Source organism: Sylvia atricapilla, chromosome Z, assembly GCF_009819655.1.
Source record: "Sylvia atricapilla isolate bSylAtr1 chromosome Z, bSylAtr1.pri, whole genome shotgun sequence".
NCBI lineage: Eukaryota > Metazoa > Chordata > Aves > Passeriformes > Sylviidae > Sylvia > Sylvia atricapilla.
This window is the reverse complement of record NC_089174.1, coordinates 54,453,314-54,717,179: the sequence shown is the minus strand read 5'-3', so window position 1 is coordinate 54,717,179 and position 263,866 is coordinate 54,453,314. Positions and strand designations below refer to the sequence as shown.

At 39.2% G+C, this 263,866-nt stretch overlaps 1 protein-coding gene across 1 annotated transcript; it reads right to left on the bottom strand.

Annotated features, from left to right (window-relative positions):
• Positions 1–130,340: 130,340 nt before the first annotated feature.
• On the bottom strand, positions 130,341–261,114 carry MLLT3 (MLLT3 super elongation complex subunit). Its single transcript, XM_066339997.1, is given in 13 exon segments — positions 130,341–133,502; positions 140,207–140,278; positions 142,121–142,192; positions 145,012–145,111; positions 146,636–146,768; positions 150,372–150,450; positions 168,270–168,875; positions 178,035–178,154; positions 190,708–190,851; positions 195,578–195,660; positions 260,274–260,355; positions 260,357–260,455; positions 260,952–261,114. Coding segments are annotated over 13 exon segments (1,734 nt in total). The 5' UTR covers positions 260,964–261,114; the 3' UTR covers positions 130,341–133,370.
• Positions 261,115–263,866: the final 2,752 nt, after the last annotated feature.

Sequence of the window (263,866 nt, the reverse complement as noted above, 5' to 3'; positions counted from 1 at the left end):
TTTCCCCCCTTAGTTAGATGTTCTGTTACACTTACAGAATCTTCCATACCTTTATCTCTTCAGCCAGGTCTTGTCACTTTCCTAGAAGATTAGGCATAAAAAAATCCTAGGCCTGCTATGTGTTCTAGTCCTCCAGTGCTACTGAGGATGTCTTGGCACATGCAAATTGTTAGCCAATTAACAGCATTAGCAGCTTTGAGAAACATATTACTGTTGAAAAAGCAACACAGGTACAGATAGTATTACTAAACTGACTGGGAAAATAAAATAGCTTTGATATCTGTAAACAAGAATATAGTTCCCCATTTGTCTCATCAACCTAGTACATCAAAAGAATTTTTTTACCCTCCTATCTCTGAAAACAGTCACCCAAAACAGTATTTTTTCATTTCATCTTCCTGTGTTCTCATATGCTTGTCTGATCTCTTTTTCAACAAGCTGCAGCCACCCTGCCTTTCAATTTTATGCCGGAGAGCTCCTGCTTAACTGCTAGCAGCTGTTCCAGCCTCAGCAAATCTGCTCTGGAGTGGTGGGGTGTAAGCTACAGTTTACAATTACTATCCAAAGATCTAGTTCTTCTCTGACCCTTTCAGAAGCGTAGAGCTTATAAGAGTTGCTTGTTATTCTAGATGCCCTCTTCAGAATGGTATTTCATCACTGATAGCTGTGTTTTCCACACTGAGCTGTGCCTTGAATACTCCGCCCTGTGCCTATCCTGAGGGGCGCCACCTCTTCAAGGGTGAGCAGCAGCAGCCCACTGCTGTGCAAGGGACAACTGTGGTGAGAATGCTCTGCTGACTGTGAGTCTGTCAGCACTGCAGTGGCCTGAGGGCTTTGCAGGTTAGAGTCCCCTAACATATTTCTGTGTAACAGAAATAATACTCTACTCCTTCCAGAGCATTAGAAATATGTAAAACAATCAATAAAATGCCTAGTGGTGGCTGGATTCTTATTGCCCCTGTGCAGGTAGGTTTTTACTGTATTGTGATATTGTCTTTTGGTAGTGATTGTCCAGTTAGTAAGACAAATAAAACAGCTCTAAGGAATTCAAGACACAAAGAGAAGTGTGAGACAGTGGTAGAGAGATTACTTAATACTTTTTTGGGTTTTTTTTAATTGCCTTCTGGTTCATACTAGGTTATTTTTATTACTGTCATTCCTGTTGTTGGCTCTTTGCTTCTAAGCTACAAACACATAGGAAGAAGGCTGCATCCTCCCAATTTTGAAATATGAACAGATTTCTTTACAATCCACATCTGCTGCTCCACTGTCTTCTGATAAGTGGCTGGAGTCCATCTGCAACAAGACACATGCAGCAGAGATGTTTCTAGTGAATCTCTTATTTTTAAATAGCACTGGAAATAAATATTGAAATCTGGTTTCTTGCCAGCTTTATTCAGAAAATCGTAGAAGAGTTACAGCAGGTTAAGCCAGGTATTCAGCTATACAATGGGGTCAGAACAAAGGTTCTAAGTCAGTGGCAGTGGCAATCACAAAGGTTTGTATAGGAAAATTCTCACTAGTACCCAGAACACTTCTCAAACAGGTGTCACAAAAACACACACACATAGAGTACTTTTTAACTGTAGATTAGCTTTGGGGAATACAAAGTTATTTCTTAATCAAGACATCAAAAATAGCTGAGTCATGGTCATTTTCTGTGTTCACACTCATAATCCAGAGCAGAGGTGAGGGGAAAAATGCCTTCCACTGGGCTATCATGCTTTATAGTGCATTCTCTTCTAATAAACAGTGTGCAATTATTGCAGTTCAGTGTGTGCACAGCTACTCTTCTTCACTTGGAGATAAAACTGTTCCCACTGTAATCTATGAAAGAGGCATCTTCCCCTCCTTCTCTAAATACTAAGCAGAAGCCTCAAGACATCTCCCAGTTCTCTGTCCATCTGTTGATGATTTCTTCAAGCAATTGGGGAAAAAGTCTGTCTCTGCTACTAGTCACAAGATACCACTAACTGCTCCGTACACTGCACACTTTGAAGTAGTCAGTGAAACACTTCTTACATTGTAGGTGCTCTTGTAAGCTTACCCTCATGTGTCTGCAAGCCACCAGACAAGTTTTGCTTTGTTTGTGAATGCAGGAAGCTCTGTGGGGAGCTCTAGCAAAATAGTTGTCCTGAGGATTGCTTGACATGGGAGCCATGTCTTACCACTCCTGCATCCCAGAAAGGGTTGTACAATGCCTGCCACAGTGGAAATTATGTCAGTTATGGGATCTGGGCTTTGTAAGTGTATGTGTCTATTTTTTAGGCTTTCTTCTTTAGAGAAGGATCTAGGACTGCACAACCTGCAGAAGACTTGCAGCTGCAATTCTTTCAAATGTTTGTCTATGCTTGTTGAGATCCTTGGCCTAAAAGCTGTTTTGCTCAAGCTTTCCATAGGATCTAGGATTTGGCCCTTCTAAGAAATTTTTGAGAATTTTAGAGAGAACTGTCACCTTATTTTCTGTGTCTTTTACAAGAGAGTTTGTCAGTGCTCGCCTGTGTGGAACCTGTCCCTGGATGAACTGTGCTGAAGAAGGCACTTTCCCCTTCACTAGGAAGAGGAGCCTTATGTAACTGCTCCTTGCTGATTGCACAGATGCATTCAAAAAGCCTTGTATAATTTATTCATCCTCTCATATGCGTAGCTCTAGCAGCACTGACATGATGTGGCATTTTTGCAAGTGGTGTGGAAGTTACAATGAATTAATTGTCAAGGTGGTCAGGCTGGATTTTGAGCTGCCAGCAAACTTTACCTGGTTGCAGATCAGAACAGCAAGCAGTGGTGGAAAATAGCTGTGCCTATTAAGGTCCTACTTTCCAGCTTCATTGCTCTTTTTGCTGCTGTTAGCTGAACAGTAGCCATTTAGAAAGATGCCCGCTGCATATGTTTGAATCACTTTTAAAGAGGTGTTTCTGTCTTTACCTTCTCGTGGAGGTACCCCTCTCTTTCAGTCCTCTACCACTTCCTGCCATTCTCGTTGAGGAACTGCTCCTGGGGGTCCCAAAGGAATCATGGAGCAGGCAACAGGAAGGACAGAGCAGATGCCATACCCTAAGTTAGTGTGGCACTATACTGTGGGTATACCTGTACCAGTTGTGGGGTATGCTCATGGGCATTTCAGTCTCTTTGTCCAGTATGATTTAAGGTCGGTCAATAACGCCACTAGTGATAGTGTACTCAGAATAGTTTTTCCAGTTTATCTCGATGTAGATTTACTGAATGTACTGAAGACTAGCAGCAGAGTTATGGTATCTCAGCTCCTGGGTACTCACTGAAGGTATCTCATCTTGCTCTGTGGTAGCTTTACTGTTTTACCTGTGAGATAGATACTTCTGTGAACAGCAGTCATGCCTTGGATTTGCACTGCAGACATACCTCTACTGGGAAAGGTATTAGAGTTGTTAGCAACACCATACACTGCACGAATTAACATTACATTTTTGAAGATCCACTTGGGATAAAGAGACCTTAACAATAACAACAACAAAGTCATTTCACAGTGTTTGCCATCCCCTAAGGATTCTACCTATAATGAGAACTGGATCCTTGTAGGATGAAAAATCTTCTAGTTTTAAAATGATGATTTACCTGCTTTATACACAAATAAAAACAAACAAACAAACAAACAAACAAAAATACATCTCTTTTTTTCTAACAAATACCCTGTCCTTCTATGCATTCAAGTCTTTTTCTTAACCACCTTTTCCCTTGGTTAATAGCCTGGTATATAGTACGTTCAATAATTCATGACTGAGCTAAAAATGGGTTTGGTCTACTTTCTTGGAATATCCTCTGGGAGTATAGAGAAGAGAACTAGAGAAGCAATTATTTCATGCTGCAGCTGTATATTTAACTGCTTTCTTTCTCACTAAGTGGCATCTGCATTCTCACAGCTGAGGTAATGGAGGAAGTTAGGACTCTTAAGTGCATCTGTGAGTCGTGGGAGGTGACTATCACAGCAACCAGAGATCTACCTCCTTTGCACCAGGCAGTTCTTTGTGTGGACTACTTCTGATTAAAGTATCCGCTCTTCAACATACATCATCAGCTGTTTGCTAAGGTCTTGATTAAAAAGTTAATTAAATAATCAATTGATGAAGGCCTTCATGCATCTGAGGGGATGGATATGATTATGAAATTATTTGAAACCATATTATGAAATATATGATTTGCCTTATTTCTGCAGCATATTCATACAGGCTGAAGATAGCACAAGCATTGTCACAAGAGGCTACTTCTAGCTGATCAGCTCTCCAGTGGTAACACTTATACTTGGGGAACCAGTAAATGACTAATTTCTTTTGGAAAAGTCTCCTTGGAATCAGCCTTTCCCTTCAATTTATTACGGGCTGGATTAGTGGCAATCACAGAGTGAAAAAACCCTAGCAGCACGAGGAAAGTGTAATATGCAGGATGTAAAAAAAGATGAAGATCAAGAAGGCTTTGGTCTAAACTGATGTTTAGAGTGTGAAAGACCATCCTACTTCCTCGACAGGCCATTTCAGTCACTTACCTCCAAACACCAAGACAAGAGAAAATGGAGCTCTGCTCTCTAATGTAGCCATGTAAACTTGAAGAACTCTTCATCAGTAGATAAATCAGTTACTGAAAGGAAAGTTGCAGGAGTTCATGTCCTATTACACTGAGGTTCTGACTCCTGGGACTTACATACTCAGTGCAGAAAAGACTTGTGTCAGTGACAGTTGTGTGTCATAATCGTGTCAAACCATCTCAATTCTCTTCAAGCCTCTAGAGCTAACAGCACATGTGTATATAACATTTTTATAAGGCATGCAGCTTTTCACTATAGAGGAAATATGAAGAACAGGTACAGTGCAGACATATGACTTTGGCAATGTGAGTGCTGAGCACATTTTCAAGGTTAAGGTCCAAAATACACCAACAGCTTCCAAAATCCTAAGGTTGAAGAAATGCAGAAAAATGCAGATATTTTTAGTGTATTTTTTCCCCAATTGACCCAAAATCCTTGTAGAATGCAAGTAGGTTAAATATTTGCAGGTGGAATGTTGATTGTTGCAGCCAGCAACAAAGTTTGCCAGCAGAGCACTGGCAGAGAAAGCATTTTGCAGTGCTAAGAAGCTGAACTCAGAAGGCCTAGTTATTTTCCACCACCAGGAAACATGATGCTTTAAATTTTGCCAATTACTTTTTTATGATCATTTTTAATAAGTAATACTACAAAGACGTGATTGAGGGTGACATACACTGCATCTAAGCTTTTAAACTATTATGAATGCTACAGAGACTCCATCTTCTATATCTTATTCAGCACCTCTAGGTTAGCCTGATGAAGCCTCATTCAATTTTTCCTACTCCTTCAAGCTTCAGAAACCTTACCAAATGTCTGCCTTTTACCAATGACAATAAATGCAAGAAAGTTGTTAACAGAATATAATAAAATTAATAATCATGCCAATTTGCTAGAGAGGCAACTGAGAAGTCTGTAAAAACTTCTCAGTTTTTACTTTTACTTCTCAAAGTAAATTCCTTCATGACACAGAAAGAAAACAACCGCCTTGGAGTGAAAGATTAAATGTTCACTGAAATCAGCAGCTGAAGAGTGCTGCCTGAGGAAGAGCCAGCTCACAGCAGCACTTCCCCAGTATGCTCTCCCAGACAGTAGTGTTTTCATGCTCAAGGACATAATCAGAAGTTCTTGTTTTTTTTCTTTCCCATTTAACAGTCTTGCTGACTTTTTTTCATTAACTTCTGCACTCTTCCCCTAAGCCCAGTAAAACTACCTCATGGCTGTGAGTTCCACAGCTTTATTCGTGAGAGACGTAAAAAATTGCTAAGTGAGGTTTTAGTTTTATGCCTTCTGCTTCACATCTTCTTTTGACAGAAGAGATGTAGATACTTGCCTTTCATATCATTCACAGGATGGAGACCCTGTAGTAGTGTCCCCACTTATCTCTTTTTCTTTAGGCTGCAGTGCACAATATGTCCTTGTTCTTCAACAGCCTCAAAGAAGGAAAGTTTCTCCATGTGCAATGACAGGATAAAATTGAAAATGCTAGACAAAGTTGTCTTCAGTATTTCCTCAGTCATTTTTTTCAAAGGGACAAACTCCAGAAGGCAGTTTCTTTCCTGTAAAGCTTCAACTAAACAGTGCCAGATGGAATTGCACTTCCTGAGGTGTTAAAAGGACATGGCCTGTCCTCTCCAACAGCATAGGCCCTACTGCTTCCAGACAGCAACAGTTCAGTCTGTGCTATTGATCTGGAAGTGTCAGTTACCACATGGGGACAAGCCGTTTTATCCCAGGGATATATATAACAATCTGAGCATATGGAGAAGGGAGTGCTCTTGGTCTAGAACCAGCTTCATATTTACAAGTTTAGTTTTTAACATCTGGTCTAGCTCACAGGGACTGGGAGCATGTTCTGACACTGAGATTGTTCCTTCTTATGCTCTTCCTCAGTCTTCTGGTACTTAGCTCTTGTGGGTTTCAGCACTGACATTGTATTCTAACTGAAGTTGAAGGCCACTTTTGCACAGATATTGATGTTGCAAAATATGCTCCTTTGTTACCTCACAATACCATGTTACCTTGACTAAAGGCAGAAAAATCTGACCTTCAAGCCCAACTGAAACCATAGATATGATAATTTAAATGTCCTTATTTGGCAAGTAGTTTAAGAACTACAAGCCAGGAAAAAAATCAGGCTGCTAACAAATTTTGCTGTCAGCATTCAGCTACACTTCAACTTGCAAGTGGGAATAAACTGTGACCTTCTGCAGCTAAACCAGTAAAATTTCAGGCACAAAAACTTCAGTAAAAGTACTTTGTAGTTCATAAAAAAATTAATATGTAGCATAAATGTGTAGCATAAATCCACTGTTCTCTTCTGTGTTGCAGGCTTTTAACGTTATTTCTTAGGACAAATGATAACTTTGGGGGAGGCAGTACTGCAGTACCCTCCAGCTATCTCTCTCAAACCTCAGGAAACTTTTATTTGTGTTTCTATTTTTAAGCCTGAAAGTTAAGGAGTTAGATTAAAACTGTATTTAAATAATTTGTTATTATGTGTCCCACAAACTACTTCATCCAGTCCTTTAACTGTAGAGATGGGAGATCATATACTCCTCTGCAAGGCAGTGTTTCAAATGTTGCACCATTTCTGCCCGTGCACACTGTCCAGGTGTCTCTGTCTCCTTCAGTGGTGGGATAGCAGTGCCCTTGGTACAACAAAAGGGCTGTTTCCTGCCACAGGAAGAGCCATCATTCCCTGCCATGGCTGGAAATCGCTTCTGCACTGGTGATTCTTTATCTTCAACAGGCACTTAGGAGTACTGTTGGAGGCAATGTGCACTTCCAGCCCAGAAAGCACATTGTATCCTTGGGTTGAACCCAAAGCAGTGCGGCCAGCAGGACCCCTTTGCTCTGGTCTGGTGAGACCTCACCTCCAGTGCTGTATTCAGGGAATGGCTTCAGGCTGAAATACAGTAGGTTTAGACGAGATAGTAAGAAGAAATTCTTGGCAGTGTGCTTGATGAGGCTCTGGAACCAGGTGTCCATAGCTGTGAACACCCCACCACTAGGTATTTAAGATCAGGTTTGATGAGACTCTGAGCAACCTGGTCTCCTGCAAGGTATCCCTTTCGACGGCAGGGCGTTTGTAACTAGGCGACCTTTAAGATCTCTTCCAACCCAGGCCATTCTGTGATTCTGTGGAACAGTGTGTATGCACCCAGAAAGTGTTCATCACCTAGCTTTCTCTGGGTACGGCATGTACTGCTATTGTAGACATCAAGGTCTTTCAGTCACCGGGGTGATTAGAAGATTAAGGCTGTTACTGCAGGCAGTAAAGATCCCTCAGAATTTGAATAACCCTGAAAGGGTTTTGCTCGTGAACTACTTTTTGCGCAGACCGCCGCGCCTCGTTGGCTGCGGCGCGATCATCTGCAGCGTTTTACCACCACCCAGTGGGGGCCGCGGGGACAGCCCGGGTGCATCCCTGCAGGAGCCTCCCGCTGGCCCGGGTGATCCCTCAGAGCCCCTTTTCCCAGGGCTGCAGGGGTTTGTTCACCCGCCGTGGGCGCGCGTAGCTCCCATCGCTGTCCGCTGGGCGTGCACACCCGCATCTAGAGAACACGGGGCTCTGCTTTAGGAAGTGTGGTTCCTGTCTTTTTCATGTGCAGTGGCCTGTGATGCAAGTTTTGATTGATGATTGCTGTAGTAATACTAACAACATTAATGCCAACCACATTAGCACCAACAACATTCATAATAATAACAGCAACAACAAAACAAACAACAGTGTTGGGGTTTGCAGTGGGTATTTTTTGCTTTGATTTTGTTATTTGTGGGGTTTTGGGGTTGAGTTGGGTTGGACTGGCTTCTGGGAATTTTTTTGGATAGGGGTGGGTTGGTTGGTTGGTTGGTTGGTCTATCAGGGTATTTTATATGTATCTTCACATAAGTAATAACTGACCTTTGGAATTTCATATGGTGAGTTGGCCTACGGATACATTTTTAAAATTTTCCGTTATTACCTACTTTCCATTCTCTAGCCACTTCTTAGTCTAATCTGTAAAAATGGCTACTTTGACAGTCCCACCTAGAATGCAAATACAGGACCATATTTTCTTGCCGGTTGATATAATTCTCTGGTGATTAAACCACTCACAGTGGTCTCTAGATGGTTGTTTCTTTTCCCCAGAAAACTGTGAAAATCAAGTGCTAAGCTTGGGGCATTCTGCAGACAGCTCCCACAATACTCTGTGTGCACAAAACAATGCCGTTTCACTGAAACACTTCTACTTTCTGAAGCCAGGAGATGTATTGCCTTGCAGAAGGCTGCACCAAAGGCATTGTGCTGGTCTGCATTGTAAAGCTTGGTAGCCACAGTAATAAAAGGATTTATTAGATTTCTTCTGGCTTATTAAGACAAAGCTAGAAGAGCCGGCCAGATGTTGTAGCAGCATATGGGGACAGTAAGAATGCTCATATCACATGAGATCAAAGGTCTATTCTGTTTAGTGGATCTGTTTCCAAGTGTAACCAATAGCAGATGCCTCAGGAAGACTGTAACAACGCAGGCATGTACTGCTGCTTGTACAGATTGCACACTTGCACTCCACAGGTCTCACTGATCACTGAATCTGACTGAGTGCACTAGCATTTTGCAGCCCTCTGTACTTCAGCTTCTCTTCCCTGCCACATGATGGGCAAAATTGTAATGTCCATTGCTGACAGAGATAGAGAGTTCCAGTTTGATTGTATTGGTCTTGCTTTGAAATCCTTAGTTCTTGTTTACATTTGATGCTTTTTTCAGAAGAGACAGTAAACAAACTTTTTCTGGTCACAGATGATAACAGATAACAGATTTCTTTAATCCTCCCTTTTTTATTCCTTTCTGAAATAAAGCATCTAACCAAAGAGTTTTCCACACGTGAAGACCATCATATCTAGGATCATCCTGGCTACACTTTTACTTTTCCTAGCATTCCTTTTTTTTTTTTTGAGCAGGGCAACTCTGGACCAGACCGGAAATATCATAAGAATTGTGTCTGAACAAATGAACTGCATGCAACAAATGGAATCCATTCCTTTGTGGAAAGATGTGCTGGGTGAAGAACAATGAAAAAGAGAGGCATGTGAGACCAAATCCAGCATTGCAGATACTAAACCACAAACTAAGTTTAGAAGGTAGCGAAAGTGGCTTACCTCCTCCAATACACAGGCAAGTGTAGGAAAAACATAGAATACGGGTTGGGTTTTTATAGTAATTTCTATGCTGAAATAAGAAAAAAATACACAAGAAAACTATTTTCTGGGATGCTTTCTTTATGTCTCAAGCTTGTATTGTGGCATCTCTTCAGGTTTAGCAGTTTTATACATCTACAATTTTTCAGGTCCACTACATCTGATAAAACACAATTGTACACAATGAAGCACACTGGAATTACTTACTTGTTATGCAGATAATTAAAAATCTTCTTTCTTATCATGGCATATTTTTGGCTTTAGATGGAACACCATGGCTCTTGAAGTAAGTGTTTCTATGCACAGATTAAAAATATTTTCCCTTAAGTGCTGTCTGTTTTCAAAAATGGTTGTTTTTCTTCTTGACAGGCACTGAGGTACCTAGGAATATCACACTTTGAAAATTGGAACTACTGGCGTAGTCACACTCATTTGCTTTCTTTTATTTATTAAAGAAACATCAGCTAAAACAGAAATACTCTTTTCTGAAAAAGTAGACCTCTACCAAGGTCTAAGGAAATAAATAATTCCCTTGGACTGTAACTCGAGGGAGGCAAAGTCTACCTATTACTTTTGGCTTCAGGAACCTTCTAAAAATTGTCAATATGTAAGTTCCATACTACACGATGGAGCCTTTTGGAAGGAATCTGTAATCTCTGTCCTGTGAACAGCTGCAAAGGAAAGGCCTAATTCCTGCAGTTGTATGTACAAAGTCAGGACTTTAAGGAAAGCTGTTGTAAAAATATCCAAATAACATGATCACCTTCTTCTCCACCCTTGAGAAACATCCATACTAGAAAATACTAACTTTCTCTCTGAAGTCCTATTGAACTGTTTCCTGCAGTATTAGGCAGAACGTTCTGCCAAAAACTGCCACTCGAAAAGAAAATATCTGAACTCAAAGAGTTAATAAAACATTTAAAACAGAGCATTAGAAGCTTGAGGGAGCAGACATGATTCTGTTAACCATGGGATTTGAAGCAGGAAGAAAACAAACATCTAACATCACTGGGAAAAAAAAGCCAAAACAACTAGACAACAGATCAAAACTGCCACAGACAATAAACATGATACCTTCCAGAAAAAGCTGATTCATAGAAGTAGATTGGCGAGACGTGTTGGACAATAAAACGACCTTAATATCATGTGGAAGGTCAAGGCTATCACACATCTAATATCCAGGGTCACAATTTCAACTACCATCATGTTGCAGGGAGGATGATAAATTCTCAGTGTTCTCATCCTGAAAAAAGAAAAAAAGAAAAAAAAAAGTCAACGTAATTTACAATAAAAAAGTAATTTTTAAAAAAGGTAGAGAGGTGGAGGAAAGAGTGGCTTTCTTTGACAAACAAACACAATATTAAAAAACCAAATTAAAAAGTTATACTTCTGTATATCTCTGGCTCAGTCTTTTTACTAATTTCCCTGGGGTCATATATTTGAAGGAAGTCGATGCTGCCAAAGAGCTCTGGACTCTAGCATGGCCACGAGGAGCACAGGCAGAGAACAAAAAGTGCACTCTGTGTGGGGAGAACCAGGAGGGGGTACTTCTTCCAGTTTTTGTAACATTTATGATTGGAGGCTGGCCTGGGAATGGAGAGATTGCTAGCTCTGTGGTGCAGTGAAAAAATAGGATGTTGAAATTGATCTCTTCTGAAACTACTAGTTAATATCTTATGTTCATTATCAAACTTACTAACTCCAAAATGCACTTGTCTTGGTTGCTTGGAAAGGTGAGAGACTTAATACAGTAAAAATTATCTAAAGCTTATACAACAATAAAATAAACAGAGTGTGTCAAGTCTGCAGGTTGTTGGAATTCTGGCCTTTATTCCAGTACCCATCTAAATGTATTCAATCAAATTGATAAATAAGTTAGACATATTATGGCTAATATCACTGGCATATTTAACTCAGTAACCGTCTGTGTTACACAGTGATTTTCAAACAGTTTAACATCTTATACCAAAATGGACCACTATGTATAAAGGTACTGTCAGTTCAGGCAAGGCATATCCTTCACATTTTTGATTCATAAGGAACAGTGTTAAGGCAGTTATTTCTCAAGTGCTGGATAAAAGGAATGTCAAAACAAGTCTGTATTTGCAATCACACTGTGTGAATTTCCTGATCCATTTCTTATCCAGTGTTTAGAGAAGACTCAGTGCACTTGAGGTGGGAGGAGGAAGGAGGGGGAAGAAGCTTTATAATATCTGGGAGTCTGCAGCCAAACAAATGTACATCCCGGCTGATTTAAAAGGTAATTTAGTTTGGAGCTTTTCACTCAGCACCTGGCAAAAGATAAACCAGAATAAGACATTAAAGAAAGTACGTTATGAGCACCCCAAACTCCTGTCTCTTCTATGTGCTATATTCTTCTAGGAATTTTTGTGTAATTAATGTCCACATCTTTGTCTTCAGGGGTCTCCTGAAATGTGATTCTGCTTGTCTAAAACAAAAACAAAATATCCAGGGGTCTTACATGGCAGGCTGAAATTTTAGAGTTCCTAGCCAAGGATTAAGAAATTAACTCCACTGTAAGCCAAGGACTCACCTCTACAGATCTATTAACTGCTATTTCTCCAAGACTCAGGGTAGTGTGTAGCACACACAGTCATTACTTGGAGGGAAGATGAACCTGATTGCTCAGTACCACCCACTGCTCAGGGATTATGTAGATTTTTAAACAGTGCAAGATGTTTATTGACCTTGATCTTGATAGCTCAGAAGCTGCACAGTACAGGCAAAAGACATGTTATGTGTGTTATTCATGTTTCTCAGTGCATCCTACCAGGAAGCACTGTGTAGCACAGCGGTGACCCAAGAAGTAACAAAGGAGTGCCATAGCGACTTTGCGAGTCGGTCAACACCAGAGCAGGCTATTCTCAACGAAAGAAGAACGCAGGATAAAAAGCTGAGCTGTTAATGCCTGCTAAGAAGCTCCAAGGCTACGTTTGCTGCGTGAGAACTGAGCACGACAGAGGTGCCTGTCACCAGAATAGCTGGGAGCTGAAGTCCGGTGCCACAGCTCTCCTGGCTTCTCCCACGCAGCCTGGGCTATGTAGACACACTGATTTGCAATGTGTTGCTTTTGGAAAGCCTCATGGAGCAGGTCTGCGCTGTCCGGGAGCATGCAGACCAGGCCGGAATAAAGCACAAAGGTTAACGGCTTTGCTGATTAGAGCAGCTATAATCGAGTTAAGGACCACACTTGTTATTTACTTAAGGTTGAGCCTGACTTAAATCGCAAGGAAGTCAGTGTGTAGCTCTCCCTTTATCTCTGCCAGAGGAAGGGTAAAAATCTCCTGTTATCCTAACAGCACTTGTGAGTATCCCCATGTTGTAAGCCACTGAAATGTAATAAAACCACCACACTCTGTCTGCCAGAGCACTTTCAGATGACTCTTCAGCTGTCTGCAGGGAAAGTGTAAAGGTTAAGACAAAAACACATAAAATGGGCTTTCACAGGAGATGTGTGATCCTGCATCGGGGAGAGGTCAGGGTGGCTGGAGAAAGGGCTGTAAAAATCTTTAATGAGCAATGGCTTTTGTAGGGAAGAAGACAGGGACAGAAGGAAAGCCACAGCCAGCTGCACAATCCCTTGATGTGGTTACAGCCGTGAACCCAAAACTAAGTTTATTTCTTTCATGGTGGTCATGAAAGGAGATACAGCACATTCTACACACCCACTGTGTGTACCTACCACTGTCAGTTTCTGAATGTTTCACTGTTCATGAAAGTGGGAACAAATCACAAGATTTTATTTATTGCTGATATGGTTTACCAATAATGCTTTCAATTTTGGAATTTTAAGAAAGACTACAGATCTGCTACATTTTCTTGGAAATTTACCATTTTGCTGTCAGTCGGATCTTGGCACCTATTGAAAAAAAATCATGTTTACTAAATGAAAATACGAGTTTAAAGCCATTATTTCACCACTTGCTTATGCATCAGTTTTCATTTTGTGCATACCTATGCTTTATACATAAAGGAAGAGAGGTAATTAAGCTTCTTCTAGCTATACTGAAACAAAAACTTGCCTGAAGATACTGAAAGATGGGATCTGACATTTCCTCACCAGTTTAAAGATATTCTAAAACCAGATATTTAAGATATAGTTTTGGACCTGAAAGAAAATGTAAACAGACATCTATATACCTATGCACAGGTATAGAAATACATGCACATACATCTCTGCCCACAAATACATACCACGTGTTAGTAAGATATATAATGAGTGAAATATTTATATTTCACTTTCCATACCAATGATGTCTCAGCAACCTCACTGGAAACTTCATCCTTTGTAACCTGGTATGACAAACCTTTGCATGATTTCAGTGATACTATTTTTTTTTCATGCTTATGAAAAAAACAGTCCTACTCTCTCACACTCTTTCCCTTTTATACACTCCTTACACTTTCATATGTTCCTTAATAATTATTGCCACCCATACATTACAAAAATGCTGCTTTGAAATCAAGGCACTCATGCCAGTTTTCTGTTATGCCAGCAAATATATTCTTAAATTTTTCTCATATTAACTTATGAATAGTCTGTTCATGGTTAATTTATCTCCATTCGTTCATGCTAATTGCTTAGAACACCCTGTATGTATTTCACTACACATACTTATGGGGTTTTTTTCGTTGGTGCTACCGATTTCCTCATCAAATGCTGAAATTGACTGAGAGCTGCTCCTTGAAGACCCCAGATGATGGCAGGTTTGAGGGATGTACATGAATCCTCGGAAAAGAAAATCAAGACATTGGATAACATTTTAACTGGTGGTTCTGAAATCTTAACAATAGCACATGTACAATTCTATCTATTTCAAATGTGGTTTAGAAAACCTTCACAGCAGAACTCACCTTGCAAAGGACTGTTTTGGTGATATGAACATTAGCACTGCCTTCAGTGGTTTTATGATATAGCCTATCCTTCATGAACACTGTTCACTCTTGTAATAGGCTATTAGACTACACTGGCAGTAGCAGATCTTCAGGAAGGTAACGACCATCTAATTAGTGAGTTCAAAGTGTTCCTTTACAAGTGTATTGATATCTTATCTTATCTTATCTTATCTTATCTTATCTTCTTGCTGAGTCCAGCAGTGCCAGGGAAACTGAGAAGCTAGCTCCGGGTTTTATGGTGATCCTGCCTGGCCATTCTAAGAGTAATTTCCTTGCCTATCAGGGGGATAAAGTGGCATATATTGTGTGGGCAGAAGAATCTATGTTCTTGTCAATGACATGGGCCACAGAGGTCAATGGCATCTGGACAAGCCTGCCTGAAGACCCCTATAAATTTTCAAAGGTGAATGAGGCAGATTTAGAGACTGGATGTATTCTGGCTGTGCAGGAGGAAATATAAAAATGCCACTTTCTAAGGGGAAACAGAATATTAAGTCTCATAAAAACCTTTAAGGGGCTATTTTGTCTCCCCAATGGAAGAAGAATTCTGCCCACACAGAATTTGTTTTATTGGAAGGGCACTCGATGTTAATGCATAGAGCACAAATGAGCCACTGAGGCAAAAACTGAACCTTTCTTTCAGACTCCTCTTCTACCCCCATTCCTGTTTTGTCACCACCTATTTAGATGCAACTCCTTTAACAGAGGCATTTTGCCACTGACATGGTGATGAAAACTTCCACCATACCACCTTTCCAGATGGTCCTCACCACAGTTTCAAAACAAAAGTGGACACAGGCCCAAAGCAGTACATATAGTCTCACTCTGTTTAGGAATAGCAGTACTGCTTCATGAACTATGAATCCAGATTACGTTATTCTCTATTTTTCTCAAAAACTATTCTTGTCAGAAAACACTTTGGGAGTCTTTTCTACAGCAACACACTAAGGCAGGCCTAAAAACATCTTGACTAGTTTCTCTGGATATACAGGGCATAAAATATTCCTCTCTTTTTTTCTATTATGTGGAATAACACTGGGTATTTAAAATAAATTACTATATTACAATATATACATTGAAGAAGTGCAGTGAAAGCAGAAATGTTTGGTATGCAAGGAGATGGGGATCCTTGTTCACTTTACTGTCTTTGGAGTGTACTCAATCCACTTTTCATCCATACATTGTGAGGTGCTTGCCAGCAGAATAGTTTTGTTGTCATTTATCACAATGACAGTGAGTCTGAGACACAGTTGTGAGCTTCTTCAAAAACTGACTCAAAAATATAGAGAATAGGAAATTGAACTTGGATTTTCAGATTCCCAAACAATTTAATTCCATCACTGTCCCATATTTTGATAATTTTGATTTTCTTGGAGTATCTGTGATCTGCTTAAAAACACATATTTGTCTGTACCAACTAATAAGTCAGTTCTGCAATCTAATGCAAAACCCCCTTTAAAAAAAGTAACAGTCAAAGAAGGATACCACAAATCTTGGGGAGCTGCTCAGAATCTCCTCTAGGATCTAGTCTCAGCATTCTGAGAAAATGCACTACATTGATCTGTATTTTCTATGTTAGTTTTAGTTTATCAGAAACTGGGATCTACAAAATTTGCTTCATCTTCAGTTATAACAGGAGCATATTCCTACAAGAAAGCATTCCAGTCATTTCATAGTTTCAAAATCTGTTTGCTTGTAATTTTGGTGTTCTTCTTCTGTTCATTTCTCAGTTCATACATGGACCAGTGCTTGCTTCTTCCTGATCTGCCACATACTTCTAAAAATGTTTGGGATGGCTCTCTTTAAAGTCAGGTGTGATCTGCAGAAATGCAGGTAGAGTGAAGAAATTACGAGAGAGAAAGGGTAAACCACAGCATAACAGATGGAAAATTTGGGGCACATTTTAAAAAAAAAATTGGTAGTTTCCAGGAAACTCAGTTGGAGACTGAACTGAAAAATTTCCAAGCAAAAAGACAGTACATATGTACATGATACTTATCTGCTGTATTTTAAGAGAGTTGTCACAGATTTTCTGAGGGTAGATGAGGACTATTTGGAAGTGAATAATTTGCCCAACCCCTGTAACCCCAGAGGCTATTAGGAGACTGGATACCACAGGCACAGAGTACAACTTTGAGCTTTCTTTACAGCACTGAATGGAAGATTTGTCAAAACTGAAAGTGTTTTCTATCTTACCAAACTTTCTCATCTTAAAATGGAGAGAAAAGTATGGATGCAGACCTAGAGAAGACCTATTTTTCCCACCATTGGGAATGTGATTGATGTACATACCACATATACACTTAATTAGAGTAAGGAACCAGTGGGCTCTGTTGGGTGACCATTACATGTCTGGGATGTCAGCAGAGGGTTTGAACCAAGAAAAAGAAGAAGCGAATCGGGGCTGAAGGGAACGTAATGTAAGCAATAGATCTTTTAAGTTCTATAAAATCTTAGGAATAAGCTATTTTGGAATTATTTATGTGCTATGATATATTTTCTCTGTGATATATGTACATATATCACAGAAAAAATATGGACAGAGTGGCACAGCATATGTTAGTATGATTTTCTCTGAGCTTTTGCAATATCATTTACAGATGTGAATTTGAGACCAGTATTTAAGACGTAAAAAATAATCACATTTTGAAGGAGACATACAGCTGAATGACCTTTCCCTCAGTTGCTTTTCTTTGACTTTGAGAGTAAGAACACCACAGAAGAAACAATTTGTTCTGTAGAGTAACCATTTGTCAGAAACAAGCAGGAGGGACAATAAATTGCAAAGCAAGGTCAGAGCAATTTTGCTTCCAATTTCTCTGATTCGTGACAATATGTTTTCTTTTGTCCAAGGAAAGAAAGAAGGAAACTTTCTTCAAAAATAAAAATACAAAAAGCAAAACCCAGCAGGATTTCTGTGAGGGTGAATTGTCAGATATTAAGCACAATAATCTATTCATACAGCTTTTTGAAGAGATGACATATCTGCATCCCCATCTATTAAATGGATTGTGTTGCAGGAATATTCTTAGTTCTCTGATTTCTAGAGGTTCACATTTTTCTTCTGTTCCCTTCCACTTGTAGACAGTACTGTCTACAGTAAGAAATAAGACAGTACTGTCTTATTTCTCTAAGTGGAATCAACCAATTAGCATGCATAGCACACATCTCTATTTAAAATAGTTCATGTTGCCTGATTTGAAAAGATAGGAAGATGGAAAAAAGAACTCTTGGAGACAATGCATTATTTTGTTATTTATTATTTTTGCTATAACTTTTCTGGTAGGTGATAAATGATGCCTTAACTGTACTTGTTTCTTGGAAGTCCATGAAGTGAGTATGGGGTGACATACTAGAAAGTAGATATCTAAGGCTGGGCAACATAGGTCTGAGCTCTATGGAAAGAAATTTATTTTCGCTGGTCCTAGGCCCTTGTATAGTGTCACGGTGGTGTTAAGCAATTTTAGAACAGCTTTGCTACATAGCATGGCTGGATAATGGCTGTAATGTCAAAGCTTCATGAATGTTAAGTTCTTCCAGAATCCTGTAATTGGTTTATGAAATTTCTCATCTAAACGATTATGTGTCTGTAAAGAAGCTTATGTTAGTTGAATCTACAGTGTTGGTGAGTCATTTTAGCATTGCTGTTCATCAAATAGAATCAATTTCCTAATCTCACATAGCTATAAATTCTAAAATTACCCTAAATTTTATAATGAATCTACATTTACCCCAATGACAACTTCTGGTGATCCATGCAGACTACCTGTATGTTTTATCACATTTCCTCAACAGAAAAAAAAAATTATTTTTAAACCTGCTACAAGAAATCTGGACATTGAATAATTGAATGTTAAAAGGGCTTTTTTCTTCAACATGCATTTTTCCATTGTTACTACATATCAAACTGAAAAATGTTTGCCAGAACAGCATAATAATATCGAGATTTGAGGCTTTATAGTAGTGATACCTTTTCAAAAAATAACTTTGGACACTGGGAAAAAACATCCAGCAGTGAACACTTCACCCTCTCTGGATAATATGACAGTAAGTTGTATAATTGGACAGGATGTAATTTCATGATCTATTATAGCATACATACATTTAATGTGTTCTATATTACCTTTTTTTGTTTGTTTCTCTTTCACCACAATTCAGCATAGAATTAATTTCCAACCAGTGTTTTGAGTTCAAGGATAGAAACAGCTAAGCCTGATTTCCAAGGCAAGCCTGGAAGCAAGGTGAAAGTCAGTCAACGGTATCAAAGTCTGTATGGATCTGTCTGTGGCTATGACCCAAGAGCATCAAAATGCAGGATCATTTTTCCACAGCTAGTGAAGCCAAGTATGTTATAAGATGGCAACAGTGAAGGACTTTTTTCAGCCTGAACAACACCAATATTACAAGCCGTGGCTACAGTTATAAGGAATGAAATAACAATTCTAAAACCCTATGGATGTGTGCAATGCTTACTCAGGCTCTTGTTCTGCATCACAACATCTGAATGCTCCATAATCTGTCCTTGAAAAAGGGTCTCCTGAATTTGGGACCTGAAATAGTTTTCATGTGATAGAACTGGTTCTGAATGAGAACTTTAAGCACAATCATAAGAAATTATATTAAACAGTGCCACAGCTTTAATTTTTTTGCTAAATGGTTTTGTGTTCTTTGCTAAAAAAAGCCCACCAGGCTGCCTTCCAATTCTTCGCTATGATGCCTGTGTGCACACCATACAGCATGCACTTACATGTGACAAGTACTTTGCCAATAAACACATAAATTCTAACACAGACACAATATTTTGTGCCAAAATAAGCCCAAGCAAGTACTTGTCTTTTGCTGAATTTCAACAGGGAAGAAATTCAAGCCAGGGTGACTTAACAGTTGAGCAAATGTAAACAGAGCTTGGAGGTCTGAGAGCCTGATTCATGATTTTGGACAAAAAACAGCAAAAAGCAGTACCCCACCCATCTGTGCATCACTATACAGTGACAGCGCTAAATTCCAGATCCCCACTTGCCCAGTAGATTTTGGCAATACTTCAGCTTGGTGTGGCATGGCGACAGAGCAAAGCCTATTACAAACTCTTCTTTATCAAGGAGCTAGGTGTTAGATATCTCAATCCCCCATGTACCACTCATGTCTCTGAACAACGCAAGCATGCAATCAAAACTAATGATGGCATGATGCACAGAGATAACTATATCACTAATCTCAGTCCCATTCCCATGGGAAAAAAAAATGTTAAATACAAATTAAAAATTAAAAAAACCCAAACAACAAAACAGAGAGGTAACATGAAAAATAAACAAACAAACAAAACGCGAACCAACATAAACCCCAGGTTTTAAAATTATCACTAATTGGTGATGTTGTTGCTAGTTTCTAGAGACTGAACAAACCCCTAACAGACCTAGGCTTTCTCCCCAGATGAGCACTGAACTGAAATAGAACTCTGGAAATCATTATATTCTCCTGTATCCTTTCCTTTGGGCTTCTCTTTTGTCCTCCAGCCCGTTGAGACTTGCATTTTCTTTTAAATTAGGTATAGAAAGTGTCTCTCTCTAGCAACCTCACCATGAGATTATCTATATGCAGAAACAAAATCAGGGAGACAAGGTTCCTTCTGTTTCCAGGCTCTTCATCACGCTGTGCTGCACAAAAAGCTGAGCCAATATTGCCTTCTTTTGCCAGCAGAGGACGGTACATCATCTGCCCAAGCGAGACCTGCTGCCTCAGTGGCAATCACTGAAGTTTCCCTTACAAACCAGTGGTACTCATTCTGCTTTCTTGAATTTCAGAAGAAAGAAATGTGGCGAGATCATTTTGTATTACTTTGGCCTATAAGCTTACTTACTTTATTTGCTTGTAGAGGGTTTTTTTACTCCAGGAAAGGTTTTCATCTGTGAATTTGATGCACAGAATGGTAGTAGACACTATGGATACTAATCTCTCTCTGCAGAACAGTGATGGTACAGTAATAAAAACTGTAGTTTAGGGTCTAGTTCTGAGGAAGCACTTGCATGAGCTGCCATGGGAGCTGGGATCTCAATAGCAGTAGCACCAATTATGTTTCATTAATAATTTTTGGGCAGTATTTTGTACTGTGCATGAATGCATCACTTTGTCCAGGTGTTTTGAAATCAGATGATCATTTTCAGCCTGCCATAGCTATGATTGATATTTATCTGTTTGATATTCTTAGCACACATCTGTGACAAATGTATTCTTAAGTGGCAGGTGACTCAAGCAGAACTCAGAGTAGTATTCACTTCAAAACAGCTGTTCGAAAATTAGTGTTGTCCTATTTCAAGGAAAATAACACTGGCATTTTCAGATATCAGTTCAGCCTCATGCTAAAAGCATTTCTGGTGTACAAGTCATTTCTCTTTGAAACTGTTTCTCACTTTCTCCTCATTGAAATCAGACCAAGAGAGCTCATTCAGAGCATGCATTTTACTTTCCAACAAATAAAATAGGCAATATTGATCCTAGCACAACTGGTCAGTCCAGCAGCACAGGGGAGGTCTGTGATGCTGCAGGCAGTCACCCTGAGTTTTCCTGAGGCCCACACCAGAGGCTTAAGCGCTGAGGTACCAAAATGTTTTCTTAGTAATTGTCTGATACTTACACGTTGCCTTAGACAATCAAGCCAAATGCTGTACTGTGGGAATATATCACAAGTCATGTACGAGGCAAGCTATTGAGATAGACGCATTTTAGATAATTGTACAAACTCGTAGTTCCATGGAATTGATTCTTTCCTCTTTAGTTCTATCAATGAATACTAAAGAAGTTTTCTGAATGAAGAATACAGACTGGGCCTCCACAAGAGCATAAAATTAAAATCACATTTTCTTCCCATTTATATGTATTTTTAGTGTACAAAAAAGCTACATAAAAGCTACTGAATTTATAGGCTCAGGGTTTCAATTTACCTATATATCAAATACCCACAAAAATATAGGCTTTATTCCTGCAGTTTTAACTTCAGTACTGGTCTGTGGAGAATATCTAAATCCCTTCAGGGTCTGTTAAGCCTTGTGAAACTAGGAACAAAGGTAACAATTAGTGAGCCTAGTGGTGCTTTTTTGTGACAAACATATTTTTTCCACTAGGAATGGGACTGAGATAAAACAGGTTTTGTGTAAGAAATTTTATAGGCATTAAAACATGGCAACTCTTTTGGAGTGGATTCAGACCTACAAATAAAAAGATGTATGGCACTGTTTCCAATCTCTTTAGCTTGCAATTTCTTTCTAAAACACAGTTCAAAACAATTCTCATCACAATTTTTTGTGGGAATTTTTTATTTTCATAATATAACTGCCAAAAATCAGATCTCTAAAATGTATGAGATTTGACAAGTAGCATTACCATTATTAAATATGGAAATTATTTTAATGAGAACAGTTAAGATAATAATAAACTAGGCAGTAACCAGTTTCTTACTAAACCTCTATGTCATCACAGATGTTTTGGTAGCCGAGTGCTGGCAGAATCCTTCCTTTGAGGCATCTAACGCCCTCACAATAGATCTGTAAAAGTGCATATCAGAATTATTCTCTTTTCTTTAATAAAATTAAATTTAAACAGTCTTGAATAGATTCTAAGGGTCAAAAAGTATAACAAAAAAAAAAAAAAAAAAAAAATTAAGTACTTTGTTGAGGACGGGTAAAAGTCCAGTTTGTCAAACACTCCACAGTGTTTGATGTGAGATTATATAACGAGAGATTATATCACCCTTCATGAGGCACTTAGTTGTGCCACTATTGTTCAAAACTGAGATAGAGAAATTTTAGTATTTCTCACATTGGGTGTTATCAAATAAATTTTAGATTAAAAATTAATAACATTCCAGCCATGATTGAGCTGTCAGTGATAGCTGAACTGTATTTGTTAAACTCAAAAGTTTTTAAACTTGAATTGAAAACTTAGCATTGCTGAAAGGGGTACTGTGTGAGCTGTGTTCAGCTTTGCAAATAGAAGCCAAACAGAAGGTGAGAGATCATTTATAGGATTGAATAAAATTACAAAGAAACCAATTCCTCTTTAAAAACGTCAAAAATGCTATCTTTGGGTAATAGAAAATCAGGCCACTTGAGAAATCAGACTACTCCAGGCTCCTTAGAAATGTAGGAAACTTAACTGAACTATTTAATAAATTCGCCTATGAACAAAGAAATGGGAGGAGCTGTCAAATCCCTCAGGGGCAGAGGACCTGCAGAGGGACCTCAGCAATTGAAGAACTGGGCAGTCACCAACCATATGAAGTTTAACAAGGGAAAGTGCTGGATTCTGCACCTGAGATGGGGCAACCCTAGTTTTGCGTATGGGGGAGGAGAACCTGGAGAGCAGTGCCATGGAAAGGGACCTGAGGGGTCCTGGTCAATGAAAAGTTGAACATGAGCCAGCAGTGCCCTGGCAGCCAGGAGGGCCAACCCTGTCCTGGGGTGCATCAGGCACAGCATCACCAGCTGGGCAAGGGAGGGGATTGTCCTGCTCTGCTCTGAGCTGGGGCAGCCTCACCTCCAGCGCTGGGGGCTGGTTTGACAGCAATATAAAAAAGACATGAAGCTGTTAGAGAGCATCCAAAGAAGGGCTCCAAAGATGGTGAATGGCCTTGAGGAAAAGCCATATGGGGAGTGGCTGAGGTCACTTGGTCTGTTCTGCCTGGAGAAGAGGATACTGAGGACAGACTCATTGTGGTCTTCCCGATTCTGACAAGTGGAATCAGAGGGACAGGCACTGGTGTCTTCACTTTCATGACCAGAGACAGGTCCTGAGGAAATGGCATGGAACTGAGTCAGGGGAGGTTCAGGTATCAGGAAAAGGTTCTTCCCCCAGAGGGTGGTTGGGTACTGGAACAGCTCCTCAAAGAATTGGCCACAGCACCAGCCTGAAAGAGTTCAAGAAGCATTTGAACAATGCTCTTGGGGTGGTTCTTGGGCCATCTTGCGCAGAGTCAGGAGTCTGATTTTGATGGGACCTTCCAATTCAGCATTTCTATGATGCTGTGATTGACCCCAGAATGAAAGGGGGGTGCACTGCTGACATGGGAAAGAAAGGTACAGACAGGAGAAAGAAGCAGGAGAGAAATAAGAGTTTTTGGAGGCTGGGGTGACTATACTTATACTTGGATGGAACCTAATCCTGTAAGACAGTTTTTATCAGGCAGTTTCTTGCTTCTCCCTTTTTGACCGTCCTCTCCCAAGGGATGAATATTACCTAAGAGAAATATAGAAATATCCATTTTATTTATAATCCATTAAAAGTCTTGTTATTTTGGTTATAGCTCTGCTTCAATGAGCCTTGACCATCTGGTGTTAATTGAGATGTTGGAACATCTAATGAAAAACAATTCATGGATGTCTGTGTTTTACACATCTGAAGTACTTCTAAGTGCAGTAAGTAGCAGTGGGTTTTGCTGCTAAAATTGCAAAGAACAAAAAACCTTTGGTGATTTTTGGGTGGATTTTTTTAGGTTGGTTAGTATGCCAGCTGGTGGATGGGGTCCGCCGCTTGGGACCCAGACAGCCACAGCCACCCCAAAGGATGTCTCGCTAGAAACAGCTCCTTGGGGGGTCAGGGCACTCCTCAGCTGGCAGAGGGGCTTCTCAGCATCGGGCAGAGCAGTGATTTTTCAGCTTAGTGATTTCAGCTTTCAGTGATTTCAGCTCAGTGCTCTTAGCTCATGCCCTTGTGAGTTAGCCCCTCTTTTAGCCGGCCGTGGTGAGAGAGAGAGAGGTCTCGTATGGAATTTCCGCAGGTGGTACTTTATTGCAAAGGTACCAGCGAAGGGGATCCAGGAACGAGGAACCTCTGCTGACCAGAGGAAACCCAGGGGTTTTTATGGGACACCAGGGTGGGAGGAAAAGGGTACAGAACCAATCAATTGTAACAGATGTACATAAAATCCCGAGGGGGCTTGTGGGTCTCCAGCCAGGTCGCTGTGGCTAGGAGGTTTGTCTTTGTCTTAGGGGCTCTGGGTGAAGTTGCGAAATTCTTCCTTGACTCCTCAGCTTGGCTCTCTCCAGGGCAGAGCAGCCGGGGCTCTGCCCACCTCCACAGGTTAGAGGTTTTTTTGTTTGTTTGTTGGGGATTGTTTGGTTTTTGTTTGTTTGGGGTTGGTTTTTTGGGCAGGTTTTTTTGGTTTTTGGGGGGGTTGTTTGTTTTTTGGGTTTTTTTTTGTTGTTGTTGTTTTTGTTTTTGTTTTGTTGTTGTTTTGTTTATTTGGATTGAGTTTGGAGTTTGTTTATCTTTTATTCTTAAAAATCCAACACCTTATGTTAATTTCACCTTTTCTGCTCCAGGGACCTCTCATGTCAGCTTTCTCCATCTGCAGTTTTGTAACACAAGTCCAGAATTCATGTATATGCTCAGAAGGCAAGAGAAACAGGTAAAGATTATGAAATAATCAGAAATAAATTAGTATGGCACTTCTCCAGCCTGACTCAGCATGGTGTTTATATTCATGTTCTATTTAGGAAAGCTGGATATTCATAAGGAGAACCCTATCCTTGTACTGTACTCTTTAAGTGCCTTTAGTTACTTTAACAAAGTTACCAAAGAGCAAAACACAGGCCGAAGCCGTATTTGGCTTTGAAGTATATTGTATTATTTCTTCTTTGTCAGCAAAGATTCTTCTTCAAAAGGAATGTTGCCATCAGAAACACTTGACATTTAGAACCGAAAAAAAGGAAATAACATTCAAATTATTTCCAGCATGTTCAAGGTGTGAAGATGAAGTTTATGAAGTCTCTTGCTTTTTATTGAAATAAGTCAGTAGGGGCAACATGTTAAATTGATGAAAAGTTATTTGGGAATCAAAATTAGTACAACCTGAACCCACACTTTAAAACAGCAAGGACAGACATATCTATAATTTGTCTTCAAGGAAAGTATTTAACTCAATGGTACATTCAAATCTGAATTTTCTCAGAAAATAAGACATTACTAATATTAGATACAGAGCCAAAATATTAAAGTTCTTTGCATTTTTACCAAGAATACCTTTCTGTTGAAAACTTAAAAAGAGCATTTGTCAGCCTAGTGACTGTAATGTTATGAAGAGGAATGCTGAAAGTGAAGCAAGAGCCTCAAAATTATATTGTCTGTTCCTTAATGCACAAACTCGTAATTGTATTTTGCTATAGAGAAGTGCTTTCCTGCTATCCAGGTGTGCATTTTTCCATGGGAAAGCCTGCCAGCCAGCTGGCATACCTGACGTGATCTGTCCTGCCCTCCACACCTGGGAAGTGCTAGTGGGATACACATAACTGGGGAGGAAGCAGGTTGTCTCTTCTTTGACTGAGCTTTCTAAACAGTTCCTGCTCAGAGGTGGCCCTCTTTCCCCCCAGGCCATTTCTTCTCCACTTCACACTCTGCAACATGACTGTAGTCTCAGCCTGACACAAAGTCCTGCAAGCTTGCTTTGCTGTGAACCTAATAATTTGCATGGAGAAAGCTTTTCTTTCAAACCCTGCAGGCACATTGCTGATGCCAACAGTTCATTAAAATTGGTCTGATTATCCCAGCTGGTATTTGACGATAGATAAATTTACTTTGTCTAATTTTGAAAACCATCTTACCAATCAGGTATTTGAAAGGTATAAATATTTCTGAGTTCTTCTTCTTGTGATCAATTGTAGTAAAATATGTTAGAAAAGGTGAAAAAAATTTAGAATGAAACACAGCAGACATGGTAAAAAATACAGAAGGATGCTGTGGAAACTGGAACAGAGATGAAGAGAGGTGCAGATTTTAATGTTGAGCATAAGTGGTATACCCAGGGAAGGATTTTCCATCAAGAAAGAGTAGATGAAACCCAGACTGTACTTCATTGGAAGAGTGAAAGGGTAGAGGTGGAGGCAAAGAAGTGTAATGCAAAAGCTTTTACTACAGAGCATGCTTTGCAAACTTAAAAAAAATCCATTTAAAAATATATATCAATTCAAAATCATACATCTAAGATAGCCATTGTTGTTCTAAACAAAGACAAATATGTACAAGGAATTAACAATTATCAGCCCTTGAGCCCATGCCTATTTTGGTCAATGTGAGTCTACCCTTAAAATATCCCAGCAAATACCTGCATCAGCTAGTGCATCTCCTCTCCCCAGACTAGACTCTTCTCCTGCTCCTGCATCTGGAGGTTGTATCTGCACCCTGAGCATTTGCACTGCTTTGCTTCATCACATGTTGTTGGGGAAGATGAATCAGGGAAACTTTATAAATATGATTGCTTAGAAAAGATTCTGAAAATGTGAAACCTATAATCGGGATAGAAATGAAAGCTTACTTTGAGTTGTAGGATACTAAGTCTTAGCTACTATATAACCTGAAAACAATAGTCTAGCTAGCTGAAGGAGAATCCCTTCTGATTCAGCAGAACCCTTTCTGCTGGCTAAGGGATCCAAAGGTCAATGTAGCAAACCAGAAGTTTAAAGAGTAGTTTTTAGAATTTAAAATACAACATAGTATGGTATTATAGTAGTTCTTATAGGCTGTATGTAGATTGTATAGGATTTTGTGTCTTGTACTGGTTGGTCACTGAAAATTAGAATATTCATCACAAAAGGAGATATAATGTATTGTAACAAGGACCTCTCTCTCTTACCTCTTCCTCCTCTCTCCTTCCCGCTGCTCTTAGCTCGCTCTTACCCTTCCTCTTCCCCCTACTCTTGCTCTCTCCTACTGTCTTCCCCCTGCCACTTTGCTCTCTCGCTCCCTTCTCACTTAGCCCATATCCTCCTGTTCTTTCTCCCTCTCTCTTTGGGACTTCCCTTCAGCCGAGGCTGGTGGCTGAAGGCAACGCCCTTTTACCCACAACCCTTGCAATAAAACTACGTGTTCTAAAATATATAGATTGGCAGAATTCCTTGTCCCAGCCGTCCGCGGATTCGCCTACAACATGCCAACTACCCCTTAGTCCTCCTGCATTCACTCCTGACTTCCATACCAAAATACATTGCTCCTTGGTGCTTTTACTGTTGCAGCATACATTGTTCATGATAGATAGTTTTCAGTGGTCTTTTCCACTGAAAAGACCGCATCTAGAATTTTGTAGGAAGGGTCTGCTGAGGGAAATTCACACTGGAAAAATTTCAGAGAGAACGGCTCTAGCAGAGCTAGGCAAGAACATCAGAGCAAGGCTGAGACGGATGCATAATCTGTGGGAGAAGTGTTATTTCTAAAGAGGTTCAGCTCGGGGGAAAAAATGTTATGAGACAGTGTTTTTCCTCATGTCTTCTGGGAATTACAGTAGTCCTCATAATCAGAGTAACAAGTCTATGGGAACAGTCTACCCATACCACAGTTCTATGAACTGTGAAGACCAAACCCTAACTAATCTACATGTTCACCTTGATAAATCTATGAAAAAGAATAAGAAACAGTAGTTGCATGGAATTGCTTGATTACAGTGATCTGTATGTTGGTGAGATAATCAAAATAAAAAGTGACCTTTTTTGCATTCTCTTCCATAGGAAGAATAACAAATGACTAAACATCTGCAAGTAATTTTTGAGATTTATTAATTGATTTCTTTTTAATATAGCTAATGTTCTACATTCATTTGGCATATTTTTTGTTTTGATAGATGTCATATAACATGACATTATCTTGTGTATGCATTAGAGCTTATTTCTGCAACTTATTTTGCACTCTCATCCAAAATTTCCAGTTTGCCAGACAATACATATTTTCCATAGAATTATTTTATTGCATTCAGCAATTGCACAAAATAGAAACTACTTGCTGACAGAGTCCTGCCTGAGGTTTGTCATCATTTCATGAAAGATTCTAAACCTATTGTATATACTGGTACAACATTGTCTTTTTTCTCCCACATTCTCTGAATCTACCCTAATGACTGAAGATGTGTTACATTGCCCCTTCAGTAGATTAGACAGGTCCTCAGCAACATTCCTTTGAAACTCACAGAAGTAAACAAGTTAGTTCCTACACAAATAAGCTATTTAACTTCAGAAGTTGCTGTAGAATATCCTCTTGGATTAGTTCTAAAAATGGAAGGATTTTATTGTCACTTGAAGGACCAAATACATCCCCCCACTGGTTTCCAAATGCAGAACCTAGAATTCCATATAGATTGAAAGCCAAGTCTCAGCTAACCCATCCTGTGAATCTGCCATTGTTCTCTGATAAATATCAGACCAGAAAAACCTGATGTTCTCAAATGATGACCCAAGACATCCCCAGTGTTAGAATTTGCCAGGGGTTCAGGAAGACATATTGAACCTGTTGAGTTTCCACTACCTTCTGTTTGTAGGCATCTCTCTTCATCTTCACATCATCGCTACTTGGAAGTTCTTTAAAATAGAGAAGCAATTAGAAAGGAAAGAAAGGGTACATTCACAGTTAAATGGATATTTGTTTAGTGATGGAAATACAGTTCTGTTAGTGTCACTGTTTTCCACTATTCTGAAATGTATATGCACCGCTTTTACTCCTTAATGAAGTCCATTGGACAGCACCTCCTGGGAAATTTTTCCTTTTTCTAATTTAATTACTTTTTCCTGTTTCCCTTTTTTGTCTTTGTTGTTGATTTAGTGCCATGCAGTGTCCCAGATGGTCAGTCTGGGAAACAGACATGGACATTTTCAAAGAGACAATGTTGATTCCCTTTGGACTCAGAATGACCTCCTCCTCCCACCACCCCCATCACCTCTCATTCACAAATTTTAATCCCCAATAAATACAGGATTTAAATATGGGAAGAAAGGTGGGCCACAACTTGAAACCAACTAAGGACACAGGGAACCATGGCTGGCATTGGCAGAACATCATTTAGTGGAGTCTGATACCATTGTTTGTGGCACAGATAAAACCAGCTGGCCATGTTATGCTTGACGAGAACTAGACAAGGGAGGGAGGATCATATGTGAATAGGAAGTGGTATGAAAGGAGATGAAGAAAGAAAGCTGACATGCTCAAGACAAGGTCTCAGAAAGAGAAAAGTGATGAAAGGCTTCCTGGCTATGCCAAGAACAGTAGAAATCATCACCACTTTCTGGCCTTGGGCAAAATGCAGAAATAAAAGAAGCTTTGGCATAAACTTGCCACAGAGGAAATACAGGTACTGTATACTGCAAAGTACTGACTTGCTTGACTGTGAACAACTGTCTTACAGATATTTCTTTAAAACTAGATATATAACAGTAGAAAGTCCAACCTTGTTATTTTATCACTCATTCTGAAATTGTAATTTTAGTACTACGTAAGAGAATAGGGATCTGCCTTTAATTTTTGCTCTTGAAGTTGAGAAAAGTGAAAGATAGATTTGATCTCAAAAGCACATAATTTTGCAGCAATATCAGAACTGAAGAGTTGTTCACTTTGAAAGTGTAGTTAGTTTTCTGTATCTTCTGGTCATTATTCCCACCACTGGATAAAATAGAAAAAAATTACATGCATTTGAAATTCTTTGGTCACTTATGGAAATTAATCACTAAATAACTGTACCTGAGGGCTGCAATTACAAGTATATGCAATGATATTACATAGGTAGAGGCTGGAATTGTTTTTTAGTATATTGAAAAGTTTTACGCGGTGCTTTTCATTAAAAGGAGAAGATTTTCACTATATGTGTTGTGTCAAACCATAATTTCTTCTTAGTATATATTTTCTCTACCATGGGATGAGAGGGTAATCACAAAATAAAATGGTGAAAACATTTAAAAGTATCAACACCTATTCCTTTGGTTTAAGAATGAAGCATTTTTACAGCAATGTAATGTTACAACTAAAATAGGTGACATAACAGGGAGTGTGTAGAAAAAACAGAATTCAGCAGAAGTACTTGATAAGAAATTAGGGTATAGCACCAAGAAATCTTTTAAACTGCACTTCAACATTTTTGTTTATGTGGAGCATGGTTTTTCAACCACATTTTCCTAGAAAAAAGATAACACAGATAAGCTTTTTCCTTCTTACAAGTCCATTGGCCAGCATGATGGGGGTATACCAGGCTCAGGAATATCAATTATTTACAAACACCATGAAGATCAGTGGCTAGCAAAATCAGAAAGAATCTATTAAATTCCTCCACTAAGGGAGGATAGGCTGCAGTGCTATTGCACTGGCCCCATCTGTTAGAGCCCTTACTCAGCTTTCAATGCAGAGGATGTGGGTGGAGGAACTGGCCATAGCGGGGGAAGCAGGATCCATGAGATTGAAAGAAACTTAGAGAGGAATTAATCTTATTGTGGCATGGTGTAGGAGCGTAGAATATCAATCCACTGAAAAACAGGGTTCATTAATTCCAATGTTTACTGAACAACTTGCTTTGATTAGCAGTTTTGATCAGACAATCCCCAGTGAGAACTTAATTATACTAGAAAAATTATGATTTACTTTTCAACAGTTGACTGCTTTCCTTCTTCAGATACACATCAGTCTAGGCTCTTTCTATTGCTCACACAATGTTAGTACACAGAGGGTGACAGTCAAATAGTGTTGATCCATATGCAGAAAAGCCTTAAGGAATTTCCTGCAGTCAGTGAGATATCTATTGTTCTAATATATACCACAAAATGTCACTATGTCTCTGTGATTTTGTGGGGTCGTCAAAAGTATTTGGCAGTTTTTCTGGGCTGACAAACTTGAAATCCAAGCATGTCTGATTTTTCTTTAGTGTGCCATGCTGCTTAAATGGGACCAGAACCGCTCCTCCAAATCCTATGCACAACAGATATTAGGTGCTGTGTCGGTTTGGGAAGGCATGTATCTGCCAGGGAAAGCTAGAGTTTCTCTTGGAATGGAGATTGTAAACCACCCCCCTTTTTTCCAATTATAAATTTACAGTCGGAGGCTTTTAGGCAAAGATTTGGGGATAGAAATAGCAGTTCTTTACTGTATGTATAACAAAGCAAACAAAAACAACTGCACGATTGATAACAAAAACAGTACCAAGAACAACCTCGAGGGCTTTGCTTCACAAAAACCCAGGGCAGTTTGGTCTCAGTGCCTTTGTAGGATCCTCAGAGCACCAAGCTGGAACAGTGGAAAAGTCCTGGGCTGGTAGCTGGGATGGCAGGGTGTCCTGGCAGGCAGGGGCAGGGTGTCCCAGCAGGGCAAGGTCACTCTGTAGCAAGAGGAGCAGTGCCAACCAAACCACGATGGTGGGGCAGAGCTGGTCCAGCTCCCGCAGGGCAGCAGGGAAGCTCAGAATTCCAGGGCAAGCAGATGATGGTAGATTTCCCTGGACTGGACTCCTTTGGCCACAGGAAACTCCTCTAGCAGTGAGCAGCAACCCAGCCGTTCTCTCTCCCTGAATGCCAAAAAAACAGAGTGCCCAGCTGCCTCAAGCTCTGTCCTTTACCTGCCCCAAAACTCGTGTTATCTCTCTCTCCCAGCTTCTTTGTTTTGGTCAAGTACCCTTAAGTATCTAACACTTAATTTCCTTGGTAATTTATGGGAAAAAATTTCTTTTGAGTAAAAAAGAAACAAACTTAACCCCCAACAGGTGTATATCATGAGTACATGTCAGCTGTACATACATGTAACTCACGCCTATTTCCTCCTTAGATGTCAAAAGTACCTCTTTCAAATTTAGTGATCTCATCTGACAAGTTCTAAAAATTTGATATTAAAGATATTAAAGTTGTGTAGTGGAAACAAAAATGATCACTGCCTTCTACAAACTCTGCATAAGCAGGACTGGAGGAAAGGCTTCTTTTAGGCTGCAGCAGAAGCAAAGGACACAGCTAGAAAAGTGCTTCTCTTTTATGATGGAGGAGCCAGCTTTCCCAAACCTGATTTTTTTTCTGCAGTGATTGCAGAAAATAGACAATTAGCCATGAGAAAACCAATCCTCCTCCTCAGCAGGCTCCATGGTGGAGCTGGAACTCCTCTATTTCACCCAATAACTTGGACATGTTGAGCTCTTGCTGCTTTTTCTGAGATTCAGCGACAGTTTGTTTTCATTTCAGTAGTCCCCTTCAGTTCTTGTTCAGTCCCCCACAGAAATCAGCATTAGGTTTTTATTTGCTTGTTTAATGAATGAGAAGAGTTAGGTAGACTGCAGAAGGAAGGCTTTGATGACACTTAAAAGGTCTTGAGTTTTCTCTAAATATGAACCTATCGGTGATTGATGGAGAGACAGGAAGACTGATTCATGATCAGAATTCGATTTTACTGAGGTTTTCCAAGTCTTATATACCATTTCAGAGAGGTTAATAATTTCTACTACAATAATTAGGTTAGAAGATCATACAAGCAACTCATGCATTATACAACATCTTTATCGTAGGGGGTTGATTGAATCTTTTCCCTTAAAGAGGTTTTAATCCCATCTTCTCATAGGCTCAAAGTTCTGTTTGTCCTTGCCATGGCATCCTAGTCACCAGACTAGTTATGCTAATTAAGTCTGTCTTATTTTCAGACTTGTGTATCCCCACATGAACCCAAGCTGATTCCCCAGAGTGACTCTTCACCCACTGAATTCTGGCAAGGTTTCAAAACTTTGACCATCTTTCCTAATCCTGATTCCCTGGAAACTCTGATTTACATGGCAAGGAAAGATTGAAATCCCACCTTTCCTGCAAATATGTTACATCTGCAGATTATACTGGGCACAGAGCTGATGTGGGTCACATTTTGACTGGTCTCCGGAATGAGGAAGAAAGTAACTTAATGAAGAATTTAATAGGAGTAGATACCACACACCTTGACAATAACTTTTTGCAAGACAGGATAACCACTCTAATACCAGTGGGGTTCTGTTGGAAAATATCACAGAGTCACAGAATCACTAGGTTGAAGGAGACCTCCAAGATCATAAAGTCCAACCCAGCCCTAACCTCACCTAAACCATGGCACTGAGTGTCCCATCTAGTCTTTTCTTAAACATATCCAGAGATGGTGAATCCACCACCTCCCCAGGTAGACCATTCCAATACTTTATTACCCTTTCTGTAAAAAATCTTTTTCATAATATCCAGCCTATATTTCCCTTGACATAGCCTGAGGCTGTGTCCTCTTGTTCTGTCAGTTCCTGCCTGGAGAAAGACACCAACCTCCACATGGCTACAACCACCTTTCATTGTTGTAGGCACTGATAAGGTCACCCCTGAGTCTTCTTTTCCCCAGGCTAAACACCCCCAGCTCCCTCAGTCATTCCTCACAGGATTTGTGTTCCAAGCCCCTCACCAGCCTCGTTGGATCCTCTGGACATGCTCAAGCATGGGGGAGATGGGAATGAAATAACACATTTTGTTGCCTGATCCTCTGGCCAAATGTATTCACATTTTGCTGAGATATACAAAGATGGTTAAGCAGATTTAATTGAGCAAATCAGGGCATTTGGATACCCATAGGATTTTTTAAAGATTAAATTCGGGCATTTTAATAGACTGAAATTTTCTATATTTGGAACAAAAAGGAGATAAGACACTGCTTGTGTGAAATGATAAAATTTTGCATTTTCAGCAGAAACATTTTCTCCTATTAGTACTCTGCAGCTGTGCCTGTACTAAAACAGGAACATCGCTGGTATATTTAAAGTTAGGGTACCATATTTTCTACTACTAGGATGTAAGAAATTTTGCCAGAGTTCTCTGAATTCAGCCATTGGTATCTCACTTTAACGTCCAGAAATCTGTCTTGATGTTAAAAGCTTAAAGAGAGCCAGAGCAAAATTCCCCACTGACATGTTGGAATGGGAGAGACAAGAGCAGAATTCTGAGGAGCTGAGCCTGAAAGTCTTGCTGAAATCCTGAGCTGGGCTCTGGAGACATTTTCTGAATGCAAGGTTTTGACCAAGGACAAAGCAGGTATAGAGCCCTCAACAATGCCCTGATCACTTGACAATCCTTCTCTGCTCCTTGGGAACTCAGTTAGCTTGGACATCACCTCAGTTTGACACCTTCAGGTCACCAACAGCCTTGCAGTGAGGAAAGCCATGTAGAAAGAGAGCCCCAGAAATAGCTTTTCAGCTTTTCAATCAGTCAAGTTGCCTTGATTTTCTGGATTAAGTTTAATTATCAGCATCTCAAATTTCCCATTGAAAAAATGTTTAGTGCAGGCCTACATTTCCATGCAGCTGTGAAATATTCGTCTGGTGTCCAAGGCAGCAGATAATCATTAGGGGAAACTGATAGGAACACAAAATGAAATTATGTTTACAAACTGCTCTCAGGACTCATCTTAGCTCTCAAAGGCACTGAAGAAATAGATGCCAAGCTTGTGATAAGCAACAGTTTCTGGTTTTATAGAACCTAGGCAAAAATCCCGTCAGTCTCAATGGATGCAGGTTAACACATGGCATTTTTACGTCCCATCTTCATCCAGCTTCTGGGTCAGTGTTCCCTGTACATGTATGTGGACTTCTGTGAACCATGTTCCACTGATCTGTTTAGCTGGTAGACTAAAAGTGGCAAAAATTCAGCTGTATTTAGACTACCTAATCAGGCACCATCTTTCCTGGTGTCTTGAAAATTACAGAGCAAGATACTTTGTGCAGGACAAATTATTATAAATCAGATTATACAGCCTATACTAAAAACACAGTGCCTATCTTAAAAAAATCTTTTCCTAATTTAAAAGACAATTTACACTTATTTCCTCATTTTCACTCTTATTTTTCAGTCCCTAAGCTCTTCAAATCTTTCCCAGTTACTTTCAAAATTAATGTTTCATGTTTTTGAACTTAATTTGTGATAAGATGAAAATATTTTCTTTCAAATAATGGTTCTCATTTTTGTTTAACAGTAATGACACTGCTCTCCCATGACCTCTGAAATTACTTTTTTTTTTTTTTTTTTGTAGCATATAGCCAGCTATAGTCCAGCAACACAGGGACTAACTAAACTTCAACAGGGAGTCCAACGTACTAAGAGCTTGTCCTACAGAAAAACTGAAGATAAAAAGAGAAACAAAAAAACAGTCAATAAAATAATAACCAAAATCTCTACCCCCTTTTCCTAAATCAAGGCATTTTCACTATCTTTTGATGTTCCTCCACTCTGAGGTGTGTACCACTGATCAGCACAGACCCAGAGGTTTTAGGGGACATGGGTGTACCAGTAAACTGATAATCAGCCCATATCACTTTGTGATTATCATGTGAAATATTATGGTCAGTCTTTGGTCTGTTGGCTGGTTGTCTGTGGTCTTCTTAGGGTTGTTTTCTAATCCATTAAAAACACAAGCAAGAGAATTACATTCTTAGGTAATTGCTATGTCTTTTAGGGGTGGCTTGGAGAGTTATACTAGCTCTTTGAAATGTGTAGTAATGACTTTACACATATGGGGTAAACAACAGTGTCTAATGATTTACAATAAATAGTTCATTGAAGAAAAGTTACGGTACACTACATATAGCACTTTATTGGCAGCAATCTACAAAAGGCTTAATCAACTGGATATGAGAAGAAGGTAGTCTAAACTGATTTGTTTATCTGGGGAATTCCTTTTAACAGGAAAGTACTCAGCTTTCTTAGCACTCTATGTGCAAAGTTAAACCAGTGGTAATATTGACTGACCCGTGCTGCTCCATATAAGCTTCCAAACTAGGAAACCATGAGCATGAATTCCTGAAAAAACTTTATCTGGACTTTTAAAGACCACTTATGAGATGCTTTGCTGAGCCTTTTCAAGATAGGAGCAAAGCTCTGTCCCACCTCGATGAGCAGAGAATCTATCATCATGCAGGTTCCTAACATACATCTTTGCCATGGGGACACACTTCCATGGTACCAGCCTGATGTTCCAAGACTGGTGCCAGGATATTTTTTGTTTCTGATGTTTGACAAGAGGAAATAAAATTCTCTAAGCTTGCTTTTAGTATGCTCTTCTTGTTTATGGCATCTGAGGTGAAGAGATTTCTCCTTCAAAGGTTTAATTCAGAAGACTTTTGCTATGTACAGCTCAAGAGATTGAGCAAAATTCATGTGAGTCAGAGATAAGCCACTCCCACCTGGTGCCAGTGAACGCCACAATAATAAATGGAAGTTACCAATACTGAGCCAAATCAGACCATGTGCAGAAATGTACATGTACAATATGGCTATTTCTACTTTTTTTCCCCCAAACTATCCCTCTCACTAAAGGACATGATTTAAAAGGAAGAAAAAGGAAGTGAAATATCTGAGCTGCCAACTTCTATTTCAGTAGAAATGAAAGTGAGGTTTGTATGAGTACAGCCTTCTGTTAAGCACTTGCGTATTACAATGGCAGAGGTGACTCAAAAATACAATTGCAGGGAGTGTGAAGGGAAAAAAATGGGGTGGAAGAGACTCTCCATAACTTTGACTTGAGGTTCAGTGTTTAACACTCAGGAGAAACCCAGTTCTCAACTTCTCTCTTCCTTGGATCAATCTGCATCCTCTCATCCTCCAACTCCATACACACATTCATTATATGCAATTTTTGTCATGGTGAAACCTCCACCATCTTCACATCCCTTGCATTTATTGTCCTCTCCTTCAGTCTCCACTGCCTCAATTTCTTCTATAATTTTATATTATATATTACTTGCCTGCATACTGGATGAAAAGTGTTTCTCTTGAAATTATATGGTCTCTCCAGAGACTTGGTTTGATTGGGCTGGGATTCTACCTCAGTTGCTGTGTCTTCTTTGTAATTTTCTATAAGAAGGTTATTTAAGTCTATTGCAAGATAAGTGTGTTTAATTTAGCCCACAATTAGCATATTTGTAGTGCTAAACAGAAAAGTATTCATAGCACATTTTGTCTGGGCACATATATTAAGACTTTTTTTCCTCATTTCTCATGTTTAACATAATAAAGAGAACTACACCATACATTCTATCTCCTATATATCATTTTTGATTGCAGGTGGCGGTAGCTATCCTGGAGGCAGACAGAAATAATTTTGGAGCATAACATACTCATGGTAATTCTCTGCTAAAAATCAAGGAATGTAGAAGGAGTTCTCTCTCTCTCTTAATACAAATATAGATGCATCCTGTCTTCTGAAACTAGAAACTTTCTCATTGTCCTTTTAATCCTACTAAAGTGTCTGCTCTTTTTGGTATATAGCTGCAGTGAGTATCACAAGCTAATTACACCTTATAACCCACGGTGGAAAGAGAGCCCTCCTTTTTCAGAGATTAAGTTGTACTATTGGGACAGATATTGCACAGATACCTGAGTCTTTCACAAGCACAGGGGAAGCAGTTGAAGACATTTTATGCTCTGGTTTTTCTCTGCTATAGTCTTGCACACATACAGGTGTAGGAGGAGTACTGTACCATTCTGATAATTGCCAGGAACATTCTCACACAGGGACAGATGCAGTTGGTCTGACGACTACAGTGAAATAGCACTTGGTTTTAATTAAACTCAGTGGAAATGTGTCATCATTGAACGAGAGCACTGAAAAGGTTTTTTCAAGAATACCCCACAAAGATGAGTCATTTATTGTCTGTAAGCTTTGGAGAAATACTTTAAGACAGAACTTAAATCATTGCTTGTTTTAAGTAGGCCCAATAGAGTGATGTAATAAAATGTGCTCACCTGTGTCCTCCATGCAATGTAAAAGCAATGGAAAACTGTGGGGTCTGAATCAGCCATCAAGCAGTTCCCACTTCATCCTCTAAATGGAGCAATAAGATTTATATTGAGACAGTAAAATAAACATTACTGCAGTGTTCATGCTATCTGTCAGAGACAAACTCCACTCTCCAATACACTCCTACACTTCCTGATAAAACAAGTGAGACCCGCATGTGTAGTAGCTTAATATTCCCCTCCTTGCCTTACAATTTGTTCAAAAGCCCTGGAAATCACTGGGAGGTTTTCCCATCAATTTCTAGCTGGCTTGTAATAAGACCTGCAGTTGTCCAGTATCTGAACCAAATATGCACACAAACACCAAAGTGCACACTGGAGTGGCTCTTCTACCAAGAGAATACTGCTTCAGCAGGAAGCTATGTATTTAGTCTACTTATGGTGCAGGAAACATGGTCACCTTCAGTGACAGTGCGATGTGTCTCACGATGTCTCTTTGCCTCAGTTTTCCTTATTAGATAGCCATTACCATCTTTTGTGGTCGTGTACTATGTCTCACGCAGGTGGAAAACTCTGTTTTAGGTATGAGCTATAATCAACATTAGTCTGGTAAATTCAAACAGAACGAGAATCTGCTACAGATAAATATTTGCTCATATGCCATCACAATCAGTTCCTGTGCTGGGTGAGGTGGCAATGGATATGATCTCAGAGTCAGAGAAGACATTTGCGGGGAATCATCTACAAATACAGGTCTGGGGGGTCTTCATCATTGAAATGGTTTTGTGTGAACCAGCTGCAGTCCTGAAGGAGTCACTGCATAGGAATGTCAGTGTTGGTCTTTGACTTCACCAGTGCAGATTTGGGAACAGAGCTGCCTTGAAATTATGTGTTCTCCCAACCCTGTTTACCTTGTTTTGGGTAATCCACTTAATGAAAGACTGGGTAAGGACACATCTTGACAAGGGGCCCTGGGAAAATGGGCTGTGAAAAGCCAGCTCTACATTATCACAGCAGCAAAGCTGTATTGCAGTACAGCAATTTGATCCTCTTTGCACTTAGGGTAATGAGGAAAGGCAGGGCTATGAAAATTATGAAGGCCTTGAGGGAAAGCTCTATGAGAACCACCTGATTTTTCCAGCCTGGGAAATTTTTGATTGAAGGGAGACCTCATCACAGTCAACAACTTCCTCACAAAGGGAGCAGAGGGGCAAACCCTGATCTCTTCTCTGTGGTGCCCAGCGACAGGACCCAAGGGAATGGCCTGAAATTGTGTCAGAGGAAGTTTAAGTTCCATATCAAGCAAAGGTTCTTCACCAAAAAGTGATTGGACACTGGATCAGGCTCCCCAGGAATGTGGCTGGGGTGCTAAGCCTGACAGAGTTTAAGAAGCATTTGGACAATACTCTCAGGCACATGGTGTGGTTCTTGGGCTGCCCTGTGCAGCTGCCCTGTGCAGTACAAGGGAATTGTACTTGATGATCCCTGTCAGCCTCTTCTAACTCAGGATATTCTATGGTTCTATGAAATGTTTGTAAAATTTTTATAGTCACTGTAATAGTCTTCACATGTTTTTTAGAAACATGAATAAGACTATGAAGAGGAAAAACACCATGCCAAAGACAACTTTTAACTAGAACCAATGTTCATAGCTATTCAAGGAATCACAGGAGGGACACAGTATCAGGAGACTAGAGGGTACAAAGCTATAACCAAGATAAATATTTTGATATACTCCTCACATCTCTCCTAATCTGGATTTTTGCTTGTTATATACAAGCATCTTCACACCTACAGCCACTTTTGGATCACCTTTGACTGCAGCTGCCCTTGAGGCAAGATCATGGTCAGAGAGATAGCAAAGGACTCATAATCTTTGGGCCAGAAGATGACTTCTGCAGTGCTGGAAGAATCCTTTAGCAGAAGGAGAGAATATCATCAGTTGTCTGGCACTGGGTTGATACCACCACATATGACACCACTGTCTAAGAAAAAGCAACTTTTTCATCAAATACTGACAAAGGTGATTGGAAGCTCTATTGCTGAGCCTTGCTTTGCAGCACTCAAACAAAACTCCAGGTCTAGCAGACTCCAAAGAGTTCAGTACAAGCAATTTCTTTTGGGACTGACAACTTGAATTTGTCATTTTATTTTTAAAAGCACTCAGTCTAATCTTCTTCTTAAAAACTTGGTTTCCAGACACCTCTACATTCTGCCAAGAACAATTTAACAGAAATTCTAGACCTCCTGAGAAACAGCTGCAAATTATATGATAGAGATCCTTGGCAAGGTCTTCCTCAGAGTAAAGTCAAGAGTAAACAATTTCAGCACAATCACTGCTTTGGCACTGTCAATAGATACTCTATATTTTCTCTTGATTGCATCAAAACCAGGACTGAGTTCAATGCTTGTCTGAGCTATTTTAATTTTCAAGTAGGAAGTTTTTTTGGAGAAACACTGAGAGAAAATACTATAGGAGATACTAGAGGAATAATCACAAAATTTTGGGCAAAATTAGATTCCTAGGTAATTACAACACTTGTCTTACACTGTTCCCTTCCCCAAGAAGGGAAATATTCATCACATAAAGCAAAGTCAAATGACTGGCATTTTCATTTGCTGCAAGTCAAAACGGTATGGTGTACCTGATTATCCAAACTCTGAAAAGGAAGGCATATCAACGTAAGGAAGAGATTAAGGGCTTAGAAATCAATCAATTTGATAATATTGGTGGTCCTACAGGGAAAAAAGTCAAATAAAACATCATTTGATAGCATAGTAAAGACATGAAGCATAATTTTGCCTGGTTTTATTTTCCCCACCTTTTCCATCTCTTGGAATTCCTTTTCCCATCTAGAGAGTAGCTTTATGGGAACAGAAGGTGTACAGTAAATGTGAGGTGGGCTGATGAGCTAATGGTAGGTAAAAACAATTGAGATAAAAATAAGGGGTTTTTTTTCTTTCAAATTATGCTTACCTGAAAGGACACAATGAGACTCTTTTAGCTCATCTTATTTAAAATTATTACCAGGACTGCACATAGTACAGACTACCAAAAGTAGAAACATCAGGAGCAAAGCAGTAAATTTAATCTGTAAGCAAAGTAAGGTATTAATTACTGGGAATATTATAATGATGCACTATGCTGAACACCATGCTTCTACATGAAGCACCAGTGATGATGCACAGATAAAACAGAAAAAAAGACACATCACAGATTCAAATGGGGCAGCTAGTATGACAGCTAGTATGACAAATAAATAACAACTGAAGGTAATATAACTCAAATGTCAAGATTACCATGTATTGTAATCTAGGTCTAGGAATATACTGCTGGTCTAGCAATGGTACTGCTCAACCCAGTGCCCCCACTAAGACTGTTCAGAACCACACACCACTCTTGTTCAGCCCTCCCCTCCCTCTTCCCGTGGTGTGGGACAGAGTTGAGAAATGGAGGCAAATAAGGAAAAGGATTCAGATAAGGAAAATTTATTGAAAAAAACCAATGAACAGTAACAGCAAAAATATTAATATCAGAAGGTATAAGAAAAATAAGATTCACATTTTAAAAAGCCAAATAATTTGGACAAGACAGTACAGGACAGCTCCCTCATCCACTTTTTCTTGACAGGGAGAACTCCCTTCTACTCAGAAAAATCCCTTTCCCCATCACTGGCAATGACATGAAGTAATGCAGAAAAAACTCCATGTCCTGGCCAACTCCTGTCCCAGCAAAAAGTTGCTCTCATTCTAACCAGAACCAAAGCACCATGGATTTTTTGCTATCAGCTTGGTTTTCTGTCTCTCTCTCCTTTTGGTTTTCAGTTTTCTTTTTTTTACTAAACTACTAAAGATATTGTTAAAACCTTTAATTTGTTTTTCTGCTTCTGTTTGCATGGATTTGTCATAGGGATTTAGGCAAACACTGGAGGAATGATACGTTACTGGATTCTACTCTCATTCATTTGTAGTGACCGAAGAATTCTCAGTTCTGCCCACATTGTGTTGAGGTAGATTTACAAAGAACCTGTGGCTAAATCAATCAGGTAACTTGCTCATATGTCACTGGACAAAGAATTCAGGATTTTTGTTCTGCATTAGGCTGTAATCCCTTGCAATGATGATAAAGCTGAATTCCAGCCTTTTAAGATAGCCATGAGGGACAGAGATTGTTTCAAGTTTTTTCATCTACCTCCCTAAACTCCTTTCATGTTTTATTTTTTTAATCAGAAAAATTGTTCCATGTCATACTTGCACTTCATACAGAGTGAATGCAATACATGTATTTCTAGGCTACATGTATTTCACTAAACTGCTGGCACCACAAAAGGGGAGCAGAAAGCACATATGCAGAAACTGAAATAGTGAAAAAATTATGGGGATTGCACACAAACATACCAATGGTCAACATTCTCTCTATTTTTATGGTGGAAATTTGGCTCCCAGGATCAGCATAGGTATTCTACACTAGAGCGATAACAGCAAATGGACAGGCCATTTTAGTTCCAGCAAATGGCATTGGTAATATAACAAAATAATACCTTATTTGTTCTTGTAATTCAGTCACTGGTTCATTGTTTTGATGGTATTTGCTGTAACATGCATTGGGAATTTTCTTGCAATCTTGGCAAACCCCACTGTGCAATTAGCATTGCTTGCTTTTATAGACAGTTTTTAAACATTGCCATCTAAACACACCTCAGACTGCTCCAGCACCTAGGGTAGGCACTTTTCTTTCAGCAGTTAAGGGCTTGTGCCAGTAGGATTCTTAAAACAACTTGAGAACACAGAACTTGTTAATAGTAAAATTTGAAGGCTGTGCCTCCTCATATTTCATTCTTCACTAATGAATTCAGGCATCTGCGAAGAAAAAATTTTTATTTTTTGGCTTTTGATTTTAACTACCTGCAGGAGGAGAGGTCTGAACTCTTATATATCCGTAAAAAGTGTGAAATAGCAAAGAGATTTTCTAGACACTCCCATCCTGCAATATAATGGTCACCCAGGTGCTAGATACTTGCTTTTCTTAGAGGAAGTCAATAAATATATGTTTGCTTAAAAATATTACCACATTCAAATTTCATACTTGTCCTAGATATCCTAGGAACAGATTTTAAAGCAACTTTGTGTAACACATAGAGTACTGATCAATTATAACTTTGCAACCAGGTAAATCGGTAATTTTCATGCTGAAATCATGTAATTCTGTAAAGTAATTCTGAATCAGCTGCCACTATCAGTTACATAGAGCAAGCTGTGACCTAGTCTGCCTCCTGCAAAGGATTAGTGCTTGCAAATAATTTGTTTCTCTGTTACTTATTTTATGTCCAAAAGGCATTTCAATTCTGAGATTCAAAGACTACAATCCTTTCCTGTTCAACATTTCCATTAAAACACTGGTCTAAAGTCATGGTGAGCTGTTTGTAGAAATATATTCAAAAGTTTTCAATTTAAAATTTGTAAGAACTGTGCTGGAAACCAGAAAAGCACTAAGGTCTGGCAGCAGAGCCCAATGGTTTAAAACACTTCGAAACAGCTGTTCCAGAGACACAAGAAAGTCTACGGTCTCAGAGACACAAGAAAGTCTACGGTCTCAAGTCTGAACAAAGTTTTTCGAAGAGTATTGCAAGTATTGGGAAAAGATAGCACTGTCATTACCAAAGGTACGTGGAAAAAGAAAAGAATCTGTATGAAAATATTTTAGCTATTTCTTTTGTAGTTATTTCCATTGTAGCTATTCGTTCATTGTCTGATGCTAGAAATCAAGTTGTCAGGTTTTTTAACAGCACCTTTTTCCATGCTCTTAGGCCTTTAGCAGCCCACCTGGTAGGCTATGTCTAAGAAGATGTCTTGGAAGGACTTCAGATATTACAGAATCCAAGTACACTGCAAGAAAGAGAGCTGGTGCTGCAGACTCTAGCTCTGTGATTACCTCTGTAGATTGCTGGGGACCCTGGAAAATTTGGAGCACTAAATCAGGTAGGAATCCCAATATATCTCCCCTTCTGAAGGGAAAAGGCTTGTCTTTAATACATACATCCTTTATGTGGGAAAGATTAATGTATCTGAATTTTCACCCAGTCAACTCAGAATACCAATTTAAAACAGAACGAAAGTAGGAAAATGCAAAAATTTCTTCATTCTTTGAGACACCAATCTTAAGGGTCATTTCCAATGTAAAATATTCTGTGATTCCATGTTAAAATCCATTTCTCTCCCTGCAAAGAACATGCTTTGTTAAAAACAGTTTTTAAAAAAATTTGCTTCAGCTGGGAAATGCTTGTCCCTGCGTGACATTTTCCACTACCTAGCACGTTGCATGGCAGCACACAAGTGGCAATTGCCTCTGTGTACTAAGTGGAGTTTGCTGACTCTGACTGTGCTACAACAACTTGCCCCTTCTTTGGGGCCTCATACAGGTAGTGGGATTAGGATAAAAGCTCCCCACGTAATGCCTATTTATTTTCCAGGCACATTGCACCACTTGACTGGCAAGAACACAACAGAAAACTTGGGGTTTGCATAAAGAAAGGTAGATAGAAACAGAAAAATGATGTGAGAACAGTGTAGCTCTGTTAAAATTTTACAAATTGTAGCTTTTGGATTACGTTAACTGCTGGACATTGGACAGAAATGTAAGGGCATGGATTGTTTTTTCTTCATTTCTTATTGTGAGAGAAGGTTTTCCATTATTTTCTTGACTCTTAAACAGCAAGAGTAGAAAGAGAGACACACATTGCATTTTCTGAATGCAAGGAACTTGTGTATCTGAAGTGAAACCTGATTTGCGTATTGAAAGAAGAAAATGAACATGTAAGCAATCCTTCCCTCTTTCCCTCAAGATGAGTAGGAAATAAACTCAGTTTCCATTTCAGAAAAAAAAAATCTGTCTTAAATAAAAAGTTAAAAGCACTGGAATCTATAAGAACTGTGTGAGAGGAGATATAGCTAACCAGAATTTTTTTTCTTCTATTTAAGAACCATTACTGAATATTGACACAAGTGTTTGTGCAATGAAAACTGAGACTAAGACAGCTTAGCTTTACATGATTTTCTTCGTAATTTCTCCACCCATGTTATTACAAATTTTCAGCCCAAGCTTGAGTTAAAATAAAAACTTCAACAACTTGAAATTGAAATGAAGAGTGGGATTTATTAGATTGCTCTTCAGAAGAATGAAGAATGATTAAAGGAAAAACAATAGAGAAATGGTTTTCTGATTAGACAAAACTAAAGAAGGAAGAAGATAAGGTTTGCCAGGGCAATTCCAAAATGTAGGAACTGTCCTTCCTGCACTGATCCATAGATCTGCAGCTTGCCAAAACCTAAGCCAAGGTTGACCTCAACAATAAGTATGTCTTTCCAAAGAAATGGGAGAAAAACGTTTTTCACTGCTCTAAAGACCACAGGAAGACCACCTGATCTGTGTAGTTCTGCTTCTAAGCAAAAGCCACAGTGAGCTCTCATAACTAACTGTAAGATCACATTGCAGTGCATCTCAAAGGTAGCAGGACAGCCATGACCAAAAATAGAAGTATCTACCCTTCTAAGCAGATTTGGGAATGATACATCCAACCAAACCATAGCTCTATGTAAAATTCTGTCTCAGTGCAAAACTCTGCCCTCACCTGACTTGGATGATATTTACAACACATTTGAGCACATCCTCAGTGTCTGGGAGAGATGGAGACAGGAAAAGTGGGCATAGTGGTCACAGACCAGCCTGAACTCTGGGAGTTCTAGGTGTCCCCTCCCTGACATAAGTTAAACCCAACACGTGTGACACCTCATCTTGGCTCCCTACTGTAAGTTTGTAGATAAATACAGGGAAAAAAATCCTCCTTGCAATTAACATGTTACCCACAGAAAACCAGGAGGAGAAAGAAAAAGTAGCATCTTATCACAGGTAGTCTTGTCAGCAAGGACTGCTTTGCCCTTCGAGAATCTGTTTGATGGCTTTAGCAAGTGAGAAGGTGAGAAATGCTGCAGAGTCTCTCAGGCTGCTTTTCACATCTGGTGAACATTAGGGAGGAAGAAAAATGGGGGATGTATTCTCAAAGAAAAGCGAAATAAATAAACCTGTGTAAAGTGAGAAATAAATCATGAACCACAGTTGGAAATACTGTGCTCTTCTGGAGAAAAAAACGGATGTTTTTGACTTTGTCCAAGCAAGTTTTAAAGAAACAAAATAACTTTAGATTAAATTCTTTCTAGGTTTCCAGCAGTTTTCATTGCTATTTCCTTTGAATTTCTGAACTCCTATTTCAGAGCAGCAGTTGCTGACAGCTCTAAGAATAACTACCTGCCTTCCAATGAGTCTTTGTAAGAAGGGTTTTTTCTAGGAAATGAATAAGGATTTTTGTGAGAGAAGAAGGAAAGAATAAATAAAAGGAGGAGAAAAGTTTGTTTAAGATGTATACATATTTCTTCTAGAGTATTCAATTGCTAAAGGACTGAGAGATTTGCTGTGACATTTGGTCTTCCAATTATTCTTTACTCTACAATCCTATATTTTAGAAAAGTGCATTTTGATGGAATTCTGTCAACTTATGTATACTTTCCTTTCTTCCCGCAGAAAGGGAAGTATATCAGTGGTATTTCAAAACCAGTTAGCTTTTGGCTTTTGGAAAAATAATTTTGAGAGTGTCAAAGATTCTAATCCCACAAACTGAAATTAGATTAAATTCTTTGAATCTTTGTGCCCTGTCAAAACCACACACGTACACAGATACAGACATACATGTGCTCTGCTTTGCAGAAATACATAACATGGGACAAAAAGAAGCAAAAAATGAAAGGTGAGTTGATTCAGTTAATATTGTTGTCCATATTTAACACTAACTGTGGAAGAAGAAAGCCTGTTAGATTTATTCCCCCAAAATTGAGTCTAGTAGAATACAACAAAAGTTTCAGGAAAGTTCATGTCTGGCTGGTATAGGATGTCAGAATGCAGGATGTGAGACTATAAATAAGTACACTCAGATTTTCAGACTTACATGAAAAAAATCCTGAAGGAACATATGACCTGAACAAAAATAAGATAAATAGTGACAAGTATGTAACTACGAAGGCAATTAGGGTACCTGGCAAGTACAAGAAAGAAGCCCTGGAAAGAGGGTAAGATTGTTATCTGAATGGGGCTATTGCTGATGACATTCTTCAAAAGACAGACTTTCAAGTCACAAAAAGTTAACCTTTTCCTTCTGATTTGTGTAGATACTGCTAAGCTGAAGGATTTCTACACTGAACTACTTCCATGGAGCTGCTCTATGGCTAGTTTGGACAGTATGGCCTTCTAAAGCACTTCAGAAATATAAGAACCATAGATCACTTCTATGCCTACATCTGTGGAGGAGCTTTTGACATTTTTCTTTGAAAAGAAAGTCTGTTGGAGAAATATAGAAGAGAGTTTGTGGATCCAAACACAGCATATGAGAGCAAAAGGACAATCAGAATGTAAATTTGGTACTTTCATTCAAATTATATAAGATTACTTACCTGACATTTTGAGCTGCCTAATCTTGGTTTATCTCAGTACACTACAAATAAAGAAATTATATTTACATGTCAGAAGTTGTAGAAAGATTTTAGTTCTTTAATTCTGGCAACCAGCCCACAAGTAAATGATCTCACAAAATGAGTTTTGAGCATTTTTGAAAATGAGCTAATTGAATTAACTTTGGTTCAGCATTCCACATGACAGTATTGAAAGATACCAATAGAACTACAAAAAAAGCTCCAGATGGGTAGAAGAGTGAAAAAGGAGCTACAAGTTTTATTGGGAAAAGAGAAAATATCTCTATGCAGGCAAACTAATAAAAATTTTCTGTTTGTCCACTCTATAAAGAATTATATGTTTTCATAGTCACATGGGCAGCAAAGTGGAAATATTCAGCACAACAATTATTGAGATTGTATGACAATTAAGAGAGATTTGACTACGACATCACTCAAATATAGTTATTTATTTTTGAGAGGAGTCAACAGCAACATTTAAGCATGTATATCCTGTACCTCAGGAGTGTAGTTGTGTACTAAGATCTAATATTCTTATTGAAAATGCTGTGGAAAAGCACTCATACTTTGCTTGTAAAAGTGTGCTTGATCTGTTCCACAGCTGCTAGAAGAAATGGTCACTTCAGAAGGCTCTAAACCAAGAGGCTTTTACCATCCTCAGAGTTTTGGTTTATATAAATGAAAGAGCATACTTCATTATGTCAAGCAACATGAATTTTTATTAGTCTGCATCCACAGATAGAGTGACAGTGTCCAACACCTACATGTGTCTTGCTTTTTTCCATTGGAACTGGTGTCAGGGTGTCAGCTGCTTAAAAATAGCAATCTAAAATTAATAGGAAAGTGGCAATGAAAACTTAGACTTTTGATAACAAAAGTGCCATAGGACATCAGAGAAACACACACAAGCATATAGTTTCATTATTGTATAATCTTTCCTGTTATGCTTTATCATACTCTTTCAATGGAAAAAGAAATTGCAAAACTTGTTTCTACTTCCATAAAAAAAATCTCCTTTTGGTGTCAAATGATGATAACTATTGTGGTAATCATGCCTGAGATGATCCTTGCGGGTCCTTTCTAATGCAGATCTATGGTTCTTTGATTCTGTAAACTGAGATTGGTTTACAACCTCCTGTGTTTGGTTTTGTGATCTTTGACTTGCCAGCTTCTTCTTTCTTTAAGCTGGCCTCTGCAATGGGAGGCACTTTCTACCCTGAAAGGACAGGCTTGTATCAAAAGAGTGTGCAGCCATTTAAGTTCTGCCTGACTTACTTTGTCCTGAAAGAATCCATCGCACTAAAGGATTGCAGCTCCCTCAGCAGTCTGCCGCATTATGTTTCCAGTGACTCATGCTCTTAGTGGTACATCCAGCAATCCAGGTCAGACCAAGTGGGATATTCCAGTTTTTAAGTATTTTCCTAAAGGAAGACCCATAATGCTGTTGGGTGCAGAGTGTTATAGCATTATTAACAAAGGTCCTTCTTACAGTAGGTGGTTACCTGAAGTTGTTCGCTAACAGCATACAAAACCAAGACAACTATGATAATTACCATTGTCTTGTAATTAACACAGTCACTGTGGTTAAATTAGTAATGAGAATAAGCCTCAGTTGTAATTGTTCTGTTGGCTTAATCATCCAAACAAAATGTAAAAAATAAGATTTTATGTAAGTATTTTCATAGGCTACCTGTTATCACTGAAAAAAGGTCCTTTCCCAGCTTGTGACTCTCTAGGCAGGTTTAAGTTGCCTTTCATGTATGTATGTATGTGTGTGTGTGTGTGTGTGTGTGTGTGTGTGTGTGTAATAACCATGGACGTTACTAATTTTAATAAAACACATCCCTACCACCCACAGTTTGTCTTGGGAAAGGATTTTGTGCCATATTCTTGGTCCTGAGCACCTCATCCTTGATTCTCTCAAGTACTCTAATACTGGAGTCTCTTTTGGGTTTTGCTAAAATAGTTTTTTTGTCCTAGCGAGGAATGGTTTACAGACAAAAAGTAGCATATTTTAGTGGATGGACAAATACAGCTGAGGAAGAATAGGAACAATAGAGAAGTTCTTTTGCACATAGACATTGCTCAAGGTGCCTGTTTTGATAAATCAGATACAACATGATCCTTCTACTTAGAAATATGGTTCTGAATGCACAATCATAACAGGTGTCCATTTATTCAGCTATATCAACTTCCCTCAGTAGTGCTTGGACTGACTCTGACTGTGTCATTTCTGCTTTGGTGCTTATTCTTATAGGAAATTTTGTTAGAACTCTTATTTCTATACTACTGTACTGGCACATAATTTGTGTTTTATTTATATGCATGCTCAAACCTTTTTCTGAGCATCTCACCAGCACTTACCTTACAGCATTCTGGAGATTCAGGAAAGTAATTACTGTATTCTCCTAATCACATAAATAAAGATAGAGATAGAGGACATGTTCCAAGTCACCACATAAAACCATGGCAAAGCCAAAACCAAAGCATCTATTCTCCAGGCTGGCCGTGTAGTTCCCTGGAGACTAGTTATTAAAGCTGCTTTGCAATCGATGGTATGACTACAGCTGGGATAGAAACATTAAATAGACTCATTTAATGTGGCTAAGAGATCAAGGAACACTAGCACGAATTTCAGCAAAGGCAGAGCAAGTCAGCTATAGACTGGGAGTGGTTATTTATGCTGCTAGCTTGCACTGATGTAGCTGGTGCTGTACAATCTGTGCTGCCTATAGAAAAACAAGCAAAGCTAGGCCTTTAGGGGCTGAAATTGTCCTTCTGACTGCAGTTATAGATAGCTGCAGTCTGCTGCCACATACTTGATGTGAACCTTACAAACTGAGCATGAGTCCAGCTGCCTCTCAAGAATAATACCTTTTCCATCCACCTCTCACAGGAAGAGGAATGAATCCATCAAGTAACTTCTTCAAACACTTGGTTTTTCAAGCACTGCTGTTCCTGTCACCTCCTCATCAGCATTGTAACATCCAACTATTTAATTATGTATTAGCTGTGAAGGGATGTTATTCAGTATCAGAGCGATTGCATGGTAAATCCACTAGGCGAGTATGTTATACAGGGTGAGCGAGGATGCATCAACTGTTTGCAGTTTCTCTTGCTAGCATTGCATGTGAAAATAGTTGTAAAGAACTGCTTGGAAGGACCAACTCAAAAATTTTCTTTTAAAATTTATGGAGAGAGCTCTGGACAGGACAGAAAGTCACAGTCCATAGTTGCAAGTAGGAAAGAGTCAGACTGACCAGAACAGAATGTTTTGGGCTTGCTCTCCTCTTTGACAGTGTTCCTTCAGATTTTCACCACACATCTTCTCATCAAGGTTTCTCTGAAGCTGAAGCTGAATTATGGGGCCAGGAATACATTCTAGGCAAGAGGCTGCAGGCTTCCTTCTGTCAGTTTGAAAGCATCACTGACAATATAATTTAGCTTTCAGCACACATCCCTCTGTTGCTTGCACTTCACTTTTCATCAGGAAGCATAAACCAAGAAAGGGCATAGGTGTTAGATATATTTTCCTTTCACATTGCCCTCATTGACAATATCAAACTCTTTAATGGATAGCCACTCAGAGCTGGATGGCTTTGCCTTTGAACTAACTGCTGGCACGCCAGAGGATTTGTTAGATATTCAGGTGATTTAGAGCCTTTCTGGAGACTGCTCGTGCAACTCCTAACTGGAATAGAAATATTTGACCTCTGTGGGTCCTCAGGTCTCCTGGTATGTAGAGATGGAGAAGGAAAAAGAAAAGGAAGAAAGGAAGAAATACTGTGCTAATGTCAGAATGAGGCTGAGATCAGCAGTCAAGTAAATTTTCATTTTGGTCACTTTGTTATCTTGCACATTTTTATCTGTTCTGATAATGTAATGGGTGGAACTATATAGTACTATTGGCACTATTAGTACTTAGAATCTAAAGGAAACCCTTAAGTCAAATCAAGTTTGCTAATGTTAGCAGAACTGTGGCTAAGTGACTTGAGGACAGAGGAAAATGTTCTAAAAAGCAGTTTCTTCCTGATTCCAGATCTTTGAACCAAAGGCATCTGCCACTGTACCTCCCAGTTCCTTCCAACTTTCAGCAACAACTTAGATGGGCCCAGAAAACACAGTACAGGCATTCAGAACTACAGCTAATAACTCACAGGAAAAGAGGTTTCTATAGCAGGAGTAAGCCAGAGGCAGCCATCCCAGTTAGTATCAATTTACTTAAAGATAAGAATTTCATCCAAGAGACACAGAGCATAAATCATAAATCACAGAACAATAGAAAAATAGAATGGTTTGTGTTGGAAAACACCTTAAAAGTCACTTAGTTCCAACCTCCTTGGCACAGGCAGGGAAACCTTCCACTAGACCACATAGCTCACAGCTCCATCCAACCTCGTCTTGAACACTTCACTTATGGGAGATGACCAGAGTACCAGATGACCAGTACAAGATGACCAGTATGAACCTACTCTTTCTTACCAGAATACTTTGCTCTAGGCTTCATTTTTTTATTATTCCTTCTCTAGTGTAGAATTACAGATGCATTAATGGCAAATATGCAATTAATTCACACCTTCCATTTTTTAGGGAGAATTTTACATATAATTTGGGAATATGTTATGACTTTATGATACTATGTACCATAATATTCAAGATATCATTAAACTCATGGTCACAGGGATTTGAGAAGCAAGAACAGAAATCTTCTGTAAAAGAACTATGATTGTGACTGGTTTTTTAGTAATTATTCATTAAGGAGCAAATTGCTATACATTAAGGTATCAAATAAATTGATGCTCACTAATTTGAACTTGATTGAGAACATTGAGTAGTTCAGACTATCATTTTGCCTTCTTTGATTGAGAAGGTTTTTGTTCACACATGGAAAGGTTATATATCTTAGAGAGAGTGACGTCATTCAAATATTTGATGTAATGTGGAAGTAATTTTCTTTTTCTTTCAGTTACCTTTTAATTATCTTAGAATGAATCTCCATCTCTTGTTCCTGATATTAAGCAAAGGCATCCAAGGACCCTTCTGGTAGAAATGCTGTTACAGTGGGAAGGAAGACCTCAGCTTCGTAAAAATGTCAGGATCATAAGAAAGCAATTCTCATTGTGTATTGGTTCCCAAACCTGCAGAAGTGGCACTACTGAGTCCCACACTGGATGACCCAGGTTCAACTATGGTAATTCTTCATTTCATCACAGAGATGATGGTATGGATTTGTTCAGCATTTGGTAGAGAGCTTTTAAGACCGGGTTTGAGTGATTGTTGGCAACTGCCAGAAGATATGCTGTAGTGCAGACCAAGTGCTCACAAGGCTGGCAGTTATGCTCAGATGCCTGAGGTCCTTAAGTGAGATCTTCATTCAGATGTCTACTTTTGGCTAAGGAGATGTGCTTATGTCTGCTACTCCTTCTGCAGACTTTTTCTTGTAAGGGGGAAGAGGAAGGAGAAACAATTTCTGCCCAGAAGCAATTCTCTAGCCATCAGCCTTCCATCTCATCCCTACATGCTCAAGAGAAAGGAAGGGCAAGAACAGGAAAGCAATTGCATAAGCTTCAGCGTCATGTTCAACCAAGACATGCTTATGCTGATCCGTAATGTAGGGCATGCCTGCTTCTCCACTGCCTTCTCACACTTTCCTGTCTGTCTCAGCCCAGCCTCTAAGCCTTTTGTGGCCTTCCTGAGACAAAGGTGGTCTTTTCCCTCTCATTTCTAAGACTTGCCAATGAAGTCATCTGCCTGTACAACCAGGAAATCAGCTGAGCCACTTGCCCTTACTAATGTTTGCCTTCTCTTCTTCGTGTTCCTCCTTGGAGTGCAAGCTCCTTGGGTTGCTTGGAGCCTGCCCACAATTTTTGAAAGATGTTTCTCACTACACAGCATTAAGAACAGCTAAAGCAATTAGACTGGGGAAAAGATGGACTTGCTATCCTCTTCATCTCTGCTTATTCTTACTTTGCTTCTGTTTATTTATTATTCATTTCCACTGGAATTTTATAGCTGCCAGTTGGCTCCCAGACTGAGAATCGGCAAACATTCTGGGGAGTTTCCAGTCACACTTCTCTAAACATGTATCTCACACTGTACTTCAAGAAATTTTTGTACAAGATTTGTTTCACTCCATAGACTAGAGATGGACTTGGGGAGGCAATTTGCTACCAAATATCTCAGTCCCAATACCCTTAGTAACAGATCTGAGTTTGTTCCAAACAGTAGCTTAACTTTGTGTTGATACTTTTAAGGCCCCTCCCTTCATATGGAACTGTGAATATGGTGGTAGCACTCCTTCATTGAGGCTACCTCACTGGCAAATGAGTATCATCTTGCTATTTCTGTGCAAATGGTATAATGATATTATTATGATCTACTATTAGTAAAAGGCCTCAGCAGAAAAGCCTGACCCTTCCCTAAGCTTCACTCCAACAGCAAAGCAGCTCTTCTAAGCTTACTCTAGAAACTATAGGAATTTCCCATGTCTAAGCTGTGCAAGAACTTTACAAGTGGAAAGTTATGTAATTCAGCACTCATCAACAGTGCAATAAGATAGTTTGAAGTTTGGTTCTGACTAAGTAACATTAGACAGTCATTTTGTCCAAAAATTGAGACAGGAAATTCAATCAGTTTCCCACTGGAGCTGATCACAGAAAACATGCTCACAAGTTATTAGGACACTTTTGTCAAGAATGCTTCATATGAATTGTCACACATATTCCACATTCAACAATGAGACAGTAAGGGTAGGAGCTGTGCTGTATAAAAGCGCTATATAAAGACCTGTATAAGATAATGCCATCTTCATTGGTAGAAGTATATATAGATGATCTGAGTCCAATTTATGATTTTAAACTTGGCAGAGTTTGTGAAAACCCAGGTGCTTTAACTATTCCAGGTTATATTTAGGCATTAAGAAAAAAAAGTGAACTGGCTTTTAAACATGCCGCACAAAGAACCTCCAACTGCAGTCAATTAGTGCCATATATAATTTAAAAGCACATCCTGACCACACACGAACATAAAAATTGCAGTTGGACAGATTGCAAGCTATCATTTAAGCTTTACACCAGTTGAGAGCCCACCCTGATATTTCAAGAGATTTTTCAGCAATGACTGTCTTCAGGTGGATCTCAAGCCCATTATCCAAAGAATCTATTTGTCCATTTTTCAGTCATGACTTTGTTTTTATGCAGTTTAAATATTTCAGGTATTCAACACCCCTGAATACAAAGTGAAAGAAGTGTTTTCATGCACATAGTGCGGGTCTTGTCATTCAATGAGTTGAAAATAATATCATTAAGAAGGAAAAGAAAGGATTTTTGCCTGATTTAATAGCACTATGGCATGCTCATAATCTTCATTGGACATTTCAGAAACACAGGCAATTATGTGAAATTACTACACCTGTCATCAGGGAAACAGAAACACCACAGATCTTTTCCTAAAACAAATATGTGTGTGTGCATGCCATTTTGTTGTTTATCTGGAGAACAGAAACATGGATAAAATTCAGAGACAATATTTCAGTAGCCACCTTGGGAAAATAGTTTCTAAAAAAAAGTAAGGTATAAAGTTCTGAAAACACATTCCAATACAGATGGTCCAGGTAGACAAATTATGTTCTTTTTTCCCCCTGTAAGTAGAAACTTATGAGATAAAAAAGTCTCTACTACCCAAATCAGGTTTTGAGAATCATAGCTTCTTCTACATTTCAAACCCCTTTTCAGCTAAATAGACAGGATATAAGAGAAAGGAACTATCACTATCACTGCTTCTCCACCTTCATGTGAAGAATGCTTCTCCACCTTCATGTGGTACATTCACCTGTACCACAACAACCAAAGAAGGCGTAGAGAATGTCTGTCTACCCTGCAGAGACTCTTAGAGGAAAACTCCTAGCAGGTTTTCTCTCACAATACTCTAACAAAAAATCAGAAGTAACGGGCATTATGTAAGGCCCAATACCATTTTTTCTTCAAATTCCAAACATAAACCATATGTTGCTTGTGTTCCTCTTCCTCTGCCTTTACATTCCTTGCAGATGTTGCATTTCTAGAAATACTCCTCTCAAAATAGTCCTACTGTTTTGGGTTTATTTTTCCTCAGAAATGTGTTTTTCATTTTTATCTCATATTTTCTAGAGTTTAAAGGGAAACATTAAAGATGACCTAACATAATGACTGTGTGTTTTGTAAACATACAAAGAGAAATTTGGAATTATTGGAAAATAACACTGAAGGCTACAACACAAATGAAAATAATTTTAAAACCAGCATAAAAATATAGTTACCAGCTTAACAGAAAATCTGTCAGATTTAAATCCAAATTCTCTTCAAAGATTGTAAATTTTCTTTTAGTTTTATTATCATACTATCCTTCTACTGATATCTTCCACATGTCCAGCAGAAATATATTTCCAAACATTTTCAGTCATATGAAATGATCTGACTCCTGAAGCAAGGTGAAAGTTGAAAGAAATGGGATTATTGGAAGAGATGTGGAAACGGTCATGTCAATGAATTATTCAAATCCGAACTATGGTGAAAGACAAGGACTGTTTGGAGGAGCAGAGCTCCCATTCAAGATTATCAAGACAGGCTGACTTAAAAAAACACTATTAAGAATGGATTAGAGGATGAGAATTTTGATCTATGTAGGTCACAATGTTTCAAAAACTAGTGTTCTTAATCAATCCAAAATTAAAGCCTTTGTGAAATGGAGTGCTCAAGAAAGCTGAATTTTCAAATAGAAAATATCAAGTGTTTAATTTAGATCCTTTGCCTCTTTTTCTCTTATTACAAAGTATTGATAAGTCTGGCACTTCAAAATTCTTTCTGATGAACATTTAGTCATTAATGAGGGGTATAAATAATGGTGCTTTTAAAAATACAGCTTTTTTGGAAAAGGGTAATATCGTGTTGGGAATACAGTCTGTAATCCATTTATGGAATGGAAGCAAGGAACAGAAAAGGTAAATGGCTGCCCAAGTTCACAGAGAATGTTTTCTGAATCCAAAACTCCAAACAATACAGTACCTCAGTTACAAGAACAAACATCCTCCCACTGTACCCAAAACTAATGAAGGAGCTGGAAGCAGAAAGCACACATAATTTTTCTCAAAACTGCCAACTAATATAAGAATGATCACTTGCTGCTAAAACGTTTCAGATCTCTCTTTAAGATATGTATTACTTATGCTCCACAAGAGAATTTTTTGCTAACAAGGTCGGTACCAAAACCACACACCATCAAAATGCCTTTGTGAGTGTGAGGAGAAATTCCAGCATATATATTTCTTGAGCGTACAATGACACAAAGGTAGAACTTGACCTCAGCAGTGATAATAGATAAGAAACTTGAAACACAAATGTTTTCTTGCCAGGCTTTCTAACGCCTTGCTGAGACAGTCTGATCTTAAAGTATGCTGACTTCTTAGGAGGAGAAGTACAAAGTGTCCCAGATACCAGTATCTTTAACTCATCACCGATCTGTCTCTTAAGGCAAAGTCTAGTAAGATTTTTCCTGGAAAGAGTAAGAAGGAACTTTTTATTCAGTAAAGCTGGAGTAAGAAACAATTTTCTTCTGTGTCCAATGAACATGGTGGCTTTCACACAGTACAGAGTGCAGAAGACAAACCTCCAGCTAAGGGCTGCACCTTTCTTCTGTGTCAGCTGCACTTTGACTTCCCTCTCTGGCATGAGCACAAGGGGCTTGCCAAACCAGGTGAGCCTACCCTGTAGGGGGTGTAAAGTCAAAGCAGCCATCTGTGGGCAGAACGTGGAAAACCCAGGACCCTAGGTCATACCTGGAGCACCACACTAACTGTTTCCAGGCGACTGACCACAGTCTGGACCAGTGACTCAAGGGATCTCAGATCAGGAATTTGTTAATCGACTTCCTGGACTCCCAGTGTTAGTCCTTTCCTCTCTGGTCCCTGGTCATGGAGCCCTCTCTCCCTTATCCATTTCAAAACGTGCATATTTGGTTACTGCTAGTTTTCAAAGGCAAAGGAGAAACATTGTGAACAAAGCTTTACTCCTAAAAGTTTGTTTGTTAGGTGGCAAAACCTCCTTCCTCATTCCTAAGAGACCATCTTTGTTTCAAGGGGTGAAAAAGATGTACCCTGCTCATCCACAGGAGATATGTGAAGCCCTGTCAGCATGGATTTGGGCAATATTATTGACATATTGAAAGTCCATTGGTACCTAGGACTTCCACTGAAACTTCTGTTTTACATCTTATCTATGTATTTGGTCAACAAACTAAGTAGCACTTTGTCAGTTTTAGGTGTATTATATTGCAATAATTTTAATTACCTACCAGATGCATGAGATCTAACTATACCTACTCTTTGTACATATTTCAACTTCCTGTATATAATGCTACATTCACAAACCCCACCGAACGCTTGTGAAAAAACATATGATTTACTGTAACAGTCCCATCCACTAGGTTTTTTCTGCAGCCAGATCATCGTGAGAGTAGACAATTACTTTCTTGATTTATGGAAGTCCACTTTCATTCCAAATCTTGCAGTTCAAACTCAATTAAACCTCCCACAGAAATCCAAACTCAGCCAAACTTCCTATTGAAATCATGGTCTGAGATGTTAGTTTGGTCAAAATTTGCAAAATCATTAACAGTTTATATCTGAATTAATAAAGGAGGGAGGGGAGAGTATTTTGAATTGCTTTTTATGTTAAATCTCCTCCAAAGTGTCTACCTGTTTGAAACACATGTGGCTTTTATGTTTCTGTGTGCTAAAAGATCTGTTCAACAGCTGGGATTGCAAAACTGGGTTACTGCAATTAGCTACAAAAAAAGATGCCGAACTCACTGTGGAAACTTATTTTAGATTAAAAGATCAGAAATGGCCTTTAAAAGGCCATTCAGAGGGGCATGGGGGAGGGAAGCAGAAGACTGTTTTTGCATGCAGGAAAATCTGACTCTATTTTCTTTAATTTCCATGAACAATATATCATTTAAGCTTTTTTTATGTCTTGTCAGCTCTGTGGAAGACCAGAGCAAGGAAAGAAATCCAGGCCAGCAGGCAGAAAGTAATTTTGATTGCACAAATCTGACTAAAAGCAGAAAAATTAAAAGTTTCTAAAAACAGAGAGAACCAAAAAGATTAAAACAAAAGAGAAAAACATTTTGCCAAGTGTTGGCAGTGAACAAAGTTGAGATTCTTAGTTCAGGATCAGGAGACAGTCAAGGTTTTAAAAGTGGAAAATATTATAGGATTTGATATTTGTTGGAGATAAGGACCAGATATACAGAAAGACAAGAAACCACATTAAAGCTGGACTGACATGCAATTCTGTCATGAGAAAGTGGAATAAAACAACAGAAGTGTTGTGAGATTGCATTAGGTATTGGATTGAAATAATAGAACAACTGCCGTTTTATACTGACTTTTACTGGTTTGACAATCTGAAAATATGAGCAAGCAGGACTCAGACAGGGATGTGGGAGCTGGGATCTTCTCTGTCTCAGCTCAAAGCTTCAAGGGCATAAGAGGCCCTGGCTGCCAGACAGCTGCAGCCCTGGCTGGTGCTTTTGGAGACTTAATTTTTAAGCCTTTCTTGCCTTCCATGCTCCAGTGTCACCTGCTGGTAATCACCAATTCATACAATCTCGTGTTTATGGCTGTGAACAGTACATCACAATCTTTCTTAGATGAGAAAGAAACGGCTGATTTAAAGCAGTAGAGAGGACAACTTGGGGCTGTCTCTCTGCTCTCACGGTGGTTCCAGAGAGCCACTGTCAGCCCTCCAAGTGCTTCGCAAAACAAAGCATTGCTTTAGCAAAAAATCATATTTTTAGCAGCATTATTGTTAATTTCAGCCATGAAGATAAAATCACTGTAAGGCACAGGTTCTCACCATTCTACCTGCATTCCAGAGTAACACTGAGCAAAAAAGAAAAGCTATATCTGCTTCCACCCATAAAGGCAGAGTGACTTGTGTTGTCCTCTGAAATTTGTAACGGAAATCACTCTGAGTTTGCAAGCCAAAATTTGCCAAAATTGCAGAGGAATCACTGCACTCCAGTTGCCAGAGAAGGGTGGGGTTTTTTTGTTGTTTTAGTTTGATTCTTTCTTTGTTTGTGAGGTTGGGGGCGGGGGGGAAGTGGAGGGTGGGGTGGTTGGTTGGTTGGTTTTCTTTGATTGGCTGGTTGGCTAATGTTGTATGTGTGTGTATCTGACCCTCACACACGTGTGGAATGGAGGATGTCTGGCTTGCTGCCACTATTTGCTGTTTACCTGTACAGGGCCTCACACTAGACAATGGGCAGGAGAAAAGGAAACGTCTTTCTAAAGAGCTAAATACATTGGTGAAGCTGAGCCAACGCACATAGCAGATTTCACTAACTCTGATAATCAAGTTCAAAATGCTGAGTTATCAGCTCTGCTACTGAATTTACTCTCCCTTGGCCTTTCCCCAGAAGAAAACACCAGGTATTTCTCAACTCATGCTCATTGAAACAATTGCTTCCAATTTCAAGGAAGCCCATATGACTAAGTTGTTGTTGCAATAGCACTGCTCTCAGCTTAGATCCCCAGTGCTATGACACTGAACCTCTAAACACATGGCAGACATTGAAATTAATGCAAGTCTGGAGCTTGCTGGTTTGCTTCTCAGCAGTGACCAGCTGTGCTGATGCAAAACACCAGTACCACAGTTTGAAGAGACTGGGATTAGGCGAGGGACAACCTTACAGCTCTGACACACACATGCCTCCTAAAAGCAAAGGATTCAGCTTCTCTGATGTCAACAAAGGCTTGATAGAGCCCAGCTTAGCTGGTCAGACAAAGAGTGACCATGTGCATACAAGATAAAATGTGCATTTGGTAGGGGATGGAGGTCAGCTCACTTGTAAAATTCTGATTAAGCTTTCCTTAAAAAATAATTTTCCCTTCAAATAAATATTACAGTGTGTCTGTGCTTAGAAATACAATATTAATATTGAATTACACTTTTCTTCATGTATCAAATGAAATGAATCCTGACATAAGGTTTTTGCAGAGAAGTTTTCTTTTTCACAGTTACTGAAATACATTTTACAAGTTTTAGACTTCCCCCACCCCAAAATGTCCCTCACAAGTAGTGAAGTGTGTTGTGCTTTTTTCACATTAATTGCATGTAATAAAAGGGAGGCAAATGTGATCTCACAGGACACTGTAAATACACAGTTAATATAAGCATCTACTCCCTTGAAATGCCTGCTACTCAGTAGAAAGGCTCTGCTATTTTTGTTGAGTGTTGTGACAATACAGATCATCTGGAGTGTTTCCAGGAAAGGGTCTAGAAGATACAGTCTAAATCACAGCAACACACACTAGGATAATTTCCCCACCTTTGACACAATCGAGAGAGCCCCAGTAACCCAATCCTGTAGTGGATGGTGACTGACATACTGCGACTTGGGAAATAGTTCCAGGTTTTTATGCCAACTGCTGTTCACTCAGATGCTGCATCTCCAGCCCTGAGGGGCTGATTTCAAGGTTGGAGGGATCATTGTTGACTCCAGTAAAACCTATCGTGAATCTCATGCATCACAGGCATACTCTGTATCAAGATACCCATCTTTACACAGGATCCTAATCCACTGGGCTTTTATGATAGATAGTCAGCCTTGTCTGGTGCTGTTACAACCAGGCAAAAGACAGTTTGCCATGCATGACAACAGTTAGAGTGGCAGTTAGAGCAGTTTGTTCGTGTAACAAATGTTTTAGGGTCTGATTTTGCCAGTCACACAAAAAGTGACAAATGCTCATTCAGCAGCCTGAAATAAATTATTAAATTGTTATTGCTTGCCAATATGTGAAAAGGAGCTGACTATACTAGCATGGAAAAGGAAGAAACTGAGAGGCGAAATTTTTAAAACTGACTGTTGACCAATTAACTAATGACTGTGAAATTTAATGATGTTATTAAAACTGACTGGACTCAAGGTGACCTAAAGTATTCATACCACTGTTTTTGACATACAGAAAATGGTGAAGTGGAATCAATGTTTATAATTTTAATTTTATTTCACATTTGATACTATTTATATTTTAACACTGTGGCAAGTAGATATGTACTGTGCTGCTTGTACTCTTTCCAGTGAAATAACATCAAACAAAGCTGTGATTTTCTGCACCAAAATGCATCAAAATTATAACCACCTCTCTTTAAATTATTTTCATTAAAGATTACCTTCCATTTCACAGCTGAGCTTAAAGATTTACCTGATAATATGTAACAGCATTTTCATACTGAGGATTTGTTAGATACTTCAGTTTAAATGGTTCATGAAGTTGAAAACATAACACAATTTACCCTTTCATGTAAAGGATAGACTTGACCCACTTTCATTCAGTAGGTGGGAATAGACTTTGACTGATTTAGGCTAATACCTAAGTCAGCCTTTATTTGCAAATCAGTCTGGTTTTATTCAGGAAAGATCAACCATAAAAATATGGACACTCATTATTAAAATCAGGACACTGATGTAATTTATTCATGTTACAACACCAGCAGAATGAGCTCCAATATTTTGGAGCTGTTCCGTGTTCCATGTTTTCCTCCCATTAACAAACATCTTTTAAAGGCAGCTACCTTGAAAAACAGATATTTTTTCCCCCTAAGCTGTTCTTCTTCTAATTAAACTGGGCCTTAAGGGAGGAGGAAAAAGAAAAGGGAGAAAAATAATTATTCTTACTGTTCCTGTTTGCAAGGTACAACATGTTTTCAGAATTTAGGATGTAGGGAAATCATGATGGATTGACTCCAGTTACTTGACTTATAGAAGAAATATCCATCCCCAAAATAGTTGTTACTTGGTTGTTACTTGCTAGTTGACACAAATTAACAACAGGTAATTTTTCATTCAGTTTCTTTTTTTCTCAGGTCTTTAATATCATATTTCTGTTACAGCTTCCACATATTATTCTACACCTCCCTCACTTCCTTGCGTGCTGCTATAAAAGGAAGCATTCTTCTTTCTTCAGAGCTGAGAAGCTCAGTTCCGAACTTGAATATGACTAATGGAAAAGCAATGTTTTCTAATATAACTGAATAAAGAAAGGATTGGAAAGTTTTTTCAGCATTGGTCCTTACATTTGTTTTAATGTAATCTCCATGTGATTCATAAGCAATGTTTAGTTAATTCTGTAGAAAAGTAAAAATTGGTTTTCTGTAGCATTCTGTTTACCAAGAATAAAAAAAGGAGTTTACTCAGTTCAAAATATTCACTTCTCACAACAGCTAACAGGAAGTAGGGAAAAGAAAAGTATTTGGTAAATCTACAAAAAACAGGGGAGTTAGGGCAGACTGAAGTGAAATTAGCCTACCTCTAAGTAAGAGGATTTATTTTTAAAAACAGGTACCAGGAAATAAAACTACTTTTGTTTCATTTTTCCTGGTATATAAAATTTAAAAAAATACACCTCATCACTTTGGTTACTTAATCTCATATGCCAGAAGACCTTTCCCTTCATTGTTCTTGTCCTGGCAACCAGAGAAGTATGTGGACTGTAGGAGGGCATATATTTACAGAGGAAGGAACACGTGATGGGGAGTTGAGGTCAGCTAATATAACAGAGAGAATTAAAGGGCCATTAGAATCTCTTGCATGTCACTTAATACTTTTTAGCAGCAAGGGCACATCTCTGTACTCAAGCACCTTTTATTGGACGTTAACCAAGTTTTCAACATGGAGCCAGCACAAAGAACAGCACATATATGAAAACTTGTACTATGGGATCTTTAAAATTCACATATGCACCGTTGAACAGCAGCTTGTAAAGAAACAGCCCAACTAATTTTTCTCTATTGCCTGACAATTTCAAGAACCCCATATAAATAAGACTGGGGATCTTCAGTGCCAGTGACCAGCCCAAATGTGCTCTAGAACAGAGGAACACTACAGGCCCATTTCTGTTGATGGGCAACTTCAAAAGTTATTATGAAAATGTATGTATGTGCTAAAATAAATTAATCAAGTTAATGATCAGTTATTTTCTGAAGGGTTGCTAAAAATATAAGATTAGAGGGGGGATGTTGTGGGCTTTCACTGAGCAATAGCAGAAAGAAATTAAAACTGAATTTTAGCAGATTTGGTAAACCCCTGAGGAAAGGCTTAAAATGTTTTGGGACTGTTTAGGAATGAATAGTATAGATCTTCACAGGCCATTAAGTTAACATAATTCATAAAGTCAAGAAGCCTGCAGCAACTTCATAACTGTGGCCAGACTTTGCTTGCAATAACCATGCTTGCATTAACCATGATTGCATTATTGCCTATTAATATTCAATTAATTACAGCATAATGTGACAAGTATGCTTTTACTCCAGACAGAGCTGCCAGTTTCTTTCATTTTATATTCCTCATTACAACTGATGAAGAAATAAGAGAAGAATTACAATGAAAAAGGACAAGCTAGGTACAATTGCCATGTCTGCTCCGTGCTGGGCTGAAATTCCTCAGTGGACTGTCTTGCATCATATAAAGTATTTGCGTGCCCCTGGAGTGTCATTTATTCTTTACTCCTTTATGTAAATTGATGCAGTTATTTGGTTTGTGAGCAGCATGGCCTTAGTTTATACAGATGATTGCAGAGTTAATAGTGTTATGTTTAGACACACATTATCTCAACACAAATATTCTGAAGCTACGTCCTCAGCTAAAGTATTTATATAAAGGAGAAGAGGCCTGGAAAAGCCAGCCATTTATGACAATGTGCAGGGCAGGGTCGATTTTGTTGTAGAAAAGATCCTAGTTGGGGCTTTTTATATTAGCATTTTGTAGAACACCTCCCTCATAAAATTGTCCTATCTCTGCATATTAATAGAGCTTTTTGTTTCTCTGCACTCCTCATTAAGAGAGAAGAGACTGATTATGCCCATGAGTAGTGTTACTGCTATTCAGATCCCACCTCTCTTATTAAGTATTCCCAGACCACTAGGTCTGTAGTTAAGCAACATTACCATAAATTTTCCAGACTATGGCACAAACAGACTCCTGGAGAGAAAAAATAGCTAATGCCTAGGTTTACACGCAGTGTCCTGCAGCTCCTTCCATATTCAGGGGACGTCACCAGCTGCTGAAAACATTTGTCTTCGGGCCTGCAAGAGAATCTGCAAAAAGTCAGAAGAATCTGCGAAGCAAGTGCCATGACACCTTTTTGGCACAGGTAGTCCTGGGGAACAATGTAAGACTAAGACAGATCAATAGATTTGACTGTACTGAACAGAACTGGCAAAAAACTTACAACTACTTGCTCAGGTATTTATGCAACCTGTGTATGGAACTGAATGCTAAAAATGCTCATAAAACATCTCAGTCTATCTTGTCTGCCTCCTACATAATAACCAGATTTTGCTTTAGTGTGGCTTCTTTTTCAGTCACAAAATAAGACATTAACTTTTCCTGTATGTGCTTTCAAAATTACTTTCCATGTACCACCTATAAGCAGTTTTGAACACACACTGTCCAGTGCCCATGGTAGGCTTAAAGAGATTGGGCAAACCCCCAGATTAAAAAACAATAATTCAATTTCCATTCTCTTAAGACCCATACAAACATCTCTGCAGCACGTGACTGCACCAGCTCCCTTTCAGCCCTGCTGAGCTCTGCTCCACTGGAGAGTACATAGATGTCCTTTGTGGGTGATCTTCGTGTCACCTGTGTGTCATAAGCTATTGGTGTGGAGAGGAGACAGAGGGGTGCCCTTTATGCCCCTGAGAAATTAAAAACGCTTTAAATCTTCGATGTCTTACAGGATTGCAGTAAATGGCAGGAAAAAGGCATAATAAGGAACACATGTCAATGAGAAAATGTTTTCTAGTTGTAGAAAGTATTGGGAAACAATGCAAAAATGGAAGTGTGCATTTGTATCCAACATTATAAAAATAAAAATATAGAAATTATAAAGAGAATTTTTTTATACTTATAAAAATTATTTTTAAAGGTTATGGTTCTCCAGTCTACCAACTAATAGATAAAAATATACAATTAATGTGACCAATAAAAGATAAAACCTTTCCCCATCCCCTTCATTCAAGGGTAATAATTCTTTGAATAATTTTTTTTAAATGTTGGAGATTACTTGTGAGAGGTAAGGAGAGAATAAGATAAAGAGCAGTTATTTCCTTTCTCTAAACACATTGCCACACAAAGAACAGAGCTCCAAAATTTCCACATGGGTTTTCCGTGTGATGGAAAGAGTCTGTGTGTTTGGCATTCCTCCTGAGTCAGCTCACCAGTAAGCCAGTTCTTTGCAGAGCAGAGTGTAGGACCAGCTACTTCTCCTACAATATCATCCAGGACAGTGAATGGACTAATGTAAAATTTCTGCAGAGTCCTTAATTTTCTTGAGACAACACATGGGTTTGCAGCTTAGATATGCTGCCTGTAGATATATGTCTCTTTGTATAGTCATCTACTTAACACAATTAAAGGTTAAGATTCCCTATATTTCAGCTTATCAATGTATCAAATGCATGGTTTTCTTGTGCTTATAAGCTGAAAAGCAGTCTGCCAAGTGTAGAAGAGTTCACATGACACTCTTCCTGATGTGAACAGCAGAATGGAAGTAACTGAGAAGCTTACCAGTTTTATTGACCATATTTGAACAGTGGCAAATTCTGTTTATCTGTGATCGCCCTTGTCACATTACTGATATCATAATGGAAACCCACTACATTGAAAAAACGTTAGAAGGAAAGGAAAAATGCCAAAGCCACCACACTGGATGAATGCCAACACACAGAGTTATACACACACAAAACCAGTTTATTCAGAATTTCTTTCATCTCAGTGTGGAGGCCCCATGGCATTGATGAGATCTCTGTGCAGTTGTGTACACCGTACTTCACTGACTGAGATTTTCTGTGCTATGTTATTAACAGTAACTAGTTGGTAAATGTTTAAATCATGACACATGGAGATAACACAAAACAGTACTCTGTGGTATTATAAATCTCTACAACTGATTCTTAAACTAGTTAAGATTGTAGTCCAGGGTTACTTGTTCAGGCTTAATTTGACTTATCAGCTATGATACCATTTGTATTTGAAGAGAAACAGCGATATTTTCAGCTACTAAAGCTGACTTGGAGACTTTATATAAGAGTTGAATCAACACAGATACAGTCTCTTTCATATTCATTAACTGCCCCAGCTTAAAAATGTTCCAAAGCAAATAAATGAAGCAAAACACAATCAATAATAGAAGTATAACATTTCAGCAAAAGGAAAATTTTCTGGTTTTGAAACCAGTGAGATCATTCCCCACACAAGTGACAGAAAACTTTTTATCTGTCATGCAAATGACTAATGGGTTCCTAAAGATCTTCTAAAGAGCAGCACTACTCCCTGTGTCTTAAAGTTACATATCACTACCCCTCAAAGAGGGCAATAAAAATACAGATCAAGTAGAGGCATTTTTTACTGCTGCTGTTTTGAGTTTTTGCCTGCTGGAAGCTGGGAGAGACCAAAATGGAGTCTCATGTATGCCAGAGGTGGACTACTCCTCTCCCTCACTATTGGGGACCATGAGTCCCAGGGGATGATTTGCAGGATCTCATGTAGAACTGCATTTGAGGGAGACAAAAAGAGACTAGACTTTGCATGTTCTGGATGGCTGCTAGTATGACCACCCTGGAGATTTAAAGAGGTTTTTTGTCCAAGCAAGAGACTTGTAACAAGATTAAATTAAGAAATAATAAATCAATTGTTGTTATTGTCATCTCCAGCCTAATGCACATTAGCCAAAACTAATCATGATGTCAAAAGGAGAAGTCAGTGCAAAATTATACCTGGGCACATACTTGGAAATCACACCATTGTCCACCAAGAGAAATGCAGGCACTTGGAAAATGCTGAGGAAAGAAATCCTCTTTATTACTGTACTTCAGTGCCATTATTCCTAGTTTTCCCTGTGCTGAAGGGAGATGAGGGAGATGAGTAGCCTCGGAAAAGCAGAGGTCCTTGGGCAAAGCTCTGCATGTAGCCAGCCAACAGCTTCTCAAAGATTTATATGTGGCATTGACATCAGGCACAAGCAACCTGAATCCATCTTCCCATAAAATATTCTGAACTAACGCAAACTGTCCGTACGCCTTTTTCTAACACAGACAATGCTTTAGTACTGCCAACTGCACCAGCCCCCCTCACCATAGGACAGAACTCAAACAAAGTGGGTAAGGATCACTTTTTGATTTTCCTTCTAAATACGCTCTCATCGAACACTGAACACAATAGACATGCTGCCAAATCTACTTCCTACAAACAGCTTCAGAGAATAAACACATCCAGTTCCCGAAGGAACTAAATTTTTTAGTAATTTTTGTTGTATATTTTATTATGTAGAACAGAAATCATAAATGGGATGGCAGGATGGTCCCCCAAACTGCAGGTGTGTTAGCAGGTTGGAGATCTCAGAGAGTGTAGTTTTCACTTCCACACAGGGCCCAACAGAATTGTTTGAGGCGTACCAGCAAAGCCAGATGAAATCTTTACTGAGCACTTTAATTCAGTATTTTTATTTTAATGAGGCACGGGGGACAAACTTGACATGTTATTCAGTTTACAATGCAAGATACAATAGAAGACATATTTAGCCTTGAAACTCAGATAAGCAGTAGAGAACAGCACATAAATACCTGGAAATCCAAGATTTCTAATAAAGAAAAATAAACAGTCATTCTATATATTTTGTATCTGTTTCACATAATACACAGCAGAGAATTAGAAAGGAAATTGGAATAATCAATTATACCTTTGTTTTTACAAGCAATGTGAGACAGAAATCTACTTTCCATTATGACAGCCCAATTGTGTGAGCTGGCTTGTGAGCTATTGAGGATCTTGTGAGCTGTTAGTAAGTCATGTAGAAATTGTTTTCCAGAAACATCTGTGGCAGCTCCTAAATAGAAAATAAACAGAAGGGAATTTAAGCACACAGGTAATTGGGAGAAAAACAATAGTTACAATAACTGGGTTTGAACTGAAAAGGAATACTTCTCATCTTTTGACTAAGCATTTTTAAATCCCTGTTACTATGTAATTACAGAGCAAGAAATCCCAATGGCTTATTGCACAACTATTTCTCTTCTCTACTAACTTCTGGAACAACAGAAGTGACATCTCATTCCATTGCTGTCAGATCTGAGATGACAAAAGTCATCATCTAGGCAGGGAATTCATCATGGGCAGTTGAGAACTCCAGCTACCCAAAAACCAATATCATATGTTGGCCTCTTCAGTAATGAGACAAATCTGCTCTGGGTAAATGGGTGTGGACAGGAAGAAAATACAAGTGTAAAGAAAAGACTGTACGAAAATTATTTTGTGCTGTGGGACATGTGTATGTGTCACCATGACAAGAAATGAATTCTCAGGTAAAACCTTGATGTTCTAGGGACACCAACATCTATAGGAATCAGTACACCAGGCAGAATAGCAATGATTAACAAAGGGATCTTGATGTAGAAGGACACACAACTTTTTGATCACCTGTCAAAAAGTTACCATCAATGAATTCCAGAAACTTCATGGATTGTTTGTGTCCTGTTGGACTGACTCTCCAACAGTTACCTGGGTGGATAAAGTCCTCCATGAGGACCAGGATCTGTGAGTGTGAGGCTTCTTACAGGTGTTTCTGAAGGCCTCTTCTACTTACACTTCCTGATTAGGTGATCTGCAGCTGACACCCATCACAACAAAGCTCATATGCTGGTGTGCTCACTAACTTTCAATCACGAGCTCTCAGCTGGCTCACTGCCCATGTGCTGCCCATCTGCAAAGGCAGACCTCCATTATTTCCCACCACTCTCTCACAGAAGGGTCTTAAGCAAACTCCTTATCAACATCTTCCTGGCTTGTCCCTCAAAAAGCCTGTATTCATCCATGGCAATGATCCTGTCATGTGGACTATCCCACCACATCTTTGTAATTCCTGTAAAACCATAAACCTGCAAAGGCAGATAGCCCTCTACTTCCACTGTGTTCCCCAGCCTGTGGAGGGACAGACACTCCTGACAAGCAGTCTGTCATGCAGGTTTCCTACAAAGGATGTGGTATCTTAGCCTTGCTATGGTGTTTAGTCTGAATATGGTGCTATTCTGTTTAGACTGAAAGCCCTAACAGGCAAAGGCCTTGCTGACACAACACAGGCTGTAGAGTCATTCAAATCAGATTATTCACATTTTCCATTTCAGTAATGGAATATTACCATGGGCCTCTCTAGCAAACAGAAGTATATATGCACACACCTATAAAAACAAAAAAAATCACATACTAGCAAGAAATGCCAATTCATAATAATGACAGGCAGCACACTAACAAAGAGCTAAGTTAGCTGCCTCTAGTAAGATTCAGTACATCTGCCTGAACAATAAATTACTCCTATTTAGTGGGTGTTTGTGAGAAATGCAATGCCATTTACTCACCACATGTAATAATTTGGGTATTTGTTATGGTTTCATGTTATGAGAATGGCTGCTCTGAAATAACCAACTGATGTATTTTACAAATCCCCAGTGAAACTAATGGTGCACACAAGAAATAAATCTTCTTTTGTATTTGTATGGGGAATCATTTAATTTGGTTTGTTCTTCTACTTTCTTAGGATGGCTGAACACCTGCATACCTACAGAAACTAGTGAAAGGGTTCCTTATTCTGCTTTGCATCACACATGCATCTGTTAGACTCTTTTTCTCTCAATCCATGAGCTTTCCCACTTCTATCTTTCCCATTCTCTTCCCCATTAGATGGCAGAGGAGGGAGCAAACTGCTATATGGGTCTCTGCTCTCTGCTGGAGTTAGCAGAGACAGAAATGACAAGCATGATGGAATCATTTGCTATAATGGCCATTCCCCCACCTGATCCACCAGGGGCTGATCTATCTGAATACGTTTGAAGTAACATGGTCATTAAATTGCTGGATTCCACCTTCAATTCAGGTGGAATTGAACATCCACATCTGGAGCCTGGTGATACTATTGCTTTGCACCTGCACCTACTTTCTTTGGCAGCTTGCCAGCATACACCAGAAAAGATAACAACTGAGCTACTAAAATGTCTCTGAAAGAAACACAAAAGGATTAGAGAAGGGTTACAAAAGACAGAATGATAAGACAGAAGTGGAGTAACATCAGGCTGGTGTTCAGTCACCAGTGGGATTCTGTAGGGCTCCATCCTTGGCCAAGTTCTATTCAGCATCTTCATAAATGAGTTGGATACAGGACTTGAAGGAATAGTAAGAAAGTTTGCAGGTGTTAGGAGGAGCTGTTGAGTCCCTTGAGGGCAGGGAGTCCCTTAAGAGAGACTTCAACAAATTAAAGAAAGGGCAATCACCAACTGTATGAAGTTTAATAGGAGAAAGAACCAGATTCTGCACCTGGGATAGGACAACCCTGGATGTACAGACAGACTGGGGAATGAGGTGCTGGGACTGAGTGTCCTGGTCAGTGTCAAGTTGAACATGAGCCAGCAGTGCCCTGGCAGCCAGGAGGGCCAACCCTGTCCTGGGGTGCATCAGGCACAGCATCACCAGCTGGGCAAGGGAGGGGATTGTCCTGCTCTGCTCTGAGCTGGGGCAGCCTCACCTCCAGTGCTGGGGGCTGGTTTGGGTGCCATAATATGAATGAGAAAGACATGGAGCTGTTAGAGAGTGTCCAAAGGAGGGCAATGAGGATGGTGAAGAGCTTTGAGGGGAAGCTGCATGAGGAGTGGCTGAGGTCACTTGGTTTGTTCAGCCTGGAAGAAACTGAGGACAGACCCCATTGCAGCTACAACTTCCTCATGAGGGGCAGAGGAGGGGCAGATCTCCTAACTTTCATTACCAGAAACAGGACCTAAGGAAATGGCCTGAGGCTGTGTGAGGGGAGGTTTAGGTTGGAGATCAGGCAACCTCCAGGCAAGGGTTCTTCCCTCAGAGGATGGCTGGGCACAGGAACAGCTCCCCAACGAAGTGGTCAGAGCACCAGCCTGAGAGAGCTCAAGAATCATTTGGACAGTGCTCTCAGGCACATGGTGTGATTGTTGGGGCTGTCTTGTGCTGAGCCAGGAGCTGGATTTTGATGATCCTGATGGGCTACTTCCTGTTGGATTATCCTTTTTTCTGACCTAGAGATGAGGCTCTTGAGAGGCATTTTAAAGACTTTTATTCCATTTTCAGTCTCATGTGAAAGGTGAGATGTTACAGATGTTACAATTAACACCATCAAAATCAGAAGCCAAACTATTTTCATAATTACAATGCATTATAAGCATTTTTTTGCCTATCAACTTTTACTACACAATGCTGCTAAGCTTCTAAGCTAATTATCTAAAAAATACCCCTTGTGCATCTCACTACAGTAGATTTTTCATAGTTCTATTTCTCTAAAATATCTAGTTTATTTGTAAGGTCATCATTTGAAACTTATTTCTAGTTTCAATTTCTCTCACAACAATGTCTGTCCTTCTCCATGGCCTTTCTAAGTGAGCATATTTTATCTCAGAGTTTCCATATAGATTCATATAGAGCCTTCTATCAAGCTTTGAGAATTCTCTAAAATCTATTTTCTTGAACTTCCAACTCAGCAAATCCTACGATATGGTGATTCTGTGATTCTATGACTATTTCTGTTGTAGCTCCAGAACATGTGAGGAGCAGATTTCCACTAATTTCACTAGCCATATACACTAACTTCAAAAAGTAGAAACAGAAAAATCTCTTTTAAATTGCAGTTTTGCTCAGGAAGAGTGTTTATTAGAAGAACTAAAAATCAGGGGGTTTAAAGATCTGTGGATTAAAACAACGTCTGCTGCTGTTCTATCTAGCCTAACACATCTTAAGAATATAGCTCACCCCTTTCAAGGGCTATGTAGGTTTTAGAAACTTCAGCAAACCTGTCAGCTGCCTACCAAATCTGACAAATAAAAAATCTGGAGGATAAAAAACTATCTAAAGAAATAGAAACACTTTTACTTTCTTTTAGAAAACACAGAAAATAGAAAACTTTTATTTTCTGGATTCCACTTTAGGGACATAGAAAGTTTCCCACTTCTGAAGAATGTCAGCAAACCTTTTCATATTGAGAATGAAATTATGATTAGACTGAAGACATGGCTGCCCATTTCAGAAAACACTTTAATAACATATTTGTTGTTATAGCCACTAAATAGCTTGATGAAACCACCACAAAGATGGTAAAAAAGGAGAAATATCAAGACTATCAATTTGTAGTTTGCACAAAAAGGAAATCATAATTTCTTCTTCTAGCTGAGTACAAATGGGCATGTTAAAAGTGGGTGTGTTAGTTGTACTGTAACACCTTTTGACTTTATATCGAGAAAAAACAAAGATACTCAGACTGCTGTGGTCAAAAAAAGTAAGAAGAGAAACACAAAGTATGTTATTATGTTTGTTCATTATTAGTCTCATTATCTGAATGCTCTTCTAGATATCTTTGATTTTCCGGGACCATCACCAAATGAGACTAGCTATACTTAGCTAATGCAAGTACAATCTGGCCCTGAGATAACACAGTAGGAAAGACGTAGACAAAAAGAACTGTATTAGCAAAAAAGAAATATAAAATATAAGAATTCTGGAAAATAAGAGATCGTTGGTATGACAATAATAAGCTAAAGAAATCTGTCCCCAAAATGCTGACACCAGCCTGCAAGTCAGTAAAAGGCAGTACATCTGGCACAGTTCAAACTACAAAATATGTCTAATTATTCAGAGTCCCTATAAAAAGCATATTAAGATTATTTTTTTATTACTTTCTAAAAAACTTGAAGTTATTAAGTTCTTAGTTTTTTCTCTTACATGATAGTGTTTCTCATGGTTATACAAAAGTTCTTATGGGTACACAGAAGAAAGGAAGATGAATTATTCAATCAAAAGCATGGCATATAGGATTAGAATTCCCTAAATCCTATATTCTCTGTATCAGGTTCATTTCTTTTCATGGTAAATGTAACAAAGGTTTCTCCATCCTTTCATTGCCTTTATCTCCTTGTCTCCTAATCAAATCCTTCATTCATGGCAGTGGAAATCTTTGAGGAGGCTTTGTGTGAATTGGTTGAACTGCCTCAAAAGTCAGATTTTGGTTCTTATGGAAGTCCCAGCATAGACACCTAAAAAGTGTCCTGTCTAGAAGACACAAACTATTCTTTGGAAAATTTAATTATTCCATTTTTGTCTGAATATGACTTGAAAGAAAAACAACAAATAAGTGTTATTTGCAATGCTTGATAAAGCTTACTATATAATCACCCTAATTTTATATACATGTAGATAAAGAGGTCAAAGAATTGAAAATTGCCTTCTGAAAACATTTTCTGGAACAACTTAAAGCAACTTACTTTGAGAAAGTTTATTTTTAATGTGAGGTCCTGTCCAGTGTCTAATGGCGTGTTAAATTCTCACATCCTCACAAGGATATCCCCAAGGCATGCTCCCTTCTACATTTACATGTGGTAGACCCTCTGGGCTGACATTATTTTTTTATAGAAGTCCATTCACAGAATAAAATTGATATAGCTGACAGCATGGAAATCTTTCTCTCTTTATAAAATTCCATCTCCTGGAAAATTTCCTGATTATTTTTGACAGAGGGAAGAATCCTGCTGCCTTTATCTCCAGCACAATATCTGGAATAGGACTACAACATGAAACTTCTGGGTAGTGTTGCAAAATACATAGTCATTTCAGCACATTTTCAATATTTTCTAAAACAGTATTGACTCCTATCATCACCAGATGTTTTCACAAACTGGACTTTAGTATACTTCTCTGACTTCTTAATTGCTTTTTATAGTACCTGAGTACCAAAACTCTTTCTGTTTTTTTTCTCTAGTCTTTCCAATGAACTTGTAGACTTGTGTTTATTATTGTCAAAAAGACATGAAAATGTCTCTCTGCTCTATTTCCCACTTTCTAAATGTTTCATTTGTACTGTAAAACACTCAGAACCTTTTTATATCCAGTTGAAATGTCTGCTTCATTGAAACCTTGAAAATATGTATAATACTTTTAAGAAATTCATGTGTGTGTCTGTATCATTGAAAAAAAACTTTTCTTATAGCAAATACCCAGGCAAAAATTTCAGCACAATATTGATTATAGTTTGGTAACCAGTTGAACACAGAAAATGGCATGCACACAGTGAGACATGAAAAATGTTAATTGTGGATAAACTTCTCTGTTAAGCCTAGGCAATTATGGTCTGTACAACATAAATTCTCTTTCTTCATTTGTCCATTAATTGGGATACAATGATTTAGAGAACCTGGATGAGGCTTCACCCTACTTTGGACATGATTACTGAGGTGCTTGGGAAAGGTTGCAGTTAACCTCATTCTCCTGCCAGTGAGCTTATCACAAGGCTCCCAGCATCACTTGAGACTGTTTGACTCCCAGCTCTTGGAAAGAGTTTAAAGAGGCAAACGACACAAGTTATAACCTGGATGCACCTTCCCCATATATATAGTTGAACAAATCTGACAGCACAAGCTTACGTGTGCGGCTTGCCCTGGGCAGAATAGTCTTTCTGAGGGCTAGTTAAACTGCTCACATCCCTCTGTAGTCCTGTGTCAGAGTCCTGAAGACTCATGGCATTGAAGGAAGGCCTCTCATCACTAGCAGAGCAATAAACCATCTATTTACCTGTACATGAAAAATAGTTGATTTGCTTAGTGGTACTGGGGGGTAAAATCAGTTAATGTTTCAAGAACTGACAAATGTCCAGATTCACACCACTGCAAATAACTATGTTTACCATACCAGGGCAACTCTCTTTCTCTTTGGGAAATTATATGACAAACAACCTGTCACTGAGTCTGGATTTAATCCTTTAGTCTGGACTGTTGCAATGAGAAACATCAGCTTCTTACCAGAAGATGACTGAATTTAAGCATCATTTGCAGTGAACCACGCTGTGGAAATATTGATAATCCTCCACTTCTATAAACATATTACTATCTTCAAACCTGCTCCAGAGAGCCCTAACACTTGGATTAGGACTGTCTTGTCCTAATGCCTATTTTAACAACAGAAAAAAAGACCATCAATTTCTACCTGTTCTAATATGTGCAGCTACTCAATGATATCCTAAATGACAATCAAAATAAATCATATTATATCAAACTCTAACAATCATTTGATCTGCTCATGAAGAAAAACAAGAAGCTTTCCTGGGTGATAATAGCAATGTAATGGTGCTAACACACAGCAGAGATGAGGCCAGAGCAGTGATGTTGTATTCCAGGCAGTTTGTCACATGGGGGCTTGGCACACTGACACTATTGGCACTGCAGATTTTCTACTCCCTTACATATTTTACACTTTCTGCCTGCATATTGCAGAATATAAACCAAATCTTTGAGTTCTAAGAAAAACTTCTGCTGAATAGAGAAGCAAAAATGTCTCAGAGATCTATTATTTCATTAATAACAGCAAGTAGAGATGTTTGCTCACACATTTTTAAGAGAAAATGCAGAGCCGTCACCAAAATCTGAAGCAAACTACATTCAGAATTTTGAGCAGCCTATCACGGAAGTGATACTGTGATGTAGTTTCATACGGACTTGTTGGACAAAAATTCAAAAGCATAATAATTAAAAAGAAGTAAAATTCTTTTCAGTCATATTTTTCAAGTTATCAGTAATTACACTATGGGAGTGCTTTTAGAAGACAAGAACCTCCAGCTGGCATATCAGGCTAATCTTTTTGCCTTTATCTGAAATTTATGATCCTTAGTTACCTAAATAAATGAGAAAGAGAACTCGGACAGAGAGTAGAAAAGAAAATGTATAGGTCCAAAAGTCACTGATAAAGCTTCAAAGATTCAAGAATACTTGAAAGATATGATGAAAGAGGAAATTTTGAATGTTTTATGCTTAAGTTCTTAAACTAGAAGATTTTGCAATGCATAGCCCAATTATTCTAAACTTTAAGGAAAATTCTTTTTTAAAATAGCATTGTTATTTGGGACTCGCATATCCTTTTCAACATAATCTTTATACTCTCAGACTGTGTTTATTCTGTGATGGCAAAAACTCCCATAACTAACAATGAAGATGTCATCTATTGTAATGAAGTAAGTTAGCAGTTTCAAGCTTCTGAATCTTGGCAACAGTCATAGCAATCCAAGGGAAAATAATCCAAGAGCAAAAATGTTTGAAAAAATAGCACTTTCAATGAAAAAGTATTAAAATACAAGAGTCAGTGCCCTCCCATGAGAACTTCAGAACCTTTCAGTAGTATTGTTTTATGAGGAAGCATTAAAAGCAATGTTAGATCTATCTCTACCATGAAATTAATTTGACATAATGAATCTTACAGATTGTTTGACCTATCCATTTTGAAAGATGTCATCAAAAGAAAAGCTTTTATAGGATTTACATTTACCATAGATGGTACTTCCTTTGGATAGCTAAGCGCTTGACCAGAATGCTAGAGTTTGAATACTACATATTCTCCTTTGCATCTAAAGCTAAACCCTCTTTTATCTTTCCAAGTAAAGCTGCTACACAATTCAGCTTTTCATGCAAGTGACATACTCTTAAAAACTCCTCTTCATTTTTCAATGCAAGTGCTTATATTCAGTTTGCCCCTTAATTTGTGCCCCAAGAGGAACTGATTGAACAAGAAAAGAAGAAATTCTCAGCTGTCAAAAACTAACGTCCTACTCAGTGGAGTTTCTGTGGGCCTAGAGAGGGTTAAATTCAGAAGAGTAATGGTTTTGAATTAGTGATGGTTGCAAAAGGAGAACTGTGAAACTCTTTGGGGAGAATCACAGCTTAATCATAACCCCTGCCGTGCAGCAGTGATACAGGTGAGTGAGTCCATTTCACAGACACACAACTTCCTGTGAGATCTGATGTCTCACAGCTGCGCTACACCACAGTATATCCAGCACCAGATATCAGACAAGGAATGAAATTAACTTATATGTCTGTCAGTAGTCAGAACTGTATGCATATCATCTCACACTGCTTCAATTCCAATTTTCTAGTGTAATTACTGCACTTAAAGGATATCAGAATAACTTCTCAGAATAAGTCTCACCCACAAGCAGGAATATTATCAGAGCATCCTTCTTATGAGGAGAGAGATTGTGCAGCTTGGAAAAGACTTCAGGATGACTTTATTGCAGCCTTTCAGTACCTAAAGAGAATCTACAAGAAAGGTGGAGAGAGACCATTTACAAGAGCATGCAGTGACAGGACAAGGGCAAATGGCTTCAAACTGAAAGGAGATTTAGATTACATATTAGGAAGAAATTCTTTCCTATGAGGATGGTAAGGCACTGGAACAGTTTTCCCAGAGAAGCTGTGGATGGCACATGTCTGGCAGAAGAATAAATTAAAAAAGCAACCCTTTAAGAAACATGACAATGAATAATAGCCAGGTAGCAACTCAAAGATATTTTCAGAAATAAAATGCTATTTGTTATCTTGTGGTTTAGGGATTTTGCGTAAAACTAAACTTCATTACACTGCCTACTAGACTCTGTTTTGCTGTGGAAAAAAAATACACCTCAATGAAGACTACAGCACAATCTAGTGCACAAGTCAGTCCTAAAATTATGGGCTTGGCTGCAAATTCACATGAGAGAAATTAGTATTTATAAATAATTTTGTTTCAAGATATTGTCTACATCAAAACAACATCATACACCTTGAGAAAAGAATAGTACTTCAAGTTTTGAGCAAATCAGAATAATTTATTTTCACATTTTTTTCTAAATGTTCTTGGAATCCAAAAGCCCAGTTCTTGAAATAGACTATGTTATATATACACTTATCTGGCTTCTCTTTGCAGATCTTTCTTCTTGGCAGGGTTAGTATTGAGACCATATATTTCCCATATAGTTGATTAACATTATATTTTCTCTATTAGGTTGGTATAACATATAGCAAATTTCTGAGAGAGTCCCTTAAAAATTTTGCTGAGGAAATAACACTGAGATTCACACATGAACTTTCTATTCAATCTTAAAAAGTAAAATTAATTCTACGTCCTTTTCCAGCTAAGGAAAAAACCCCAAGACCTGGGTTTCTCACTTCTTCTCTCAGCTTAGATCACAAATAACTTGCTCACAGTTGTCTCAGTTTGTGATGAGGCACACACACCTACAAGTGGTCTTTGCATCTCACCTGTTCCTACCAGAAAGCACAGCTCCTATGATATTTGTTTCTCATACTAAACATAAAACCATAGCTGGAAATCTACAGATGCAGTTTATTTGCAACAATGCCATCAGTAGAGATAGTAGAAGCAGAATGAAATTTCAGCTGGGGTACCACAGGAAAGTACGAGTACGGAAGTAATTCCTATCATTCTTGATAAACCTTAGCACATCTGACTGATTGCATGTTTTAAACACAAGTCTCTATATTAAGCACACAATTCTAGTAGAAATTAGCCATTTTCACCCCAAAAAAGATTTAAACAGAGCTCTTGGCCCTCTTCCTCTTTGACAAAGCTATGACAGTTATTTGGCAAAGCTATGTGAGCAAATGCCAAGTGTCAGCAGGCTGTAAGTGTATTATGCATGTAGCAGTAAAGTCATGGGCCTTGGATTTGTAAATAAGAAACAGATCGCTCTCAGATTATTTGTGTTTGTGTATGAATTTCTGACACTGAAAAGATATACATGTACCTTAATTAGATGCAGCAACTATAACTGTCAGTTCCATTCTGCTAAATTCAACTCAAATATTGTACCATAGCTATCTCTCATCTTGACCAACATTTCAAAATTTGATATATATAATTTTTCAATAGTTGGAAAACAGATAATGATGCTCTTGAGATAGATTTTTGTTTGTTTGTTTGTTTTTTGTGGGGGTTTTGTGGGGTTTTTTGTCTGTTTGGGTTTTGTTTTTTTTTGTTTTGTTTTAATTTTTTGGTTTGTTTTTGTTTGGTTTTTTTTTTGTATAAGGCACCAACTATTTTTCCTGATAACTATAGTAACTTAAAAATGGGCAGAATTAAGACACATTTATTCCAGACTTAATTTTAGAGGATTTTGGGCCTTCAGCTGCATTCATGAATTCACTTCATTTCCCAGCCTAAATGCCTTGGATCAGTGGGGAGAGCAGTAAATCGTTCCTTAGACAACACGAAGTCAGTGAAGCCTGTTGGTGTCCAAATTCAGGGCCGTGAGCAAAAATGCAGCCCAGAAAGTCCTTTGCTCACATTTCACTTGTAAGCAAAGATAGCTGTAGAGATTCTGGTTTGAGTCAGTTCTTGTTTCTGCTTTTTTTTTTTTTTTTTCAGTAGTGAAACAGAGGGTCCATGATATAGGACAAACGATAGAGAAGAACAACTTCCATGAGCAAATCTTGATATGATCATTTTTCAGTCATTCTTCATCCAGCATTTGAAACAAATTCCATCCTCCCAAACTGAAAACCCCTTTCTCAACTTCAATTGACAGATTTTGAATATTAAGGAGGCACAAAGTTTTCAGGTATTCTGTCTTCACTTTACTCTATTGTTTATCTAATTTTTAGTGCTGATTTTTCATTAATCTAAAATGCATGAAATACAGATCTTTTAAAAGACAGGAACAGGGAAGCAGGGTGGCATTCATAGCTAAATACACTAACTATTGTGATAATATTTAAAAGACATTTCCGAAAACTTAGTTTCTCTGGAAGATACTAGCACATGTACCAAAACAAATGGAGAGAAAAAGCCAGTAGTGTTTTTCATTCCTAAGCTTCTTCCACAGTTTTTGTGGCTTCTTATCTACTTCTGTATTTTCAGAAATCAGTTTCTACTCCTTCACTTTATAGTATCTGTCGCAACTGTGAGCTTATCTGCTGCTCCCAAAAGCTTTCCAGAGCTGCCTAAATCTCCACAATTCCTCAAATCCTGGCACCAAATCCATTCTCACATACTTTAAAAACTAAGCATCAAGCAGGTAGATGTCATAAGCTTTCTAGCTGCATGTTAGTAAGAAGCAAAACACAAGCAGCTTTTAAATTTGACACATGGCTTCTCCCTTTCCCTCTCTTGTTCCTTTCTCTTATCTCACAGTAAAGTTTGATTCATCAAAGCATTGAAATTTACTTTAAACTTTAAGTTGGGGTTGTAGTCTTCACCCAAGTAGACTCCTTCCCACCATGAAAACATGTGTGTGTGAGCACACAGCAAAACACATTTTGCTGAATTGGACCTTGCATTGTAAGTTTTCTGGGGAAGCACCACTCCTCCCTCGCATTTGCAAAGTACTTGCACCAAGACTTAAGACTCCATGGACATTTGAAGTTGCTCCTCAGTGAACAACAGTCACAGTAATGGCAGTTAGCAAGCTTCGTAGTTTGGCAGCCACACAGAGCTAAGTGAGAATCCAGTGATGTCTTCATACTTTGAAGAGATTTGCTGGAAAAGTCATAAAGAATAATATGACATATTTAAATAAATATTGCTACATGGTAGAGGGAAGATCTCCTTAAGTCTATCATGTCTGCAGCACTAGAGGGGCTGTAAACCAAGTTCATTACAAGCATCTGGAACATCATGTCTAGGAAATGAGAAATGTTGCAACCTGGAGTACATTGTTGGATTTGAAAATTCGCCCCCAAAGAAAGGAAAGGGTCACATTTTTAAGGTGACCAACACCTTGTCAGTTGCTTGAAAATATCTAGATGCACTTCCAAGAGCTCAGAGTCTTCTGTAGAGGAGGATAGATGAGTCGAGTAGAGGTGATGGTTTTACCTTACTAATTGACAGACTCTTTATCATTGTGACTGTCTGCAGAGACTATGCAAGTATGTAAAACTGAGGTGGTCACAGCTAGCTGTCAGTAAAATTTGCCTAATGAGGCAAGAGTTCCTGAATTAGCTGTGTCAATGCACCCTTCTTAGCTCCCACTGAGTTAATGGATTTGTATGTGCTTGTGAGCAAAAGCTAAGGTTTGTTTTTTAAGACCGTCATTACACATTTTTGAGGCAGTATGGTCCACATGTTTAGCATCCTCGGTACAAATACATAGATGGTACCAGATGTTATCCATTGGACAGAAAGAAGCTAAGCTCCAAGTTGACAGCTGTAGCTGATGAGGTCATCAATACAGTCTAGAGATGGAAAGAGTTCAGTGGAAAAATATGTCACTTTTTCTTTTTCCCTTGTTTGAAGTCACTGAGCTTCAGGGTTCAGGGGAATTGTTGCTTTGACTTTATTCTTCTGTAGACGGGTGGCTGCCTGCCAGTGGCAGCTGCATATGGGATCATTTGCATTGCATGAAGAGTCTCTTGTTTAAAGGGAAGCTCTTCCTTCCCTTAGATCATCTGCTTCTTTAGAGTCAGGGCCACTGTTTCACACAGATTGTATTCTTCCTTTAATCTTTTCTTTCTACTTACTCTGTACTCGTTAACAAGTATCTAAATCCAGGTTTAGCAGACTCATCTGAGATAGCTAAAAAAAGGCAGTCAATGGACAAAGAGGGTATTATTTTATATTCCTGTGGTTACATACTTCTATGAGAGGTTTTTTGCAGTGGACATATGCTCTCTTACATCACCATGCTACAAGCAGGAGTCTAAAAAGCTGTTATTTTTTGCAGACAGAATGGTCTTGGGAACAGTGTTCTGTGTTTGCACCTCATGTAGACAGTGGGGTACCCCTCCTAGAGCCCCACATCAAACAACTGAGTGCCTTTCATCTCCAGGAGCAATGCAAGGCATTTCTTTTGCACCTGACAAGTCAGGGACAATCAACTATTTCAATGGGTTTTGTGGGGGAAGTTAAGAGTGAGGGATTGAGAAAAAGGTTCCCCTATAATGATATTATAAAAGCTGTGACTAACATATTAGCAATTTGGCTTCGTACCCTGCACAGAGGAGAGTGCCTAAAAGTAAAATAAGATTAAGTGACTGTGATATGGTTCAGGCACTCAAGTCCAAATTTGCTGGATGGTTGCCTTTTCAGATCTAAGGCATACACTTAGTCCTTTCCATACTTCAGGATATAAGTTGTCTTTTTATCCCCTTTTACTTCCTCCTCTTACTTCCCTCCCAGAACTTTCTGTATGCAAGGGTAGGTGCATTCCTGTCATCTGACAGAGGTTTAAGATTTGCTGTGCATGGTCTCTTTGGTTAAAGAGCCACCCACAAGTAAGGGTTGTCTCTGATTCCAGTCAAGTTATTTTGCCTTCAAAAGGTAGGAATCTTAAAAACTATGATGAAACCCACAAGTGGACAGACCTAATTAAATTGGCAATAGCATTTTAATATATACCGTCTCATAAGGGAGAGCAGACATGGTTTTAATAAGGTCTTTCTTAGTGTAATCAGCTGAAGGGGAAAAAGTCTGATGAGAAAAAGAAGGGGAGAAATAGACTCTTTAAAAGTCTTGTTAACCTCCTCTCTGTTTTGAAACTCTTTTGCACACTCCCAAAAAGGAAGGAAGAAAAAGAAACAAGGAGAACAAGCATGAGGACATGCTAGACAGTTTGTGAGTTCATTGTGTCTTTGCTAGATATACACACATCAGTGACTGACTAGAAAGGGGAAAGGGGGGGAAAAAGCACAAAAAAACCCCAAAACCAGCAAGAGGAAGCATGTCCATGCGCCTAATCTTTGGGAAGCTAGCCAGATTTCATCTATAGCCTGCCAAGTCAGCTTTGCCAGCTGAGACTCTCTCTGTCTCTGCAGACTGGTGCAAACATGGTGAGTCAGGGAGCCACAGCAAATTACTGTGGAATACCAGGAAGAACAAAGCACTGTTAGCAATGGTTGCAACCCAAACACTATCAAAGATCTACTTTTTAATTGTAATTTCTTCTAAAAGCAGTTCAAGCAATTCCTAAGTATCAAAGAAAGACAGGCAGGTCTGATTATTGCTTGTTTTTTGGGTGGTTTTTGTTTTTGTTAACACAGGGTCTGTTAAACCCCTAGTGCATAGTAACTACAGATTCCACTTTGTTCATTCCCTTTGAAGTCAGTTTGCTTTTGTTCTTTACCTAACCTGATGCAATTTTCTACAAGCTAATTTGTATGCAGCCCTGGTCAGAACCTGCCACCCAGAATTCTGTATGTGAATTTACCATCAGGAAGAATGAATTCTCTGTAGGAATAGAGATGGATTTTGTGGTGGGAAAGTTTGGGATAGAGAAAACCAAAAGGAAAGAGTGAAAGGAAAGGAAGGAAGGGAAGGAAGGAAAGACAGAAGAAAAAGACAGAAAGATAGAGAGAAAGAGAGAAAAAGATAGAGAGAGAAAGAGAGAAAGAAAGAAAGAGAGAGAAAGAATTTTATTGCAAGCACAAATAACTAATACAGGACAGCAGAAAATATTAGGGGAAAGACTGATGATAGCATTCCTCTTATATGATAGCAGAGCAGAGGGAATGGTAAAGCTACAAAGAACAACTAAATATCATGTTTTTTTTAATGCTCTGCATTTTTTCAAACTATTCTATACTTTTCATATTATGATATCCACCAACTGAAAACTAAAATATTCTGCAAAAGCCTGATACACTCAGACTCTGAAAAGCAGAACAACAAATTACATGCTATCTCTAGTGAGTAGGAAAAAATGACCTAGAATTCTGTCTGCATTACAGAGTTAGCAAACCTTGTCTTCCTTCTTCTGTTGTCACTTTTTTCTATTATCTAGGTTCATAAGTTAGATTCAAAACTAATTTAGTAGAAAAATGTTTGTGTATACTAGCTACTGCTCCTATACCAAGGCGACTTAAGGGATTTTGCCTAAATCTTGCAAAAAATAAAACCAAATTACTTCTAGGATGAACACTGTGAATTTTGTTTTGAAATCACCTAGAAGAATCACATTTGGCCTTAGAAAAAAGGGTAACTTTTATAAAGAGACACTAACAACATCAAGAGTTACAATCGGTGGAAAATATTTTGGAAGGGCTATTAAAACTCATACTTTAGGGCTCAAGCCAATATTTATTATGGGCCAAAGTGAGACTTAATACAGTGGCAGAGAAGGAACAGGGCAGCTTAATCCACATCTGTTTGCTGTTATTTTCCACCACTGTCTTTGAATGGTCTCATCAATCTGCACAGAGGAGTCTGGAATAGTCAGACCTGAAGTCTGATCTATTCAGACAATGCCTGTGTTTTATTAGGTTTATTTTGTTTAGCAGCAGCACTGTTTCTGGCACAGTGCTGTTCCCAAATACAGAGACCCCTGACTAAGCTGAATCATCATGAGATTGAACTGATGTTGATGAGAAAGTGCAGCACTCTGCAGAGCTCATCATTTCTCATGAAACAGGGCCATGAAAGCTTCTGCCCTCAGCTAGCCCAGCACTCAGTATTCACACGGACTTCTCACAGCTTCTCTTGAATGAGAAGCACCTTTCCTGAGAGCACCCCACCCCTTCTTGCCGGCCTTAGCAATTCATGCCTGCCAGCAGAGGTGTTATCCAGTTTTAGTGTTGGTTGCTGCATTTCCCCATACATAGGCAGAGAATCTCCCAAGGGTTCAAATGGTGGTAAGGTTTCTGGTCTTCAGAACGACCACATAGAGACCTTCCTCACAACTCCACGCCTTTCTCCAACAACTCAAGCTCAACTTGAGATGAATAGTCCAACTGACCAGCTGGCTTTCCTGCACCACCCATGGTGTCTGTGCTCCTTATGCAGCCACAGCTCACATCCAGCCTTACTGAGCCTTCCATAAATGTCACTGAGTTCCAGCCCATTGAACCTGCAGCTCATGTCTGGAAAATGGGGCTGAAAAAGGGAGTAAAGACTGTGAAGCAATTTCATTGCATCTGAGCCTTGAATAGCCATTTATACTGTTAAAGCAGATGCTGGCTGTAGAAGAAGTGCTCTCCAAGGATACCATCTTCTGGTAGGTATCTGCCCCCAGAAATTCACCTAGAAATTGGAGACCTGCTTGGAGCTAAGTTCTGCAACTTCAGGATGAGGTGTGTTGGCTGAGGGGTCAACCATGCCTTTCTGATTCACTGAGTCAAGAAGGAGGTGGTCATCCTCCTTCCACTTGGCCTCTTGGTGTTCTCTCTTTAAGACCGGCTTAAGGCCCGGTTTTGGCTCAGTTCTTTGTGCTCTAAAGACAGAGACGGTGGCAGAAAGAGTTCCTTCAAGCTGTGAAAAAGGCTGATGAAGATGGTGTTTTCAATGGTTATGTTCATATTTTAAACAGAAGATGAAGAGTGTCATAGAATCAGCATAATTTAGATTGGAAAAGACCTTCAAGATGATCAGGTATAACTGCTAATGTAGCACTGCCAATCCTGTCCAGCTGCCCAGAGGCCAGAAGTCTTCTCCATTCTCTCTTTACTAAACAATTTACTAAACCATGGAGCCATGAGTGCAAGGTATTGCTGGAAATTTGGTGCTTACTTCTAGCTTCACACGGTGAATTTTAATGTTATTACTGAAGGGATCAACCTGTTTATCAGTCATGATAGACAATATTTGCCTAAGCGCAGTTTTTACATGCTTCTCATTTAAGTGACCTGCTACTGTTACACAGGCTAGCAGAGAAACATCAACCTCTTTGATTAAAATGAAGTGTAAGAAGCAATGTGCAAGCAGTCTCAAGCTAAATCCAGACAAGAATAAATATAAACCACATTTTTTTCCATTAAAGATCTGATTTTCTTGTTTTATACTTTAATACTTGTTTTATACTTTAATACTTGTTTTATATGTTTTATATGGGATTTTTTAATATGTTTTATACTCTAATAGTTGCTTTACAAGATGGACTTTGCTAATGCAAGATATTTATCTTTTAATTTATTTAAATTGAGATTGTCATAAATGTTACTTTGAGCCCTGAAACCTTGATAGTGTTTCAGTAGTTCTCATTCAGCAATTGAGTAACAGGTATTTCTGCTAATGAATAAATTCATTTTACCTGGGTCTAAAATTTTTAAAACTATTTGTCTTTCTTCAAGTGTTATTCAAAGCATTAAGGGCACAAATGAGAACAGATTTTTTTCTACATCTGTCTTCATTTCTCTACTTTCCACGAATCACAAGATACACATAAAATAATTATTCTTGAACCCTTTTATTTGTCAGATATTGAAAGAATGAGTATAGCTAACCTAACAAGTTCCCAACAATGCTTTTTCAAAAGCACTGATGATAGTGCTTTTCAGGCCTGAGTGAGAGGAAGAAAAAAATCTGGTTTAAAACAGAATTTGTTGTTGTCATGATTTGACGCTGGCCATACACCAGGCACCCATGAAAACCACTGGTTCACCCTCTCCTGCCACAGTTGGGCAGAGGAAAGAAAAAAATTAATCAAGGGTTCATGAGTTAAGTACCCAGAGAAAATACTCCAAGGGCAAACAGGCTCAGCTTAAAGTCAGAAAGTGAATTTTTTACTAAGAGAGTCAGGGGAGGATAATGAGAAGTAAAATAAGCCCTTAAAAACCACCTGTCTTCCCCCTACACTTCCCTCCTCCTCACCAACACCACAGAGAGACAGGGTATGGAGATTTGGTCAGTTCATCATCCCAGATCTTCCACTACTGTGAGAGAGGAGTCCTTATTTTGTGAGATCATGGTGTCTCTTCCCATGAGACACAGTTCCCTGTGAACTTCTCCAGTGTGGGTTCACTCTCCTGAGCAGCAGTCCTGCCAAATCTGCTGCAATGTGAGTCCCTCCCATGGGCAGACAGTCCTCCCAAAACTGCTGTGGTGTGGGTCACGTTTCCACGGGGTGCAGTCCTTCAAGGACAGGCTGCTCCAACCTGGAAGCAGGGCCCCTCTCTCCACTGGGTCTCCCACTGGATCACAGCCTCCTCCAGATATCCACCTGCTCCAGCATGGGCACCTTCCCCACGGGCTGTGGGTGGATCCCTGCATCCCCCATGGATCCCCAGGGGCTGTGGGTGCATCCCTGCATCCCCTGTGGATTCCCATGGGCTGCAGGGGCACAGCTGCTTCACCATGGTCTCACCACAGCCTGCAGAGGAATTTCAGCTCCAGCGCCTGGAGCACCTCCTGCCCCTCCTTCTGCACTGACCTTGGTGTTGCTCTGTTGTTTCCCTCACATGTTCTCACCTCCTCCTCTTTGGCTAGAAAAAAATTGTGCACACTTCTTTTCATCTTTCTTCATAAATGTGTTACCACAGACGTGATGACAATGTCTCTCATTGGCCCAGCCTTGGCCAGCACCTTGTCCATGTTCAGAGCCATCAGGGATTGCCTCTGCAGGACATGGTGGAAGCTTCCAGAAGCTTCTCACAGAAGCCACCCCTGTGGACCTCCCACTACCAAACCAGGCCTTGCAAAACCAACAGATTTGTCCAGGTCAGCCAGTGCTTGGGCTATGTGCATGTTCAAAATCTCTGATTATATCTCCTACATGTCTGGTAGCATACTAGCTATTACACTTCTCCAGAGTTCATGGTCCCCTCTATCTACACAAAACTTCTTTTTAAAAAGTTACATTTTTTAGAATATTTGTGACAATCTCTACAAAGATGCTGTAAAGTAGGACTGTTTAAAATTCAGCAATCACTGGAACCTCAAACCAGGGCCTGATTGACAGCACAAAACTCTGTAAGATTAGCCCTTTGTGTTTAGGTGAGGTTTTCTTCCTGTGCTGGTTTTGGCTGGGATAGTGTTTTAGATTTCTGCTGGAGAGAGTATTGATAACTCAAAAATGTTTTCATAATTGCTGAGCAGTAATAATAATCAGGGCTTTTTCCGCTCCTCATATCACCTCATCAGAGCAGGCTGAAGGTACACTAGGAGTTGGGAGGGGACCCAGCTGGAACAGCTGACCCCAGCTAACCCAAGTGATATCCAAGATTGGATGATGCTGTGGTCATTATATAGAGGAGAAGAAGGAGGAAGCTGAGGGGGACATTTGAAATTATGGTATTTGTCTTTCCCAGTTACACAGGATGGAGTCCTGCTTTGCTGGGGATTGTTGGACACTTATCTGTCACTGGAAGTGACAACTGAATTCCTTGTTTTCCTTTGCTTCCATGAGGGGCTTTTGCTCTACCTATTAAATTGTTCGTAACTCATAATGCTTTTTTTACTTCAATCCTTCTGATTCTTTTCCCCATTCCACCAGGGAGGAGTGAGCAGGTGCCTCTGTGGTGTTCAGTTGCTATCTAAGGTTAAACCATGACACCCGCAAATATGCAAACAAAATGCTGCCCACTGACTCAGTGGAGCAGGAGAGGACAGGGAAGTGTTTGCTTGCATTGCACTTCAGGTGGTCTTTCCATCCTTATGTAAGGCTTCAGAAAGGTTGCTGATATGCTGATACATGAAGTTGACAGAAGGAGCATGTGGAAATATCTCTATGAGTCATGCCCATTTTCTCCAATAAAAGTCATGAAGAATCTGTAAATCCTTATAAAATTACCTTTGTTGCTCACAGTATTTATTAAAAAGTGCGTTATGTAGCTTACATAAATGAGGTAATGCACTGTCCGGTGTTTTAGGAAATGAGCTGGAGTTCTGGCATATTGGCAGCATCAAGACTAAAGTGTTGTTTTAAGAGTTATTTCAGGACACTGCCTCCACGTGTGCCATGCCACATGCTTCTATTTCTGGCCACTACATGTATCTGCAATAAAATGAAATTATTAATGCATGACAATATTCATTCTGTCTCTCCCCATTTTGAACTTTTTTTCTATAAGACAACAGTTCCCCCATTGTGTTTGGTATGTGAAATTGTTTCATAAAGTTACTGTTATTTATACAGAGATTTAAATTGCAGCCTATTTGCAAGAGTTTTGTTTCATCTATTTAAAGACTAGATCACAGCCTGGGCCTGCAGACTATTCAACCACACAATATACATTATAGTGAGAACAAAGCAGCTCTTTATATCACATACAGAAAGTGTGTTAGTTACATGATTGAGCTCAGTGGAATGGACTGTCTTGGTGGTGAGTCCAGCCATTTGCCACATGTACCATACCTTAAAGGGTGGTCCTTCAGCAGCACATGCTGACAAGATGAGTTCAGGTGGAAGACTGAAAGGATTTCCTGAATTTGTTTGCAGTTTCTTCACCTGGTCCATCAGCAGAGAAGTAGCATCTCTTAGATGATTTGTGCATTGTCTCCTATCATTTGTAAGCCCCTGCTGAACAGCATAGCTTGGGACATTCCACAGACCCACTACAGCAGAATAGGCATGGCGGCAATGACACACTTGTGCTCATGGTTGAAGCTCTCCTTTGTGCTTCCTCCTTCCCTAGCAGCATCATTTCAGAGATACATTTGCAGGTAAATCCAGTTTCCGTAAACTAGATCAGGGAGGGATGGCTTTCAATAAAATCTTAACCAAAATATTAATTGATTTCTAGTCCAATCCAGGTGCCTTGTTGCACTGTAGAGCCTGAAGGGGCAGTCACTAGAAGGAGGGAGGAAATATTTATGTTAATATCACTCCTTTCTAGGATCAAACAATTGTGTTCTTTCCCTAGAAATTATGAGGATGTCCACTAATGTGGAGGGCACCAGTGTTTGGGCAGTTCTTGAGAACACCCATAACGTCTGGAGAACTTTGCTGCTCACTTATAACTGGACAGAAAAGCACAAAAGGTCAAAGCTGAAAGAAATTGTGTCTTGAAATAAATTCAGCTTGTTTATATAGACCTTCCAAATGTGTACCTGATGTACACTTTCAGAGACCACTGCTATGATCAAGCATTTGATGACAGTAGAGCAGTGAAAGATTGTCAGGAATATTTATTTAATCTCCTTCATCTTTTATTCTTCTATATCCAGGCTAAAGCTAAAGGTAGCTCAGCGCAGTAGCTGATGGATTATCTAACAAATTGTTCAAGACATTTGGAAGGGGTTTATTAGTCCAAAGCCAGTGTACAGTAGAACTAGACAAATGATCCAATATTCTTATTCCTTTCCAGATGCCAGTGAGTTTGTTATGGAGGTGAGCCGAGAACTATCCTGAACACTGCCAAATATTTTCCAGAGTCAGAAACTACTGAGAAGAAAGCTCCTTTTTACTGCCAAATGCCATAGGCTAAAAGAGAACATTGCTAAATTTCACTGTAAGAAAAGCTGAATCCAGCAGATGTTGAAGAAAGACCAGTGGTGCCAGGTGGGCACATGATGCCATGTAGAACAGTAATACCTGCTTCTTTAGGTGAAGTATTTAATAAACTACAGGGAAAGAGAGAGTACAACTCATAACTGCTGCCTCATTAGCCAGAACTCAGGGAGAAGGGTGAGGAAAAAAGAATAGCTGAGAAGACAGAGTTCCTCCAAATATCAGATGGCACAAGGAGGACACACAATAAAACATTACAGGTTTCCCCTTGGGAGTCTCTTTGCAGAAGGTGAGATCTCAGAAGAAGTAATTCAGAGACACACAGCTTTTTTTACCACCACCATGGTTCCCGAGCACTCTTACAACCACTTTTGATTACCTCAGTCTGCTCTCTCCTGAAGTTTGGAATTGTTACTGCAGCCCACCATGCCTCCTGATGCCCATTAACCTGAACTGGAGTCAAACCAATTGCTGCTACTGTCCCCTCTCTCCAAGGGCCCCTGAGAATACAGTGTTCCCATGTCTTTCACGGCAGCAAGCACCCTTTCCTCAGAGTTATTCCTTCCAGTTTGCCACAGCATTTCAACCCCAGTATGCCAGCTTCATGTGTGGCCTCATGCATGCATGGTCACCTGGTGACCCAATCTGATGCCCAAGGCTGTCTACCGCAGACTGCCTGGATAAGGCTGGTCAGTAAAATGCTTTGCCTTTTTTAGTAAAAAAACCCTGAATTAGATGTCGCATTATAAATGTTATCGTTCATTCTCTTAGAAAGGGAAATGCTTTGTACACACTTTTATGGTCCATCTGATGACACAAAATCTGTTGTAAAGAAATGAAATTATACATAATTATTATGTGTATCTGGCCACCAGGCTAGTCATGGCTCCTTCTAGTGAGTATTAGCATTTCTGCTCTTAGTAATTCAAGATAACAGAAAGATACTTACAACCCAAAGTAATTATACTGTAATTTTACTGCAGGTAAAATACATCTGAATAGAAGCACTGTCAGTAAGGTGAGAGCAGTAAGAACAATTTAGCCATGAATAATTTTGTGGCCGTATCCTTAAAGTATGACTAGTTAAAAGATGAGGTGGGAGGCCCTTATATAACGCAGTCATAGACTTGCCTGACTACCAGTTAATGGGGACTAGATTTTTAAGCAGAGAGGCACATCCTTGCAAGACTCTTGGAAAAATCTAGCCAACATATATGAAGAATTATTCACTTGGACAATAGGGAAAGATGTACTTAGGCACCCTAGTCTAGCACATAATGATTCCTCAAGTCACACTGGTGTGCTGCTCTGACCTCCTCTGACATCTCTTGGTGAAAGTCACTGTTTCATGCAGTGTGTAATGACTTTTAGAATTAAATCCAGTTTCGCTTCACTCATGCCCTGACTTCAGAGGTTCTTAGAGCAGCCTGTCAGGAGATCCTGAAAAGAACATTTTTACTTGTCTGAGCCAACTCTCCTCTAGTGGTAGCTGCAGACCAAAAGTGCTGCATAAAACCAGAAAGGTGCTATTTCCAACTATTTCTTTTGAAGCAGGTTTTCACAACACTGTGTTGCTTTGTCAGCTTTGAAGAATAAGGGAATTCTTTGAGTATAAAAGGCTGGCAGCCAAAAGCATCTGCAACAAATAATGATGCTAGAAGTTGCTTTTCTTTGAAGAACAACCAGAATCAATAGAAATCTAGCGCTAAGTGGAAACTTCCAGTAAACAGAGCACAAAAAGCAGAGAAAGTGCAGGTTTTCTCTCCAGAAAGGACACTGGGGAAAAAGAAGGAAAAAGAAAAACAGAGACAGATCAACTCACAGTGATGAAAATTGAGACCTTTTTCTTACAGTGGCTATTATTGGCACTTCTCACTGCACAGGCAGAATTGCAGCAGTTGCTCCTTCATGAACAAGACTTAGCAGTGCTGAAATGCATAGGGGAAACACAAGACTTCCTTTTACATAGTCCAAGTAGAGATATTGCCCACAAAGGGTCTTTGTAGTCACTTATTTAGAAAACACTTTACTGAGGTGTGTAAACTGCGTCCTGAAGTGCTCTGGGCAATCTGCAGTTTGGAGCTGTTTGGCTTCAGAAAACTGGGCTGAATTTTCTCCCCTAACATTTTATATTGAATGCAGATATCATCATAGAACCATGTAATGGTCTGGATTGGAATGGGCCTTTATCAAAAATCATGTAGTTCCAAACCCCCTGTTTTATCCCCCTAATCATCTTCTTGGATCTCCTCTGGACTCTCTCCAGCAGGTCCATGTCCTTCCTGTGCTGGGACCCCAGAGCTGGATGCAGCACTGTAGGTGGGGTCTCGCTGGAGCAGAGCAGAGGGGCAGAATCCCCTCCCTGGCCCTGCTGTCCATGGTGCTTTGGATGCAGCCCAGGACACGTTTGGTTTTCTGGGCTGTGAATGGTTTTCTGGCTGGGTCATGTCCAGCCTCTTGTCCACCTGCACCCCCAAGTTCTTCTGGACAGGGCTATTCTCCATCTCCTCTTCCCCCATCCTGTGTTGATACTGGGTGTTGCCCATGAGATTCCCGTGGGCCTGCTTCTTGAGCTTGTCCAAGCATGAGATCCTGTCCTTCAGATGCGTCAGCTGCACAATTCATCTTGGTGTCATCTGCACACTTGCTGGGGATGCTCTTGACTCTTTTGTTTATGTCATTGATGAAGACACTGAACAACACTGGTCCCAGAATGGTCTCCTGGGGGACACTATTCGTCACTGATGCCCAGAAGGACCCTGAGCTATTAATCACTACCCTCCGGCTGCCACTATCCAACCAATTACTTATCCACCAAACAGTCCACCCATCAAATCCATCTCTCTAATTTAGAGAGAAGGATGTTAGGGGGATACTGTGTCAAAGACTTTACAGAAGTCCAGAAATTTGACATCTGTAGCTCCTCCCTGGTCCAGTAATATAGTTTCTCCAACAAAAACCACTAAGCTGATCAGGCAGGACCTGCCCTTGGTGCAGCCATGCTGGCTGTCTTGAATCGTCTCCCTGTTGTCTCTCTGCCTTAGCACAGCTGCTAGGAGGATCTGTTCTAGGATCATCCCAGGCACAGAGGGGAGGCTGACAGGGCGGTAGTTACCACGCGCCTCATTTCTACCCTGTATAAAGATGGGAACATCTTTTCTCCTTTTCCTGGCACCTCACAAGACTGCCATGACTTTTGAAATATCATGGAGATTGGCTTGGCAGCTACATCAGTGAAATTTTTCAGGACTCTGGAATGTATCTCATCATGTTCCATGGACTTACATACATGGTTCCTCAGATGGTCACAAACCTGATATTTACTTACAGTGGGAGGGACTTTGCTCCCTCAGTCCTCATCCTGCTGTACATACACTTGTGAGAAAAGAGGCTGCTACTGAAGACTAAGGCAAAATGTTGTTGATTGCTTCAGTTTTCTCCTCATTTATCATTACCAGGTTTTCAGCATTGTTTATCATTGTTCACACGTTCTTTGTCTTTTCTTTTCTGGTTAATGTGTATGTAGAAGCCTCACTTTAGCCTTCCTCATCCCATCCATATACAGCAATACTGATAAATGTATTTTTAAAAAAAATCACAAAACCTTAAGTATGTGCACTGAAAGGCATGTTTTAAAGGCCTTTAAAATATGTTGTTGACAGGAGGTTGTCACACATATTTTATTTTACTCATATTGCTTTATCTTACCTCCATTTTCTGAGGAGCTAACAGAGATATCACAGTCAAGGCAAACTGTCTTCCCTTATCTCCTGTTTGAAAGCCCCTTCTCTCACTAGTTCTTTCAGTGCTGGCTCAAGGGGGCAGGAGAAGAGCAGAATAAAAAGGACCTGGGAAACAGTCAACAGATGGCCCTGGAGAACAGTGGAGATGGAAGAAAAATTCCTCTGACTCACAGTAAGGCAGTTTGAACAAGGTTAGGGAGCGAGGAAACATGACAATCCAAGAAAGAAGCAGCTGCAGCAAGGGGGTAAGCATATATTCAGCAGACTTCTGTTTCCTACCAAACAGAAAGGCTGGACAGCTACTTCTCCCTCCTTCACCTGTCTCTACCCCTGCCCCTTTCATTTATTTCATGTTTCTCCAATCCATATTTAATCTCCTGCTTCAGTCATTTTAGACTGCCTCACAAGAGTGTTTGGGCTGCAGTTGTTAGAATTGCAATGTTTTCGGATCCTTCTGATAGTTAAAGGCTAACATAAATTGATACTGGGAAGTACAACAAAACAGAAGAAACCAAACAAGATTGTTTCATGTGGAAAAATGTTAAGCTTCAGAGATGGAAATATTTTGTGGCCATGCTATGATTTTTAAAAAATTTCCTGCTGATGATTTTCCCAATCCATAGCAAATTTTTGTGCAGAAGCTTGAGGAATGGCTTTAAGAATAGACTGTGATTTTATAAAGCCCTGTCTGCGGTTAGCACATTGAGCACATCTACATACTGCAAACATGACCTTAGCCCCTTAGTGTTCTCTCTTCCATTTTTTTCCAGGAAAGTTTCATTATGACTCTGGCTGACATTTCTAAAGAAAGGGAATTGCAGTTCTCTTAATAGTCCTTGATCTGTTTCATCATCAAGGACCCTTACACATTCCCATCTGCACATGTGAGTGGCCAATCAGATAGGCATGTCATAGCTCATTGTTATAAGGAAAGAAAGAGGCCACTTAGGGGGAGTACTGGTCTGAGGAGAAGGAAGTGTGGGCATTAGAAGTTCTAGCTTAGACTAAAGATCTGGAGAAAGGGAGAAAAACATGGCTAATTCCTTAGTCTCCAGCCCATTCCCACATGTTGCCCTACAAGAAGACTAAAGCTGTTGTGCTGATTGCAGACCAGATTGTACACTGCCTCCTTACATTTGCCTCACTGCCTACAGTCCCATGTACTTGCTTAGTGTTAGCTGAAGCTACTGTGATGGCCTTGCACATAACCTTATCCCAAGGCTGTGAAGACAAGGAAAGTTGCCATAGAAAAGAGAGACCACCAGTGCTTGATGTAAACTGTGGAGAGTTTGGAATGAAGGCTGCATTGAGAAACCTTAAGCAGCACATACAGGAGACAATGTTTTTTGTACTTAGGCAGCATCTATCCCATTACAGTTTTAAGCACACATGTTGTGTGGCCCACTTGGGAGACACTCCACATTACGTCTTTCCATACTCACAGAAGTAAGGCTTTGAAAATTGCAGTAGAAAACATCTTATGTTATTGTACATAGAAATAAAAGCCTGAAGTCAGCTCTCTTTACTGTTCATCCTCAGAGGGACAGATCTGCTGTGGCAACAGAAAAAAATGTATTTTGAGATAATATAATTTTAAAATATTGAATAATACGTGTACACAATGATGTGTGCTGCCATGCCATCACTTATTGACTCCCAGTGCTGTAGCCTTCACCTTCCCTGGCCACAGGTTAACTCTTGCCTACTATACCCCCTTTTTCTCCAAAAGTTATTTCCAAAAAGAGCCACTTCTTTTTTTGCAACAGCTGAACAGAATTTGGCTGAGCTTTCTTTCAGAGGGTTGTGAAAACCAAAACTAGTGAAAGGATTTTACTTGAGAGACAAAGCTAAACGCTTAAAGTGGACACCATTTCTGGTCATGTATGTTACTGCATGGTCCATGTAAATGCAATAAATTTATAACCAGAAATTTATTTATTTATATCTAAAAAGTATATCTGCAAATCCTCTTGGAGATTGTTTTGGATTTGCATGGCCAGGGGTTTTGGTAGCAGGACAGGTTCCAGGGGTGGTTTCTGTGACAAGCTGCCTGAAACTTCCACAATGTCTGGCAGAGTCAATGCCACCTGGCTTCCAGACAAACATGTCACTGGCTAAGGCTGGGCTAATCAGAAATGGTGGTAACACTTCTGTGACAACAGAAGAAGGAAAATAAAAAGTGATTGCAGATGTACTTGTGGCTAGATAGGAACCAAGTGAGAACATATGAGAGCAGCAGCTCTGCAGACACCAAGGTCAGTGCAGAAGGTGGGACAGGAGGTGCTCCAGCTGCTGGAGCTGAGATTCCTCTGCACCCCATGGTGCAGACCATGGTGAAGCAGCTGCAGCCCATGGAGGATCACAGGGATGAAGAGATCCACCTGAAGCCTATGGAAGAGACCCAGTCCAGAGCAGGTGCATGGCTGAGATGAGGCTGTGACCCCCGTGGGAAGCCTGTGCTGGAGCAGGCTCCTGGCAGGGACCTGCAGACCTGGGGAGTGAGGAGCCCACACTGGCACAGATTTCCTGGTAGGACTTGTGGTCCCATGGGGGCCCCACGCTGGAGCAGCCTGTCCTTGGAGGATTGCAGCCCATGGAAGAGTGAGTCACCTTGCAGCAGTTTGTGGAGGCCTGCTGCCCATGGGATGGACACACACTGGAGAATTTCATGGAGAAGTCTCTCCTGTGGGAGGGACCCCATGCTGGAGCAGGGGAAGGAGTCCCCTTCCTGAGCAGTGGGAGAAACAACATGTGATGAACTGACCATAACTCCCATTCCCTGTCTTGCTGCACTGTTTGGGGAAGAAGGTTGAGCTGGGAAGGAGAGAGAGGTGGGGACAAGATATTTTTAAGGCCTGTTTTTACTTCAGAGTATTATCCTGCTCTGATTTTGTTAGGAAAAATTGCAATTGATATCCTGAAGCTGAGTGTTTTGCTCATGACAGTACTTAGGGAGTGATCTCTCCCCGTCCTTATCTCAAATCATGAACCTTTCCTTAAATTTTATCCCCTGTCTGGCTGTGGAGAGCAGTGATAGAGAGAGTTTGGTGGATCCTGTGTTAAAGAGTGCTACACTCAACTACAAATCTTAACTGAAAGGTGGGGTTTGGGTGCCCAGTTGCAAGCTCTGTGCTTGTATCTCTTACAGGAGATTTAAATGCCTATTTAAAAGCCTGTTGTGGACCAAAGTTGCAGCAGCAACGCTCTCCAGCTGTGGCTCAAGTGGGTAGGTTCAGTAGGACAGTAACATTTTGGAAAATACGTGTTCTGTAAGAACACCTGTCTGCAAGAAGTACCCCAACTCTTCTTTCTCACATGAACTGGTGTCCACAACATGTGCCCACACTCTTTTAAAATGGCAATAGACTTACTTTTCCCTTTTTTTATGACTAAGTACAACATCTAGAAGTTATTAAAATTACCAGAACTGTAGGAACAACTACAAAATAACACCAAATGGCTACAAGCAGCAGGAGATCAGTTTGAAAGTTTGCAGTGAAGGTACAAAAGAAGCTCTTCTGAGTCCTGGCTGCAGCCACACAGTGACCCTGCTGTCTGCTGAAAAGTCACAGGTGTATAGTGCACCAACAGATGGGTAGATGTGAGTGCAGGGGAAAGGGGGAAGTGATGTTGTCCTGGTTTAGGGCAAATTTGGGAGGAAACCTCCAAATAGGGGTCCTCTGGAAAAGCAAACCCGAATGACCCCTCCCCCAACTCGTCCGGGAAAAAATCTTAGAGAAAAGTAGAAAAAACTATTTATTCAACAAAACAAAGTGCGCAGAAGCATAAAAAATGAATAATATTAAACAATAAAACCTTTCGTCATTCTGAAGAAGGATGTCAAACTCAGAAAGTCCTTGCTGTGAGTTGCAGCTCAGCTCTCTCAGAGTCTTTTGAGTTCCTCCCATGCTGGAAAATGCCATCCTGGGCCCCCAGTGGGCCACAGGTGTGAGATCCAGATGTCTCTCTGGGGTTTTCAGTCTGGAACAGGTTTAAACAGTCACGAGAAAAGACAAAAAAACACAGTGCAGGGAACTTCTCTACCTCAGCTAGCTAAACTAACTGAAAGCAAAGGAGACCTCTCTCCCACAGCCTGTCCGTGGTGCAGAAATCACGGTCCAGGCAGGAGGAGGATGTGTAGGAGTGAGTGTAGTTTCTGAACACAAACTGCCCACTTCTTTGCCCCACCTTCGCTCTCAGAACCAGGCATAATGGTGCAGAACACCATATCCAGCGCAAACAGAACAGATGATTTGGGGTACAAGCATCACAAAGTCAACCCAGGACAGGTGTGAACATTAAGTTTTATGTCTGTAGCACATTTACTTGAATACATTTTCATTCACATCATAAGCATTCAGCTAATGAACTCACATAAGCTGTATTTTGAGAGGTTTAATTAGGAAAGCATTTATTACTAAATTAGTATATGAAAAACTGCACATGGGAAGAAGAGAATATCTGATCTGAAGCAGATTTGAGAAATTTCTCTATATGTGCAAAGATAGTAATGCAGTAAGTAGAAAGGTACTGCAGTCAAATATATTTGTGTCTTTCAAATGGCTCAACTTGGCATTGCTCTTTAGCTTAAGCTAAAGTTTCTGTGACCCATTAAGCAAGTGCACTAAAAACAAGGATTCTCTGCAGAGGCAGATTTGGGTTGCAAAGTAGAACTTTGCATAAAACCTCAGGTACAGTGAAGTACACGTTATTATCACAGGAGGTGCTTTAGGTACACACCTACAGCCAAGCCAGTAGCTGTGTTTTTTCTCATCATGCAGAAAGTCCCTGGACACTGCACACACACAAACACACACATCCTCCACTCTCTCCCAACACTTCAAACTCGCCATACAAAATACAGCGCCCTCAAAAAGCTCTAGATTTTGCTGCACCAAATGGATGTTCCTCATCTGTTCAGAAGACCTACCAGATTGTCATAAACAATGTGACTGTGCCAGCCAGATGAAGACTACTCTCAAAGGGTATTTTTAGATCCAATATAATACTTTTGATCAGTCATACCCTCAGTTTCCTCCCCTCGCAAAAAGCTTTTCCTTTTGAGCCATATGTTAGGAGATGTCTCAAGTTGCATCTTTCCTCCACAATGTCAAGTGATGACAGGTGAATTGCCACCCTAAGTGCTGCGTTGTATCAAAGGAGAAATTCCAAAGCTGCACTCCAAATGGCTACAGAGGAAGGACCCTGGTGCTAACTAAAACCAGTATTTAGGAAAAGTAAATACTATCTACCCTTTCTCTGTGTCATCTGCCAAAACATTAATTACTTGCTTCATTAATTTTGCTTGTTAGGCTCTCATTGTTGAGTTAGTACTGCCAGGTGATCTAATTATGGTTACAACATATATATATATATGTATATATATATACAAGTCACTTCTTTTGCTAAGACTGAGTTGGTTTTGTTAGGTTGGTTGCTTGGCCGATTTTTGAGTTACACATCACACAAGCTTTGCACAATTTTTCTTTATTTACTGTAATGAAAAAGCTTTGTTGAATGCAGGTTTTAGCATCTTCTAACCCTTTCTCAATCTTATGAGGTGAAATCTTAATTACTATAGCTTACCTTTCGATTTCCCAGTGTACACACACTGATTGTTTACAACTCCACATCACTATCTCCATAGTATTTATATTCTTCTGAATTAAAAAGACATTATTAAAGAAAAGCCTCTCAAATAGAATAAATGAACTTAGATTTACCCTTTCTATGTATTGATATCAATTCCACCAGCAGGAATCCAGCATTCAAACGGTAAAAAATGTCACTCTTCCCTTTCCCTATTATATTCTGAAAAAGAACAAACAGATCATTCTGCAACTGTAAGAGCGTCATCACAAAGGCATTTACAAGACTCTTGCTTACAAAACTTTTCCTTTCATTCTGCAGAACCTCACAGTCTAGTCATTATTTATTATTACTGTTTTTTAAGTAAGAAAGACAAATTATGCAAGAAATTAATAAAAAAAATCACCAAAACAAAAGAGCAACAGCAACATCACTGGGGCAATAGAACTAAGTAGATTTAGACTTCCATTACAGCCTGGAGGAAAGTTTTGTATTGAATTCATTCTTTAAAAAAAAAAAAAAAAGAAAAAAGAGGGGGGGCGAACAAGAAGAAAGGAAGACTGAACAAGTGAGTTTTGTTGATGGTGGTAGTTTAATGACTTCCCTTTTCGGTGCTCTTTGACTGCTTTCCAGCCGCTCCCCTCCTGGGCCCATCTCTGTGGCACACTGGGCTTGGCTGGGTGCCAGGGTGACAATCAATGTCCAAGCAGCCTCTTCAGACAGAGATTATTCCTTGAGTCGGTTTGTTTTATTAGTGAGGAGGTAGGGGGCCACAGGGGTGATTTCTAAACTGAAACAGGATGTCCCGCTGGCGTCCCAGGCCGTGAAAGTCTCCATTTCATGGGCTGCACCAGGGATGCAAGATGGCTTAAGTTAATCCAGTGAGACTAGGCTGCAGATTTCTTCTTTAGTTTTTTTCCTTTAAGACTCAAAAACCTTAGAGGGATGCTGCTTTAACAGACAGCTCTAGGGAGGCTGTTCCTCAGGATAAGTCCACTAGAAATTATCATGTTAAAACATGTGTCTGAGTATGCCTTTTGTCCACAGACAGAGATTTCCAATTTAACTGTGATTCAGTCTCCTAGAAAATTATACAAAATGCTTTGAGGAAATAAGTGATTGTGAAGGTATACTAAATCACACACAAACAGGTATTAGTCAAATAGTTCTCTGATTCTGTCTTTTCATTTTCTAATGCCTTGTGCAGCAAATGACATAGCAGCAGCTTAAAAATCAGAAAATAGTAAGTTCATCAGATTTCAGTTCAGCACCTACTGTTTTTGAACAATAAAATTTCAAAAATTACATGGTTGCTATGCATGAACAACACTTTCTGAGTATATTTGCATTGTCCAAGTTTTTTGTCAAAGAGCAGTGAATTAGAAAATATTCTAAACACAACATTGTTAAGCTCTTACACAGAAAACCTCTCTAAAAAATAAGTGTAGTTTTCTCTGTATATCCTGCTTGTGTACCAAAACCTGATTCACACTACAGCTATCTTTGGATGGTTTAGGTAAGATACAGCATCTCTCCTTATTATGAAAAGAGTTTCATTAATGTTGTCATTAGAAATTATTTGTTATCCTACTGTCATATTTTACAGGTCACTTCTGTTTACTGAGCTACATTATATGGGTACTAAAAGCTGGAGAATTCAGCCTTCACTGTTTCCCAGGCATTCCCCAATCCCTCACCAGAAAAGAGAGCACCACACCAGACAGAACTTCAACCACTTGAAAAAAGTCAATCTTGCTGATCAGCAAAACTGATGTTGATCAACAGGCTTCCTCGGACCCAAACCAGCAGCTCGTGCCCCAACCTGAGCTATGCTGGATTTGATAGTGTCCTACATAACCCAATGGATTTCTAACTGGTTGCAACTGGGAAAAGCAAAATGAATGCACAATTTATGTCCATACTTTGTGGATATGAAATGCAGTAATATGGATGAATGTAGAATAACCAGAAGTAAACAAAACAACAACAAAAAAAAAGACAGGCAAACAATGACCCCTCTACCCTTACATCCTTTATGGCTCAAAAAGCAAAAATTAGAATAATAGGGAAGGTTCATCAGCCCAGAGAGGCTTAATGGGCAGGTAGGCTTCGAGCAGTTCTGAGGCATGTTGCAAAACACAACATGCAGATCTTGATTTCTGGCTTGAAGCCTTGGTTGCTGCTTTCAGCCTATAAAAGATTAGGTGTTTCCTGTGTTGACACTTGGGGAACAGCTGCATTTTACAGCTGCATTTCACAGCTGTATTTCACAGCTGTATTTCACAGCCACAGCTAGGTGCCTGGGCAGAAGCAGTGAATTCACAGAAAAAGAGGCTTCTATCAGTCATTAATTTCTTCCATCCACAGAATGGACTCAGTGCAGTTCGAAGACACTTGTCTGTCCTTGTGGTGCTAACTGTCCTGGATTTTCCTGCTTCAGCACTAACACAACTGGAAACACTTTAACAGGAATAATCTTTTACCAAATATATAGCTACTATAGTTGTCATGGAGACATTGTAAAACCAGAACGGAGAGAGGAAAGCAGCGTTATCAGTACAAATGATGTGAGATGTGACCCAAGAGACAGTGCCTGTATTACAACATAAATTGCCCTTAGTCCAGTCATGCCACTCTCTAACCCAGGCCAGCTTAACATCATCACACCATGCAATAAGTGCTGTACTTCTATTGAATATCTTGGTGAAGAAGAGAAAAACAAAAGAGCATCAACATAAAAATCTACATGTTTAAATCACTCTGAGATTTCCTTACTGCTGGATAAGGAGAATCTGTGCCTGCCAGGCAGACCTTCAGGAACTACCTACAGTTGGATTTCTTAACAGGAAGAGCCCAGAATGAGGCAGCTTCCAACTTTCTTCTGGTTTCTTTCCTGTCTTCTTTCCATACACCATCAGTTATGCTTTTCTGTCCTTCATATCTATTTTTATTTTGAAAAGAGCACTAGAGCCTTTAGGTGCAATGCCTATAGTCAAGTAAATAACTTGGAAACCTACAAACATTACCTTTTCCACTTGGGAAGTAATAAGGATTTAAGGCAGCACAGAAGACAGCCACTTTCATTTCAAAGTCAGGGTGAAATATCATGTGTGCACAGGTGTAGGCTCACACTATGCTTGTGGAGGATGAAAACATTCCTGAAGTAGGAAGAACGACAGATGTTAAAATTTTTTGCGAGACAGACACACAGCTGAATGTTGCAAACATCTTTCACCTTCACTGCCAGGCAATACATCTGCTATTTATTTCCAGAAATCAAACATTATTAACAGATAGACATTTTTTGCTTTTATAACCATACAAATATGGTGATAAGTACACCACTGAGCTGTGGCTACACCCACAACTGAAAAGGAAACTTGTATGTGTCCATGGCTCCCCATTCAGCATTGTTCCCTCTATCCGTTTGGGACTGCGCCCTGTCAACCACCAGCAATCCTGTCAGTATTGCTAAGGGTCATTACCATCCCTTCCCTTATTTAGGGACTACTTTTTCAGTTCAATAGTAATACATGTTCATACGAGCACAAATGCCTACATGAGCATGAATTTTAATGGCTGTGTTAATGTAACTGCATGCACAGAGCACCTGAGTGAGAACTCATTGACAATTCAAATGGAATGAATGAAGCAGAGATTATTTCTTTTCTTATGATCAACTTTTTAAAAGAATTATTTCAATTCATAGATCCCAATGGCTAACAGAGAACTCTACTATGTAATGGAAATTCTTTTTCATTATTTTGTGATTATGCACACCATAACAAATTGTGATCTATGGTGCACAGAGGACTGTTCTGGCTATTAAAAAGGGAGCAAAAGTTACTGTGCATTTTAACTTACTAAAGAAAATTTTGTGAGACTTATTGGGCTCAAAAGCAGATGGCTTAATTATGTGCTGTGATTTTTTTATCTTTTTTTAAGTAAGTCACTGTGATTCTGAGATGTCAGAATTTTTTTACCATAAATTGTATGTATTTATTTGTGTAAGCCTGGAGATAATTTCAAATACATTTTTTGCTGTCTAGGGCAAGATTCAGAAACCTACAGAGTAGAGGATATTATTGATCTCTGATTTCATCTCTGATGAAACCCAGCCATGCCAGCAAGCCATTCATAAGTATCTCCCCAACTCTTTGGACTACTTTCTCTCTTGAATTTGAGAAAGCCTCTGGCAAGCTCCTTTTTAAGCTAGCCCATGGGGGTTTTTTTAAAGCAAGCCTGTGCCCTTGAGACAGCAGAACCAAACTGAGACAGCAGAACCAAACCATAATAAGTGCTCAGAGCTCTGGGCTCAGTTATAGAACTACAGCTGCTTCTGCAGATGATGAAGAACTTGTGTGTAGTGAAAGTAGTGGGGATTGATTCCACACCTCAGGTCCTGTTGCAGTGTCCTGGCCTGCTGGTCCCTGCCCCACTTCTTTACAATGGCAGACAGCTGCAGCAAAAACACATTACAGCCAACACAGCCTGCATCCTCCTGCTAGTTTTTCATGGCTTTGCAGTAGCCTTTATAGGCAGTACACTGTGTGTGATGAGAGGAAGAGAAAAAGTGCAAACAAAATGTGAAATGTTATCTTTTTTCTTTCAGGATCAGAAAGATCAGATAAGGCAACTTTCATCTTGCAAAGACATCAGTGCAGAGTGATGTTTAAAAAGAGCTCTCACAACACAGCAGGGAAGGACTGCTGGTCAGTGTGGTTTTCCAAAGGTTGCAACAATCACTTTTATATTCTCACCAGACAGCAGGGAGTCCAGCATCTGAACCAGCTATTCTTCCCCCAAGCTCCCTAGAATAAAAACTAACTGCACACTGAGGGTGACAAGGCCTGCTCATGGGGGGTGGTTGTTGTGTTGGCTTTCTTTTTTCTTTTTGATTCATACTCAGAGCTTCTAACATTTTCCAGTGATGGAGAAGAACTCCTGGCTGCCTGTTCTGTAGGTAATCTCAGCATATCTTCAACCAAGCAGTCACTGTGTTATGCTGTAAAACACTGCTAGAAACAGAAATGCTGCTTTGAATATTCAATATCACTGAAGATCCAATGCAGACTATTGGTCTGCCAAATGTGTAGAGAAGTCACGATCAAATTGTCTTTTATTGTCTAGACAAAATGCAGTGAAAAATCTGCAAGGACTCAAATATTCAGCAGTTCACAATGATTGTTAAGAACCTCTTTCTTTCAGAAACATTATTTTCTATTGTAAATATTTATGCTCCCTTTCTTAGTTCATAAAATCACAGAACCATAGAATATGTTGAGTTGGATGGGACTTACTAGTATAATCGAAGTCAAACTCCTGGTTCTTCACAGGATCCCCCAAGAGTCACACCAGGCATCTGAGAGCATGGTCCAAACACTTCTTGAGCTCTGTCAGGTTGGTGCTGTGACCACTGCCATGGGGATCCTGTTCCAGTGTCCATCCACCCTCTGGTGTAGGCGAATCCATGGACGGCTGGGACAAGGAATTCTGCCAACCTGTATATTCTAGAACACGTGGTTTTATTACAAGGGTTGTGGGTAAAAGGGCCTTGCCTTCAGCCACCAGCCTCAGCTGAAGGGAAGTCCCAAAGAGAGAGGGAGAGAGAACTGCAGGGTGAGAGCTGAAAGAGAAGGGAGCGAGAGAGCAAGGTGGCAGGGGGAAGAGGGCAGGAGAGAACAAGAGTAGGGGGGAGAGGAAGGGTAAGATAGGGGGGAGAGTTAAGGGAGTGAAGAGAGTGAGGTCTTTGTAACAATACATTATATTTCCTTTTGTGTTGAATATTCTAATTTACAGTGACCAGCCAATACGAGACACAAAATCCTATAGAATCTACATACAGTCTATAAGAACTACTACATTACCATACTGTGTTATATTTTAAACTCTAAAAATTGCTCTTTAGACTTCTGTTTTGCTACATTGACCTTTGGATCCTTTAGCCAGCAAAAAGGTACTGTTCAATCAAAAGAGATTCTCCTTCAGCTAGCTAGACTATTGTTTTCAGGTTATATAGTAACTAAGACTCAGTATCCTACAACTCAAAGTAAGCTTTCATTTCTATTTCAATTATAGGTTTCATATTTTCAGAATCTTTGCTAAGCAATCATATTTATAAGGTTTCCCTGATTCATCTTCCCCAACACTCTGGGAGAAGAATCTTTGCCTGATATCCAGCCTAACCCTCCCCTGACACAACTAATGGCCATTCCCGTGGGTCCTGCCACTGGTCATCACAGAGAACAGATGAGGGCCTGCCCCTCTTTAGCCGCTCACAAGGAAGTTTTGACTGCAATGAGGTCTGTTCTCAGTCTCTTCTTCTCCAGGCTGAACAGACCAAATTACCTCAGCCACTCCTCATGCTTTCCCCTCACAGTTCTTCACCATCCTCATGGTCATCTTTTGGACACTGTCTGATAGTTTACTACTTTTTTTATATATTTCAGTGCCCAAACCAGCCCCCAGCCCCCAGCACTCGAAGACCATCCCAGCTCAGAGCAGAGCAGGACAATCCCCTCCCTTGCCCAGCTGGTGATGCTGTGCCTGTGTCCTGGGTTGTAGTTTAGGATGTATTCTATCACCATCTTTAGTTAATGGCCCATCAATGCCTTTTGCATGACTCTTTAATGGGCCATTAAGGCTCTCTTCCATGACTCATCATCCCATTGTGAGATGCTCCGCCCATGGGGAAGAGCCAAGCATTCTCACCTGGATATAAGCTGGGATTTGGGACAGTAGAAGCAGCCCTCACCCACTGGATTCCCAGAGGACTGGAGCTACCAGACCTTTCTACAAGATTTCTGTTTCAGGAAGACCACCTCGTCTGGACTGTTTCCATCACTCTGATCAGGTTGTATTCTAACTCTGTCAGTGGTTTTTCTTTTTGTATTTATTTTATTTTATTCTATTTTATTTTCCTTTTCTTCTCATTAAATTTTATTTCTGACTTAGAGCCTCTCACTTGGTTTGTTTTCAAAACCACAACAGCCTGATGCTCCCCAGGACAGGGTTGGCCCTCCTGGCTGCCAGGGCACTGCTGGCTCATGTTCAACTTGACACTGACCAGGACCCCTTTCTGCAGGGATGCTCTGCAGGATCTTATTCCCCTGTCTGTCTGTAAGTACACCTGGGCTTGCCCCACCCCAGCTGATAATATCTCAATCATCTACAACTGAAATGTTGGGACTATAAATTTGGTTTTCTGTTTTCTGTTTTGTATTTTTAGGGGTTTTTTTGTTTGGTTGGTTGGGGGTTTTTGTTTGTTTGTTTTACCTAAGACATGTCTCTCCCAGCAACATTATCTCAGACAGGCTGTTTGAAAAATCTTAAAAGTGTCTTTTTAAAATATTATTCCTACATTTTTCACAACGTGTTTCCATTTCACTCATTAATATATGGGTGGTATTTACCTAATTCCATGTGAGTATACTGTGTGTGAGAATGGCACAAAGTGGGGGCTCTGCCTTTACCACATGCAGCTGCAAGTCTGCTGTGAGATAGAACACTAATAGCTGCAGATGAACAGAAAGGAACCCATGTACTGTTAATGACTCAAAATCATAATCTTTCAAGCACTTTTGAATACAAAATTGATACTTCAGGACACTTTGTGGTACATAAAAAGATGGAGATAGAGCAAAGTAATGTTTACCAGGACAATGAGTTTCTCTATTTGAGGCAATGAAAAAGAAAGGGGAATAACAAGCCTCTGTAACTATTTTAAATGCAAAATACTTGAGGTCAGTGTTCCTAGGGTCTGTGGGTTTTGAATCTTGTTTTTTGGCTTGGTTTTGGTTTGGTTTTTTCCTATATATGGTGAACCTCCTTTATTTCTTTGATTGTAGAAAGTAGTAGAGATGGCACTGAGAAAGAGCTGGTAATGAAATCTGTATTCAGTTTTCTCTTCTGTCACTGACCTTTCACATGTCATGAAGCAAATAATTCTAAATTTGCTTTTTTTCTGTACTCTAGATAGCTGGTTGCCAGTCTATTTTCACAGATATCTTTAGGGAGTTATCCAAAGGCTTGAAGATGTTCCTCTGTAACACAATAAAGACCAGCGTCACAAAGACAAAGTCACACAGCCTTCTATGAGATGGCTGTCTAAGAGGTGAGCCTCAGTGGATGAGGGACATCAGTAGATCTTGTTTACTGATAACTTTAGCAACATTTTTGAGATAGTCTCTTAGGGCCTGAAGTTAGATAAAAGACTGGGAAAGTTAGATAATAGACTGGGAAACATTATGAAAACTGGCTTAAAGTGCCAAGCTAAAAGAGTTGTTTTCAGTAGCATAAACTCCAGCTGTAGGTCAGTCAGCAGTAATGTGCCCCATGGGTAGATCTCAGGGCCAGTAATATTTCATTCCCTCATGAATGTCCAGAAAGACCAGACAGAGTTTACAGGTGATGAAAAACTGGGAAGGGTGATTGTTATACCAGCTGAATAGTTCAGCCATCCACAGGTACTTGGACAAGCTGGAGAAAAGGGATGACTGAAATCTTATGAAGACTGACACAGGGAAACGTCAAGCCCTGAATCCAGAGGGAAGTCAGCCCATGCACCAGCACACACCTGGATGTTGACTGATTGGAAAGTAGCTTTTCAGAGGAAGTCCTGAAGAGTCTTTGTGGACAGCCCCTGACTTTGACTCAGCAATGTGCTTTTGCAGCAAAGAAGGCCAACAGCCTCCTGTGCTCCATTAGGAAAATGCTAAGAGGTGCAGGGTAGTGATCCTTATCCTCTGCTCAGCAGTGCTAAGACACGTCTTTGTGCTGGACAAGTTCTGCTCTCCACACTAAAATAGCTGCATGGACATAATGGAAGAAGTGCAGTAAAGGCCAGGAAAATGAATAGGAACAAGAAAGAGAGACTGAGAGTGAGATGTGGCCATATAGTCTGGAGAAGAGCAAGCTGAGAGGCATGTGTGCAATTATCTTATAGAAAGATGTACAAAAGATTGAGACAGACTTATCAGAGATGCCCAGTGAAAGACCACCAGAAAATAGACATAAACTGGATTTTGTGAAATACTACCCAAACACCAGAAAACCCGTTTTTTATCATGAGGCTGGTCATGCACTGGACTAGGATGCCAAATGAGTTTGTGAAGCCTCCACCCTTGGAAATTCTAAAACCCCGACTAGACTATGACCAAGTAATCTGCAGTGGCTAAGCCTGCTCTGAGCAAGGTGTGATGGTCCAGATGATCTTCAAGAGATCCTTTCCATTTAAAACTCTTCTGAATGTGTTGGGATTAGCCTTGCAACCTAGTGGCAGAGATATCATCTGGTGGTTAGTTAGCAGTAATTTTTTTGCAAAATTTCTCATAGGAAACTTACAGAAGCAAATATCTTTGTTGTTTTTATTGCAATGGCTACTGTGGTCTATGGTTTGGTGGTTGGCATTTTTCCGAGGTGATCTAAAATGGACAAAAAAACTTTTTCATCAACAATGAAACAAAAAGAAATTGCTAAACTTCAATTCAATTACACATGGATCTGCTGATATCATGCCCAGGTCTCTTTGTTCATTAGTTATTGCTTCCTCAGCCAGACTCATCTCCCTGACCATGGCCCTGCCACCTTCAGCCTCCAAGGACACGCGACGGTTCTGCCTCTTGGTCAGGAAAATGCCCATATGTTTTCTCTGCTACATAGACCCTGCATTGATGTAGCCCTGTGTTTGAGACAAAGAAAAAAGATTACACTGAAGGGATTGTTACTAAGGGTTCAGGTACACCAGCAGCATTCAAATTGGTCTGTGATCTCTTCCAGTATATTTTGCAGCATGATTTAAAAACACACTAGCTAGCTTAATGACTCCTCAAGACAAATCTGTTTCAGCATCCCCATTCCTGAAAGGATGTGACTGAGGTATCCCATATGGATTGCAAACACTCATCTTCCTTTTCCAGTGGGAAAAATACCTAGAAATCCACATAGTGAAGCAAATGGATTTCCAGCTGTGGCTTATTTCTTAAACTACACAGTGTCAATAGGATCTCATGGAAGAGATTAAAAAAAATGTAATGAGTTGAGATAGTACACTTTCTTTCTTTCTTTGTGTTCTGTGGCTTAATCAATCAAACTTACAGATAGCAATGCTGCACTGAACTATGGTCAAGGAAAGCATTTCAATCATGCCTGTGGAAAACAGCTCTAAATTCCCCCTGAGACAGGAAATGGTACCCTGTTTCTACATGGATTTTTTTATTTATTTATTTATTGGTATTACATATATTGTATTTTGCTTGGCTTAACCACAAAAAATAAAACATCCCACATTGCAATTGCCATGTTTTCAAAGACCATATGTCTATTTTCTCCTGCTTTATGTAGTGAAGAAAAAGATAATATAATGCATTCTCTTTCATCTTCTCAGAGAGCAGAAACTTGGGCTGTGACAACCAACTTAGGTTTTCCACTCCTGTTGCAATTGTAGCTCAGGGTAGCTCTACACAGAAATAAAATGTAGCAATGAATTTCTCTCCTTTGCACTTTTGACAGTGACACAGGACAAGACTAAAGTTTAACATGCAAAATTAAAGCTTTTAAAACTAGTATCAACACTTTGATGGGCCCATTTTAAAAACAAGCACAAAAAATGTAATTACATCTATTCAATATCCAAGCGTACCTATCTGCTGCTGAGGCACACAGCTGTTTCTTTTTCTTAAAGTAATGCTTCTTGTCAGTTATATTGAAGAGAGGATTTAGAATATATTTTTTGTTTCAGTTTATTCTGATCATTGCAAAGGTTTAGCCCAAAATGCACCTGAATTTTTACAACAGTTTGTACATATTTGCTTATGGTTCAACACTGTTCCAGAGGACAGAACTAGCAAAAGAAACTTACCATTCCCAAGGCAAAATGAAGATCCGGGTTCCCAAGGCAGTCATAGCATTTTCTATGAGATTTACCACGGTTTTTCCATAGATTAAGGAGATAGTACATAATAAAAAGGTCAAGACATGTATCTTCTCCCCACATGAGGAGGCTGGACTGCAAAAACACTAGCAATGAAACAGAAGAAAATTCATTAGCTAAATTAACAGATGTGATGGATGAAAATTTTTACATTTATTAACTTACACTGTGAAGATGAGCATGTTATCGGGATTCCTTTTTCAAAAGTGAAACACTGCTTGCTAATAGTATCAAGATGTTCAGTGTTTAAATAAGGGATCTGGGCATTTCACTGTCCACTCCACATGCATATTTTACTATGAGAGCTGCAGTTGTTTCAGATTTCCTACTTACACCAAGTGGAATTGATGCCAGACAGCAGGTTTGCTTGTACAGCTGAGCTAAGTTTACAGCCCCTCTCACTTTTATGGACCCGGAGATCTGACTGGTTTGCATGCTTCATCCACTTGAAATACAATCGGGGCACAGCATGGAGAGGAAAACTGTTGCTGAAGTCAGAAATTATTAGATTTTCATCACTTTGTTTCCATAAAGCAAATAGTGTTCCCAGTGTCCCCAGTGTCTTCAATGCTGGCTCTTCAAAACTTTTATTCAGTTCATCATGCTTGTTATAAGGTCATGAATGTTATTGAGTGTTATGAATGCAATGTTTATAGCTAGGTAGCTAAAGTTAGTGCAATGTCTTAATAAACTACTGAATGTCTGCATCTTCTTTGAGCACAGTAACTGCAGCAAGTAAATAATGGGAAAAAAAGTTATCTTTAATCATACGCCTACTTTTTAAGAAAGAGTTTTAGTTAGGAAAAAGCTTATCAAATGTAAATGAACTGTCAAGACCTTCAGCGTGAGTCCTGAGTAGTGTTTCAGATATCATGAGTTTGACTCTGACCTCTTTAATTTTTCATCTGATTTTTAGAAGTGAGCACCAATTGTCATCAACTTTTCTTAAAGTAACAAAGAAAACAAAGGCCATATCTCTTTTTTGTTTAATAAGAATAATATTTATATGTTTTGAACGGTAATGTCCTTATTTTAGCAGACTATCCTTAGGCTGAAATTTTAATTGAAAATATCAGCTTCTGAAAACAGCAATTATATCAAAAGATATTATAAAAAATTGCTACTTATTAAATCCCAATTTGAACACAGCAGGCCAACATAGTTATTCTGTAATGTAATATTTTCTTCACTGAAGCTCCATTGAAATCCCAGAAGTCATCCTGTGGAAGCTGTAGGACAACCATAACTGACATATCCAGTGTGAGAAGGACATATCCCAAACTAGAACTCCAGTAGCTTACAGGCAAAGTGGTAGAAAAATATCTCATAAGGCTGGATGCAGCTCATGAGCAAGTTGTACTAGTCCTACCCATGTCTTTCACAGATGCACACTAAAACCAGTTGTTAGGCAATTTAACCAGTCTGGTCTGCTAGTTTCAGAATGCCTCACCAATATCCCCCCTTTCCCACGGCACAGGAGATGTCTGAATAAATGCTACTAAGAATTTCAATATTTTGCCATTGTATGGGTACCAGCCACATTAGTGTGCTTTGACTTTGAGGTCATTACATCCAGCATTTGAATGTCACAAAGTCTGGGATACAGGATTTCAGCAGCTGAACTGTGCATAGTTCCACAGAAAAGCACAGCATATCATTTCTCTTTAAAGTATGACAGGAAATTTTATAGGCAGAACACAGACTATCTGAAAGTGGTGCTTGGCAGAAAGATCCAAATGCAGCCTTTGGTTAAGACAGATGTCCATGACTAGGATTCACTGCATATCTCAGCAATGGGAAAAATGTCTTTACACAGACTTTATAGGATGAGAAACCAAGAAGTGAATAAAGTGGCATTTGATTTTGGTCTGTAGCTGAACTAAGATTCTAAGGGTCCATTCTAAGGTCCTTTCTAAAGATTATTGTTGTATGATAGTTATGCTTTCCAGAGGCAAGGAAGGATGTCCAATATGCTGCTAGGTTGTAGTGTCAAGGTACTAGAGGTAAAGGTTTCAATTTGTATGATATATGAGGGCTAGGTGGGCAGCAGAATATGACCAAGGGAAGACTTGCAGAACCTCCTGCCAGGAGGAGAGGCTGTCCAGCATCAATAAAGGTCAAAAATGCTGAAGAGTGGAGACAGTGCAAGCTAGACTTAAATACAGACCTTTACAGTATCTCTAGAGATACGCATTCTGAATGGCCATGTGGGAAAGCAGAGGTTCACAGACGATTTTTGCAAGAAAATATGTTCAGAGATAAGCAAAGATGTGGTTTATAATGTAGTCTGTCCATTTCCACATGTTGTTGGCTGGTATCTTCTTACACCATGGCTACCAGCCCCATTAAAGATATATGGATAGAAATTCACACAGTACAATGTATTTTGCAGGTTACTGCAGTCTTGTAACTGTGCTAAAGGAAGTACTGCATGGACATTTAAGAAAACAACATGGAGTGCATTCATTTATATGTTAATATGTTTGTGTATTTTCAGCCAACAGAGCCTCCACCTTAGCAAGGCACAAAAGTCAATGACTTAACTTCACAAGTTACTTTCAAAAGAGGTAAGATTTCAGAAAAAAATCTCTAAAAGAACTAAATCCTCAAAATTTTAGAAAAAATCAAAGGCATTTCAAGAAATCACCCAGTTTAGCACTTGTATTTGTTTCATAAATAAGCTTGTGCTAGTGTTTAAAACAGGCTCTATTAGTATAAGCTAGGAAAGCATTCATACAGTCATATCATTTCGCTGTGCCATATCTGTATTTAGTAAAGCTCATGGCATACTATTGCTTCTTATTTTCATCTTCTAAAACAGATCAACACAAAACAAGAAATAAAAAGATAGGTTGGTGCTTTGCCAGGCAGACAAAGTTCTATGTTCTCTGTTACATTTAATTCAGGATTAACTGGATAAAATTTTCATCTCCATTCACCAAGGGATCAGACCTCTGCTTCAATAGTTACTCCTGGTTCTGCAAAATGGTTGACAAACCATTAAGCTAGGATCCAAGACCTCTTCTGAAGATAGACAACTAATTAAAACACTTTTTTTCTAGATATCATATGCTGTTGTCATGTGGAAGAAATAAGAGAATCACACAGAATGAATCAGGTTGGAAAATACCTCTGAGATCATAGAGTCCAATCTGTAATTGAACACCACCATGTCAACCAGATTGTGGCACTGAGTGTGACATCCCGTTTTTCCTTAAACATCACTCCACCACCTTTTTGGGTAGCCCATTCCAAAGACCAGTCACTCTGTGAAGAAATTCTTCCTGATGTCCAACCTACACCTCTCCTGGCACAGCTTATGATTTTGGTCTCTTGTTCTGAATAAATCCAAAATAAGAACTACTTTAAACCTCTGAAATTTGTCTATCTGTACTACAGCCAAAAATAATTATATGAAAATATTTATGCAAACTAGCTTATTACATAGAGGACATATAAAAATTAGAAAATTTTAAAAATTACAAAAAGACTCAGTCCAAACACTTTTAATTCATATCCTCAAATAAAAGAAAATTATTTGTTAAACAGAGCATTAGATGCTTTAAGCCCAAGGCACCATTATGATCTTTGCATCACAGATCAAAGACTCAAAAAATGTGGTTTAAGACACATTTTTTTAAACCAGACTTTGGGTACAATGCCTAGAAGGTACTTATGATAACATTGCAAAAGAAACAGTATTCTTTTATATTTATTCCTTTAGAAAAGAAATGAAACTTTAAAGAATGGATTTTGTGACAACAGAAAAAACCAAACTAAAACAAAACAAAAAGGCTGAAAGAATATTTCTGAGTTCCAAACTTTGATCTACATTTTGATTAGTGATTGATTATAACATCTTCTGGGCCTGCTGAATCCTTACTTTAGTCTTATCACAAGACCTCAGTCTTTCAAGACTATTTTTGAAGCATTTACAGTTACAGGCTACTGACAACTAATCTTGATCTACTGCATGCTGTTCCCTAGAATGAAATTATAAACTTGTTCCCACATTTCAGTTAACATTTATTTGCAAATAGAAGAAGTATGTTAGGGAATGGATAGCTCATCAGCCAAGTTTTGAAGGCACTGCTTATAGCAGACAATCTTCACATTCTGATCTGGTGGAGATACTTCACCAGATGCCCAAGTAAATGACTTGGCTCCTTGTTGTCAGTGTTACCTGTCTACATGATTTTTAGTGTGCTGTTTTTACAGGCCCATTGGCTATGTAAGCTTGATTTTCAGAAAGGCTGAAATTTTACTACATCAACAAAAATCAATTATTATCTAAATAAATGAATAATATTGAAAGATATTCCTCCAACACCGTATTACACCTTATACAGTGGCTTGTACCCATTTAAACTGAGGTAATGAAACCTAACCCTTGAATGGAACAACCATTTGTATCCAACCCAAAAGTGGTGGAAAGCCATGAAAATGCTGTAACTAGTTTCTCTAAGCTTACAGTCAAATGCTTTGAGCCCATTATTAGCAGAATGATGAGCAAAACTACCAAAATTATTCATAGGGGGTTTATTTATTACATAATTCTGTGCTGCTTTGGTGATAATTTTCTGTGGTGTCTCTAGATAGGTTTTTCACGGGGTTTGGAAATTTTTTTTTTTTTGTGGGCTGGGGTGGTAATTGCTGAGCAATTGTCTATCTCGCACGCTTCTTACTTCTTCAGTGTGCACTGACTTCACAAGGTATGATAGATTTAGATCATAACCACTAATGCTAGAAACATTTGCTTTTGACTCTGAAACAAGATCTTCTTCTGAATATGTGGGATTTAAAATTCAAGACACACAATTCACATGTATTTGTCTCAATGGCTCCTTGACAGTTTTATTACCCAAAAAAAGTGAGATCTTAAAAAGGCAAATCAACTGTATATTCCTTTGGGAAAAAACCCCAGCCAAACAAAAACAAACTGTGCAGATGTCTTCAATCTTCTCCTCCATTTTCATAAAACATGAGGTAGCTGAGAATGAATCAAGGGGAATTTAAGATCTGAGTACTCTATTTCACTGTACAGATGTCTATTTCATCCAATTTTTTTCATTATGATCCACAGTGGAAGAGATTGCTTTGCCTTTAAAAGCAGAAGAAAACCCAGATGTAAAGCTAGATGATGAAGACAACTAACAAACCAGTGCAGATGCATCTAATGGAGAATACTACTAAGAACTTGATAACTCTGACTTCCTGTTTTACAGGAATGAGGGCCTAACTGATGCAGACTGATCATCATCATGATCCCTCCATCAGAGAGGAGGGCCCACTGGCTCCCAGACATAACAGTGCCTCTGATAGACACTTTGCACTAGGATGTTTTGTGTATTTCATTGCTCTTCACAGTGTACTTTCAATAAAGAAAAGCAGAAAACAGTAGATGGGGAGATTTCCCTGTTAATTTTATTCACTCCATCTTTTTCACTAAATACAACAAGAAAACAAATATACCCACTTTCTCTCAATTTCCTTATTTTAGTCCTATTCCCTATCCCTGAATTTGTCAACAAGACGTTCCTGTGTGTTGTTAGTGGTTGAAGAGAACAACTACCTTGTCTAAAGAAAATTGTGTCCTGAAGTCTGATGTTCATAAGACAACAGACTTTCAGTAAAAAATAGTTAATACTTGTTTGTCAGCTGTTGGCTTTATCTTCCTCTCATGGATTTTCTGTGGCTCCTGTGAGAAACAAGGCCTTGGACTACAACCACCTCAGCCTGGCAAGGATTTCTGTATCATAAATTTATAAAATGAGTAGTAGTATAGTAACTATGGACTCCCCATGAACTACATATTATAATCTCCTAGTTCCCTCTAAGCAAGAAAAGGGGGATCCTTTCACCTCACATTATTTTTAGGAGATTGCAGTGAAAATTAGTAACCAAGCAAAATACAGTGGATTCTTGAATATTTATATTTATATTCACACAAAACCTGTGGTGCTATCTTGCCTAAAATATTGCCAAGGAGGCAACAGTCAAGTAGTTATTTTTTTTATTTTAGCATTTATACACCAGAGTGTACTCAGTGCAGGGCTGAATCTAATTAGCATAAATGCAGCTATGTGAAGATCAAAACCCATGAAGATGTTTTGAAGATTGAAAAGGCTGGGGAAAAAGGCTTAATTGAATACAACCACAATGTGCTGTTAATTTGAAGAGAAACATAAACAAACTGCAGGCTTCTAGGCACATAATTCCATTTTAGGAAACCTAAGATGATGAACACTTATTTTCTATAAAGGGACTAGTCCAGAGACATAGGACACTTGCTGGCATAGAAAAACTCACATTATTCAAACTACTTATAGGTGGATTACTGTATTTTATTTAACTTCAAATATGTTGATTCTTCATATCTATCTCACAGTATTAATACAGTATTTATAAAAATATTGCCCTGTAAAGAAAACTAGAGTACAAATACAAAAAAAGAGAAGTAATCAGCTGAGATCACTTCCTCTTCTGCTCTGCATATTTATGCATCATTTGCTTAAAATGAAATTTCACTCTGCCAACCACCCTCTTAGTTTTCTGCTGCAATTATAGTTTGTTGCTCTTTGAAAGTGTGGGGGTTTAATTATCAGCCATTAGTAAATTTCTGCATCCTCACCAAAGTCATTGGCAGAGTGGGACAGACTTTTCTTCCTCTGTGAAGTTATTGCATCTCATATAGTTTAAAACCTGGTGTCTGTATCTTTTTTCATATTTTTACCCAGGCTTTTGTTCAAATATACGAGATGGCATGGAGAAAGCACAGGGCCTGCAAGGAATGAGGGTGGAAGGCTGGGAGAAGCATGGGAGCACTCCTCAGATTACAATGCCAGACTGATCATGAGTGACTGATCAGACAAAGCAAGCTCCTGGGTGCCTGGAGTCGCAGCCCGGAGAGCACCAGAGCATGGGGCAGGAGGGTGACACTTGTTCCCCAAACAGCTCTTTGGACGTCTGCTGGCAGGGGATGGTTATGGACGGCTGGGAGTTCCCTGGCACGGGCAAACGACCTCTACACAGAGCAGAGAGCAAGCTGGAAGTATTGAAAGACAGAGAGAAAGAAAGACAGAAAGACAAAGTCTGAACAGACTTTAGCTCTGCTGATATTGAGCCCTTTAGGATTTGAGCCCCTAAAGATCCGAGCCTGGCAAATAGGGGTTTGAGTACTAATTAATAGAAAAGTCATGTAAAGTTACGCAATTTGTAATCGATGAATACTGATGCCTTTGTTTAATAAAACGTATAAATAATGTAAAGTTCGGGCGACTGGTGAGCCAGGCTTTTTATGGGTTACCATCTAGCTCCCTACTTTGTGCAAACTAGAACAAAAACTGAAACACCTCGCCTCAGGGTGTGTGAATTGGTGTTATGCACCAGGTAATGAGCCTGTGCTCAGGACAACACACTCAAGTACGATCAGCAGCGTCGAGAGAGGGCAGTTGCATTTGTTTCACACAGTCTTACTCTCTGGGACACTGCAAAGCAGTATTATCAGTTTCCTATAGGCAGGAACTTTCCCCAAACAGCGATTTTACAAAACAATACGTTGAAAAGAAAAGCTTTACAGTTCATTTTATGTCCACAGCCCACTGCTGCTGAAGGAACATTGCAAATGCCAAGCTGACCTAGAGAGCCACACATCCTGTTCCACCTCACTGTTACTCTGATTCTTGTCAGCCTCCATGATGGTCTTTGAACCAGGCGCAAGACATAATAGGAAAGACAAGACACAAAGGAAAATGGAAGAGAAAAGAATCAAAACTGGAAAACAAAGAGTGCTAGAAAAAAACCCCATATTTTTAAAAAGCCCGTACATGATTAACGCTTCAAAGAAATTTTAGTGAAAGACAAAAATCTTAAAACTATTTAATATTTCAAATCAGTTACAGACTCATATTTTCACATGTATCTGTATAAACAGTATACACATTTAGTCATGAACTCTCACAAAGACATTTAAATATGGTTTAATTGTCCCTTTTTTTCTCCTTTTAGTTTCTTTATGACTACTAAAATCATCTTCTTTAATTGCATGCCAAAGTCTGAGAGTGTTTAGTGGCACTTGAAAACATTGACCAAATAAGCAAACCAATTAGATTAATTGGCACCAGAGGTACTATGTGCTTTTGGATAATACATAGATGGAAAAAATACCCTCAACATTTTCTAGTTTAAAAACTCTGTTTGCAAAGCTTTGTTTGTTTTAAGGATTATGTCCATGTATCCTGCTACTACTGATTTTCACAGAAGAGGCATGCGACGTACACATCCTGTCACAATGTGAATCCACAAAATATGTTCTAGACTGACATACAAACACAAAACACAGACTCAAAACATATTTATTACTTCCCATTTTCAGTCACAAAACAATAATGTGCATGCCTCTGAAGAAGAGAGGGCAGACGACAGGGTCACAAAATAATTCCTCTAATAATTAGCAAAGTATTTCTATTTCAGCATGAACAGATGGATGCTTAGGCTTACACACAGGTTCTAAGTTTTCTACTCTACTTTTGAAAAAATTCTCTACTCTTTCAGTCTTTTTTTTCTTCTCTTTTCCATATCATAGGAAGATCAGTCCAACACCTTAAAGCACCACATCTTTTAAATTCCTATATTGCTCTTTAGGAGTTTGGACTCTGCATATCACGTAACAGTCACAATAGGTGGTTGCAAATTCTCTAAAGACTTGTGTGCTGTAATAAGTCATGGGTTGAAACCCCTAGCCCAACAGCTATTGCAGAGTTGGTGGCATATTTGAGAAGTTGTACAGCTCTTTTGAGCACATCTCATACCCCTGAACTCTATTTAACTGAGAAGCAATGAAAGAAAGAACTGAGTGAATATAAATATCTTTTTTCTTATTTAAATTTATTAACAAAAAAAAGAGCTTCCAAAGTCCACTGTGAGATAAAGGAATACTCCTGTGTTACCATACTAAAACTAGAACTGAAAAACAGTCTAATGACTCAGTAAGCAGTCAGAGGGAACTGCTTGTAAAAGCAGCATTAAGTCCCAACTATCATTCCTACACAGTGCTATTGTGCATAAATCTGTGCCCCCATCAAAATTTGTAATAAGCTGGGAATATATTGTCAACTCAGTAAAACTGGTAACATGGTGCAAAACAGTTAACAAGGATAGAGTAGTTGCAGTCCTTGGGTCTCAAAATCCTTAAAAAAAAAAAGTAACCTAAGTTCACTGCATAAATGATCCCTGCTACAGTTCTATATGGCACCATAAGAGGCACAGACAAAAAATCCACAAATATTGCCATGACAGCTACTTCTTGTTGTAGCACAGGCTTGAGTACCATGCTTGTAGTAACTGGAAAATGAGATCATCAAGCAGGAGCCCTGCACACTTCAAAATCCAGTCAGATCTCTTACTTCAATGAGGATTCACTGTGAGGCACAAGAACAGTCTATGGCCCATGTAAAAAGAAAGTGGATTATTTTGATCACATATGAGATGTGCCTTCCCAGATGGGTAACAAGAGAAGATAACAGGAAAGATGAACTGATTTTCTCCATAAGATGGCTAACTATCCTTAGCTTTCAATCTCAGACATGAAAACGTTTACCTTGCAGACCTTTTTAATGAATGCATTTTTGTGTACGTTTACCTTGCAGACCTTTTTAATGAATGCATTTTTGTGTTCACACTTCCAGCCCAAGGTCTGTGATGGTATGGAACTGTCTGGAATCAGACCTGGGCTGTCTAGCCAACGAACAATGGGCTAATGGAGACTCATTGAAAGAGAATTTGATTCTGTTACAATCATTTGATCTATTTGTTTTCAAAAGCACAGCACACAGATTGAATCGTTTGGCGTTGCTAACTTTCCCTGGTACAATAGTCCTTTTGAAATTGGTGCATTGCTTACAACAAACCCAGTGCAATTGCACCTGGGCATCTCAATATTTCCTATTTTGCTTTGGGTTTGTGTATATATTGTTTAGATGGTGAATTTCTCCATGATGTTCAGACACCAAAGGAGTGCTGTGCCTACTCACAGTGCTGTGTAAGCAATAATTCATCTCCAAAGTATTGTAAAAGTGATTTACAGTGAGTGAAAATAAGTGATTAAATAACTGTTTCAGTTAAGGCTGTATATTGTAAACTTCTTGCCTCTTACAAAACCTGTTGCAGCTACTTTGGCTCTCTGCAGATCTGTAAAAACTCATGTGTTTAGCTAGCTAAATTTGGAGAGGGCAAATTAACCTGAGAATTTCAGATGCTATAGAGACCACATTATTAACAATTAACCATTAATACCCATCAATTTTTTATTAAAACATTTACTGAAATGCAATCAACTATTAATGCTGTCAGCAATAATAAGAAAATTAACCCCCCAGCCTTCAGGATAGTGCTTGGGCTTTGTGTCATAGGAGAATTTATAAAAAAGCCAAAGACCCCAAACCTTTAGGCAAAACCAGCAGACAAAACACAGAAGATTTTAAGGTGCATTATCTTTCAGACTAGTTTTGCAAATTTCAAATGCAAGCTGTGCAGAAAGTGTAGCAAATTGAATGAGTTCCCAGTATACCCCCCTCTGATATAGAAAGAATAAATATTTACATACTCTGGCTGAATTTTTTACTCCTGATTTTAAAAGTAACAAACCTCTCTGGGAACTGTGTAGGGTTATATATCAAAAATATAGAGACCTACTGCTTTCTTGAGGTCGGAACTCATGATGCCATATTGTTACAGACTCAGGCATTTTACACCCCATAGAAGGCACACAGGTGTTTTTCCATAGCCCTGGTACTATGGTACATGATTTGGGCAATTGATATCCATGATAACGACTCATAAATAAAATACTTATGCATGTGGAGAATAAAATGGGGTAAAAGCCTCAGTGACTGGGGGGACCCTTTTGAAGAGTAGTGTTAATGTCACTTGTATACTGTGGAAATTTTTGCCATGTTGTTTTGGCAAAAACTTTCAAAAGGTTGTCAATCCTGTTCACTTCTAAAAAGGACAGAACTGTCAGCTCTATAATCCATAGTGCTTTTCTTTCAACTCAAAAAAGAGAGTGCAAACTCCGACTTTTAAATACTTCTGATGCTTTTAAGGCCAATACCTAAGGTATGCTAAACTGGTTAAAAAAAAAAAAAAAACTGCTTCTCTATCATGTTTCAGCATTTGAGGTTGAAATACAAGGCAGAACAGCCTGAGTGGTATTTTTTGTTTCTGCTACTTTGATAAGGTAAAGACAAAAAAGAAAAAAGAAAAACAAACAAACACACACACACCCACAAACAAACAAACAAACCCCACAAACCAATCCAAACTACCACAGATAAACTGGAGGATTACCAATAGACATTAAGTAGGACATAATGAATCAGTAGCACTGCTGAGAGTTTAACAAAGGCGGCATTGTTCTGCCACACAATGGGGGTGAAAGGTTAATCAGAGGCAAGAGCATACTAAAATTGGGGGAGAGGAAAAGATATTAAACCTGAAAAATATCAAAAGCTCACTTTTGAACTTTTTCACCCTGCTTCTTTGGCATCTTCATGTCCCCTGGAACAAATTGAGATATCCTGATCTCATTAAATGACTGTTTAACTTGCTTTTCTCAGAAATGTATTTCATACAGCCTTCTCTAAATGAAGAAAAAAATGTCATTTTTCCATATTAACTCAGTTTCCTAGGATACAGGCTGCTCTTGTGTTTCAGCTTTTGAACACCAGAAAAAGTTTTGGTAGTTTCACAATTAGAGCTGCTGCACTGGGATTTTAAAAGATTCCATAAAACTACGTCTGATATTCCTCCACTTAGGAAATACTCCCTGAAGTTTAACCCCACAAAACTTCAATGCATTGGTTTGCATTGCTCTTACTCCTTCCCTCTAGTAAATTGATATACCTTTAGCCCCATCAGCCTCTGAATTTTTTTTCTAAGTAAATTTTAACACTATTGTTAATATCTTATGCTCTCTCACCTCAAGCTGCATATATGTCAACACCCTGCATTGCTACCTCACTCTAGCCCAGTCTCCAACCCCTAATGATTTCTTATGGTATTCCCATTGAAAGCAATTAGCTACACCAAAGCTCATTCCCTCCTTCCCATTGCAGACAGTACCGTTCTTCTCAGCCTGTTTGCCTGCAGGGACGACAGCTGGGGACACAAGTGCTCTCTGTTCTTGTCATAGGTCCTTGGCAAAAGCACTCCACATGCCTCATATCCCTCCAGGAGACAAAGCCAGCAAATTCAAGACGGCATAATTAATCAACTTTCATATTTGGTGCTATAATGGTACCTACCTTCAAAGAAAGAGACTTCCACTTTTTCTTGCATGTACTGTGTACACCACACCCACACTGCAAATGGGTATCTTATCATTTATTCTATTCTCTCTGATCAGCCTCATATTTGAACAGCTTGAGTGAAGTGTTCCACCATTTCTTGCTCCTTTTTCTTGTTTTCTCCTTCTAATTTAGAGGAAATCAGAATTTATAATTCCTTAATTTAGAACACATTTCACTTGGGTTTTCAGTCTCAAAAAGTTCTTGGTCTGTTTTGAGATACAGCAGCAACTGCATGTCCTCTAAATAGTTTCCATTTGTTCTGGCACCCCCTGAAGTTTAGAGGATATATTTGGACAAATATTTTCAGACCTTGTGGACCACACTGACTTTCTCCTTCTGAAGCCCAGCTATAGGATACACGAAATTTGACTTGAAGCTGCATCAGACGAATTGATTAGATTGAATCAGATTGAACAATAGGAAACAGTTCTTCACACAGAGGATGGTTGAGCACAGGAAAATTGGTTCCCTGTGGAAGTGGTCACAGCACCAGCCTGACAGAGTTCAAGGATCATCTGGACAAGTTAATCATATGGTTTAGTGTTATGAGGTTCTGCAAGGAGCAGGGAGTTGCATTTGATGTTCTCTATAGGTCTCTTCCAAGTCAATTTACTGTGATTCCTGACAAAGTACTTCAGTAGGAGGAACAAATGTGACATTGGGAAAGAAAAGGAGGAGAGAGCATATCCATACTCTGTACTTTGTACTTCTGAATTAAGCAGAGAATACAGTTAAATAATAAACTTAAGTTGCAGTTAAAAGAAAAAGAAAACCATGTCCTGTAGGTACTGAAGGAAAAGGAGGGTATGCTTCAGTCTGGTATGAAAGTAATCAAAAGTAGATAGTTTAAGTAGCAAAAACTGGACACTTAGTATGAAGGGAAGTTCACTGATTTTAGTGTCAAGGAATTTCAATTTTCTGTCATGTAACCTCTTGAGATTAAAACCAAAAGTCATTCAGACATTAGTTCTAGCTCAGCAACATGGAGTTGGGAGCAACCACAAGAGAAATTCAGCACATGTTACAGAGCTTGTTAACATAAATGATTGCTAATGACATGTTGGACATGAAAACTCCTTCACCAGATCTCCTGGAACCAAAATGATACTTCTGTTGGGTTTTATCAATCCTTATCATACCATTAGCCTGGACTTCTTCAAATGTTTCTATAGCCTGACTCCCATTACACATTTCACCTTTTATGGTAAAAGTCACTAAAGCAAAGGTTCTCTCTGTTGAGAAAACTTCCGAGCATAAAAAATACAGTCTAGACCTATGTGCCATAAGTCCTTGACCTTTTGGGAAAAGTTCAAAGAAGACCACAGTCTTTCTAACCCTTTATGTGACACAGAATTCGTTGCTAAATAAACCTTACATCTGATTCATTAGTCTAAGTTTGTATATCAATGTGCAACTTGGTGTTGTTTCATTTAAAAAAGGATATTTGTTGTCTAGTTTTCTGGCATCTGTCTTGAAAGAGAATGGGGGCGGGGGCGGGGGGGACCCACTAAAACTCAATGAATTATTTCTGTGTTTATATACCCCCAGATAAATAATGCATCTCCAGCCCTCTTCCAGACCCTTTGTGCTGCTCTGGCAATAGGAAGAGACAGAAAATCATTGTAACCTGGAAGCCCATTCATGAGTAGAAATACTCCAGACTGGATGACTGCTGCTTTTCCTACTCTAAACTGCACAGTAGCCATGCATCAGCCTAGAGCGTTGTGGCCCACTCATAATTATCCAGATTTTATTTAGTGGCCACGGACAAGGTTGTGGAATGCTTGGTGTCTTTTTCATCTTGGACTTCACTATTAAGTCTTCATGTCTAGGGATAAGGTTCAAGGAAGAAAGGATGTACTGGGTGTCAGTGAGGAGTTCTAACACCTCTGGAGCAATCCTGTTCCCCATATGTGCAGAGGACCTGAAAGGCCACATCAAGAGGTGCTAAGCCAGCTGGTTGACACCCTAGCACAGCTGCATCCTAACAGCTTGACAAGTCATGACTACAGAAAGGCAAATGTAGTAGCTATGCCTTACAAACAGAAAAGAAGGGTGATCTGATGAACTACAAGCCAGTTATCATCTCTGTTTCTGGGAAATTCATGTAGTCAACGCCCTTGGAAATTTCTTCCAGACATATGAAGGTGGTGGCTGTGGCAAGTAACATCATTAATTTACCTAGACTAAAAGTGAGATATATCAATGTCATTTACCACGACCTTTGAACCAACTGATTCTGCCATGGTATTTCCATATTTGGGTTCAGGAGCTGAGGTCTGGGTGGGCAGACAGCTACATGAGTAAAAGAAGTAGTTAGGTGTAAAGGCTGGTAACTACTGGTTTGTGCCCAACTTGGAAACTGGTTAGGGGGTGGCATTCCCCAGGGGCCTGTTGGGATCAGTCCTGTTAACACCTTTATCAGTGTCTCAAGGGAGGAGATGTATACTCCTTATGTTATATACTTGCCTCAGCATTGTATATAACACCAGGCTGGGGTGCCTGTAGTCAAATACTTGATGGAAGGGCTGCATGACTTAGACAGGTGGGATGAAGGGGATAGCAGTGACCCCATGAAATTTAACAAGGACAAATGTTGAGGTCTGCTATGGAAGGCAGAGTGCTGTAGACTGGGTCTGGGGAGCAGCTCTGGGGAAACAGCCAGTTAGCAGGCTGAACACATGCCAGCTGTGTAGTATATGAGAGCCATGGATCATCCCCTGTTCTCTCTGCTCAGACCACATAAGTTATGCTTTATATACAGGAAAAACATTGACAGACTGGCAACAGTTGAGGTCCCCAGCACAGGACTGGTCCAGAGAAGGCCATGAAAACGGTCAGAGATCTGAAGTACCTCCCCCATGAAGACAGTGTGAGAGAGTTTGGTGGTGTTTTTCACCTGGAGAAAAGAAAGAGAGACCTCATTGCAACCTTCACATAACTAAGGAGGGCTTATTTGAAAGACAGAGAAAGATATTTTACCAGGTCCTATAGTGACAGGACAAGAGATAATGGTTTTGAACTGAAAAAGGGTAGGACTAGATTTTAAGAAAAAAATCTTGAATGTAAGGGTAGTGAGGTAGTGGAAGTCGTTGCCTGGAGAAGTTGTGGATGCCCCATTTCTGGAGATGTCCAAGGCCAGGTTGGGCAGAGCTCTGAGCTATCTGGTCTAGAGGAATATGTCCCTGGCCATGGCAAGGAGGTTGGAACCAAGTAATTTTTAGCAGTCTCTTTCATCTGAAACAAACCTATGATTCTATGATATAGTATGTTTGTTATTAAATATCTAAGAAGAAAAATTATCATTAGTGTAAAATCCAGAGCCAACCAAGTACATTTGCACTGTAAGGCAGCATATCAAAATTGTTGAAAATGCTCCTTTAAAATGACTTCCATTTCCTGTGAATAGAAGAGACCCATACCAGCTTTGGTCCTTGGATAGAAACTACTTATCCAGGAAAACGAAAAGCCTATTCTTAAAGGAAGAATGACATAAGGATTGTAAGAGTGTCCCTGGGTGCTTCTTGAGCATTTAGTTTAGCATAAAGCTACATTTAGTTTACTTGAACACTCAGTTACTGGGAACAGGCCAACACAAAGAATTCCCAAACAATCCCCAAAGAATCTGGCAAAAGCCCAATGAGACTTTCAAGGAGAAACCATGGAGTTGAACCAGATGATCTCTCAAGGTCTCTTCTAACCTCAAAAATTTTATGAAGCAGTCAGTCTTGCTTTTCTTGGTTTAAAACCTTTTGAAAAAGAAACTGTAAATCCAGGATTGATTTAGGCCACCAAAGGTTCTGCATCACATCTGCAAAGATGTTTAATGCATCACATTCTATTGTTAGAGTCACTATCTTTAGAATGTGAATCAGGAATGAGAGATGACATTGCATTGATGGAGAGAGAACAACTCTCTCTCCACCCTTCCTCTCCTACCTGTTCCCCCTGAAAATATTAATCTGTAACCACAAAAGAGTAAAGGATAAAGAAAATTCATCTGAATAACCAGCATCATGGTTAATTATGAACATAATTTAACTTAAACCAAGGCACTACAGAATTCTATTCCATAGTTGCAAGACAGTAGCAAGTGCCTATTGCAGCAACCTAACCTCATAGCTGTGACAGTGCAAAGAGAAAGGGGTGTTCAACACAGAAATATCCCAGCTGACACTCAATTAAAGTTTTTACATAGGTTGTGGGCAGATGTCCAAGGGAGCGTGAGATAGTTGAAAACTAATTGAGCACCTTAATCTCCATTTCCCTTTATACACAAGCTGAGATTCACACATTTCTCCAATAATAATAAAAGCATTTCTAGGCTGCCTTGATTGCAGTGGTCCAAAAGACCATCAATTCACATCTTGATTTTAGACATATCTACTGTCACAGAAGCTCATTCCTAATTCATTCACTTACTTACTATACACTGTGCTAACACAACCTGACACTAATGAAAGCAATATTAACTTTTTCTTACATGCAAGACAATATTTGAGATTAAACATTTCAGAAGCTTATACTTGTCAGACAGAAGTAGAAAATATAATATTATTACAACAACAGTAATAATAATAGCAATAAAGGACTCACTAATGTGTTTCACTTTTGTCTTATGACCTTCCCAAAGAAACAGCCACATCACAATAATCCTACCCCAAACCTAACCAGGTGCCTAGTAAGCATGGAACTTTAAGCTGGGGACTAACAGAGTTGTAAAAAAAGAATTAAAATATTTAGCTGCATAGGCAAAGTGAAAACGTAGCTGCTTGTAAGAGTTGAAATAAAACTGCCTCATCTTGGATAGCCTGGGTGGTACTGGCTGAGCATAAAATGAATGCTTCCTCTGGACCACTCAAAAACTAAGCCCTCCTGCGGCATTTTGCACCATTTTCTAGACCACCCACTCAGATAAGGATACACAAACCACATGTGCTAGGAATGTCTGCCTTGCACTGAAAGCAGTATCAGCAGTACAACCTTATTCCTTGTACGGCCAGGATTTTAATACAAACTTGCCTGTATTTTCAATTCCTTTGATTCTTTAAAGCTTTGTATGTAGTCACTGGCTATTAGATGCTCAATGATTTGAAAGAGGAATGCAATTGTAGGAAAACCCCAGCATTATCAGAGTAGAAATATTTTAAGCAAATATTTCCTATTCTTTTCCTCCACAAAAGAAATAGGCTTTATTTCTAGGCTTTATTAAAAAGCTGTGTCTGACACCTTCACAAACCCACTCTTCCTAAATAAGACTTAGACATTTCATTCTGTCTTTCTGTGAGCAATGATAAAAGCTAATAATTTATTCCTTGCTGTGATGAGAAGGGTGAAGTTTACTAACAGAAATCACAGCTTTATAGCATCAGTTCCCTAAAGGAACAAACAAAAATGCAAAATCCATTTGATGGAAGATTAGGGAAATAGTTACTTCCAGTCAAAATTATACTGAATGACAATAAAAATACTTCTGCATACATTTAACTTCACTCAAATTTCAAGATTGAAAAAAATAAAGTAAATGAAAAATGCAAGATTATCACTTTGCAGTACAATCAGCCTAACTGAGGTAAAACATAGAATGTAAGTCAGATGCAATACTGAAACAAATGTGAAACATTAGCATCCCAAACAATAGAACACCCCAAATGTTTTTATGTTGCTGCAATCTCCATCTCTCTGTCCCTACTCACCAACTGCAGCAGATTTTACAGTGGCAAACCAAAGCGGTTGTATTACTGCATCTCTTCTTCACACCTTTTTTTCTCCCCACTCCACCCCACACCCCAGGGCTTTGTTCTTACTGGGGTAATATTTTCTCTTTCCTGTCTAGTCACGGTGGCATTTCTTGCTGCACAATCAAATGCAAGGCCCTTACAGTGAGTGCGCTTTGATGTTAATTTATCTGTCCAGACACAGAGCCAGCCTTGTAAATGTCATTGGTTGAGCAGCATTAATGCACTGATTAACTCCCAAGCATGCACAAAAGCACTGCAGATATATGTGGTTTAGTTCCTATCATCTGTTAGTAAGGCTTTTATGCCAAGCAGTAAGGCTTCATATAGTGTACAGAGCAGCTTCCTAGCATATACTGCATTCTACTGTACACTGCTTGACAATTAAGAAAACTACTGAGGCTAATAAAAACACATGCCTCACGCTTGTTAAACTTTGGAACATTTTCTATTTCACTGCTTATTTTTGTGGCTCCTCCTAGCTCCTGCTGTGGCTAAAAACCTGACAAAATTTTCATCATGACACTGAATTTCTGCAAACCACAGACCAATGAGCAAACACAAAACAGACTCTGTAAACTGAAATAAGAAATATCTTTACTAAAAGATAGTTTGTCATCAAACTGCAAGTGGTAAAAGATGGGATATTTTGTATATGAACAAATCAAACATCCTACCACCAGAGCAGTGTCTGGAGTAAGATAATACATACAAGAAAACCAAATGAATGAGGCAGTTTTCAATTCAGACAATTCTACAGCTTTCCCACCAATTTTGCAAACTAAGTGACAGGTCTTAAAATCAATGAGTCATTCAAGAGACCCCAAAACAGTGGTCTAGCTTCTACAAAAGGAAGATTATACCAAGTAAGGACCAAGGACTCAAACTAGATTGTGAAAGTACTTTATTTCACTGCGAGAATGGGAAAGAACAATGGGTCAGGCAAAACCCAAGAACTTGTAATTTCCTTCCCAGAGACTAAAAGAAACTTTTAATAGAAATATACTGGGCTCTCCAAATGCACTGTACTGAGTGCATTTTGTTTCTGAAATTGAAAGCATAGACTTTTCCTAAAAACACCAAACCAATGAAGAGAGAGAGAAATGATAAACTATTTCTTACAGGCCAAAGCTGAAGACTGAGCATGGACTTAAGCTTTACCTCAGAAGACTCTCTTCACTTCAGTGTACGAGAGGAGGAAAGAAGGCCCCTTCCTCGTTTCTAGCTCTTTTTTTTTTAGCATGGACTAAGATGGCCTTTAAATTAGATGATACTGAAAGCTTCATAAAAGCCTCTCAGCTGAATAGAATTTGTAAAAAAAAAAAAAGAAAAATTGAATTAAAAAATTTTAAAAATTGTCTACTCAATTGGACATCCACTTTCTGAGGAGCAAAGTTACTAGTGAGAAAACTGTCTTTGCTACCGGATACAACTATGGCTCTATTAACAGTGACTCATGCTGAGAATTACTCTAGATATTGGAACTTACTGCTAATCTCTGTCTGTCTGGTCCAAATCCTCTCATATAGCTGTTTTAAACAGCTTTATGTTAAGAAAAACCTCAAAACATTTGTTGCCAAAACACTTTAACCCATCCCAAAGATCAATGCTTATAGATGTTAAAGACTTGGAAGGGTATCTTCCTGTTTTTCCTTAAGAGAAATGTGAATATCTGAATGTCTGAAATTAGGTGAACATAGATTTATTTTGTTTCTGCATACAAAATTAGATGAAAATAGCTAACTTTAAAATTTAGATCAAAACTTAGTCACTCTATTTCTATCAAAAGGTTTGTGAAAAAGTCAACACACACATTGACACCAATTTTCTCTCTCCCATTGAATTAAAAATTTTAAGAGTTTAAGGATCATCCACAGTTTGCATGAAATTCAGCACTGATTTGATACTGCAATTGATCTCATCTCTCTTTTATGCCTATTCACCTAGTTTCTCTTTTCCTCCACCCCTGTTCTCAGTGTACAATAAAGTTTATCTGGTATTTTTAAGGGTAAAATGATTCATTTCACCATTTCTAAAAAAACAGTGCAATAGTCGTACTAGAAGTATCCCCTTCTGAAACTCAATGAGTCTTTACCACAAGACTTAATTAGAAAAGTCTAAATGGACAAATTTCCATATACATCTGGTATAACTAAAAGACAGGAAAGTTGAACACACATTTGTAGACCAAAGGTTTTAAGGTTGCTCTTAGATTACCAAACATCTTTATATAAAACAATCAATAAAAATTGAAGTTTATCCCCTTTACATGCACCCCTTTTCCCTTCCCCATCGTCACCTGCCTTCTGTCAATAGTAAAGTTAACATTACAAGCCCACTCCTCCATCCCCTCCCCAATTGCACATTAAGACATGGACTTAAAAGAACAACATAATGCTTCAAGTATGCTTCATGCCAATCATCAATAAGAGTCATAACATTACTGAAAAAGTACACTTATTCTTCAGAAGCCTAAGGAGGACTTCCTGCGGAGTATGATCAAACAACATTTTAAATAAGAAATAAGCCCCTCAACCCAATACGTATCGTGCCCTTTCAAAAAGAGTAAAGTGTAAAATTTTCTTTGGACTTAAAGAAACAGTATTAAGATTTACCATCTGAATAAGAAATAACCCCAATAGTTTTTCAGTGCTGCACAAAGTGCACATGAAACAGTAAGTCATAAAGATACTACTGTTTAGCTCTACACATAGAGACTACATGTGGCATATAAGCATACACATGACATACTGGCCTGTCTAGCAACAAGATACATTTTTTAGTCTGGTAAACCTGAATAAACCTTTGCATCCAGAAGTATTTTTAAAATTATTATTTTCTCTTTTAATTTAGGAATTTGGATTTTTAATATAAAGCTAATGATTTCATCAAGAAAACATCAGCAACATGAGAGCATGAAGCATTGATGTGAAACTGAGTGCTCATCCTCTCATTTGACTATGCACAAATAAGAATTCTGATTTTAAGAAATAATGGATGGTATGAAAGAATAATCATTTTCATAGACAAGAAATTCTTCTGGAAATACAATAAGGTTATCAAACAGATACCAAAACCTGGAAAGTTTGAAAAGCATATGTGCACGTATCTGTGTGTGTATATATATATATATATATACAGGTGTGGTATACTTGTATATATAAACACACACATACAGATGATCTCATACATGTATTTATTCCATGTATTTATTTAACTGTATAACAACCTTTTTTTTCTTTTCAAATAAAAGGTTTTAATTTAGCAGTTGTAAAAAAACTAATTAAATCAGAAAAAAATCCCCAAAACAATCTAAGCAGATCATATACTATATGAACAAACAAAAATGTTATGCAGGAAGTTTTATGGTAGTAGCAAGTCACACACTGGCACCAGAAGAGTGTTGAAACTTGAAATAATAAATAGCTCCAAATTAAGAATTTTCTACAACATTTTCTTTAAAAACAGGACCATTGCTTTTTCTTTTATTGTGAGCTCCTGCAGAACACTTTCACTCTAATATATATTTAGCTTTGCAACATTTAAACGGACACAAGAATGTAGACTGCAAGAGTTGCCAGGTTTAGGACAGTATGCATAACATTTTTTGTTAGCAGTCTTATTGGTTTATTCACTGAGGCTAGACAGCAAGTCATATGAAACCTATTTGGTGCACTTTTGAACCATGGTCAATGTCAATAAGTGGATAAAACCAAGGACCTGCAGTCCAACTTTCTGTGGTCCAACCCACTGTGATAGACAGGAAATGAAATATAGGACCACTGCTTGGTTGCCAAGTTTGTATCTTGTTTCCTGGAATTGCAGAGGTGGAATCAAGACTGTAGTGTTTCAATTGACTAGAGAAAGATAGCAAGAAGTGGCATTTTACTAGGCTTGTGAAAGTACTGCATCAAAAGACCACACAAGGGACCCCACTTCTTGCAGTATCTAGTAGTGTCACTGAGTGACTCATTGACTTTAGGATAAATGTATGCAATAATAAATAGATCAGTTACATAGTAAGGCAGTGTGTTGAACATGCATTCATCTTGTGGACTTGAACACCACAGAGAGAGATACATGATACCATACACATTCATTAAGAACAAGTATTTTTGTTTGTTTCTCTGTGTTTTTCAAGGCTATCCAGGCAAACTTCCAGAGCATTTTCTTCTTGAGAAGAGTGGTCCTCTGAGTCTGGTGACTTTTTTTTTTTCTCTCCCTTATCAAGAGACTGGCTTTGAGAAAAAATAAAAACTGAAGAGGGTTTTGTTTTTTCACCCTCCCTTTTGGTCGCATCGTTCTGCATACATCATTTAAAGAACAGTTTTTGACACACAGTCATATGTTGAATCCTCAGGAGGTCCCAGATGTTTCCAGATAACTCTGTAGTTTACGGACTGTGGTTTTGTCCAGTGAACAAAGATCAAAGTCAAAGGTTGTATTTGTGATATGAAAGTGTCCAGTTTCTTCTATAAGATTTACTATCTGAAAGAAAAGAAAAGATGCAGTTGGAAATTCCAGAAGTTTTACATACCCTCTGTAAGTATAAACAAGTACCATATGACCTAACATGAGCCAAATGCCAAAGGCCTAACATAAGCCAAATTGCCCCAGAACTTGCAGGTTTTACCTTTATCCTTATCATTCAACTTCCTGACATGCATTACCGTCCAGATTACAGTACCTTGGGTTTTTTTTTTTTTAGATCATCATCAACCGTAATGTCAGCATACCCATCTAATGTTCCAGCAAACATCAACATTGACAACATATTTTTCAAATGTTCAAAGAAAATCTGCTTATTTTCTAATTCAGTTCTAAAAAAGAGAGACAGGGGGGAGAGGGCAACAGTATACCCTTAACCTCAAACAAATAATTTTTAAAATCCCAGATAGATTTCTGGAATATTTATTGTGTGTATAGTTACTAAGCAGGTTACATTAGGAAATAAATGGCGTAAGCCTTTCTGCAAGCAATGAAAAGAAATAAATCCTTAGAGAGGCCAGTCCACATTAAAAAGAAAACGTATATATACAAGAGCTCTTACATGAACTGTTAGTTCACACACTAGGAGTTACTTTCTGAGTAATAGAGTTGTTTGTTTTGGGGTTTTTTTTAGCCAAATCAACCATGGAAGGACTCCCCAGCACGACCATAACATCACTTAGGCTGTGGGGTCTTCATCCTTGGAGTTTTCCAAAGTCATATGACATAGTCCCAGCCAACTGGCTCTACGTGTCACTGTGACCTCTTAAGATTTCTTCCAACCTTAACCATCCTCCAATTCTGTGAAATCAGTAGTAGATACCTAACTTGTGCCCTTCTGCAATTGTGACATTTTTAGTCTCTAAACTGTAGTCTGTATTTTTGAAGAGTGGTCATACTCAACATGGAATTGCTGCAAAAATAACTCCAGATATGTTAAATTCCAGGATGCACACCTACCTTGAAAAAAACACCCAAGCACCTTGAAAAACCAAAGCACTATCTGTCAGAGAGGGCTAACACAGTGCCAACACACGGCTGCTATAAATCTCTTATGTGCTGTTTCATTCCATGAGATAGACATGCCAAAAGCACACCAAAAGGCACCCCACTCTAAAGTAGCCTCTGGGCAGCTCATGAACTGACAGAACAACACTGTTCTTCTCAGTCTTTCCAACCACCCCTCATGCAGCACTTGGGCTATGCTCCAAATCCTGTCTGCAACCTCCAATTGGAAACCCATTTAGTTCTGGGGCTTCCACGTACACCTCCACTGAAACACAACTGTGAGATATTCCTTGATTGTTTTGAGCTTTATTACTCTGACCACAATTTCTTTTCCACAGCTGGAGGAGATACAGATGTATGCACATATGGGTTACAGAATGTACCTTTAAAATGACAAATCTGGCAGGAATAACCAACTTCAGAAAGGACAGTGAATTTAAACTAAATATTTTGTAGGTTTCCATTCTCCATGTCATTATATAAACAGATATTTTTTCTTCTTAGATGACAGAAGTAAAGACTGTGTTGATGATAAATGAAATACAAAATGTGTATTGTCAGGCATGGAATGACACAGCCCAGGACAGAACAAATAGAATGGACACAGGATAAAATAATAAAAGGGAAATGCTTGTTACAATAAAAATCTCCCTTTTCAATCACCCTTTATTTTCAAAGGTGGGAAAAATAAAAATAAAAGCTGTTTAATTTGGTTTGCAGCTGTCCAACATTCTGAAAGTGCCTGGAAAAAATCCAGTTTTATTAGCAAATAATTTAAATCTGTACCTCTTGCTTTCAATATTTTTCATACAGGAATTCTTCATCTAAAATTACTAACTTCATTTGTCCTCTTGTTGAGTCACAGATTCTTGTAACATTTTCCATCTCCTACTGTTCTGCAATTGGCATGAGGAAAAAAATAATCCAATGGGAAAAAACTGATACCAGAAGCAAACTTCGATACGTATTATGATTCTAATTTTTGGCACTCTCTTGAGCCTCATCTAAGCAAGGGTATGTAGTCAATTCAGCCTTTTTTTGTAAAGTGTGGAATCTAATCTTGGGCTTACTATCTAAATATCCACTGTGAGACAAATAAATGGCTGCACAAGCTTAGAGAAGCAAAGGCCAGGAAAATGCAGCTACACTGAACAACTCCGTCTATTGCGTTCTTTTGTTACTGTGGAAGAATATCACCCCTAGTAACCCCCACTGCAATATACCTGATTTTAGAAACAAAGATTATGTGAAAGTGTTAACACATGTATTTTTAAACAGTGCTGCATATTTTAAGAAATGGATAAGGACTTCTACTGATCAGGTTCTGCTTTGGGCTTTTAAGCTCTTGGTCAAGGCAAACACAAACATTTTAGACAGATCCCTCATCCAGCCCCCAAGAGATACAGTCACTGTGTCTGGGCACCTGGCAAATGACTGAAATGAACCCCAAAGGCTCTAATGGATGTAAAAAAATGTATCAAGATAAACCCAGACAGCTCAATGAAAAACACCTGCCTGTGTGCTAGTCAATGAGGAATTCATGACTTACAGTATTAGCATATAGATATTTGCGCTATTCAGAAATTCTTCTAAAAGAATAAAAGGTTGAGATTAGTTGCTAGGATGTCTGACAGTTCTAACATTAAAAACAGCATTAAAATGTTTTATTCTGAGGCTCAGGCTGCAAAGAACAAAAATATCCAATTTGTTCCTGCTGCATAAGCTCTGCTTTTATGCTGTAAATTATGTCTCTGTTTACATAATGTCTCTCCAGCTCAGTTTCATCATTATCCATCATAGTATAACTATTTATCAGCCTTTAAACAAGCAAGTGAGTGTGTTTGTATAAGGAAGCCAAAGTGCAACTAATGACAGTCATTTTTCAATTTATAGAGGGTTTTAGGCCATGTGATAGTTTCCAGACCTCCAAGCTGCCCCTAGCAGAAAATTCTAAGAAGATAGTTGCCATCTGAAGTTAAGCACCTTGGGAACATGAGCAACATAATTTTCAGCCATGCTGCATATTCTAAATTTCTTTCTTACGTCCATGCTGCCTTATGCACTGGTTTTCAGATCTTTTACCAGCTGAAGATATGACTTCTGATGCCTCAAAATAAGACATAAAATCTTACCAGAAATATTGTTGCCTTTCATGCTAACATTTTCTGCACTGAAAATGTACAGTTAGAAACACTGCTTTAGCCAGCCCAGTTTGAATATATTGGACATGCAGCATTAACTGCATCTGCATCTGACTAAGCCCCATCACTGTAAATTCCAACCACTTTCTTTACCATGAAACATGTAATTTGTTTGTAAATGTAATTTCAAACCAATTTCTGTCTTGCCAATATTAATATAAAAACTGTTCATAAGACTAATTTCTTGATCAAATGTTCTTCACATATCTTCTCCCTCTTGGGCAATTCTGGTTTGTAAGTAGCATGTAACATCAGAATTATTCCACTGTGTATGTGGGCACTTGCAGTGCAGTACTGCATCTCTTTGCATTCTCTCTTTCTCAGCTTCCTTTAACAAAGTGTCTCAAAGAGAATACCTCTCTTGGGAAAGAACCACATTCACAAACAGATACATTTTTCTCATTTCCAATTTGGCTGTGTTCCTGTTTGCTGTCATGCCTATGTACTTGGTAACAACTGAAATTGGAAAAAAAAGCTTTAAAAAAGAAAATCTTCTTCATATCCCTCAATGTAAGTTTAAAAAGTGCGTGTTTTTACATAATATCAATGCCTTCACTGTTCTTTTGCAAGTTCCTTCTCCGAAAATTCCCTCAAAGTCTCTGTGTAACAGACTTACCTGCACCAACATAAACTAACAAGATGACAACTGCCATTCAGAAACACACAATTCCATCCCCATTCCACTTCAATACCAACAAATCTAAATGAAGACATCTTGCAGATGTCTTCAATTTTCTCTTGCATATTTTTGCATCTGATCCTTCATCTCATGCAGTAACCACAATCCCGTCATGCAGTTTTGCACCTGGCTGTTCTCACCTTTGATCTTTCTACAGTCTGCATGTATTTCTTAGTCTAGAAATTTCATATTATTTCCAAGAAGCTTTCTCAGCTCTGTATCTTTTTAATTTCTGTGCACTATGGAAGTATTTTACATTAACTACAAAGCAGTAAGGACATTTAAGATGCGATGGCAGATTATTTTTACTGAAGAGAAGCACTCATTGTCTGCAAGTTATCCATTCATAATTGGAAAGATATTTCTGTAAATGGATAAAATCATATGAATTAATAAGTTGCAGAATATCAAGGGATTAAAGGTTTTAAAACTAAACTCTTTTCTGCTTTACAACAGCATTATAGTCCATTCACTAGTGCAGGCAGGCTAACAGGTAAGTAACTTGGCTTTTCCACTGACTCCTGGTAGATCTCTGTAGCCAGCAGTATGCTGCTCCCAGCAGAACTGAACCGCTGTCCCAGCCTGAATAGCCTGGCCATAAATCTGGCTTTCACTGGAGCTGTACCAACAGACTGCAAATGCTCTGAAACACAGGAAACAATCTGCAAGAACAATTTCCCCCAGGCAGGCAACACCAGTCCTACATCAACCAAACTTTCATAATGTAAATAATGATGTATAAGTAATCGTGGATTACAACATTAGAATGCCTGACTCCTAATGCAAGTTCTGAGGCAAAGTTTGTGAATAAATACTTTCTCTGGTTTGATAAAAATGTCTCAAGAGAAAAAAAAGAGTCTAGTTTAAAATGCACAAGAATATAATGCTCTTTTACAATTACTCAGAATAGAATACTCTAAACTTCCAGCTGAGTTATGTCTCTTTTCACACAATTTTTCCTTGTATTAGTAATTTCCCACAAAGCTTACTATAACAGTATTTCAATATTAGAATGAACACAATTTAGTGCATAAAATACTTCCTCATCACCAAATAAATGCCACCAGTGAGAAAGAGAATGATGGGTTCAACTTGAAGCACTTTACTTACTTTGGAAACATTTCTTAGGATGGCCAAATAATCCAATTGTAAAAGATTTTGCTAGTCCCAGTCCCTGCTCAGGGCAGACTCAGTTGTGGAGTCAGATCGGGCTGGCTACTCCAGGCTTATCCTGTCAGGATTTCAGAAGTTCTAGACCACCATCATGGGAAAGAAAATAAGGTTTCTTGCTTGTTTTTATATCTGCTCCACACAAAATGTTTTGGAGTTGATTTTCTTTTTCAAAATTCCCCATGAAGCCACGTAAGCCCTATGGTCTGCAGGCTGTCAAAACAGCCCCAGTGAAAGCTGAGTTCATGGCCTGACTGCCCAGGATGGGACAATGTCTGTTCTGCACTGGTAATAGCAGTACAGTACTGGCCAGCAGTACTGGCCACGGGCATGCATCAGAAGCTATGCCATTCGGAAGCTATGCCTTGGATAACCGCACAAATGAGTGCCCAAGAAGCAAAGACTGAGTGAGAATAGACAACACGGTGGCTTTTCTAGATACAATGTTAATGTGAACTCTTTGAGAATCAATGAATAATGTGAAGTGGACAGGGTGTTGCAATTCTGTATTTTAGCCTCCTGCAAAATAATTTCCTGATAGAGATAAAAATTTGGCTCTGTCAGCATTCTGAAAGCATGCTTTGCTTTGTAGGAAAAGGAAACTTGGGAGGCAACAGTACATTAAACATGAAGAGTAACCAATATGCATCACTGTGTGTTATAAGACAAAATCTGACAAAGCTACCAGAATTCATGTTCAGTTAAGAATATGCTTAACCAAGATCTTCCTTTTCAATGACCTCTCAATACTTTTCTCATCTTTAACCACAATATGGAACCTGAACTAACAAAGTGATTAATGCTGGAGCTTGCAAAATATTGTTAACACACTTAGTCAAAAAATTCGACAAGCTATTGCATCACTTAGAAGTGGCAAAAGATTTTCTCTTTACAACATCTCAAAAAATGGGGTATAATTGTGTCAAAGATAATAAAACCATCTGTGCTACAATTGCACCTACTTTGTTGATTGTGGTTACTGTTTAATCTTCAGAGTTTGCAATCCAATAGTACCTGACAATACCACCCAAACCCAGGAATACTTTTTGGCTCTTGCTATTGCATAATTTTTCAATAAATTTGGAGCCTTTTTGGTTTGGACATGTTCATATTTTACTCATTCTGTGACTTCAGAAGATTCAACAATTATACTACATTTTTCTTCAAAGTGGGCTTCGAGTTGAATTCTAGGTTTTCTGCTTGCCATAGAAAAAAACTCATTTCAATTGTTTCTGAGATAAGGCTGGTCATTGTCAGGAAAGAAGCAACAAGATTTTTATCAAGTCTCAGTGCACAGCTATATCCATCTTCCCATCCTGCTTTCATAATTATTGATACAATATATTAAGAAACATTACAGCAAACTGGTGAAAAATTATCTCAGGCTTTTTTTTTTTTTAATTTATGATTTAGAGAGACAACATAGTTGCATACTTTATTAAGAGCAAAAAATCCCCCAAGCTGCAGTGTAAGAAGTAATAGACTTCTATGACCTATACAGGCTTGAAGGCTATTAAAATTGACAGTAGAGCTTTTAACAGATAACTGATTACAAAGCTTTGAATAAAAGCCAAAAAAAAAAAAAATAGATGTAACTTCAGAATTTCAATGAGCATACTGTGACAGTACATGAGAATGCTTCTCACCTGCTGTAGTACATGTCTCTCTCTCAGTGTCATTAATCTTCTGTGGAGCTCTACTAGTTCATCAAGATATGCCTAGAAACAAATTCCCCCCCCCCAAACAACTTGTTAATTAAGTTGTAGCAATGTTATTCATAAACTTCAGACGTCTTCAATACCAGTACAAATAGAAATCTTATTTGAAATCTTAGAATCACATAATAGGATTCTATTCTTTCAGCTCAGCTTTCAGCTCAGGAGATGGAAGAGACCCAGAGGGATCACTGAGTCCAGCTCCTGGACAGGACAATGCCAAAGGTCACAGCCTTTGCCTGAGAGCACTGTCCATTTTCTGAAGTTCTTGAATTCTGTCAGGCTGGTGCTGTGACCAGTTTGCTGGGGACCCCATTCCAGGGCCTGGCCACCCTCTGGGTGAAGAAGCTTTTTCTAATATCCAACCCCCTCCAATCCAGCTTCAGGCATTTCCTCAGGTCCTGTCGCTGGTCACCATGGAGAAGAGATCAGTGCCCACCCCTCCTGTTCCTCTCAGGAGGTCCTCCCTCAGTCAATGAGTTTCTCCCCCTGTAGCCTCTCTTTCCCAAGCTGGACAGACCAAATGACCTCAGCAGTTCCTTGTAAATCTTCCCCTCTAGGCCCTTCCCCGCCTATGCAGCTCCTCTTTGGATGCTCTCTAATAGCTTTAAATCCTTCTTAGAGTACAGAATCCAAAATTGCACACAGGACTTGAGGTAAGATAAAACTCTTCTTTAAGTGTTTTTTTTTATTAATAGTCTGACATTCTCTAGCTTAATACAACACAAATAAAAATTTTTGTGGTTTTTTTTAAGATACTTCACACTGACAGAAATCTTCATAGGTGGTCATTTGCTGTAGAAGATAATCTCTGTATCTCAACGGTACCAAAAAGCATCAAAAGAATGAGGATGGCAAAACAGCATCTTTAGAAAACATATGCCATCTTTCTATGTAAGAACCAAACCCCAAGACTCAAAATAAAATAAATCTTTCTCTCTAGAGGTATGTAATTATTTCTTTTGGGTCGACAGGGAGATATAAGAAAATAAAGACTAAGCAAGATTAATCCACAGCTGAACACCTGCACTTTCCTGGGATGTCAAATATGTCCCACCTCTCTACCTTATCATCAACTTCTCCTTCAGCCTGAGCCATCAAATATTTTAGTTTTTTTTGCTTGTAAGCAGAAAGAGATATGGCATTCAACCTAAGCAATCACAACACAACCCAAAATATCAGAGTGCTAAAAATCTAGGTAGTGCAGAAAGAAATCTAGATGCTGCAACTTCCACCTTCTGCCTCATGTTATCACAAAATTGACACTAATACCACCAAAATATAAGCTTTCAGAGAAACTTGTCCACAGTAGGCAACTGTGCTATGGTCGCTCCCAGAAGGATTGAGAACTCTTGACTATAGCCAGTAGACAGATTTTAAATCAAACTATTTCAGTGTTAAATGGTGACAGTTGCTTCATATCATTCTAGTTAACATGCTAAATCACACTGCCACTTCCTAATGCACAGCCTTCAGAAAGGATTCTGGAAAATAGATTAGGTTTTTTTCCCCTTAACTGATTGATTTGTGGGCTAGGAATATGTCTGTGAATTCTCATCTACATCTCATTCCTCTGTGAAACACAAAACAAACTCATGGCAGACAGTAGATAAATAGATGGAAGATTCCCAAGTGGTGAAATTGCCAAATCACCTGATTGAAAAGAAGGGGAAAAAATCAAAACATGAGAGAAGATAAAAGAAATCCAGAAAGAAAACAGAGGAAGATCTGCACCTAAAGGAATCCAAAGCAAAGAAGTACTAAGATTTTCATCCCATAACAAAGGTTGGTATTTGGTAAGCAAATTTGGTAAGTGCATTAGTATCATATTGTAGAGTTATTTACCTTATCACAATCCCCATTCTTCATTTGTTTATCTGTTTTGTTTTGCTTTACTGGACTTTTCACTTCTAAAATCTGGAAAGGAAAGAAAATACTGTAAAAAATTAAATGCATTACTGGATAAAACTATATATGGAAAATTCTGCTGCTAATAACAAAAACTCAAAACTGAGCTTTTCATTCTTTAGTCCATATAAATTGCTCATATTTTTCAGAACAAAAAGTAACTTACAGCAGAAAATGCAGAGGTACTGGAATAAGGTGACAGCAATATTATTAATCCTTAAAAAAAAGAAATTTTGTGTCATTGAAAGCTTTCTCAAACTTTTTTCCCCATCTTTCAAATTTCAAATAGTGCTGAGGGCCTCTCCAGTGCCTTTGAAATGTCACACTATCACTGTACTTTTCCTGTGTTTTGTTTTTGTTTTTTTTTTTTCTCTCAATACTATCTCTTTTCTATGACAACAGAGGTTTTCAAAACAGTCCTTGAAACGACCGTATGAGTTACAACTGAAAAAGAAAGTGATTGACAGTAATTTCTTTTGCACCTATATGGTGCCCTTCCTTCAATGCCACTCACGCCCATTTATTATTATTGGCTGCTCACACAAGCCAAGATTGCTTCATCCAATGCTGAAACAGATCCAAGAAGAGCACATCAGCAAGCAGCAGGACACCATGCTTGATTTGATTAATGGCAGAAATATTCGGGAGAAAAAGAACTGTTGGTTGTTCTATCATTTTTTCCGCAACGAACTTTTTTTTGAAGTTAAAAGAAAAATCACCATATCATTCCTAACCTAGAATATAACCAGGTCTTCTGAAAAACATCAAAGAAAACTAAGTGATCACAGATAATGGGAGATTATGTTTCACATTTCATTGTAAGTGAGACTAACATCGCTAGCACGATTAACTCCAAAACCATACCCAACAGCCACAACACAGGATAAAACTCAGTAATTAAAACAAGGAAATAAAGTATGCAAGAATAAGTCTTCTAGAAGCCTTACCGACATTTTCCCCCAACTCCTCTCTCATTTCTCCTTCCTTTGGTATAAATAATTAAATTGCATATGTCTTCCCTCAGCTGACCAACATCTTAAGAATACACCTGGTAGACAGCTATTTCCTACCCCCCTCTAGAGCGCGACTGAAAATCTGAATTAACCTTATTGATTTACTTAACCAAGACTGTTGCATGTTCAGAATCAAAACATACATTTTTGAAGAATAATTCTAGCACTTCTGTTCAACACCCTCTAAGATTCCTGCTGTGTAGGCCAGTAGCAGAAAAGTTTTGTCTTGGGAAAAAACCCCACCCAACCCTACAAAAAATCAAACCTTGAATCATGGACTCAGTACCTTTTACATGCATTTATTGTTTTCCCAGAAAGAAAATTCTTGATTTCAAATAGAACCTTGCCAAGAACACAGTATATGTGAAAGAGCAGCTACCTTACAGTGCTCTCAATGCAGCTAAATTTTAACATCTTAAGCACTCCGTAGATGAGATACAGCACTAATCATATCTGAGTAAGCTAATACAAATACAAACTCTGTCTTAGCTCTTCAGTTCTATAAAGGAACTTAGTTAACACAAGTCTTGTTTCATCATTAGAAGGTATCATCCTGGCAGCACTGAGCTACCAAGAAAAGATTTCAAATGTGGCTATAGTTCACACAATTTAAATTCTCACAATGCTTCCAGAAATTTCCAATTTACAGCTTGGTTAAAAAATTTAGTTCAATAAAGAAATGGAAGAAGTTATCTGAAGGTATTTTAGCTGACACACAGCTATTGTTTGCAGCGCTTTACATGGAGGTAGACCTTTTACTATATCATCAACAGGCAAAGAAACTCAAAAGATGTGACTAAGTGGGGTGCTGATATTGAGAACATACTTAAACACTACTTAACAATTGCATTGGCTGTTTGGAAACCAGTCTTCATTAAACAACAATCCGCAGACATTGTTTTATTCTCCTTGTGCAATACTCTTCACCCCTACAGACAACTTTTTAACATCAAGACTAGCTCTTAAAAACTTGTAACTTTTGGACAGAAAACTTAGAAGAGCCTACAGTGGTAGAAAATAAGAATATTTTCTGGACAGGGAATTGCCTTCTCTCTGTGCATAAAATACTTCCTAGTTTTTGGGGTTTTTTTCCTCCACAGTGTATTTGAACTTAGCTAACATGACTAATAATATTTGGGGTTTGTACTCTATCTTGTATTGGAAATCTTAATAGAAAAGCAAGGGCAAGTAAATAATATCTGCCAGATAATTGAAGCAATTATAAAAAAGAGATATAGAAAAGACCCACCCATGAAACTCACCCTTTAAACCACGAACTTGTGTTAATGCACCTAGACACTATTTTAACTATATCATAACTGTAGGTAGCCATTTATTGCCAGTATGCGTCCTAACAGCTTTGCGTATGATACAATTGACACTGGGAATGAATCATCTCTCCTTAAAATAACTGACAAATGGTGTATTTTGTTTTGTAAAGAATATTAAGTTTTTATACTTAATTTTATATTTAGAGAGTCCTATTTACTGGGGGTTAAGTACCGCCCAAAAACTAATTCTCATCTGTCCCTGGAATATTTTGCAACTCCAGGTAATTTACTTTATTTTCTTTGAAAAACCAAACTACTCTATGTTGCTACCTCAGAAGTAACAACCATATTAGCTCTTACAAATCTGCAACAAGTACTCTGATGCAAAGTAAAATCTATTGTGTCTTCTACTGCAGTAAAAAAATTCTGTATCTTTCTAGGTAAATACTGATGGGGGGGAGGAGAAGAGATGAATCAATAAACTCTTGAGTTTGATGTTAACTTCATCTACTGCTAATACAAAGCCAAAAAGCATTTTTTTTACCTGGCTGTTGCTGGTTTTCAGTACTGGTGGTGCTGGATCATGATGCAGCGGTGAGGAAGCTGAGCTACTATCACTGTCACTGCCATCACTCAGACTAACCCTGCAAAAAAAAAGAGCCACAGCATTACACCTGCAGACAAAGGGCTGTCAAACGGGGTGAGGCAACCTTGGACTTTGAGGTAGGGACTTATAATGACCAATCCCTCACTAAGCAGGCTATTGTTAATCAAGGTCACATGGAAGAGAAACACCTGAGCAAGGCTGCACTCCAGAAAAAACTCGTTGTGGCACAAAGAAAGAGGCTGTCTGTCTGCACTGGATGCTTAGAGACAAAATGCCCAGTTAACAGCAGCTAATGTTACAGAAATAGTTAAACACCTACAACATTGAACTGCTTTCCCTGTCTCAGTTCACAGCTACATCAAAGAAGGAAAGTGGTCTTTAGGGATACTTTCCTGCTCTTCTAAAAGCTTTCCAAACAGCTGTACTTCCCACCTTCTTTATTGTTAAAAATAACACACGCTTTCCTGATTAAAATTAAAAAACTTAGCACCTCAGGAAAGGTCACATAAAAAAAGCCCAGCTCCTAGTAAGTTTCACCCTTCATTTCCTTATGAACAACAGAGAATATTTTTTTCTTTGAAAAAAACCCATTAGTTATTTGGGACAAAAACAAGTAAAGAAACAATAACCTTAAAGCTCCATTAAAAAACTGAAACAAAATCTCCACATTCAGAGACAAGCTGAGCTTGAAACAATCCTTTACACAATCACTGACACCAACAAGTCCTCAAACAGCTAGTCATCTTGGTCTTTTTCTCCTAGATTCCAGCTGCTACAGTACACCAAAGAAGCAGGTGACATTCATTAAACTTTTCCTATTATCTTCCTATTCAAGCAGTAGCTGACACTGGCACTCAGGTGCTGTGCACTAACAGGAAAACCCTCTGAATTACCTAAATAACCTAATATGAAGAGTGTTTGAGAGAGGCAGTTTTAGGTCTTCCCTAACATTGAACACCATTTGGATAGAGCTTCAAACTCCCTGAACACCAGAAGAATTTTGGAATACCTTCTGAAGGTTGCAGCAAGGATATAGAGGGTTCTTCTAAAAAAGCAAAAATTTAAACAATTTCTGCGACAGATGCTTGCTTTACCTTCCAATGCACTTTCATGCATTATTTACTGTATGCAGCACAGAATTTACTTAAAATTCAAATTTCATTGATATGGATTCAATTTAACAACTTTATCTAAAACCAGTAAGCAAAGAGGTCTTGTGACTATGTATAGAATAGCTTATTAAACAGTTGAAGGAAATTTTTCTCTAATTTAGGCCAAGGAGTAATTATAACTCCTCTTCTCAAGTCACAACGCCATAAAATCAAGTAAAGTCAAACAAATGAGGATCATCATAACTGCATTAGTACAGAAAGAGTTTGTATCAGGAATGGCTAGCTGTGTTGGTGTTTAAAAGGGGCTCTTTTATGTGCAAATGCTTTAGAAAGAATGAATTTTCTGTCCACTTGCTACTCAGCACCCTGAGAACTTCAGAACTCACCTTGTTACTAACAAGCACTAAATGTCTTGGTCAGCAGGCCACTAGCCATCATGAGACACTCACCTGCGACTCCTGCTTCCTCCTCGTGTATTTACAGGTTGTTCCAATTCAGAATCATTGTCCTTCTCATCTGCTTCATCTGATTCGTCTTCATTATCATCTGAATGCAGATCTTTCATTATAGTCCTCAATGGACCTGAAACAGCAGAGACAATAAAATACAATTAAGTTTACTTCCCAGTGTTGTGGACAACTTACCCAGCCTTTAAAACTATCTTCCCCACACAGTGTTGAGAGAGGAGAGTCTTAAAAATTAAACAGTTGAAGTAATGCACTGGGGGATTATACTGCAGGGACCTTTTCATGTATTCGTGAATCTTTACTCACATGAGCAACTCAGCTTCAACAGACTTACTCATGACAATGAAGTGACTCACATGTTCAAGTGTTAGAACAATCTGCACCCTGGACTACAGCTGAAGTAAGTAAAATTCCTCATGACAGAGGGAACTGACATGAAATGGATGCTTGCTAAAAGCATGTTTCTTTCTTACTGCTACGATTTAGTATTTTTTGCTTTTTCATTATATGTGAGTAAAGATCTACAGGGACATATTGATCAGTATTAGTACATTTGTTAGATTAATCCATGTATGAGAAGTTGGTTCTAACAAGTCAAAAACTAATCTGACTAATTTGTATTGTACAAGGCAGTCATTTTGTCTTCTTAGTTTTTATGGATTTTAACCTCAGGTGTTCCCATTATTTCAGGGTCAATTGAATGTGGAAATGTGAAAAAGTATTTCACCCATGTTGATAAGTACAGAGTGCATCAATACCACCCAACACCATGTTATCACCTTTCCTGAATTAACAAGTACGAAGCTTGACTTCCTCAAAAAACTGCATGAAACTCAGTTTAGGTTTTGATTTTTGCTCAAAGAGACAGTTACAGAAAGAGGAATATATTTAACAGACCTGAGAAGTGTAACACTACAGCTACTTGAAATAAGAATGGGCAAAAGCAGATTAGAAGAGCGAAGGAAGTAAAATGTCCTGGTACCGCAGGATATATAATTAGGAAGTACAGCCCATCCAAGACATGAAGCAGCAATTGAAAGCTCCAGGGATGGCTGTAGGAACAGCAATTACTATTATGGTTGTAATTCCTTCAGCCCAAGAAACACAGTACTAACACGAACACAGTGAGCCTGAAGTGAAGCTTTCAACTCTCTATTTGCTAATGGGGAAACTGAGTCAAGGAGTGACTGCCAGCAGAGAAGGTGCCACACTCATAACAGAGTTATGAGTATGACAGTGTTCCCTAAACGGGGAGAACAGTTTTATGGACTTTTCCAAACATTGAAAAGTTCAGACCACAGGAATTCTGACTAGTTTTGTGCAAGTCACTTCAAAGCTGTTGTTTGATTGGAATGATTTATCATTAAGGCTGCCCTAGAACTTCTATAAATTGGCATAGTTTGGACAGGTTCAGAGAAATTACTCTTTTCTCTGTTTTCACACCCTAGGAAAGAAAACCAGATGGTCCTGATGGACAAATTTCCGGTTCACCAGACATTTGTATAGGTGACAGCATGGAAATGCTTCTTGTCCACGCACCCAGAGCTGATATGTAGAAGCAGCTGAGCTGTGCTCCATTTTCTGTCCCTGTTTGCATCTCAGGCAGACAATGCTCCGTTGCAAATGGCAACTTGCAGTCTGACTGAATAACTTACCATCTGACCCATGAAGGAGGGAAACAGCTTTTACAGCAGCAGTAATAAAAAGAAACTTGGACTCCTCAGATACATCCATCACTGACATAAGCATTGAACAACCTGTCATCCAAACAAGTTCTAACTTAGAGTAGGAGCATGTCTGTGAGTCTGAAAAGCACATTGCTAGCTAACTTTTCAGCACATTTTTCTACCGATCAGCAAAGTATTAATTTTCAGGTCTTTATTTTTTTCTATCATGGATAGCAATTTCCTGGTCTTTCGTAACACTTACTCTAAAATTCCATAATAACCTTTTTAAAGGTTTGATAAGTTGTTACTTCCTAAGATATCAGAATAGCTAATGAGAAACTGAAAATTTGGAGCTGCCCACGAGCAAGTTTTCTTGGTAAGGAGAGAGATAAATATCAAAGTAAACCCCAAGGACAGAAGAACTTGAGGAACCGCAGGTTAGCCTGCTCCTTATGCAAAAAGAGGTGAAAAAAGTTCATGCTGTGTTTTTTTGACACCTGAATGAGCACTGGAGTCTAAACGCAACCAAAAAAGAGAACAGTCCTGTCAAGTAACTTCCCATTTAGGCAAAAAGCATGGCTTCTGACCAGAACACAACATACAGCATGAACATGCCACGGTATGCTTGGTACTCTATACCTTTGATGCACAAATCCATGGCCTGGGCAGGGATTTTTGCCCAGGAACTCCCAGAAAGAAGCAGGAACCACTATTTACTGTGGCAATAAAGAGAATATGTATACACCATTTGCACTTCAGAGCTGTTCACATCAGAGTATAAATCTGGAGATTTCTTCATATCTAGAGAAGATATGAAGAATTGAAAGACAATCTGTGATACATCTTATATATAAACCAGAAAAGATGGAGGGGACCAGATTGCTCAGAAGAAACTACTAATTCAACAAGTTTTTTCCCAGCAAAGATGACAGATGCAGAAGTGAGTATCCAAGTCTTTTGGCTTGTAGTGGACAGTTCACGCCACTAAGGTTTTCGTGAGAACAAAAATGGGGGTTCAGCAGGAAGTGTATTTGTTTATTCTTAGGTAAATATCAACTGCCTGAAGCCAGTCATTACCACAGTTCACTTCAGCTCTTGCCTTCTTTCACATGGAGTGACACTGCCAGAAAACATCAGAAAATCAGTACCAGTCACCTACAGAAAGGCAGTAGGAGAGAGATGCATCACGTGACAATCCATTTAAAATCAGTGTGCCTGAGGCACTTATGTATTGTCATAACCTTAAATCAAGTCTACCATTAAGGAATAGAAATGGCTGAAATAAACAATTCTGTTTAGTCAAAGGCTGCTTTTCAAATGTTCCTTATCCAAAGAATAAAACAAAAGTTCATTAAGAATGTATCGGTTGTACAATCTTATAAACCAGGGGAAGAAGCCAACCAGGAACTAAGAAGTTTAATAGATCATGGATAATGAATATCAATTTATTTACAGAAAACATGCCTTGGCAAATCCTCCAGAAAGAAAAACACATTGAGTTTCAAGTAAACTGAAATTATTAGCCAGGAAACCAAAATGCAAACTTGAAGTCTAACCATCATGCCTCCCTGCCATGTATTTGAAGTAAATACTGTGTGCTATTTAAACTTCCCAGTAGTATGGGACGATCACAGCCTTTGAAAGGGTCTACATAAACACATCTGTGGGTTTCTGTTGGCTGCCCATGGGAAATCCACACTCTTCCAGGGCTTCAGATGGAGCCAGGTGCCATGCTACCTAACCCTGCAGAAGAACAACTCAGAAACAGAAGCTCTTTTGGGTTCAGCCTCTGTTAAGTGACTGGCATGTATTTAGTCTTTCAAAACAAACAATATTCACACCCTTTGCTCAGATTCAGTTTCTTTCTCTCTTTTATTTTGTCCTTACAGCCAAATCTGAAAACAATGGCAGAAAAGTCTCTAAATCAAAACTGTGGCCAGTTCTGGCAAGTGAAACACAGAAGAGAAGAGGTAATGACATGTCACAAGTTCTGTCTTAATTGGCCCCCTCATTTCACACATTCCTTTCAATTTCTTTTCCTTTACTGGTACCTTGTTGTCTGCTGTTTTGAGATGGTGTAAAACTGGAACTGGAACTGGAGCTGGAACTGGCAGGACTGGGCTGTTCAGACTTAAAAGAAAAAAAAAAGAAAATAAATAACATTTTAAGAGACTTTTTTTTGCCTAGAAAAACTCTTATGGTTAGTCACTGCCTAAAGTATCCTGTCAAGAAAAAAAAAGTGGGGTCAAATAACACTCACAGACGTTAATTTCAGGTGCTAGTGAGGCAAACATTGTGGAAATTACTGCTGCTGCTGCACTCACCAACATACACAACATACAAAGTTTAATTCTTTGCTAAAGCCTAACAAGAAGTTTCCAATGCCTTGTTTGAAAGATTATACAACGTGAGAGCCTAAATGAGTTTATAATGGACCTAAGGCATCTCTGTCATGGTTATACTGGAGATGCAACATTTTTCACATTAGCAATGACATTGTGGAATTGAAAAACAAAAGACCTGAGCAGACCACACTAAATGCTGGAAAACCTCACAGTTTTGTTTAATCTCTCTTTAAAAATAAGTCTTAAAATAGGGATTCAAATTACATTTTTATGCTGTTACTAAAATTCTGTTAATCCTAATATTTTCCATATATATCAAAACTCTGCAGATTGTAAATGTGACTGAACCAAAAGGTATACTTGGTTACAAAGAGAAATTATCTAGAATTTACTAATTACAAAAGAGAACTGAATTTTTAAGCAGTTATTAAAAATCAATATATACTATTCAACAAACAGTTCTAAACATTTTTTCCCACTGTTGTTTATAATGTGTAAATTTCCCTTTAATTTAATGAGGAAGTCCTTCACGGAAAAATTCTGTATATTTTGCTCTGTACTATTTTGTTCTTCAGTATTGAAGAGTCTTGCTTCCTGCTGCCAGGTTGCATGTCTCAGTATACTTTTTGGCTGATGCCTAGACTCAGTGGTACATCTCTGCACACTCATCTGTGCAGATGAGAAAGTATGTATCTGGTATATGAGCAGAGGGGGTGCTAATGGAGAACACAAAACAAAAAGTGGCCATACAGAAGAACAGTGAAAATTGGATTAGGAAATAATGTTCTACTATTAAAAAGAAAACCTGTGTACACTTTAAATTTTTATACAAGTGTGTTATCATTATGTGTTATCCAGGCTAACCAACATTTTCTGACTCTCCTTGCCTCATGATTAAGACAGAACTAAATTGTTCTCAAAAATGACAGCACAAATGTCTGTAAAACTCAGTTTTAACACACACAGACTACCTAGGCCTAACAGTCGCTTTTTCCTCCATAAGTCAATCTAATGTTGCCCTTCATAACACAGCAGGCATATTTACTGCCATTTGTTGCCTTTTCTCGCCATGAGAGATGCCTATTTGGGCAACAGAATGCTTGAGAAAAACACCATTAACATCTGCTCTCCTTAAATCAACACCAGCTCCAGTTCTCACAGACATACAGTCAAAATAAGTCAAAATACAAACTCTGTACCTGACTGTGTGGGTGTATGTCACTTATGTACAACTGAATCAACCCTGTGCAACAAAACCCAACCAACAATACAACCTACTTCAGAGTATCAAGAGATTCTTACATGGTAACCAGCATCAGACCTTTTTGAAACACACTGCAGCATCACTTGACACTGCTCTGAAAATCAAGCATTTTTGAAAAAAAAACCTTTTTTCTTCCTGAGTTTCCATAAAACCTTACAAGATTTTTTTACTGTAAAATAATGATGATAGTATGAAACAGACTGCAGTGATGAAGAATAAGTGTCCATGCAAACTTTAATGACATCTGCAAACTAAGTTCAGTTGTCTAGCTGTAGGCTACTCTTAAACATCTGGTTTATCCATCAATTTCTGCTTCTTGCAGGAAAATTACTAGCTGAGATCTGGTTTCTGCAGATTTCCATTAACTGTATTTTTCCTTTATTAATTTTTTTATTAATTTCAACATGAACTTTAATGTATCTAAAGTCCAATCCATTAAAAAAAATGGCAAACACTAAAAGACAGTCATATTTGGCTTTCAAGTGCTAAAAGTCTAAACAGAAAAAAATCACACAGGCACAGAGACTATTTCACTATTAAAAGTTCACTACTTTCTTCTTCAACCAGCTTGCTTGAAATGAAAAATGATGCCTAGTCTCATTCTCATTATAAAGCAAGAAAATACCAGTGAAATTGCACCATGTCAAAATTTTCTCCCAACATTAGGTAACTGGGTCAGTATCACAAGAACAAATGAATACAAATACATACCAAGTCGTATATTTTCCTTGTAAAATTTTTGCTCTGCTTTAGCAAGATCATTTTGAAAACTCAAACCACAGAAAGTCCTTATGAAACACATATGATCACCCTTACATATTTAAAAAGGGTTCCTAGTAACTTTTGAAACCACTTAATTTATTTCCTTAAACAGCCCTATCTGAAATTTATTCCAAGAAATACAGATTAGCATAAATATTAAAACTGTTAAGTACTGGAAATGAAACCTTCATTTTTTGACTGAGAAATCTGGGTGAGAGCATACCCGGAGGAAACAGTTGCTTTTAACCTAAGAATAAATGTTATCAACAGAAAAGATTTGCCTTTTCAGAACGAACTAAAAATACACCTTCATATTTGAATACAGATTAGTGCCAACAGCACCCAGGCTTCCAGTTAACAGAGAGTATCTTTTGTCACTTTAGCAAGGCTTTTTGGCAGTTTTACACTTATCCCAAGGACTTAGGTATTTAGGGATTTACACACTTGGGAGCTTTCTGATCTTATTCACTGGTTCCTAATCACAAAATACTTATTTTTAATGAGTCTGAAATTAGCTAGAGCGTATTTTTCAACAATAAAAGTTTAAGACAGTATCGGCTAAGAGCTTCTCTCATATGGCCTTTTCCTGTTTTACCGGCTTTCTCTTTCTACAGACAAGGTAATGAGAGTTTGGGCCTGAACTGTTCATTCGTGCAATAGCTCCATATGATTTATTGCATTCTTAGACAGTCTACTTCATTTTAGTGCTCTCATAGTGATGCATAGGAGACCGTGACTTCTTTATTAGGCTTGATTGAGGGATTCTGTTCTTTGAAGCTGTTCAGCAAAAAAAAGGCAATTTTCTTTGACCCATGTTTTCCGTAAAAAGGTACCTTTTTAACCAGCGATTTTTCTAAATCACCTGGCTTCTACCATTTCCAGATTCTTGTCTGTTAGTACAAGTAGCTCACTCTTGAGCTGCAAACAATTTTCAGGAAAACCCACTCATTTATGACAAAAGATATAACAGAGCTGTTTTTCTGTAATATTTCATGGTTGTCCCAATTTGTACAACTTATTGGGGCTGTCTGGTCCAGGGCCAGGAGCTGGACTTAGATGATCCTTATGGGTCTCTTCCACCTCAGGATATTGTATGATTCTATGACTCTAAAAATAACCCCCACCGTTTCAAGATCTTTATTAATCCTTATATTAAGAAATAGAAGATATCTGTATGTGGGTGACAACGGTTTTTCCTGCCTTTCCCTGCACCATTCCTGAAGGAAGCTTACAAATTGTTTCTTGAAGTAAACATTAAGTGGTAAAGAAGTCTCTCATTTCATATCAGTCAGTCTACATATTTCTTTTTTTTTACGCATGATAGTCTAGACACATGTTTCTTTTCCCAGTGCTATACATACTGAGAAGTCTATACATGTGAAACTACTTATACAGCTGAACATTGCTTCCACTTTGTGCAAATTGAAGATTTCAGGGAGGAGAAACACGCTCCTGCAGGACAAGCCTTTTTCTCTAACAAGATTCCTGCACTTAGAACTTCTACTGCCACTTAAGTACCTTGCAAGTGAACTCAGCTTTCAGTAGAATAATTCAACCTATCTGTAGCTTACACAAGAGCTGTTCCCACTGAAACAGCTTTTCACTGCACAGGTAACCAGTCATGGGCACAGGATGCCCAGGGGGATTTTGGTATCTTCCTCCCTAACAAATATTGAAAAAAATGTCTAGATAGGGTCCTAGCCACCCAGCTCAAAGTAGCCCTGGTTGAAGAGGGCAGGCAGACCAGTTAACAGTCAGAGCTATCCTCCAACCTCAAGGAGTCTGTGATTCTTTGAATTTGAAACACAGCCTTCATTTAAAAAGTAGCACCAAGAGAAGATCTTAACCAAATCTTTGCAACTGTTTGCTCTTGTCTAGGTTACAATGTAAAATGTGCCCAAAGTAGGTATTCAATCACTATCTTCAGGAGCTGTTGAAACCAGGTATGGCAGCGTCCCCCTTGCCCCCTCTCCCTCTGGACTATCTTCTGTGAATGGTCCATCAAACACCTTGCTGTTGATGACTCACAGGTAACTCTCTGGGCGCTATCTCTTTTTAGTGGGCCATCAAGGACCCACTTCGTGACTCACAGAATGATATCAGCCCACTGTGAGATGCACCACACAGGGGGAGGAGTCAAGCGTTCCCATCTGGGTATAAGCTGGGATCTGGGACAGCAAGGTGAGGCCCTTACCCACTGGATTCCCAGAGGACAAGAGCTACCAGACCTTTCTATGAGATCACGTCTTCAACAAGACCACTTAATCTGGACTGCTTCCACCACCTTGCTCAGATTGTACTCTGACTCTCTCAGGGGTCTTTTGTACTATTGCTTTTTATTTATCTTATTTTACCTTTTCCTACCCCCCTCCTATTAACCTGTGTTTCCAACTTGGAGTCTCTCACTGGTTTTGCTTTCAAACCAGCAAACCTCTGAAGAATTGCACTCAATCAAGTGGGATTTGTATTTCCTTAGAGACTGTCCTACTGAAACATGTTATCTAATTTTGAAAGAAAACCCCTTTTCCTTCTGTATTTATGAAAGAATTTTTATTTTACCTTTATAAATCAGAAGTAAACTTGAAGCAATGTTAACACAAAAATGCACAAGATTATTAATGATTATTAATGAACAGGAGACTGAGCAAAAAATGCCAATAAAAATTCTTTTGCAGAACACCGTGCAATAAAATTGAAAGATGAAGCATTAGTGAAGATCGTTCTGTAACCTGTAGGGTATTTTTGCCGAAAATACCTTACTGGAAAGAGTGGCAGACATATAGTAAAGCAAGCAAAAAGTACAAGAGGGAAGATCAAGGTTTGCCTTGCATAGTAGCTGAATATTACAGTTTCCACAGATTGCAGGGTTACAAGATAATGAGTAATCTAAGGATAAAAGAAACTAAAAATGTCACATGATTATGAACGTGGTCCTTAAACACAAGAGGCAAGCTGATGGAAGTTCTAAACAGATAAGCCTTACCAAGAAGGATAAATACTGTCCTGATTATGTAGGTCATGCTGGCAAAGACAAGTTATATGAAGGCTTTTCAAAACTGGCACTAAACACCACGTTTCCCAAAAAATGTGTGAAAAGACATCAGTATTTACAAAGAATTGATAAAGTATGAGCAGCACAAAATGAGGAATTTAACAGCTCTGCATTCCATAGAAAGTCTGAACCATATGGGGAAAAAATGAGCCCAATGATATAAGATATACTTATTTGAAGAACACTGTTCATTTTAAAAGCTCAGTGGCATGAAAGCTCTGTGATGAGAGGATGGTGACTGTCCCTCCCCCTCTGTGCATATTCTATACACAGAGCTGTCTTACCCAATAAAGGAAATATGTTTTGGAAAGAAAGTAACTTCAATTTTAGTACTAAATATAAACCAGAAAATTCAGTCTAGGTATTAAAGCCAAGGTGAGAGCTTCATTTAACTATTCTACATCTTCTGCTCTAATGCAATTAATAATGATAGAAGATAGGTGGTTTTTGTACTGGCCAGCCCCTTCAGCTGCTGTGTTGGAAGCTAAGACTTCCCAATTCCCTTCTCTTGCTCTATTTTATCTACAGTGCCCTATGTTATGTGTTACCACTGAGAAGGACAGGTGTTGATGCATACACAGTTCACTGTTTGGGAAATCAAACAGCTTGCTGTCACTTTTGGGACAGCAGTAAGACAGTTCACCTAAATTCCCCCAGACCTGAGGTTCTAATGTTAGAGGAGTTCACACACTCCAAATTTTACACAAAAGAAGCAACTGGAGAACCATCTACATGTAAAACTGCTTTTATGGATATAATTAGGTACTGTGGTAAATTTCTCCATATTAGAAATCTGGTCTTCTCAGCAGGTACTCAAAGACTTCACAAATTCACCACAGTTATCCTCTATTCTCATGTAGCTAAAACCCAGTAGAACATTCCCAGCATGACCCCACACTAAAACGTTACTACATGGAAAGCTTGTCATGGTCATACAAATCAATTAAACATAGATCTAAATATATGAATAACAGCTATCTTTTTTCTGAAGTCCTGCTGCACAGGCTCTTGAATTCATGTCCCAGAAAACGGAATTGTTCAAATTTTAACTATGAAGAAATCAAATGCAGATCTCTGTTGGCCCTGTCAGTTTTACAGCAAGCCTCGTTGTATCTGCTCGTCCCTCAAACTTAACTTCTGGGATTTAGAGGATTATCTGAAAACCTCAGCTTCCATTTATTGTAGATTCCAGTTTCAGTGTAAAGCTGAAATAAAAAAATATATGCTGTATCCTAAAAAATTCTTGACTCTCTAAAACAAAACAAAATCCTCAAACTGTTTTTCAAAATGCCATCACTTTTAGCCAGCCTTGAGGTACATGTATTTTAGCCATACTTGGGATGTAAATGAACAATGATTTTTAGATATAGTGTTTGGTAACAATATGCTCTATACACATTTTTCCCTAGAGATCTGAAACGTCTGATAAGATGGCACCTAGGCACTCACTCTGCGATACTATCATGTGATTGTCTAGTAGTTTTCACAAAAGATCATCCACATTATATACACACAGACCATACAATGCTGATTCTCTGAAACAAAACGCATAGAGCAGATTTCTATTTTCTTATTGGTTCTTTACCATTTACAGCTGACACATCTGCTTGCTGTAACTTTGCCTACGTAAGTACTTTTACGAAAAGAATATTACAAAAAGTAATCCTTATTTAAAGATCCTTATCTCTGCTTCTCTGATTTAAAATTTTGATAGTGTGATTCGAGTTTTATGTGCATAATAGAGATTTGCTTCTGTTTCATAAGACATAAGACCATAACACACGACAATCTTACAAAAATAAAGAAATGTGATACTTTTTTCTATTTAAACTTCATTTCATTCAGAAATTTCATTCTATTTAAACTTCATTTCATTCAGGTAATTGATAGGTACCTTAAGTACTGAATGAAGTTATTAAAAATACTGGGCTATAACACATTATTTGAAATACTGGCTAAATTAAGATCTCATGTAGTACAAACCAGATCAATCTTGAGTTTTACACTGTTCAAAGGATCAAAAAGGTTGTATATGGCACCAACAAACCAAATTGAAACATCTCATCTACAAGCTGTTTCCTTTAGCTAAAATTGTAACATTTAACATGCAAAATTTTGTTTGCTCTTACAAGTCCTCTCCCAAAGCAAATTTAGGCCACCAAGAGCAGCAAGAATGGCTTCCTCCTTTGGTCTTTTCCTGCCCTGAACCCAAGTAATTTTGCAAGTGAATTGCTGCTGTCCAGAATACTCAGACCATGGCACTTTACTTGATAACATTTCACTCTTCTTGTGAAAGACAAAATGCAATAAGCACTATCTTGAAACTATGTCTTGTTCACCTACAGAATACAGTTGCTTAGTAATAACTAAAATCCACTAAAACACCAATGCAAAAATATCATCCATATACTGAAAAATACTGAAACTGTCACAGCCTTATCTACTTATTTTCTTGCCACAGTTTAGACTGTAATACTTTTGCAGCTGATAATTTGAATTATGAAACACAGGTTACTGTATGTAACTTCCTCCTGTTATTCAGGTAATACCTAAAATGACCTCATACAAAGCAGCAAAATCACTTGATTTACTTCTGTCCTAATCAACACTGTTCACCAAGTATGGTATTAAACAGCATAAGTTTTGCAATGTTTTTCTCAGTGGGGTAATCTGTGTTGAGACAGTGATCCAGTTTCTGCTAGCCCCAGCTCTGATTACCCCATGATGTGTGAGTCATCTTTCCTCGAGGAGCCCAGGCACAGGTAGAGCTGCCTGTTAACCTCAGCAACAAAACACAGCTCTGCTGCTGATAGGGGCCCTATTATCAGTCACCTTTAAACTCTCCTTTCATCTCACTCCGAGATGATGATACAAGTTCCGTGGATATGGTAAACAGAGTCTGTGAACTGCAAATGGCTCCATTCATCCTTACCTTCTAACTCTGCTGTATGAAACATTAATTCCTACAACACAGGGCATAATTTCCTCCCCTTTGCCAGATGGCTTGCAACACACTAAATACACAGTAAGGAATTCTTTCATGTTTGGGTATCCACAGCAAGAATAGGTAACATATCTCAAGATAGTTCAAAAAACCCTACATACATGTTCTGGACTCAGGCAGCCCCATCTTACTGAGCTACACATGTGCAAAGACTGTCATTTTCATTAGGCCAAAGACAGCATTAATTATCAAATTTCTTCATCCCTCTACAGCAGCACAATGTTAAAACAAATAACCAAATAAGTCTGATCACCAAATAAATATGGTCATGCACCTACATGTTTTCAGCCCCGATGGGAATGAATGGCGTGAGATATTACTGCACAGAGAGGGGCACTAGAAACCTCACTAACATACCCAGTGCCAGAGGAAGCACAAAGTATACATTTCTGTTGGGCAGATAAAGATTTCTATTTTCAAGAGAAGATTGAAAGCCTGAAAGCTTAGAGGCCTTCAACAGAAAATGCTAGGTTTTAGTACCAATAGAGCTGGATGCTTTACTCAGTTTTTTTGAGTTTTGGTAGGAAAAAGCATGAAGTAATTATTTTTGTGACATCTTTTTCTAACAAAGATGTAAGCTGTACTGAGGTATTGGCTAAGCCAAAACAGCTCTTCTGAATAATGACTCAGAGAGTTAATACAAATCCACACCAACATTTAAGAGTTTAAGCTATGTAGCAGTTTTTCTACTGCTGAAGTGGTGATCTTGAACCACCTTCAGTGAACACTCAAAATACTATTAAAATTGGTTTCAGGTATGACATTGCTCTTAAACAGCAATAGTTGCCTGGCAGAGAAGGAGTGGATAATGTTGAGATGGCATGAAAGAAAACTGCTTGATTACATCTGCTTTCACTTATTTCATGTACCAGGCTTACATGCACACCTCAATACTGGGAGAACAGAGACACACAGGCACCACCATCCTTGAGTCTGGGGAAGGCAAATGATGTCCATCAGTAGCATCCCTTGCCCAATCCAAGAGGCTGCCCCAGCATTCCTCCACAGCATCAGACACCAGGGCTCCACAGCACAGGGAGGTGAACAGCAGTCCCTCCTTCATCAGCAGGCAATGCACAGTGATTCCTAATGCACAGGCATGAAACAGAGTACACACCCACTGCAGCAGTAAGCTCAAGCAGTCTTTATCCTGTGTTAGTGTGCTGCTTTAGTACTGATATTGAGAACCAATTAGTTACTTGCTTTGAAGCTGACAGCTTGATTGACCAATTGACCAGATCACATGCCTCTGGGAACACACAGGCTTAAAAATCAGAAGAATCCCAGGAAAATTTCTCTTCTTTCTGGCTTTCCAGCAGGTAACACCAGCCGTGTGGCAGCCAGGCGAGCCAGGTCAGGTCCTGCTGGGCCCCAGCAGCAGCTGCCAGTGATGGAGGGGAAAAACCCCGGCTACTAACATCTAGCTAACTTCAAAGCTTGCCCCAGCAGCTGCCCACACCACCAGCTGGGGCAGATGCTCCTCTGGGGTCCCCAAGAGCAGCCCCAAGCCCGGGCTGGCCCACCCCATGAGACCGAGGGGTGGGCAAGAAACATTTACAGGCATTTATGATCCTGGCTGCTTTCATTCCTGACTGCCACCTTCCTGGGCCACTTCAGCTCTCCCCTTGCCATCGGCTCGGCCTTGAAACCTGACATAGTGAGCAGCAGCCAAGGGGGAGAGGACCTGGGCAAGATTTAACTCTTTCCTGGCACAGATGAAGCTTCCAAAGCCCTAACCCTTCTCTGAGGGAGAGAAAGAGTCTGAGTGGGAGATATTTAAAGAGACAGCATGAAGATATCAAAGTCCGTGAAGGAAGAGTGACCCCTCAGGTGGAAGAGATGACAAGTTGTCTTGGTCCTAGGCTGAAAATCTCCTATGAGTTGTGGTAACAGACTGTAACATGAATATGCTAGAGTATTCCTTTAAATCATGAACAGTACGAATTAAGGAAAAAGATTGTTCAGATTCATGGATTTGAGCAAAGATATTTGCAATTGATTGAGTGAATACTGAATTAGTAGATGTGATCTTGTGGTCCCATGAGATATCTGAACAGAGAGAGAGAGAGATGAGAAGCCCTCTGCATCAAGTGAAGAAGTGAGAAGACATCTCTGTTCCCTGAGATGAATAATCCTTTGCCTTTAGAGTTCTTTATCTTTAAAATGGCACCCCAGTATGCATGAGTCCATGGCCCATATGTAGCCACATGGGAAAAGCTACGTCATATTGGAAGTCCCTGACTGCAGAAGTTCCCAAGCAGATGCTTTTTTGAGAGTTAAAAGTCACAAAAGTAGACTGTTCTCTCTTGTTGAAACCACAACAAATTAGGGGAGACTTCTCTCTCTAAAAAAAACTGAATGAAAGACTATAAGTGGTACTGACCTAGAGTTCTAGGTTTTGTCATTTATGTTGTTTGAAAAAAAGTGAACACTTGGAGGGAAGAGAAAGGGTGTTTTGAAAGCTTCATTTTGATTCTCTTTTTTTCTTTTAGTGTGTGTTAATAAATCTATCTTAGTAACTTTAAAGTTTGGGCCTGTTTTGCTTCTCTCCTGATCCTGTCTCACGGCAGAGAAGACACTCAAACTACTGCACTAAATTTAGTAAACAGAAACAGAGACGAATGTGAAACTACTACAGTTAGTAAAACTTAAACTTCAGGGGATTACTGAGCCTTTTAAATATAAAAATTAAATTGTGTACTTATGTTGCGTCCTGGAAAGTTCATGTCTGTCATCACGAGAGTACAAGCCTCTGAATGGGAAGAATTATCAAAATTATCTAATGAAGTTGATGGGGAGTTTGGCAGCAAACTTTCAAAGATACATGAGTAAGCCATGACATTGTTGCCTCCCTTAAAAGAAGTGCAAACATACTGGTTCCACATAAGAAAGAAACGGGCATAAAAGCCTCGAATAGATGTAACTATTGTAGATAAAATGCCAGCTGAAAAGTGTCAAGTGTTGGATTTTATTTTAAACATATGCAGCCATTCTTCTGAATCACAACATTATTTATATAAGCAGATAGATAAAGCAACTTCAAGGCAATGCAATCCTTATTAAGAAGATCTCCCTTCATTACGATTAAAATAAAATATCCTGTCTTTAATATTTATTATTTTGACTGCAATCCACCTTGGTCTCCCAAAACTCTCATGATTTTACTGAACATGAGACAAAGTCTTTTTACACCATAAAACTCCCCTCAAACAATTACAGTATTGGCACAGCACAAACCAAGTTAAAACCTTCACTTTCTGCATGATAGAAGGTGAACAGGCAGTGCTGAAACACAGAAAATATGCAATTACATCCATATATGTATATATCTATATCTATCTATCTCCAATTCAAACCTGCATATATGCAAATATTTTAGTTAATTCATATGAGTAGTCACAATGAAGCAGATGTAGTCACTCGCAAATGAAGTAAAATACTGCAGCCTGTATTAATAGCTTAAAACGATTAATGTTAATTCTGTGGTCAAAATGTGACACTGCCTAAAGCTAAAACTAAAAAAAAAAAAAAAAAAAAAAATATCCAAACAGACTTTGCCTCAAGGATACAAAATTTCATGGGTCTCACAAGGTTACTTTTGCAACCTGAGCATTCAATTGTATCTACATAGTTTGTGTCCACTGCTTTATTTCTAAATTCTTAACATTTATGTAAGCCAATGATTTCCAAACAGACACTGGTAACAAAACTGTCTTACTTTAACATTTGAGCTTGCTGCCCAGAGAATCTCTACTTGCCTGTCATGGGTTTTCCTCATCCAGCAATAGTAATTCCACCATATACAGAACCGCCTGACATGCACCTAAGCTTTCGTGAGTGAAAACAAAGCAATTTTTGCTTCACAGTAACAAATGTCTAATTAAAATAGGCAAAGTATAGCAGCTGAACAGTGCCATACTATGGTAGATGCTGATGACCACAGAGCACACTTGTGCCTACTGCCACTTCTCTAAAGAGGTCTGCTTATCTTTGGCCACTATTTTTCTCTGAGCGTGTATCTGGAAGGAAACATCTCAGGCTGTACAACATTTACCTCTTTGTGACTATTGAATTATCTCCTCAACACAAGGGTACTATGTCCAACAATACCACAGAGTGCTGGCATGATTTTAAGAGCAGTGTTATTTCCTGAAGAAGCAGAAAAACTTCATTTAATTATCACACAAAAAGTAAAGATTGTAATAATATGACAGTTGCAAACACACAGGGCCCAGTCTGCAGTGAAGCACATGATCAGTATAAACCCTGCTCTGCACCATTAATCATCTTGAGAGCCACAGTTTCACACACAAAATAAAACCTATCTTCTCCTTTTGTGTTTTTTTAACCTTTGGTAACTACATGAAAACAGCACATGGAGCTCTATCTCACTACTGTTTCTTCTAACTTCAAATATTACCTGAAAAAGCTCAGACTTTAGCTCCAAACCCTGGCAGAAAGTAGGCTTTTTCAGCTAACAAGGGCCTGGAGCTTTTACAAGACCACAGGGGTTTTCAAAACACCCTTCCACTTTTGCAATCATCAAATTACTACATCATATGCCAGATTGAAAGTGGCATTTTATGTATTCCTTTAAAAAGGCACTCATACTCTAAGACTGCTTTAGGACATGCAAGCAGTTTATTAAGTACAAAGGCATAGTCTCTGTGATCTGTGCTGTGTTTTCATTGTTCTGTAAAGGCCTTCCTGAGAAAGAGACAGAATCTTTTCCTAAAGGCAAAAACCCTACTAATGTACTCTGCTCTTAATAACTGAAAGTCCTTATCCCTGAGCTGTCACAATTAGCTAGCATGCATTTCTGCTCAGACTGTATTTCCATAGGCTTTGACATGCCAAAAGGCTGCTACCTTACTAATGCAGTGACATATACCGGCAGGAAGGAAAAAAACCAATACATACCACAAGCAAAATAATCACACCTGAAGAAATTCATTCATCAGAGATAAATGGATTCCCTAAAAAATGCACCAAACCCCTGTCATACATGGCAGACTTAGAGTTTTTATTCAGTTCTCTGCAACTGGAGATACACAGACAATACACCTGAATAGGTATGTATCATCTGCCTCATGTCTTTCATGCCCTCCTGCTGCAGCAACTTTACCAAGAGCCATGTAACACTTTTTCCTTCCTACCCAGTCAAGCAAAACCAGCATTAATCAAACAAGAAGTATCTGAGCATCTCTTCTGAAATGCCTCCACAGCTCAAAGGGACAGCTCCATCCATGGAAAATACCTCACTCAGACTCAAATTTCTATATTTCACCATCTCATACAACAGCTTGCAGCTCACACAAGTATTAGAAGAATACCACCATATTTCAGCCTGGCATGAAAATGAAGGTCAAGTCCTTTTTTTCAGTCATGTTGCTGCACTATGCCACACAGGAAGCAAACAGGTGGAGTTTTCATTAACTAAAACATCCTGTAATTGAACTTCAAAGCAAAATCTTTAGGATTTTGAAGTGGACTGTGTTACCATGCCTATGCCTCAACAAAACTATAAATATGCATGCTTTCACTCTACGCTTCATTTTGTATATTTCATACCAAAGCCAGTAAACGTCTTTATATGTGATTTCCAAATGAACTCAAAAAAGACCCCACACTCTTTTGAACATCTAGTTGATCACAAACACTTAAGTCCAACACACTTTAATTCACAGATGTATTTGAAAAGTGATACTTAACAAAGCAACATGAAGAGAAATGTAGACAGTTGTTTCACTTGCCAACAACTCAAAGTCAACAGAAAATCAAAATGAATACCACAGTGCACCATACTACAGTGTATGCCAAACAGACCACCATGTCGACGACCATACATGGTGTCGGTCAAAGTCGCACACAGAAAGACTATGAAACAAGGCATGAAACAAGAGTTCATCACTAAGAAAGGGTGTGGTTTCCTGCATTTTCTACTGAATTTAACAGAGACATTTGAAGCTTAAAAAAGAGACTAACTACAGAACACCAAAGGATGGTGTCCAGCTTTCTGAAATACCCCAAGACAACAATCTGTCTGCATTCTGAAAGGTGAATTTCAAGGGATAGCTCCAAGGGAAGATCAACCATTGTTGACACACTTAAGACACACTTAAGGACCTGAAAAAGACTTCACCTCTCTCAGAGGGTGCTTTAATTCTCCATCCTCTACCTCATGACGGCAAAGGCCATGCTTCAAGTCTGAATGCCAATAACTAGGTATGATGCTTGGGCTGTGAAGGGTTGAGCACACTCTATATTTTTGTCTGAAATTCAAGCCCATTGATTGGTATGATACATTTTACCCCAATTCAACTGAACTCAGGCTGTATCCAAAGAAATCAGGTGAGCAGCAGCATTGCCACCCTGTAGCACCTTTCCAATGAAACAATATCTCTGTTCAATCATGCTTGCAAGATTCCTTTACCACAGGGACATTTCAAAATGTCATCCTTATTTTAAAACCCCAAATCCAGACTTCACAATTGAGAACGGATAATGGACTATATCTAAGTCTGGGAACCATACTGTGTGTGATCAGCAACAGTAAGAGGTAAGAAACTCATTTCTGCAGTAAGTTCTACAATTCTACATTGCACCTCTTACTACAAATTTACCATGTTTTGCATATGAGTATATGCAAATGCAATACCAGCAAAGAGAACACTCACCATTTTGGAACATGTGTGTTTGAGAATGAGACCATCTCTTCCTCCCTTCAGTGAAGAAACTTAGAAACTTCAAAATTCTTAGCAAAGTTATAAATAATTTCATTACATACAATGTATGAACATTATATTCATGCAGTATTATTATATTTGCATAAATGTAATAAATAAAACTCAAACTAGAAAAATGCATGTGACTCAAATTTGAGTTAATAGTTGCAGTACTCTCAAGATTTTCTTTTAAGTACGGATCTGTAATATTATTTGTTATACCGAACCTAAATTTGCCGAATAGTGATTCTCCTTTCTTGAAGACACTTAGGAATAAACTTGGATACTACCAAATATGCCCCCCAATAATGATACATCTTCTGTTCATCAGGGTTATGATACCCACCACTTCAACTGTACCAGAGTAAGAAATAACAATTGACTTAATTTTATAGTATATTATTAAGCCAGTATATTAGACTAAAGAAGCATCTTCCCAGCTTCAGGCAACTATGTTAGTTAGTATCACGAGGTATTGACAGATCTGAAATTACTGTCATTGTATAGAAAAAGCACTGTTGTATTTTTACGTCCATTACTCTATGTAACACTGCAACTTCTTATTTTTTCCTCATTTTTCCTTAGTATGATTATGTTTACAGGATACAGACTTTATGGATCTAACTGTGAAACTTCCTGAAACACTTAAAAGCTTACCAATACATACAAAAAAGCCCAAACTATTTCTTCCAACATACAGAACTACACTGCTTGGTCACGTTTCATTAGGTTCCCGGTTAAAAGTGGTAAAATGCAGAAGGAACATCTCCCTGCGAAATTCCACAGATATTCACTAACCAGGCTGCCCAGCTCTTTCTCCCACAGCACTCGCCAACTGTGTGACTCAAGTACCTGAGGGGATTATTCTATGTTTCATAGATAGTTTTTCTTCAGGTAAGTATATCACTGACTTTCTAAATAGTATCCCATCACTGACTAGTGCCATACTCAGCCTGATTTATTAAGGACCACAGTCCAAAAGGGACAGACATCCTTTTCACTCATTCAGATGAGGACCACACTGCTTCCCCCATGGAAGACCTGTGTGTTCCACGACGCAGTATCTCAACATTAAAATACTTAAGAGCCCAAACCTCTTGGAGTGGACTTCGGCAGTTTACCCTCTCAGTAACGGTGGCTTACAGACTTAGAAAACCCTGAATCTGTTTTTTAGCTTTAGCACAGAATTAAGGAACTCCTTAGGTCCTACAGGGCAAACTGCAGATGGATGATGGATTTGTGGAAGTGGACTTGCGTCAGCCTATTAAAAATACAGAGCTATTCCCCTTATACCATTGGTAGTGCGGAAGAGATTGCAAGACAACAAAGAGGACAACAACTATCAGCAACTAAAAAGGATTAGTCTTAACTACCATCCATATATCTTTCACATATCAGTTATTTTCAAGTTGCTACACAGCACACATCTCTGCAGAACCATTTGTAAAATTCCAGTTACACTGGATTTGTTGGTCTCAATTCTTCTGTCTTTGAAAAAAAAGTGGAGAATGGCTGTAGCCAGTAAAAACATATGTGCTCCTCCATGGCACCCAAAAATCTATTTTAATCAGCCACCTTAACTGAGGGTAGATAACATGTCTTAAGGTTAGCGACAAATCAAAATAAAACATTCAGCTCTTTGAAAACACAAAAAAATCATTCACACCAAGAGGGACAAATATGTACATTTTCAGGTTTGAAGCCAAACCAGTCAAGTTCTAAGCTATAATGAGAATGCCACTCCAACCACAGTGTCATGCTGTAAAGCAGGGCTTGTCCTGTTGTATACCTTCTAAATTTTACAGCCTTTGCATGCCCTAAGGGACCAGTCATTAAAAGGTCACTTCAGAAGCAAATTACCTCCTCCCCCATGGGAGGTTTCTACAAAGTAAAAATCTAATGCTGACACCTCCCCACAGCAGGGTATTTATTGTCTGTTCCAGAGAGGGCAAGCAGGGTTATGAATCTGATGGCAATAACAGAGATACAAATCAGAAAACAGAAAATTGAGATAATTGAACAGGAAAGGCTGAGAAAACCTGTCCTCTACCGTGCACACTACACCTCTAGCCATACACACAAGCAATGGCACCAAACAAGGCTTCTCCTACCATGCCTTTCCTTACCTAGATATCTCTGTGAAAGATGCTTCTGAAAACCAAACTTTACTAGGAGAATGATTAAAATCCTAATTTTAATCATAAAATTAAACAGCAAATAATACTTGAAAGAGATGAGAAGGCACACTAGACAAATATTTTCAGGAAAGCAATTTTTCATTAAAATGTTTTTCTTCTTGGTAAGTGTACTATTTGGGAACAGATCCTCCTCATCAGAGTGAGACTCGAGGAACTCCTCCTCCACAAAATTTGCATCATTGACAGAACTGCTTCTCAGATATAACTGCTACCCTTTCCTAGATTTCTGAACTCTCTAATACTTGAAAACAAAGATTTAGAGTGTGAAACACAAGCTTTTAAATCCACTTCCTTTTCTCTCAAAAGAAACATGAATTTCTAAAAAGCATCAAAAGACCAATATTGTTAATCGATACCTCCCATATGCTCATTGTGCTAATGCCGACATTTAGTAATTGAGTAGACTTGAACAGGCAATACAATTCAACTAGAATATGCATAAGTTTGAACATGGCCATTAACATCCTTCAGTCGGGGCAATCTGCCAATAGACAGGAAAAAGAAAGGGCAGAACACAAATTTGATGCACAATCTCACAGACTAGGAATACTCAATACAGCACTGAGTAAAGTATTAAGCAAAACTAAACAACCACTTACGTCAGATTTGGAGGACACATTTTCCTCCATGTCAGAATCACTGGGATCTACAATATCATCAAATGGTGGCAGAGTAGACGTCTTCCTTTCCAGTGCATCATTTTCAACTTTGACTCTCCCCACCTTGAGTTGCGATTTATCTTTTGTCTGTTTTTTGTCAGCTGAACAAGCAAGAATCAGTGGTGGGGCACTAGGAAAACTTTTAAATAATGAATCTGAGGTGGGTTTTTTTCTTTTTCTTGAAGAAGATTCATCAGTGTCCAGCATAGAAGGCCTTTTTGTGAGAGTCTTCTTTTCTTGCTGCTGCCCACACGTTATTGTAAGGATGGGGTTGTTTTCAGATTTTGGTTCCTTGGACATAGGTTTGGGTTCCTTGAAGGCCATCTTAGGAACCATTTTTTCATCTTTTAGTGGTTTGTTTTCTTTGGGTTTCTTAGAGGACTCTTTGGAAGATTTGTTATGTTCCCTGGAAGCTTCTTTGAAGGCACTTTTTTGTTCTTTTGAGTCTTTAGAAACTTTTTCTTTGTGCTCCTTTGTTAACTTCTGGTTCTTTGAAAAACTGTTACTACTGCTGCTGCTATTTATGTTCAGAATCCTAGCTGGGTCCTGCAAAGAGAAGATGCAAAATTTTACCTTAAAAAAAAAGAGGAACTGTTAAATCCTTAAAAGGCAGACACAGTATGGAATCAGGATTCATATTAAAAACCTGGAACTGCAAGTAACCAGGAGTAGAAATAACCATATAAGGACAGATAGAATGCCCAATTTGGTCAAAACACCTGTTACAAACTGGTGGAACATGAATAGTTATCACTGCTTGTCAAAAAAGTTGAAACAAAAGCTAGTTTTTATCCTAGGCATTATACCTGTCTTTTAAAAAAATATTGTAAGGTTAGCATAAATGCAGTTTAGGAAATCTTTATCATCATCATTACCTATGAGAAAATAAAAAATCCCCAAGAAAAATGAAGACATGAACCATATGTCAACAGAATTACTACAGGATCAGAGGAAAACATGACAACATTTCAGGCAAAGTTTAACTTCTCTGCTGTGATCTTCCAGCTTTTGTCAGATCTTATTCCTTATAAACAATATCCTGGATCCAGCCTGGCTATTGAAGAATTTATTGGACAGACAATAGTCACTGCCTTTTTATGAAAAACCTGAAAAACCTTCATTTTTCTTAATATACCAGAGTCTCTGCTGAGTCATTAATTATACATATTTTTTAAACTGAACTGTTTTAAGTGAGAAATGTTTCTCAGAGAATGGTGACTCAGAGGTCCTAGGAGAGACAAAACCAGAAACAGCACAGCAGTATCATTCCTCACTTATTTGAATCTGAAAAGTTGAAGTGGCAAGGCAAGAGGTCATCTGCCACTAGAACTGGCAATAAAGGAACCATCCAGAATGGGTCATAAAGGATCCTTTCTTCTGAGAATTAACACCTGGGAATATTTAAAAGACAAGAACAGTTCTAGCATTGCCCACTTTCATGGAAACTGCCCGCAGCAGGCTCTCAGAATCTCAAAAACAAACAGCAGACTAACTGCACTGTTTTAACACTGAACACATGTCATATATATATACAAAACAGGGTCCATTTTTATACTACTTCAAATCTGCAAAGTGTCATTTCAATTCACAGGAACTCACGGTCAAGAAGTTTACACTGCTTACTTTCTTCCAGGTTGATTGTAATTTCTATCTGTATGTTGCCAGAAAGTGAGAAACTTCTAGAAAGAAACATTTTATGTGTCTTGCATACACCCATTGATTTCTACCTAGAAGAGATGTGTATGTAAACATGGTGTATGTGGCTGCCAAAAACTGCCACAGATTTACAGAACTGTGGAGAGGAAAATATATTTTGCTTATCTTCCATCTTTACTTAACCACCCTTTTACCCACAACATAGACAAAACTGCACATAGTACAACTGCTCTAAAAAAAAAAAAAACCCAAAACTTCCAAGAAAACAAAAGAATTTACATGTTAATGGAAGGTGTGTCAGTTGGTGGAGAAAGAAAGAGACTACATCCATTGATGTGCTTCCCATTCACAGGTAACTACTTATACCTTGTCCAATTAGGATACGTTAAACCACATAGTGTTCAATACTCTAGAACCTGAAAGGTCTACACAAAACATGTGCAGAAACTGCAGTATCTTCCTTCTCCCCTGTAACAACAGGTAGAAACAATTAACTAAAAACAATTACTTAGAAATGTTCTTCCCATCTCATTATCTTTAGTGAAACGCTGAGTCACAGTGTTGAATAAATTATTCAACTGCATGTTTTTATAACACGCTTCTTGCATCTGTACTGCAAATGTAGTTTTGTGTCAGATTTGTTATATGTATTTATATAACATATATTATCAACATTAACACTGGCCAGAAGCATCAACAATGAACAATACTATGATATCTGAATGTCTAAACATAAGGCACTTCCTCAATTACCAGGCCAGCAATTAAAGAAAAAAGCACTTAGCACTCCTCGACATGTTTTATTTGAGACGTAAAACTTTTCCTGGCATTCTTCTTTAGGATTAAAAATAAATTTTAAAAATTTACTATTTCCTTTGGTGCAAGACTGGCACCAAAAGTTGACCGATGAAGTAATTATTAATGATTCCAGTGTCACATGTTTTATCATGCCACAGAGGTGTTGCCCAGGTGAGGAATAAAATATGTGTCATTACTAAACTAGACAGAGAAATTATCTCTCTTACTGATCCCTTATAGAACATAATTTTACATATAGCACATTATATTTTACATTTCAGAAGGAGAGCCTCATTTTTGATGTTTTCCAACAGATGAGACCTGTGAAAATTCTTCTGAGGCACAGTAGTATTAAAATCCAAAGAATCTTGAGATCTGTCTTCTTTTCAATTTTAAAACCAGACTTTTTACATCTTCCTACAACATGGAAGCTGATATTTTCATAGAAATCATGATACAAATATGTGATACACTTATGACACTTATTTATACATCCCTCTCATATGCTTTCTTAGAATTAGCCTTTCTTAAAGGCAGCCAATCCATTGTTCTTATATCTGCATTCATTTTCTAAGTAAAAAGAGTATCTGTTCTTATTTCCTTAATTTCTGCAGTGACACAAAAAGAAGCCAACAATGACATAAAGAAGACAGCAATAGGAACATAAAATCTCTAAGACAGAAAAAAAGTCAAATCACCAGCAAGTTATATCAAACCTGATGATGAACATGGGATGCTGGTGGGGATGAAAAGTCACTGAATATTCATATCATGTACAGCATAGACCTTAATAAAAATCAGAGTTGTACTTTCAAACCATGTTCTTATTTATCAGAATCTGGCATTTTTAAATGTTTCTTTCCCCCTTAATAAATGTTGCAAGAAGTAAGACCAAATTAAGTAAAATAAAACATTCTTTTCTCAAGTTCATGTTAAAAACTGGGATCATGGGGTTTTGACAGGTAATATATCTGCATACCATAGCTTACATTCGTGTATTCATCAAATATTGACGCAACTCAAGTAAATGTTAGCCTTCGATATGTTGCATAACAAACAGTATGCAAAAAAGTAATACAGGTACACAGGCATGTCAAAATACCTCCAGATGTCACCTTAAGCCAAGTAACACCACATACATATGGTACCTCAGGATATACAGCATTGCTCTTTGAAAGGGGCTAATGTATCTTTCAAAATATGTATTTTAGAAAGCACAATAAAAATCTAAAATTTTATCAGCAAATAAATCTTGTGCTACTGTGACTGTTGTATTCAACTCCTACTTGTATTTTGGCCAACACATCTTATGCTAAGGCCCGAGATGCATTCTGGGAGCACACAGCATATTGTAGGCAGGACAGGTGCCCAGAAAAGCTAAATGGCCATTATGATGCCATGGTCACCTGGAAATTGCTATCTCCTGCAGCCACCATCTTCAGCAGTTTCATCACCATCTTCTAATTCATAAGAATTACATAAACTATGCCTCCAATCTGAAAAGCATAAAATATCACCTTATCAAAAAAAGCCCAACTTTTGAAGGTGATTCCCTCCAGCTGGACAGCTCAGGCTTTCACAGTGTGAAACAGGGTATGCCCACACTGTGACAAAGGAAAAAGGATAAGTATCCTCATGCTCAGCTAGGTAACTTTACTTTTTTATGGATCCCAAGTGTGTAGATGAAGAGTTACAGGTTATGAACTAAGAAACTTTGTGATTTGGGAGGTGAATTCACTTTATAGACTAATCTGGGCAACAGGAATCAATTCTTTGTTATGGTTTTTTATTTCTTAACGAGTTCATGAAATTAAGTTTAAATCACAGAGTACCCTGTCCTGTATATTTGAGAGACACAAATGGACTGTCATAGCCGCTCAATAGGTGACACATTTGCAGATTAAAACACCTCTGTAACTACAGGGCAAAAAATGATGCTGAACTGCATACATTACAGAGTTTGGTTCTGACTTCATACCACAAAATGTAATTCCCAATTTATTTTAATGTGAGATTGAATAAGCAGTAACTTCTGGAAACCATTGCAAACCTCAACTGCTGACTGACATTCATAACCTAAATAAGAAATGAAACACTTGGGAGGGGTGGAGGAAGCTGAGGGGCAGGGGCAATTCATTATATTTTATGAAGTCATTAAATTGGGCACACTGGAATGGATGGCCTTGTCAGTGTACTGTACTCTGGGCTTAGACTACAAATTTAGTACTAGTGATCATAAAAATGTGCATTATTTTTATTTCTAATTAAAAAATGTTATTGACATAATGTGTTCATATTAAGCCAAAGAATTAGATTTAGTCTCCTCAAATATGCCTACTGCTCTCAAGAGGAAAAGAGGCGAAAGCTATCTAAAAGTCCTTCATCAAGCAAATTCAGATTTCTGTTGAATACAAACTTGTTTATTATTGAGTAAAAATACTAGCTGATTCGGTGGAAGGAGAAGAAAAAAAAAAAAACAACAAGAAAGAGAATCACAAGATTTTGAGAGCCTCCAGAAATTCTCTGGGGTAGGAGATGAATTTACCTGCTTCCCACGAAAATTTGAAAAACTTTCCACAGTTCAATTTCCAATTTCACCCAGCCCACCAAACTGTTATGATCAATGACATCAAAAGAATCAGAAGCCGATGGAGAACTACAAAGCTCAGTGGTTTAACAGTGAAGGCTAATCAGGGGAGCATAAAACTTAAAACATAAAATTTACGTTTTTTTCTGGTCACACACAGGAATAAAAGCTTTTCTTTCTTTGCTTATATAATAAACCTTGTTTTGCTACAGCTGATACTACAGTTCATTGCAGAAGACATAATCGACCTTCCCAAAAACCTAACCAAGCTGCTTCTCTATTCTGTGCATGTAATATTTATATAATACAAACAGGCATAGCAGCAGCACTGATTTAAATCAACATAAGTATCTGTACCCTGCCTGCAACTACAATTACATTCTGAAAAAATGCATAAAGTGAAAGTTTTCATAGATTTCTGCCTGGCATACTTCCAAGATTAAAGCTTTGTTTTTGAATCAAAATATTGCCCCTCTTTAGGATAATAATACCATCTCCATTAAATAAAATAATAAAAAATCCCCACTTTGGAAATACAAACATCTCTATTTAATATGTAATTCAGAAGAGAATGTGACAGAAAGCAAACTGATGTTGTCTTTTACTTCATACTGTATTGTATTTTACATAAGTGAATGCTAAACCAAGAATAACATTTTGTTGCACTAGTTTTATTGATGTTACTTAAATTCTTATCTACCCATAAAGTTTATATGGTACCTTGCAGTGGCAAACAGATAAGCATATTGTTCTGGTTTTTCCACACTCAAAGTTTAAAACTGACCTCAGAGTTAACTGTGGCATTCACAGACAAAACAACCCAAAACTTAGGCCAAGCACATCAAAGGCCTATTGCTGCACCAGAAAAGTCCCAAAGTCACCCAGTACAGACATCTGGTAGACACTTTTGGGACAAGCAACTTACGCCCAAGAACTATGAAGACTTTCCTGCAACTCTTATTCTAGAGGCATATTTAAATGAAATCTGGACAGTGAAGTTGTTCCATCACTGGGGTCACTTTCCTCCAAAGGACAAAACCAAATATCTATTTGTACACTGGCTGCAACTTTCCTACATTCCAACCAGAACAAAAACACTAAAGACCAAAATTCAAGGCTTTTCAGCTCCAAGAACTTGTAACAAACCCCCAAAACATTACTGTTACACTAAACCCAAGGTTATCCTGTGTTTCCATTTCTCAAGAATAGCTTGTTTCTCAGCAAGGTAGATATTTACAAGTCTTCATGAGATAAAAGAACAACTGGTTCTAAGTGTGTGTTCCAAGTCGGATAGGGTGAAGTGATGCCTTCTGGGGTGTGGTACCTTGACACAGGGGAAGTGATTTTTTCAGGAAGTTATAGTTAAACCAGTCAGTGACTGGTTTTGAAATTGATAGCTACTATAGCCAATAGAGGAATTACACATCTCTGTAAATACACAGGGTTAGATATCAGAGGATCCCGGGAAATTGCCCTTTTCCTTCCTGCCCTGGAAGAGGTAACAAGGCTGCTTTGGCAGGCAGCGCCCTCTCCGTGCCTGGCGGGGCCTGCCGCTCCTCCCCCGCCCTGGCCTGGGCGGGCCCCTCTGCTGCCAGCGGGGGCAGAACGGGAGGCTACAGCTTCACATCTGGCTAACTTTAAAGCCTACCCCCTCCTGCCTCCGGGCTGAGAGAGACGTCCCCCAGGAGCCAGGGAGCAGCTCTGAGCCAGGCCCACCCTATGAGACTGAGGGGTGGAGGGGGTGAAGGCATCCCCGAGCCTGGCTGCTGAGATCTTGGCTGCAGCTCCTGAGCCTCCCCCATCAGCAGGGCTTTGAGTTTCCACAGCCATGCAATCAGAGCAGCCACCAAGCAGAGATCATGTAACCACCACAGGCCCTGGGCAAGATATTATCTCTTTCTTTGCACAAATGAAGCTTCCAAAGCCCTAATCCTTCTCTGAGTGAGAGGAAAGGGACAGAATGAACACAGAGAAGACACGGCATGAGGCAGAAGCCAGTGAAGAGAGAGTGAAAACACTAATTGGGAGAAGGGATTAGAGGAGTTGTCATTTTATGCTGGACTTCTCTTATGAGCTATGGCAATGAACTGTAATATATTGTATTCCCTTTAAACATGAGAAAAAGATGCATTTTGGGGAGATGATTATTCAGATCTGTGGATTTGAGCAGAGGTATCTGTGATGGACTGAGTGAATACTGAATTAGTAGCTCTGATCCCATTAGATGTTTGAACAGAAAGAGATGGGATAAGAAGACCTCTGCACCAGTGAAGAAGTGAGGACATCTCTGCTCCCTGAGATGATTAATCCTTTACCTTTGGAGTTGTTTATCTTTAAAAATGACATCCCAGAATGCATGAGTCCATGACCCGTATGCAGCTTGGGAAATTACTAATGGGAGGGGCTTCACAGTCTGCAGAGAGTTTTTTCTGGGCGGGTGCAGATTTGTGACATGGGAGCCACCAGAGGACTGTTTCTTGTGGCAATGTTGCCATGGAGGTTCTAGGAGAGACTCCTCTGCCAAATCAATGATGAAAGCTTATTTTTAAATGGTGACACTGACTGAAAATCACAGGTTTTGTCACTCTGTGTTGTTTGTGGGAAAGTTTGTGGGGGAGAAAGAGTGTTTTCAAAGTTCATTTTGATTGTCATTTTCTTCTTTTAGTGTGTGTTAATCTATCTTTGTACCCTTTAAGTTTGAGCCAGCTTTGCTTTTTTTTTTTTTTTTTTTTCTCCTGATCTTATCTCACAGCAGAAAAGACAATCAAACCACTACACTAAATCTGGCAAACAAGAATTCAGTGAATGTGAAACTATTATATAGGGGAGAGAAAAAATCAAATATCCACATGGACTGACAAAAACCAGTGTATTGATAAAACACTTCCCCCTCTATTAAAAATTCTAGGGATGGAATCCTGAGATGTGATGCATGTCTAACCTCCTGATGTTAGAATCACACAGCTGCACGATATGAGCCAAAATCTCTGCAGATGTTTGAGCTGCTTCAGCAAAAAGTGAAAGATTTCAAGCACTACTTTATATGGATGAGTGTAGCAAACACACACTTCACCCTGCTTCACTCCATCACACTCCACACTTGCCAATTTTCCACATCAGACAGAGGTTCACTGTCTGAATACAGTTTGGAAAATGACTGCCCATGTTTACACTTGCTTACAAAAAACCAATATTCAAGACTTACCATCGTGTACAGTTGTTAGGCAGAGAATTAGTACAGGACTCCATAAGTATCATGTCAGTACCTCTTTGAACTCCTTCTAGAGGTGTTTGGGTTGCTTATTAACCCAAGACTCAGCACGCCTGCTTTGGCATGGGTAAATCAACATCACAGCCAGTTCTTTAGAAGCAACTGGAAAATGAACTCTAGAGAGCTACATACCAACACCACGAGAACCCCTGTTAGAGGTAGTCAAGTGTCAGAGTAACTCTTTTTTGGAATCCAATCAGATGGGGATACATCCCAGTCTAACCAGCAGCACCTTGCTTCATCACCTGCTGTAGCCAGCTGCTTTCCTTTGAGGCATTGAGCACACATTTTAGCACGCCAAAGTAAGCATCTTCAGTTTAATCCTCAGATTATACCTCAGCTTCTCATTAGGAAAATAAGCACACTTCCATATATTCTTTAATGTTGCAAGACCACCTGCATTAGTGACTGTGAGGCACTGACGTACAATGCACACCAGGCAGAGACATGTCAAAGAACATTTTTTGCCTGTCCTTGCTTATTATGTATAGCTACTATCTTTTCTTAGGCATCCCCTTAGTTCATTACCTGACAATTCTTGCAAGATACAATATTTGGCACAAATAGTGAACATGGAAGTTATTAATAAAAATGGGTATTGCCCCTTGAAGTACATGCAATGCAAGATAAGTAACATACTTCAAATCCACTAGATACTACAAAAAAAAGTAAAAGACCAAGCAACTAAACAGAATGGAGAAAAGGCTTGCATTGCATTTCTTATGTGAATAAATACTAACATGCTCCTTATTTTCCCATACCATTAGTTCATTTTGTCAATAAATTACCTGCTATTTCAGAAAGGTCCATCTGTATTACTCAACAAGCTCCTTGGACTATATCTTTTTACTACATTTTAAGTTGGGGATTAAAAATTTGATGTCCTAGAGACCAATGACACATTGTTTTCTTTGAAGCATCTAGGAAAAAATTAACCTCTTGAATTTAAGCAAAATTAAAAATCCTAAACAACACAGCTTAAAGTTTCACTCTACACAATTATCCCTAAAAATGCTTCATAAATGAAATTATTGTTATAGTATTATCTCATATTCTTTACACTTCCATAGGTCACACTTCCATCACTGCAATCCTCTCATACTACAAGATACTACTACAATTCCTTCTGGAACAGAGGGAAGTAACTTACAAGTATGAAAACCAGAGAACATCCACCAGCATCTGTTCTCACAGCCATCCTTACATACTGCAGTATTTCGCATGGCAAACAGTAGGTACAAAGCAAAGAAATGTCAAGACCTGCAATCATTTGTACAATTTGCTATCAATTAAAAAAAAAATTGCACAGAACACCTAGAATTTTTAAAAAATTAATTTAATTACCAGGAAAAGCACTTCTGGCTCAACTATCTTCCAGTAAAATAAGTCTCACCTTTAGCCCATGAGATGATTTCTTCTTCACTTCAGAAAAAGACAGAGAGTTACTCGGAAGGCTGGGGAGATGAAGGCTCTGCCCTGAAGAAAATGACGTACCATCTGACATTACCATCATCTGTCATAAGAGAGAAAGCATATCAGTAAAACATTACCAACATGAACAGAGTCTCACCTACCTAACAAATCACACTGGTAGGAGAATAAAAGTCCAACAAATAATATCCATGTTTCTTCTCAAGAGGAGATAGTTTAATGAAATCACACTGAAAACTAATTAATTTTCCCCAAGAAGAGTCTGTTTTTCCATGATAGTAAGTGGTAAGCAATCTCCCTGCTTGTATCCTGACCCATAAGCCTTCCCAACCTCCCTCTCTTTCCTTCCCTGAGAGGCAGAGGAGGCAGAGTGAGTGACCAAGCATATTAGCCAAGGTTAACCCACCACAAAGAAACACTGTAGAAACAGCCTGAGGTTTTAAAGTAAAAGCAGTATGTCTTTACTTTCAGCTTCTAACTCCAGGCTTCTGTGCTGTCTAGAGTACAGTAAACTGGGTGGATGGTAAGCAGCCAGACAGTTGGCTGTTAAGAAGGTCTAGCTCCCTTTCTTGGTTTTGAAGACTTAAAGTACAAACAGATCATTTCCAGAAACCACACATAAATCAGCTATTAACTGAGCAGTTATCTGACATGTAAAGATTATTCCTTCCATCTGTAGGAAACCCAGCTAAGATCTTGTCTTCTGCTCCACTGCTGCTGTGCGTGGATTTTATTATTCCTATCACAGCCATTCACTTATCTATTGCTTCAAAGCTCCAAATGCCAGAGACATCTTACCTGTCTGACAAGCCCTGCAAAGCTGGAAAGATGATGCAGAGCTCTGCACCTTCAAGAAAACATGTCTCTCTTCCCACAGGTTCCCATGCACAAAGCAACACTGGTTTTGTGGATTTCCTATGTGGTAACCCTTGCCTCTTCAGATGACCAAAACATCCTCTGACTCAGGGGACAGGAATGAGCTAACCCATCACATGCCTCATACACATTACATTAAAAATACAGGGAAATCAAGAATGTAGAAATGTATATTCCAATGCTACATCTCAAGTCAGGATGATATTTTATCGACTTACAGCTTCCTGAAGACAGGATTTCAGTTTAAAAAATAATTTTTAAATTTAAAAAAAATATTTAAACACCACTCCAAATGAATCTTGTTGCAGACCACTTTGCACAAAAGATACATAGTAGCTTGGGGAATATTAAGAGACATGTCTAGGTAATAAAAATTATTTCTTATCAGCCTGTTTTCAACAGTGTAGCTATATGCCAAATGCAGAGGAAGAAGGCAATTAAGCTGTTCTAAACCAGAGCCAAAAGCCAAAACCCAAAACTCTGAAAAATCATCTGTCCAAAAGCAACAATATTTTTCCTGCAATCCTGGCACTGTTGATCATAATTAGCTATTGTCAATCACAATAAGTGATCCTTTAGTAGGAGAAATACTTTTTAATCTCAATTTACCAAGGTCTCTTGTTGCATTAAACTCAGCTGACTACAAGAAAAGGCACCAGCTAACAAAGAACAATCAGCCAGAAGGAAAATCTATAGCCACATGTGCATACCATAAACCTGGGCAACAGGTAGAGAAAATGCATGTATTTAGCATTATTTTCCTCTCACAGAGGATGTCGAATGGGTGTTAAATAGTATTGTTCTTTAAGTCAAACTCTGCACTATTTTTTAAGCCACAAATTTAATAGAACATATCATTTGCATGAAATCAAGGTCATTCAGAAAAAGTAAAGTAACCCATTAATTACAGAGTTTAGGCAGACATTGTATTGCCCAAAGAAGTATCAATCATACATTCATATGACAAAAAGATGCATATCCATGTGGAAGAAACATTTATTCAGGAGGATCAGAGTTTGCCCTATCCTGAAATTAAAACGAAAGAAACACAAACTTTGCCAAAAATTCTTTCTCCTAGTGTTGGAAGCTGCCATTTTCTCCCTGAAGCACAGAAGTTCTGATTCAATAAAATACACTCACTGAGGATTAACGACTGCAAAATTTTTCTTTTTAAAATTCAGAAACATTTTAGCTTGGAAATATTAATATATTTATGATTGTACACAGCCATTCTTAGAAAGCTGACATTTTTTTAAAAGTGTATGGACTTTTAAGATATCTCAGTTTCTAGCAAGTATTTGGACCATTAACAGTCTCCATATTACAGACTGTTTCAAAAAGGATGACAATCTACAAAGGATTTAGAGGGATGGGATGAACAGCATTAATAGTATGTGAGGTCTGATTTTGCAAATACAGTTACACACAGCAGAAAGTAAATCCTGGACTGGTTTTAGAAAACAAAACCTAGAAATACAAAACCATGAACCCTAAAACTTTCAGTGTACTGAATCCTGCAGCCTGTTACTTCATCATAAACCGCATAAAAATGGCAACTGTAAATTCAAAATTTTAATATCATTAACAATGCATGCAGTTAACACAGACTACAGACTAGTAGAAGTCAAGAAGATGACAAGAATCCAGAAAATCTCATGCAAAATTAACTCTTTGGCCCCTGTGATAAAAAACACACACTTCTCTTCCAAATAGATCTCTGACAGAAGAAATATATGCTCCTCATTTAAGTCCATTATAGCAAAATATGAAAAAAGAAAGAAAGAAAGAAAAATAAATTACTTATTACTTCAATTTCTTCAACCTCTCAGAGAAAGAAGTTGATATTAGCACTAAGTAACATCCAATATATTTGTTTTCTTTGTCAAGATTATATATGTAGAAAGCCCCTATATTACCAACACTTTTTTGAATTAATACGCATTTCTATTTTGGCTAAATTTGGGAAAGTGACAACCATGCATCCAGTTTAAGTTTACTGGAAGACCTCAGCTGACAAAATTACAGCAATTTCTGCAGTGGGTAGCTGCCCTTTGTCCCTGCATTAGTCAAACACAGATGTACACAGGCTGGCAGATGTACTTCCACCAGCTTTCAGAGTAAGTCCCTATTTTCACATTGGTTCTACAGACCGGCAACAAACACTGCTTGACTGTAAGCATGTCTATGTATGTGCCTCTATTAAACAAAGGCTACACCAAAGATGGAAAAGGTGGGAATGAGCATATCACAGCAGGACACTACTACTGCAGCAAGAATGCAAGCTCACTTATAGCATAGCAATAACTCTCCAGCACAGCCTATATACACTTTTTCTTACTTTTTTCCTCCTTGCTGCATTGCAAGTTTCCTGCTGTCTTACACCTGCCTACAGACACAGCTCAGGAAAGGGGGGGATGTGGCTGCAGCCCATGCTTGAGCCAGGCCAAGGACACTTGCAACTGGTACTTGTCTGCACCCACAATGAATTACTTCAGTGACAAAATCCAGGAAGACAATTAATTCTTCTACTCAGTCTCTTCTAAAGTCAACAGGTAAGTGGGATCAGCCAGACTGGTAAAATAAGGCATTGACTGATGTCAGTGAAGCAAGGTGAGATTACAGCAGTCTTTAAACAAGTCAGTTTAAACAGCCATATAACCACACTCTGAATTCACCAATATGCAAAAAATGAAGTTACAGTTACAGTTTTGCTGTTCCCTCAAAGATTTTGCTTGACCATATTTGACAGAGCAGAGATCTAGCTGGTCTCAAAGTTCATCTTTCATGGGGCAAATGGTGACAGTAATACCATGTGTAAAAGTTGGGCATTAGTTGGGCTTGTTCACAAAGTTGTTTTTAAAAAGTGTGGATTAGTATACCTGGTATTGGATAAGCACTAGAAAGACATCCAAGGGAGAACAGTTAGTTTCATGGTTTAATACTAGGGTACAAATAATACAGGAACAGCAGAACAGGGAATAGGCTGCATGGAGAAACATGTCAAGAGAGGTGATTGTACCACTCCACTCTGCACTGGTGTGGCCTCACCTTGAGTCCTGCATGCAGATGTGGCACCTCAGCACAAGAAGGACATCATCAGACTACTGGAGTGTGTACAGAGGAGGGCAATCCGTGGGGTGAAAAGCAGCTGACATCAGTTGATTTGTTCAGTTTAGAGAACAGAAGGTTGAGGGATGACTCCCCTGCAGCCCACAACTTCCTCGAGGGGGAGTTGGTGATCCCCCTCACATAATCTAGCTGCTCTGCTGGTGGTGTATCTTGCCTCTAGCTCACCAAAAACTCACTTCACTAGCCTTCAGCTGTTGAGCTTGTATTTAAAACATTTGTCTAGCAGTTGCTTTAAATGAAAAACAACTTTGCAAGGGCAAAGGAAAACCTACTTTTGCCTCAAAAACAGAGAAGATCCACTGATATTCACACCTTTTGGTAGGAAAAATCAGCCTGAAGTGACCAGTCTCCACAATATCTGAGCTACTGGCATCTTAGAACCATAGAATGGTTTGGGTCGGAAGGGACAACTTCTTTGCTACAACATTTGATTACAGTAAGTATTGTGATTTTTGTAGTATTACTATTGTTACCTTACCTTTTTAAGTGCCTGCAGAATGCGTTGATAAAGATGATCACTGACAAATGAAACACCTCTCTACTAGCGCAAAAAGAAAACAGGGGAAGTGTGGAGAGTTTCTCACAGGAATGGCTGCGTAGCAAAGGCCACGATAAAGTGCAGCTAGCAGCTAGGTGACTGGTGGCAAGTATACATTACCCGTGAGAACGGATGTTAGTTAACAACAGGGATGTTGAAAATACATCGTATGCAGAAAGATACATAAAGCAAAGAAATTTGCAACAGCAAGGCCAAACACAAAAGCTATATGCGTCATAGAAAGCAACCAATGATGAGCTGTAGTTTTGCAATATGCATGAGCTAATTATTGTCTGTATAAAAATGATAACTTTGGAAGCAATAAACTGATAGTTGTTGATCATGATAGCATGAGACTCGTCTCCCGCGGCCTCATTTCCAACAGGACATTAAAAATCATCTTGTTCCAATCTCCCTGCTGTGGGCAGGGACACGTCTCACTACATCAGGTTGCTCAAACTGCCATCCAAACTCCAAGGAATGGGGCATCCACAACTTCCCTGGGCAACTTGTTCCAGCGCCTCCCCACCCCCATAGTAATTGATTTCCTCCTAATATCTAAACTTACTCTGTTTCAGTTTGAAGTCATTTTCCCTTATCCTAACAATACCTGCCCTTATACAAAGTTTCTCTCAGGGTATTTCCAAAGATATCCCAATCTGCTACTCAAGACCACTGAATGCTAGGGAAAGAAAAACTGTTATGCATTTATAATTTAAGTAGTTCCATGCCCTATCAAAAAAAGGAATAGATCAGGGAACAGCTCTGAACTACCAGTTACCATAATATAATCAGGAACCCTCCTCCACTATTTCTCTTCCAGCAATTTGGGGAAAATTATGAAACTGCAATACCTTGAGAATTTTAATAGCTAACAATTGATTCTAAAGTATCTTTACACAAAAGAAAAAATTGGCATTTCAAAGACAACATTTATCTACCAATACATGCTTGACAACTTGGAGCACCTGTATACCCAATAAGAACAACTCACTTTCAAAACAAAACCTTGCTTTTCATGTCCTTATAACATGAGGAATGTGAAACAATCTTAAAATGTTCCATGAAAAGCCAGTCTTTTACTGACCATTTCTACAAATGCATGCAACTGCAAGGTGCTGCACCTGGGCTAGGGAAACATCTAGTACCAATCTAGATTGTGGGATGAACAGATGGAGAGCAGCCCTGCTGAGACGGACCTGAGGGTGCTGGGGGAAGAAAGGCTGGACACGACCCAGCCATGGGCACTCACAGCCCAGAAAGCCAAACATGTTCTGGGCTGTATCCAAAGCACCATGGACAGCAGGGCCAGGGAGGGGATTCTGCCCCTCTGCTCTGCTCTGGTGAGACCCCACCTGCAGTGCTGCATCCAGCTCTGGGGTCCCAGCACAGGAAGGACATGGACCTGCTGGAGAGAGTCCAGAGGAGGGACCTGGTTAGAGGAATAGAGCATCATTCCTATGAGGACAGGCTGAAAGAGTTGGGGCTGTTCAGCCTGGAGAAGACAAGCTCTGGGGAGAGTTTATACCAGCCTTTCAGTACCTAAAGGTGGGCTACATGAGAACTGGAGGATTACTTACTAGCAGGGCTTGTTGCAACAGGACAAGGGTTAGTAGTTTGAAACTGAAATAGGTTAAGTTTACACTAGCTTTTTACAATGAGGGTGGTGAACCACTGGAACACATTGCACTGAGAGGTGGTAGATGCCCCATCCCGGAGGACACACTGAAGGTCAGTTGAATGAGGCTCTGAGCAGCATGATCTAGTTGGAGATGTCCCTGCCCACTAGACAACCTGTAAAGGTTCCTTCCAACCCAAACTATTCTATGATTGTGCCAGCATGATGCATAGGAGTCACACATCTACCATTCCACATATATATTTACACAATCAGGAACTGTATGAGCTGTCACAGGTCCACACCAACACAATTTCCTTATTAATCCACATTAGAGCTCCTGCAGGTGAATAAGCCACTACCAAAAATCTGCTGTCTCCTAGCTTTTCATTTTCCTGAATGAAAGGAGGCCATCAATAAAGCTGCAATAATCAGACCCACACCAAGCTACCTGTTGCAGTTTCATTTACTGAGCTGCTTATCAAAGAACACTCTTGTACAGCATATTTATAACAGGCAGTGACCTTTACCCCAATGTGCTGCAGAAAAAACCCAACAGCACTTTCAGTAAAAGCTACAAGAGATCTATCAGGGTTCTGGGGAAAATGAACCATTACTACAACATTTCACCAGCATTCATCATGCATCAGTAACAGACAAGTGGACCTCTCGTGTAGCTCTGGGTTACTACATCCTGTGTCATTTTACAGTGATGATCAGGTTCCTACACATCATTCCTTTCAGCATTAAAGAGTATATCTGTAATATGGGGAGGAAAGTAGTAATGGTTTTAAATGACCACAGCAACACTAATAGCTAAAGTCACGATGATGAAAAATCAGAATGGACCCAAGTATGAACTACTTAAGGCTCATAGGGTAGATGGACCTGTATTTCAAAATTCCAGAGAATAACACACTGCTAAGAAAAACCTAGCAGTAATACAAGTCCCATTAAGGCTGAAGTTCCAAAATACAAATCATCAGCTAAAAAATACAGTCATCCTGAACAACTATTATTTATACTTAAACCAATATTAAAAAACTAAGTTATTTTCTTGAAACTAAAGTAATATGTACTTCAAGAAAATACAATTACTTAAATATGAAAAGCACAAGATTAAAGATAATCCCTTCCCTAGAGCAGCATTATAGCTAAGGTTGATTATGGGCAGAAGCCAACTATTCCAACTGACACAGAGAAATTTGCCAGGAAATAGGGAGGATGGAGAAAAGAGGGAAATCCCCACAATTTCATCTTCATTACATGGATTATGAACATAGGTTTCAAAACTGGCACTATGCAGACATCTCCACCGACTGAAAAGACATTTCTCAACTGTTAAACAATAAAACCACAAAGATATGAGAAAACCCTCAAACAACAGAAGGCAGCGAGTTCTGGCAAAACCTGCATTTTCACCTTGATAAGTTTCTCTAAAAATTGCATGCCTCTCAGAATACTTCTTTGTCTCTCTGACTCATTAACAGATTAATTGTCTTTAAGAAAAGAGATGTTTTGTTACAGAAGCAGTGTTCTTGCATGTCCTAATGAATTTTACAGAAAGCAATAATAAAGGACTCATCTGTCATTAAATGGAATCATTACTACTCTAAGAGTGACCTACTTCTTGCATCCTCTAAACATGAAACCTCAAACCGTTAACAGCCCTTTGCCTTTGTAATAAAGCAGTGAATTTTATGATTTTTGCCCAGTGTTAACTGCTGAGGGGCAGAGAAAAGGCTTTCTTTTTAGGAAAGACAAGTCAACTATCAAATTTTGTCTATATATTCCTGAATCAAACAACTAATTTTGAGTCTCCTGCCAAAAAGGTGGAAATGTTTAATTTCCAATTAAACTTGCAAAACAACACAAACATTTTTATTTACGTATTTGCAGCTACGAGAGAGAGGGCAGTATCAAACGGCAATCTTAATGTATTCTGAAAATATTTTCATTACTTTTCCCTGCAAGAATTGAAATAAAGTTATTTTTAACCTCATATTCAAACAAGTGATGCCTGAGCAATTTTTTTTTTTTGGTGGCAAAATTTAATTCAAAAATGTAAGGCAGTTCTCATTCAGCGTCTTCAAAATTAATTTATTTTTACCAGATCACTAAACAGACTACGTGTAATTTTCAATTTTTCTTTGCAACTGAAAAACATGCAAACCAAAAAAGCAACAGAACCCAACTGATAATAAAAAATACATAAACGGAATCAGACCCTATTTGTAAGTGTTTTCCATGAGATTCAACTTGCAAAATCTACTTAAAATTTGAAGGTTTTTCTTAATCACTATAATTTCCCAGTGTCAGTTTTCTTCTAAAATCCATATGCAGCAATCACAGAGCCACCTCTTTTTCCTCAGGGTCTCTCATATTTTAAGGCTGAAACTGATCACAAAAGGTAACTGAAAAATCTAGGAAGGAATGACCACACAAGGGTCAACACTTATTGGTGTTTACATGACCAGAACTTTAGTCCTACTGTACCTACTCCGGCATAATTCCATACTGTGCCTAGAGGATGAGTTGTGTAGAAGACTAAATGTATACAGTTCTTCCACTTCCAGCAGCTTAATGACTTGCTTGATAAGACACAGATCAGCTAAAAGTCATAGCCTGTATCCAGGGTATCCTTGGGGATTTCAAGCAACAGGTTGCTAATTCACATAGGTATACATGTATACCTGGTAGCTATAGATGATGAGGTACTACACTGAGTAAATGGTACAAAAAATTCGCAGTGGCATAATTTCCAGAGCAAACCTTTTTAAGAGGCATGTCATTCAGAACATATATACAGAATGGTACAGAACATAAACAATGTATGGTTTGGTTGAATTTGTCCAGCGTACTCTTGAAAATGTTTTATTTGTTCTCCAAACATTTCTTTTTCTAATTACAAGAATAAGCCAACTGAAAATAGGTGAATGGTAGAGATGGATTTGAGTATAACTAATTCAAGGGGCTGCGGGAAGTTCAGTGTAGGAAATATATTTCTGAAGGTGGAAAACTCCACCAATTGGATATAGCCTACGACAGAACCAAAGGTTTCTTTTTACGTTCCTAATTAGAGAATCTCTGAAGCCAAACCAAATCCTTCTTCTAAGGCCTGAAAATGTAACTGCCTCTTGGAAATCAGCAAGTTGGTGAACTCTCAGAAATGAAGACTGACTGTACCATCTGTGCTTCAATTCTGGTGATATCAAATAAAATGTTAAGATACAAATATTTCACAGAGCTAATCTACATGATTGGTAGGACATGATTAACGTCCTGTTTGCCTAAATAAAGTGACCACAGTGGCACTGCAAAGCTGTACTACAGTTGAGTTCTGACTATTTAATCACTTTTCCCAATGTTACTCTCTCAGTGAGCTACAGGATAGCCAGTCTGACCTTACTGGACCCCAAGGATGAAGAAGGGTAAAAAAACTTTCTTCGCCTGAAAGAGAGGAAAACAGTGGCTGTAGTAAATAACCTTGACTAGTTCATGTTTGGGAGGCCACAAGATCTATGTGTGATGGAAAGGGGGAGTTAGGAGTATCTAAGAGCTAATTCAAGGAATCTACAGCACAAGACAGACACAGAGGCAAGACTATTCTGAATATGGCAGCATGCAAGTACTAGATGAGCCTACACTTCTCCCTCTAGAAGAACATACTATTCATAATATGCATATGTTTATTCAAATAAGAAATAATCATGTTTTGTAGTTCACATCAGTCAGCCCATGTAAAAACAGAGGAAAATTAAACAGATTTGGGTTTCAAGGTACATAGAAATCAAGCAATTTAGACTCCTGTTTAAAAGTATGTAAGAAAAAGCCCACCATATTAAAGGACTTGACTCAATTCTACCACTCAGTGTTTTACATTAATATCTCATTTTTTTTGAACATGAGCTTCACTTTGCCTGACTCCTTGCCTATCAAAATATAGCAACCTGTTACTGCTATTTTTTCTTGTATATACACTAAAAGTTTTAATTGTTTTGACTTATTAAGTGCTAAATCCATTTCAAACTTTATCCTGTAAATGCTTTTCTCAGCCTAAAGCATGGAATTTACAAATGAGTTAATGGTCTGTGTAGAACAGACTGAATTCACACACTTGGAAGGAAAAGTCAGCTTTTCAGAGCCTCTACAGGATTCAAAAAAATCCTGTTTCCAGCATTTCATAAAGTGTAACAGGCTTTTCAACACCAGGAGATGTAAGCCCTTCAGAGAAACTTCTAGAGACAAGACAGATGGAATATTATTACACTATTTCTGCCAAGCTGATCAGAAAAACTCCCAGGTCAGGAAGTCCACAGAAGGATGCAGAAGACTGGTAACTTCATAAGAAGGTATTAATTTCTTGGAAAGAACTTGGGGAAATGGAGAAAAAGAAAAAGCTATGCAGTCTGAGGCATTCAGAAGACAAAAGGCAACGAAGCAATGCATTTTAAGAAGGATCATACTGGTCATTCCCTATATTCAGGGAAAGAATTTGATCAAAACATGACACATTTTGTTGTTCACACTTAGGCAACATTCTTGCTTTTGTTAATTCAAGAAAACTAAAATTAAACGGCACAGAAAACTAGCAGTAAAAAGGAAGCTTCCTATTTTAATATTTTTAACCACTGCTCTTCAACTCCAAATTCTCTGCTGGCATTACTGAAATTTATTAAACTTGTGGTTAAAACTTACCAATCTTATCCAGTCTATTGTTAACAAATATTAAAGCAATGGCTCACAAAGTTTTCCAGAATACAATCTTGATGTTTTATTTGCAAACACAGTAAAAAGCCTCTTCCACCTTACAAATGCAAACACAAAACACTGCTCTACTTCAATGTAACTACAGTTGTAACAGTTCTCTCCTTCAGGAGGGCAACAGGGTCTTTCACACTATACATGCTCCTTAGTTTTTGCTTTGTTTTCAAAGATTCTCTTCAGCAGACTGAAGACTCTCACACTAGCTCCCTCTTATCTCCAGCCCAGAACCTACTATTGTCTAAAGGTACCCACTTTTGTTATGGCTGTTTCAAAATAAAGATAGGCACTGGCATTAACACTTAAAATTTCACAGCATGAAGGCTTTCTTAACAACACTATCAGTGACTTGGTAAAGGAGGCAAAATACACTCACAAGGTCTGCAAATAACCATCAACTGGGAAGTGAGGCATCTGACACTTCAGAGCAAACAGTGCTTGCAGGAGGGACCCAGGCAGTCTGGAAAATGGGTTAACAGCAGCCTCCTGAAATAAAATGAGGACAAATACCAAGAACTGTCCCAGCAAGGCACAGCCCTGCAGCCAGGAGGCTAGGGCTGTAAAAGAGCTCTGGAGCACGGCCTGGGCACGGGAGGGCTGTGAGCTGAGTCAGGGCCCAGGCAGCAACATAGTGCCTAGGAGCAACATTGTGCCTGGGCAGCAATAATCGCCACCAATGGCCCAATTCTTGTGAGGTGGTCACAGCCCTGGAGCTAGGGGAGGGTCAGAACTGTATCCTCTGCTTGGTTTTTGTCAGACCCTTTCTACACACCGCCCACAGTTTGGATCTCTAACACAAACACCCACAAAATGGCGGGAGATGAGAGGAGGTAGCTGAGACCGTGGGGCTGGAGACTGCGCAGCAAGAAGAAGCCACAGGCCTAGAGCTGGCTCAGGTCAAAAGAGAGATAGCTTCAGGGGCGTCCAAGAGCTCCTCCATTTCCTCCCATCAGCATGGCATTGATCAGAGGGAATAGACAAGACAGAGGCTCTTCACAGTGGTGTCTGGAAGGAGGCAAGAGGTAGCAGCCCAACCTGACACTTGAGAGGCTCAGGCCCATGAAGATGGCCCAGCAGTGGAGCTGACCCCAGGGAGAGTTTCACATCCCAGCAAAGAGGGGTCAAGTCCTGAGCAGACCTCTTGGCTGAACTTCTAATAGTCTCTGACAGAATGAATTATGCTGTCATTGTGTGAAACACAGCAGAATAGTTTCCACTAACAAAGCGTAAACCCAAAGGTCTGGCCTTTTGGGCCATCTCACCCCTCCAAATGGGCAAGCTTCCTTTTGGCTTTTTCATAGCACTTAATTCTGGCAACACATAAAGACGTCGGTACATTTTTCTGAGTCAGACTGTGCAATATATTCCATAGATTTAAGAAGGTTTGTTTATAGTTAGAGTTTTGACTTGTTCTACCTTATAACTACTGAATTTATTCTGCTTAATATAGAACCATTTCTCTATCAATGAAAGACATTTTATTTTCTTATTATTTCCATCACAGTATCATGTATTTAAGGAATGCACATGCTTATTTGTTCACTCATTCCACTTACAGACGCATACCAAGCTCCTGTATGAAGTTAATCACAAAACCACTTCACTTTAGTTTCACTGTTAGGTCAATCTTTGCCATTATTCTAATCATGCACCAGCAACAAGCAGCAACATCTTTATTGTGACGGCTTTTGACATGGGTGCAGGACTCACCCCTCCTGCCTTTAGCAGCTTTCTTCTGAATTCCTCTGTCGGGTTGTTGAATGTGAGCTTTTCACAGCGGAGGTGATTTACAGGTGGGTGGCCTTCAAGGTGCAGGAATAAGTCATAGTCAAATCGAACTTTCTTAGGTTCTTCCTGAGGGTTGAAAATAACCAGATAGAAACATCTAGCACCAAAACTAACTAAGTTGAAAACAAAGGCTACATAAGGACTTTCTATTAAAATGACATAATTTTAAACCATTTTCTGTGTTCTCAGACACACACAGAATTTACCAAGCATCAGCTGAGCTATGGTGTATCAGAGAATCAGAGAAGCTCCTATCAGCCCATGATAACATAAGGTAAAATACATGAATTTAATTAAATCCTGACAAGGCTTACTTGACACTGTTAAGTCATGTTTGGTCCAGGCTACAGATAGGCACACAAGCAAGTATCATCATTCAGCTGACACAAGATTACTCAGTCAAAAACACAATCACATTTCTGAGCTGTATAGAGTACTGGTACTGAATACCAGTGTAGTAAATTTTGAACACAAATTTCTCCACTGCAGCCAAACAATTATTTTCTTCACAAGTTATAGAAAGGGGGAAGTATTAATCTGCTGCAGCCACCTATATTTGATCTCCTACTTATGGGGTCATTTCTTTAAAATCTTCATTGTCATGAACAAGTGTGGTCAAATAGATTTCAAGTGTTTCACCAGAACTTTCAAGTGATTAAAATTCTCTGTCATTGTAATGAAAAAATTAAATTGAATGTTCCCTGTACCAATACAGAAAGAGAAAAACAGGAAAAAGCCAATTTATCTTGGGAAAAATCAACAGTGCTCTAGTGGCCTGAGAAAGTCTCAGCTGAAAAATGACACTGGTTGCACCAAACAGACTTCAGTGTCTTCTATCTGGTATTACAAACTACATCCATTCTGTGTTACACATTTACACAGTCACTTCTAGAAGCTAGTATGTGCATTAAGTGCTTTTTTAAGATGACATTAAGCAGCACTTCCTCCAAAGGTCCTGATGTGAAATGGAAGTCACCAAATCAAGCCTTAGGAAAGAACAAAATAAAAAGTCAACTTGAAAAAAAAAATGTCAGTAAAAAGAGAATCATGAGGGAAGAGAAGGAAAAGATACAGCAAAACCTTAGCACATATTCAACACTGCATGAAATCAAAATACATATTCCGTACAGATGCTTTAGAGATTCACATTAACCAGTCTGAATTCTGAGTCAGGATTCCAAGTATGGGAGAACAAAGCATAGAAATCTCAGTTATTCTGAAAGTTAAATCAGAGGTTTCAAACACAGCCAAGGGACATCCTAATCTGTCCCATCTCTAGACTTGGAGCAGAAACAATTGAAGAAGACCTGAAGTTATCTGTTTCTGAAGACAAAAGAAAGCAGTTCCCCTAGATGAACTATTTTCACTGTTCTATCATAGTTCATAGAAATAAATGACACTATTTTAAAAGGCAAACGTGCATGATATTTCTTGCTGTTAGAAATATTAACATGATTTCATGCAGAAAAAAATGGAAGGAATTTATCCCCTGATCTGTGTAGAAAACTGCAATGTTGTTATAGAGAATGTGTTAGTACTAGCAGCTTTGCTAGAAAAGCCAGGTTGCAACAATTCATAAACAGTAGTCTTCAAACAATTGTGTGGAAAGTCAGGTGAAGATAACCAGTGATTAAAAAGAAGACACTACACAAAAGACCATCAGCACCACTACACTGCCACTATTTTAAAACTTGGGAGACAGAATGTCCTGCAGTTTATGAGCCTTATCCTACAATAACTGCATTTTCCAGAGTAGGAGTCTTTGACCTAAAAGCATTTTTAAGGACTTTTTCTCCAAGACTAACAACTATAACCTGCTGCTGCTGAATTTGGGAACAGAGATTGGTTGTAATTTCTGCAACTTTTTAAAGCTTGGAATATTTTTCTATCATGGTGAAATATCTATTAAGTTTTCCACCAATTTCTAATTAGTCCTGGAACAGGAATCTTTTAACCCTCTGTGGTCCAGATGGTTTCCTGTACCCCTCCTTTCTCTATCCATAAAAGGGTATTCTCTGAATCAGAAATTCAATGGCTGTCTACCTTTAATAAATGTGCTATGTTTCTTCTTCCTCCTTCTGTCTATCTCCTTTTTTTTCAGCATTGAAATACCTGTGAACTGCCTTAGATCAGCTAAGCCAGGAGAAAGCAGTAATTTTCCAGCTCAATTTTTGTGCCACTCTTCCATCGTATTGCACCCACCCCAGGGAACTGCATGCTGCGGCAGCTCTGTGACGGACTGACTAACTGACTCACAGTCCAACTGCTGCTTGTTGTATTACATGACACCAAGAAGAGGTGAGGGATATTTGTAAACTTCCTAATTCCACACGTTACTTGAGGGTAAGGCAAGTTCTAATCACCCTCTTGATCTCAATCTAAGCCACAACTATTGCTGGGGAACACCAGAGTCTTGCAGTCTCCACAATCAGAAAAAGCAGACAGAAGTCTGAGTGGAAAACAAAAAGAGAAATGTTGGACAGGAAGCTTTCTGTAGAGATGCTCAATGACAGACTCACTATCTTCTACTTTTTCTGTGGGATGAGCATTTAATAGATGAGTTGAAGAGACTAGGCTGCTTTTCATTAAGTTTCCTGAATGAATCAAAACAGCTTCCTTAATATAAACAGGGCTAAAGAGCATACCAAAAAGTCCAATCAACTCGCTGAGGCAGTTCTGTTTCATTTCCAACAGTAAACAGGAAAAATCAGGACCTACTCTTCATAAATCAATATGTAATGTCAGAATTACCTATTCAAAACCTACAAATTCCAAAGTGCCTGAACAGAATTCCCAGCACCTGACACCTTAACAGGGCTTTCTGTGAAAGATAAAAGAATACTGGAATACATACTTAAAGGCGCACATAGCTAACCCCAAAAGAAATTTTAAGTGATCAGGGTTCCAGAAAAAGTCTTTTACAATGCGTTTTTATTTTCTGTTTTAGTCTTTTACCAAGCATTCAACACATTAAAGATAAAATGCTGACTTGATGAAAATAATAATTTCGAACTACATCTTGATAATATAAAATAAACACACAGGTATCCTTGAATCACGTTAAGTACCACAACAGCTCCACCAAGGCACATGACATATAAAGGGAACCTGAATAACTTTGGATATTAAGGTAGTGTACATTAAACTTTGCAAGATTTTACTCTTTAATTTCACATAAATCCGGTTCTTTTCATCTGAACTAGTTATTAGTAATGCAGACCCCATTGTGTACAATTAAAGAAAACCTCTGCATTTGCTATTTGAGAGACTCACAGTAAGTGCAGCAATTACTTAGAATGTGAGGTATCACAATAACATGTTTTGTACAATAGCACTGGATTTGGTTTGAGTCTGGTAATGTTGAATATAATGAGTACTCACATGCAGTCTAAAAGAATGTTTTTTAACAGAAAAAGGATGCAAGATTAAAAATCCACTGTTTTGAAAGATCAAAACCTGAATCAATTATAAAGATTTGTAATACTAAAATAGAACATTGAATTAATTGTGTAATCAACATAATCAAGACTGGTGTCTTTTTTTCAAGTTTAAGTGGCTCCTTAAGCATTAAAAGTTAAAGTATGCCCACTTTCCAGCAGGGCTAGTAATTCTTCTGAATAATTATATTACACTTCCCTTTTTCAATAAGACAACTTTAATTTCACAGAGATTTCACTAAATACTGTCCACCAAGAGTCAATACTGGATGCAATATTGTTTCACTTCTCCACCAGTGACTTGGATGCAGGGGCAGATGCCTCCTCAGCAAGTTCCCTGATGACACAGAGCTGGGAGCAGTGGCCAATACCCCAGAGGGCCGTACAGCCCTTCAGAAGGGCTCGACAGGGTGGAGAGGTGGGCAGAGAGGAACGGTCTGAAATTCAGCAAAGGCAAATGCAGGCTCCTGCACTTGGGGAGGAATAACCCCAGGCACCAGCACAGGCTGATCTGCTGGGAAGCAGCTCTGAGGAGAAGGACCTGGGGTTCCTGGTGGACACAAGCTGCCCATGAGCCGGCAGTGTGTCCTGGTGGCCAAAAAGGCCAATGGTGCCCTGGGGTGCATCAGGAAGAGCATTGCCAGCAGGACAAGGGGGGAGATCCTGCCCCTCTACTCAGCCCTGGTGAGGAACATCAGGAGTGCTGTGTCCAGTTCTGGGCTCCTCAGGACCAGAGAGATACAGAGCTTCTAGAGAGGGTCCAGCACAGGGTGACAAACATGATGAGGGAATCTTTTAGGAGGAAAGACTGAAAGAATTGGGCCTGCTCAGCCTTGAGAAGAGATGACTGTGAGGGATATCACTGTTTACAAGTATCTGAAGGGAGGGGGTCGGATGATGGATCCATGTTTGGTTGTGCCCAGCAATTGTACAAGAGTCAGTGAGCACAAACTGATGCACAAGAAGCTCCACTTGAACATGAGGAAAAGATTCTTTAACACGCAGTGACCCAGCACTGGAACAGATAGCCCATAGAGCTTGTAGAATCTCCCTCATTAGGGATACTCAAGAAATGTCTGGACACAATCCTGTGCCATGTGCTCTGGGATGGCCTGCTTGAGCAGGGATGTTGAAACAGATGACCCCCTCTGGTCCCTTCCAACTTGACCCATTCTGTGAATCTGTGAAATACAATTACACATTTCTATATGTTACAGTAATACTGGGTTGAGGAAGAGCATTAATAAAGATAGCTTTAAATACAATTCTTAACCAAGTTTACAAACTAAACTTCAAAAAAAAACTCCTCACTTCCACATGATTTTTTTTCTTATGAAAAACATGAGATTCCATACCTTGTTTTTGAAGTAAACCTCAATTGGTAAAATGAAACCAGCATATCCAGATTCTTCAACTTTGTAGGGTGGGTCCTTGCACACTGAAACAGAAAAAATGTATTTAAAAAAAAATTGTATAATTCATAAGCAAACCACATGAGTACATCTGTGACAATTGTTCAATGTGTCACTGTTAAAAACTGCACACACATAGTAAGATGTATCTGGGCACAACTCAACCTGAATTTTGCAGGCAAATTTTTTTGCCTGCATAGAACTTCCAATTTATGGATAGGAATCTTTATCTCAAATTGGAAGACTTTATTACTGGGGAAGCAGGGGACACAACACAGCACTCCATCATATAGTGAAGAACATGATGAAGGTAAACTATGGTATTATGTTGAAATAATATCCACATTTTCCTTACAGGATTCAGACTTCTGTAACAATACAGTGCATATTATTAGCTGCAATAGAATCTTTTTTCTTCAAGTTCCCAGTTTAATGCAAGGGCTGTTAGCTACTTTGAGTCCCCACAGCACTGAATAGCAGATTTCTGAAGAAAGTAGCACTAGTTGTCAACTCTGGACAGTGACAAAAAGCATTTTATTACAGAAGTTGGATCAAAAGCCATCTCTGCCTTCTCCTTTTTGATTGCATGGCATTCTCATTACAGAATTCAAGTCCATGTGACACATTAGGACAAAGAGAGGCTAAGCTTGAGAAACCATGCATCTAACCGCAGCATCAACTCAGATGCTTCCAAATGCTCCTATGTATGACAAATCACGTCTGTGGCACTACAATCTCACTGAAGATTTCTCTACTGTAGATTGGTAGAACGATGCAATTAATAACACAAAAGGTTGATTTCCCCAGAAACATTTCCTCTAGCTCTGTCAACCTAGCTGACTGGAAAAAAGATTCAAACTATCAGATGAATCACAGTTTGCTCAGATGTACACTCTTTTCAGAATTGCCTGATATGTTGGGGTCTAAGAAAGCCTCAAGCTAAGGCCATGGGAAAAATCCCCCTGGTGAGGGTACGAGAAATCTCACCTGCAAGGCCCCATGGGAACTCTTTATGTTAATGAGACTAGAAATGTTACTTTTGGTTACTTTTTGATGCAATAATTCGCATATTCCTAGTCCTCTCTCCGGACTGGTTCCCTGCCCTCAGACTCTGCCCTTATCTTACCCTATATAAATTACTGTAACCCCCTGGCCCTCACCTTTTTTGGTGTACTCCATACTAAGCTCAGTTTGCTGTTTTGTTGTTTTATCTCTTAGTAAAGTTCTTCTTTTTCAGGTCATCAGATCATGCCCATCTCATTTATTCACCACCAAAGAGACTTTCACTCTCGAAATCCCATGGTGACACCCGGCCTTTCTTATCTGGGCCTGGGCTGTCACACTGGTAGTTCACAAAAAGAACATATTGCAATTAATGTACAGGGCCTGATTATCAAATTTTTTATTTTTTTTTAGCAAAACACAGCAGATGGGCACTTAAAATCCTTTATCATCCCAAGAGATGATAATGCCCCATAAAAACATGACATGGCAATCAGATACACCCTGGAATATAAACATTCTTATGTTCCCAATAGTAAAATCAGTAGTCCAGCTTTCTGAGGACATGTAGGCATGGTTAATCCCCAAGTAAACAAACACAGCAGAATTTTCTACATTCTCCTCATTTGCTAGCACCAAACCCCTCAAGGGTTAGGGAGATTACAAGTCCTTGCTCACTTGCTTCAGCTGGCTATTACTACTTCGTTCTACATGCAGTTAACAAAACAGGAGAAGGAGGGAAAAAGAGCAAGAACAATCTCTTTTAAATAATGTTCTGCAACACTGTCCTCTTGAAGCCACAGAAGTTAATTTGTTTCCCCGGGAGAAAAAAAAACAGAGGAGCTACAGTTTGTAAAGCAGGATTTGAAAGGTTTTGAAAAAAAGCATTACGATGATTGGTGAAATCTAAGAGATGGTTTCAGACTAAGGTCTTCAGCTGGAAACTAGAAGAACCTCCCAGAAGCAGTATTCCATCTTATACTGGCACATCTTCTCCTAAGAAGACATGTCAGCATTTGAAAAATGTAAACATAATAGTTCTAGTTAAGCACAGAGGTGACAGTAGTATGTATTGGCAACTTTTCGGTCAATGATTAAGGAGCCTTCCTGCTCCTCCTCTGCCTTCAGTAGACAACTTGAGGAGAAAGCCTTCACAATATTTTTTGAATGGTCATACACAGAAGATTGAAATCCACTTATACAAAAATGGGGAAAGATTATACAGCAGATACTTAATCAGATGGAAATGCAGAGGGTCTAGAAACACTGATTTCAGGCTGTATATTTGTGATGTCACAAATATCACATAAACTTCTTCCTGAACACTTAACTGATGCAGAAAACCGCATCAGCATTAAATATTTTTCATTGTCTCCCTCATTAAGCTCTTCTTGCAGATTTACACAGCTTTTTGCCATGCTGAATAGAACCTTATCAAAGACTCATGGTTCTTTGAAGAGTCTGTGATAGCTCCCAGTTTTGATAAAGCCTGGATAATGGGCTACAGAACAATCACCAGGAAACTACTTTGGGTGTCTTCCCAAACTGAAAGATAGGCTTCTAACACAAGGAAAATTCTAGTCTTGTGAATGAAACCTTTCTAAAGAGAAATAGAATTGACTGAGCAAAGCTTGGTGCTACTGTGTGTTTCTAGAGTGCAGCTATTCCATTTTTCTCACTTTTTTTCTGGAAGCTACCACTGAAAGAATGTACTAACAGAAACGGCATTTCTGTGCACTCTGGAACAGCACTCCCTGGGCTAAATTCTTTCTGTTTTACTCAACTGTCACAAGGAATAACCAGGGCTGCAGTGACATGTGTGGTTTAGCCAAGCCAATAGGAAATCATCCGAGCAAGGTACACTGAGCAGAGAAAAGAGAAGTTGTAACAATGGGTAACAAAGCAACACGGATCCCCTTATGCATCCAAAAGAAATCCCTATACTGTAGAAATCGCACCCTTTTTATAGCTTAAATCTCTGCCCGACATAACTGGAACCAAACCAAGACCTACCAGAACCTAACAGAAGAAGGGCACCCATCGGCTGGCCCAGCTGCAGTGCCGCTGTCCACGCATTCTACCATCCAATCACCTTCCTGCTCATACACTGTCCACATGTCCCTCCAGCCAATCACAATCTCACTTCCAGCTGTCACTCCATGGACTCTCTCCTCACTCCTGACTGCCTCTCACCCCTCAGCTGAGTTCCAACCACCAGCCTGCAGCTGTGCCTTCCCCATCGAGCCTTCTGCTGAGAATAAGCCTCAAACACTTTAACAATTGTAACCCTATATTCCACAAAGAGAGGCAAAAGTTAAGCAAACCACAGAAAAAGAAGTAAGAAAACAAATAAAAGAAACCAAAGCCAGATAGAAGAGGAGACAAGAAGAAGGGGAAAATCCCACACTTGTAGTAGAGAAGGTAAAGTGAATCAAAAGCAAACTGCAAACATAGACTAACAGAACTCAACTAACAACAGAAACTAAGAAGGAGTGACTTTGGGAAAGGAAGCATCTGGAGACGCTAACAGATTTCCCAAAGCTTGCTAGGAAAAAAAAAAGTGGCTATGCTAGACTTTGTACATAAGCAGAAAACACTACCTTGTTACAAACAATTTCCTCCTGATCCAGAGGGGCAGAGGTATTTCACCTTTGACTGCTACTTTCCTTTAAAGTGGCACCTAAAAATGTATTTCAAATGCCAGACCAACTATCTTGAACACCATTTACCCCTAAGACTAAATTATTATCGCCACAGTTCTTTCTCTTAAGGAAAAAGCTTGAATGAACACAATTTTCTCCCTCTCTGCTATATCTTTTGAGTCTCAACTCAAGGCAGTGTCTACAACAACTAAAGCCCTGAAGGTTCCTACAGATCCAGTTAAAAACTGGTGTCTGATAAGGCAGTTACAGGGAACATCTTCACTGAGATGTAGGAAGAAGCTGGCAACAGCATACAGAATAACAAATCAATTATAACTGTGTTTACTGTCACAAGAGTTGTAGGTCCAGGAAAAGAGAAGTTGAAAAAAAAAAAAAAAAAAAAAAAAGAAAAGGCAAAATTATATATATTTCTTTAAACCTTTTAAACCTTTAAACACATTGGCCACAGAATTAAATGTGGGGGTTTTGTTGCTGTGTAAGGCAAAATAATGAGTTTAGCTCTGTTGATCAGAGCACAGCGGGAATAACACCAACACTGTGCATTCAATCCCTGTATACACTACTTAAGTGTTGGACTCAATGATCCTTGTGGATCCCTTTGAACTTGGAGTATTCTGTGAGTTCACGGTACTAACTTGTTATTATATGTCTGTCAGAATAATCATCTCTCTTCTCCCATAAATGAAAATTTTGGTCTCAATGTATTTGCAAATACATTTGCTAAACAGATTAACTGTTTAGATCAACTAAAACAATTTTAGGTGCAATTTTTAAATAAAAATAGGAGCTCATGCAATGCAATTGTACTGCTGAAGTCTGTCCCTTATGTTTATCATGTTTCACTGTACTGTGGGGTGAACGTTGATGAAACAAGCAGTAACTCTTGACATGCTAAAGACCACAGAATGGAAATTAGATCAAACATGTCTCTAATTACAGCTGAAGCTATTGTCAAATGCTGCATAGGAGTTTGAAGACAGGTGAAATGAAATGACAAGTCAAGCTGTAAAAAGATAGATTGAATAGGGGAAGGTGTAAAGCTAGAGCAAGAAGGCTCAGGTCCTAGGACAAGAAGGTAGAATGACAGTTTTCCTTCATGCTGAAGAATCATACACATGTGCACACATGTACAACTGCACAGGTGTTGAATTCTAGTTCAGGTGCTCACCCTCAGTCTACTGCCACTTAACCTCCTGTGACAGAGGACTATTCAGGCACTCAGCTGCAATGCTAGCTGTATTACAAACACTTCAGAAACAGGAATAGTCAGAAATGTACTGGTTATGCTGATCCATTCATTTTCAACTAACTTCCTATGCAAACAGACTCCAGTAATTCATAGATTATGGCAAGTTATTGAAATGCTCCTCAAACAAAACCTGCATTCCAGCAAGCAACTGCAAGGTATCAGTGGGCATCAGTAACCTACTACTACATGACATTATTAATATGGCTTTCTTCTCAATAATGATTCAGTATCTCTTTAGCTTACATTGCCTAATTATACTATCAAGAGGCTTTGCAGAGAGACCTTGACAAATCAGAGGGCTGAGCAACCACCAACTGTATGAACTTTAACAATGACAAGTGCCAGATTCTGCACCTGGGATGGGGCAACCCTGGATATGCAAAGACACTGGGGAATGCGACACTGGGGAATGGGAGAGGACTGCTGCAGAAAAAGACCTTCTCAAATCAGGATATTCTATGAATCTGTGACACTCATTCTACATGTAAGAAAGAAGTGAGAGTGCTCAGTTCTCATCCAGTGCATTCTACAACGAAATTCTTTTGAAAGAGACTGCAGAATGAGTCACCCAGTATCACAGAATGTCAGAACAAGTATTGATGATTACCTGTCCCCTGTGCTATCAGGAAATTATGCCTTGTCTACAGCTCACATAAATCGCCTAAATAATTTCTCTAAAACGTTTTATTTCTTTATTCCACAAGTGAAGAACTACCTTTTCTTTCACAAATGCATTCCCATGTGTTGCATCAGACATTAACTGACACTGAAGGAACAGATGCAATCTAGCCATAATGCCACATTTTACTAACAGTGACTACACTGAAGCCTTTGGACATAATAACAACAAAATTCTAGTTAAATCTATTTTTCTTAAAGGCTTTAACATGAGATTCATTTGCCAGTTTAACACTGTTGAACACTTCATAATGAATTCTTTTTTTTTTCTTTATTAAAAATACAGTCAAAATGAACAAGCAAAAGCAGAAGTTCCCTTTAAGCAACTTTCAACACAACATCAGGATGATGCAGAATGTCTGCAAGAATTCACACATATTTTATGCATCCCGCAGGATACTCCAAGTGGGTGCCTGTAAGAAGTAGTGCCTTCTTAAAGAGAACTGGTTTAACCATAAGGATTTTTGTACTAGTATTTTATAGATATTTGCCCATTATTTGCTCATAGGCTGTGACCAACTTTTCCATCTATTCAACACCTTCCTTAAAAGAAGTCTCAAAACCAAGGACTGACATTCATTTTCAGAGGAAGGCAGATTGTGGTACCAAATCCCTCCTGCAGCAGTAGGGATTTAAATATAAGCTTTATTTAAAAATCAGCTTTAAATATACAGCTGTGATTTTTTTAAAAGCTCTTTGACTCTGCTATTATACAGCACACCTTGCTAGTGGAAAGGTCCAGTATTTGGGCTCTTTTAAAAAATGCCAAAACAGCCTGGAAGAGAATGGCTCTGTTATTTTCTTATTCCAGGCACACCTCAGCAATTAATATATAAAAAAAATCTAGACATGTTCAAACAGAAACCAGCAAAAATTGCTAAGATGAGTGTGGTTTAAATGGTATATCCTAGACTAGAAATAAGGAGTGTCTGTTTGCTTTACACCTTACGCTGACATGTACTTCATGAGAAAGATAGAATCCCAAGAGAAAGCACAGAAGGCGCAGAAGTTCTAAGACTGGGCTCTCATCATTGCACTTACAGATATATTACATTGCCTCCCTCACATAAGAAATGCCCACCACGTTTACTAGCTGAATAGGATAGGAAGATACAGCTTAACACCCGGTTAAATAAAGTGAACCCAAACAAAATTTTTGAGTCACATTTTCTGTATATACTGTCTATTCCCCAATCATTAAATAGCTTCTTCATCAACTGAGAACAATCCAACGCACAAGACAGGAGGGCATGGAAGTCTCCGAATCTGTGCCTGAGTTTGGACTCAGTCACACGTAGGTTCCATCAGGAATTTAGAAAGCAAGGGGGTCATCTCTGAACCTTGTGACTCAGCAGGAGGGTCTCACTGTTTTATATGCTTGCTCTTTTCCATCTCTGGTCTCTCTGTGAATAATTCTAAGCTGATTCTAATCCAATTTTGCTTTGTGTATTTCATCCACATAATAAGTAATAGAGTCAACCTTGTCATTGAACTGTTTTAGTCACAAATTTATACTAAACCTGCTTTTGCTAACACTTTTGACAGTGTTTTTTTAAAGCAACCTAAACCATTAATTTGTAAGTCACTGTTACAACTGAGGGAGCTCTGCTTTCCTGAGGAGGGCTGAATGCTTGCCTGCTCATGAAGGAAGTAGTGAATTAATACCTTGGTTTGGTCTGCTCACATGCATAGCTTTTGCTTTACCTATTAAACTGTCTTAATCTCAACCCACCAGTTTCTCACTTTTATCCTTCCAATTGTCTCCCTCATTCCACTGTGGGGAAATTAATAGGCCGTTGGGTGGTGCTTAGATGCCAGCTGAGGATAAACCACAATATTACCCCCCCAGGACTTCCAGCAGAAGAACTGTTTTCCTGATACAGAAATATCCTCAGGCAGCTGCTAAGTTTCAAAGTTCAGTGCACATCACAGATGGTGCAGAAGCCCCTTGTCCTGACTAAAGGACACAAAGTTATCAGTATTCTGCACTGCACACACAAGCAAAAGTCCTTATTGAAACATTTAGAAGTTACTGGAAATGTCTAGGATCATGCACAGTTTATTCTTGCCATCCTTCTGTCTGCTTCCTCATGTTTTCTCTGAACATGACAGGAATGAGAAAGCGATGGGAAAAGAATAAAAAGTACTTTTAAACTGAAGTTATTCCTACATTTCCTGCTTTATCTCTAGATTCTGTTTTTTTTTCAAGACAACTGTAATTTTTCATTACAGTTTTTGTCATTTCTTAAAAATGACTTAAAATGTTAAATTACTTAAAATGTTAAAAAAATATGCACATGTCTCAGGTATCAGTGAAGTAAGGCACTTCCACAAAGCACCTGGTCTAGAAGTCTTTCTTAGATGAGCACGACACTAAAGCAGAAGTAAAGCCCTTGAACAACTGAACTGCAGATAAGGCTGCCTGGACAATAATATAATAAACCAAACAATGATGGAAAACACATTAGGTATAACATTAAAAACTCAGACAATAAATGTCAATTTGCCCTATAGATATCACTAGTATTTTAACAGTAATAAAAATTTCCAGTAATTGTGCACTAAAACATTGTAGTATTTTTATATGTGATTGGGATTTTCTTTTTTGCTTAGAAAAACAGGTCTCACAATTGCAGGATTCGAAGTAATTTCTTTCTTCATTATTAATTATATACCTCTTCTTCCCATTAAAGACTTTGCAGAGAGACTATTTTTTTCTCAAGCTCCAGACAGATACTTAACACAGTAAATCTTATTCTCTATTTTAACTTCATTATGCTGTGCATAGATCACACCAGAAATAAGCATTTCAGAGCAAACAAAGTCGGTCTGTATACCAGTGATGCCATAACTGTCAAAATTTGGGGGTTAATGAATTTTCACAAGCAAGGCAAGACTAATTTTTTCCATCACATCTCCAGCCTTCATGGTTATTTTACTTGATTTAATGCAGAATGAGTAAGGCTGAAAGGGACCACAAGGTTGAATCTCTCTCTCAAGCAGGGATATCCTAGAATACATGGCATGGGATTGTGACCAGACAGTTCTTGAGTATCTCCAGTGAGGGACCCTCTCCAGCAGCTCTATGTCTCTCTTGTCCTGAGGAGCCCAGAACTGGACACAGCACTCCTGATGTTCCTCACCAGGGCTCAGTAGAGGGGCAGGATCTCCCCCCTTGTCCTGCTGGCAATGCTCTTCCTGATGCACCCCAGGGCACCATTGGCCCTTTTGGCCACCAGGACACACTGCCGGCTCATGGGCAGCTTGTGTCCACCAGGAACCCCAGGTCCTTCTCCTCAGAGCTGCTTCCCAGCAGATCAGCCCCCAGCCTGTGCTGGTGCCTGGGGTTATTCCTCCCCAAGTGCAGGAGCCTGCATTTGTCTTGGCTGAATTTCAGACAGTTCTTTGTTCTTCAGATGTAATATACTGAAAAAATCAATTCTGCTTGTATCATCTACCTGATTACCTCCCTGAAGCTGTTCAGAGTAGGTATACATAGCATCATGAATGCTAGTCTACCTCTCAATTATTTTAGCAATTGGAGAGTGGGACAAAGAACAGGAAACGAAAAATACCTCTTCAAACAAATTTCATTCATACTATTCATTAACAAATGCAAAAATACAAAAAAGTATGTTAACTTAAGTAAAACACAGATGTATTAATATGACACAAGCTTAAAATATCAAAGGATGTTGTTAAGGCAAGAACAACTACTTATGGTTAACAGCATGCTTATATGAATCTGCCTGGTTTTCCTCCTTGTCACCTAGCATTACTTGTGTAACAGTACAAAGCTCTGCAATTAAAAATACCCTGAAAGGGAGAGACTTGTAATTTGTGTGCAAACAATTTACAATTAATATGATGCAAATGTATGCTTCAAGCATAAACTGAGTTTAAGAGCTGTGTTTGCATACAGGTGATGAAAATGTTGTATACTCTGGCACGTATGTAACTATCACAACAATTAAACTAGGAGTTTAGAGGGAAAGAAACAGCCATGTGAGGAAAAGGAAGTGGCATACAAAATTACAACTTTCTTCAACCAGAAACAATTAAAATTGCAATGCAGTTTCTGACCACTGTAGCATGCCTATAGCTTTATTCTTCTGCTTAGGAGAGGCAGAATAGAACAAACTATTTCAGCTGGAAGGTACCTACAATAATCATCTAGTCCAACTGCCTGAACACTTCAGGACATAGTTCACACACATTATTAAGTCCACTGTCCAAACGCCTCTTAAACACTAAACAGCTTGAGGCATTCACCACCTTTCTAGTAAGCCTGCTCCACTATATTTGATTGTCCTTTCATTAAAAAAATATCTCTGAATGTCCAGTCTGAACCTGCCCCAGGATAGCCTTGTACCACTCACACACAACCCACCACTGGATCCCAGGGAGAAGAGATCAGCACCTCCTTCTCCACATCCCCTCCTCAGGAAGCTGTTCAGGGCAGTAAGGTCACCCCTCAGACTCCTCCAAACCAGACAAACCCAGAGTCCTCAGCTGCTCCTCATAGGACATTCCTTCCAGCCCTTTCACCAGCCTTTTTTTCTCCTCCTTTGCACGCATTCAAGGACCTTCCCACCCTTCTCAACCTCTGGAGCCAGCACAGCACACAGGACTCAGGGCGAGGCCCCACCACGGCTGAATCCAGCAGGATGATCCCAATCACAGCTGCTGCTGCTGTGTCTGATGCAGCCCAGAATGGGGTTTGCTCTCCTGGCTGCCCGGGCACACGCTGCTGACTCACCCTGAGCTGCTGCTGGGAGCTGACCAATGCTTCCAGTTCATCCTATTTGTTTCTCACACTCCATGTGTTGATGTACAAAGCGTTTCAGATACACTGAAAGATATATAGATAGAGATATGTATACACACACACACACACACACACAGAAAGATACAATATATTAATTCACAAAAAGCTAGCCACTGATACATTTCTTCTCAAGCTCTGAGCCCTATATTCTAACAGCTGACAAACTCTCCTTTGCACACAAAATGGAAACAGAAGGGAAAGAAATAAGAGACTGGGCCATAAAAGCAGAAGATCTTCAAAGTAACCCTGAATAATTGGTTTTGCTGTAAGCCAATTCCAGTATGAAGTGAACAACTAGTCTTTTAAAATCTTTACCTTAAAAATTCATGTATTAATGAAAATCAACTAATAAATTTAGTTTGCAGTAATAATCTGATGGAAATCTGATTATTAGTGCAAATTTGCATTTGTGCTAATAATCTGATGGAAATTTGTAAAACAAAAAAACCCAAAGTGACCAAGATGTCCAAATAGACTTTGAATAGATCACAGTTACAGTTTTGTCTAAGTCAAGTTTTTTCTTATGCATAAAAGCCATTCATCATCCAGTACTTCAAGTTTGCTCTTTAGAAAGTATCAGGAAAAAAGTAGACAAAATTGCATTTGCAAATTGGTCTTTTTTCTTTTAAGAAATGCTAAAAAATTAATTGGAAAGCTATTGATGGAAACATTAGCAAGGTTTTAATCATTTATATGCTACAGAATAAACAATTTCCTCTGTAATCCCCAGCTATACTTCTAGTACTAGTTGTTTCTGAGAGAAGGAACACAGCATCATTTCCAGTTCTCCAGTCAGTGACATCTTTCCAATTTCACTGTTGAGTTGCAAGCATGCAGTAATAAGGAAATAGTTTTGATTATAATTCTGGAGGAACACTTTTGGGGGTCATAACTATTTTAGTTATGCAGATCTTGAAAAAATAAGTGCTTCCTAATAACATTTGCATAGGCAAACTGCTAACTTTTTTTTTTTTTTTTTTTTTTTTTTACCAAATACCCCAATCTTTGTTCAGACAACATTATCACACCAAAAATTCTTCTAGAATCACTGGCAAAGCTAAGTTTTGGGTTTGTGAAGAATACTTCAATGGAAACGCTAGAAAACCTTTTGCTCTTCGCAATGTATTAATCTTGCCTTGTATGCCTCTGGCTCATATTTTCTCCTTGTAATGTACTGATTCAATAACAGCTTGAAAAACAGAGTAGAAATAATTCAGTGTAAACATCTTCAACAAAAATTAGAGTGCATACCACTAGCCAGACATACAGGAAATAAGTAATCTTAAACCACCATAGTTTCATTAGTGGTCATAATTCAAAGAAGATTGCAGAGGAACAGAAAATTTTACACTTTTCTTCAGGGGTGATAAGGGGAATGTAATGATTCATCTTGGGTGAAGAAAGGCAATTCAAACCTGCAAAATTATATGTGCAAAAATTTCAATATAAAAATATCCTCCACTTAACACTAATTTATAATTCTTTCAGGAATTAGAGTAGATATCATCTAGAGGACATTAAATTAGTCAAAATGGAAATCAGCATTTTAAGCAAACATATCATCTGCTCTCAAAGAAGTCATGCTCTCAACTTTTTCTACATAAAAGCACATTTTCTTGCTTGGAGACAGTTTATTCAAAGCATTATTTCCCTTAGTAAGTGGATTGATTAACAATAGTTAACTGCACAAGAAGGGTTTTCAAAAAATCTGGCAAATTTAATTCCAGAGGTCGCTTACCTTTCTTATTTTTTTATTTTATGGTTTCTTTCAGTTTGTTGAGTTTTTTTGTGGTTTTGTTGTTGTTGTTGTTTTGGGGGGGGGGGTTGTTGTTGTTTTGTTTTTGGTTTTTTTCCCCAGCAAACTGGGGGTATATTATCTCATTACCTGACACAGTAAATGGAGAACTAACCCTGATATGTAAATGGACCAAATTTATAACGGTATGAAAAACTTGTGACCATGGTCCATCATAAGTGTAGCCGCCTGAAAGGCTTTTGACTGCTCAAGGTGTACCTACTGAAGGCCTTTAATAAATATCCACTTCTATTCTCTTAATCTTGTCTAGCCTCTGTTTTAGGTACCCACTCAAAGGCATCAGCTGTACTAGTTTGAAAGCAAACCAGTGAGAGATTCCAAGTCAGAACTACAATTTAATAGGAAAAATAAAATAAATGCAAAAAATACAGGCTTAACCTGACAGTCAGGATACAACCTGACACCCTGTTGGTCAGGGTGATGGCAGCAGCCCAACTAAATTAAGGCTGCAATTCTGTTGAAATGATAGATGTGGTTGAAGCTGTGATCCCGTAGAAGGTTTTGGTCTTCCTCTGAAAGTCAAGTGGTGGTTATGGAGCTCTTATCCTCATTTCAGTGAATAAGGCTGCCTGTGGTGTTCCAAATCTCAGATTATATCCAGGTAGGAATCCTTAGTTCCTCCCCTTGGATGGAGCATCTCACAGTGGGTTGATGTAATTTTTGAGTCATGCGGTGAGTTGGTGGCCTTTTAACAGAAGACAGCCCCTGGAGGAAGTTATCAGGGAAGTGTCATGGAGGAGATAAGGAACACTGCCCCACCAGATTTTAACACCTTATGGAAATGATGATAGAATATATACTTTTGGTTACATCTTACAATGTGACCTAAGACAGTGGTTCTTTTTGGTTTTTTTTCACTGGCGATTGCCCTAGGAAGTTGCGTGAATATATACAACTTAGATTTTGTTCCCTTAGTCTGATCTTCACAGATTTGAGAAATGAACACCCCTAAGCACAGTGTGCATGCAATTTATTGTTCAGTTAAGAAACTAAACCAAAGGATGTATGTCTGTGTTTCCCTAATCAGAGCACAACTCCAAGCAGGCTTCCCCACTCATTTTTCTGTATGTTTTCAGAAGATTAAGTCTTTCCACCAGCCAAGTATTTTAAAAATACCATCATATATCAAAGCCAGATTATGTTAGTTTTTAAATTCATTATGTTCCTAGAAATTTAATTTCAAAAAGGTAAGCACAAAACTCAACAGACATCAGCCACAAGTTTGACTGTCATATTTTTTGAGCACCTGTCTTTGACTTTCTTTAAACTGTCTTTCAAACTAGAACTCCAAACCTAGACAACATAACAGAAATATTGCCTCCTAAAACACCATCCTTCCCCCTCCTTTTTCTCTTATGACATGATATTCTGCTGCCATTTACCATGGTTTCCCCTGCAGGTAGGCAACACAGGAGCCTTTGGACACTTTTGGAGATTTCAAAGGGATGGCAGACAGAAAACACCTAGACCCTAGGACAGCAATCCATAAGTGCAGTTACCAAATTTCATATGAACGGCAAAGTACAATTCCTGGCTAAAAAAGGCACATGTCATTTTTCACAGCAAGTGGAAGAGGAAGATTCAATAGACAGCAGCAGCAAAGTCTCACTTGGTGCAGAAGCTGGACAAGTAGCATCTTAAGCTGCAAGCTCTGGGTTTGGGTGTGCAGGCACTGGAAACAGTTGCTCTTTGCAGGTGCTGCTCTCGCCCACCTAGCCATTTAAGGGAACACTCTATATCTTCTATATACTTACATATACCCTAATACTTATCCTCTAAAGCAGTCCTCATAGCAAGTAAGACTGAACCTCTGCCATCACAAATCTCCCCTACCACAGCAACAATCAGCAGCCCTCACTCAGCCTGAACCCAACAGTCAGGATCACCTCCTTGCTCCACACCACCCAGATGTACTTGCTTCTTGTTCTCCACTTGTTTCCCTGCCACCAGTCATAGTAAGGGCTACTTTTGAATAGTCTGTTACCTGAGAAATTGAACACAATAATAAAATAACCCTTTTCCTTAAGTAAGAAGACCAGTGTCAGAAAAATGCTCATCCACAGCCTCATGCTGAGTGAGCAATGAAGAACCTTCCCACAAGGCAGCATCCAACATACTATAAAGAAAAAAGTAAAACTGAGGCTAAAGACTCTCTGATGCACTTCAGTACGAAAACCTGAAGCAAAGCCAGTAACATGCCAGTAGGAGCCCCAAATCTGAAAGGCACTTTGGAGCACCTTGAGGTGGAGTGGAGTGAGAAGGCTTTAGTTCTAGCACACAACTTCCACATCCATCTTCAGGAACTGACTGCTGTTAGCAGCAGAACTTCAGCCATGTGTCCAGAAACTAAAAACACTTCCATGGCTGTTTGCCATGCCATTTTAGACAGACTGAGATTACAGGAAGTGCTGAAGGACATGGAATAAATCAGTCACACAGTTGTCACCTGTAGAAATGCCTAAATAGGCTTCCTCCAGGTCTTGAGAAACATGAAGATCTGTTATTTAATAATTATTTGCTTTTAAGAGTCCTCTTAGCCAAACCTTGCTTATACAAATAAAACTAGGACTAAGCTATGAAAAAGCAATCAAAGGATAGGTATTAAAAACACACATAGCAAATTAACTATTTTTAGAATATTTCACCACTACCTTCCAAAATGTCCTGAAGTTACTTTATGAAAAATATTTATTTATGTAAACAAAAGACAGCATGACAAAAGATAATTAAGCAGTATAATGCTCCACATAGAAGTAGCAATGGAATATTCTTCATTTTCCTCAACTGTTTACATGCCTCCGAGGACAGCACAAAGGATCAAACCACCATCTGCTTAGGGATAGGTTTTGGGGAAAGGACAGATCAACGGCATCTTTTCCTTGCACTTTGTTTTAATTAAGAGCAAAACTAAAGACAGATTGAAATGAACACTGAACCATTCTGAATTTTTTCCTTCGCAAGCAATCACAAACAGACTTTCTTAAGCTTTCCCACAGACAGAGCAAGCGGAAGTACTTAAGACATCCAAAACAAGAGTGAGCAATAGTAGGGATGGCCACTTTACAAGTAATGGTACACACCAGAAGAGAATTGCCCAGTAACAAAAAAAAAATACAGCAATGTCAGTCTAAAAACAGGGTTAAAAGTTGAATGCAGGGTCAAGACAGTATAACCAGCTCCTACTTGAAGACTTCAGAACCAATAAAAATATCAGGGTGGACTGAAGAAGTAGCATATAGACATACTGTACTGCAGGAAAAAACTCTTTGTGAAACAGAATGAATACAGAACACTCACACCAGCAATCTTAATTTTATTTATTGAACAGGCTTTCATAATTTTCACTTTGATAATTCTTAATGTAGTATTTTTCATTATGAGTGCTATTTACAACATTTATTAATGACTGAATGTAAGACAGGTGCCCTACTGAGAAAAAACCCTTGCTAAAAGAGAATTATGCTGAATTCCAGCTGAGCATAATGAAGACAACCAGCTGATAACTTCCTACATTTAACAAGATAATAACAAATGGTAATCAATTTAGAGAGAAACATATAATAAGAATTTTAAAAGACCTGCATTTAAACTGCAATTCCATTTTAAGGAGACTTAGCACTTAGTCTTCTTTATGTTCATAAGTAGGTTATCTCAGTAAACTGGATGACTGGCTATTTCAGTTAAATATGTACCTGCCTTTTTACAGTGTAACATAATTACTCTTGGCAAAGGAATTGCTGTAATACTCATGAGATATTAACTTACGCTCATCTTTCAGAAGATCAGAGGATAAAATCAGAAAAAACTTTGAGAAACCTCAAAGGAAGTATTAAAAAGCATAAATTGCAATGCCACTGAGGAGATCTAAACTAAATCTGACACACTTTACTCAAGTAACATAAATAGGGTGCGCAATCAGGTGCTTACAAATGCCACTCACACAGCCTCAACATACATACAAAACACTAACTATTTAAGACAGTGAAGACATCCCCAGACACATATACCCTTTCACAAACAGATGAGAATCATTTAACTCAATTTTTAGTCTGAACTCTCATCAAAAGATTCTCACAACACTTCCCAATAATAAGGACAAATCATTATAATTTCAGAAGACATCAGTTACCTAAGGAGGACACTGAAAAGTATGTCCTGGTAAATATTACCTGGGAACTGCCCGTTCTTTAAACCACCTAATCTCCATTTGCCATCATATCTGTATAGGAACACACAGCACCTGAGCATTTCAAACATGTAATTATTTTCAGAGTAATTACAGTAAGGCTCATACAAATACATACAGGAGATGTAGGAAACAGAGAAAAGTGCAAATATGCAAACAAATATGGTAAAGAAAATGTCAGTGGAATTATGTCACTTTCTGAAATTTGCATGTTACCAGCTTCAGCATCTAATTTCAGTCCCATCTTTAAAAAAAAAAAATATGCCTCACAGCACCAGTCCTGCAAAAGTAGTGATCTGTGGCACTAAACATACTGCATTACAGACTTACGACATCCCAGAATGGACTCACAAACTTCAACATATAGTGGCAGTAAGCAAGTGTTTTTCACAGGATGACTTTGAAGCCTCTAGGCAAGAGGTGTATAGGACTTCTGTACTGGTTCAGGCTGGGATAGAGTTAGATTTTTCAGTGTCTTACATGGGGCTACCATAAGTAGATTCTTGTTACCCAGCCTGTTATCATGCTGGAAGCCAACACATACCAAATTTTCTGTGAACCTACAAGCTACAGCTTGTGAAAGTGTTTAAGCTCTAGTCTATGTATTTTCCACAAGAAATACATTTCCTAAATAAAAGCAAACCAATCTCCATTGTAATTTTAATCTAAATATTGTAGCTATTGAGCTATGCAATTTTTACCTTTGTGCCCTTACTGACTGCTTTTGCAGTAGAGAATTTGTCAGGAAACCCCCAAGGTTCATCTGCCAGTGACCTAAGCATTTGGCTGAGACTTTGGAGTATGGCTTCAACATAATTAATTAAATGAGTAAGTTCCATGGAAGTAAAAAATAAAAAAAACCCTTGGCCTTACATTAGTATACTGACTTGCACTGAGCGCTTTCTTTGGTTTCTTTCTACTCATCTCCTTGATCATCCTCCAATCAGCTATCCTCTCAGAAAAGTAGGTAGGTATGAACAAGAATCCATACATCTGTCACTGCTGTTTCCTGCATGAACAACCCAAAAAAAATACAGCTGTGACTGTCCTAGGTGTTCAGATAACCATAAATCTACACCAAACATTTGGCAGCTGCCCATATATTTTAGCCTTTGAAAGCATACATAATTGTGTAGGCAATGTGATGCCTGGACTGCAAGTCAACCCATCTAACTCCTCCAAGGAGACTAAATTTGCATTAAGATCTTCAATTAGAGATTTAAAAAAACTTTTGGTTTGTCTCTCGTATCTTCTTCCAGAGTTCCCCCAAAACACCTGAAGTAATTGTCTTATAAATATATATTATTTTCAACACTAGGAGTTTAAAAGGGGCATAGAATAACTTCATGCTGATTGTCAGTCCCAGAACAAAGGCAGTGTGAAAACAGTGTTCTTCAGGAGCATAGAGTAAAAGCTACTCTCATATCCCACTTCCTCCCCGGAAACAATTTCTTTTAGGAAGTAAAGGAGACAGGAGTTGCTTATTATGTATTTCTAAACAAACTTCTAGGATTTTTATGCTTTAATGCTCTAACTAGGACAGCTCATTCATTTCCTATCGTCTGCTTCTAGGAGGTACAAAGAAGAATTTTTTCACCACACTTTTTAATGAGAATATGATTTTTAAAAAATGGTGGAACTGGTTATTGTTTGACACTCATCAAACAATTGGGAAATAATTCAAATTAAGGCTTATGTCTGGGAATCAGTTACCAAACTAACCTTGAATATAATGTTTCTAATTTTTCACTTGGAAGAAACATGGGATATGGAGTTACCAGCAATTCTTTCTACCTCCCAACTCTCATTCTCTGACTGTGATCATTCTTACCTTTTGAAATTCTTGCTTTGTTCACTTCCCTCTAAATGTTGCCAATATTGGCATATTTTGAATGTGCGATGTGCTCAAGCCGACACACCCTATAAAAAGAGTTCATTTACCCTCTTACTCCTAGCAAACATTACCAGGCTTCATCAGAAAGCAAAGGCAGAGGACCAAACTGTGTGAGCTTTTGTTTCCCATTCCTTATCATCCCAAGAGCAGAAATTCAGAAGAATGGGGTTCAACATTTACTCTTCTCAGAGGGGGTCAGCAAAATGACTAGAGGGAAAACAGTGTATTCATCCTTCCCTAGACCTGCTAGGGCCCCTGCTGAGAAATATAACATTAGAAGAAAGCAGCATAATTTTTCAGAAGTTAGAGAAAAATGGAAAAGCTACTCTCTTAGTCTTGAAAGTTTCACACAAGGCAACAGATCTGTAATACTGTTTCCTTCACCACCTTATCAGACAAAAGAACACATTTTGTGGCTACAAAATGGGAACAACAGAAAAAACAAAAGAATGCATACCATTAAAGGTTAACTGCCTCACAAGAAGATAGTCAAACTTTACAAGATTGAAAAGCGATTCTCAGAACAGCCCTTACTTCATCAAGATTTTGTATGGGGTGTGGCCTGTGCGCCTTGAGCATCTTCACCTATTCCCAAGGCTCCTCTCCAGGGCATTTTTTAGTTTCTGGAGGAAGGATAAGCTTCCCAAATTTCTGAGGATTTAGCAAGTGTTGATGTGTATCTAGGCTGGTGGGTCAGGAAGCGAGACAGTGGAAAAGGCCAGTATCAACCTCTGTGTTGCCTGTCCTACAGCGGTGGCGCTAATTTGTGTCTGTCATCCTTTCCACAAGATAGTAATTTTCATAAAATATGGAAAAAGTTAACATTGTCAAGACTCTCACTGCTTTCAGATGGGTATGTTAAAATGAGAAAAAAAAGCCTTGGTTCCTTAAGGAAAGCAGTACAGCTTACATGTTTCTTGTAGCCATCCCTGCTGGTTGTGATTCACTTAAGCATTGTTTATAGTATAACCTAAGTTTTAATTCTTTTGTTCCCACTGAGTTTGATTGCCTGCCTGTCTGCTCTTTGCTTACAGTAAAAATTCCTTCAACAAAGCATTTGTATTCTGATCGTCTTGTGAATTATACTATTTGTTCTCCTCACATTCTATAAAATACAGTTTTCCCACAAGAGCCCCTAATATGTACCATCTGTATCAGGATGAAATTCCCAGAGGCTAGTAGGTTATTCAACTTGTCAGTGTCTCCTTGGCATCTACACATTTTTCCACAGTTAAGTCAGCTGTTGGAGTAAATTAAGTATTAAGAATACATTTAACCCTCTGGAACTTGAACTTAGGCCACAGCAATTACTAGCACCTCTGATATTTTAAGAAGTTTACTAATTTTCAGTTTTGTCATCAGTAATATGACTAACATTTCAAGTCAGGCTAATAGAAGTTTGAAATACAAAGTTTTACTCAAAAGAATTTAGGAACCTTCTTTAGGGAAACTCCAGGAATTATTTCCTCCCCTGGTGAAAATATGCTGCTTTACTGAATTTTTTCACATTTTCAGTGTATTTTATTTTCTTCAACACTGTATCTTAAGTCCACAGTACTGCAGACACTTAAGAATTTTCAACCACTTCAAGACAAATAGCAACCTAGTTTACATATAGGTGCTTGACCAAGGAAACTAGTATTTATTGGCACCAACTTTTACAGGGTTTGGGGGTGGGGCAAGGGAATGGGAAACCCTTTTTCTTATGTCATCTGAAAAATCAGTGGCAGAACCATGAACAGACAGACACCAGGGACTGTTGAATAATAAGATACAGTTTTACCCATAAAAATCTTCCATTTTGCTAGACTTTACAAAGTTGAACCTGAACCAGTCCTCATTTCCAACATTCACAAAAGGCACAAAATAAATCAACAAAACCAAAGAGATTTTTTACACACATCTGCCCCTAAGCTGCTCTGAAAATAACATGCCCTCTAGGCAGCAATTACTTGACATTTTCTACCACTCCTTTCAAAGTTACTTTAAAATTCTGAGCTAACACTTGTGGATATATCACACAAACACATGTACATTTTGTCAGTCTTTATACTGTTAAGCATCAATGACAAAGCATAATAATTTTGGACTATCTATGAGAATTTACTCAACTAAAAGACAGCAAACCTTTCCTTCAGCTAACATCAGGGTTGCTTAAAAAAAAAAATCAAAGCATCTAAGGGGGAGCCCCTTAACAATAACAACAAAATGTTTAGAGTATTTTAAAATTTAAAAATGGTTCTCAGAACAGCAACAATTTGCCTTACTTCTAAAACAACAAATGAAAGACAAAGAAGCATTGACTTCAAAAGGTGGACCACTGCAAATACAACGTGTGAGAATTGCAGCTCACAACTTGCAGTTATCACCAGACATTACCATCAACAAAATGAAGTCATCCTCGAAGAGAGCTAGGTACATTTATATACACTGGTATGTTTATGACAGGGGCTATTTGGCAGGGACCACTTCTTTTTCTCTAAAGTGTGGCAGCACTAGAGATTACTAATAGATTTCCTGGTTCATTTGAACAATGTATCAACTAGAGTCAATTTAGTTTCTAAGACCTCTTTACAAGTCTTACACTAGTACACTGTTCTTCTAGAAAACTATTTGCTCAAATATTCTTATATGGTTCAATATGTTTTTCTAAAAGTAAAGAAATTTTCCAGCTGTTGATAAAGTTCTTGGAGGGGAAATCAGAATCCTAAGCAATGGTGCCTATATTTCAGTGAAACTCTCAATTAAAAAACTGGAATTCAGCTCACTACAAAAGCAAAAGATTAACTGCAATTGTTTCAACTTCACTAAAATCAAAGAAGCTTCTTTGATTACTTCTTGGCTGCCATTAATGGCAGACCAAGATTTTCAAGGGAGAAACAGGATTTTTCATAGTTCTTCTTGCTAATGTGATTTGTATCTTCACACGATAAAGTCATACTGACTCCCCTTTACATTGGTTCTTATTAACTATCAGGTAGTAAAGATATGTCAGTGGAAAAACATCTTGGTAAACATACTTTAATCAGGATATACAAGAAGAAAACTAATATGACTAAATGAAAGCTGAAATATCAGTGACTAGTTTTCTATTAGTTTCTTTATTTTATGAAGTCACATTCAAGAAGCCCTTTTCTTTTTCTTTGAAGTAGTTATTCAATCCAATTTGCGGAAGAATTATTTTTAGTGTCTTATACCTAAAGCGGGTTAATACATGTGAACAAGAGAATGATCCAGACCAGACTAGTGAGAAGTTTTACATTCAGCCATCAATATGCATGTTTTGTAGCCAACAGGAAAGACAGCAAGTGGGTTAGGATAATTGGTTGTAATAGCCTGTATTACAAAGTGCTTAAAATAGGACTACTGAGCTGTGATACTAAAAGCAAAAAGGTCACAAACTGAAAACCATCTCCTTTGGGAAAGGACCAGCCACTATCTTATCAGCTAGGATTACTGCAGCATTTATCATTTAGGTAATTATAACCTGATAATTTGAGAAATTATCAGGTTTTCAATTAAGACATCAGCATTGCTAGAGGGATCACACAAGCTACAGTACAAGACAGTAAGGCCAACGTCCCCTCAGCTCCAGCCTGCAGTAAAGCTTGGAAAAAGAAGGAAGCCTTTTTCTCCTCGCTTTCTATCCTACAGATGCACTTACACAATTCCAGTCCTTTAGTTTTACTGTTGCAAATTGGCTATATTGGCAAATAGTGCCATGTGTCATGTGCCATGAATGTAATTGCTGTGAATTCACTGCTGGCTCACTTGCGAAAATATGATCCTGTTAAAGTATCTCTGATTCCCCTTTCCCTTGTTTACTTTCATAAATACCTCAAACTTCCACTGTCTCATTTCAAGTCTCAATATAAAACTGATGCACAAATGTGGTTTTCAATGCTTTCTCATTTTTGGAAATCATACCTGCATGCGCTAATGTCTGCACAGAGAAGGCAGGTGTCTTTCTGCATCCTTGCATCTATGGAAGTGTAAGTTCTCTCTGCCACCTTACCCTAAAGGCCAGGAATAGCATACTGCCGTAGAGGTAAGTGGATTCAAAGTCTGATATTGTTTCATGTGGGAGACAAGCAATCTTGCTCGCTCCTTCTCAAGAGAAAGCACTCTGGGAAAAGTTCAGCTAACATGGAGGTACAAACCAGGTGGTGTAAGCAGAGAACAGGTGGTATGGCTGGCGTGTGCCTGCCTCGGGCATGAGGTAGTGACTGGTTGGAAAGACACGTGGACATCATATGATCAGAGAGCAGACTGGGGAAACGGACCAGGAGCAGCAACACTGCAGCAGCAAGCAGCCAATGCCTGCTTGTTCCGGTTAAGTTTAGAACATAAAAGAGTTTGGTTTGCTGCAATAAACATTTTCTTCAGAGAAAGCAAGGAGGTCCCTGTGTCTTTTTTCCCCATTGCTACAGTTTCATGATTGCACTAATCTAACCTTAGATTTAAAGGCAAAGGGGTGGGGGGAAAAATCACTGACTTGGTTTTGCCCGCCCAAAAGCATTGAGCCACAGGTTTCAAATTTTTCTTCCACCTTTAAATGGCATGCTTGCCATGCAATGTAGTCCTTGCCTCTTCTACAAAGATGTTAATAACAACCATCTTTAGATGCATGCAAAGAAACTCATTTTCCCTTTCTAGAGAAGACTGCAGAAGGTAGCCTCCCAGGGCCATCATTTGCACTTTGCACATCCTCTCATAGGTTGTTTAACAAAAAATGCCAAACATTACCGAGTCAAATGTGCCACTTGATCACTAATGCTGCTGATGAAGAACATTCCTTTTTCTTACCTCTCTGCCTTACTGTGTGTCCACCTTGCACCTATGGATATATTAAACTCACCACTAATACTCTCTGGGTGCAATAGAACATACATGAATGGGAGATGTTCACTCATGATATCTGCCCAAAATCTTAACCATTTTTCCCTAAGATCATCAGCTGATTCTGCGAACGTTTACCCACAGATTTTGACACTGGACTTTAAAAAAAAAATGCTTGCTAAGACAGAACAGTGCCACCAAAACAATAAAAAACCACCAGGAATGCACCAATATTGATGCTAATCAGCTACCAAATTGAAGGTCACTCTGGAGAGGACACAGTGATGGTGAGAAGCTGGGTCAAGTTGATATAAAATGATATTATTTATGACATGGCAACTCATGGAAACTCCATAATGCCTCCGTGAAGTCCAAGGCATTCTACAAAAACACAGGAAAGTACACGTCCCAATTCAATGAGCTTATGTTAAAAAAAAAAAAAAAAGCTCCCATGAAATTCTGACATTTCGTTTCTGGTGACATGAAGTTCAAACTAATTCAGGTATGATTCTAATCCAACTTGTTTTCTAACTGACCAGAACTGTAAAAACCAGAAAATGGTGGAAAAATTTAAAAATCACTTATCACATAGGTTCACAAGCCCAGAATTTTTTTCACTCATTTTTCACTCATTCACCTTCATGCAGAATGTAGACTACATCTAACTCTTCTATAAAAACACTGGTAGTCAATTTAAGTACTTTTGTGTTTAGTCAAAACTAATTTGTCTGATACAACAATATCTATCCACAAGGTCTGTAAATAAGGAAGAGAATCTCATCTTCCAGATATGCAAGAGAACCACACAATAAATTAAAAGAAACAACAAAGGAAGTTTTTCCTTGAAAGGTCTACAGCTAGCTCAGTTCAGACAAATTTCTTTGTTTCTCTAACAGAAACACAAAACAGATCAGAAACAGAAGTATCAATGATAATGACACTTAGATTTGCTCATGTATACAAAATGACTGTGCACATATGGGAGGAAGAGATGTTAATCTGCCAGTATCTCTGACAGATTTTCTATTTTTCATCCAGTTGGTATTTTACTATTCATTGTATAAACTACTTTATGTCACAAAAAGACGCTTATGGCTGACTTAATACTTCTTTTGGCTCATTTACAACCACAAGTGGCTAAATGTAATTGTGTAGTCTCAGCATTAGTAATTTTGCACAGTTACTGTAAAATAGAATTAAATTATGGCACTACAAGAGTTTAACACAGTCTGCTAGTGGTTGTTTACACTATGGACAAGACAGCACATGTACACACTCCATTCCTCTCACCCCTTCCATCCCTCCCACAATCAGTGGGTCAACTGCTAGGAAAACTACACACCCTCAAGGGTCAGGCCAGATATCTGGGAGGCAGTCATAGCAGAAAATGGTGTGATTGTGTGCACTCTGACCATCACAGTAATTGGTGATGATTTAACTGGTCTCGTATACTTTTGCAACTTGAATTCATTTAAAGCTCTATCGTTTCTACATCTTTCTGGCATGATGCTTTATTCCCAAATTCTCCTCATTTACAAGGTTTTTGAAGTGACTTCACAACACACTCTAGTTCACAGCATCCTGAGATGTATTCTACATAAATTTATTAAGCAGAAATCAGAAGTTAAGTAAAGAACAAGGTGAAACTCGTCTATTTTGGAACCAACTCTTTTTATCTGCTTTTACTGTTATAACTACTTACCTAAACTCTCCCACATGGTAAACAAAATGTTCTAATGATACAGATTTTCTGGCAAAATATAACAATATCTCTCAGTAAAATACAAAACTGTAAACCAGGAACACTGCCTTTTACAGTCCACTTTAGTCTTGAATAAAAAACAAATAGAAACTGTTTCCATATCCTAATGCAAACATTGCTTAATCTATAGTATTTAGCAAAAGGTGATTATACATTTCCATCTGATCCTCAGTTCTGACTAAAAGGCAAATTTCAATGGTTGTCTCCAAATCATCAATGTGATTATGTCAAGACAATGTAAAACTTGAATTTAGAAACACGAAAGACAGTTTACCCTACTGAGCAGAGGTTGCTGGGAAGAATATAATACAACCAACCCTCTCAGAGATTCAATATTTCATCTTAACTAGGGCGTTTCTTCTCTCCATATTTTCCATACCAAAATACAGATCCTTCTTTACTCATTTCATGACAAGGTATTTTCTACTAATGATCCATGGCCAGCTGCTTCTAGCAATGAGGAACACGAACGACCAACAGTTCTTGGAATGGTAAGCAGAGGGTCCCTTAGCATCTCGAAACACCAGCTCACTTATGCTGAGAAGTGGGAGACTTTACCCAAGTCTTCAAACCACCAATGTGTGCAGACCAGAAGGCCAGTTGAAGATAAGCTTGCCAGACGCCCCTGGAGGGAAAACCCTTAGGGATCAACCTCTATTGTTATAGCAAGGAAAAAGGTCTCTCCCAGCATGCCTTTTCGCTGTATGTAGATTCTCTGTATCCCATTGGCCCTTCCCCCTTGTTCTGCCCCCGTGCCCTCAGCTTACTGGCTCTGATGTTCTGTCCCACTGCTCACTATCCCCATGTAAACCCCTGCTCCCTCTGCCTGCCTGAGGTTCTTCATCTCTGGACCCCTTTGTGGTAAGAGCTCAATAAAGGCTCTCCATGGAACCCCATACTATGATTCTGTCCCTTCCTTCTGCGCCACTCGGAGTTGAAATCACCTGAGAGAAATCAACTGAGAAATCACCTAGTTGAAATCACCTGAGAGCAAGACATGCCTGTGCACACAGGACATGTTCTGAAAGACACTTCTCTGGGAGGGTCACGGCACTCTACCACCTCACACTTGCCGTGATACCAGTGAACTAAAATGGAAAGGAGATGCACAACCAAAACAGACCTCTGTCTGGAGGAAAGCTCCATTCTCAGTTGCGACTGCTCAAAACTCCAAATGGAAAAGTAGGAAAAACTGGAAGGGGAGAATTTTGTCTGTTACCACTGTTCCTTACACTACATCACAGAACTTAAGATACATGCATATATAGAAGGCAGAAAGAATACAAAAAACAAAGCAAAATTCATAGTCATGTGGTAAATAGGTATGAAATCTGAAGAACATATTCCCTGCTTAGTTAAACATGTATATCGCTCACTGAATGCTGAAATGTCTAAGAATATTTGTGCTTCTACACTGCTGGTTTCTTTCAGGTTTTAATACCACTGATGTCTACATGAACTAGTAAACTAATCTAATAAAAAAATACCCCTCCTTATTATTTACACGCTCTTATTTGGCATCTCTTATTTATGGGGTACACAGCTCAATATGAAAAGCTCACCAATATAAATAATTTTAGCTTAAAACAAACAAATAGAAAAACCTCTGTAAGGACACCAAAGGAGAGTCAGAACATGATACATATCCTGCTGCTCTCTGGTTTCAGTAGATATTTTCAGATAGATAAAAGCACATTTGTCACTGAGCAATTTTAAGAAACAAATTACAATCACAAATTTCATAGAAAAAAAAAGTGCAGAGAACCTTAAAATAAGAGCTGAAGTTTTGTTTTTCATTACAGATATCAAGTGTAACTGTATACTTACTACATATGCTCTTTATTTCTCTGATCTGCAAATCATTTTGGTCAAATCTTCAAAGCAGGTATTCAGCCCGGGTAAGGTCACTACAAACATACTTCTCTGTCTGTAAATCTGTTTTGGTACATCTGTGTAGGGTTTTCAGCTCTCTTAAAACCACAATAAGGCTTTTCACCATGTCAAATTGTTATTTCAAATCCCTTACTGGCCTTTTTTCCAGCCTTGTAGGCCTTTGTTACTGCAGTCTAACTGCTATCTTCTAAAATGACTATTTGATAAAGCTTATTCACAGCCACTTAGAAAAACTAAGCAGGAAAAAGTGCTAGCATTGTGGTTTTAATGGCACAAAGCATGAGAACATACCTCTAACCAGACCGTGTAAGATATGGGCAGCTAATTATGCTCTGACAACTCTGATGTAACCGCTGACTCACAGGAGAAAAAACAAAGCATACAGACAAATCACTACAGAAATCTATGTCCTCACTCCTCCTTTCCCATGCATCAGACTTCACATAACAAGCCATTTGGCATTTGAATTAGCTGCTTCCAAGTCCCTTGCACCATCTCTCCACCTAATCCAAAATTCGCCTTGTCAGGATGCTTTACAGGGGTAGTAGTTCCTTTGATATCACGTTACCTCTACTTCTCAATGAATCTTGTACCTACTCCTGTTTTTATTACTTTCTTCTCCTATTTAATAAAGACTTTACTCTCTGATAACTCAAGGTGCTTCCTCAGTTTTTCTTTCCATAGCACTTTCCTAGTATCTGTCACAAAACTCATCTTGGCTACACAAAGAGAAAGAAAACAGAAGCTACATTTCATGTGTGAATTCAAAAAAATACAAGAAATACCTCTGGCAAAGAGAAAAAGCTTCTATTCTGTTGCTGGGAAAACCAGTTAGTAAACAGACTCCTTACATAAATACACAGAAAATAAAAACTGTGGGAATATTTACCTGCTGTATCAAGTCCCTTACCTCCAAGTGAAATTGTGAATTCTCTTATTTTTATCAATTATGCTACTGAATTTTCAACACATACACCCTCAGCTCTTGTTTATTATCCTGGAATGATCTAACAAAGAAATACTAGGATTCATTTAATCCAAGAATCTGCTCTCTCTGGAATTCACCTTGCTTTCTAAGGATTTTAGTGTAATTTCACTTTATTGGAGTCTAACCAATTTGACTTATGTTTGCACTTCTTTATACTTCTTATCCATATTTTTGTTTCTGGGAGATAAATATTTATCCCTCAAAGCATTTTTGAATCAATAGAGCTCATAAAGCTCAGCAGTTTAGGTACAAAACCCACCTTCTTATAAACAGACTCCAAAATGAGAATCAATTTCTTTAAGAGCTAAAAACCGTAAGGAGGAGATGTTCTTACCACTTGATCCCCCTTTCCACCCCTACACTCAGAGGCAAAGCAAAGTGCTGTGGGAAAGGAAACGGGTCCTGCCAGGCAGCAGTGAGACACTGTATTCCTTCACAAACACTGCTGCTGGAAGGGAACCCAGAGGTTTCTTTGACACTGAAGACTACTCCTTAAATACACCACACACTTCACAAATACCAAATTCCACCCTCTTTACCAAGAATGGGACAGTGGGGTCAACAACAACAACAAAAAACCAACTAAGCTAATTGAGAGAGCAATGTTTCATTACACTGTTGACAGCACTTCTGCCTAGTAACTCCACTCTCTGCAACACTCCTATTACATTCCAGTATGAGAAAGCCACACATTATTAACCGAGTAACATTCAGAAATGTGAACTATGTGAAAAAAGGCCTAAGTTTTTGTTCAGAATGTTAACAGATCTTACTCGCATGCTATTATTTTAGGCCCAAATCAAAAGAGAGAAGAGGGAGTTTAAGTAGGAATTTCAGTCGGTTTGCAAACAGTTTAAGCGTACATGAGGAGTACTTCAAGCTGTCTTTGTTAATAAAACAATTTAATGCTTATGTGTATTTATTTTGAGAATGAAGCATTGTAGTGATTTGAAATGTTTAGTTCAAAAACTTAGGGATGAGAAGTGTTGAAAGAGAGTGAAAATCAATACTATTTGCTTTCTGAAATTTTGGTGCTTGAATTATGTCCCCTGGAAAAATTTTATTTTCACTACCATAGTGATTTAACAACCAGTAGACTTTGTGGACCCATGAGAAGTTACTAAAAGAAATACAGCAAAACAAAGAATTTCAAACACACACCCCTGCACCCTGAAATCTGGTATATATAACAGTTCTTATTTTCATCTCTCATGTTGGAATTAAACAAAGACACTGTTAATACATTCTGGAAAAAAGTACTTACTAATTCCAAAGCAACAGCAAAGAGGAACACAGTAATTCCAGGTGACAGTGAAACTGATTTGCCAGACAATTATCTGGCCCAACAATGTCTAGAACTCGGTTCCCCAGTCAAATTATTTAATAAACTCTAGATTCTCCGGGTTTGTATGAAAGGCTACTGCATTCAACTCATTTACACCAAAGAGTACTTCAGCCACTTCACACTCTCTCAGATGAAACAATTAACTGCTGCCTCATGAGAAAACTCCAATCCTCTCTGCCTAAGTCCAGCTACTAACTGCTTGAAACAACATATTTACATTATTTAACTGGCACCACACCAGGGATACTACAGCTGCTGAGCAATATTACTTACAGGTCCCTCATTAGAGGGGCAATAGGAATAGCAATCAACCCGATCCAGCTTCCCTGCTCATTTTTCTGTACAGTAGTTTTCAGCTCACATTAGAAAGCCTCTGCTTTCTATAACAGAGAGCTCCTCGTGGCTGGCACACAGCCAGCCTGCCAGTTCTGTCACTATCTCCCTGAAGATCTCTGCTGAAACAGAGCCGCAGAAATGCCCAAGTCAGTTGTGTTTGTTCAACTTTGCATCCATCATCCCAGCAGTGAACTAAGAACTTTAAAGGGCAATACTCACAGATGAAACCAAAATTAAAATATCTCAAACAACATCCCTACTTTGGAAAGTCTGACTAAAACCCAAAATCTGATAGAAAAATGCTGTTGGTTCTGATCAGCTAAATGTCAGCCAGACTTGGAATACAGGAAAAAAATCCTTGTAAACTCCAAATATAAAGATGCATAAACTACAGAAAGCATCAATTTTTGGCACTACTTACAAACAAGATAGGCAATCCTGGCATATGTGTCTCATACAAAAGGAAATAAGTGAGAGAATCAAGGTTTTTCCACTTTCAGTGTATTGAAAGAGATTCTACTTTTAATCTTCCTTGATATACCTCAAACTTCAGCTCTATGCCAGTGTCTGAAAAGGTATTCCATCTTTAAAAGATGCTACAGCTCCCAGAAATATCTTAGGTACAAATATTTAAGATAAAATATTATTTCAATAAACAAAGGAAAAGGCATGAGAATAAATGCTATTTGGCGCTATTAGGTTGCATTTGGCTTTCTGAGTGGCCCTGTGACTTCTTGAGCATGACTACAGAAGAATTCCTTCAACAGGCGCCTTTTTAGTGATGTTTTAGTGTTGTAGAGATGTAGAATGCTTGAGTCAATCCTCCCACTCTCGGCTGCTTTAAGGAAAGCTTCCTATCACTGACTTTAGGTTTGTGATGCAGTATATTTCATCTGGGTGTGCAAACAACACTTATGCAGAAAAACCCTACGGTGCTTAGGAGGACGGGGGATATACAATAGGCAGAGCTTTTTCAAATGTAAGTCATTAATTGTGCAAAGGGACCAAGTCAAAAAGTGCAGAAAAGTAATCTAAGGGATTACCTACAGACAGTCCATGCAGGTGTCCACCTGGGCTTAATTTCACACATAAAGAGACCAAGTCTCTCCAGGAAACACGTAAGATTTGCAACTGCTGTGGTTAAAATTTTTTGTGTTTGCCCTTCAGCCCTTTCCCTTGAAAAATTTCAAAGTATAATCACATATTACTTTTGCTGGAGTATTACTCACCAGGAAATGAGCTAGAGACCTTGTATCCAGACTGGTCTCATGGTGTGAACTCTGAACTGAGTGCACAGCAGAGCTGGACTATCTTCCTGGTTCTGCCACCAGCCCTTCCAGAAAATTTCCCACCTCTCCATATCTGTAAAGAGAGATAAAGATCTCTCTTCTGTAAAATACTTTGATTTTCATAGTTAAAATTATTGAGCCAAATACTATCATGCCTAAGCCCCACCAAATCTGAGCTGAAAACTGAAATAGCTATCAATGCTTTTACCAGATACTGCACTCAGGTGAAAAATTAGTCAGAAAAATCCACCTTGTTCCTAAAACTTAGAAGCAAACCTCACTGAGACCCTCTCTCCAGAACACCTCAAGTCAGAAACATTCATAATCATCAAGATGAGGAATGAGAAGGAAAAGGTGTATGTCAAGACCCCATTATTCCTCCCATCTCCTTCTTTCCTCCCAAGGGCCAGCAAAAGCCAGCAGTAATCATCTGTCAGCAGAGAAGCTGGATTCCCCAGGCTAAATATACTGAATACAAAAGGCTAGATGAGACCTGCCTGGTAAAGCCTTAAATGTGCCAGAGGAGCTCGCCTTGATTTGGTTCAGAAAAGAGCTGTGCAAACAAGCCACAGAAATCTGGGGAACACCATTCTGGTGTTTGGTTAACCACACAGCACAAGCAAATGGAGTGAGGTTGTGAAGACAGAGTAAACTTGAACCCATAGCAGCTCACATGCAGCTGACTCCAGACAGCTGACTGGAGAAAGGGAACACAACAAACAGAAAGAGAGACTGCTTTGTTAGGTACTTGGAAGCAGTTGATATAAATAGTCTTGTAAATGATTTCATGGACACAGACACTGAAGCGGCATCCGTGGATGGCAGGGAGAAGGAACTCTGCTGACCTGAGATATTCTAGAAACACGTGGTTTTATTGCAAGGATCGTGGATAAAGAGGGCTGCTTTCAGCCACCAGCCTCGGCTGAAGGGAAGCCCGAAAGAGAGAGGGAGAGAGAGAGAGGGTATGAGTTAAGGGGGGTAAGAAGCCTAAGAGTGGTAAGAGAGGTAAGAAGAGTGCTGGAGTCAGGGCGGTAAGAGAGGAAGAGGTAGAGCAGAGGGAGAGAGCAGGCAAGAGAAGGGGCAAAGAGGCAAGAGGAAAAAAGAGTGATAAGAGAAAAGGCAAGGAGGTAAGATAGCGAGGACTTTGTTACAACACATTGTATCTCCTTTCGTGTTGAATATTCTAATTTACAGTGACCAACCGGTGCAAGATAGAAAATCTACAAACTTTGCATGCAACCTGTGAGAACTACTAAATTACCATATCATCCTATATTCTAAACTCTAAAGACTACACTTCTTATCCATTATAAATGTTCAGAAGCCAATTCAAAATAAAAGAATTTATTTAACCATTTTTCCAAAATCAAATTGAAAGGCCGCAATAAAATCAGACAACACTGATCGAATGCTGGGTGGGCAGAGTGACAGTAACAACGGTACCATCCAGCCTTGACCACACACACTGTGTCTCAGTGTATGGTTTCTATACAGTTTATTTATCCTGAGGGTAAGTCCATTGAGAGTCCCAATATTCATGTATCTATTTCCAAGTGAGGTTTTGAAAGGGGTTCCCATAAGTATGAAAAGATGATTTGATAGTCTTCCCAGATTTCTCCTTTGGGGTGTTGATTTGATCATCCTCCAGATCCCCCACCAAAATTGATATCAGATGTCAAGCAGTGAAATGGAGGCCCATCCTTCAGATGAATGGGCCATCTCCAGTCCAGCCCTGTCATTTCTGTTGAAAATTTTGTGGTTTCACAGCTTGCACAGTAGGTCTTGGAATCTCAGAGATGCCCTCAAGTAGCTTTTAATAGACCAAACTTTTGATACAATATTATATACACATATTTATACATTATATTTATCACACTATCTACTTTTTCCTTGATGCCTTGGCAGGGTGGAGATGGGCTGCATTCTTGGGTCCTTTTGTTTTCTGTCCTTCAACCTATCTCCAGCTAATCACTGTCTTCCTGCCTGCGATGCCCACATCTCAAAGTTGGCCTTCATTTCTATTTCACTCACAGATTTTATATCTCCCATATTTCTTACCAATCATATCCATAAGCCCTTCCTGTCCTATCTTTCCCAAGAAGACACATTTTCTGAAATGCCACATATTTATCTAATAAGCAAAAAAACTTCCATATTTATAAGGACATACAGTGGTAATGCTTGGCCAAGCTTATCTATGCATTAGATTCAGTGCTATCGCCTACGGATTCTGGCATGTGTGCATTCATGGACAGGTGAAACCTAAAATACATTTACAGTACTACAACATGTGATTATTACATGACAGGCAAAGCTGTTGAATGAAATCAGTCAGGAAGTTCCAGTCACTGATCTGCAATCTATATGAATGGCCATATAGCCCACACAGAAAATATTAGAAAAAATCAATTCATAACTCCAAGTGATAACTCCTCTCTAGTGTTGGAAAGCAAAGTGTCTCAGAATAGTTGTGTCTATTGACAAGTGACAGAACTGGCACTCACCATGTATGAAAAAAGCCCATACCTTTGTTTAAAACAGTAAGAAGGAACCAGTTAAGTTTTCATTTCCAGCCCTTCCCCTAGGCTGTTGTTGGTTTGGGAGCAACACTTCTAGTGGCTTTTTTTGGGCGGGGGGGGCAGAGGAGAGAGAGCCTGCTCTATACCCACTATCTATACTGAGACCAGTAACTTACTGCCAAAAACAACATGAAAGGCACTTGAGGATTTCACTTTTAAATTTATCTCTGTAAAGTTTATTTGTAACTGTGGTAGTCACTGACTCTCACACTCAACCTGGAGAGAGCACAAATTCTCTTCTTTTATCCTCTAAGGTTATTTAACACCTCTTTTTCCTCCAAAACTTGAACTGTTTCAGATCACCAAAGAAAAATGGTACAAACTAAAGGTTTTAGATAGACAAGAGATCATAGACTAGTATAGGCTGGAAGAGATCTTTAAAAGGTCACCTACTTAAACCCCCCGCAATGAGCGGGGACATCTTCAACTAGAACAGGTTGCTCAGAGCCCTGTCCAATATGACTTTGAATTTTCCCAGGGATGGGGCATTCATCAGCTCTCTGAGCAACCAGTTTGGCCACTCTCTTTAAAAAGAAGCCCTCATACCTGACCTAAATCTACCCTCTTACAGCTTAAAACCATTTTCCCTTGCTCTGTCATAACAGCTCAGCTAAAAAGTCTGTCCCCATCTTTCTTGCATCTCTCTTTGTTTCAGAAAACTCTATATTGTTTTGCTATTTCATTAACACAGTCTAGGAAAGCAGCACTAAAATACTCCTACTACATTTTAAACGCTTCTTGAAGCTCAAAGAAGGATCTATACAGAACACAAAGCATGCTTGCATACAGCAGTTCTGTCAACATCTGAACTCAGGTTTCCTCTGGATTGATTCCCTAAGCCTGTATTTCCCCTGTCTTGAACACTTCCTGCTGTCTTCCAAGCTTCTGCCAGGGCAAAAAGCATGCTGGTGGTTTTACCTCCCCTCCATACAGTGCCTTGTTTACATCTACAATCTGCAGAGGTAAGGAATTTGCTACCTGTTGCCTCAAGTTTGCCTGTTTTTCACTTTTTGCATTTTGTTCTCATGCAGCTTCAAGTAAACTATATATATTATTAGAATTGTTTACATTCTTCCTCTCTAGGAGGAGAATGATGATTGATGGTGATGGTCACCAACAGGGTGGAAGAGGTGGCTACCTGTGTAGCCAATCTTGGCCTGTCTGTAAATTTGTATATATATGGAGTCAGAAAAATAAAGTAGAAGCTTTCCTGCTTGACCTCCTGCTGGCCTGCGTCGTCCTTTCGTGCTCCTAACAGCAGCCGCAAGTGTGACCCTCCGTCACAAGTGGTGACCCCTCCGTTGGACAAGAATTCAGCCTTCTGTGTATCTGAGGTAACAAGTGGTAAGAGATGATGACCTCTGCCTCTCCCTCGGAAGATGTCCTCGTGATGGACCTCTGGTTTGAGGTCCTAGAGAAGGAGGGATCCTCTGTATCTAGAGAGGACTTACTAGAGTTTTTTTATTATGCTAGAAGCCATGTTTTTTTCTCCACTGTTCAGGCTGCTTTCTCCACATTGGAGTGGCGGATTTTAGGGTCCCGCCTACTGCACGAGTTCAAGGCGGATGCTGGGGTGGATTTTTTGCGGTTGCTAACAACCTGGAAAAGGTGCTGCTCGGTATGCAGCCTTCCTGTTCTGGGGCTTCAGAGGATGGCTCCAGCCTGATGCTGTCTCCCGGGCTAGGTCCCAGGGGAGATGGTGGTGCCTTTTCTCCTGTCCCCGCACCGCGGACACACCGCTGGAGCGGAGGGGATTTAGCCCCCACCCCCGCTCGCACGGGGCCGGCGGGAACACCGATTCCCGCCCCACGTCGGCACAGGAGTGAGGAAAGCCTGTCCTCCCTCAGCGCGGCAGCTGAGGAGGGCGCGGGGCCCGGGGACCGGACCCCGCCCGTACCCGCACCCCGCGGGCGCTGGAGTGCGGGGGATCTCAGGGCTTGCGGGAGCCCAGCGGGACCGGCGCTACTCCTCCGGTGCTGCGGAGGCGGCAGCAGAAGGTCCCTTCCCCTCCCCGTGCATTCCCGGCGCGGGAAGCGCCAAGAGCGCATTTGGACCGGGCAGGGGGGGCGGTCACAGTGGACTGCCCTCATTTTGGGATTTCCATGAGATATTTCTTGGAGGAGGACAGCATGGGTTCGTGCCGTCCCGAGGGGCCAAGCGAAGCGGCCCCGGACTGGCGCGGCGGGGACCCGCAGTCCCCCCGCGGCTCTGGGCGCGGCTCCGGGCGGCCGGCCAAGTCTGCCCGGGGGGGCACGGCCCCGGAGAGTGAGAGGCCGGCCCCGCAGCAGGCAGGAGGGCCGCCCACCATTGGAGTTTGGGTGGCCGGGGGGACCATGCTGGGAGTGGTACCCGCAGCCCCTCCCACAGCTGCGGCTCTGATGAGAGATGCATGGGGGAGGTGGCGCTCGGGTGACCTTCGGGCTGTACAGCCTGGCTCTCCAGCGAGTCTTTCACCGCCCGCAAGCCCCAGACGTGCTGCTGGGTATAGGTGAGTTTGCTGATGTTAATAGGCAGATCACCTGTGAGCCCCTGGTACTGGAGCAGTGCCAGAAGGTTGCCATGGCAGCATTGGTACAGACAATGGAGATGTCTGCACCAAAACAGTCTTTTGCCACGATTCTTCAGGGGACTGACGAACCCTTTCTACAATTTGCGGGGAGGCTGACAGCTTTGGTTGAGCGACAGGTGGAGATTTTAATACCAGAATGATGTTGCTCAAACATCTGGCAAGAAGCAATTGCAATGCAGAGTGTAGAAGGATCATTGAGGCCCTTCCAGGCGATCCCTCACTTTTGCAAATGGCTGAAGCCTGTGCCAAATTGAGCACTGTATGTGCTAAGGTGGCTGCCGTGGCTACCACCCTGCAGCCGACCTGGAAGGAGAAACGGGATGGGAAGCCGAAGCAGGCAAAGGCTCCGGCCAGCAAGAAGACAGGGAAGAAAGGGAAGAAGGGGACCAAACCTTTGTTTCTTTGTGCACGGTGTCGACGGCCAAATCGCGTGGCCAATGACTGTAAGGCCACAGTTCACATGAATGGCCAGCCCCTGTCGGGAAACGGGCAGTGGAGCGCAAAAGGGAGGCGCGCTCAGATACAAGTGTCTTCCCGGTCCCCAGAGCCGATGGAGGTCTGCTTGGCAGGCTCACAGCCAGCACCTGCAGTTCAGCAGGCCTAGATCTCCACACCGCTGAAACGGTTGTCATTACAGATGGCGCAGTGCATAAAATCCCCCTAGATGCCTTTGGTCCTTTGGGTGATGGTTTGAGTGCCTTTATTATGGGCAGGTCTAGTACCACCATTCAGGGTATCTTTGTGCATCTGGGTCTCGTGGATGCAGATTACACAGGAAGGATTATGCTATGGTTTCTACATCTACCCCCCCCCACTATCCCTGAAAAAACACACATTGCTCAACTTGTCCCTTTTAAGTCCTCTGTCTGCAGGGCATAGAATCGAGTGAGAGGAGATGGCGGCTTTGGGTCTACTGGGCTGCCTCAGGTCTCCTGGACTGTTGCCCTGACCAAGGCACGTCCCAAGAAGGTGTGCACCCTGTCCGTTTCTGAGGCAATGCCATCAGACATTCGCCTCCGTGGACTCCTCGACACAGGCGCGGACGTCACAATTGTATCGATTGCCGCTTGGCTCCCAGACTGGCCATTGGACCCGGAGGTGACACCTGTGCAAGGACTGGGAGGAATGCAAAAGTTCTACGTGAGCCAGAAGCCAGTGACAATCACGAACTCGGAGGGTCAGGCAGCTGTAGTCTGGCCCCATGTCACTCAGACCTCTGATAACCTTTGGGGGAGGGATTGTCTGACGGCGTGGGGGGTGCGCATGGGGACAGATTTTTAGTTGGGGCGACTGTGCTGAAGGGCACAGCCTGTCCAATGCCTCCTATACGGTGGTTGACGGACAAACCCGTTTGGGATCCCCAGTGGCCCCTTCCCCAAGATAAGTTAGTTGCCCTTCGTGATTTGATGCAGGAACAGTTGGACCAGGGTCATCTGGAACCTTCTACCAGTCCCTGGAACACTCCTGTATTCTGCATCAAAAAGAAGTCTGGGAAATGGAGGTTGTTACAAGCCCTCTGAAAGGTGAATGCAGTGATGGAAAGCATGGGGACGTTGCAGGCTGGTATGCCGTCGCCCACCATGCTTCCAGCAGAATGGCCAGTTCTCGTTGTGGATCTGAAGGATTGTTTTTTTACGATTCCTTTGCATCCCAATGACAGGCCAAAGTCTGCTTTTTCGGCGCCAGCAATTAACAATGCTGAGCCGGCACAACTGGTATCAATGGAGAGTTTTGCCACAAGGCATGCGAATTCCCTGAGCCTGTGCCAATGGTTTGTGGGCCGAGCCTTGTCTGGAGTTCGCGAGCAGTTTCTTGATGCAAAATTTATCATTACATGGATGATATCCTGGTGGCTGCGTCCACCCAGGATGAGTTGCAGAGGATTCAGCCTCAGCTGGTCCATGCTTTGCATTCCCATGGGCTGCAGGTGGCTCCGGAAAAGGTTCAGCAGCAACCTCCATGGAGATATCTGGGTGTCAAGATCATGGAGCGTACGATCCAGCATCAAGAGGTACAGTTTGTGCACTCAGGTGCACACGTTGAATGATGCCCAGAAGTTGGTGGGTATCATCACTTGTTACGTCCGTATTGGGACTGACCACGGCACAGTTGTCTCCTCTGTTCGATTTGTTAAAGGGAGACACTGATTTGAAATCACCTCGGACCTTGACTCCAGAGGCACGTCAGGGGCTGGAGGAGGTTCAGCGGGCCATCTCCGCTTGACAGGTTCATCACATTGATCCCTCCATTGATGTCATTGTGTTCATCACCACTCCAGATTTACATCCCACAGCCATAATTGATCAGTGGAGTGACAAGTGGTCTGACCCCTTGCACATCCTGGAATGGGTTTCTTGCCCCATCAGCCGCAGAAGACGCAACAGCATTGTTGAGCTCATTGCTCGTTTGACAGTCAAATGCCAGCAATGGTGTTTGCAATTGATGAGCATGGATCCTGCACAAATTGTGCTCCCAGTGCCACAGGAAGATTTTGACTGGAGCCTTGCAAACAGTGTGTCGCTGCAAGGTGCTCTGGAGAATTTACAGGGCAGATCACTTATCATCTGCCCAGCCACAAGCTATTGCAAGTGGCGAGATACACGCAAATTTCTTTGCGGCCCAAAACAGCAGGAACCAGTGCAAGGACCCACCGTCTTCACTGACGGGTCGGGAAAAACAGGGAAGGCCATTGTCCCTTGGAAGGATGGATCTGAGTGGAAGGTCCTGGAAGGCCATGAGGATGGGTCAGCCCAATTGGTTGAACTGAGGGCTGCCATCATGGCTTTTCAGATGTTTTCTCAGCAACCCTTCAACTTGATCATGGATTCCGCTTATGTGGCCGACATTGCTAAGCGGTTGGGTCATTCGGGTGTTGAAAGAAGTCAGCAATGCTGCCTTGTTTCATCTACTGAAGGCCCTGTGGTGTGCTACTCAGGACAGGGTCATCCTTATTATGTTCTGCATGTTCGAAGCCGCACCAACATGCCTGGATTTGTACCGGAAGGTAACGCGAGGGCTGACAAGCTGGCTAACCCAGTGTGGGTGGCCCCTCAGCCTGATACACTCGTGCAGGCCAAGGCATCACATGGGTTTTTCCACCAGAACGCGCATACATTGCAGAAGCAGTTTCAGTTGACGTCGACTGAGGCCCGTGACATTGTTGAGTTCCTGTGATGACTGTCACGCGGTCGCTGCACCTTTGCCGCAGGGGTAAACCCCAGGGGTCTCAAGGCCTTGGAACTTTGGCAGACAGATGTTACTCAAGTTGCCGAGTTTGGCCGGCTCAAGCATGTGCATGTTATGGTGGACACATTCTCCTCTGCTATGTGGGTTTCAGCGCACACGGGAGAAAAGACCCGTGATGTCATTGCTCACTGGAGGCAGGCCTTTGCCGTTTTGGGCATACCCTCTGCTATCAAGACCGACAATAGTCCTGCTTATGCCTTGCAGAAGGTGTGGCAGTTCCGGCAGTTGCAGGGTGTTTCTCATAAATTTGGTATCCCTCATTCTCCCACAGGCCAGGCAATTGTAGAACACGCTCATGGTACACTCAAGCGTGTTCTTCAAAAACAAAAATGGGGAATGCAGGGTGAAACCCCGCACAGTTGGTTGCAAAAGGCTTTGTGTACAATGAATCACCTTACGGTGCCGCAGAACTCAATAACCCTGTTATCTTGAGCCAACACCTTTGTTACAGGCTTCAGACGACATGCATTAGCCTCGAGCGAAGGTCTGGGTGCGAAATCTAGTCACCAAGCAATGGGAAGGTCCCTATGACCTTATCACTTCGGGCGCAGGTATGCATGTGTCTCCACGATACTGGCGTACGCTAGGTACCTGCAAAGTGTGTTCATCCTGACCTGAGACCGCAAAGACAGACTTCGGCCAACAGACAGCCAGGAGACCGTGACCAAGATGAAGGTCAACAAGTGGAGGAACCACTGAGTGACGACTCTGATGCTGATGATCACTCCGATGCTCCTTCCACGTCAAGAAATTGAACATTGCCTCATTTTCTTTTTTCCTTTTTTCTTTTTAATGTAAAAGGGTGAGATGTTGCCTCAAGTCTGCCTGTTTTTCACTTTTTGCATTTGTTCTCATGCAGCTTCAAGTAACCTATGTATATTATTAGAATTGTTTATATTCTTCCTCTCTAGGAGGAGAATGATGATTGATGGTGATGGTCACCAACGGGGTTGAAGAGGTGGCTACCTGTGTAGCCAGTCTTGGCCTGTCTGTAAATTTGTATATATATGGAGTCAGAAAAATAAAGTAGAAGCTTTCCTGCTTGACCTCCTGCTGGCCTGCGTCGTCCTTTCGTGCTCCTAACAGCAGCCGCAAGTGTGACCCTCCGTCACAAGTGGTGACCCCGACGGTGGGGAAAGGAATTCAGCCGTCTGTGTCTGAGGTCACAGCTACCAGCCAGGATCACAGATTTTTTGGTACTTATCTGCATTAGATACTGAATATGGCATCTATAACATCAGTATCAAGTATCATGCTCTTCCCAGAAGATGCTGTACCCCATGGTAGACAACTTGTTTCCCAGCTTTTGTTGGTTTACTCTTCTAGCCTTCCAGACAAAACTTTTGACATTCCAAATTGCTCCCATTTGGATTAAACTCACAAAATCTGGTACTCACAAACCCTATAATCTCTAAATACCTCAAATATATTTTCTCTATCAAATGTAAAAAGCTTTGTTTGTTTTACAATTAAATAAATTCCAGGATTATAAACCAAACCAGAAAAAAGGAAGATCATGAGAACTTTTTAAACTCTTGAGCTATGTTTCGCCTAGTAAACATACTATTTATCACTAACAGCAAAATGGACTACTGCCTTTCTTTCCCCTTTACAACATATAAGGCTGAAGTGTGTGTGTACCTGCATCCTGACATCAAGACAATTCTGAAAAACACTGATCACACTACTATAGATTACCCCAGCAGACCCAAGCTTTCCTCTGTAGAGCACAAACCAATCAAGAAGAGGAGAAGACAACGCTGCTTGGCAGGATCCTCACATGTTATCTCCTGCCTACATGCAGGAGATAATTTTACTTGTTCTTTTCACCTCAACTACCAAATCAAGACACAACTCAGAGACCAAGGTTGCTCACACTTCCTTCCATTTGTCAGTCCCTGGGTAACAACATTGCCTGAAGACAAGCCATATCCATAACAACTTCCTGACTACCAAGAAAGGTTTCAACATTTTTCCTAACATATAGGCTAAAGTTGGTAGACAGAGGTTGGAAGAACAATTGCTTTTTTGATTAAGAAGTTTGAACACACCAGTGTAAACACTGTACACATTTCCCCCTTTTCTTGTGGCAATTTCCAACGTCATGGATGGTCACAATTGGAAAAAATGAACATCTTTAAGTTTCTACAAATTCTTATATACTTATGCTATCAATTCACAGCATGTCTTTAAGGAAGGCTATCTTACTACCTTCTCAAACCTGCTCTACACAATACATTTGAGTGAGGCAAAGACAGTGTTTTCACAAATTCTTACTCTTGCGTTAACTTTTAGGTAAAGTATCTTGCAGTAATGTTACATGGGAAGCCAAGAAACATCTCATATTCAGAAGCAGCTAAAACAACTATCCAGCAAAAACACCAGCCCTTTACTACGTATGTCGGCCTGAAACAAAGGCCAAGTTTCAACACATGCCTATGTTTTAAGCACATTATTGACTAGACTGTCATTTTTTTTACATGATACAGACACAGCTGTCAATCACAGTCAAATCAAAAGGAAGAAAGGAGACTTCACACTGAAACCAATCAGGCTAATCATTAATGAACTGATAAAAACGATGAATTTGTAAACTTTTCACAAAAGTGTAAGTTTAAATAATCTAACACCAAACCTAAAATTCTACCTGTCTGAAGGATGCCAACATCAGCACTGTGTTTCACTGTACACCATTACCACTAAAATCACCTGGAAGACCAGCAACTAAGACATCTGTAGCTCCGTCTAAGAAAAAAAAATTATCCAATACAGCCAAAAAATTTTTCAGAGTACTCCTCTATAGGGGTTGCTACATGATTTACCACACAACTCTGCAAGTAAATGTTCCATTTCTTTTGCATGTAAAATCATTCAACAATTTTGCCTTGTGCTTCAAATCATATGTTCCAATGTTATATTCACCCATTTGTTTTGTTTTCTTAGCCTGTCCTGCATAAATTTCAATCTCATCCTGAAGATAGATATATTAAAACAAAAATTCTCCCTGTTTTCCAAGCAAGAGGCTAAGGCATGATTTAGCTTTCTAACAATAAAATACCTATTTAAACTGTTCTATATTTACCATGCCAGGGTATTGAAACACTCCTTTAAAATTCACTTGCTCTCTCCTCTCCCTTTTCTCCCTAAATTGAGCCAAAAGCTCATTTTAACAATACCACTGTGCCAGATGAGCATCAACAAGACACAAAAGACTCTCAGACAACTCCCAACTTATTGCAGGCGTTCTGGTGTTACCTAACAGAGGAAAACAAAATCAAAAACTGGGGGCAGATTTTCTTCACTCCCAGTATACAAACTATGCCTTACAAGCACAGAGTTGTAAACATGTACAACACTTTTCCTTCCAATCCTTAGATCTTTCTTTAATGTAAAAGGGACTGAAAAATTATTTATCTTTTTCAAGGATCAATCTTTTCAACTCTCTGCAAATCTCAAGGGTAGCTTCCCTATATAGCTTAATCACTTAAACTGACAGGAAGAAAAAACATTAACTAGAATTACTAATAAAAGAAAAGACGATTTGGATTTGTAGTAGTTGGAAAACTCCTTTTCAGACAGGAAATACTTTCATTCCTTAGAAAGTGAATTTCAGCATCGAGTACAGCAAAGAAACCAATTAGGGATAAATTCAACTGACTTATAAGGAAGGACAAAGAGGAAGAAAGAAAAGTAGAAATTTGTCTCAAGTATCATTAAGATGCTGTCGAATTTTAATCTACTTCCCAAGCATTTTCTGAGACAGCAGTGCTCCTTAATTCATCTTAGAGATGTGAATCTCAAGCTACTTCAAGTTTGTCCATGTTTGTATTTAAATTTTCTACTGTTTTCTTTAAAAAGCTTCCAAAAAGCCTTTTGTTCTCTACCAGACAAATTTATCTTCTGTTCCTCTTGCAGGACCCCAAATTTTCCTTAGCGAAGTGGGAGGTCTGTTTGTTAGTTGTACCAGGAAATGCCAGCACTTAAGATTCAGAGCCATAAGCACTGTGAGTTCAAAACATTCTAATCAAATCTTCAAAATCACAAAGGACTAAAAATCACGTCTCTCTAGTGCTCTCTGTTCATGTAATGGAACCACCCCATACAAAAATCCAAAAGCTGATGGAAACCAAACAGCCTCTCAGCTCATTACTTCTTCTTCGATCATAGCCAAAAGTGGATGTCGAGAGAAAACAGCAACAAGGACGAATACAGTCAGGCTTCCCACACAATTTTCTCTGTTTGAAATCATGCACTCACTGAAAATTACAAAACAAATTTTAACAAAAAAATGTGAGCATTTGCCCAGAGTTGGCATGCCCCATTCCTGGCTATGTCTCACGACCAGGTTGGATGCAATTTTGAGCAAGCTGGTCAGTGGAAGTGTTCATGCTCACGGCAGGGGGTTTGAAATGCCATTATTTTTAAGGTCTCTCTCCAGCCCAAACCATTCTATGATAAGCAGTACCTGCTACATTCTAATTCCTTGGTAACCTTTCCTAGTATAAAGTTCTCTCATCACTCTGTGACAACCAGCAAGGCTTGTGACATCCACTGCATACTGCACCTGTCAGTTTTACAGTACAGTTTCTGACAGGGTGCAAATCAGGAAGACAGTTTTGGGCTGCATGCAGAACTTCTTTGCTAATATCAGCTCTGGCTGAATCTTCTGCTACATCACAGAGCAGTGTTGAGGTTGGCGGACACACATGAAATTCCCCTTTTGTCCTGAACTTTAGTCAGCTTTACTGTCGCTTCCTCTCACCCCTTCCAAGCTGGGAAGGTTTCTCAAGGACCCAGGCAGTTGAAGTTTGAGTATCTTAATGGATGGAAACTCTGAGTTACATCATCCAGCATTTGACCTTCTGCAGAGTTTTGAAAGAAAAAAATGAGGTTTGATCAGTTCAGACAGAATTTCCTGTTTTTCAAGGTGTGCCAAATTGCCTCTTGTCCCATCAGTGGGTATTCCCAATAAAGCCTGGTTCCCTCTTCCTTACATCTGCTTGTTACTCAGTGCTGAACTTACTGCCAAAATAAACTCTCCCAAGTATTTCTATGTTAACCATGTGTAGCATTTCCTCAGCTCATTACATTTTCTACTGTTACATTAAAATGCATTTAGTGCTGTATGTTAGGTTACAATATATACATTAGGTACATCAACTACTATGTTTAAGGATGTTAATCACTTCTAACACCTTCCAACATTAAGACCCAACATCTTGAAACTGAAGTTTAACACACACCTATTTCAGCTTTCCGGACAAAGCAACCTCACAAGAAGTCAGTTATTTTAAGGTCTATAAAATGTACCCATAACAAACACACCTGGATATTTCTGTATAGTATTACAATGACAAAGCTTAAATTCATATCATAAGCATTTGATAGCAACTACCTGGCTAGCTGTTTTGGGGAAAGCCTTCTGGAATAATTAACCATAGCAGGAACTAAATCAACAACATAAACTCTAAATATTTCACCAATAAAAAAATTATTTACATCATAGTCATCCCCAAGCAACTTCCAGGAAGTCAGGAAATCTAAAGTTGCCTGTTGCGTCACCTCTTAGGCACAATTTCTCTCTATGAAATGTTAGCAATAATCCATCACTTTCCTCCTGCTAACACTGGAATATTGGCAGAGGAAAGGGAAAAAGAACTTCCCTCAAAAAACAGATTTCAGAAAGATGCTAAAAGAAGGGTTTGGGGTACTGGAAAAGGGTTCCAGGAAAGAAAAAATAAAAAAAAGTTAAACTATTCTAAGTATGACATTAAGAACAAACTGTTTCAAGTTACAGTAATTAGCACAATTTTACATATTTACAGAAATCAAACAGTATAGTCAATTCCCAAGTACTGTATTGTGAAGAAAGAAGTGCCATAATTGGTGGAATCCCTTTTTTCCCACGGCAATGGGAAAAGAGAACTACAGAATTTTTAAAAAAAGGCTTTAGGTCTGCAAACATTTAGGCAAGTATGCAGTTTCATGTACATGCCTCAGAGTGTCTTACCACTGTATTCAAGAATTTGTCTTTCAGGCCTAGGTGTTAGAATTTTTGATGCTTTTTAAAAGAAACCTTATGTTTCAAAAAAACGAAGTTAGTAAGGACAAAATGCCTTTTTAAGCTAATAATCTTAAACCCCAAATTTTTATAAGTTTTCAAAACATATAAAAATACAGGCCATGTATTGACTTTTAAGGTATCTGAGGGTGCCACTGGGTAGGAAGGGGCTGCTATTTTTTCAAAACAACATCCAAGTGTTAAAGCACCGTTCTCCTTGAACTCAAACTGCTGTCCACAACTGCTCAAAACTACAGTAAAGGCAATTCAGGCCCTCCTTTGATAAAACTTAAGTATCCGAAGGCAGGATTAGCTACACACAACATGAACAACTTGCTTGCCAAATTCATTTAGGAGACAGGGTTGTCACTGACATCATACAGAGACGTTAACAGTTTTGACCTTTTCTTAAGAAGATAAAACCCCCAAAATAGCATAATGATCACAAAGCTTTTCAGGGCGAGGAAAAAAAAAAGGGAAAAAAGACACCCAAAAAATCCCAAACAATAAAAACCAGAAATTATAACACCTACCTAGAACAAAGCAAGTGAAAGAAAATCTGCTTGAATTACAATGTATTAATTACTAACAAAATCTTTTTCAATTTTTTTGCAGGAGGATTTCCTCAGGATACTTATCCCAGACCTGATTAAGAAGAGTGAGTTGCACCTTCTAGTTTTTTTGTGGAATATTTTCTCTCCTTGGTTCTAGGAACAATTTACCTTATTGTTATATCAAGTATTTTACAGCCAGTAAAAGTATGGGGTAAGTAACTGCTGTTGGATCTAATAAAGGAGTCTCTGCTCTAGTTTTTCATTCTTTGTACTTCACAATCTCATACTCTGCGGTTTCAAATTCCTAACAATGTGCAGGAATTTCTCTGTCTCCACCAAGCTGTATGCCACAGGAGAACCAAGTTCACCAATGTTGTAGACAGCCATGGCAGTTTCTGTGTCTCACAATAATCTTAATACAGAACCGCATCTGCAGGCATGTAAGTCAGAAGATAATTAATTGTTTAATGATTTGTGGGTAAGACCGCTTTGCTTAACACTGAACTAGGGAAAATACTCACTCTAAAGCTCCTGGTGAGTCTGTGCTCACCACTTGTCCACACACTTCCCCAAAATTTGATTCTTGACAAATGCCCACAATACTGCTTCCCTTGACAGAATGAAGATAGAGAAAGCCCAAACACCTACCATATATGCTTTCACAAAAAACACCCACCACTTCTCTCAACTTACCTAAGGCAATTCTACAAACCAAGAAATGCCTGCAAAAAGATTTATAATTTGAAAAGTAGAAGACAAACTTGAGCTAACCACTGTGGACTATTCAAGATTTGGAACAAGATCCTCTTTACCTTTGTTTTTTGTTTGCACTCTCATTGATTTCAAGGCCATGACTTCAAGTTAAACCAATCAAAAGCTTGGCAAGGGAGTTCGGTTGCACTGACACTCCATGTATTCAACTTCTGAAAAATCCAAGCCATTGTTTCCAAACATGCTGTGCTGAAAAGGAATAATTACTATTCAATTAGAAAATGTCAAATAGTTTTAAGATTTTAATAAAATGCCTTATGAATAGATAGATTTTAAGGGCTTGTATGACAGAAGTCTGAAACTCCAAACTGCTGTAACCTGAGAGGCCTAGCATGCAGAACAACACCAGTGACTTCAATTGGTCACTTAATAAAACCACTTGAAATAGCCTTTTGAAAAATTTTGTCAGAATTTTTTTTGCATCTAGCCTCATTCATATGACTATTGTGAGAGAAAATTTTTGGACATGTCATTTAAAAGCTTCTTCTTCCCTCACCTCACTTAAATGAAACATTTATTATCTTGATGACACCAGGAATCTTCATTGCCAAAATCTGTCCAGATGTCACAGCCTGTCTTTTGAACACTGCTGGCCTGGGATCAAGCAAAAGGAGAAGGCAGCAGACTATTCTATTTTCCAAATACTCAGTAAAGACAAGAGTATCCTTATTGGAGAAAACAGTCCTGGGGCTTGTGCCTACTCTCAACATCACAAGTCAAGGTTTTCTTTTGTTGTAATGAGGCAACAAAATCTTTATTCTGAAAGATCACAACAACTAACGAAGGCCACAACTTTTTTTTTTTTTTTTTTTCACACGAGCATAAAATCATGCATGCTAAAGCCAGCAGAAACATGGGAAAAGACTCTAGACAGATGTACTAACCAGTTGCTGCTCTACAATTTGGCAAGAGCATTTTACTTTTGCCAAGCAAAAGGCTCAAGAAGCAGTATTTGGAATATTATAGTCCAGTCATGTTCTACCATTGTCAGGAATGCAAAAAACACTCCATGATCCCAACAATGCTGTTCCTTGGCTAGGTGCTGTGGAATGGTGCTTTAGAAGTCTCCCATGGGGCACCAAATGCCAGAAATACCACTGGAAGCACTGCACCTTTAAGCCCTGCCCATTAGGAATCAAAAATTTATATGACTTTCTTGAACCAGGAAGACTCTTCTGCCGTAGAAGAAAGACTTCACATGCACAGAGGAACTCTCAACTTCAAATTCTACCAAACTCAGGCTGATGGCATGAATCAGGAAGTGAAGAGTTATAAATAAAAACATTCACTATGAGAAATAAAAGTTTGCACTGTTTTTATGAAGTCAGGACTGTTGCCAAGTTATGAATTTCTTTGGGAAAATGAACAGGTGGTTCAGCTTAAGTATGATCAGCTCCTCTGTAGAGTGTTAAAGTCATGGTTTTGGTATACAACTGTCAAAACCATAAGAATTAGCCTGAGTCAGTGCTGACCTCTTTTGTTTATCTCTAGAGAAATGTAACTCTTTGCATCCAGTTAAATCTATCACAGACATACCAAATCAATAATGCTGTCAACATTTAGTTACATGTCCACCTTCAACCATAATGCCACAAAAGCCTACTGAGTTATGAGCCTGTAGTAGAGAGACTGCCTGAGCAATGGGCAGGCAGAGCTCAGCTCCCACATCACTGAGAGACTGCAGCTTATTCTCCGTCACTGGTATACCATTCAGCTGATGAACATTATCACTGTGTGCCACTGTGCCAAGCGGAGGCCCTTAAATGAGCACATTGAACTAAGTGGTGTATCTTTAAGTATCACTGCAATAACCTTCATCTCTGCTATGAGATCTGGATACAAAAAAGAAAAAAATCTGCTCATTTTGGTCAATACTGTAGAAGAAAGACATTATTAGGTCATTTCCCTTTTCCTCTGCAAATATCAAACCCAAGAAGTAGTCTAATTTATTTGGGGATTTAAGATTCCCAGTTGAGAAACAAATACGACAGTTTAAATGCTCTCACAGGAAAGACCAACATAAACAAGAGTTCAAGCATGTACACAGAACATAAACTCAAGTGGCATGGATGCCACAGATACCTGAAGGTGTAAGACCAGTTTGGCATAACCACACTAGAAGTTTTTAATGCCTTGCTTAGCTGGCAATGAAGTATCCTGGACTTCCATACTGGTAACCTTGCAATCATTCAAATAAGAGGGAATTCACTGCTCTTCAGAAATGTACCAACTCTAAAAATACTATGAGCTCTTTTCTGGCTCTCCTTATCCACTGAGTAAACAGAGTATCACAGGCCATTTCAAGAAAAACAAAATGTATCACTGGAAAACTGAAGAAAAAGGCTTTTTAAAACACTACATTATTTCTTTTTTAAGTGAAAAGAAAAGCCTTCTATACTTTCTCTTATTACAGATATGAATAGATCCTATTTGGCAGATAACCACTTATCAGCTACAGTGGAAACTTTGCCTAAGCTTTGCAATTTCCTTTGGATTTTAAAAATTAATACTGCAGTCTCCTGTAACTCCCAAACATGCTGCAGTCTGCGGGTCTTGGAAGTAAGTGAAACTCACCAAAGTACAGATCTACAGTAAGTTAAAGCTTTTTGTACAAAAGTGTCAGAGGCAAGACCAATACATCAGCAGCAACCACAAGGCAATACTTAGACATTTGAGAAATCGAAGGATGTGTTTTAACACAGTAAATAATATTATGCGACAAGCTTCCACTGAACAAGATGAACTATCCATTTTGACAGCAGGCGCACTCACACCTATCAAGTCACACTATCATGCACTCTACTAAGTGTTTGCTGTATGCATGAATCTAATAGTAATCACAAGAGCTCTGAGAATAAAATCATTGACAGCAACCCTTGAGAAAGAGGAAGATGAGCACAAAGTATAAGTGCATGTCGAGCAACTCCGGAACAGCTTATTTTCATCCTAAACTAAGGCACATTACCTAGCAATAATGCACTTCAGCTTGGTAGATGAGCTCATAAGCAGCAAATCACTTTCTGCAGCTAGAAATCTTACTTATAGATGTTTAAAAGGGATCATGTTCAGGGTTTTTTCACTATAAACTTTACACAGGAAATAATGACATAGCAGCAGCAAGTACAAAGAAGTGGCATAAGTAAGACCTCTTGTAAGGACCCATTACCTTTTAAAGTCCCTTAGGCATTCTTAGTGGCCACAGAAAGAACAGATGCACTTCAAACTCTTACCCAAGAACTACAATGCATGCACAAGTGCAGGATACACATATCAGCAAATGAAAAACTCCTCTGGATGCCTCAACTAGTGCACAGAGACGAAGACAATCAGAAATGCCACATGATTGTTAGTTTAGAATCTAAGAATGGGGACAGTATGGAATGAAAAACTCACAAAAGCACTTCACCTACCACAAACTGCATATAGCTTCTTTGCACGAAGATTATCAAGGGAAAACTGCAACCAAATGAGACCACACAAGCACAAAAAGTAGAAGATGCACAGCAAATGCACCTTCTCCTGTGGACAGCTCACAAGTCAGAGATGCCCACAAATCACAACAAACTACATTAACTTTTAATTTAATTTTGTTTCACAACAGCCCAAGTTAGATCTCAAACTTATATAATACTACAAACTTGTTCCAAATGAAATCGTTAAAGCCATATTACAGCAGATGGCTGGAGAGCCCCCCTTCACATGCCACTTGAGTTAAGCGTGCCACAAGTTTGAAAGCTACTTGAGACACATCCGAAGTCTCCACCCTTTACTGCTCCACAACTGAATGATTTTTCTAACAATTTAGACTACAAATTACATGAGAAACAAGCTACATAATGCTTAAACTATCAACTGCCCTGTAAAGTTGCACCCAAGTTACCTGAAGTGAAAAATCCTCTAATGACATAGTCTGAATGGCAATTCAATTCGGGCTAAATATTAAGTTGTGCAATTTCTCACACCTCATTGCATAGAAGTATTTGCACCAGGTATTTGTCCTCCTTCAGAGATCAACTGTATGGTTTCCATTTCTGGCAAAGCTTTTCAAAAAAGCAAATAGAATACATATTCAATGCAATACAAAGCTCACAGAATCCAAATCCTCACAAGCTATTTTTATACAATCCTATCTCAGGAAGGACATTGTCACCCCACTGAAAAACCCAAGAAATGAACCTTAAGCACTGCTTTATAAGAGATACAATACGTGTCAGGCCAAATTACAGATACTAGCAAGACAATTCAAATCAGGAGACACATTCAAATACCATAAACTAAGAAATAGCTATGTCTTAAAGCAAGATTCAGTTACTGAAAAAGACCCACAGTCTATACGACAAGCACACCTACAAATCTTCAAGTGTTTCTCTCCAGCTTCAACACATGAATGCCAAGCTGGAAACCAGCTGAGTATAACCAGAAAGGCTAAAAGCCATTCAGAACTAACAGCTTTAAATCAAGAGATTCAGAAGTAGCAAATTTAAAACAAATCCCTCATTAAAATGTCCAGTCCCTCCAGATACCACAAGACAAAGGCAAAATAGTCTTTCTAGTGACAGAAGTGGCAGTGGGAGCAAGATGAATGGTATTAATTCTAGAGATAAAAATCTCTTTAAAGATTTTCAGAGTAAGACCTAACAGGAATATTGAGATTTGATAGGACAGGCCAGCACTAGAAGTGACAAACCTTGCTCATGTATCAAGTTAAGTCCAAAAGCAACAGAAGCTTCATTGCTTCTTGAACAATATTAACATTCCAAAAGAAATCAGCAGCTTTCTAGAACCAGAAAAAGATCAAAGAAACCAGGTGTGCCTAATCTATTAAAACAGCTTGGATACCTGCAGGCCTACACAGATGAGCAAAAGGATGTGTACTGGTACTGAACTGTTAGCCTCTGCTATGTTCAGCACATGGTACTGGGTCATTGCTTTTTTTGGGTTTCAACACTCATTTTTACGTTGGATCATTTTTCCTTTCATAGTCTGCTGTATTTAGAGAGTATAGATTGCTGCCAACTGAATGCTGAACAGTGGTTCCAACACTATTGCCTTGATGCCCTGGTAATAGTCAAGTACTGGAATTTTGATCTGCTACCAACTGGTTTTGTTACTTTACCAAGTGACCTGCAGTTCCACATCTCTTCAGACATGCATAGACACAGCAACAGGTCTCCAAATCATGGCAATTAGGTTCTCCTAATGCCAAGTCACATCTCTTTAGATGCTACAGTTTTTTAAGAAATTATCTTCCAGCACACGCCCTTACCACAAGCCACTGAATGGTAACCTAGAGAACACTTCTTCCTTACATCACTCCCCTACACTGGGCTCTGGGTTAACCTTACAATATATTCACATGTTTAATGTGCCAAGCGGGCATCCAGTGCTTCCTAACTCCTGGTTTCCAAGTAAGTAGTACCAACACTTCCAGAGGGTTTTCTCAAGCAACCAAGAAGGTATCAAAATACAATTTCTGGTTGGCACACTTACCTTTTCAAATGGAAAATAAATTGGAAAGTACTTTCCACAAATGGAAAGTAATTTGGAGCAAGACTTCCAGAAGACAGCAAGGGCATCAAGCTTACATTCACAAAAGAAAATAACTAATCCAAATCTTCCATAAGTGAGGTCACTTGGACTACTTACTCATACCACTGCAAAAGTTTGCAAGAATTCTCCTTCTGACTTACTAGTAATTAAGTTCATATTAATATGTAGATTTTGGATAGCATGACCTAAATGTACTAAATGAAAAAAAAGCACAATTTCACAGTGCAAGTATTAAATACCTCAAAGTAGACAAATTCCTTTTCAACTTTTCTTCAATAGAAAGCCTTCTAAACCCTGTTTCCTTTTGTTCCTTTGAGAAAATGGAGAAGCATTAGCATTTACAGCTTAGTTCCTGCTTCCAAAATACCCCTTTAACTTTTTTTATTATTTTTATGGTGGATATAAATCGCACCAAATTGTCAAATCACAGCTATTTTCTATGCTACCTATACAATAGGGCTGATTTCTGGCAAGCCATAAAACAATTATGGCTGAATTCCTGTAGCTCTTTGATATTCCAGCTTGTCTGTACAGCTTCAAAGCCATCTTAGGGCAGCGCTAAAAATCTAGTTTCCAGAAGGTACAGAAGGAAAATAAGGCATATCAATTCCCACATGCTGAAACATGAACACACCAAAACGTTGGCACTGGGATGATTATGTTTGAAAGCAACTTAGAACACGGATAAGAGACAGCAATGGTTTAAATCAACACTGCTTCACAGAAGGCAAAGATACAGACACCTTGAGAAAGGGGGCATAAAGGCACATGACACCTGATTCCCTCAGCATTTTCTGCAAGTTGGGAAGCACATTTTCCTGCTCAAGCATTCAGCTCTCACCCCTTCTTGTGTGGAAGCAAAGAAACGGTGACAAATAACCATGATGTGTGTAAAGGGAAACGCAGAAACTGCCTAAGTCTGCATAGGAAGCAGAGCTATGATCCTTCCCTTTAAGGTACTAATATTGCCAGCATCAATTTACAAATACACAGTGATTCAACGACAGGAACCTGAGAATTTATATAGATTTTTTACATTTTTATTGTTATTATTATTAATATGGAAGGTCCTCCCTGTCAATTAAGATGAGGAAACTGGTTCTTTCTGTACCAACATGATTTTTGATAACCATGAAAAATCTGAGAAGGGCTAAGGGACAACACTATAACCCATTTAAATAATTCCAGCAACATTTTGCCTATTAACATAGAATTTCTAAGAGATTCAACTGAACAAATTAAAGATTGATCATTGTATTTCTACACATGAGAGAAACTTTCATATTGGCCAAAGAAAATACTACCTGAGTAACATAACTCCCACTGCTGTAGACACAAAAAAAATTCAAAACATCTTTAAACTCCCTGCTATTTAAGTGTCTGCTGGTTTTTGGCTGAAGGCTAAAAAATTTTTGTCAGTAGTTCCTACTGTGCACAGACAGACAGTAGGAATGTAAATACACAGAGTCAATATCAAATCAGAATTATGGACTCTCTATTCTAAAGCTTTAAAAATGAGTAGATGCATAATTTGTATAAATGAGGCACATGCAACTATGTCACATTTTTCCCCTCAAAGACTGAATTCAGTCCTAGAGGTGCTGCAGAAAATTAGCAACATCCAGAATCACCAAAAACACCAAAACCAAAAACCAACAGAAATGACAATTTAATTCTAAATCCATCCTCTTAAAAATAAGTACCAACTTGGCGATCTAACAAATTGTTTGAACAATTAAGTGAAGACCAAAAAAGGGAGAGCAACCTTTAATATTTGGCCTTTCCTGATTGGTGCAGACTTTCCACTGCCCATTATTTTCTGGCATTTTTGGAAAAAAAAAAAAATGCTTCTCATGATCATTTAGAATTTCTCCTAATTTTTATGAAGTCCATTCTTCTTAACTCCAGGAACGAAAACCCTTTCAATCCCATACCTGGCCATTGCTGGAGGCATTTTGAACTTAGTGTATCCCTAATCCGCAGTTAAATCACTGGGGCCCCACTGGTTTGTGAAAACAGTTATAGAAGTGGTTTAGACAGCAGCTATTTCATAATAATGTATAGAACAAAACTGCATAAAAATAAATGAAAGAAAACCCTCTCCAGAGAGCAGGAAGAAGAAGCTTTATCTTCAGTGCCCAACGTTCCATGCCAGTCTTACCATGAATTTCTTTTGGTGTTTTTCATGCAAAGATACAAATGCCTGTTTCCTTTATTTTTGTATAAAACTGTTCAGTAAAAGAATGTTCCAGAAATTTTCTGAGTTTAGATTAAGTGACTGAAGTTTCAAGGCAAGTAAACTGATCTAATCACTGCACTAGGTTCCAAAATCACTTACTGGTAAAGTTAAAACAACCTCTATAAAATTACAATATATGGAAACATTTACCTTTAAAAAGATACATTGCATATCAAATGCTTATTTAAATGATTTAAAAAAACAGACGTTAATTTAGATTTTAATCAAGAAAACATTGCTATCTAGATCTAAGGACAGACTTCAAAGGAAGGAACTTAGACAAAAATGTAAAATTTTTCATTGTCTAGAATACACATACTGGTAACTTCCCAGATCTAAACTATTCCTAAACACAAACTGAAAAAAAGCCCACAAAAACAAACAACTAACCCAAACCCACAATTTAAATATCCCATATTGAAACACAACAGCTACTTTTGACTGTATGCTTAAAGTTTCTATCTTCAAGTAGCTTATTAGTATTTCAACTAACGTAAATTCAGTTCAGGCATTAAGACAGACATATAAGGAAATATCCCTGCAGTCCATGATCAGTAATCTAATACAACTAAACTTTTGTTTTGACACCTTCAAGGTCTGCTGCAATTGTTTAACTCTGCCTTTATTATATCACAAATTCAAGGAAGCAACTTAAAGTAGGTCTGCTTCATAGAAACAAATTTGTTTCTGTTTTGTTTCCAGGCAATATTCACTAGAAGGGCAGTGCTACTTGGGACAGCAATGCCTGCAGAAGCAAAAAAGTATTTTACTGATGCTGGCTGCCTTATTTGATTTAGGTTCTAAGGCTGGTATTTGTGTATTTGCACATGACTGCCAAAGGCACTTCAAGCTAAAGAGCTTGGATGGAGTTGCTTCACAGTAATTTATATGCAAATACCTTACGGCATTTTTAAGTCACCTGTAATCTTTTATTAAAAGAATCACCTAGGGAAGAATAATACAGAGAAAAGAAAAAGACATTTTTACAAGAAAGGATACTAGGTAATTACAGAGCCTGGTTGGACGGTTATCAACTCCCTCGACTTGCACAGAGAGGAGTTTAAGACAACAGGACAGAGAATATTGTTACGTGTTGTGGTTGTCTTTTTCTTAAGAAAAAGAGTCTTACATTCAGACAAATCTCAAAAAAGAAAAATTATACTCTGAGAATATTTCTTCCTGAAATATCTCTATTCTTCAAATAGTAAGGATAATGCAACTGCATCACCATATTGCCAACTATAGGTTATGGGTAGAACACTTTTTGCTCAAAAGACATCACAGCAAATTCTGCAGAAACAGGCTAAAACATGGCACAACTGAAAGGGGCCAAAAAAAACATCACCATATTTCCATTGGGACCTTTCGTTTTAGAATATTTACTAGGTACAAATGAAATCATCTACAATACTCACAGAAGCTACACACTCAAAAACACCTCAGACACATTACTGACAGCCAGGCAAGGAAATAACTTGAGTGCCAAAAAGATTCAGTCTTCACAGCAGGAATTTCATCACAGACAGGAGCAGACCTTTGCGGCTCTAAGAGATGTAACCTTGACAGTAGCAACAACAAAACAGATTAGGAACCTTCACATATTACAGAGGAATTTACAGGAAGACTATCTTCCAATTCCTGTACATCAAACAAAGATGAAACACACCTTCTGGGGTTATTTAACTGTCAAAAAAATATATATGCTTTCTAAGTATTTTTCTTATCCTCTCTTGAATCCTTGCTGTACGTCATGCCAATGCCTAGCTCACTGTGGTTTAGATATCTGAAATTTACCTGTTGAGAACTTTTTTATATAGTTAACTGACCTTTCCCAAAACTAGTTCAACTGCACTTCCTTCCTCTTGTCAGCTACTAAATTTAGCGAGCAAGCAACATAAATACTTTCCACATTCAGTCTTCAAACACTACCAAACCATTCCACAACCTTCCTTCCCATTCTTAAAAACTCCAGAGTGGACCCTATGCAGAGTTATCCACTGGCAGTAGATAGCCAGCTGTGTCAACCCGTCCACTGGATCACTCCCTTGCATGCTGCCCGTGCTGCACAGCAGCCAGGCTCTGGAATGCAGTGTCTGCTGGGCCTGTGCTCAGCAAAACAAAACTCCCAAGCCCTGCAAGACACAGATGGGGTGAGCACACACTCTGCACAGGACACAGATTCTCCACAGCACCTTCACTCACTAAGCATTCCTCTAGTGAAAGGTAGCAATTGGATACTGAGTGCAAAGCACCTGGCATTGGATCTGGCTAAGAAGAACTAATGTTACTATTCCGCTTGTTAATTTCAATTTCTTTCCCCTAGCAAAAGCTTATGCCACAGAGACAAAACAACACCACCTCAAAAAAATATTGCAATGGTGCATGACAATTTCAAATGTAAAAGCTTTTAAGCTTTTTATGTTTAGTGATACTTAAAGAAACACTTGTTTCAAAGTTTGAACTATTTCAAAGCAATATTTATTAAAACCTTTTCACAGAAACAGGTTGGAGACTTTACAATTTTAATATACTTCAGTCTTTCACATAGTTTCGCTTTCCCTTGTAGCCATAATAAGTCCTTTTAAGACACCAAGAATTCCAGAATTACACCAAGTAATCCAGAATTACAGTATGTTGTAAGAAGGGTGGGCAAAAAGAAGAAAACTAACAAAACCAAAAGAAAAGAAAAAAACACCCAACAAGTAAAAAAACACAAAACAAACCAAGCAAACAAAACCAAACAAATAAAAAAACCCACAACAACCCAATGCCACAAAAATAAAAATCACCTGGCATCTTCCTAGCTAAAAATACCTGCCCTGGAATATTACACCAGATCTGTGCATCTCCATGTTTAGAGAGCGCACAAGACTTCGAGTTTAATCCACCCTCTCCTTCTTTTCAGTAAACATGATGGCAGTGCTGTGATGACACAAACCCCCATTATGTACATTATTTTTACCAAGTTCTTCAACAAAAACACTCACTTGGAATTTACATCATGTAAAACAAAATGTGCATATTTTTATTATTATACAGCCTGACACAGATTAACAAGAGGAATTAAAAATCCACTTACCCATTTAATATCAATCAATCAAAATTTCTCAAGAAAAACTCATTATAAGAAAGGCTGCTTCGAGTAACAGCAAACATTTTTGACCTACCATTACTCCACACAGACAATGGAAAACAACATGACTGCTGGCCACATGCCCACAAAGTCAAGTAGTTCTGTTTACACTGAATCTCCACATTTTTCCTTCCTGGATAAATTGCCCTTGCACACAGAAGGTAAAATATAGTCTCCCTCTAAGTATACATAGTTGTTGGGGGTTAGTATTGATTTCCCCCACAAGCCTACACCTCTTCTGTCAATCCCTATTTCAAGATATACACTATGTTCACATTACTTCTATCTAGAAAGTGCAGAACAGTAAGTGTCTCACTAAACTGGAATGAATTCTTCTGCACAAGCTTTAGAACAGCAGTTACAAATAGTAAATTTAGACTTATTGAAAAGTCTAAATATCACAAAGTCTATGATACCACAATGTATCATAGGAGTCATCAGCAAAATCATTCCACCTCACACTGCTCATTCAGTTCTGCTCTTGTTTCGCTTTGTTATGTGTAATAATTCACTTTGTCATCATAATAATTTGAAAATAGAAACACCTATGCTGGTACTTACCTTTATGACCAGGATACCATAGAAAAATACATACATCCTACCGTTCACAGTGAAACACATACAGACCTATTGGGCTAATGCAGGGAGCTCAAAGAAACAAACCTGTACTCCTCTAGAAAGCCAGAGTCAGAGCAGGGGTTTGACACGGGATTAACAGTGTGATACAGCCCACACCTGGCAAACAACAGAGAGAACTAAGCCAAAGATACTGATAAGATCTCTGATGACATACATTAATAGATGTAATTTTAAAATCAATTCTTGCTTGGATATTTAAGTAAGCACGTATATTTTATACAGCAGTCTGTTCCTCCAGACCTTTATATACTAAAAGGCATATCAGAAAGGCAAAAATCACACAAAAAGCAAACAACATCTTGAATTACAAGCTAAGTGTTTTATGACAATTTGAGAAAACAGAATTTTCATGCAAACATCTACAAGTGTCAGAATTTGACTGTTCCTTTGTTTTCATGTATGTCTATCAACCACTGCCAGGAAGGGAAGAAAGAAGATGGTCACCTATGAACTAAATTCTGCTGGTTTAAAAGTGGAGGTATTAGTCACAAGAATCTCTAAAAATTCATGTAGTCAAACTTCAGCAGCCTACAGACTTCATTCTGGATTAAACACTTATAAAACAATTGTGTTTTCCCCAGCTATTGCAGGCATCATCAACAAACCTTACATTCCGGTTACCACCTGAGTGTATCAAGTTGTCTTTTTTTACAGATTCTACCAGAACAAAGAACAGATTAATCCTCTTCAATATTTCTCCCTAAAACCTGAACAAAAAACTATAAACAGCCCCAAAACCACAACTCAACACACACAAAAAAAATCAATCCTAACCATAACTGCACAAACATTGTTAAAAGAATAGCCTTCATACTTAAACAGTACCACAAAAACCAGTAACAAATCTATGTCCAACATTTTACAATTTACTAAATCTTAACAGACATAACCATGCCTCCAGTTCACGTTGCCTAACTGGTAATTGTAAATAATATACAGTTTAAACATTTCTGACACGTTTATTTTTCTAAGGATAAAATCTGTATAGATGTAAATAGTCACAATAATCTGAACAACACAGTTGTTTACATTTTCTTAAATAAATTTAAGTAACTCATTTTACTACTGACATATCTTCTCCCTCATTTTAGTAAAAAAGTGATAGATTTGATCTTACATGGAAAAATCTGTTTTTCTCTAGTTTAAGCAAGGTTTCTATATAGGTTTCTATACCTATCCAAAAACCTTTTGTACGACAGCCCTGAAACTACACTTCCTGCTACCTAAAATCTAGAAGAGTTACAATCAGCAATATTAATATTGTAGCTTTAGTAAGAAGTAACTAGAGCTTCTTAAACTAAAGAAAAGATTGTTTCAGCAACTAAACCCTATACAAATTTTACCCTACGTGAAATAACCAAGGTTCATCATTTATAACTTAAGAGAGTCAGAATTGATTGGCAGTTTCTGACAGCCATTTACCCTTGCAGAAACATGCTTACAGGGAGAAGAAACATAGGTAGAAGTAGCATCCCTCCCATGCAGAAAAATTTAAATAAGCATGCATTGAACACATAAATCACACAATTAAACCACATAAAAACCTGTTCAAATAGACTAGAAAAGTTTTTGACACTGGAGGATGCAGCAGCCCTATTATTTCTCAGTTTTTTACACTGTTTACTTCTAAATAAAGCCTAAGTATTGGCTTAGAATGTGATTGTTTTTTGAGTCATATCGACAAGGGGAAATTATTTATTAGAAACCAGGTTTCCTGCACGCACAGTATCTTAAAATCCAAACCCACCAATTATTTACTGATGTCACTCATGCAAATACAAAACATTATAGCTTCCCTATATTGAAATTTTTTACACTTTCTTTTAAGTCTGTGAAATGCCCTTTTGATTTTCATCTGTCTAAATTAGAAAGTGCACCAAAACTACATGCATACTCTCAAAGCCCTTCACCTTCAGTAGTAGCAAAATTAAGTCTCAAGAGTTTCCTGTTCCTCACTAGAGATCAGTCATTTCATGTGACCATTTTGCAACTAAGAGCAACAACTGCCCTAAAAAATCCATGATCAAATCTGTATCTGTTAGATTGATGGGAAAAAAATTCCTATATGCCTATCATACTTAGATGGTTAGGCACATAAAGAGGGGAGAAAAAAGCAAAAGAAAAACAACAACAACAAAACAACAACAACAACAACAACAACAAAAAAAAAAAAAAAAAAAAAAAAAAAAAAAAAAACAGAGCCAAAACTGATCTAAGTTCTTACAAGTGTAGGTAAATACTCTAATAAAATACACAGCATAAAAATTGTTTAGTAATCTTGATGGTCTGCCTGTATTAGGCGGTATGAAAGGAAACCTTCAATCATGTGAGAAGAATCTGCTTATGGGGCTCTATCTCACACCACTCAGTTCACTAAATTTAATAGAGCTAAGACTCTCATTGATTTTAAATGGAGTCAGAAAGATATTTTTTTTACAGTTAAAAATCATGAAAAGGTAAAAAATTAAGCAAGAATAGCAAAAGGTATATTTACAATAACTAAATATATTTCAAACAGTTATGATTCACTGAAATCTCATTCTGTACTAACAGACCTTAATGAAAACAACCAATGCTGGAAATGTAAACTTTCTAGAAGACACCACCAGTTGGTCCTTCCTGTGCTAGTAACAAGCAGCTTTACTTCCACCACTTTGCTGTATCATTGTAAAACTTACTGATCTAAGAGATGCACTAAGCAGCTTTGCTCTCAGATCCACAAAGTAAGCAACATCTCCCACTTTTAAAGTCAACACTCCAGTTGACCAAACTAACATTTCCACATTGACTAAGGTAATAGCACAGAAATACTGCCCACCCTTTTTTTTTAGGAAAAATTTAGTTTGTCTAAAGTGCCACTGATTAACAGAAATTTAACCACTCAGAACACACTAGCTCCAATGCCATTTTTGAGGTGTGCTTATGAGTCCTCAAAACACAAAAGATAGGTTTTCTTATCCAACTGAAATACCGTAACAGAAAGAATAAATCAGGCAATAGTAGAAGAGCATCAGTATTTGTTGAGCAAGAAGAAGAAAATATTTCTACATTGCCTAGCATCCATACAATTAGTGAGATATATTATAATGCAAGAACAACAGCTCCTCTTTTAGAGGCATTACAACAGTGGATCAAAATTAACCACGATCAGGTGACACACCTTGTTTCACAGACATATTTTAAAACACTTCTACACACAGGACTATTTTCTTCGAACAAATGATGAATAAGCAGCACATGCTTTGAAATAAAGGTAGAATCTTAAAAATTCTCCATATCTTCTCTCAACCAATTTACATCAGCAGACAAGATCTGCAAACAGCAGCATTTGTTGATTCCATGACCACCCTAGTGAGCTTCTGTGCAAATATTACTCAAAATTGAGTCTGGGCATAACTCTGCTTAATATGACTAGCAGTCCTGTTGCCACGCCCCCATGAAACTACTCATGGAAATCAGACAGCATGCACAGGCCACTGAATGGGATGAAAAGGACAAATCACTGCACACTCCTGTATGTTCCTCCATGCAAGGATAAACTTAGACACTTAGTAATCATAAGGCAAACAAAGCCATAAAACCACCGTCAAGCTCAGGATTTTAATGTGAGATAGACGGAAAGATGATGAAAACAATTTTTATTAGGTCATCCAAGCTTATCTACAGTTCATCCTCTGTTAGTCACTATAATCCATCCATCCTGCCAACACACAAAACAACCTGCTCTGCACTCCAGTGACTGAACACCACTCCAGTAATGTTGCCACCTTAAAACTAATGCAACTTTGGGATACAGGACCCTGCTTGCTCTGTAGCAGCTATTAGCAGAACAAACACTTGGACACACCTTTGCAAATTCACTGCCAACATCCAGTACTTCCAAAATTTGTAGCAGAAACAGATAAGCAAAGCCATAGTTGTAGCTGGCAAACTGCCAGTTTACCCAGCTAGTCTCATAAATTTGCAAAGCAAATGACCTGGCAATAATTTATTTCCCTTGCCTCCCCTGGTAGCTGGAATTACTGTGTCCCTAATAAAAAGTGATCTAGCAACAGAAATACTTTATGAGTTAATAACACCAACCTTAGCTTATTGATTTATTATTTTCAAACTGACCCACAAGCTTTTAATGAACTGGGTTTTTTTCCTAACAGGCACACACTGTAGAGCCACCACTCCGATCATGAATGCAGAGATAAACATTTATCAGACAACTAGACGTTATTACGGCCAGCCGGTATACTAGTACTTGCACCTAATTTCAGCATGCTAAATCCATGGCTCAGGAAAAGTTTGTGAAATTATCAAGTATCTCCAAGTGGTAAGTTATCCTATGCTAAAATAATAAAGTATATAACTGCAGACAAAACGTCAGACTACCTGATGGAAAACAGGTAGTTTGACTAACACTTCAAAATACAAATCATTCCTATTAAATATGCAACACTTGACATATCAAACCAAACTGTTAGCACTGATTTACAGAGACCAAAAAACACCTTAGGATAGTTCAGTCAAAATTTTTAACACTACTTGTAAATTAGAAAGACAAACTGCTCCCATTTACAAGGCACATATTCCCACCCACCTTTTAAACACTTTACAACAGCAGAAACATTCTAGGTAATTCATACATGAATTCCCCCTATATAATTTCAAGGACATGAAATTTCTTCAGCATCAGTAGTTTCAGAAGGCTTAGCAATGCCTAGAAGTGAATGGAGTGCCTGCCATCCAAGTTATAATCTGCTGAATGAGAGTGGCTGTACAGTTCTCCTACAACCCAAGGCAGGTACAAGCACTGTACAAGTCCCCTCCCAGGCTATATAAGAGGACACCCTTCCCAGCAGTTACCACTTCATGAAAATGATGCATACAAACAAAACCCCAAAATAAACACGTGAAAGCAAATACTTAAATGACTGTACAACTAAACTCAGCAGCTGGAGACACAAAGCAAGTAGCAAATGATGCATCCCTCACTTGGGAAAGTCCTGAACTATATTCTTATTAGCAAGCTCCACATCACACCTAGCAACCAAATTGGGGCAGCAGAATTCCCAGAGGCCAGACAGCAACTAAATAAATATAGCAGAAATAATAAAAACAAGAGAGGACCACCAAAAACCCCGTTGCAGACCAGGTTTCAAGTATTAAGTACACTTTCTACCATGATTTTTACAATACATAATATAATTGAATGAATATGATAATCCTATCTCAGGTATTCAAGCTACTTATACCTGTTCTCAGGAATTTTTCTGTCAAACTATTCGGATTGACTTAAAGTCATGTTTTTTTGCACAAGAAATAGAAGAAAGCAAGAGGAAGACTCACCACGACAAGCTGGGCAATTTAATTCAACAGTAATACTGCAGGTATTTAATACAATTCACTCAAAACTGTTTGTATAGTACTGCGCAGATTTAAATAGATCCAAAAAATACACTGATGGTATGAAAATAAAAGGGAATTAATTGCCTGTACTTCAGAAGATAAATTCTGGAGCTGAAATACTGTAATCCTTACACTCTGACACTTAAGGGAAGGAAAGGATTCTAGAGAAAACACAGTCACTGCTATTAAAATAAAAAAAAAAAATCACAGCTTGGCATCTCCCAACAGAGAAATATTAAATCAATGTATGTTTTTACCCTACCACAAAGCAAAGCTTTATTTATCCCAACACTCAAAATTTTCCTCTCGTTTGCTCCATGTACATTCAATTTATCCTCCCCTAGCTCCAAGCAGACAGGATTTATGATGACGTTACTCTAAGGAACTGGAGAAGCACTAGATGCCAATAAAGATTGCAGTTCAAATGAAAGATTACTCCTAACCATTGTGTCTGTATAGATAAATAAACCTGCTCACTTACTGGTACTGTTACCTCAACCAATCCCACTACAATAATCAAGATGAGCAAAACTCAGGAAACAGATCTGAAAACAAAATGCTTCTTACACATCTCCAGCCAAACTTGTATGGGTACAAATGCACCACACATACCTTCTGAGACATCTTATGCACTCACAAAAAAGATGAAGCCCAGGAGCACAAGCAGGAAGGAGTTGAAGGAATCCAAACACAAGTACCAAAATCGGAATAGCAACAAATACACAGGAATCCCTATTCCAGTCATACAGGACATCGGGAGAAAACAACACCAGCCCAGAAGAAAAGTAGCACGTGGGCAAAAATCGCCAGTGAGGACCTACGCTGGGACAGAAGCTAATTCCGTGCCACCCACCACCGGGAGACCAGAAGTAGTCGAGACCCAGACCTACGCCGGACCAAGCTCTGTGACCACAGGCAACAGCGAGTGTCCATCCCCGCGGCAGCAAGTGCATGAAGAGGCAGAGACGAGCCCCTCCCGACCCCGGACAGCCCTACATGCGGCGGGAGAGAGCCCCGGCAGCCCACCACCGCACTGGCGGCCGCGTTTGTTCTCCACCGAGATCGGCAGAGACCCCACCGCCGGCGACCGCTCCGGGCCCCTCCAAGCGCTCATCCCAGGGAGACCCCACTACCTCTTTTCGGCCTGGGGAAGCTCTCGTGCAGGTGAAAGATGACTTTCTCCACAAAGTGCTGAATGTTGCTATGCTCAGGCCCCTCTGACAAACACCATCCAGTCGTGGGTGAAGCCTTCCACGGTGGGTTTCTTCCTGAACCTGGCTCGGTGTCCCAGTTCCAGCTTCACCTGGACGGCACACTGCGGGGGAAGAGGCGGGGAGCGGCCGGTGAGCGCCCCAACGAGCGGAGATGGGGCTGGCGGCCGCGGGGGAACCGGATCCATGCGGGCAGCACGGGAACACACGGACACAGCCGTGCCATAAACACGGCAGAAAAGATTTGGTGAGGGGAGAGTTGGCTAAACAGCGAGGCACCGCTGCAACAACAAAAAACGGCCCCACAGGCGAGGGCGTAGGGCAGCTCTCGGTGTCACAGGGAGAGCGCGGGAGGCGACCAGGGGCCCGCTGTCAGGGGCGCTCCGTTCTGCCCTCGGCGTCTCCGCGCTCGCTGCCCGCGTTGAGGCGGCAGGACCACGCTCCAAGTGCGTTGCGCGCGCCGCGCCGCGCCGCCGCCGGGAGCAGCGGGAGAGAGGAAAGCCGCATGCGAAGAGAAATTCCCGGTCACGCCAGCCCCTTCTCTGCGGCGCCGGGCAGCGCGGGGCGGAGGGCCGGAGGAGACCCGTACTACTCACTCACCGAGCCGGCCATGCCTGGGGCGCCGGTTCCGCCGGGGCGCTCGCTGCCGTCCCCCCACCCCCACCGCGCAGCCCTAATTCATGAGGACGTGGAGGAGATGGCGGGCGCGCAGAGCAGCGGCGAGCGAGCGGCAGGCATCCTCTGTTTCGCTGCTCCGGCCGGCCGCGGCGGCGGCTGCCGGCTCCGGCTGGCGGCTCCCCGCGCTCCCGCTCCCCGCCCGCCGCAGCCCCGGCGCTCGCCCCAACCCCGCCGGCCAGCGCAGCGCCCGCCGCGCATTGCGCACCGCGCGCCCGACTGGCACCGAGAGAGGGACACAGTAGTAAGTGCCGGGGGCGGCGCCACGCGGCGCGACAGCCAATGGTGCGCGAGCTCCTCGGCGCGGCCCCGCCCCCGCCCCGCCCCACCGCCCTCCAGGTAACAGGCCGGGCCCGGCCGGCGCTCCGCCCCGGCCCGCTGCTGGCCGCCGAGTGGCGCGGCCGGGCCCGGCCCTGGCGACAACTGTGCCACCGCCGCCAACAAACGTCTCCGAAAAGCCCCCGATGAACCCCCCAGGAAAAAACAAAGAGAGGAGGACAGCAAAGGAATGCTCAGCTTGCACGGGGATGGCAGGTGATGATGGCAGCAGGAAAGGAAATAAACCTGACGGCAGGCAGGAAATAACAAACGAGATTCTCCAACACGTTTGTAGCGCAAGTTGCCATCAGTACCCGGGCTGAGAGTCTCCTAAAACACGGTTACTGCATCAAGCATTTCCGTATCTCTTCCGTACTGTGGGAGATAACGTGGGGATTCCTGACATGGGAATATGCCGCTGAGGAGATGAAGTGATTTACTGTGTATGTCTATCTAAATCGCTGTGCTGACGTTCGTGAGATTACTATTATCCAACAGCCATCAAATTGTCAAAAATTGCCAGTAGTAACTTTTGGCACGTTAAAAACTCATTTAGTCCGCTCGATAATGATATGTATGACAATCTTGCAATGGCAATGATAACCCAGCGACTGGACGCGGCGCACAGAGCAGCACGCCGCGCACAGACGGAACACGCTTCCTGCGCCTTCCAGGTGTCACCAAGAGATGGCGCGCCGAGTCCCCGAGCTAATGTCCTCATTTGACCTCTCCAGAAGACCACGATTTCTATCTTCTCTTTTTTTTCACTTCGGGAATGAGCGCACATGTCCAAAGTTCAGCACCATTTACTAATTCCTTTGAGACTAATGAGCTGCATCTTCCTTTTCTTAAAGATGTTTTAAGCCCTATTTGATAAAATCACTAAGAATTGAAAGGATGAATACAATTTGTAACAATTCCACAAGTCACAACATGACTTGAAATTGATATATGAACATCCATGTTTTAAAAATTCTGATATTTTCTAATATCTGAAACATCACTTATTTTCTAATGATCTTGCATTAGGAAAGCTAGGAAATATAAGATCTCCTGCCTGAGTCCCTAAACGTACCAAAGCTGATTCTGGCAAGTTGAAAACTTTGTTCTTGAGTAAGGACTATGCATGTGAGCAAGGGCAGAGAAACTGGACCACCACCGAGCTTAATGCGGTGTGCTTCCAGATGTCAGGACCCATCTGAACAGAAAACATCTAGTCTAGAAATCCGAAACCTCCTAGTTTTGGATTCTACTGGATGTAATGGAGCTGGTCATCCTCTGGAGTCCTTCTATACTGACTTATTTCTTATGTATTTGGACAATTATTTATTCTCTTGACTTAAAATGGGACTGAATCATTACAAGCTGTTTTCCTATAACACATACATAGCAGTGTCACAGTGGGAACGCTTCTATTACCTCACTTCATCCATTCTAAGTCTTTTTAGCTACTTAACTGAGACCACTCAGTTGAGTAATCATTACTCAGAAACTTCTGCTGATTCAGGCTCAAATTTGGAAAAGAAAAGGAAGTTGTTTACTGTTTGTCAGTTGTGAAGCAATGTTGATTTTTAAACAACAAAAAACCTCAACGCTGCATTTGTATTCAAGCTCAAGGGGTTGAGATGCAATTACAGCTATGATCTAAAAATCTAAAAGTTTCAAGAATTTCAAATATAGTCTTTGGCTGACAGGAGCAGAATCAATGATCTCGAGCTGTTAAGTGACAAACTGGTGTAACTATTGACTTCATTTGGATTAACAGTTAAAATAAACATTCTTTGATCTTGTTATAGCAGATGGATGTAATCATGTGCATATGAATGTGCAAAGACACTGGCTTAAAGAACTACAGAGAGTTATAAAGGTGAAGGCAATTTTCTACAAGTGCTATCCAGTACTACTTAAACAAGGCTTTCAGGGAATAATTACTCAGCTGCTAGAAAATAATAGACATTTAAGTTATGTTCTCAGAGGTGTTTAACAACCTAAATATTCACATAATCAACTCCTTCAAAATGCTTGCACTTTTTATGTGTGCTGAAATAACTGATACAACTGTAGGCTTCCTGAAAGGCACCAGTCCCTGTGTTCAGATGTCTTCAGTCATACCTGCACCAAGCTGTGACACATGATGCATAGACCCCAGATCCCTGACTTACACAGAACATGAGTCAACATTCCTGCTCAGTATACTGTGTATAGAGTGTAGATGTGTTAGTGCAGCATTACATCTGACCTAACAGGAACTGCATTTCATAGCTGTACTGTTGGTGATTCCACACATGACTGAAAGAAATTGCTGCCTTTCTGTATTGTTTTCTTAAACAAGGCAGATATGTCTTATGCCCCAAAAAGAAGACTGTTTCCCAGCTCATTTGGATATATTGAGCTGTCCTCAATATTTCAAACACAGCTGTTTTAAATTTCTATTTGAAGTTCAAATTTTGTGACCCAAGTCTGACTGACTCTTAAATAGGCCTTGTTTTCAAATATTTCTAAAAAAGTAATGAACTGAAAAA